The sequence below is a fragment of the Oryctolagus cuniculus genome, chromosome 3, assembly GCF_051225735.1.
Source record: "Oryctolagus cuniculus isolate XC-2025 breed Fujian yellow rabbit chromosome 3, ASM5122573v1, whole genome shotgun sequence".
Classification (NCBI taxonomy): domain Eukaryota; kingdom Metazoa; phylum Chordata; class Mammalia; order Lagomorpha; family Leporidae; genus Oryctolagus; species Oryctolagus cuniculus.
This window is the reverse complement of record NC_142869.1, coordinates 31,241,334-31,467,569: the sequence shown is the minus strand read 5'-3', so window position 1 is coordinate 31,467,569 and position 226,236 is coordinate 31,241,334. Positions and strand designations below refer to the sequence as shown.

General features: G+C 38.9%; 1 protein-coding gene and 3 pseudogenes across 2 annotated transcripts; 2 read left to right on the top strand and 2 right to left on the bottom strand.

The window, feature by feature from the left end:
• Nucleotides 1-6,576: 6,576 nt before the first annotated feature.
• On the bottom strand, nucleotides 6,577-10,005 carry LOC100358421 (large ribosomal subunit protein eL21 pseudogene; annotated as a pseudogene). The gene has a single exon (XR_016231461.1). The product of XR_016231461.1 is annotated as a large ribosomal subunit protein eL21 pseudogene (transcript).
• Nucleotides 10,006-37,217: 27,212 nt separating this feature from the next.
• Nucleotides 37,218-178,708, top strand: PTH2R (parathyroid hormone 2 receptor). Its single transcript, XM_070070279.2, has 13 exons — nucleotides 37,218-40,331; nucleotides 86,813-86,915; nucleotides 97,283-97,393; nucleotides 97,509-97,630; nucleotides 104,868-104,965; nucleotides 121,105-121,294; nucleotides 122,459-122,612; nucleotides 130,563-130,623; nucleotides 144,549-144,612; nucleotides 164,858-164,952; nucleotides 170,718-170,856; nucleotides 172,445-172,486; nucleotides 175,284-178,708. Exons 1-13 carry the CDS (start codon nucleotides 40,257-40,259, stop codon nucleotides 175,677-175,679), a joined length of 1,650 nt encoding a protein of 549 aa, XP_069926380.1. The 5' UTR covers nucleotides 37,218-40,256; the 3' UTR covers nucleotides 175,680-178,708.
• LOC127491926 (U6atac minor spliceosomal RNA) lies at nucleotides 133,348-133,460 on the bottom strand (annotated as a pseudogene).
• On the top strand, nucleotides 141,972-142,577 carry LOC127491707 (nuclear transcription factor Y subunit beta pseudogene; annotated as a pseudogene).
• Nucleotides 178,709-226,236: the final 47,528 nt, after the last annotated feature.

Sequence of the window (226,236 nt, the reverse complement as noted above, 5' to 3'; positions counted from 1 at the left end):
TTTGCATTCTCTTTCTCTCCTCTTGAGTGACACATGTGAGGTAATAGGTCACTGTGGTTTGGATTTTTGTGTCTTTGATGATGTTGAGCATGTGCTATGTTGTTTCATGTGCTGGATGATCATTTGTGTATCATGCTCTTCTGGATTCCTGTTGCCTTCCTGATGGCACTAGTTAATGAGTTTATAAAGCTTTTAGTTCTAACTCCAATGGATACAAACAATTGTTACCTACTTAGCCCATAAAATACCTCAGGACACAAAACAAAACACTCTTATCCTAAACCATTTTCAATCAGTGCTGTCCATCTTTGCTCCAAAGACAAAAAAACAATTTTGTGACATTACAGGGGCAGTTGACTATTGCCACCCAATTTTCCTTTTTCTTAACTGTTGTGTGCCCTCCTCTCAGATATAACTGTAGACCACTTTACGTAGCTTTCTGAGACAGTGGCTTCCTTGGAAACATTGGAGTTAACATTGTCCATATCTCTAGCTCTTGCACTATTCAATTTCAGTAACCCTTTAACTCTAATTGCTATGAAAACAATGGGATATCCATGGGTATTCTAGGATAACCTTTCTGTCCATAGTGTAATTCTCACTTTATTTGGACTGGGTGACTTCAGGCATGGCTCCATCTCTCTGTGCAGTAGCCTCAGCGGCCATCCTAATTGACAAAGGCAATATCCTTAAACTGTTCCCTCCGCTCATCTCCGTTTCCTTTGCTGTCAGCTCTCTTAGAAGTCCTCACATCTCTACTAAATGACAGGCTATCTATGATAGGCTTTAGTAACCAACCGTTCCATTGTCTTATACTGCTGTAATACTCTTAAACCCAGCTACTCTGTTGCCCCTCCCTGACAATGGAGATTTCCACTCTCTTCATATGATTGTCTTAGGAATATAGCAATGAGTTCTCAATCATGTGAGGATGTTATATAATCCCTTAAGCAATCCAGACTTCTTTTTTTATTTTAAATATATAATTATTTATTTAAAAGGCAGAGTTACAGAGAGAGAGAGACAGAGAGGGATCTTCCATTCACTGGTTCACTTCCTAAAAGGCCACAATATCTGGAGCTGGGCTGATCCAAAGCCAGAGCCAGAAGCTTCTTCCAGGTCTCCCACGTGGTTGCAGGAGCCCAAGTAGTTGGGCCATCCTCCGCTGTTTTCCCAGGCTATTAACAGGGAGTTCATAGGAAGTGGAGCAGCCGGGATTGGTACTGGTGCCCACATGAAATGCTGGCATTGTAGGCAGTGGCTGAACCCGCTACACCACAGCACCAGCCCTCGGATTTCTTACTCTGTAATAGCTTTTGTTGGTGAAACTTCCAGGGAAAGATAATAACTGGCTATGCCATCGTTTCTTCACATGAAATACTCAAAAAATGTACTTTTGCACACATACACACACACACACACACACCCCATGCATGCACAGAAAAAGAACCCAGGCCACCAAACTCATAAGTCTGTCTAAAAAGTTTATATATTGACTAAAAGGAAATCTATTTTGACTTCAGAGTCTCCCGTTAGTGCAATTTGGAAGACCCATGGGTTCTTGAGCTCTGCCAGTATTCCAATCTCCTGTGGGTATACGATTGCTACCCTATTGCAGGTTGTTCATGTTTCTGTTGAAATTACCATTGTTTACTGCCTGGCATATTCAGTCCCTGCAAATGAGAGGTCTTCAGCAAGTTCAATTGTGCTATTTATAATTCTCACCAAATTCATGATGGTAACTAGCATATTCCAGAGAATCCTCCAAGACCATACTGCCCTTTGAGGCACTTCAAGTGGACTTTATAAAATATTTACTTCCATCCTTAGGGTATTATTCTCACCATTTAGTTATTGCTTGCATAGTTTGTACATAAACTTCTGTCTAACTAGATATACTAATGTGGCAACAGTGGTGAACAAACTGATAGCTAGCCTTTTCCCTCATTTTGGTCTTCCTTTTTGGATTGACTTGGATAGAGGAATTCACTTTATAGCAGAATTAAATCAGTTGCCTGCAAAGAGTTGGTACTCATTAAAATTTCATGCACATTATCATCCCCAAACCTGAGGGCCAGTGACAAGTAAACTAGGAAAAATCTGTCAGACACCTGGACTCAAATTGCCAGAAGCATTATGTGGATTGACCTTTTCTGAAATAGTTTTTGGCTTCCTTATACCTATTGGCATCTCTAAACCTTTTATTCCTGGGTTGAGCAAGCATTGTAATGACTTGAGTGAGCAAAATCATGACTAGGTGTATTCAAGAAGTAGCATACTTGGAATATAAATGTAAAGGTGAAAAAGGCATGCTTTTTTGACCAGCAGACTGAGTGTACATCAACATTTTTGGAGGAAAACATGTACAGTCACCTTGTTGGGAGGGACCTTCTGGAGTATTACCAACCACCTATACCGTCATCCAAATGAAAGACCTCCTGGATTCACAAAAACCATGCCACTCTAGAGCACAGATCATTGCTACCATGACAATTACCCTCAAATTGAGAGGTTTCCAGTACCAACTCACAGGCTACAGAAGCCGAAAACACCATGAAGCAGACTGCTTTTCCCAAGATCTCAGATTGAGAGCTGTATCTCCATGTATCTGTCCTCAAAACTGCTATCCTCCCCGACCTGAAAAATTCTTTGACATTGAAATTGTAACAAAGCCCTTCTTTTATGTAAGAAAGAATGGCTGAAAATTGCATGTTTTAAGCTGTTTTCCCCCTCTATCCCCCCATAATGGTCTCCCTTTCAATGTGGGTCTTGCTTCAAATAACTATTTTGTCTTGTTTTGTTTTTGGACAATTCTAGTACGAATCCAATATCTACTTGTGCTAGTCTTCAGAGTCCTGGCCACCTTACTAACCAATCTGATTTTCTGGTGAGGTTAACATCTTAGAGCAAGAAAACCTGGACGAGTTTTTGTTCCCATCAGTGCAAATACTTGATGGACTTAATCTGAACAATGGATGTGGGAAAGGGTGTCTTAGCATTGGCAGGAGGACAAAGTTACTCTGTCTCTTCTATGGCAGATAAATCTGGCATTGGAAACTCAAATGACAGCCCTTCACCCAGGTAAAAGATTATTGGAAGGAAATCTCCTTTACTGATGAAAATAAATAAGGCACTGGACCTTTTTGAGTGCCATATTCATAATCATATTCAGGCGCATCTTTTGCAATTGAATTCTGGTTCAATTTCATGGATGGCGCTTTGGACTCTCCACTGACATTGCTACTTGCGCTGCAACTTACGATTTCAGTGAAAGTGAACGTCAAATTACAGAATGATACTTTTTTGTAGGAAAAACTGAGGGTATGGAACCTTCCAATTATTCCCCTGGTTGGCTTGCTCAACTCTCATGACTGCAGATGGGTGGACCAAATTTCTGGCCTGACTCATTAAGGAAATAAAACATGTTTCTATAATTACTGAGGCCAAACTGAAGGCTTTCTCTGTTAGGTATTTCACAACCTGTCTTGGTTTTAAAACCTGACAGAGGCACATTAGAAGTGAAGATGTACAAATGTTCATATGACAGGGATCATGAAAGACACTGGATTTCAATCTGGTGGGTCAGAGGCTTCACTCGGACCTTGTATGTAGACAACACTGGTTTCATATTTATGTAGTAGTGAGGGATATATAAGGATTCCACCTGAGTGGTTTACATCAGGTAACTAAGAAATACCCATGTAATTGGACTGACTTCCAGGACTGGGAGGCTGGTTCAGTGGAATAATATAGGGTCAGTGTGCTTAAAATTCTCTTGTCCTTTATCTAGTTTATGTTCTTTATTTTGCAGATCTTTTACCCCTCAATTTTAAAAAATGATTTGTTTATTTAAAAGGCAGAATTAGAGAGATGCAGAGTCAGAGACAGGGAATCTTCCATCGCATGGTTTATTCCCCAGATGACTGCAACAGCCAGGGCTGGGCCAGATCAAAGCTAGGAACCTTTCCTCCAGGTCTCCCAGTTGTGTGGCAGGGGCCCAAGGACTTGGACCATCTTCTGCCTCTTTCCCAGGTGCATTAACAGGGAGCTGGATTGAAAGTGGTGCAGCCAGGACACAAACCGGAACCCAAATGGCATGCCAGCATCGCTGGTGGTGGCTTAACCTGCTATGCCACGATGCCAGCCCCTCGATTTCTTGTCTTCTCCATAGCCAGTACTCTAGTTTCTTGTAAAACTACGCTGAAGTTTCAAATGAGGGAAAACAGAGGCCAAAAACCCACCGGAGAGGCACAAAGATTAAACTGAAAACATGGGAAAAAATAGCTGTAGAAAGGAGCCTTTATTTGACTAAAAGCAGCACAGTCCAACATTTTTGCTGTCATAAACTCCCTCCAAGCAAATTTATAAACAGGGAGGTCAATGATGGTTAAAGCTGAGACATTACAAAAACAAAACAAAAAACAAAACCTGTGTGAACTAGCCGTAACAGCACCTTCATTTGTGTTCTCACAGAAACTCAAGCTGGGTTATAAACCGTCAACTCCTGCTCTTCCCCAGCACTTCCAGGAGCCACTTCTTGTAGCATCTTCCCTGTGTGTGGATAATAACCTTTTTTTCCTGTTAATCTGTCCATTGTCAAGTAACACTAGCTCCAGACCACTTAACCATGAGTTGGTAGAGGAAAAGCTTTCCTCCAAACATTGCCAAACCTGTCGTTAATATATTTATGGCAGTAAAACAGTGTTTCTAAAGTATTGCATCTATAGAGGTTGCAAAGTCAGGTATAATATTGTGCTTGGTAGGCTTGTAGTAACTTGGAGGAAATGCCCCAAATTTCATTTATATGGCAGACTGGACCTGGATAAAGTGATTATTTGACAATAGATGTTTATATATGATAGGCACTGTTAAGATTTCCCCCAAGTAAGAAGTCATTTGGTTGATTTGAAAGATTAGGGAGTATTCTGTGAAAAGGATAATTAGTCAAGTTTCATCAGCCTGGCTGGGCGGGTATCTTTGTTTTGTTTATTACAGATTAATGGTAAATCCATTCTAGGGCATGTAAGTTCATTTTAGGACATGAAGATACTTGTTCATAATATTTTGTAGTAATATAATTTTAAAAAACATTTATTTATTTGAAAGATTTACAGACAGATTTAGAGACAGAGAGAGAGGTCTTCCATCTGCTGGTTCACTCCCCAGTGGCTACAATGGCTGGAGCTGAGCTGAGCCAATTCGAAGCCAGGAGCCAGGAGCTTATTTCAGATCTCCCACATCGGTGCATTTTTGGTTGTTTTCCAGACCATAGTAGAGAGCTGGATTGGAAATGGAGCAGCTGGGACTCAGATTGGCACCCATATGAGATGCCGGCATTGCAGGCTGGGGTTTTAACCACAGTGATGGTCCCATAGTAATATACTTTAAATTTAATCAGCTTTTTAGGTCAGTGGTCATTAATTAAAATGCTCAAAAATAGCCAGACTTTTAAAAGTGCAATTTGTAATAGAAAAACTCTAGAAACAAATGCCTAGTATAAGAAGGTATTGTTATATGGTCTAGGAAATGCCAGCTAAAAAAGTCAGGAGAAACTTAGGGGGAAACTGGTACAATTTTAGGTACATAGAGGAAAATATTACACAAAGAATTGTTAATGATGAAATTAGGAGCAGTGCTTCTATCTTCTAATTATACTCTAAACAAAACTTATTCTGATGTCTTGGGCTAAAATGGAAGACAAAAGATAAGGGAGCAATCCAAGTAAAGTGTCTGGAGACTGATACAACCATAGAGTGTAATAAACTAGTAAATCACTAGTTGCTGCCCTAAGGCTGGTTTCTCATATTTTCTTAATGGAAGAAGATTTTTCTTTCTTATTTGTGAATCTATAATCCTTATTTGTATTGAACATTTTTTCTTACCTGCAAATAGGTAATCCTGATTTATTAAACTGCAAATAAAAGCTATGGAATGATCATTTTACTCTAAATATTCCTTAATGCATCTTGGAATTAGCTATCTTGAATTTTTCCATGATTGTTTTTTATTGCTTGTTAAAATGCAAAATTTCAAATTTCCCTTAATTTGTGTGACCTGGTAAAGGAAAATTTTAACTTGATAGATTTTCACCTTTAGGACACTCTGGCTCTTATATGACACCTAGCAATGTGCCATAAAAGCTGCCTCTGCTTCCTTGATTGGTGGAGGAAGATAATTGCAGGGAGATTACTTGAGACATCATATGCTGCATGGAGATTATGAGTTAAACTGTTGCAAAATGAGATTGCTGTGGTGAGCAGTGGCCACTAGAGGGCTCTGATGTACTTGAGCCTAAGATGTGCAAATTTGCTCAGGTGGACAAAGTCCTAGAGAGATCCCTGGGACTAGGGATTCTGGTGCCAACTAAATGTCTTTTAATTTATTCTGTGACAACATTTTGTTATGTACCAGAAATGTAGTTTTCAAGTAGAGGTTTAGGGTAGAAATGTTACTTTAATATATTCTATTCATAAATATAAGTTTTTTTCAAATGAAGCACTGTAAGCTTTTTATTTGAAACCACTTCATATATTTTCTATCCTTAAACCATTTATTTATTTATTTTTAGGAAACATCTTTGCAGTCCAGAGGTCTTTTATTTATTTTTTTTACACTTATTATGCCATGAATTCATAAGGAATGGGTTCCAGCAGCTCAGGCTCCTTTCCATTGGTCTGACAAAGTGGGCTTCTCTGGGTGGAGCAGGCTGACGCTTTAGTTGAACCCAGGTACCCTTCTCTTTTGCTTCCTTCTTTTTCTGATCATTTTCCTTCACACGTTTCAAGAAGCTATCCCGGCTCCTAGAGTGCTTAAATGTTCAATACACACATTTATTCTCTTGGCAAGAATCTTGCCCTTCACTTGTTCGTTTACAACAATGCCAACAGCATGCTGGGTAACATTGTAGACTCTTCCAGTTTTGCCATGGTAGCATTTATGGGGCGTTCCTTTTTGAACAGTACCCATTCCCTTGATGTCCACAATGTCACCTTTCTTGTAAATGCGCATGTATGTGGCCAAAGGAACAACTCCAAGTTTTCTGAAAGGCCTGGAGAACATGTACCGGGTACCTCGCTTCTTTCCCTTTGTGTTCCTCATCTTGGCAAATTACTGGAAGATGGTGGCTCTGGCCGAAAGGTTCCTTAAACCATTTAAATGGTGAGTTGAGAACTAGATGTGAAAATGAGTGATCACATTGTATTCAGGAACAGTCCTAGCCTAAAGATGCTGACTTTAATCAGGTTAAGTGGGAGAGACTTTTTTGTCTGTTCTTTTTTACTAATTGAATATTTTTCTTCTTCTACGACTCAAAAATCTAACTGTTCTAAATTTAGAAGAAGACAAGCAAGGGAAAAGGGGATATAAAATTGTCCTGTGATGATACCCTGGGAGTACAGGTTCCAAGACCCCTAGAGATACTGAAACCCAAGAATGCTCAAGTCCCTTATACAAATTGCCCCAATATTTGAATATAACCTATGCATATCCTCCTGTATGCTCCAAATCATCCCTATCTTACAGTTCCTAATACAGTGTAAACAATGTAAATAGTTGTTACACTGTATTGTTTAGGGATAATGACAAGAAAAAAGTCTGTACATGTTCAATACAGACATGATATTTTTGGGGAAATATTTGTGATTAGTGGTTGGTTGAAACTGCAAATCCAGAGGGTCTACTGTACTGCCATTTCTAATGGTTCCTTCCCAGGTCGTGGGTAATTTTCTGACTTACATGATAAATGCTATGCTGGGTGTCTGAGCGGAATCTTTGGCAGATCTCTTGGAATCTCTGTACGGTTCTTCCTTCTCCAGTACTCTCTCCTATGGTCCGAGCTGCGCTGGCCTCCCCAGTGCCTAGCTTTATCTCTTCAACTCAGGGAGAACAGGCTTCTCTTTGGTTGCTCCTCTTTCTGCCTCAGTCTAGAAACTTTGCAGGTGTAATCTGGACAAATGACCTGCCTTGTTTATTTTCACATTTCTCAAGGGTTACTTTTGTTCACTGGATGGTATCCATTGTCTTTAAAACTATTGTTTTATTCATTGTATTGATTTTTTAATCTGATTTTCTTGGTTCTGGAGGGTGCTGTTTGGGGGAGGGTGCTGGAATCTGGGTGCTATTACCTTATCTTGAAGAGAAACAGAAGCCCATATCAGATGAATTTTATAAAGACTGTATATCCTGTGTTGACTATTTGGGATAATGTTTTCTATGTGGGAGAAAAAGTTCTTTATTCTTTACTGATTTATTGTTCTTTATCTTGACTGATTTAAAAAAATTTTTTTTAAAAATTCCATCTCCTAATCAAAGTCCTATTTTCTTTTTTAAAGACTTATTTGTGGGGGCCAGCACTATGGCTTAATGGATCAAAGCTGTGGGCTGCAGTGCTGGCATCCCATATGGACTCCAGTTCGAGTCCTGGATGCTCCACTTCCAATTTAACTCCCTGTTGATGTGCCTGGGAGAGTAGCAGAGGATGGTCCAGGTGCTTGGCCCTTGTACCCACTTGGGAGACTCAGGGGAGGTTCCTGCCTTCTGGCTTTGGCCTGGCCCAGCCCTGGTTGTTGTGGCCATTTGGAGGATGTCTTTTTCTGTCTTTCTCTCTCTTTTTAACTCTGCCTCTCAAATAAATAAATCTTAAAAACAAATCAAACTTGTTTCCATCTACCTGAGAGGCAGAATTAGAGAGAGAAAGAGAGAGAGAGAGATCTTCCATCTACTGGTTCACTTCTCAAATGCCTGCAACAGCCAGTGCTGAGCCAGTCTGAAGTTAGGAGCCCAGAACTCCATCTGGGTATCCCACATAGGCAACAGAGCCCCAAGCACTTGAGGCATCATATGCTGCCTCTCAAGATTCATTAGTAGGAAGTTGGATCAGAAGTAGAGTTGCTGGGGTCGGTGCTGTGGCATAGCAGGTAAATCTGCCACCTGCAGTGCCGGCATCCCATATGAGCGCCGGTTCGAGTCCAATTCAGCTCTCTGCTATGGCCTGGAAAAGTAGTAGATAGCCAAATCTTTGGCCCCTGCACCCATGTGGGAGACCCAGAATAAGCTCCTGGCTTCAGATCGGCTCAGCTCGGCCGTTGTGGCCAACTGGAGAGTGAACCAGTGGATGGAAGACCCCTTCTCTCTCTCTCTCTCTCTCTCTCTCTCTCTCTCTCTCTCTCTCTCCTCTCTGTGTGTAACTCTAACTTTCAAATAAATAAATAAATCTTTAAAAAAAAGAAGTAGAGTTGCCATGACTTGAATCAGAATCCTGATGTTGAATATGGCTGTTCCAGGGCCAGTGCTGTGGTGTAAAGCCACTACCTGCAGTGCCGGTTTGAATCCTGGCTTCTTCACTTCTGATCCAGCTCTCTGCTATGGCCTAGGAAAGCAGTAGAAGATGGCCCAAATCCATCTCCCTCTGTGGGAGACCCAGAGGAAGCTCCTGGCTCCTGGCTTCGGATTGGCATAGCTCTGGCCATTATGGCCAACTAGGGAGTGAAACAGTGGATGGAAGACTTCTCTCTCTCTCTCTCTTTCTGTCTCTGTCTCTGTCTCTGTGTGTGTGTGTGTGTGTAACTCTGCCTGTCTTCCCTCTGTGTAACTCTGACTTTCAAGTAAATAAATAAATCTTAAAAAATAAAAGAATATGGTCATCAAAGAAGGAGGTACCTTTCTCTGAAGGGAGGAGAGAACCTCCACTTTGACTATGACCTTGTCTAAACAAGATAAGAGTCGGAGAACTCAAGGGGCTTCCATAGCCTTGGAAACTCATGACTGGTGCATAGGGAGATTACTGATGCCATAAACAGGAGTGTCAATTTGTAAAATCAACAACAGGAGTCACTGTGCACTTACTCCTCATGTAGGATCTCTGTCCTTAATGTGCTGTACATTGAGGCTTAATGCTATAACGAGTACTCAAACAGTATATTTCACTTTGTGTTTCTATGGGGGTGCAAACGGTTGAAATCTTTACTTAATGTATACTAAACTGATCTTCTGTTAAAAAAAAAAAAAGAAGAAATTATCAATTCCCAACTTGACTCTCACTGGGATTAAACATGACAATAGGTCTGATCTGATTTCATCATCATTTAAAAAATCATCTATTATTTTTCACTTTATGTTTCTGTGTGGGAGCAAACTGTTGAAATCTTTACTTAATGTATGCTAAACTGATCTTCTGTATATAAAGAGAATTGAAAATGAATCCTCATGTGAATGGAAGGGGAGAGGGAATGGGAAAGGGGAGGGTTGTGGGTGGGAGGGACGTTACGGGGGGGAAGCCATTGTAATCCATAAGCCGTACTTTGGAAATTTATATTCATTAAATAAAAGTTAAAATAAAATAAAATAAAATAAAATAAAAGAATATGGTTTAACCCTCTGCAACACAATATCCACCCCATCAATAACAGGATCTGGTGTTGACTCTGGCGTCCTGTATTGGAGTGCCGGTTCCACTTCTTGCTGCTCTGCTTCTAATCTAGCTTCATGCTAATGCATGTGGGATGGCAATGGAAGAGGGACTAAGTGCTTGGGCCACTGTCATACATGTTGGAGACCAGGAAGGAATTCCTGAATCCTGGCTTCTGCTTGGCCAAACCTGTTGTGGTCATTTGGGTAGTGAACCAGCAGATGAAGATAACTGTCTCTCCATTTCTCTCTGTCACTCTGCCTTTCAAGTAAAAATAAATCTTTTTTAAAAGAAAAGACAATAACATAGAGTAGTTCAATATGCAAATATATGTATATTGAGATACCATCTATGTACATGGGTATACATTATCACCTTTTAAAATTTTATTTAAGGTATACAAATTTCTTGTATTTCATATATACAGATTCAGGAACATAGTGATACTTTCACATTATCAGCTTAAATCATTGCTGAGAACACATTTTTGGAAGTAGAAAACATTTTGCCTTTTAGCTTCTTGTCCTGAATGTGCTGCAGAGCTTCAGAATTATTCAAGAGTGTTTGGGTATAATTAGTTGGCCTCTAACTTCTTGGTGCAGGAATTTGGTAGGTTCTTCTAGATTTTTCCACATGGAATTTGATGAGCATTTCTGCAGCTAACATGCATTTCATTCATGAGGAATGCAGCTGGCAGCTCTGGTCCTTTAGAATCTGACCATCCTCATCTCCTTCAACATCACTTAAATATGGCATTTACTATTCAAGAGCAGAGCCTAAGAGAAGTTGCTAAAAGAGCATGTCCTGGTATTCTGTATGATTCCTCCAGTTACACCTGTTGTAACTGGTGCCACTGCTGCATGGAGGGTGCTGGTATGTGTATCTTTTCTGTGCTCATCTCTAAAATGCCTATAGGTGGGTTAAAAGTAGTACTTTAATTCCAGATGATCGTTCCTTTCTTCTGTCTGTTGGGAGAGAAAACAAATGCAGGTAACACTGAAAGCTGGAAGAGACATCTCTGAGAAATTCAAGCTGTGTGGTCGTGATGGCAGGTGAACACTCACTGTCTTGGGGGTTGATCTGGACCTGGCACATTCTGTTTGCTTGGCACAGGAATGGGAATTCTGCCTGCTACTTCTCTTCAGTGCGTTGCGTACTACTCCTGATACTACTTCAGCCGTTCTGCTTACAGCTGTGCTATTTACTGGCAGTAGAGACCATTTAGTAAGTAGACGCTTCTTCCAGAATAAATCAACCCTAGGTTATTTTACTTCATGTCACTTTGGTTCTCAATTCTTTTTATATATATTTTTGCAATATTTTCCCTACTTCCTCTGTGTGCATGGGTATGCAAATTCACTGTGAAAATGATCAGCATAGTTGGATGATTCTAAAATACTTTTCATTTGGTTTCCAACCTGGTTTAATTAGCCAGAGAAAACCCAAATTACATATAATGGGAGCTATTTTTGATCAAGAATATATTAACTTAGGTAGCAGTAAGACTAAAGTGATGATTTTGAAACTTTCATGCTTAAATTATAGATGACATTTGTAAATTTTAATTTTGATGGTTATACTTGCTACAATATTCACTCATCTTAAAAATTTCAGATCATGCTTGACAATTCCTACTATTGTTTCAGAAACACATGTACCTACTTACTTGTATGTTTTCAGAGCAGCAACAAATGCCATATTTAGGTGAAATTTTATGCCTCTTCAGATCTTTCACTATCAGAATAATGATAGTCTATTTTTTAAAAAATATTTATTTATTTATCTGAAAGGCAGAGTTACAGACAGGTAGAGGCAGAGTGGGAGAGATGGAGAGGGGGAGGGGGAGGGAGAGGTGGAGAGGGAGAGGGAGGGGAGGGGAATGGAAGGGGGATAGGGAGGGAGAGAAAGGTCTTCCATTCACTGGCTCACTCCCCAAATGGCAACAATGGCCAGAGCTGTGCTGATCCAAAGTCAGGAACCAGGAGTTTCTTGTGGATCTCCCATGCAGATGCAAGGGCTCAGGGACTTGGGCCATCTTCCACTGCTTTCCTAGGCCATAGCAGAGAGCTGGATTGGAGATGGATCAGCTGGGACTCAAACTGGCAACCATATGGATGCCGGCACTGTAGGCAGTGGCTTTACCCGCTATGCCACTGTGCCAGCCCCAGGATAGTCTATTTCCATTTATGTAATATTTGCAATCATTTCATGAACTAGATGAATTAATTTTTCCATTCATCTGTATTTATATTCTATCTTAAAGTTTGAAGAGTTCTTTCTCTCCAAGGTTAATTCCTCTCTTACTCTTGAACTTAGCCATCCTATCTTTTGCTGTTTTTTTTCTCCAAAAATGGCCCTTGTTTTTCCTATGTCTTTGACTTCTGTTTCAGTCACTCTGGAGTGTTTTGGAACTTTGAGTAGACATGTGGCACATTCACCGCTACCTCATGGTAGCTCCTCACTCACTGCAGTCTACCTTTTACCCCTACCAATGGCTTCTCTGAAGGCCATATTTGGTTTAGCACACATGTGAACTCTCATGGCCTAAATCTATGCTGATTACTGTTTAGAATTGAAAAGACATTTTAAAAATTAGCTAAATCACGCAGTACCATCACTCTTTCCATTAGCAGATTCTTGTCTGCCAGAGTGAAAGATGCCACGCCTAACTGCACAGATCTTATAATTTAGTGGTAGCAATGGATATAAAGTAGGCACAAGATCTGAGGTAAAGATTGATAAAGGTCTGTTCTCTTGATGGATGGAAATACTCTCAGAAAATGTTTAGTTAGTACCATGCTACGTTTGTTACCAGAAGAAAGTCACTTTGAATTTAAACATGAGGTTTGTTTTGCATTTTTAATTTCAGATAATAATATTGGTTGCAAGATCTTTATTTTTTTAAGATGTAGGACTTAATGCAGGGGCCAGTGCTGTGGCGTAGCAGGTTAACGCCCTGGCCTGAAACGCTGGCATCCTATAAGGCCACCAGTTTGAGACCCCACTGCTCCACTTCCCATCCAGCTCTCTGCTATGGCCTGGGAAAGCAGTAGAAGATGGCCCAAGTCCTTGGAATCCCACACCCGCGTGGGAGATTGGAGCACCTCTGGCCACTGCGGCCAACTGGGGAGTGAATCAGCGGATGGAAGACCTCTCTCTCTTTCTCTCTCTTGAAGGAGAAGGACATTTAACTTGAGCATCTCATTTCAGTGTCTCTCTTGGATCATGCTGTATGACTCCAGGAGGGAGGTTCATGAGCTAAGGAAGAAGGATACTGCAAACCCTTGTGAACACACTTAAAGGTAACCCCACGTACAGCACGGTATTAATAGGTTGAAACCACTCTGTGAAGGTGGGGCCTTATCTTTGTTCATTTTAATGCCCTCCATAACATTCTTTTATATAGAAAAGGCTATGGAACTCTTCTGTATCAGCCTCTGTGTTTTTTGTCACGGGGCTCTACCATTATGATCATTACTGATTGATGCAATCATTCCTTACACCGAAAGCAGCTCTTTGCATACAGTAGATGCACCAGAGACCAACAGCAAGGAAGTGATTTGGTCTGAGGACTTTGAAGGCTCCATATTGAATGATGCCTGTGGGTCTAATCAAATTCTTTCTTGGCTACTTTGATTTCTAGAAAGACCATCAGAAGTAGTCACAGGGTGTACAAGCAATGACAGTAAAGGGAAGAGCTTAAAAGGAAACTGGGTCTTTTAGTACAGTAGTTCAGCAGTGTAGGGAGTAAGAGGAAGATGACTGGGGATGACTGGAAGATGAGGGGATGAGTGGATAGCTAATATGTTCAGCTCTTCTTTTGGGTTGCATGAATTATCATTCTCTGATGAACAGAGATGGGTTTTCTAGTTCTTCATAAATCCCAAATAGGGGCTGACACTGTGGTGTAGTGGGTAAAGCTGCTGCCTATGGTGCTGGCATTCCATATGGGTGCCAGTTTGAGTCCCGGCTGCTCTACTTCTGATCCAGCTCTCTGCTATGGCCTGGTAAAGCAGTGGAAGATGGCCCAAGTCCTTGGGCCCCAGTACCTGCATGGGAGACCTGGAAGAAGTTCCTGGCTCCTGGCTTTGGATCGGTGCAGCTCTGGTCGTTGTCATCTGCGGAGTGAACCAGCGGATGGAAGACCTCTCTCTGCACTTCTCCTTCTCTCTCTGTGTAACTCTGACTTTCAAGTAAATAAATAAATCTTAAAAAAAAAAAATCCCAAACAGACTTCATGGTTCCTTTCTTTTCTACATACACATAATAAATTCCTATCAGGTAACACGAGCATGGCCTATACCTTATGGTTTGCAAGAGTCTAACACAGTATTTAGGCACTAACAGTCAGAATGAATGAATGCCTCACTACCATGTCACCCACTGTCGCAGCATGTCAATTAACTGGACCATTAACATTTAGCCTTATGTTATTTTCTGTGTTTTTCTATCAGTTACCACATTTTTGTATAGATAATTGTTAAACAATATTGATTAGAATCCAAGGCTTTTTAAATGTTAACTATCACTTTAAAAATAAACCAACCAGGTAGACCTGCGAAGGAACTTTAATGTACATATTATTTTAGAATAATTCTTAAAATGCCTGTTGTTGTATTTTAATGTGTTTTGTACACATCAATGAAATCTGGGCTGGCAAATATGTGATTTTTATTATATAGGCTTTGTTTATTATATAGGCTTTTATTATATAGGCTTTGTTTTGTTATTATATAGGCTTGTGCTTTTTGGAAGTTAAAGTTTTATGTTGCCACATGAATGGATCAGCATAAATTCATGTATAATGCGTAAGTTGATTTTTGAAAGTACCCACTGGGCTTTAGCTATTACTTTTGGATTTGCTCCCCAACCTACACAAGAATTAAGAGTAAGACAAAAGGAAATATTCATTTAAATTGTCTGTTAAATGTTGCTTCTGATCAGTGACACATTTTATTTCATGATCTTGTAATATTGTGCACAGTCCTTGATCATGTTTCTGTGTATGAGTTCTCTGAAGAACTTCAGTCCTTTGTCTTCCTAATTATGTGCACACATGTAATGGAAAATGCCTCACTGAGGCATAGGATTGGTGGTTGTCTTCAGCAGTTGCCACCAAATTCGTGGTGGAAATCTCCACCTCCAAGATGATGGTTTTAGAAAGTTTTGGCAGAGAATCTCTTTTGGCAGAGAATGAGTTCATGAAGATGGAGCCCTCAAGAAAGAATTAATACCCTTAACAAAGGCACTCCAGAGAGCTCTGCTGTTCCTTTTCACCATGTGAGCACACAGCAAGATTGTTGTCTGTCAACAAGAAGGTGAGCCCCTACCACTCACCAGATCTGCCAGCAACTTGATCTTGAACTTCTCAACCTCCAGAACTAGGAGAAATAATTTTTTTGTTATTTCAGTTGTGTGGAAGCTTGATAGAATTAAGACAGTAGGGAGAAGGAAGCTGCACCTGAGTTGCATATTGGGCAAGTCATTTACTTCATGGAACCTTAGTTTACTTGAAGTGGGAATAATAGGAGCTACCTGGCAGGGTGGTTGTGAGGATCAGAGAAAGTTCATAGACACTGACCAGCAGGTGCATTTATATCAGTATGTGGTGTAATGTAAGATGAAAACTAAAGACAACCCATGAAACACATGTTCTGTGCACATCACAGTTTCTAAAGTGTGACTCTGCTGTTCATATGATCACTGAATCTAACAAGTAACTGTGTTCGACACCAGGCTCAGTATCTACAAATTTTATTCAGGCACTAGCTGCTCTCTGGGAGTGTTATGGAAGGAAAATGTATATTTATAATGCTCTTTTTTGAACTGTTGTTGTTTATTGTGGACACAAAGGGAGAGTAGGGGGAAATATCCATTTACCCCACCAGGGGGTCAGAGTTTTGAAGTGAAGTGTTTAGCAATTAGTTCAGCATGTGTTCTTTTGTACGTAAAACCTGTAGTGCTAAAAACATAAAAACTATTATTTTCTGCCTGTTGGAAAGACATTTGCCCCATTAAATGTGGTTAGGGATCCTCTGCAGAGACAATTCCTTGTCCATCATCTCCAGCATTGGAAAAAAAGACACAGAATCATCACAAACCAATTTCCCTGTGCCACCAGAATTTCTACATTTCATCCACACTAGCTGTATGATCGTGGGCGAGTTATGTGGCCTCTGTGTGCCGCAGAATCCTCTCACCTGACTTACAGGACAGCGTGAGGACGTGATGAGTGGTATATGTTCCCTGACAATGAGTAGCTTCCTAGTAAGTGTTATGTTCCTTAGCTAGTTCTCACTCACTGTGACAGCTTACATTAAATCTGTGAGGAGGCCCCAGAGAACTACAAAGCAAGAGAAGCAGCCCAGAGTGATAGAACATAAACTTTAAATTCATAAGATGCTTGTACGTAGATTAGGGTAGTATTTGACATTAACAGTGATATTTGGTAATACTTTTTCTTCCCCCAATACTTTATAAAAATTCTATGAGTTATGTATATTGGGAATTTTGTCTTCATAATAAAATAAATAAAATAAAAAATAAAAAATAATAAAAATAATATTTTTATGAGAAATAAGATCAGTGGATTCTCTATTACACATTGTCTTATCTTGCTACCTAAATTACTCCCATTCCTGCGTGAACAAAGACTTTCCTTAAACTCCCTTTCTTGCTTCTTGCCCTGATCCTCACTATTCTCTTTGGAAATAGATGACCTGCTCAGTAGCGCAGCCATTGGCTAAGTTTCTCAAGTGGATGGAACTTATCTAATAAGAGCCCTAAAATGTAGATCTCTCTCTGGTCTGTGGAGTGTGTCTATTTAGTAGAAGTTGTTTTCACATGTGTGGACTGTCTCAAAATCTCTAGTTATCTGGTAGGGACGGTTGGTTGGTTTTATTATAAAATATCATATAAAAGTGACATTCTGATCTCCATCTGCTAAGTTGTTATGTGTATGTCTTTCCTGGTTCTGCACATTGGTGGGTAAAAGAAGGATGCTCCTTTTCCTTTTGCTAAAGGAAAATGAAGGTCAAAAATTGAGGGTCTAATCCAAGTTCATTTACTGAGTAAACCCACATCTTCAGACAAGAGTCCTCTGCTCTGTGCAATATTCACATAATCTATTTATTGTACTTCCCTTTCACAAGCTATTTATTTCAAAATATTTATTTCTTGAGCTACCACTTACCGGTGCTCTGATTTGGGGAAAGTTATTCAGCTCTATCAGAGCCTTGAGCTCTTCATTTTCAAGATACAATTAATATGTACCTCACTGGGTTATTCTGAGAATCAATAAAATATTTGAAATTATCTCAGTACCTGAATTTCATTTCCTTATCTCCCTTAAATACATTACATGTAGTGTTTAAAAATTTACTTGAGAGGAAGGAGCAGAGGTGGGGCAATTGAGGGCAAGCAACAGAATGAGGTCTTCATTCTTTGGTTCACTCCCCAAATGCCCCAACAGCTGAAGGAGGCCAGGTCAAGTCCAGGATTCAGGAATTCAGTCTGGGTCTCCCACGTGAATGGTAGGGACCAAAGTACTTGAGCCACCACCTTCTGCTTTTCAGGATGAGTGTTAGCAAGAAACTGGAATTGGGAGTGGAGTCAGGACTCAAACCCAGGCACTCAGATATGGGATGCAGGTATACGAAGCATTGTCTTAATTGTTTTGCCAAATGTCCTCCCCTCTATCCAGTTTTATAAAATCTACTTCAGTCTTCCAGTTATCTCCACAGTGTTTATTTCCTTTTTTAACATTCGTTAGAACTTGGCATCTCTTGTAGTAATTGATCATAATGAAATATAAAATGTCATTACATTTCAGAAATTGTATAACAGGATAAGTATTCCACACCTCAACTTTGAATAAATCACATTCAATAGTAGCTATGTTGCCACATCTGAAAAAGCAATACAGCAATGGAAGTGTCATATGATAATTATTCATAGCAGGTAGAATCCCAAGATAATTCACAATGATTCACCACATTATATAATCAATACCCTTCCTTGAGTGATTTGCTGTAATCATAGGAGTTAATCAAAAGGGAAATTATCCTGAGTGGAAGTAATCTAAGACCAACAAGAAACAGGGACTTCAGTTCTCCAGTCAGAAATTCATATAAGTGGAACCATATCTGCACACCATGTATTTCTTGATTCTTAGATCTTAAACAGGCATTTGCTAACAAGTGTGAATGTAAGAAGATGTGAAACAAAGATGTATCTACCCATCTAACTAGCTACCAACATGTAGCTACAAGATGGAGATTAAAGGGAGTGGCATACATAGCCAGGGAGAAATACTATGAAGCCTTTTGAAACTGGCTTCTAATTAGCATAATACTTCTGAGGTTCATTCCTAATGTTGCATGTATCAGTAGTTTGTGTCTTTTTTCTTATTGAGTAGTACATTGTGTGGATATAACCAGTGTGTTTATCCATACATATCTGTGGATATGTGAATATTCCAAGCGTTCACTATTATGAATAAAACTTTATTGGGGCCAGTGCTGTGGTGTACTGGGTAAAGCCACCACTGGCAAGTGCTGGCATCCCATATGGGTGTCAGTTCAAGTTCCAGCTGCTCCACTTCCAGTGCAGCTCTCTGCTGTGGCCTGGGAAAGCAGTAGAGGATGGCCCAAGTCCTCCCATGTGGGAGACCTGGAAGAAGCTCCTGGCTCTTGGCTTCGGAATGGTGCAGCTCTGGCCATTGCGGCCAACTGGGGAGTGAACCAGTGGATGGAAGACCTCTCTCTCTCTCTCTCTGCCTCTCCTCCTCTCTCTGTGTAACTCTTTCAAATAAATAAATAAATAAATCCTTAAAAAACCTTCAGTAAACATTAATACACATGTCTTTGAGTAGAAATAGCTTTTCATGTCTTTTGTGCATATACTCAAGAATTGAATTGCTAGGTCATCTGGTAAATCTGTGTTTAAAATGATAAGAAATTGTCAGACTTTCCCAAAATGGTTTGGCCATTCTTGATTTTTTTAAGAACTGAATATTTTTATTCTCTACAACCAAAGAGACTCTAACAATAGTTTTTCCTATTCTGTCAGTGTAGGAATTGCCTAGGTAATACTTGGATAGTGTGGGAGGAATAGGTACATAGGAAACTTAGGTTGGAACGTTTTGCTTTAGCTTAGTCCTCATCCTGCCTCATTCCAGAGTCTGGTCTCCATTTTCCTCACAAACAGAATGAGAGATTTTTCTACATTTCGATCTTTTTTTTTTTTTTTGCACTAGTTATGAACTATTAGAGATAGGAAGAACTTAAAAGTTTTCCAGGAAAGTTTTCCTATTATTTCTTACTCATGAATGGCTGTTACCTGTCACTCTGGCTTCCAACTTAATTTGAGGTTTATTAGCCCAGCACTGGCCAGAACACTGTGTTACCCTCCAAGTTTCACTTCTTGTTGTTAGTGTGTCCTGGTTCATAAAGCTCAGCCATCAGCCTTGATTCCATTCCAAATTCCATTGCTCTGTCTTGTCATTACTATCCCCTGGGGTTCTGACTATTTCATTATTATTAGTCTGCTCTGTCCAAGAACCTCAGCTGTGCACTAACCAGTTAACTCTTTCTGCTCTGTCCTATTAGACAGTTTTAGATCAGGCCCAACCCCTCAGTTACTATACCTAGCCTCTTTTTCAGTAAAATTGTGTTGTTATTTAGAAATTCATCAGTGAGAAAACCACTGCATTTCATGGGAAGTAGTCAAAGCCTACAATGTGCTAAATATCTTTCTCTTTTTTTTTTTGATGTGTCATTTGAATCTAAAGAAGAAATGGTTTTCTTTTTATTATTTATATAGCAATAAATATATAATTTATATAACTGATTCTTAGACCTTTGGAAGAAATTTGTTGTAAGTGTGTTATGAAGTAAAGATGTATCTGGTATTTATTCTTAGGTTCTCACATGTAGCTACCATGCACAGATGTGGGGGAGAGACGTACACAGCTACAGAGAAAGATCATTGTCAGGAAGTCCAAGATGTAAGGAATTCTTAAAATTTTCTGATAGGATTGTTGCAAAACATAGAAGTCATTAAATAAGATCCTTGTGAAGCTCATACAACATACAATGGTAACTTCAACAATTTTCTAAAATTTGATTTATTCTAGCCATGGTGTGTATCAAAGAAGAAGTTGGCTATTTTTAAAAAATATTTATTTATTTGAAAGTCAGAGTTACACAGAGAGAGAAGGAGAGGCAGAGAAAGAGAGGTCTTCCATCTACTGGTTCATTCCCCAATTGGCTACAATGGCCGGAGCTGCACCAATCCAAGGCCAAGAGCCAGGAGCCAGGAGCTTCTTCTGGGTCTCTCAAACGGTGCAGGGGCCCAAGGACCTGGGCCATCTTCTACTGCTTTCCCAGGCCATAGCAGAGAGCTGGATGGGAAGTGGAGCAGCCTGGACTTGAACTGGCGTCCATATGGAATACCAGCACTGCAGGCAGTGGCTTTACCTGCTATGCCACAGCGCTGGCCCCCAAAGTTGCTATTTTTAACATCTTTGTTTCTTCTGGCCTATAAATGATCCCAGGAAAGAGTCTAGAATTGCTTTTAATTAGAGTAATGTATACGGTACATGTCAAGTGCCAGTAGTTGTTTTTAAATATCATGTGTGGGTATGAGACCTGCCATTGGTGATGATGATGAACATGATTTAATATCACTCCCCTGCTAAGAATGAGGGTATAATTCTATTATTGCAGTGAGTTATAATCCTAATATTGCAGCGAGTGTCAGGGGGAATCTATGTGCCCAGGCAAGACAGATCTCTATGCTGAGGATCTGTTTGCCATGAAAACAACCATCTGGGAGGAGCGACTGGAGGAATGGGGCTTGGGGAAAGGTGATGCTGTTTCCTGTTGTTATGACCTTTTATGGAGGAGCTAAGAGTGGGGGATACATGTTTTTGCCTAATATTTAAACCGGAAGACGAGATATCCATGTGAAAAACAGCTAACTATCCAGACAAGAGAGCTTGTGCCCAGGCAGCAGCATGTGTGGTGCACAAAACAAGGGCAGTAGCAGTGAGACTGGTGAGAACAAGTTTCTCGGTGAGGGTGGAGGTTGAGCAGGACCATAAAATACAGGGTGGACATCTCATGTCAAAAAAAGAGGCTATGCTGGTGGATTTGAGGACATTTCTATAAGAAAAACTAGTGGTGTGCAGAGATGCATGCAAACTGGGAGGAATGTGACATCTCAGTTTGAGAAACACAATGAAAACTCTTGTTAGTCTGATGTTGGTAAGCAGATAAGTAAACCCCAAACACCTTCCCATTCTGTTACCCCTCCCACAGGAAGGTTTGTTTGATAATAATTTAGCGTAAAAAAGACGATCAATTCAGTGCTGCTGCTGAATGCTAGTTCTTTAAACACCTGAACTCACATTTTTCTTTTCAGGGTTTTTGTATTTAGTAGATCAACTACTATATAAAATAAAGTTATATAGTCCCATAAAACAATTAAACTTTTAGGTGATAGCTTTAAAAGGAGATATTATTGTTGTATATGTGTGAGATCTTCAACAAATTTGTGGAAATGCCTGTTACGTAGAAACTATGCGTGAATTTCAATTTATAGATTCAATGCAATACCAATCAAGATACTGAAGACCTTCTTCTCAGATCTGGAAAAAATGATGCTGAAATTCATATGGAGACACAGGAGACCTCGAATAGCTAAAGCAATCTTGTACAACAAAAACAAAGCTGGAGGCATCACAATACCAGATTTCAGGACATACTACAGGGCAGTTGTAATCAAAACAGCATGGTACTGGTACAGAAATAGACGGATAGACGAATGGAACAGAATTGAAACACCAGAAATCAACCCAAACATCTACAGCCAACTCATATTTGATCAAGGATCCAAAACCAATCCCTGGAATAAGGACAGTCTATTCAATAAATGGTGCTGGGAAAACTGGATTTCCACGTGCAGAATCATGAAGTAAGACCCTACCTTTCACCTTACACAAAAATTCACTCAACATGGATTCAAGACTTAATTCTATGACCTGACACCATCAAATTATTAGAGAATATTGGAGAAACCCTGCAAGATATAGGTACCGGCAATGACTTCTTGGAAAAGACCCCAGAAGCACAGGCAGTTAAAGCCAAAATTAACATTTGGGATTGCATCAAATTGAGAAGTTTCTGTACTTCAATAGAAACAGTCAGGCAAGTGAATGTGCAACTGACAGAATGGGAAAAAATATTTGCAAACTATGCAACAGATAAAGGGTTGATAACCAGAATCTACAAAGATGAAGAACTCCACAACATCAAAACAAACAACTGACTTAAGAGATGGGCCAAGGACCTCAATAGACATTTTTCAAAGGAGGAAATCCAAATGGCCAACAGACACGTGAAAACATGTTCAAGATCACTAGCAATCAGGGAAATGCAAATCAAAACCGCAATGGGGTTTCACCTCACCCCAGTTAGAATGGCTCACATTCAGAAATCTACCAAGAATAGATGCTGGAGGGGATGTGGGGAAAAAGGGACACTAACCCACTGTTGGTGAGAATGCAAACTGGTTAAGCCACTATGGAAGTCAGTCTGGAGATTCCTCAGAAACCTGAATATAACCCTACCATACAACCCAGCCATCCCACTCCTTGGAATTTACCCAAAGGAAATGAAATTGGCAAACAAAAAAGCTGTCTGCACCATAATGTTTATTGCAGCTCAATTCACAATAGCTAAGACCTGGAACCAACCCAAATGTCCATCAACAGTAGACTGGATAAAGAAATTATGGGACATGTACTCTATAGAATAGTATACAACAGTCAAAAACAGTGAAACCCGGTCATTTGCAACAAGATGGAGGAATCTGGAAAACATCATGCTGAGTGAATTAAGCCAGTCCCAAAGGGACAAATATGTTATGTTCTCCCTGATCGATGACAACTAACTGAGCACCAAAGGGGAAACTTGTTGAAGTCAAATGGACACTATGAGAAACAGTGACTTGATCAGTTCTTGTCCTGACGGTTGATGTACAATGTAATACTTTATCCATTTTAGCATTTTTGTTGTTCTAGTACCATTGGTTGAACTCTGTAATTAACACACAATTATTCTTAGGTGTTTAAATTTTAACTTAAAGTGATCCCTGGTAGGAATTTGGAAAACATTATGCTGAGTGAAATAAGCCAATCCCAAAGGGACAAATACCACTTGTTCTCCCTGATAGGTGACAACTAACTGAGCACCAAAAAGGAAACCTGTTAAAGTGAAATGAACACTATGAGAAATGGTGACTTGATCAGCCCTCATCCTGACTGTTGATGAGCAACTTAATATGTTATCCCTGTTAGTATTTTTTTTTTGTTTGTTCTACTTAATACTTTTGGTTGAATACTATAATCAATACACAATTCTTCTTAAGTGCTGAAACTTAACTGAAAAGTGATCGCTGTTAAATATAAGAGTGTGAATAAGAGAGGGAAGAGATGTGCAATTCGGGACATACTCAAGCTGACTTACCTCAAACGGTAGAGTTAGAAACATACCAGGGGATTTCAATTCAATCCCATCAAGGTGGCATGTTCAATGCCATCTCACTAGTCCCAGTGATCAATTTCTGTTCACAATTGATCATAATGATAGGACTAAGAACCAAAGGGATCACATAAACAAGAATAGTGTCTGCAAATACTAGCTGATAGAATAAAAAAGGGAGAGAATGATCCAACATGGGAAGTGAGATACATAGCAGACCCATAGAATGGCAGATGTCCTAAACAGCACTCTGGCCTCAGAATCAGCCCTTAAGGCAGGCATGTGTATCCGGCTGAAAAGCCCATGAGAGTATTTCAGGCATGGAAAGCCAAGACACTCTGGGTAAAAAAAAAAAAAAAAACCTAAATGAAAGATTTCCGCAAGTGAGATCCCAGTGGAAAGAATGGGTCATCAAAGAAGGAGGTACCTTTCTCTGAAGGGAGGAGAGAACTTCCACTTTGACCATGGCCTTGTCTAAAAATGATCAGAGTCGGTGAACTCAGGGGGCTTCCATAGCCTTGGCAGCTCATGACAAGAGCCTAACGTGATTACTATCACCATAAACAAGAGTGTCAATTTGTTAAGTCCACAACAGGAGTCACTGTGCACTTACTTCTCATGTAGGATCTCTGTCCTTAGTGTGCTGTACATTGAGATTTAATGCTATAACTAGTACTCCAACAGTATTTTTCACTTTATGTTTCTGTGTGGGAGCAAACTGTTGAAATCTTTACTTAATGTATGCTAAACTGAACTTCTGTATATAAAGAGAATCGAAAATGAATCTTGATGTGAATGGAAGGGGAGAGGGAGTGGGAAAGGGGAGGGATGTGGGTGGGAGGGACGTTATGGGGGGGAAGCCATTGTAATCCATAAGCTGTACTTTGGAAATTTATATTCATTAAAGAAAAGTTAAAAAAAAAAAGAAACTATGTGTGAATTTCAAGATTTTTTGGCACCAAATAAACATCTTTTAATTCAGTCGTTCTGTGAACTTTGTGAAGTTCTCTTGGATAAAATGAACTGATTCTCCTTCAATGCCTAGGCCTAGAATAAAAAAGAATAGGAAAAATAGCACAAACACTTGAAAAACCTTTATCTGCATTCCAGCACTCTTTTTTTGGAACAAAAGTAAAAGTTTTTTTTTTTTTTTTTTTTTTTTTTTTTTAACGACTGGATGGAAGACTCTGATTTGTGCTTGCTCTTCAAATTGTATTTGCTACCTGATAAATACCTTTGTGTGGGACATTTCTTTAATATAAAATCAAGGAAACTGCTCCATGAAAATGTGTCCTATGGTTAACTGTATTTGTATGCTGTTATTTTTAAAAAGGCTTTCAGGAAGGGGCATGAATCTACCATTTAAAAAAGCAAGCAACAAAGTGGGTAAAAAAACGCATGATTTACTTCACTAATACTCAAAATATGCAAATTAAAATAATGATATACCCATTTTGTCTCTCATATTGATACTTTGAAAACTGGGTAGGATTGCAAATCAGCACAGCTTTCCTGGCATAAAGGGAATTCCAGAACTGTTCTTACACTCTGACCCAGCAGTGCCTTCTCTAGACTTTGCTGCAGGGAGAGGTACTAGAGAAATGTAAAGTTTGGGTAATGCTGAAGCCCTATCCCAGGTTGTAGTCTTTTTTTGCAGAGGTCTGGTCTCTAATTTTCAGCCACATATTAATAGTCTCCCAGGGCCACTGTATTTTTAGGGCTCTGGATTTGAACTGGAATCAGGTTCTCAGCCCTGATGTGAGCTCTCCCAGTTTTGTGGAAAAAGACCTATGAAGACCTAGACACAGAATAAAAGACAGAAGATACAGAATCCAAGTTTACTAGAACATAGAGTGCCAAAATCACTAACTCCTGTATCAACTGAGCTGGCTTGAGGACAAACTCCAAAGTATTTTTTTTTTTTTTTAGTAAACAAAGCACCCCTGAAACCCCTATGAGGAATACCCAACCCCACCCTGATTCAGGAACCAAGAAATCTGGGCTTTCATCTTCACCGTTCTTCGCAAGTAATTATTTTAAGCAGTTAGATTATTGTTCCCCATTCTTGGTTTCTCCATGTCTCTTCAAGAATAGAAAGTTCCAGAAAATACTTGAATCATCAAATCATGAATTCCTCCCATATATCCGATTCAAGAAAGTGTCTCAATGACTTTATTCCATCATCATACTCATGTTCTTGACATCATTTTAAACTCTGCGGATATGTTTTCACAGATGCTACGTGTATACATGCATCACATTGTGTTGCTGTTGTCATATATTGGTTGAGATGTGGATACACATGGCTGTTGATACAGATTGCTGTCGATGTGGTATTAGCAGAAACGGTACAGCTGTGTAATTGCAACTGTGCTTCATCTACATCTGGATTGTATCTACATCCAGGTGGATATACACCTTATGAAGTTGCAAGGCTTCAATAACCTCATACATGTGAAGCTCTTAGCACAACACCTGGCACATTGCAGTCAGTCAATAAAGAGAGAGAGAAAGAGAGAGAGAGAGAGAGAGAGAGAGAGAGAGAGAGAGAGAGAGAGAGAGAATATTACTTTCTCAGTCCTCAAATATCTGCAGCTGCTGGGACTGAACCAGGACTAAGGCAGGAGCCAAGAACTCCATCTGCCACATGGGTGGGAGTGACCCAAGTGCTTGAGCCATCACTTGCTGTCTCCCAGGGTGTACATTTAGCAGGAAGCTGGATGGGAAGCTGGGACATGATCCCTGGCACGCTGATGTGGGAAGCAGGCATCCATAGTAGTGGCTTATTCCACTGAACCTCTGTGGCAGAAATCAGTAGTTCTAGTCATTCCCGTTCAAGTCTCATGATTATGAAGAATGAGGAGCATGGATCAAGAAGGGCAATCAGAGAAACAAAGTTTATTGAAGCCTGCGTGAGTGCTCCCTGAGCAGGGATGCCACTAAGGGGAAGTTGTCTAGGGGCTATATTCTTTGGGCTATGAGGACGTTAACACAAGGTTTTGTAAACATATTGGTTAGTCACTGAAGACTTGTTGGGGAGTTGATTTCTGGAGGTGGACGGGTCCAGCTGTAACCACACCCTGTTTTATGTTCAGTTTCTCTATCTTGCTTTTTGAGTAGCAGGGCTGTATTGTTCCAGGAGATCTCTCTGCATGTCAGGCTTGAGTTATGTTGGGCCCTTTTTGTCCCTGACTATCTGCCTAGAGTTATATATTAGTCTCCTGTCTCTATCACCACAACATCCACTTTAGAATTTTAAGTTTAAATGTCAACCTGTAGTTTATATTTTCTCTCTCTCTCTCTCTTTTTTTTTTACAGGCAGAGTGGACAGTGAGAGAGAGAGACAGAGAGAAAGGTCTTCCTTTGCCGTTGGTTCACCTTCCAATGGCCGCCACGGCCGGCGCACTGCGGCCGGCACACCTCTCTTTAAAAATTTGTTTTGGGGCTGGCACTGTGGTGTAGCTGGTGGAGCCACCACTTGTAGTGTCAGCACACCATATGGGCACTGGTTTGGGTCTTGGCTGCTCCACCTCCCGTGTAGCTCCCTACTAGTGCACCTGGGAAAGCAGCAGAAGATGACTCAAGTGCTTGGGCCCCTGTACCCATGTGGGAGACCCGGAGGAAGCTCCTGACTCCTGGCTTCGGCTTGGCTCCTGGCTCCTGGCTGTTATGGCCATTTGGGGAGTGAATCAGCTATTGAATTTTCGTGTTTTTTCTCTCTCTTTCCCTTTTTTTTTCTCCCTCTCTCTCTGCCTCTGCCTCTCTGTAACTCTGCCTCACAAATAAATAAATCTTTAAAAATGCCATTTAAAATTTTTTTTACTTTTTAATTGTTGAACTATTGTATACAAAGGGAAAAATTTTGACGGTCATTTCCTTTTTGAAATATGGATGTTATTTACATTATTATTAACATGATCATCTATAATCATGTCTTTCAAAGTTAGCGCCGTGGCTCACTTGGCTAATCCTCCGTCTGCGGCGCCGGTACCCCGGGTTCTAGTCCCGGTTGGGGTGCCGGATTCTAGTCCTGGTTGCACCTCTTCTAGTCCAGCTTTCTGCTGTGGCCCGGGAAGGCAGTGGAGCATTTTATGTTCTAAAGTGTTTTATAGGGGCTGGCGCTGTAGTGTAGTGGGTAAAGCCACCACTGGCAAGTGCTGGCATCCCATGTGGGCACCAATTCTAGTCCCTGCTGCTCCACTTTCCATCTTTGGAAATTAGTAGTGGATGGAACAAGTCCTTGGGCCTCTGCACCCACATGGAAGGCCAGGAAGAAGCTCCTGGCTCCTGGCTTCGGATCAGTGCAGTTCCGGCAGTTGTGGCCATTTGGGGAGTGAACCAGCAGATGGAAGACCTCTCTCTGCCTCTCCTCTCTCTGTGTAACTCTGACTTAAATAAATAAATAAATCTTTCAAAATGTTTTATATATCATATAATTTGAATTTTAAAAACATTCTATTAGAAGTATATTTTTATTTTATGGTTAAGCTCTAGGGAGAGTCTGGGATAGCTTAGATTTTATGGCTAGATCAATGGGGTGCTAAATCCAAAGTAAACCATCCTGTTTTTCCAAATGCATATTCAAGTGTTCCATCAAATGAAATTGCATCATATGCAATAAACAGTTTCTGACTTACAATGTTGCTTTTAGGATGACACAAACTCCTAAATGTCTCCCTTGTGTTGTTTCCTCTGTGCCCAGCTGTCTGGTCACTGAAGCTTGTAACCATTTTGCTTTGATTCCTTTAGGAAAACTTCCTAAGGTTTCAGAATGAAAAGTTATTTAACTACATTCTAATTTAATTCCCACTTTCAAATGTGGCTCTGTTCTTTCCAATTAGATGAGCATTTTCCATTATGAAAATAATTGAGGCCAAATTACATTCAGGTGATTTTTGCTTCTTTATCATATGCCATAATGTTGTAATCTTCTTTGTAAGTGGTTATTCTCTGAAGGGTGATGGCCACATTTTTATCAATCTTTTTTTTTAAATGTTTATTTATTCAGAGTTACACACAGAGAGAAGGAGAGGCAGAAAGAGAGAGAGGTCTTCCATCTTCTGGTTCACTCTCTAATTGGCTGCAACGGCTGGAGCTGGGCTGATCTGAAGCCAGGAGCCAGGAGCCAGGAGCTTCTTCCAGGTCTCCCACATGGGTATAGGAGCCCAAGGACTTGGGCCATCTTCTACTGCTTCTTCTACTCTCTGCCATAGCAGAGAGCTAGATGAGAAGAGGAACAGCCAGGACTGGAACCGGTGCCCATATGGGATGCCAGCACTATAGGTGGCAGCTCTACCTGCTATGCCACGGTGCTGACCCCTTTGTCAATCATTGATTATGCCATCACAACAATTCTCTGATACAGTTATCCCTTCCCCATTCACTCTTTTTTTTTTTTTTTGATAGGCAGAGTGGACAGTGAGAGAGAGACAGAGAGAAAGTTCTTCCTTTTCCCTTGGTTCACCCCCTAATGGCTGCTGTAGCCGGTGTGCTGCGACTGGTGCACCATGCTGATCTGAAGCCAGGAGCCAGGTGCTTCTCCTGGTCTCCCATGTGGGTGCAGGGCCTAAGGACCTGGGCCATCCTCCACTGCACTCCTGGGCCACAGCAGAGAGCTGGCCTGGAAGAGGGGCAACCGGGACAGAATCCGGCTCCCCGACCGGGACTAGAACCCGGTGTGCCGGCGCTGCAGGCAGAGGATTAGCCTATTGAGCCACAGCGCCGGCCCCCATTCATTCTTGTTTTGCAAAGAGCAGGAAACTGGTGCCAATGAATTAAATATCTTATTCCAGGGTCACAGACAGTCCTAGCAGTGGTATAAGCTAGATTTGGGTACAAGTTTGCCCAACCCAAAGCCAGTCCATAATCTTTGCATTACATGTCCTTGGGCAAGATGATCTACATAGCCATGGATGGATTCATTAATGAACCAGCAACATCTGAGGATATCACACTTGAATTTCATTGGTTCTAGGACCTTAGAAGCTGTAATTCCACACACATTTGGGAAGGTCTCATCTCAGCTGATGTTCCATGTCATTCTTCAACATTACAATGACACCTTTTTTTTTTGTGTCATGCCCATTGGTGATTCCCATCCCAGCAAAACTTAGTGATAGTCTGTTGGGTCATGTTTATCTCCCTATCTACTCTGTATTGATACAGAGATACTGTAATCCCTGAATTCTGTATCTTTGCACTAAATACATCTTAATGAATTGTGAAATACCAAATAATATAAATGTTGAGATAAGAATAATTATAAACCAGAGTAGAAGTAGGGAAATAAATATGAGTTTAGAAAGAAAACTGCCAAAGACCATAGCCAAACTACTAGGATATACTATTATAATTATAAACTAATAGGATAAACTATTAGCATATATGAGATATACTAATTCACTGCCCATCCCTGAGTATCTCCTTCTTCTAATATTTAATTATACTTCTAGTGTAAGGACTTCAAAGGCATTTCCATCAGGGGAGAAAATGCTAATGCAGGATCTGGTATTCAGTAAGTACTCATGAATGAAAGAACCAATATCCCTAGCCTGGACTAATTGAACCCTGTGGCACATATGAAGAAAGCAATGGAAGATTATTAAACTTTTCATGAATATGTTGAATTAAGTAAAATAACCTTAGCAGCAACATTTGGATACCCTTCTTAGAATCAAGAGATTCTGAGTAATAACAACAAGGTTTTCATGTCATGAAGATTTTTTATTACCTCTGGATTTAAGCATTAAGGTGTATTCATTCAAGATATTAGAAAATACTACATTTAAAATATTTTTTTCCATTTCTCTGGACATTAGGAATGTGCTATAGTTGTAGAATGAGCCATTAAAAGCCAGCACATACATACAACAACACAATTATACATGCATATAATCTAGGCAGGTTGTCTACACTCATTGATGCAGCTTTTTGGCATCTTGCAGCATTTCATTAAAATTCCTCCTATTTTAGTTCTTGACAATTTTTAATGCTTAATTAACTCCATCAATTGTGGATTACTGCCAGCTTTATTTGCAGAAACCATGGAAATTTATTAACTCTCATAAATGCCAAAAGACAATAGAGGCACTGGAGGGCTGATAATTAAATGCATCTTTTAATTTCTAACCTATAAATGGAATTCAGTTCATATTCATTTGCAGGTTGTTGTCAATGTGTAGCTTCTGGAGTGGCATCTCCCCCCAAGTCTTGGTTTTGTTTGACTTTCAATGAATCAGGGTGAAGCTGACTCTTCAAGTGTGCCAAACATGTTATGTTTTGTCATAAACCATTCATGAGCAAAGTGTCAAGATCCTTGAAGATTTTTAAAAGCAATTTATTTATTTATTTGAAAAGTGGAGCAGCAGAGAAAGCCAGAGTGAAAGCAAGAGAAAATAGAAAACTTCCCTTCCCCTCAGATGCCTGCAACAACCAGGATGAAGCTAGGGGTACAGAATTCCATTCAGGTCTCACACATGGGTGGTGGGATCCAAGTACTTGGACCATCATTTGCTGTTCTTCCAGGTGTATTAACAAGAAGCTGGATCAAAAATGGAGTAGCTGGAACTCGAACCTGCACTCTAATATGAATGTGGGTGTCTCAATTAGTAGCTTAACCTGCTGCACCACAGCTCTTTAAAAAAAAGGTGGGGGGAGGGAGGCTGGGGCTGTGGTATAGCAGGTAAAGCTGCCTGCAGTGTCGGCATCCCATACAGGTACTGGTTCGAGTCCCAGCTATTCCTCTTCTGATCCAGCTCTCTGCTATGGCCTGGAAAATCAGTAGAAGATAGCCCAAGCGCTTGGGCCCCTGCACCCATGTGGGAGACCTAGAAGAAGCTCCTAGCTCCTGGCTTCAGATTGGCCCATTTCCAGCTGATGCAGCCATATGGGGAATGAACCAGAGATGGAAGACCTCTCTCTCTGTCTGCCTCTGCCTCTCTGTAAATCTGCTTTTCAAATAAATAAATCTTTAAAAAAATTAGCTGCTGTTTTGACACAGCATAGAAAAGCATCCTCTTTTAGGCTACAGAAGACATTCATAAGACTGAATTTGCTATTGTGGGCATTCTATTAAAAGGTATTGGTTTCTTTTTTCTCTCAGAATGAAACAGTCCTAGAGCAGATATATCCTCATTATCCTTAATAAAATGGTGATGTCTACTTAGCTTTATTTAATTTCCAACAAACAGAGTCCATGTCACACTTAGCACTCCTTGGTATTCTCTTGAGAGAGCTCATGTGCCAGAATGGTCATGGGAGTGCCACGTGTCTCCTGTAAGAAAAGCATGTACAAGTGCCCAGTGGGTTTATGACAATGGTTGAATGGCAGTGCTCCGATCATTTCCAATGACCGCGGTGATTTAGTGACCAGATAGATGAGTCTGCTAATTTTATAGAACCGGCAAAGGGTGAGAAGAGAGGCAGTCACCTTCAATTCTTCCTGAAATCCTAGCTACTTCCTTTAGCTATTTGATCCATTTTCCTTTTGCAGAGAATGCTGCTGGTTACAGCTTACTAAAATAAACATTTTGTTATATTTGTAGTGGTTATGTGTTCAGAGCCTAATAGAGTACCTGTTTATTGAAAAATAAGAATTATAAATAGCAATGTTCAAGTTCCTCACAATGCAAGCGGTAGAACTGATTTCAGTACACCCTTCTGTTTTGTATTTTGTTGTTGTAATATTCAGGGAAGTACTTACCAAAAAGATCTGCCCAGTCAGTAGATTTGTCATTAATGCATCTCTTTGGGACTATCTGCAATTAAAATATATGTCCATTTACTTGTCAATGACACATTCTTATATTTGTAGGAGTAGCATGCTATTTGAGACTTTTATTAAAACATCTTTTTCAGATGTATAGCTTAATCTGGTAAAAATGGCAACATTATCCAGATCATTTAGGGATGACTTAGAATAAATCACATTACTGGTTTTTTAGCAATTAGGTTTGTTATAATATCTGTAGTTTTTTATACACGTGCCACTGACTTTAATTTAGGAAAAAGTATATTATTTTTAATTAGTTTTTAACAGAGTCAGTATGCTTTGTAGATAAAATTCTTTTTTTTTTTTTACAGGCAGAGTGGACAGTGAGAGAGAGAGAGAGACAGAGAGAAAGGTCTTCCTTTGCCGTTGGTTCACCCTCCAATGGCTGCTGTGGCCAGCGCACCACGCTGATCTGAAGCCAGGAGCCAGGTACTTATCCTGGTCTCCCATGGGGTGCAGGACCCAAGCACTTGGGCCATCCTGCACTGCCTTCCCAGGCCACAGCAGAGAGCTGGCCTGGAAGAGAAGCAACCAGGACAGAATCTGGCACCCCGACCGGGACTAGAACCCGGTGTGCCAGTGCCGCAGGCGGAGGATTAGCCAAGTGAGCCATGGCGCTGGCCAGGATTGCTTTTATTAACTCTGTGAAAAATGATATTGGTATTCAGATAAGGAATACATTGAATCTGAAAATTGCTTTAGATAGTATAGGTATTTCAATGATATTGATTCTTTTGATCCATGAGCAAGGAATACCTTTCCATTTTTTTGTGTGTGTATCCTTGATGATTTCTTTCATCAATGTTTGATAATTTCATTGTAGAGATCTTTCACTTCTTGGTAAATTTATCCCTAAATATTTGATTTTTTTGATGACTATTTTGAATGGAATTTTTTATTTCTTGATTTCTCTTTCTGTGAGTTCATCATTAGCACACAAAAATGCATTTTTGTATGTTTATTTTGTAATCCACAACTTTACTGAATTGGCTTATCAATTCTGACAGCTTTTTGATGGAGTGTTTTGATTTTTCCATGTACAACATCATGTCATCTGCAAACATGAGTAATTTCACTTCCTCTTTTCCAGTTTCAATGCCTTTTATTTTTTTCTCCTCCCTAAATTCTCTTGCTGAAACTTTCAGTACCATATTGAATAAGAGTGGTGAAAGTGGACATCCTTGTTTTATTCCAGATCTGAGGGGAAATTTTTTAGTTTTTCCCCATTCAGTACGATATTGGCTTGTTGGTTTGTGAGATATAACTTTTATAATTTTGATGAATGTTCCTTCTGTACCTAATTTGTGGAGGGTTTTTCTCATGAAGTGGTGTTGAATCTTACCAAATGCTTTCTCTGTATCTATTGAGGTGATCATATGTTTTTTGTTCTTCATTCTATTGATGTGGTTTATAGCATTTATTGATTTGCAAATACTGAAACATAGTGAAAAGTATTTTAGATATGGTAAATCAGATAATAGCTCAATTCTATACAAGTGTTTTGCACATTAGGTCAGCAGTCATTCAATATACAATTGCTAAGAATAATTTCTAAAGCCTATTTATATATTATCAGAAATATGATTTATATGTGTTATATTCAACTAATTGATTTTTTTTCAAAAGATATTTGCTGTGTACACAAGTATTTCACCAGATGAATTTTTGTGTCTTGAAATTTTCTTATAAGCATAAAAGGTTTTTTATGGACAAAATAAAAACAATTTTCATTGGTATATCAATATGTATTTGGCAAGCAGTGATCTCATAGTACCTGAACAGAAACCAACTGGATACAAGACATGAGAATCAGTGGGCCAAATTTATGAATATTATGCTCCTTCAATAAGTGTACTTCAGACATCTGAAGGGGGTGTACAATAGGATTACGCCATGCTCGGATATATTGGATGTGTGTGTATGAATCTTGTGCAAATTGAGTTTCTTTGAGGACTATCTAGATTATTTCTGTGTCAATCTTCAAACCTTTACTTAGTCCCATTCTCCAATTATACATTCTCTTCAGTCTGTAAATTCTCCCCAACCTATCACCTAGTGTTCTAACAGTGAAGATTAGCATCTGTTTCCTCTGGGAGAAATACCTTATCTTGCTCCCCCATTACGAACAATATCAATCTCTTTCTTTTGGTCCTATGAGTTGCAAAAAGATATATTTTTTTAAACACAGTTATCCCCTTTAGTGTTCAATGCAAGTCAGAGAGCAGGTCCTATTAATATATTCTTTTATGGTTCCTCTCAGCTCTGTCCCTTCTTGTATATTTACTACCTGCCATTTTCATTCTCAGGGCTTGCAGTCTCCCTTTCTCCCCCTCTGCACAGCCGATATTCCAGAATCCATCAGACTTCTATACGTCTTCCTCCCTGTGTACATCCCCCCTCCCCCGTCTCATATGTGTTCTTCAGTGTCCATTGACACTGTTATCTATCTACTTCCTGAGTTCCTGCCAGAAAGCCCTCAACACTGAACTCCAGAGGCCCAATTTCTTACATTTTTCAAACGTAACAGTCAAGTACTCACCAGAAACATTGCCAACTCTTTGACTGGGGTCTTTAACATCTGGGTTTGATGAGAGGGATTCCTCTCTGGGGTAAAACAAGAGATGAACTGTTAGATCACCTGCATACTCTACTTTACTTTCTAAGTCTCTCCTGGCAGAATCAGCATTACAGAGCAGAAGTTGCATTTTAGAGATATTAGCAAACTCTTATCCTCTAGTTCCTTTCAAATTATATTTCCCATTAAAAGTATGGATTCTTTAAAATCTTTTTTAAAAGATTTATTCATTTATTTAAAATGCAGAGCTATAATACCACTTGTTCTCCCTGATAGGTGACAACTAACTGAGCACCAAAAAGGAAACCTGTTAAAGTGAAATGAACACTATGAGAAGCGGTGACTTGATCAGCCCTCACCCTGACTGTTGATGAGCAGCTTAATATGTTATCCTTCTTAGTATTTTTTTTTTGTTTGTTCTACTTAGTACTTTTGGTTGAATACTGTAATCAATACACAATTCTTCTTAAGTGCTGAAACTTAACTGAAAAGTGATCGCTGTTAAATATAAGAGTGTGAATAAGAGAGGGAAGAGATGTGCAATCCGGGACATGCTCAAGCTGACTTACCTCAAACGGTAGAGTTAGAAACATACCAGGGGATTCAAATTCAATCCCATCAAGGTGGCATGTACCAATGTCATCTCACTAGTCCCAGTGATCAATTTCTGTTCACAATTGATCATAATGATAGGACTAAGAACCAAAGGGATCACATAAACAAGAATAGTGTCTGCAAATACTAGCTGATAGAATAAAAAAGGGAGAGAATCCAACATGGGAAGTGAGATACACAGCAGACCCATAGAATGGCAGATGTCCTAAATAGCACTCTGGCCTCAGAATCAGCCCTTAAGGCATGTGGATCCAGCTGAAAAGCCCATGAGACTATTTCAGGCATGGAAAGCCAAGACACTCTGGAAAAAAAAAAAAAACCTAAATGAAAGATCTCCGCGAGTGAGATCCTAGTGGAAAGAACGGGTCATCAAAGAAGGAGGTACCTTTCTCTGAAGGGAGGAAAGAACTTCCACTTTGACCATGGCCTTGTCTAAATATGATCAGAGTCAGTGAACTCAGGGGGCTTCCATAGCCTTGGCAGCTCATGACAAGAGCCTAGGGTGATTACTGAGGCCATAAACAAGAGTGTCAATTTGTTAAGTCCACAACAGGAGTCACTGTGCACTTACTTCTCATGTAGGATCTCTGTCCTTAGTGTGCTGTACATTGAGATTTAATGCTATAACTAGTACTCAAACAGTATTTTTCACTTTATGTTTCTGTGTGGGAGCAAACTGTTGAAATCTTTACTTAATGTATGCTAAACTGAACTTCTGTATATAAAGAGAATCGAAAATGAATCTTGATGTGAATGGAAGGGGAGAGGGAGTGGGAAAGGGGAGGGATGTGGGTGGGAGGGACGTTATGGGGGGGAAGCCATTGTAATCCATAAGCTGTACTTTGGAAATTTATATTCATTAAATAAAAGTTAAAAAAAAGAAAATGCAGAGTTATAGAGAGGCAGAGAAAGAGAGAGAGGCAGAGAGAGAGAGTGTGTGTGTGTCTTCCATCTACTGGTTCACTCCCCAAATGGGTGCAATGGCCAGAGCTCACCAATCCGAAGCCAGGAGCCAGGAGCTTCTTTCAGGTCTTCCACATGGGTGCAGGGGCCCTAGGATTTAGGCCATCTTTATTGCTTTCCCAGGTCATAGCAGAGAGCTGGATCAGAAGTGGAGCAGCTGGGACTTGAACCGGCGCCCATATGGGATGCCAGCACTGTCGGCGGTGGCTTTACCAGCTATGCCACGGTGTCGGCCCCAAGATACTCTAATTTTTAGTCTAGTATAAAAGCTAAGATAAAAGAGAAGATTGAAACATTTGTTTTATTTTTAAAAAGATTTATTCATTTGAAAGGCAAAGTGTCAGAGAGAGGGAAAGACACACACACACACACACACATGCAGAGAGAGAGAGAGAGAGAGAGAGGTTTCTTTCATCTGCTGATTCATTCACCAAATGCTTACAACAGTTTTGTGTGGGACAGGCAGAATTCAAGAGCCCAGAACTCCATTCCATTTTCCCATATGGCTGGCAGGAACCCAAGTTTTGGGGACATTATCTGCTGCCTCCTGGGGTGTATATTAGCACGAAGCTGGACAGGAAGTGGAGGAGCCAAGACCTGAACCAGCAGAATGTGGGCATCCCAAGCAGTAACTGCAGCCCCACTGTATTCAAGCAAGATTGATTTAGATACATGTATTAGAAAACAAAAACCTCAGGACCAGCACTGTGACATAGCAGGTAAAGCTGCTGCCTACAGTGCCAATATCCCATATGGGCACCAATTTGAGTCCCTGCTGCTCCACTTCCAATCTAGCTCTCTGCTATGGCGTGGGACAGCAGTAGAAGATGGCCCAAATCTTTGGGCCCCTGAACCCACCTGCGAGACCCAGAAGATGCTCCTGGCTCCTGGCTTTGGATCAGTGCAGCTCCAGCTGTTTTGGCCATTTGGGGAGTGAACCAGCAGATGGATGATCTCTCTCTCTCTCTCTCTCTCTCTCTCTGCCTTTGCCTCTCTGTAACTCTGCCTTTCAAATAAATAACTAAATCTTAAAAAAAAAAAACAAAAACTTCTCACAGATTAAATATTATAAATTAGACTGAGAATACAGTAGGGAAAACACTTCCATATTTATGTTAGAAACAATTTAATATTCTAAATGTATACAGTGCTTTTCTTTTCTTTCTTTCTTTCTTTCTTTTTTTTTTTTTTTTGACAGGCAAAGTGGACAGTGAGAGAGAGAGAGACAGAGAGAAAGGTCTTCCTTTTTGCCGTTGGTTCACCCTCCAATGGCCGCTGCGGCTGGCGCGCTGCGGCCGGCGCACCACGCTGATCCGATGGCAGGAGCCAGGTACTTCTCCTGGTCTCCCGTGGGGTGCAGGGCCCAAGCACTTGGGCCATCCTCCACTGCACTCCCGGGCCACAGCAGAGAGCTGGCCTGGAAGAGGGGCAACCAGGACAGAATCCGGCACCCAGACGGGGACTAGAACCCGGTGTGCCGGCGCCTCAAGGCGGAGGATTAGTCTAGTGAGCCACTGCGCCGGCTTTACAGTGCTTTTCTATACAGGAAACATTAAATCATCCTTTGCTCTTTCATAGAAAATCATCCTGTCAAATAATATTAATCATAATAGCTAACATGTGTTAGGCATTTTCCCTGCTTGAATTTTTGTTAACTCATTTGATGTTTCCAACAAACTTTTGAGTGTGAGAAATGGAATGGACGTGTGCAGCCCTATGTTGAGGTCCTAATTTTCGGGTGATAGATAGTATTACCAGGCAGGGCCTTTGGGAGGTGATTTGGCCGTGAAGGTGGAGCCCTGGTGAAGGGGTTTTATGACCTTCTAAGAGATCTCTCAGAGTCCCTCACCCCTTCTGCCAGGTGAGGTTACAGCCAGAAGACAGCAAATCCACTAGGTGCCTTCGTGGTGGACTTCCCAGACTGTGAGAAATGCATTTCTGTTGCTTATAATCCATCCAGTCTATGGTATCTTGTTAGAGCATCCAGAGCTAAGACAGGGAGGGTGGAGACCCTCCCAGAGCAGGAGTCTGAACCAGGTCATCTGGCTTCAAAGCACATGCAATTCACTTCTTTCCTCAGGTGGCAAGAGCAGGAGATTTTATAAATAAGGGCCATAATTGGCCAGGAAATACATAAAACAGTCAACCTGTTCATACACTAAGAATTAAAACTAAGACAATAACGTGGTGGCCCCCTTGCCAAGATTCTGAAAAACAATACCGATGAAGGCAAGAGCATGGGAGATGCTTCATCAAGGCTACCGTGGGTTTAATCTAGAAATACTCACGAAAGCCTCAAATTTGAGCACATCATTTAAGTAAAAACCACAGTTAACGTTTAAGACAGTTTTCAAGAATTTACACAAAATCACACATATTCTGGGACAGTCATTAATTGATTCAGTACAGCTCAGTTTAGTAGCCGAGCTGGCTCTGGGGCAGGTCAGCATGCCACAAAGTGGCCCCTTGAAAACCACCTGGCAAACAAATAGACAACCGCAAAAAACCAAAACAATTCTGCCGGAGACGACCAATTTCCTTGAGATGTTATTTTCCCAGGATGAGATCCCTTTATCCTCAAAATCTCGTTTTTCATTTGTAATTGGAGATGGTCAGACCTATAAATATGTGTGTATATCGATCATATCCTAGATACATGATCTATATGACAGGTAGATGCACTGTGAAATAGGACACACACACACACACACACACACACACACTCACTCACTCTCACTCTCTGTGATTACAAGAAAATAAAAAGGAGAATTTGGACCAGCTGCGGAGAGGGCGGGCTGTGGACGGGGCCGGCTCATAGCGCAGGTATCAAGCCCTTCCCCGCACCGTCCGACGTTCCCGTGGCTGACCGTCAGCGCGTGTGTGGGCAGGAAGGGACTTCTGGGCTACCCCCCGGGGGCCCCGGGCGCCCCTGGAGTCTGCGCTGGAACACGGACGGAGCGGAGGGAGCAGAGTCCGTGGAGTTGGCGGCGGCGACAGCAGGGTCTGCGGACGGTGGCCCTCGGGCCCCTGGGCTGCGGGACCGGTGACTCGGAGGAGGAGCGCGACCGCCTCCAGGTGCCCCTGCAGCAGCTAGGGGCGCGCCCGGAGTTCGGGGCTCAGAGTCCGCCCCCTTCCCGCGGCCCCCTCCCGGCTGCAGGTGGCGCGGGGCGGTGAGACGAGACCGGGTTCTTCCTGGAAGACGGCACCGGCCCCGGGATACGGGCTTCGAGACGCGCAGGTTGTTTTCGGCCGCTGAGCCCCGGCCAGTGGCCCGGCTGCGCCTCGCTTCTGGCCGCAAGTTTGGCCGGCGCTGGCAAAGTTGACCACTCTGAAAGCCACTCGCGGGCTCGGAAAGAGGTTCCTGCTTCTCGTTCTGGTCCGAGCATGGCCGGGTCGGCGGTATCGCAGCATATCTGGGCTTGGGTGGTGCTCTGCAGCTGTCTCCTCGTGGGAGCCCAGGTAAGGAGCGGGCGCCCCAGGGCGGGATGGAGGCGAAGGCGCTCGGCGCTCGCGCACCTGCACATCCACGATTACACACCGCACTCCAGCGCTCGGCTGGGCTGGCAGGCGATCCGTGGATCTGCACAGGGGTGCTTCGGACGAGAGCTGTCCTGCTGCACTTGCAAACCAAGGGGGTATTTACGGACTGCAGAGTTCTGGATCGCGAGTGCGAAGCTGGAAGGGAAGGAACTCTTTCTGTTAGACTCTGAGTTCCTCCTTTAATTAAATCCAGATAGTTTTTGCCGGGTGGCAATTTACCATCGCTTTTGAAAACTTCAGCTTCCAGGATCGAGTGTGACCACTCTCCGCCAGGTCACTCGCCGGCCTTCCCTGATAGAGCAGCGCTCATCAGTATTCAAAGCGAGATTAGATGGAATCAGAGCACCGGGTTTCACGCAGCTCAGTTGTTAAGGTTGAGAATAAGCAGTGTCGTCATTTTCATACTGCTAATATCGTGTAGAGATTTTCTGGGCACAATTTCTCAGGGGAATCTCTTTAATGTGGAAGGAACAAAATAGGATTTACAGTCAGCTTTTCTGATGAGCTGGAAAGAGATGCCTGTAGCGATAGGTGTGGATTGAAACCGAATAAAGTTATTTTTCTACCATTACGTAGGGGGCGCACTTTGACCGTCAAAACTGAGCCCCAATTTAAAAACTTCTTTCACTGTCAGATTTTTGAACTGTTGATTTATGAACTGGTATGATCTAAACTTAGTGATGTACTATGCTTTTGGATTTCAGGTGACCAGTGTGAATTTAAATTATTCTAAAATTTCAATTTCTAAATGTCTAAAAGCCCATCTGTCATAGTCATAACGACATAAATTACTACTTCAAAAGGATTTCTATGAAATAGGTGTGCTGCTAAATTCTGGGCTTTACTTAACATGACCAGGATGTGTTGTATAGGCTGATCGTGCTAAAATGAGTTTGTGTATTTTATATTGACTAATTATATTAGCAATGAATACTTAAAAGTAGGGTGCACTCAAACCTGAAAAAAAATCACCAAGTTAATGGGAAGAATATAAATATAAGCAAAAAAATTCCCAAGAACTTGATGATAGATTTCTATGATGGTTCTAGAACTCTGATGGTCTCAAATATCTTACATTTTTATCTCATATTTGGATGCATACATCACTGTCTCCTTGTGTAAGACACAAATGAACCATTTATCTTATTCACTGTTCTGGATTACTTTTTCTAAGGGAATGGGAAGAAGACTTCACTTTGGGATTGCATGCAGAGTATTTTATTTTCCTTTTGCTTTCAACAGAACAATCGGGACACTGAGTACTTTTCCCATGGTAACTTTAAGCCAGACTTTCTCAACCTTGACACTCTGGACATCTTGGGCCTTGTAATTCTTTGTGGTGGGGGTTGTCTCCTACACTGTGGGATATTTACCATTCTTAATCCTTTATCTACCAGATACCGTTGGCATCCCCCTGCACCCTGCTGTGACAACCAAGCATATCTTTAGATTTTGCCAAATGTCCCTTTGGTGGCAAAATCACTCCTGGTTGAGCATCACTGCTTTAAACTGATTTTTTACTTATATCTATAGATGAAGAACTGTATAAGATGACAGTTTGTGATAATGTATTGCACATGTCAACTTTCTTGGCACTTTAAACAAAACCTGGAGATCAAATTAAAGCGCTTTACAATGACATGTTGACACATTTTCTGGTCTTAAGTTCTTTTTATCTTCAGAAGAGTCAAATTGGGTTAAGGTTGTTTGACTTCTCTAAAATTATTTGGTTTTTACTTAGGTCATGGTCAGTCCCTGTTCTGAAATACAATCAGTTAACTTGGGAGTAAATGAAAGATTAAAAACATTCAAGGCATTTTTTTTTTCATTCCAAGTGTCAGTTGATGGTTTTATTAGCTTCAGTTTGAGATACAGGATATTTGTGAAAAGTGAGCCTGACTCTGTTTCTTAAGAGTACACACTTAATGATGAATATATTTCTAGCTAATATATATATTTAAAAATGTATAGTATATTTGCTATAGCACCAGAAAGAACTCATGAAAGCCGAAAGAGCTTGGGTAGAATAAATGTTTTTGTTTAATAAACATTAGATCAGTTCCCAGAAGAGATGACATAGACTAGAGTTCATCAATTGTTTTAAAGATCTCTGTGGTTTTTGTTTGAAAAAACTGTTTTTGCCTCAATGCACAGTTCAAAACACATGCATTCCTGTATCAGGTGTCACTAGAGCACTCATGAATGCATTTCCCAAAGTCAGATTATCATATGGTGAAGAGGATTACCACATAAATGTTTTCAGTATTTTTGTTACTGTCAGTGGGTCCTGCTAGCTTTGAGATGGAGATAGGGGTACAAGAAGTTCATGGGGTAAGGGGTCACGCCTACGACAGGTGAAAGGGTAAGGAAACAGGACTGGACAGGGGCAGCCTCACGCCAGCAAATGCGCCTGACAAAGGTTTGGAGAACTAAGTGAGGAGCTCTAAGGTGAAGATTGCTCATCGGAAGAGGCCCATGGTATGAAAACAGGGCAAGGTCCTACTCCCTGAGCTCAGTCATCGGCTGGAGGTATTCAGAAAGTCATAGATTTAGCTCTAAAACTGAGACAGATGCTTGAAAATTCTTTCTTGGGAGGCTGCCGCAGCCGTGTGCACCTCTGTGTCTACCTCCCTGACAAAATGACCAGGAACCGACATTGGGGGTGCTTGGCTTGAGAATGGGCTGGGCCCCATGTGATTCAGTTACCTTTTCCAGGCTCAGGGGCCTCAGGAGAGTGTGACTCTCAGACAGTGTATGTGCTGGGAAATGAATATGAACTGTCCCCATACCTGGAAACAATCCCCAGAAGCTCAATAGCTCACACCTGAATTCCATGCAGTACCAGGTCTGAGCAGATACCGGAGAGCAGATTTTGTTTTATGGTTATCACTTGGTTGGTGTAGGTGGAGTCCCAGCACTGCTGTGGACATTCTGGTGTAAGGGCAGGAGCGTGGCCTGGGAACCTGGAAAGCTACATTCAAATTTCTCATCTAGGAGTGCTTTATCTCTCTTGTTCTGTGCAGTGGGGTGGTGAGGGTTAATGGCCTAGTAGGAAGATTCGGAGTCTCCTGGAAAATCAGAAATCTCGTACAGGGCAGGAAAGATTATGCTTAGTGATGATGCTTATTTACTTACTATGGTCCAAATACTGAGCTAAGCACTTTAGTCCCTCATTTAATTCCACTGTAATCATTGCACTTTTATAAAAGAGAAAGTGGAGCTAAGGGAGTGGAGTAGCCGTGACCTACAGTGGAGCTTCTACCTCTGGGGCCCACTCCTTCTGCTGGTGCCCTCTTTGAAGAATTCAGCTGGGCACTACTTATGTAAATTATGTATACACATACCCTCCATTGCAGCAATAACCATGCCTGGGCATATAATGCAAAGGATTTCTCACACAGGCCTGTAGTAATTATTGCAGTAATTCTATGGTATTTGAGAATTATAGACAACATGATTATTCACAGTTGGAATATTTTGCAGTAATAAAGAGTAAAGGATTACATGCATGCAAGCCAGGATGGGTGCGATTATAAAAACAGGATGAGATATGGGCACAGAAAAAGATCTGATATAATAGTATTTGTATGCATTAAAATACATGCATACAAAACAATAATCCATGTTGTGTAAACATACTCAGACGAGAGATGTATGCATGGTACATGTATATCTCACATAAATACTTGCATATGGGAGGCAGAGAAATAGGAAGGGAGCATAGACATAAAAGATGATAAATCAGGTAAATCAATAAATCAAGGATGCTTATACGCTACTTCTCAATCTGTTGTGGTAACTGGAAATTGTAGTGATAATAGATTGGGCTACCAACAAGCCATTGCTAGTAGATTTAATGAGAACAGTCATGGGAGAGAGGAGCTTCTCCAGTGTCGGGGGAGTTAGGGGACCACCCACCCTTAGCAAAATGAAACTGAATCTCAGCGACTAATAATCTCTGCATTGTGTTTATTGCTAAAGCGCTATTGTAAAAGAAACCACCATTGGCCTCTTTCTGTTTCAATTGACAACCAGGACTGTTTCCATTTGTGTTCCAGTTAAAAGGAAGTCTTGGATCCCTGAAGGCTGGGCTTCTTGGTGGCTGCAGTAATTGTGGGTAGTCTTTCAGCCCTTGTAGTCCAGAAGCAGTGAGATGGAAGGGGGGCAGGTATACGGTTTTTCTCTTGGCAAGGCAGACTGAGCAGGATTCATTTCTCTAGAATTTCCTCAATTCTTTATGAATAAAAATAGAACACTTTCAGCTAACACCACGCATTCCATTTATTTTGCAGTCTCAGACTTCAGTTGTTTTTGTCATCTATTAGAATTCACTCGTGTATTTTCGTTACCCTGTGTTTTGTTTTTGTCCTTTCTCTGAGTTGCTCTTTAGATTTTTAAAATGGCTATGTGACTATAGGCAGCTTATGTCGTATCTTCGAGTCACCATTTCCTCTACTATACAATCATGGCAATAACAGCATTTGCTCATAGAATGTGAGAATCTTGAATTTAAAAACAGACCAACAAAGGCTTTAGGATCTGAAAATGAAAACATCAGTTCTTTCATCTTCTTCTGTTAAACATTTAAAAAATGACTGCTGGAGATTACTTCTAACCTTGATTGGGAGCCACTGAAGGCTTTTCAGTGTATGTGTGTGTGTGTGTGTGTGTGTGTGTTTCTCTCTCACTCTCTCTGAAAAGCAGATAATTTTGTGAGGTTGTTCCTTGTGCCTGCAACACTATTCCTTTTATTTTTTATGGCTTCTTCAGATTACAACTTCTTTCTAATGACAATTGGACATTTTATTCATAGTATTGATAGCTGTTTTGATTTTATATTTGTTAATGAGTGTTTGATTAATATCTACCTCTGTCTCCTTCTAATTAGAAGGTATTTGCAGCAGTCCTGATAGTCACTACTGTGTACTTTGGGGAAGCTGAAATGCAAGGAAGTAGATAGATTCTAAAGAGATTTAGAAGGTACATTTTCCTGAAGGAAGAGCAAGTTAGGGAAGGTTTGATGAGTTTTTTTTAAACTTTAATTTAGTAAATATAAATTTCCAAAGTACAGTTTATGGATTACAATGGCTTTTCCCCCCATAACTTCCCTCCCACCCACACCCCTCCTATCTCCCGCTCCCTCTCCCATTCCATTCACATCAAGATTCATTTTCAATTACCTTTATATACAGAGATCAATTTAGTATCTATTAAGTAAAGATGTCATCAGTTTGAACCCACACAGAACATAAAGTGTAAAATACTGTTTCAGTACTAGTTATAGCATTAATTCACATTGGACAACACATTAAGGACAGAGATCCTACACGAGGAGTAAGTGCACAGTGACTCCTATTGTTAACTTAACAATTTGACACTCTTGTTATGGTGTCAGTAATCTCCCTAGGCTCTAGTCATGAGTTGCCAAGGCTATGGAAGCCTTTTGAGTTCGCTGACTTCGATCTTATTTAGACAAGGTCATAGTCAAAGTGGAAGTTCTCTCCTCCCTTCAGAGAAAGATACCTCCTTCTTTGATGGCCCCGTTCTTTCCACTGGGATCTCATTTGCAGAGATCTTTCATTTAGGTCTTTTTTTTTTTCCCAGAGTGTCTTGGCTTTCCATGCCTAAAATACTCTCATAGGCTCTTCAGTCAGATCCGAATGCCTTAAGGGCTGATTCTGAGGCCAGAGTGCTGTTTAGGACATCTGCCATTCTACGAGTCTGCTGTGTATCCCATTTCCCATGTTGGATCATTCTCTCCCTTTTTGATTCTATCAGGTTAGTATTCGCAGACACTAGTCTTGTTTATGTGATCCCTTTGACTCTTAGACCTATCAGTATGATCAATTGTGAATTGAAATTGATCACTTGGACTAGTGAGATGAAATTGGTACATGCAACCTTGATGGGATTATATTGGAATCCACTGGCACATTTCTAACTCTACCATTTGGGGCAAGTCCGTTTCAGCATGTCCCAAATTGTACATCTCTTCCCTCTGTTATTCCCACTCTTTTATTTAACAGGGATCACTTTTCAGTTAAATTTAAATACATAAGAATAATTGTATGTTAATTACAGAGTTCAACCAATAGTATTAAGTAGAACAAAAAAAAATACTAAAAGGGATAAAGTATTACATTGTACATCAACAGTCAGGACAGGAGCTGATCAAGTCATTGTTTCTCAGTGTCCCTTTCAATTCAACAGGTTTCCTTTTTGGTGCTTGGTTAGTTGTCACCGCTCAGGGAGAACATATGATATTTGTCCCTTTGGGACTGGCTTAATTCACTCAGCATGATGTGTTCCAGATTCCTCCATTTTGTTGCAAAACACCGGGTTTCATTGTTTTGGACTGCTGTATAGTATTCTATAGAGTAAATGTCCCCTAATTTCTTTATGTCTTCAGTTTAATAATTTTTTCAGTCTACAATTGATGGGCATTTGGGTTGATTCCAGGTCTTAGCTATTGTGAATTGAGCTGCAATAAACATTAAGGTGTAGACCGCTTGTTTGTTTGCCAATTTCATTTCCTGTGGGTAAATTCCAAGGAGTGGGATGGCTGGGTTGTATGGTAGGGTTATACTCAGGTTTCTGAGGAATCTCCAGACTGACTTTCACAGTAGCTTAACCAGTTTGCATTCCCACCAACAGTGGGTTAGTGTCCCTTTTCCCCACATCCTCTCCAGCATCTATTGTTGGTAGATTTCTGAATGTGAGCCATTCTAACCGGGGTGAGGTGAAACTTCACTGTGGTTTTGATTTGCATTTCCCTGATTGCTAGTGATCTTGAACATGTTTTCATGTGTCTGTTGGCCATTTGGATTTCCTTTTTTATAATAATGTCTATTGAGGTCCTTGGCCCATCTCTTAAGTGGATTGTTTGTTTTGATGTTGTGGAGTTTCTTGATCTCGTTGTAGATTCTGGTTATTAACCCTTTATCAGTTACATAGTTTGCAAATATTTTTCCCATTCTGTCGGTTGCCTCTTCACTTTCCTGACTGTTTCTTTTGAAGTACAGAAACTTCTCAATTTGATGCAATCCCAATAGTTGATTTTGGCTTTGACTGCCTGTGCTTCCAGGGTCCTTTCCAAAAAGTCTTTGCTGGTACCTATATCTTGCAGGGTTTCTCCAATATTCTCTAATAATTTGATGGTTGTTGGGTTATAGATTTAAGTCTTTAATCCATGTTGAGTGGATTTTTGTGTAGGGTGAAAGGTAGGGGTCTTGCTTCATGCTTCTGCACGTGGAAATCAAGTTTTCACAGCACCATTTGTTGAAATGACTGACCTTACTCCAGGGATTGGTTTTGGATCCTCGATCAAATATAAGTTGGCTGTGGATGTTTGGATTGATTTCTGGTGTTTCTATCCATCTGTTTCTGTACTAGTACCATGCTGTTTTGATAACAACTGCCCTGTAGTATGTCCTGAAATCTGGTATTGTGATTCCTCCGGCTTTGTTTTTGTTGCACTAGCTATTCCAGGTCTCCTGTGTCTCCATATGAATTTCAGCATAATTTTTTTCCATATCTGAGAAGAATGTCTTTTATATTTTGATTGGTATAACATTGAATCTATAAACTGCTTTTGGGAGAATGGACATTTTGATGATATTGATTCTTCCAATCCATGAGCATGGAAGATTTTTGCATTTTTTGTTTCCTCTTCTATTTCTTTCTTTAAGGTTTTGTAATTTTCATCATAGAGATCTTTGACGTCCTTGGTTTAGTTTATTCCAAGGTATTTGATTGTTTTTGTGGCTATTGTGAATGGGACTGATCTTAGCAGTTCTTTCTCAGCCGTGGCATTGCCTGTGTATACAAAGGCTGTTGATTTTTGTGCATTGATTTTATATCCTGCTACTTTGGCAAACTCTTCTATGAGTTCCAATAGTCTCTTAGTAGAGTTCTTTGGGTCCCCTAACTAAAGAATCATATCATCTGCAAAGAGGGATAGTTTGAGTTCTTCCTTCCCAATTTGTATCCCTTTAATTTCTTTTTCTTGCCTAATAGCTCTGGCTAAATCTTCCAGAACTATATTGAACAGCAGTGGTGAGAGTGGCCTTCTCTGTCTGGTACCAGATCTCAGCAGAAATGCTTCCAACGTTTCCCCATTCAATAGGATGTTGGCCGTGGGTTTTTAATAAATTGGTTTGATTGTATTGAGGAAGGTTCCTTCCATACCCAGTTTGCTTAGAGTTTTCATCATGAAAGGATGTTGAATTTTATCGAATGCTTTCTCTGCATCTATTGAGATAATGATATGGTTTTTCTTCTGCAGTCTGTTAATGTGGTGTATCACATTGATTGATTTGTGCACATTGAACCATCCCTGCACACCAGGGATAAATCCCACTTGGTCTGAGTGGATGAATTTTCTGATGTATTGTTGCATTCTATTGGCCAGAAATTTATTGAGGATTTTTGCATCTATGATCATCAGGGATATTGGTCTGTAATTCTCTTTCAATGCTGCATCTTTTTCCCATTTGGAATTAAGGTGATGCTGGCTCCATAGAAAGAATTTGGGAGCATTCCCTCTTTTTTGATTGTTCTGATAGTTTGAGAAGAATTGGAGTTAGAGTCTGGTAGAATTCAGCAGTGAATCCATCTGGTCCTGGGCTTTTTTTAGTTGGGAGGGCCTTTATTGCTGTTTCAATTTCTGTGTCAGTTATGGGTCTCTTTAGGTTTTCTATGTCTTCCTGGTTCAATTTAGGTAGGTTGCATGTGTCCAGGAATCTATCCATTTCTGATAGATTTCCCTGTCTGCTGGCATACAAGTCCTTGTTGTAATTTCTGATGATTCTTTTTATTTCTGTGCTGTATGTTGTTACGTTTCCTTTTTATCTCTGATTTTATTGAAATGGGTTTTTCTCTTCCTTTTTTAGTTAGTTGGGCCAATGGGGTGTGAATTTTGTTTATTTTTCAAAAAACCAGCTCCTTGTTTGGCTGATCTTTTGTAATGTTTTTTTTTTTTTGATTCAATCCTATTTATTTCTTCTCTGATTTTAATTATTTCTCTTCTCCTACTAGATTTGGGTCTGGTTTGCTGCAGTTTTTCTAGATCATTGAGATGCATTGAAAGCTCATTTATTTGGTGCCTTTGCAATTTCTTGATGTAGGCATCTATTGCTATAAACTTTCTTCTTAACACTGCTTTTGCTGTATCCCATAAGTTTTGGTATGTTGTGCTGTTATCCTCATTTACTTCCAAAAAGTTTTTGATTTCTCTTTTAATTTCTTCTATGACCCATTGTTCATTCAGGAGCATGTTGTTCAATCTCCATGTGTTTGCATATGCTCTAGGGATTCCTGAGTTGCTAATTTCCAACTTCATTCCCCTATTGTCTGAGAAGCTGCATCGTATGATTCTAATTCTTTTGAATTTGCTGAGACTTGCTTTATGGCCTAGTATGTGGTCAGTCCTAGAGAAGGTTCCATGTACTGCTGAGAAGAATGTTAATTCTTTATGTGTAGGGTGAAAAGTTCTGTAGATATCTGTTAGATCCATTTGGGCTATAGTGTCATTTAAATCTACTGTATCCTTGTTGATCTTCTGTCCTGTTGATCTGTATATTTCTGAGGGTGGAGTATTGAAGTCCTCCAGTACTACTGTATTGGAGTCTAATTCTCCCTTTAAGTCCCTTAACAAATCTTTTAAATATACTGGTGCCCTGTAATTAGGTGCATATACACTGATAATCATTATACCTTCCTGTTGAATTGATTCCTTAATCATTATATAGTGCCCCTCTTTGTCTCAACAGTTTTTGTGTTAAAGTTTATTTTGTCTGATATTAAGATGGCTACGCCCGCTCTTTTTTCATTTCTGTTGGCATGGTATATCTTTTTCCAGCCTTTCACTTTCAGTCTGTATGCATCTTTGTTGGAAAGATGTGTGTCTTGTAAGCAGCAAATAGATGGGTTTTGTTCCTTAACCCAATCAGCCAATCTGTGTGTTTTAACTGGACAGTTCAGGCCATTAACATTCAATGTGACTATTGATAAGTAGTAACTTTGCCCTGCCATTTGCCAAAGATATTTTCTAATATATGTTTTGAACTTCCTGTGATCTTTTGCTGTGAGGTTTCCTTCCTTTACCTTCTTTCATATTGATGACCGTTTTCTGTGTTTCTGTGTGTAACACATCTTTAAGCATCTTTTGCATGGCTGGACTTTGGTGACAAATTCTTTCAATTTCTGTTTGCTATGAAAGGTCTTTATTTCACCTTCATTCACAAATGATAGCTTTGCAGGATATAATATTCTGGGCTGGCAGTTTTTCTCTCTTAGTACCTGGGCTATATCTCGCCATTCCCTTCTAGCCTGTAAGGTTTCTGATGAGAAGTCAGCTGTGAGTCTAATTGGAGATCCTCTGAGAGTAATCTGACGTTTCTCCTTTGCACATCTTAGAATCGTTTTTTAATGTTTCACTGTGGTGAGTTTGATTACAACGTGTTGTGGTGAGGATCTCTTTTGGTCATGTTTATTAGAGGTTCTATGAGCTTCCTGTACTAGCCTGTCTCTGTCCTTCTCCAAACCTGGGAAATTTTCTGCTAGTATCTCACTAAAAAGGCCTTCTAATCCTTTCTCTCTCTCCATTTTTTAGGAACTCCTAGAACCCAAATGTTGTTTTTTTTTAATAGTATCCTGTAGATTCCCAGCAATATTTTGTAGATTTCTAATTTCCTCTTCTTTCATTTGGTTTGACTGTAAACGTTCCTGTGCTGTGTCTTCTAAGTCCGATATTCTCTCTTCTGCTTCACCCATTCTGTTTTTAAGGCTCTCTAATGTGTTTGTCATTTGATCTATTGAGTTGTTCATTTCATTATGATTTCTCTTCACTATCACACTTTCCTGTTCTACTAGTTTCTGTGTTTCATTTTGATTCCTCCTTAAGATTTCATTTTCACGAGAGAGATTTTCTATCCTGTGCAGTAAGGATTTTTGTAGCTCAAGCATTTGTTTTTGAAAACTTCTAAATGTTCTTATCATAAATTTTTTGTAATCCGTATCTTACATTTCTTCCATCTCATCATCTCCATAATCTTGGCTTGGGGTGTCTTGTTCATCTAGGGGCATCATAACGTCTTCCTTGTTCTTGTTTCCTCGTTTTCTGCATTTGTTGCTTGGCATTGTGGCAATATTCTTTGGTTTCTTCGCCATAGTGGTTTTTCTCATTATACTATGACTCTAGATTAAGTGGACTGTCTGCTTTTGATGGATCCTTAGAGGCTTGAGGTAGGTGTGGCCAGAGAGCTCTGTTTGGTTCCTCAGGGTTAAGGGTATGCCAAAGGTGACACTCCTAGGTTAGGCATGGTGAATCTTTCTTTTCTTTTTTTTTTTTTTGATTGAGAAGGGAAATAATTCCACACAGCTGAGCAGAATTGAAGGTTGTCAGCTTCCGATCTCTGGCTGCTGTGGATATAACATTCACCTGATCTTTCCCAAGGACCACACAGGGAATCTGTTCTGCCCTCAGTGTGAGCTCAAATTCTCCTGCAGTCTCTCACTGGGTTGCCAAATTTACTGAGTTGTAGCGTCTCTGGAGAGTACTCACATGAACTCTGAGTTCTCTCACCCACCATCTCTTTTTTCACAGTCTTAGTTCATTAGCTCCACACATTCACTAGGTCCTAATCTACTGTTATTTCAACCACCCCCCCTCCCCGAGTCAGGTTTTTCTGCTTGGTTGAGGGCAAGCACATCCCTTAGGTCACACAGCTTTTACATATGTCCAAAATGGCGCCTGCTCTTTATCTTGCTCACCTTTGAGAGTTGAGTGGAGAGAAAGAAACTCGTGTCTGTACCGGTCCCTTTTTTCTTTCCCTCTCTCTTCTAGTTAGCCTAGTGAAATTTTCCCCACAGGGCTTCAAGCCTCGTTCCCTCTAGGCTCCTCCTTCCACTTTCCCGCTGGTGTCTCAGGCTACTGAGGTTCGGCTCTCCTTGTGTTCCAGCGCTGGTGCGTAGACTCTGCAGCTGGTGTCCCAAGCCGAGGGCTCCCATGCCCTCCACGCAGGTCCACTGTGAATCACTAGTTCTGGAAGATTTTCCTCTGCTGTTTCTTCCCCAACTCTTCCTTGAACCTGCAGTATCTCCACTTTTATTAAACTGTCTCTTCCCAGACTATCAGTGTGCTCCCTTCCTATTCTGCCATCTTGCCCAAATTCAAAAATGAAGTAGGTTTGATGAGTTATAACTTTAGATAAGCTGAGTGTAAATATTCAGTAGATGGTTGTATTTTGGGTTGTGGAATTTAAGCAAAAGTCAGAAGAAAAGGCCTTATAGAAAAGGTTTTTATCATCACCAATATATAGATAATCTCTTTTAGTGACAGACTAGCAGATTAAAGGAGAAGTTTAGCAGTTATTCCATTGGCTAATGAAACTTTATAGGCTCTCAAAGAAAGAAAATAATTCCCAGGGTGAGAGGAAACTATGCAAAAAAGGTTAACATTAGGGACTTTTATATTAAAACTGAATTTGGAGTCTATATTTTCTATTCTCATTACTTAACATCTCAAAAACTTAGTTTCTTCATTTGAAAAATGGGGATGACCTAATATCAAAATTCATTTCATTTGTGTGTAGAATACATAAAATCTCTGATGAGAACACTTAATGTGTTCCTCTCCCAGAGTTTGTTCACTATGAGAGTCGGTCATCAATGTGTTTATCATAATCATTGTCATCATCTTCATAATCATTATAATTTCTATTATTATTTCTGATTAGTTATTGTTAATATAGAGAATATAATTTTATGTCTTGTTGTATTCCTACAAAGTTTATTATTGAACAGTAACAGTAGTTTCCAGTATCTGGACCTCTTCTTTTTATTATTTGCCTTATTACACTGCATTAGCAAAAATTCCCTGTGTAAAACTGAGTGATAGTAGTTATTGTGAACACCTTATCTTATTTCTTGGGCCAATGGGTTTGCTCCTAGAAATTTGTTAAGCATGATATTTTGCTCTAGTTTTTTAAATAAATGTAACATCATTGTTAATTTTGTGGTTAAATGTTATGCTAGTGTAGAAATTTTGAATTACAACATGAATACTTTTTATTTTAAGGGCATGAATGACATGTTATTTTTAAAAGAATAGGTCATTTACATGAAACTCCTGCCACAGACACTGGCCTCCTTGAGGACCAGAAGTGATTCTTTTTTTTTTTTTTTTTTTGACAGGCAGAGTGGACAGTGAGAGAGAGAGAGAGACAGAGAGAAAGGTCTTCCTTTGCCGTTGGTTCACCCTCCAATGGCCGCCGCGGCCAGCGCGCTGCGGCCAGCGCACCGCGCTGATCCGATGGCAGGAGCCAGGTACTTCTCCTGGTCTCCCATAGGGTGCAGGGCCCAAGCACCTGGGCCATCCTCCACTGCACTCCCTGGCCACAGCAGAGGGCTGGCCTGGAAGAGGGGCAACCGGGACAGAATCCGGCGCCCTGACCGGGACTAGAACCTGGTGTGCCGGCGCCGCTAGGCGGAGGATTAGCCTAGTGAGCCGCGGCGCCGGCCCAGAAGTGATTCTTAATCATTTTCTCACAGTGTATAGTAGTCAGAAGATGCTTGTTAGAATACTGGTAAGTATTTGCATCTTCATAGGTAGAAGAGATATTATATATTTAGCAAATAAGTAAAATATTCTCATTAATAAAACATATGTTGATAACAAATTAACATGCTTCACCCTTAACCTGCTTGTTTGTCACTAAGAAAGATTCTCTATATTATGTTGATAACAAATTAACATACTTAGGAAACCGAAAAAAAGGTGTTTATCCCTTTCTGGCCAATATTAAGGTGACAAGATTGGAATAGATTTGTATGTGTAATTAAAATTCCTGAAGGCAAACTTCTATCTCTCCTTTATAAAATCACTTATATGAAATTGTAAATGGGCTATAATTTGAATAACTTATACTACTTGCCACTTCCTTTATTTAACATAATTGGGCTAACTCTTTTTCCTATGACACAAAATTTTTGTGATTTTCATTGAAGTATTTTTTTTCTGAAAGTAAAGATTGCTTGACAATGTATTTAAAGCACTGTTGTGGGTGTGAGATATGTGTAGGCTTGCATATCCATCTGCCTATACTACTAGGGAAAATGACTTCAGGGAAGCATTTGTGCATATAATGAGCACCAACATGAGACCTCTCCTCTCAACATACAATTCAGGATCTTTTTCTTAGAGAACAAGGTCTATAATATGATATTTTGAAAGTTGTATAAATGAAACTTAAATACAATTTTCATGTTGATTAATGAGCTTAGAGACTTCTAAAAATGAGATACAACTAGAGTAGACTTGTAGGACTTTCCTACAGCTTCACAAATGTTTTTTAAGGTACATTAAAGATACAGTGTTCTTATATTTTCCACAATATTGGCAATGTATTTGCAATGGCATTTTGTTTATGAATACATTGAATTTTTTTCTACTCATGGGAGTTGTAAGTACCCAAGAATCATTTTGTAGTTTCTGACCTACCTGAGGGCTAGCTCCATGGCTTGGAGTTGTTTTATATTTAGTTTCTGCCATAGTGGGGATAGATAGTGTCTTGCCCAAGGTGGGTCTCAACAAATACCTGTAGAATAAATATGTTCAAAACTCCTCATGGTTAGACCAGCACAGTCAGTACAGAATTAGGAAATGACTTGAAGAATTTTCTGTGCACACAAGCAAAAGCCAATTAAAATTCTTCTTCCTTGGGTCTTCTCATTTTCAATTCAGTCATACTGTAGTGAACTATGGAATGTTATTTTTATTATATTAGCTCAAAGAGTGATAGGACATGGCGTTCTCCTATAAAGACCTGCTACTGTATAGGAGGATGCAAGTTGCCAATATGCAAAGATGAGCTCTTTGCCTCTGCTCTTGATTTCTATTCCCCTTCCTTTTTTTTTTTTTTTTAAGACTCACAGAGAGAGAGATAGAGCCAGAGAGAGAGAGGCTTCCATCCACTGGTTCACTCCATAAATGACTGCAATGGCCAGAGCTGAACTGATCTGAAGCCAGGAACCAGGAGCTTCTTCCAGGTATCCCACCTGGGTGCAGGGGCCCAAGGGCTTGGGCCATTCTCTTCTGCCTTCCCAGGCCATAGCAGAGAACTGGATTGGAAGTGGAGCAGCTGGAGCTCGAACCGGCACTCATATGGGATGCTGGCATTGCAGGCCGGGGCTTTAACCTGCTGTGCCACAGTGTCGGCCTCTCTATTCCCCTTCTTGCAGTAGCTGTTAATTTTCTCTTTCTCATAGTGTTTCACTTTAATATTTGTACTATGCAATAGGTATAGCTTCAAAGGGGAATGGAAAAGTTCTGGGTTTCTGCTAAAACTTTCTCATGTTCAGCACTTTTTTCCCTTTTGCTCTCTCACTGTGTTTACTTTTGTCAATTGTATTTAAACTGATGAATACAGGCTTTATGATAATAGCAATAATAATGGGCCACACTTATATAGTGTTCACTATATAAAAGTTACTTAATTAGGCATCCTATATGCATTATTTTCTTTAATCCTCATCATGACTTTATGTGAAAGGTAAATGAACATTTTGATTGTTTCTCCAACATTCTTCCATTCCTCATTAAGTAATTGTTTAGGGAAAAGGACAAGTGGCGGAATAAGGATACACTATGAAAAAAAGCAGACAACCGAAAATCCCCATCCTCATTATGCTCACTTCTCTTATTCTCTGGGAGTCTACATTACCTGAGAATTCAGATATATTGGCAAAAAAATTTCTTTTTTTTTCAAATTTAATAATTTGTTTAATATTTCATGATTTTTTCAGGTCAATAAACATGTGTCACTTTATTTTCATTTATTTACGTTTTCCAATTCTGAATAATTGCAAATTCATGTTCTCTAGTTAAATGTATATTTGGCACAATTTTACATAGAAAACAAAGGAAGGTTTGGATTTGATTAAATACAGGAAAACAAAGGATGCCTTACCCAAGTAGGCACCCACCCAACCAAATACAACTCATGACATTTCAAATTAGCAAATACCTTAAGGGCTTTTCGTGTACCATAAAATATAATAATCATGGGGGAATGAAAATACAAGGAAACACATGCCCACATTTTCAAAAACAATCATGTTCAGCATTTTTTAAATTTTTTTTTTTTTTTTTGACAGGCAGAGTGGACAGTGAGAGAGAGAGAGACAGAGAGAAAGGTCTTCCTTTTGCCGTTGGTTCACCCTCCAATGTCCACCGTGGCTGGCGCACTGCGGCTGGTGCACCGTGCTGATCTGAAGCCAGGAGCCAGGTGCTTCTCCTGGTCGCCCATGGGGTGCAGGGCCCAAGCACTTGGGCCATCCTCCACTGCACTCCCGGGCCATAGCAGAGAGCTGGCCTGGAAGGGGGGCAACCGGGACAGAATCCGGCGCCCCGACCGGGACTAGAACCCCGTGTGCTGGCGCCGCTAGGCGGAGGATTAGCCTATTGAGCCATGGTGCCGGCCCATGTTCAGCATTTTAAGAAATGTTTTTAAATATGAGTTCAGTTTAAAACAATCTTGGAGTGATGATTCTCCCTTTAAAAGGAGAAAGCAACTCCACAAAGGACCTTATTTTTCAGTTGATACCTCTTGTCTCTCCCTCTTATCCATCTAAAAGTTTGTTTTCCACATTACACTGATCTCTCACAATCTTGTCAAATACAGCTTGTTGTCCCTTTTTCCTCTCTGGGATAAGAGTACTTCTTCCCCAGTAACACCACACAGACTCTGACTTTTTTTAGAAGCCCTTCATTTTTCCTCCACCTGTTTCCTCCACCAAATTGCTCAATACTACTTACCTCTTTATACTAACTAACCTTCTTTTACTTACTTCTCTTTTACTTCCTCTGTTTTCTGATGGACAGCATATCTTTACATCAGAAATTGGGAAGCTATATTTACTTCTAATATTAATCTTTTTTGAGAGGCCATAGGAGGTTATTTAATTTACAAGTTCTCAGAGTAATTTTCCTTAATACTCTTAACATATGTACATAATTATTATAGTTAATAAGCGCAAAGCACTTCCACAATGTAAAAATTTATGCTTTCTGAACATTTTATTAATGGTGATTTTATCTGATTGTGCTCAAAATTGGCCTTCCTGATCCTGGTGTATATCACCATGTTACATTTCTCAGTTGCTACTCTTTCTCATGACAGCACTGTGTGACAGCAACACTGCCTGAGGGCAGGAGTGACTAGTTAGAAATAGGTGCAACATTTGCAACACTGGGCCACTGCCACTATTACGTGTTGGTTTGTAATTTGTCCTGCAGCTCGATTTTGTGTGATACCAAATTCAGTGCCAGTTGCCTGAAGGAAATAATCTTCTCCATGACTTGTCACACCCCAAAACAGGTCAACACTGTTTGGGTAGTGATAATCCCTGTCTGCTTTCATTTCCACATGAAATGACTTCATCATGGAACAGTGCTTCTATGGAATATTCTTAAAAGACAGTGGCTGTGCTGTGTGAGAATGTTGTACCAAGGGACAGGAAACCTGGCTTTTAGTTCTTGTTTTACTATAAATTTTCTTGGTAGCCACAGATACAAGATTGTATTCCTGATCTCATTTCTTTGTATTTAAAGAGTAAAAGATTTTGAGCTCTGAAATATTAGAGTTTCCGATTTCTTGAGGTTATCAAGACAATGTTAGTTTTAAAAAGAAATTTTTTGGTAATATATATGTAAACTTAATGATTCCAAGACAAAAACATGTTAATATTTGGTATTGTCTATGTTCATATTCCATTCATAATACTTTTAATTTGTGTCAGAAATGAAATTCTATTAAGCCGGTCCCAAAGGGACAAATATATGTTCTCCCTGATCGGCGACAACTAACTGAGCACCAAAGGGGAAACCTGTTGAAGTGAAATGGACACTATGAGAAACAGTGACTTGATCAGCTCTTATCCTGACTGTTGATGTACAATGTAATACTTTATCCATTTTAGTATTTTTTTTTGTTCTAGTACTATTGGTTGAACTCTGTAATTAATACAGAATTATTCTTAGGTGTTTAAATTTTACCTGAAAAGTAGTCCCTGTTAAATGTAAGAGTAGGAATAAGAGAGGGAGGAGATGTACAATTTGGGATATGCTCAATCGGACTTGCCCCAAATGGTGGAGTTAGAAACGTTCCAGGGGATTCCAATTCAATCCCATCAGGGAGGGATCTACCAATGCCATCTCACTAGTCCAAGTGATCAATTTCTGTTCACAATTGATCACAGTGATAGGTCTAAGAGTCAAAGGGATCACACAAACAAGACTAGTGTCTGCAAATACTAGCTGATAGAATCAAAAAGGGAGAGAATGATCCAACATGGGAAGTGTGATACACAGCAGATTCATAGAATGGCAGATGTCCTAAATAGCACTCTGGCTTCAGAATCAGCCCTTAAGGCATTTGGATCTGGGTTAAGAGCTCATGAGAGTATTTTAGGTATGGAAAGCCAAGACACTCTGGGAAAAAAAAAAAAGACCTAAATGAAAGATCTCTGCGAGTGAGATCCCACTGGAAAGAATGGGGCCATCAAAGAAGGAGGTACCTTTCTCTGAAGGGAGGAGAGAACTTCCACTTTGACTATGACCCTGTCGGAATAAGATTGAAGTCGGCGAACTCAAAAGACTTCCATTGCCTTGGCAACTCATGACTATAGCCTAGGGAGATTACTGTCGCCATAAACAAGAGTGTCAAATTGTTAAGTCAACAACAGGAGTCACTGTGTACTTACTTCTCATGTGGGATCTGTGCTTAATGTGTTGTCCAATGTGAAGTAATGCTATAACTAGTACTGAAACAGAATTTTACACTTTGTGTTTCTGTGTGGGTGCAAACTGATGAAATCTTTACTTAATATATACTGAATCGATCTTCTGTTTATAAAGATAATTGAAATAAATCTTGATGTGAATAATGGGAAAGGGAGCAGGAGATGGGCGGGTTGCGAGTGGCAGGGAAATTATGGGGGTGGGGAAGCCAATGTAATCCATAAACTGTACTTTGGAACTTTATATTTACTAAATAAAAAAGAAATGAAATTCTAGGTATTCTTTTACTAGAAATTATATAGTACATTTTGACATCTATATTTTTATCTTGCATACTAATTTTTCTCTTGCAACACTGTTGCTCCTTCTGCCAGTCTCACTCAAATAATAGTGCGTATCTTTTCACTCCTTTCTTCACAGATTATTTGATTATATGCTCATAAAATATAAATATTGGCATGAGTTTAAGAAGATGGCAGAATAGTGAGGGTGCGCACCAATAGTCCGGGAAAAGATAGTTTAATAAAAGTGGAGTTATTTTAGCCTCAGGAAAAAGCTCAGGAAAAAATTGCAGAGGAAACTCTTCTGGATCCAGTGGATGTGACATGGAGGACCTACGGGGAGAGCAAGGTCGCCCACCGTGTGGAAGCCGAGCCGTGGGAGCCGAGCCGCAGAAGCTGAGCCACAGAGTCTGCACGCCAGCGCTGGAAGGGGAGGTGAGACAAAAACCTTGGTAACCTGAGACATTGGCGGGGATAGTCAGAAAGAGCCTAGAGTGAAGGAGGCCTGAAGCCTCGTTCACCAGACTGACTGGAGGAGAGAAAAAAATGAATATAAGGGGAACCGGCATGGACATTAGCCTCATTCTCCACTCACTTTACAAAGCCAAGCAAGACAAAGAGCAGGCACCATTTTACATATGTAAAGCGGTACCCACCATTAACCAAGTAGAAAAACGTGACTCTGGTGGGGAGAAATAACAGGAGGTTAGGACCTAGTGAAAGTGTGGAGCTAACAAACTGAGACTGTGAAAATCTGAGGTTGGGCAAGAGAACTCACCGAGTACACAAACTCGGTAAACTTGGCAGCCTGGTAAAAGACTGCAGAGAAATTTGAGACCACACTGAGGGCTGCATAAACTCTTTGTGTGGTCCCAGAGGTAGAGCAGACTAATACCCACAGGGACCAGATTTCATACATCAACTACCTACTCAATTCTACTGTGTGGAATTACTTCCCAACTGAGTCAAAAAAAAAAAAAAAAAAAGCGAGCGAGAAAACAATCTGGGTGAGTCACGTTTGGCACACCCATAACCCTGAAGAACCAAACAGAGCTCTCTGGCCACACCCATCACAGCCTATAAGGATTCATCAAAAGCAGACAGTCCACTTAATCTAGAGTCATAGTATAACGAGAAAAAGCACCACAGTGAAGAAATCAAAGAATATCTCCAATATGCCAAACAAATACAGAAACCGAGGTAACAAGAAGAAGGAAGACACTATGATGCCCCCAAATGAAAAAGATTATGAAGATGATGAGATAGAAGAAATGCAAGAAGCAGATCTCAAAAAATTGATAAGAACATTAAGAAGTTCTCAAAAACAAATTCTTGAACTACAGAAATCCTTACTGCACAGGATAGAAAATCTCTCTTGCGAAAATGAAATATTAAGGAGGAGTCAAAATGAAATGAAAAAACTAGTAGAACATGAAACTGTGATAGTGATGAGAAATCATAATGAAATGAAGAATTCAATAATCAAATGACAAACACATTAGAGAGCCTTAAAAACAGAATGGGTGAAGCAGAAGAGAGAATATCGGACTTAGAAGACACAGCACAGGAACGTATACAGTGAAACCAAAGGAAAGAAGAGGAAATTAGAAATCTCCAAAATATTGCTGGGAATCTACAGGATACTATTAAAAACCACAACATTTGGATTCTAGGAGTTCCTGAAGGTATGGAGAGGGAGAAAGGATTAGAAGGCCTTTTTAGTGAGATACTAGCAGAAAATTTCCCAGGTTTGGAGAAGGACAGAGACAGCCTAGTACAGGAAGCTCATAGAACCTCTAATAAACATGACCAAAAGAGATCCTCACCACTACTCGTTGTAATCGAACTCACCACAGTGAAACATAAGGAAAAGATTCTAAAATGTGCAAGAGAGAAAAGTCAGACTTCTCATCAGAGCAGACTTCTCATCAGAAACCTTACAGGCTAGAAGGGAATGACGAGATATAGCCCAGGTACTAAGAGAGAAAAACTTCCAGCCCAGAATATTATATCCTGCAAAGCTCTCATTTGTGAATGAAGGTGAAATAAAGACCTTTCACAGCAAACAGAAATTGAAAGAATTTGTCACCAAAGTCCAGCCATGCAAAAGATGCTTAAAGATGTGTTATACACAGAAACACAGTCATCAATATGAAAGAAGGTAAAGGAAGGAAACCTCACAGCAAAAGATCACAGGAAGTTCAAAACATATATTAGAAAATATCTTTGGCAAATGGCAGGGCAAAGTTACCACTTTTCATTAGATACATTGAACGTTAATGGCCTGAACTGTCCAGTTAAAACACACAGATTGGCTGATTGGGTTAAGGAACAAAACCCATCTATTTGCTGCTTACAAGACACACATCTTTCCAACAAAGATGCATACAGACTGAAAGTGAAAGGCTGGAAAAAGATATACCATGCCAACAGAAGTGAAAAAAGAGTGGGCATAGCCATCTTAATATTGGACAACATAAACTTTACCACAAAAACTGTTAGGAGAGAAAAAGAGGGGCACTATATAATGATTTAGGGATCAATTCAACAGGAAGGTGGAAGGATTATCAGTGTATATGCACCTAATTACAGGGAACTGGTTTATTTAAAAGATTTGTTAAGGGACTTAAAGGGAGACTTAGACCCCAATACAGTAGTATTGGGGGACTTCAATACTCCACCCTCAGAAATAGACAGATCAACAGAACAGAAGATCAACAAGGATACAGTAGATTTAAATGACACTATAGCCCAAATGGATCTAACAGATATCTACAGAACTTTTCACCCTACACATAAAGAATTTACATTCTTCTCAGCAGTACATGGACTAGGACTGACCACATACTAAGCTGGAAAAAGATGCAGCAGTAAAAGAGAATTACAGACTAATATCCATGATGAACATAGATGCAAAAATCCTCAATAAATTTCTGGCCAATAGAATGCAACAACACATCAGAAAATTCATCCACCCACACCAAGTGGGATTTATCCCTGGTGTGCAGGGATGGTTCAAATTGCGCAAATCAATCAATGTGATACACCACATTAACAGACTGCAGAAGAAATACCATATGATTATCTCAATAGACGCAGAGAAAGCATTTGATAAAATACAACACCCTTTCATGATGAAAACTCTAAGCAAACTGGGTATGGAAGGAACCTTCCTCAATACAATCAAAGCAATTTATGAAAAACCCACAGCCAACATCCTATTGAATGAGGAAATGTTGCAGGCATTTCCACTGAGATCTGGTACCAGACAGGGATGCCCACTCTCACCACTGCTATTCAATATAGTTCTGGAAGTTTTAGCCAGAGCCATCAGGCAAGAAAAAGAAATTAAAGGGATACAAGTTTGGAATGAAGAACTCATACTATCCCTCTTTGCAGATGATATGATTCTTTAGTTAGGGGACCCAAAGAACTCTACTAAGAGACTATTGGAACTCATAGAAGAGTTTGCCAAAGTAGCAGGATATAAAATCAATGCACAAAAATCAACAGCCTTTGTATACACAGGAAATGCCATGGCTGAGGAAGAACTGCTAAGATCAGTCCCATTCACAATAGCCACAAAAACAATCAAATACCTTGGAATAAACTAAACCAAGGACGTCAAAGATCTCTATGATGAAAATTAAAAAACCTTAAAGAAAGAAATATAAGAGGATACCAAAATATGGATAAAGCTTCCATGCTCATGGATTGGAAGAATCAATGTCATCAAAATGTCCATTCTCCCAAAAGCAATTTATACATTCAATGCAATACCCATGACGATACAGAAAACCTTCTTCTCAGATCTGGAAATAATGATGCTGAAATTCATATGGAGACACAGGAGACCTCGAATAGCTAAAACAATCTGTACAACAAAAACAAAGCCGGAGGCATCACATTACCAGATTTCAGGACATACTACAGAGAAGTGGTAATCAAAACAGCATGGTACTGGTACAGAAACAGATGGATAGAGCAATGGAACAGAATAGAAACACCAGAAATCAATCCAAACATATACAGCCAACTTATATTTGATCTAGGATCCAAAACCAATCCCTGGAGTAAGGACAGTCTATTCAATAAATGGTGCTGGGAAAACTGGATTTCCACGTGCAGAAGCATGAAGCAAGACCCCTACCTTTCACCCTACACAAAAATCCACTCAACATGGATTAAAGACCTAAATCTACAACATGACACCATCAAATTATTAGAGGACATTGGAGAAACCCTGCAAGATAGAGGTACTGGCAAAGCCTTCTTGGAAAAGACCATGGAAGCACAGGCAGTCAAAGCCAAAATTAACATTTGGGATTGCATCAAATTGAGAAGTTTCTGTACTTCAAAAGAAACAGTCAGGCAAGTGAATGTGCAACCGACAGAATGGGAAAAATATTTGCAAACTATGCAACAGATAAAGGGTTGATAACCAGAATCTACAAAGAGATGAAGAAACTCCACAACATCAAAACAACCCACTTAAGAGATGGGCCAAGAACCTCAATAGACATTTTTCAAAAGAGGAAATCCAAATGGCCAACAGACACATGAAAAAATGTTCAAGATCACTAGCAATCAGGGAAATGCAAATCAAAACCACAATGAGGTTCCACCTCACCCCAGTTAGAATGGCTCACATTCAGAAATCTACCAACAATAGATGCTGGAGGGGATGTGGGGAAAAAGGGACACTAACCCACTGTTGGTGGGAATGCAAACTGGTCAAGCTACTGTGAAAGTCAGTCTGGAGATTCCTCAGAAACCTGAATATAACCCTACCATACAACCCAGCCATCCCACTCCTTGGAATTTACCCAAAGGAAATGAAATTGGCAAACAAAAAAGCTGTCTGTACCATAATGTTTATTGCAGCTCAATTCACAATAGCTAAGACTTGGAACCAACCCAAATGTCCATCAACAGTAGACTGGATAAAGAAATTATGGGACATGTACTCTATAGAATAGTATACAGCAGTCAAAAACAATGAAACCCGGTCATTTGCAACAAGATGGAGGAATCTGGAAAACATTATGTGTCGCTCCCCCTCTTCGCGGAGGAACGACACAGGACCCTGCGCTGTTCTTTTGTCTGCTCGGCCCTCCCTGGGTTTGCTGCTGGTTCTTCCCGGTTGGCTACCGTCCCTTCCACCTCCGTGGAAGGGCGGTTCCCCCTAGCCACTTTCCCCACTTCCGCAGGGGAGCGGCACACCGCCGGCCGGCTCTCTCGGTGGCTGCACAGGTGTTCCCCTTAGATGTTCCTGGTGCATGTTGTCTCTCTCCTCCTTTATAGTCCTCTTCCACCAATCCCAACTCTGCTACCCACACGCCGAGTACGCTGCTCTCCTCCAATCAGGAGCAGGATCAGCTCCTGGAGGTCATCACTCAAGTTGGCGAGAGGCAGCTGCGTAGAAGCTGTTACTCCCTTCTCAGCACCATATTGTGGGAGAGCAGATGCATAGAATAAGTCTTAATTCCAGTAACTTAGTCTAGTCCGAGTTGCTCCCCACAATTATGCTGAGTGAATTAAGCCAGTCCCAAAGGGTTAAATATCATATGTTCTCCCTGATCTTCGACAACTAACTGAGCACCAAAGGGGAAACCTGTTGAAGTGAAATGGACACCATTATAAACAGTGACTTGATCAGCTCTTTTCTTGACTGTTGATGTACAATGTAATACTTCATCCCTTTTAGTATTTTTTTTGTTCTAGTACTATGGGTTGAACTCTGTAATTAACACACAATTATTCTTAGGTGTTTAATTTTACCTGAAAAGTGATCCCTGTTAGGAATCACGAAAACACCATGCTGAGTGAAATGAGCCAGTCCCAAAGGGACAAATATCATGTGTTCTCCCTGATCAGTGACAACTAACCGAGCACCAAAACGGAAACCTGTTAAAGTGAAATGAACACTATGAGAAACGGTGACTTGATCAGCTCTTGCCCTGACTGTTGATGAATAACTCAAAATGTTATCCCTCTTATATTTTTTTTTGTTTGTGCTACTTAATACTTTTGGTTGAATACTGTAATCAATACACAGTTATTTGTAAGTGTTGAAACTTAACTGAAAAGTGATCACTGTTAAATATAAGAGTGGGAATAAGAGAGGGAAGAGATGTACAATTTGGGACATGCTCAAGCTGACATGCCCTAAACGGTAGAGTTAGAAAAATACAAGGGGATTCCAATTCAATCCCATCAAGGTGGCATGTACCAGTGCCTTCTCACTAGTCCAAGTGATCAATTTCTGTTCACAATTGATCATAATGATAGGACTAAGATTCAAAGGGATCACATAAATAAGACTAGTGTGTGCAAATACTAACTGATAGAATAAAAATCGGAGAGAATGATCCAACATGGGAAGCGAGATACACAGCAGACTCGTAGAATGGTGGCTGTCCTAAATAGCACTCTGGCCTCAGAAGCAGGCCTTAAGGCATTTGGATCTGGCTAAAAAGCCCATGAGAGTATTTCAGTCATGGAAAGCCAAGACACTCTGGCAAAAAAAAAAAAAATGACCTAAATGAAATATCTCCGTGACTGAGATCCCAGTAGAAAGAACAGGCCATCAGAGAAGGAGGTACCTTTCTCTGAAGGGAGGAGAGAAATTCCACTTTGACTACGACCTTGTCTAAATAAGTTCGAAGTCGGCGAACTCAAAAGGCTTCCATATCTTGGCAACTTATGACAAGTGCCTAGTGTGATTGCTGGTGCCATAAACAAGGGTGTTTATTTGTTAAGTCAACAATGGGAGTCACTGTGCATTTACTCTTCATGCAGGATCTCTGTCCTTAATGTGCTGTACATTGTGATTTAATGCTATAACTAGTACTCAAACAGTATTTTTCACTTTGTGTTTCTATGTGTGTGCAAACTGTTGAAACCTTTACTTAATATATGCTAAATTAATCTTCTGTATATAAAAAGAATTGCAAATGAAAAACAGTTCATAAATATTATAAATATATATTTATTTCATTCTTATTTGTTTTAAAAACAACCACCAAACATGGCGCACACAGCCAGAATCTGTAAAAATGGAATCAAGTGACAGAATTTGGACACTATCAAGTATCATTAATGTGTAGCAAAAAAAATTATGCTTAAAAGGAATGAAGGTGTCCAGAAGATTGAGCACTCAGGTAAAATGTGTTACTTCAAAATGGAATTTGAGTTCTGTTATGATTTTGATAGCATAAGATCTACTTTCTTGAATTCAGCATTTTTTTAATAATAGTTTTGAAACTGGTTAACATGGGTGAATATACAATAGTTATAATATTGAACCTGTGTTATTTTCACATTTCTGAAATGTTCAACTCTTGGAAAGTTTTATTTATCTATATTATCTAATTAGTTACTCTGAGTTATTTCATAATTAAAACCAAAGTAACATTCATGATGTAGCTCATGTTATTGATACATATGCTAACAATAGTAGTTAGTGATTTTCTTGTATTGAGCTTCATCCATGTATAGATATAAAATATCCTACATTTTACATTCCTCATGGTGTTCCCCAATCCTCTAAAGCATTAACCATTGTATTTTTCCTTTTCCTGACTATCCTTTGCATCTTATATAGCTAATGAAAACAGTGCACATTTTCTTATGGTTATTTTTTATTAGAATAGGTAATTTGGATTTAATATATTTCAATTGTTTGCTCTAAAATTTTAATATTCACTAGAATTGGCAAACTATATTCTGGCATGCAAATCTGGCCCAGTACCTGCTTCTGTATGCTCCAGGAGATAATAATGGTTTTCACATTTTAAATAGTTGAAGATTAGAAGCAGGACTTAAATTAATGTTGACAGTAAAGGCATGTTCATGGTATCTACTCTTGATGTGATGTTACTTGAATGACACTTTATCTATGTGGTCTTCCTTCACAAAATATATTAACCCACTATCAGTCAAATCCCAATTCAGGAACATCATACAAAAGAACTGATCAGTGAGCTTCAAAGCTTTCAAGATAATGAGAAACAAGGAAAATCTGAGAAACTGTCACAACCAAGAAGACCTTAGGGGGCATGACAATGAAATATAATGTAATGTCATGATGGGATTCTGGAACAGAAAAAGACATTAGTTAGAAAAGAAGGAAGAAATTTGAATACAATGAACTTTAGTTATTAATAATATATCAGTTATTAATATTATTTATTACTTAGAATGATTATTGTTCTACAGGAATATAGACAAAGGCTGTCAATAATGATCAAATAATAAGATGCCAGTTTCATTCTTATACTTTTTTGTATTCTATATTAACTACCACATATCAGAGAATACATATCATATTTTTTTGGGACTGCCTTATTTCACTAAGCATAATGGTCTCCAGTTGCACCGGTTTTGTTGCAGAAGACAGGATTTCATCATTTGTCGTGGCTGAGTCATGGCTGTTTTTTTTTTTTTTTTTTTGACAGGCAGAGTGGACAGTGAGAGAGAGAGAGACAGAGAGAAAGGTCTTCCTTTTTGCCGTTGGTTCACCCTCCAATGGCCGCCGCGGCCGGCGCGCTGCGGCCGGCGCACCGCGCTGATCCGATGGCAGGAGCCAGGAGCCAGGTGCTTTTCCTGGTCTCCCATGGGGTGCAGGGCCCAAGCACCTGGGCCATCCTCCACTGCACTCCCTGGCCACAGCAGAGAGCTGGCCTGGAAGAGGGGCAACCAGGACAGAATCCGGCGCCCCGACCAGGACTAGAACCCGGTGTGCCGGCGCCGCTAGGCGGAGGATTAGCCTAGTGAGCCGCGGCGGCGGCCCGAGTCATGGCTGTTTTGATGCAATATATCAGAGTTGAGTAGTTCTGACAGGGCTTTGCTTCACATGGATGCTTGGTGCACCATGAATGACAGTAATGCATTTGTAACTTGACAAGTATCAAGTATGCCACATGTTTTTCTCATTTTGTTTTACTTTTTTAAAGATTATCAATGCAGACCTATTGTGTCAAAATAAGGAGAGAAAAATAGACTAAGCATTTTGCTTCTCAGGCATAGTATAATGTGGATTCTTTTGTTATCAAGTAAAATGGAAAAATTGCTGTCTTTTTATTTCATAACATTGTAGCTATGCTAATAGAAAACAGTATATGTTGATGTTACCAGATTAAGCAGTTGTTACAGTATTATCAACTTAGAATATAGCATTAAGTCAATAAAAATAGAAAATTTTAAATAGGATATCTAATTACATAATTCCTTTTAAAGAATGAGGCCGCAACTAAAGTAAGATTCTAATTTGTTAAGAAAGGAAAGCCGTTTACCAATGGTTAAATAATAGAATGCTAATTGATTATAGTAGGCATAAAGAAATGTGTCCAGAGAAAATAACTAGTTTAAAATTATTTTTCTTTTGGAGAAAATATTTGCTTAGAGTTGTAGATGTTGTAGCAACATCAGTAGCCAATTAAAGGAGCTGGTGTTGTCGCAGAGTAGGTTAAGCGGCTGCCTGCAATGCTAGAATCTTATGTGGGTGCAAGGTTTGTGTCCTGGCTCACCCACTTCCAATCTAGCTAACTGCTAATGTGCCTGAAACATCAGCAGAAGATGGCCCAACTACTTGGGCCTCTGAGCCCATGTGGGAGAACCTAATGAAGCTCCTGGCTTCTAAATGGAACATTCTCTGTCTGTCTGTCTCTCTAACTCTGCCTTTCAAATAAATGTCTTTAAAAATCAATTAAAAAGCAAAGAAAATGATTTTTATGTTGTCATTGGCTCTTGATGAGTTACAAATGTTATTGATATTGATTAGATATTTATTTGAGGTGTCAGTGCTGGGTTGATCTTCCTGAAGGGTTTTCTCAATGTAGTCTGTGAGTGAGAAAATTATCAAAGAAGTTGAGATATACTCAATTCAGTACTAATTCAGTACAACCTGAAGTGGAATCTGCTGAGATGTGTCATAATTGATGGTGTAAAAATTTCTTTGGAGTAGAAAATGGCTTAATTGGACAAATTCAAAGCTTGTGACAATGTAAAATGTAAAATGTTTAAAGCCTATGTTTATTTGTTGTATTACTTATCAGCAAGCACTTTGTGGGAGATATTTGAATTTTTCATGTGTTATTAGCTAGTAATATGAATGGCCAAGTTAACTTACTTTTTTTTAAGTTAACTCACTTTTAAGGACTTAATTATCATCAATTATTTACATTTTTGTCAGCAATAAAAACTGAACACCTTGACTTGCCCTACTATGGTCTGGCTATGGTAAGGTTTTACTATGATTTTTGTGAGCTCAGGATTATATTGAAAGTAGGTGATTCACCTTTTCAATATGTCAGCCACTATGGGCTTCTCAGAGTCAAACTTTGAAAAAAAAAGAAGCAATGAAGAAAAAAGTTTAGTGTTAGGCCTTGAACTTTGGCAATATTTTTAAAGAGTTTATAATTCAGTATTGATTAATGAATTTCACATCAGTTTTAGGAAATATTACAGAAATACCTTTCTCAGTATTTATATACAAAAATTCATTAAGGATTCTGATTACATACATTGTAAAATTATGTTTTTAAACAGTGTTTGTTTTGGTATGTCTTGGGAACAAGGTACTTGGGTTGTGCATAAAGAAAGGAGAAAGAGGAAACTGATTATGCCAAATTTTGTTACTTAGGATATATAGTTGGATGTCTTCTCACTTGAGTGCAACTTAGTTCATTTTCAAAATACAGTGATGAGAAGACATGTGCTTATTTATTTATCTGAACAAATTCCAGATCTATTTATTCCAAGAAAGTTGTTTATAAGGAACAAATAGTTTTTTGAGGGTAGTACATCTGTGCTTCACTAGGATGAGAAAGTCATTAGAACATTCTGGATAAAATCAGAGAAGTCAATTAGTGAATCCAAGAGTAACTTCAGGTCAGCAGTATCTTGAGACAAGAAAGGAAGTGAAAATATCACAAAGTAGACCAATTTTGTCACTTCAAAACATGAAAAAGCAATTTAAACTCTATGTTAAAATACAAATACCTTAGAATCACTTTTGACTTTGTTCTATTATTTGCTGATGTTCTTAGTAACCTTATGAGAAAGCCATTAGAATTTATTAGAAATTATTAAAGCTAACAGAAGTTCAAGAATGACATTAAAATATAAAATATATGAATCAGCGTGGTTAATCCTCCTCCTGCAGTGCCCGCATGCATATGGGCACCAGTTCTAGTCCCGGTTGCTCCTCCTCCAGTCCAGCTCTCTGCTGTGGCCTGTGAGGGCAGTGGAGGATGGCCCAAGTGCTTGGGCCCCTACAGCCACATGGGAGACCAGGAAGAAGTACCTGGCTCCTGGCATCGGATTGGCACAGCACCGGCCATAGCGGCCATTTGGGGAGTGAACCAATGGAAGGAAGACCTTTCTCTCTGTCTTTCTCACTGTCTGTAACCATATTGTCAAATAAATAAAAAAAATATAAAAATACAATTTGTTTATGTATAAAAACATACCATTTAGAAAGCATGATAAAATTACTAACAGCATTTAAGATAAAATAACTAAAAAAGAACATAAGAAATGGCCAGCGTAGAGATCTTTAACGTCCTTGGTTAAGTGTATTCCAAGATATATGAATGTTTTTGTAGCTATTGTGGATAGGATTGATCTTAGCAGTTCTTCCTCAGCCATGGCATTGCCTGTGTATACAAAAGCTGTTTTTTGTTTGTGCATTGATTTTATATCCTGCTACTTTGGCAAACTCTTCTATGAGTTCCAATAGTCTCTTAGTAGAGTTCTTTGGGTCCCCTAACTAAAGAATCATATCATCTGCAAAGAGGGATAATATGAGTTCTTCCTTCCAAACTTGTATCCCTTTAATTTCTTTTTCTTGCCTGATGGCTCTGGCTAAAACTTCCAGAACTATATTGAATAGCAGTGGTGAGAGTGGGCATCCCTGTCTGGTACCAGATCTCAGTGGAAATGCCTGCAACATTTCCGCATTCAATAGGATGTTGGCTGTGGGTTTTTCATAAATTGCTTTGATTGTATTGAGGAAGGTTCCTTCCATACCCAGTTTGCTTAGAGTTTTCATCATGAAAGGGTGTTGTATTTTATCGAATGCTTTCTCTGCATCTATTGAGATAATGATATGGTATTTCTTCTGCAGTCTGTTAATGTGGTGTATCACATTGATTGATTTGTGCACATTGAACCATCCCTGCACACCAGGGATAAATCCCACTTGGTGTGGGTGGATGAATTTTCTGATGTGTTGTTGCATTCTATTGGCCAGAATTTTATTGAGGATTTTTGCATCTATGTTCATCATGGATATTGGTCTGTAATTCTGTTTCACTGCTGCATCTTTTTCAAGCTTAGGAATTAAGGTGATGCTGGCTTCATAGAAAGAATTTAGGAGAATTCCCTCTTTTTTGATTGTTCTGAATAGTTTGAGAAGAATTGGAGTTAGTTCCTCTTTAAATGTCTGGTAGAATTAAGCAGTGAATCCATTCGATCCTGGGCTTTTCTTTGTTGGGAGGGCCTTTATTACTGTTACAAAACCTCAAAGAAAGAAATAGAAGAGGATACCAAAAAATGGAAAAATCTTCCATGCTCATGGATTGGAAGAATCAATGTCATCAAAATGTCCATTCTCCCAAAAGCAATTTATACATTCAATGTGATACCAAGACATTCTTCTCGGATCTGGAAAAAAATGATGCTGAAATTCATATGGAGACACAGGAGACCTCGAATAGCTAAAACAATCTTGTACTACAGGGCAGTTGTAATGAAAAAAGCATGGTACTGGTACAGAAACAGACGGATAGACCAATGGAACAGAATAGAAACACCAGAAATCAATCCAAACATCTACAGCCAACTTATATTTGATGAAGGATCTAAAACCAATTCCTGGAGTAAGGACAGTCTATTCAATAAATGGTGCTGGGAAAATTGGATTTCCCCATGCAGAAGCATGAAGCAAGACCCCTACCTTTCACCCTACACAAAAATCCACTCAACATGGATTAAAGACTTAATTCTACGACATGACACCATCAAATTATTAGAGAACATTGGAGAAACCCTGCAAGATAGAGGTACTGGCAAAGCCTTCTTGGAAAAGACCATGGAAGCACAGGCAGTCAAAGCCAAAATTAACATTTGGGATTGCATCAAATTGAGAAGTTTCTGTACTTCAAAAGAAACAGTCAGGCAAGTGAATGTGCAACCGACAGAATGGGAAAAAATATTTGCAAACTAAGCAACAAATAAAGGGTTGATAACTAGAATCTACAAAGAAATCAAGAAACTCCACAACATCAAAACAAACAACCCACTTAAGAGATGGGCCAAGGACCTCAATAGACATTTTTCAAAAAGAGGAAATCCAAATGGCCAACAGACTGAAATAGTCTCATGGGCTTTTCAGCCAGATGGGAATGCCTTTAGGGCTGATTCTGAGGCCAGAGTGCCGTTTAGGACATCCGCCATTCTATGAGTCTGCTGAGTATCTTGCTTCCCATGTTGGATCACTCTCCCCTTAATTTATTCTATTGGTTAGTATTAGCAGGTACTAGACTTGTTTATGTGCTCCCTTTGACTCTTAGTCCTTTCATTATGATCAATTGTGAACTGAAATTGATCACTTGGACTAGTGAGATGGCATTGGTACATGCCACCTTGATGGGAATACTTCATCCCTTTTAGTATTTTTTTTTGTTCTAGTACTATGGTTGAACTCTGTAATTAATACATAATTATTCTTAAGTGGTGAAAGTTAACTGAAAAGTGATCCCTGTTAAATATGAGTGGGAATAAGAGAGGAAGGAGATGTACAATTTTGGACATGCTCAATTGGACTTGTCCCAAATGGTGAAGTGAGAAACGTGCCAGGGGATTCCAATACAATCCCATCAAGGTAGCATGTACCAATGCCATCTCACTAGTCCAAGTGATCAATTTCAATTCACAATTGATCACACTGATAGGTCCAAGAGTCAAAGGGATCACACAAACAAGACTTGTGTCTGCTAATACTAACTGATAGAATCAAAAAGGGAGAGAACGATCCAACATGGGAAGCGGGATACACAGCAGACTTACAGAATGGCAGATGTCCTAAATAGCACTCTGGCTTCAGAATCAGCCCTTAAGGCATTTGGATCTGGGTTAAGAGCTCATGAGAGTATTTTAGGCATGGAAAGCCCAGACACACTGGGAAAAAAACAAAACAAAACAAAACAAAACAAAACAAAAAAAACAAACCTAAATGAAAGGTCTCTGCGAACAGGGCCATCAAAGAAGGAGGTACCTTTCTCTGAAGGGAGGAGAGAAATTCCACTTTGACTCTGACCCTGTCAGAATAAGTTCGAAGTCGGCAAACTCAAAAGACTTCCATAGCCTTGGCAATTCATGACTATAGCCTAGGGAGATTACTGTCGCCATAAACGAGAGTGTCAAATTGTTAAGTCAACAACAGGAGTCACTGTGTACTTACTCCTCATGTGAGTTCTGTCCTTAATGTGTTGTCCAATGTGAAGTAATGCTATAACTAGTACTGAAACAGTATTTTTACACTTTGTGTTTCTGTGTGGGTGCAAACTGATGAAATCTTTACTTAATATATACTAAATCGATCTCCTGTATATAAAGGTAATTGAAAATGAATCTTGATGTGAATGGAATGGGAGAGGGAGTGGGAGATGGGCGGGTTGCGAGTGGGAGGGAAGTTATGGGGGGGAATCCATTGTAATCCATAAACTGTACTTTATAAATTTATATTTACTGAATAAAAGTAAAAAAAAAATGGCTGGCATCGTGGCTCACTAGGCTAATCCTCCACCTGCAGTGCCTGCACCCCGGGTTCTAGTCCCAGTTGTTTACCGTATTCTGTCCTGGTTGCTCTTCTTCCAGTCCAGCTCTCTGCTGTGGCCAGGGAGTGCAGTGGAGGATGGCCTAGGTGCTTGGGCCCTGCACCGCATGCGAGACCAGAAGGAAGTGCCTGGCTCCTGGCTTCGGATCAGCGTAGTGCGCCATTTAGGGGGTGGATCGATGGGAAAAGGAATACCTTTCTCTCTGTCTCTCTCTCTCTCTCTCTCACTGTCTAACTCTGCCTGTCAAGAAAAAAAAAAGAGCATAAGAATTGCATAGAACCTATGTGAAAAATAAAGAAAACTTCATCAAAGTTTCAAAGAAATACTAAATAAATGATTAATTAAATAAAATATATGGTAATTCAAAATTTTCATTTGTGGAGAAATGAAATTAAAATATAATGACCATTGTCCATAAAGTTTTGAAGGCCCCTTGTACTTTACAAAGAAAGATTAAAGGAATTTATTATATTTCTAGAAACCTATACATTATGAGTAACTATTGAATGCATAATTTCTTTTTCACTCAGTTTTTTCTGGCAAGTAGTCTAATATATTTAACCTTATTTAAGCTCAAAATAACAAACTACATTGCACTTAATGTATGTGTAATCTAAAATTTACTTGATGTTTCTCTTGATTATAGTAATTAAGCTAGACAATTCATTAAACACTTTATAAAATGATTTAAAAAGTTTGTTCATATTGAGAGGACAATAGAGTCACATGTAATGTAAGAAATAATACACAGATACTGCATACTCTTCACTCAGTTTCTCCCAGTCGTAGCTTCTTTTATAACTATAGTACCGTATCATAAACAGTACATTGGCACTGATGCAGTCTAGCTAGCGTTTCTGGATTCCAGCAGTTTTGTATGTACTCATTTGTGTGTGTGGTATGTTTAGTTTTCTGTAATTCTATTATGATGTAGTTGCATGTGGTCAACAACACAGTGAAGACACAAAACTGTTCCAATACAGACATCCCTTCTACTACTCTTTTATAGACACAACCTCATCCTTTCCCCATCTCCTGCCCAACAACGGACAACCACTAATCTATTCTGCATTCCTACAATCATTATATGACTCTTGGAAACTGACCCTCATTTGTTTCTAAAATACATAAATCTATAATAAATACACATGTAGTTCAAATGCAAGAGAGAAGGATGAGAAACTGGTTTGAAGGATGACAACTCAATGTTATCACCTTCCTAATGTTGTTTAACGGTTTGTGAGCCACACTATAGATACTTTTATTTGTACTTAAACAATTTTGAATTTGCTTCTTGTGTGAACAGGTTCATGGTAATCTTGTATAATTTGCAGTCAAATTTGTGAAACAAACTGGATTTTAGATTGAGTTAGAGGTCATTTTGAGAAAGATTTATAAACTTGAGACTGAGACACTTTTATATTTGTGTGTGTGTGTGTGTTTGTATGTACACATACATCACATATATATATGCTGTGCATTTTATTTGTTCTTTTAATTTTTTTATTTTTATTTTTTATTTTTGACAGGCAGAGTGGACAGTGAGAGAGAGAGACAGAGAGAAAGGTCTTCCTTTGCGGTTGGTTCACCCTCCAGTGGCCGCCGCGGCCAGCGCGCTGCGGCCGGCGCACCGCGCTGATCCGATGGCAGGAGCCAGGTACTTATCCTGGTCTCCCATGGGGTGCAGGGCCCAAGCACCTGGGCCATCCTCCACTGCACTCCCTGGCCACAGCAGAGAGCTGGCCTGGAAGAGGGGCAACCGGGACAGAATCCGGCATCCCGACCGGGACTAGAACCCGGTGTGCCGGCGCCGCAAGGTGGAGGATTAGCCTAGTGAGCCACGGCGCCAGCCCACATTTTTATTTGTTTTTAATATTTTATGTTGAATTATAAAAACAGATGAAAAAGGCAGGTGCATTCATGGTTGGTGGTTTAATTAACATTAGATGATTCAATAATATTTTCCCCAGGGCAATAGCTTGTTTTTTTAAATATCATCACTTATATTTATTTATTTTCTTATCAGAGGGGAGGTTTGTTTTGGTCTGTTGGTGTATTTTCACTCTTACCTCCTCTCCTCAGAGGAGACCAGTGCTTGGGTGCTAGCTCCAGTGGTTACAGTATTCATCCACATTGCCACAAGAACCACACAAACATCTGTGCATTCGTTGGTGTGAGCCTGGATCCCGCAGCAATGACCCTCACCAGAGAATCAGGGAGCACCGACCATGTAGGCTCTTGGTTGGTTGCTGGGTACCTGGACACAAGCTGGCACAGCTCTTATGTATGTCCAAAATGACACCTGCTGTCTCTCGGCTAGTTACAGGATGCTGGTGGGTTGCAGAGAGGGAAACATGGCCCACCCCTTTTTCCCCTCTAGGTTAGCAGGTACACTGTTCCCCACAGTTTTCCAAGTTGGACTAATACCAAGTTCTTCCTGCAGCTTTGTCTCCAGTGGCTTGGGCTGCTACAGTCTGGTCTCACTTGCCTCTCCAAAGCTGGTGCTGAGGCTTTTGGCTGCTGGGGCTCGGAGTTGTGTGTGTCCATACCCTCCACATGGGTCCACAGCTTCCTTCTAATTTGCATGGAGTTTCCTCTGCCGTTTTCTCCCTAATTCTTCTCTGAGACTATGCTCTCTCCCTTTTTAAAATTATCCTCTAGACTAGAGCAGTAATTTTTAAATTTAAGATTTAATGGTTTTTAACATTTTGCCAAATTCACTTCTTAGGTAGATATTATGTATACACACATATCTATCACATAATGTGAGATTCATGACAGTGATCATAAAATGAAGAAGAAGGGCATTTTATCATTAGATGGTTGAGTTCAATGAAGATAATGTTTATAAGTATATTTTAAACAATATGACATCCACACAGTTTTTATATTCTCTCTGTATTCCACACAAGAGTGAAAATGTGACATTTGTTAAATATATTTGATTTACTAATTCATGTTTACCTGAAGTAGAATATATGAATATTGTAACAATTTCACTTAAACTGCGCAGGAACGAGGTGACACCTCCATTTCCCTGACTCTATTAATATCATATAAAGTAGACTTCAGAGCAAAGACCAAATCAACATTATGTTATGATAAAAGTTCACTTCAGCAAGAAGACAAAAATGATCTTCAATGTTCGTGTATCAAAAAGCAGCTGCAAAATATGTGAAGCAAAAACTAATAGAACTAAAAACCAAAATAGGCACTTGGGTGTCTCCTTGGACACTCCCCTCACCCTGGAACACTGAGCAGAGCTCCCTGACCACACTTAGCACATGCCTCTGGGTATTCACTGAAACAGCAGACACTCCACTAAGCCACAAAGGCATAGTCCAAAGAGAAAAGCCATCACAGGGAAAGAAATTGATAGGGGCAAAAACTAATAAAAAAAAAAAAAAAGAAAGACTAATTGGAAAAGACCTCAGAAGCACAGGCAATGAAAGCAAAGAAATAGACAAACAATAAAGCAATCAATCCCGTTAAGGAATGGGCTAAGGATATAAACAAGCATTTTTCAAATGCTGAAATACAAACGCCTAATTTTCACATGAAAAGATGCTCAGGATCACTAGACATCAGGGAAATGTAAATCAAAACCACAGTGAGTTTTCAACTCACCCCGGTTAGATTGGCTATCACCCAAAAATCAAAGATAACAGATGCTCCAATTATGTGGACAAAAAAGTATCTTGATACATTATTGGTAGAAATATAAGCTACTATAACCGTTGTGAAAGATAGTATGGAGATTCCTCAGAATTCTGAAAATAGATCTACCATATGATCCAGCCATCCCACTCCTGGGGATTTATCCAAAACATGAAATCAGCATGTGAAAGAGTTATCTGCATCACCCCTGTTTATAGCAGCTCAGTTCATAATAGGTTAGTTATGGAATCAACACAGCTGTTGGGGCCGGCACCGTGGCACAGTAGGTTAATCCTCGGCCTGCAGTGCCGGCATCCCATATGAGCACCTGGTTCTAATCCCGGTTGCTCCTCTTCCAGTCCAGCTCTCTGCCGTGGCCTGGGAAAAGTCGTGGAAGATGGGCCAAGTGCTTGGGCCCCTGCACCCGCATGGGAGATGAGGCAGAAGCACCTGGCTCCTGGCTTCAGATCGGCATAGCTTTGACCATTGCGGCCATTTGGGGAGTGAACCAACAGAAGGAAGACCTTTCTCTCTGTCTCTCTCGCTCACTGTCTTTAACTCTACCTCTCAGATAAATGAATAAATAAATAAATCTTTTTTTTTAAAATTTTTTGACAGGCAGAGTGGACAGTGAGAGAGACAGAGAGAAAGGTCTTCCTTTGCTGTTGGTTCACCCCGCAATGGCCGCCGTGGCCAGCGCGCTGCGGCTGGCGCACCGCGCTGATCCGATGGCAGAAGCCAGGTGCTTATCCTGGTCTCCCATGGGGTGCAGGGCCCAAGCACTTGGGCCATCCTCCACTGCACTCCCTGGCCATAGCAGAGAGCCGGCCTGGAAGAGGGGCAACCGGGACAGAATCCGGCGCCCCAACCAGGACTAGAACCTGGTGTGCCGGCGCCGCAAGGCTGAGGATTAGCCTAGTGAGCTGCGGCGCCAGCCTAAATAGATAAATAAATCTTAAAAAAAAAAAAAAAAACACAGATGTTAATCCATAGATGACTGGATAGAGAAAATGTGGCATATATACTTTATGGAATACTAGTCAGCCATAAATCTGTCTTTCAAAACAAAATGGTTGCAACTGTAGATCATTATTTAGTGAAATAAGCCAGTCCCCAAAAGACAAATATGCTTTCTCTGATTTGTGCTAATACACAGAGTGCCTTTAAAAAAGAAATGTGCATGGGTGAAATTGACTTATTGAGATTTGATTATTGTTTATAGCCTTGTTCCTTCTGAGGAACAGTGATTTTTTTTTCTAGTTAGTACTTGTTGAATTCTTTATTTAGCAGAGGATTAAGCTTGTGATTACAAAGTAAATCGAAAGTATGTGATCGCAAAAATTAAAAGAAAAATAAAGGAGGAGGGAAGGTGGGAGTAAAGGAGCGTGGGAGGTATCGCATGATCATAAATCCGTATATATGAAAAACATGTAATCTGCTTTTATATAAATAAATAAATAAAATTTTCTTTTACTGCTTTCCAATTAAACTGAAGTTTATTGTACAAATATACACTTTTTGAAGGTATTATCTTTATAAATTGATAAACTAATAACAGAATATTTTTATATACCTAGTTTTTTACAGTCACCTTGTTGCAAATTTTCATTCATTGAAGTAATTTTAAAATGTATTATGTTTTTAAGTTAGGACAGAATGCTGCTTTTTTTTTAAAAAAAATATTTTTTATGATCACTGTAAATTCACATGCAGTTGGAAGAAATAACAGACAACTTGTGTATTATTTATCCAGTGTCCCCTAGTGGTAACATCTTACAGCATTAGTGAAAGATTTGATACTGTGATACAGTCACCAGCCAGTACCTTTCCTTGACTAAATGATGCTGACTGTTGCTCTTTCATAGCCACATCCTCTTGCTTTCCACTCCCTGCCACTCCTCTACCCTTCACAACTGCTAATCTGTTTCCCATTTCTGTAATTTAATTTGTGCCTTTTTTTCTTTGTCAGCTTGCAAGCTGTAACAATTTGCATATCCTGTTGTTAACAATTGTTATCTATAATGACAACTTTAAAGGATATTAATAAAATACACATTTTAATATTTTGACTGCTTTTACTTATCAAGTATGTGAGACTGGAATTCAGTATTTTATTTCAAACAATAAATGGTATCTTGCCCAGGAAAAATTAATAACATCTATTTTTCTAAATGTATCATTTTCAGATACAATGATTGATTTTTGAGTAATAGACATTGAATATGAAAACTGCTCTTCTGTTTTTAAGTACATTATCATTTAATGTCACTCTAAGGCAAAAATACTTAAATCTGAAACAAAGAGATGAGAGAAAGAAATCTAGAAGACATCAAACATTTTTGCTGTCGTTGGAGATGACTAAGGGTCAATTTAACAGACCATGAATTATCACATTCTAAACAAATGGTCATATTTTTAGAAAAAAGTATCTTTAGAAGCTACCATTTCTATTGCTGAAAAGGTTATTCCAATGAAAAATGTATTAGCACAAAAGGAAACGAAAATTAGTATTTGCCAGTAAAAATTATACAAGGGGTGATTTGAAATGTTCATTTGATGATTAAAGTCAAGTTTCTTGGAATCAAATTTATAGTTCTGAAACTTGGTTACAACTCACCCAGTGGTGTTATGGATTGAATTAAAAGAAATCAATTATTTAACTGAAGTTAAAAAAAAAAAAGGAGGAGGGTGGAAACTTTCATGGTTCTAAGGGAATGAATATAAGGGAGTATTTTTTTTTCTGGTGTAGCAACTTGGATGACTTATCCATTTCTATTTCATTCTCTTTTTGATATGTGAAATTTTATGGCTCACTTTCAGCATAACTACTTATAACTCAGAATTTGTGTTGTGTTATCCTGATAACTAAAATTCTGTTATGTATTCCAATCCAAAAGTTTGTTTTTGGGATGAGTGTTTGGTACAGCAGCTAAGACATTGCTTGGGACAGCGGTGTGCATATCACAGTGTCTGGATTCCAGTCCTGGGTCTATTCTCAATCCCAGCTTCCTGAGGCAGTGGTGATGGCTCAAGTGGTTGAGTCCTTGCAACTCACATGGGAATCCTGGATTGAATTCCTGGCTCTTGAGCATTTGGGGAGTGAACTACCATATGATTCTATTATTTTTTTTATTCTCCTTTCCTAAAAATTATTAAAATAAATGTGGGCATTGAAATGTAATATGGCCCAGAAATTTCTAAAACACCTGATCTTATTTTTATGCTATATGCTAGAAAATAAGAAATCCATAAATTTCAGGAATAAGATTTTTTTTACATTTTGACACATAATATCTTTATATATTTGTAGGTAATTTGACCCATGTATATAATGTGCAATAATCATATCAGGACAATTAGCATTTCCATCTCCTCAAACATTTATTATTTCTTTTAAAAAATACAGCAAATTTGTTATGGTCTGTCTTTTTAAAAAGATTTATTTATTTGAAAGGTAGAGTGACAGAGAGAAGGAGAGAGAGACAGAGGTATCTTCTATCTGTTGGTTTACTACCCAAATGTCAACAGTGGCTAAGGGCTGGATTGGGCTGAAGCCAGGAGCCAGGAACTCCATCCTAGTTTCCTGCATGTGTGGCAGAGGGCCTAAGTATTTGGGCCATCTTCTGCTGCTTTCCCAGGCACATTGGCAGGGAGCTGGATTAGAAGTGGAGATTCAGACCAGCTCTCTGATAGGGGATACCAGCATCGCAGGCAGCAGCTTAATCTGCTGCACCAGAATGCCAGCCCCAACATTGATCATTTCTATATGTTGGGAACCTTTGATTCTTCTCTCTGATAATTTTTTTTTTGACAGGCAGAGTGGACAGTGAGAGAGAGAGACAGAGAGAAAGGTGTTCCTTTGCCGTTGGTTCACCCTCCAATGGCCGCCGCGGCCAGCGTGCTGCGGCCGGCGCACTGCGCGGATCTGATGGCAGGAGCCAGGAGCCAGGTGCTTCTCCTGGTCTCCCATGGGGTGCAGGGCCCAAGCACCTGGGCCATCCTCCACTGCACTCCCTGGCCACAGCAGAGAGCTGGCCTGGAAGAGGGGCAACCGGGACAGAATCCAGCGTCCCGACCAGGACTAGAACCCCGGTGTGCCGGCGCCGCAAGGCGGAGGATTAGCCTAGTGAGCCGCGGCGCCAGCCCTCTGATAATGTTTTGATAATAAAGTAGCTGTTTTAGATTTCAGTTTAAGCTTCTTACTAAGGCCAATGATGTAAACATCTTTATTTCTAATGCTCAGTCTATACTATTGCACCATATAAAAAGGCTCATTTATCATTTTTTAAAGATAATAGCTGTAGATAATAAGTGTGTTTGTATCCTGAAATTAAAGGTTTGGATTTTCAAAGGTTTTATATTATTGGGAGTTTGTCACTTAGGTAAATTGATTGGTTTTATCATCTTATTTGTTTTAAGAATTTCTAAGAATCTAGCAGTAAACCAAAATGTAAAGCTCTGGGTCCTATTTTTTTTTTTTTTTTTTGACAGGCAGAGTGGACAGTGAGAGAGAGAGACAGAGAGAGAAAGGTCTTCCTTTTGCCGTTGGTTCACCCTCCAATGGCCGCCGCTGCAGCCGGCGCACCGCGCTGATCCTGGCAGGAGCCAGGAGCCAGGTGCTTTTCCTGGTCTCCCATGGGGTGCAGGGCCCAAGCACCTGGGCCATCCTCCACTGCACTCCCTGGCCATAGCAGAGAGCTGGCCTGGAAGAGGGGCAACCGGGACAGAATCCGGCGCCCCAACCGGGACTAGAACCCGGTGTGCCGGCCGCAAGGTGGAGGATTAGCCTACTGAGCCACGGCGCCGGCTTGGGTCCTATTATTTTTAATAAATCTATAGGAGGCACAAAACTTAGAATTATTTTTCTAGAAAGTAGATTACCACCTTTAGGAAACTGTGGTTGTTCAAAAATACATTTACAACATTTTTGATAACTTCCTCTAAGAGGTGGAGATGAATGCTTCTCCCCTTGAGTGGAAAATTGATGACTCTTAAATAGAATATGGTGGAACTGACATTAAAGGCCTGTGGCTTCTTTCTTGCCTTCTCTTTGGAATCACTCGGTCTGTGGGAAGTCAGTTGCCATGGAATAAAGACACCCAAGAACTCACATGGAGAGAACCGTGAGGTGAGGAAGTGAAGTTTCCTCCTGACAGTCACTTTGGGCCTGAAGCCCCCTTGCCAGTAACCAAACGTGAGATCAACTTGGAAATGGATGCTTAGTCCCAGAAAATATTCAAGTGACGGCATCCAAAGTCTTGACTGTAGTCAGCAGAGGTCCTGACCTAGACCTACCCAGCTCAGCATCTCCAATCTATGAGAAACGTAATGTTGGTTTTTTAAGGCATAATTTGCTACACAGCTATATATGGGAAATACAGATTTTCCCTCTTTACAATTCTCTTCCTCTGAATCACTCTTGGTACTGAATGAATTGTATCAGGCTGGATGGAAGTGTGGCTTCATCATTGGACGTTTTGGAAGTTAACTATGGCTTAAAGAGATGTATATTGGTGCCTAATTGATAGAAATCGGTTTGGGTGGCTTTGTAATATGTTGACTTGACTAGGTTAAACTATGTTTCACAAAATTTCCCTCTATGTTTTTGGTGAGGGTCAGCCACAAGAGATGTGTTTAAAATGAGTGGTGGAGGACAGAGATGATGCAACACCCATTTTGGTGTTTATACTCAGAAGGTCAAGGCAGGCACTTTTGTGTCTCACACATAGTGTTACTTATCCACAGGCTCATCTTCCTGGTGTGGTGTAGCATCCAGGTTTGTACCTGATCCACCTTTCCCTGGGTCCTTTAGTGCCCCTGATTTCTGGGCAAGTGCATGTTTAGGTCCATGATGAAAGGTGTCAGCTTCTCCTGGTGCATACCCACATTATCAAGGTGGTAGGCACCAATACCTAATACAGATCCCAGTGCATCCTTGGTTTTTAGCTCATTCTGAAGGCTCTGGCTGCTTCTTAGTTTTCCTCTCTTTCCAGTAATGTTCTTTTTTTTACCTGTCTGACCTGTGCATTTCTAGCTCCATAATCAGCAAAAAAAAAAAGTACTTTCCAGAGAATGTTTAATCATCTCCCATGATTGTCTACTATCAAATACCTAAAAAAAATTGCTTGATTCTACTCTGATCTCTATCTTTATCTCTCTCTCTACAATCTATAACATTTTCTAGTAGTTCTGCTTCTCTGATTGAACCTTGACAAGTATTATCTTATATCTTAAAATACGTTGATTCTTAAACCTATTAAAGTGAAATCATGAATCACCTGGGGTTCCCATGATGATTACCACTCTTCACTTTTGTATATAAATTCTGATTTGCCATATCTTGTGTGCAGTCCAAGAATCTACATTTTACACAGTCATTGATCCAGGTAGTACATGTACCATACTTTGAACAAATACTTGTGAATAATTTATCATGTTTAAAATTTATTCCATTGCAATTAAAATTTTCCCATAGGGAATGACATTGTGGCAAGGTGAGATAAGCTTCCAGTTCCATGTGAGTGTCAGCTTGAGTCCGCATGTTCCACTTCTGATTCAGCTCCCTGCTAATGTGCTTGGGAAAGCAGCAGAAGATGCTCCAAGTGCTTGGGCCCTGCACTGATGTGGAAGACCTGGTTGCAGCTCCTGGCCACTGGCTTCCCATTGTAGTCATTTGGGGAGTGAATCAGTGCATGGAAGAGTTCTTTCTCTCTCCATTTCTCCTTCTCTCTCTGTAACTCTGCTTTTCAAATAAATAAATAAATCATTAAATAAGTTTTTCCAATTGAAGAATTTCTTTTCCATTACAAGTATTAAAATTCAACCTAGGGGCCGGTTCTCTGGTATAGTGGGGTAAGCCAACATCTGCAGTGCTGGAATCTCATATGGGCACCCATTTGAGTTCTGGCAATGCTCCCTGCTTCCAATCCAGCTCCCTGCTAATGTGCCTGGGAGCAGCAGAGGATGACCCAAGTGCTTGGGCCTTTGGACCCACATAGGGGAGCTGTATGAAATTCCTGGTTTTGGACTGGCCCAGCTCTGGCCATTAAGGCCATTTAGGGAGTGAACCAGCAGGTAGAAGATCTCTCCCTCTCTCTGCCTCTACCTCTCCCTCTCTGTAATTCCACTTTTCAAATAAATAAATAAATCTTAAAAAAACTACCAGTAGTAAATTATTTATTTATTTTTTAGAGAGAGCTGTTTTCTTTCTTTTTTTAAAGATTTATTTATTTATTTGAAAGAGTTACACAGCGAGGAGAGGCAGAGAGAAAGAAAGAAGAGAGAGAGAGGGAGAGAGAGAGAGAGAGAGAGAGAGGTCTTTCATCCAATGGTTCACTCCCCAATTGGCAGTAATGGCTGGAGCTGTGCAGATTTGAAGCCAGAAGCCAGGAGCTTCTTCTAGGTCTCCCACGTGGGTGCAGGGGCCCAAGGACTTGGGCCATCTTCTCCAGTTGTAAATTATTAAAAAAAACAAAAACACTAGATCTGGATGTCTTCACTCAAGTATTTATTATTCCTTTGCCATATGTCAGAGCATGATTCAGGGTGGGAATGAGTATTGAGATCACTAGTGAAAGATGTCCAATACAAAGAAGCATGTATATGTTGAGGTCTTATTGAATGCTACCATACAACTTTGTATAATAGTGGCTTTCTGAGAATACTTTGAGAAACCTTTGATTTTCAGGGCAGGTTCCTGTATAAAGGAAAGTTCAAATTACTGTGACAGTGTGGTTTCTTCAGTTACCATCCCTGGACTGCATCCATAGTAGTTCTGATACTTTCTGATATGAGTTTCCTCCTGAGATTTTTGTTAACTTGAAGAAAATGTACTACACAAAATATTGAAAATGAGCCGGCGCCGCGGCTCACTAGGCTAATCCTCCGCCTAGCGGCGCCGGCACACCGGGTTCTAGTCCCGGTCGGGGCGCCGGATTCTGTCCCGGTTGCCTCTCTTCCAGGCCAGCCCTCTGCTGTGGCCAGGGAGTGCAGTGGAGGATGGCCCAAGTGGTTGGGCCCTGCACCCCATGGGAGACCAGGAGAAGTACCTGGCTCCTGGCTCCTGCCATCGGATCAGCGCGGTGCACCGGCCGCAGCGCGCCAACCGTGGCGGCCATTGGAGGGTGAACCAACGGCAAAGGGAGACCTTTCTCTCTGTCTCTCTCTCTCACTGTCCACTCTGCCTGTCAAAAAAAAAATATTGAAAATGAAAGCTCCTTACTATGATGTCAAGTACTTTGTTTTTCATATAAACCATTTAACTAATGATGGAATGGATAATGGATATATTGGTGCATATCTTATTGTTGTTGAGTCTCAGTACTTAGGCATAGAGATAACTAGACTCTGAAATAACTCATGTATCTCATAGAAGAAGAAACCAAAGCTCAAAGATATTGAATAATTTTTTTCTAGGTTTAACTGGTAGTTTTTGGTAGAGTCAAATTTAGTCTTTCAGTCCATTTCTCTATGTGCTTTAACTGACTTATTTTTAGAGAATTAATAAAATATTGGGTCTTCATAACTTTCCAGAGACTTTTCAAAGTTTATTTTTTATAGTTATCTTAAGTAATTATATTAAAAATTTATTCACAATTCTGGCATGGAACTTTTTTCTTTACACTGATCTAGTGAAAGAATGTTTATTCTAAAATCTTATACATTGATGGAAATGGAATTTTGACTCATATAAAGAACTGTTCCAGACAGTCTAATATCAAAGTTTGTTTTAAGTTATATTAGAAGGTGAAATGATGAATGCTTTTATCATGACTTTAAAACATGATGATGGGGGTGTATGTGCTTTGTTCATTTCTGCAGCTGGATTCCTTTGGCACCATTACTATCGAGGAGCAGATCGTGCTTATGCTGAAAGCCAAAGTACAGTGCGAGCTCAACATCACAGCTCAGACCCAGGAGGGAGGTAAAGAAGCTAAGAAAATTGTGTTCCCTTTGTGTCCCTTGTTCAATCCTCCCAGAGATAGCACTCTTTCCTCCTCTTAGGGACATCCTTATCTGTCAGTCCATGTTTCCTTGAAGAAGGATGTGTCTCAGAATAACACTCTTTTCATCTCTTTTTAAATTTCACATTGTTATTTACTAATATAGAGAGAACAGAGTTCATATATTTCATAGTTATGATTCTAAGAATATAATGATACTTAATTTCCTCCCTTATTCATTCCTTCCTTCCTTCCTTCCTTCCTTCCTTCCTTCCTTCCTTCCTTCCTTCTTTCCTTCCTTCCTTCCTTCCTTCCTTCCTTCCTTCCTTCCTTTTCTTTTTTTTTCATAACATACTTTCAATTCACTTTATAATCACAGACTTAATGCTCCTCTAAATAAGGAATTCTACAAGTAACAAGTAGAAAGACCACTATTCCACAGGAATATACACAGATGTTATGAACAATAATCAAATCACAAAATGCCTTTTTCATCTCTTTACCGCCTTGATTTGCCTTTGCAATGGAAGAATTGACTCTCCAATGAGTTTGGGAATAGCAACTGGGCATGTACACATCAGCCTTGTCCTCAGGCCACTCTTTGGGATCCGTCTGCTTGTAGAGAGCATGCATACTGGTTAGTCCTAGGAAGGGTGGGCTCTGTGAATATTGCCTGCAGCTGTAGGTAGTAAGTCCAATTCAGAGGAGCAATTAAGTATACACACTAAGTCATGTTCTCCAAAAAACCTTTTTGTTAATGAAATGATAATTTTATCCCTATCAGCCTGACTCTTTATATGATTTCTCAATTATTTCCAAATTCAAATGGAAGTGGGTTAGCATTTACTGAGCTCCCTACATTCTCAATAAGCTAAATGCAGCAGATATTGTTTTAAAATCTATATCCCTGAAATAAAATATGCAGTTTGATATATGCTTCATGGTATTCTCCAAATATTAAAAATATTGTGATTGATGTATCAGTTGATTATGATCAGAGAATGTGACCCACATGATACTCATAGTTTTAAAATATCAAAAATGGCTTATATTATAGTCAATTTTGATAAATATTCATTTGGTCTTCCAAGGGATATATGAGGACAGTGTTTTATAATGCCAACTAGATTAGACTTACTAGTTTTGTGGTTCATACACAGTGTACTCATAATGATTTTTTATGTGCTTAAACTATTCTTTCCTGATATATATATCTTAAAGTCTCTTACAGGTGAGAACGAGGGTGGGATAGAAAGTATCACCATGTTCCTGAATCTGTGAACATGTGAAATTTTTATACCTTAAATAAACTCTAAAAAAATTCTCCCATCATGATGGTGAATTTTTCAACTTTCCATTGGAAAATTCATTTTTTGCTTTATCTATTTTGAAAAGAAATTATTAATTATATATACAGTTTTGAAATGTCATATTTTTGGTGAATTAAACCTTTTATGAATATGAAGCATCTCTTCTAGGATCCTCTTGCTTTAAATATTAAAATATATGTAATTTAAAGTTATTTCTTTAAGAATAGTGAAAGACCACTACAGAACACATTGGAGTGAGGGAAAGGGTCTATTGACAGGGGAAACTTGACAGGCTGGAGGGAGAAGGCGGAAAAGGCAGCTGGGTCAGAAAACAATTGTTGTAGAAATGTGGGGGTTAGGGAATGGGAACAGTGAATCCCAGAGTGGGGGTGGGATTGTTGCTTACAGTTGGGCCAATTGGCCACCTGACTCCTAGTAAGCCAGGTTGGGTCTTAAAGAGGCCAAGATGGCATTCAGGGCTTGAGATGACACTTTTAGATAAGATGGCACCATTTCACTAACATTCCTCCTTTTGTTTTTCTTTTTTTTTTTTTTTTTTTTTTTTTTTTTTTTTTTATTTTTGACAGGCAGAGTGGACAGTGAGAGAGAGAGACAGAGAGAGAAAGGTCTTCCTTTGCCGTTGGTTCACCCTCCAATGGCCGCCGCTGCAGCCGGCGCACCGCGCTGATCCTTTGGCAGGAGCCAGGATCCAGGTGCTTTTCCTGGTTTCCCATGGGGTGCAGGGCCCAAGCACCTGGGCCATCCTCCACTGCACTCCCTGGCCATAGCAGAGAGCTGGCCTGGAAGAGGGGCAACCGGGACTAGAACCCGGTGTGCCGGCGCCGCAAGGTGGAGGATTAGCCTATTGAGCCACGGCGCCGGCTCCCTTTTGTTTTTCATAAAGCAAGTGTTGCATGGGATTTCATCGGCCACAAAAGCCTAGGAGGAGTGGAGGGGCAATGGTCTATCTTCTTTAGCTGCTTCCTGCTGACATGGGGTGATGAATCACTTTCTGCTGGTGTGGTGTGACATCTCAAGTTTTTATCTTCTGGGTGGGGAGCTGAGTATATTCCTGTAGTAGCATTTGGTTGACTGCATGGTTGGTGAAGGCTTTGGTTCATTCCATTATCACCCTCTGTAAACACTTAAACAGACAAGGTAGTATAAAAGCCAGGGTGAGAATAGCAGCCAATGGTCCTAGGAGTGGCATTAACCAAGTGGTGAGGGGCCTCCATAGGGAGGAAGAGAGGAGAGACTCTATGGATCCAAGGGCAGACTGCTTCATAGATGTGACAGTTCGTTGGAGCTTTTTAACATTTTGCTTTACCTGGCCCAATTAATTAACATAATAAAAACACTGTTCTCCCAGAAAAACACAAGTTCCCCCTTTTTCAGCTGTTCTAAGGTCCAGAGCTTGTCTATTTTGTAGCACTACATCTGCCAGTGAGGTGATCTGATTTTGGAGGCCCCAAATGGTGTCTGCTGAAGTTTCAGTGGACCTGATGATCTCTCATAGTTGCTGGAGTTGCTCTTGGAACTGGTTAATACACATAACATTGTGGCCTAGGACAGCTCCTGAGGCCAGCACTGCAGAGAAGGAAGCTGCAAAGCTTACACCAACCAAGACTGGGAGAAAGCTTGCTCGTTCTTGCAGGTGGAAGGATTTGCCTGTAAAAGGAACTCTGGGTAGTCATAACATGTTAGATGGGGGGAAGGGATCACTAATACCCATGGACCAGGTGTAGAGCTGTTGATACAGGTGTTTAGGGTATGATTTACAGAGAAATGAAGTTCCAAGTGGAATAGAGAAAGAAGCTGTGGAAATGACAGTTATATTGATAATACAATAACAAGGGTGGGTACTGTGACACAGTGGGTGAGCCCCCTACTGAGATTCCTGCATCCCATATCTGGAGTGCTGCTTTGAGTTCAGACTACTCTGCTTCTGATCCAGATTCCTGCTAAAACACCTGAGAAGCAGCAGGTGATGACTCAATTACTTTGGTTTCTGCCACTTACATTGGAGGCCTAGATGATATTCCTGGCTCCTAGGTTTGCTCTGGCCTAGCCTTGACTGTTATGGGCATTTGGGGAGTAAACCAGCAATGGAAGATAATCTCTCTCTCATTGTACCTTTGAAATAAATAAATAAATAAATAAATAAATAAATAAACAAAGAAAGAAAGAAAGAAAGAACAATGACCTTGCTGTCTCAGACATGTGCATCTAACAAGAAGCAGAATCATCATGAAGCAATTTGGAAGGATCTTTGTCTTAGAAGTCTGAATGAAATATTTTTTATGAAGTCTCAAGAAATTTTGAGCTGGAAGATTTTTTGGAGATTACCAGTCTAACATCTTCAGTATCTTCATGTTTTTAGGTGCCCACAAAGTGTTGCTTCTGTACTAAACATTGAAAAACAAATGAAATTCCATCCTTGCCAAATGTGGTTGATTTGTTTGAAAGGGAGCTTGACATCTTTAGGATGGTGTGTGATTTCAGTGACAGAGAGATTCAAACCATGGGACCCTTGAAGAGCATCTTAATGAACCAGGGAGGGACCTTCCTTCCTGGAAGGATAATCATTTCATCTTAAAATTAAAGGCATAGATATTAAATGTGTAGAGGAAGAAGCAACAAGACAGGGGGACTAGTATGGGCAGTGGTAAGTATGAGTGTGTCACTCATCATCTGATTGACAAACAATAGAATAAATAAATGAAATGTAAACTCATGTGATTCTAAAGACATCTGAAATATGTAAATGAGTAAATATTAAAATAAATAAAACAACTTTCATTGAGAGTCTTCTCCATACAAATAGAGTTAAATATGGTTAAGTTAAGTTAAATATGGTTAAGATTTTCAATGAAAATCTCTAGTTATGTGTAAATTGACTCACCTTAAAATTGTAAAACCTGGAATGACAGTTGGAATTGACTAGCTATTTCAAGAAAATTTCACTTTAAAATTCAGAGATGAATATAGCAATATTTAGGAGTGAGCTGTCATGTTGTCTACAATTTACTTTAAAATTATAGCAAATTCTAAATTAGAGGAAATAAACGTTATAAAATATTAACAACTGTCAATTTTAGTTTGGGTGTATAGTATTCTGTGTTATTTCTGAAATTTTTTAAAATAAAAATAACATTAAAAATTCCCTAATGTTTAGGAAAGGAAAATATCTAAGTATAAAACTATTCAAGTACTTAAAAGCAAAAATGAAAACATTGTGAATTTTAGTTCCACTTAAAAATATGGTTGTATTTTCTTATTTGTAACTGAGGGGTTAAATTCTCCAAATTTTAGATTCTGTGTAATACCATGGTTGGGAAAGCCACACTAATAATTACTTTGTCCTATCATACACAAAGAATTACAGATTATAATTAATGTTGACTTATGAAAGAGAGATTGGTGTGTCATTAGGCAATTAATTAGTTTCTTGCCAAATAATGAAGTATTTACTGACATGGTGACCAAAGAGAAGATGCTAATTAAGATCTCTGTACTTTCTGTGTGATGTCATGGCTTTTCCAGTCTTTTCAACCCTTTATGCATATCTGTCAGTTTTTCGTAAAAGATCTTCCAGAGAAACAAATATCATCCACACAAATATTGTTTGAGGGAGCAGTGGTTTTCTGAAGTTTGAGTAGTATGTCTGTGTGTATACGTGTATGGAGTGGTATTTTGTAGGCAACTAGAAAAATATCCCTTTTAGAACATGAGAAAAAAAATTTAACAGTTTTTAAAAAAGATTTGTTTACTTGAAAAGCTGAATTACAAAAAAAGAGGGGAGACACAGAGAGAGTAAGAGACAGGGGGTAGAAGTGGACACAGAGAGAGGGAGAGAGAGAATCGCCGGCGCTCTGGCTAACTTGGTTAATGCTCCACTTCGCGGCGCTGGCATCCCATATGGGCGCAGGGTTCTAGTCCCAGTTGCTCCTCTTCCAGTCCAGCTCTCTGCTGTGGCCCAGGAGGGCATTGGAGGATGGCCCACGTGCTTGGGCCCCTGCACCTGCATGGGAGACGAGGAAGAAGCACCTGGCTCCTGGCTTCAGACTGGTGCGGCACCGGCTGTGGCAGCCATTTGGGGAGTGAACCAACGGAAGGAAGACCTTTCTCTCTGTCTGTCTCTCTCACTGTCTATAACTCTACCTGTCAAATAAATAAATAAAAATAAATAAGGAAAGAAAGAGAGAGAATCTTCCTTCCACGCAAATGGTTGCAATGGCTGGGTCTGGGACAGGACAAAGCCAGGAGCTAGGAACTCCATCTGAATCTCCCACGTGGATTGGTTGGAGCCCAAGCATTTGGCCTTCTTCTATTGCTTTCCCAGGCATATTAGCAGGGATCTGAATCAAAAGCAGAACTGTTGGGACTTGGTCAGGCACTCCAAAATGGGATGCCGATATTACAAATTGCAGCTTATCCCACTGTGCCACATTGCCATCTCCATGACCTACTTTTTAAAAACTACGTAATTATAAAATAAACTGGCTGTTGGATTCTACACTTATTATGACGACCTTATTCCATCATGTGACTAACTCTTACAGGAAATAGCATGTGACATTGCAGCATGGGCTTTAAAGGGAAAACTAGTTATATGTTCAGGTCCAGTTTATGCAGGTTGTACAATAGATACAGGGTGCATGTCTGGTATTGGATTGGACAGCTGAGATGTATAAAGAATATGACTTGTTAGTGACAAAGTAAATGGGTAGGAAGTTGTAAGGAATGCTGTTAAGACATGGAAGATTGTCGAGGACCAAGTTGTTAGGAGAGATTCATTTATTTCTCTCCGTATAAACAAAAAGGAAGACAAATAAGTAGAGAATGGAGAAGAGAGATACAGGTAGACCTGTGTACCAGAAACAGGAGCCATTGTGATGAGTTCCTGGTTGCCTGGGTTATGCAAAGCCAAGGCTTTTATTATGTGAGCAATGTGAAGATGCTTCCTAGAAAATGTTCTCATCTACAAAGAGCAGTGTGGGTGAAGGTAGACATTTGGTTTTCTTATTGACACATCATTCCACAGAGAAAATCAAATAGTTGTTTCTGTGTGATATGGTGGACACTAAGAAGTTAATTTCAGGCTTATGCTAAATTCTTTTCCATAGAGATCAGTGTTTATGTGAGGCTGTGTTGTGCTGACTATTCAAAGCCTAACAACCAACTTGAAATCTTGAGCATTGCCTTGAAAAAACATACTAAATCGCAGCTAGTGTAATTGGTAACTAAAAAATTGATAATTATAATGGATAGTACTTGTGGTAGCAGGTTAATGGCCCTTCACAGATGTTTATGCCCTATTAGAGGTGTTGTAACTGTGTATGCTGTCACATGGCAAAAGGGGAGTGTGCAGAGACCCCAAATGTATTCAATTTTTGTGTATCAGTTAAAAGATTATTAAAAAAATAAAAAAGATTAAGGCTATGGACTTTAAACTGGGGAAGTCCTTCTGGGTTATGTGGATGGATCCAATGCAATCACATGGGTCCTTGAGATTCAGAAACAGTGGCAGCAAAAGACAGCAGGGGGAGATTTGAACTGTGATATGGACTCCAGTTGCCTTACTGACTCTGAAGATGGTGGAAGGGGCCATGAGCCAAGGAGTATAAGAAACTTCCTCTGACAGCCAACACTCGGAAAGGAAATGGGAATCCCAGTTCCACAACTGCAAGAAGCTGACTCTGCCAACAACCAGAATGAGCAAGGAAGTGGCTTCTCCCCACAGGCTCCCTAAGGGGAAGAAACCCTGCTTGTCCCTAGAATTTAGGCTTTAGCAGTCAAAAAGACAAACTTGGCAACTTAAATTTATCTTCTCAGAGTTTTTGTAATTCAGAAGTCTGGTGGGCTCTGCTGGACCCCTACTAATAGACTCCCAAGGCCAAAATCTAGGGCTAAAAAGACAAATACCATATGTTTCTTCTGATCTGTGGTAACCAATAGGGTATCAAAAAATGTAATGTATAGGAGTGAAATTGACATTTTCAGATTTGATGGTTGTTTATAGCCCTTGACTCTACTGTTGAGGAACAGTTTTTTTTTCTTCTTACTATTTGTAAGTGTAGGATTAATCTTATGAGTATGAAGGAAACTAAAAGTAGATCATTTTAAAAATTAAGAGAGGGAATAGGGAGGAATGGTGGGAGTGTAGGCATCACGGCGGGTAGGGTGAGAGGTATCACTATGTTCCTAAAAATGTATATATGAAATTTGTTTACCTGAAGTAAAAATAAATAAAAAAGTTGCTAAGCTTTTGGCAAGTTGTTATAGCAGTAATAGAAAATGAAAACAGCATTCATTGAGAGTTTCTGTCTTTGGGAACTTGAGGTAAGACATGGCTGGTGGGCTCTCTTCCTAGAAGTTCAATGCATAGCTAATGGAGAGGAGTCTTAAAGAGCACAGTTTTAACAAGGAGTATTATGTGAAGCCCCTACCAAGTGCTAGTTTCTGTTCTAAGAATGTGGCTAAAGCAGGAGACAAAGTGAACAAAAACCTCCATGTTCAATATTCTTAAATCCCGTGGCTTAATGAAACAATGAAGAAATTACAATCTTAGAAGATGAAGACAAAGGGATAGGGTAGGGAGTGTTTCAGGATGCCATTTTATTTATTTATTTATTTTTAAAGATTTTATTTATTTTATTTGAGAGGTAGAGTTACAGACAGTGAGAGGGAGAGACAGAGAGAAAGGTCTTCCTTCCGTTGGTTCACTCCCCAGATGTCTACAATGGCTGAAGCTACATCAATCGAAGCCAGGAGCCAGGCGCTTCTTCCTGGTCTCCCACGTGGATGCAGGGGCCCAAGGACTTGGGCCATCTTCTACTGCTTTCCCAGGCCATAGCACAGAGCTGGATTAGAAGTGGAGCAGCCGGGAATAGAACCGGCTCCCAAATGGGATGCCGATGCCACAGGTGGAGGATTAACCTACTGCACCAGAGCGCTGGCCCCTCAGGATGCCATTTTAAATGGGAAGAGTTTATTTAGAAGTTGACATTTGAGTGAAATTTTGAGGGATATGAGGGAATAAGCCTTGGGGCTCTCTGGGGAAATGGCATTGATATCCAGGAACTGCATGTAGACCCCTGGGTGGTAATGAGAACTATAGTCAGTGAGACAAGCTGGGGAAGAGAGCAGAGTGTGTAGGGCCTTCAGACATGGCAAAGATTAGGCTTTTGCTCAAGAGTGAGATGGGTAAGAATTTGGACCATGGTATTAAGAATAAAGGAGGGGTTGTTGCTGTGGCATGGTCGGTAAAGCTGCCGCCTGCAGTGCGGACATCCCATATGAGTGCTGGTTCGAGTCCTGCTTGCTTCACTTCTGATCCAGCTCTCTGCTATGGCCTGGGAAAGCAGTAGAAGATGGCCCAAGACCTTGGGCTCCTGCACCCGCGTGGGAGACCTGGAAGAAGTGCCAGGCTCCTGGCTTTGGATTGGCACAGCTCCAGCCATTGTGGTCATTTGGAGAGTGAACCAAGCAGATGGAAAACCTTTCTATCTCTCTCTCTGCCTTTGCCTTTGTAACACTGCCTTTCAAATAAATAAATAAATTGTTAAAAGAATAAAGGAGAGGAGGATGTGAACCCCTGTTCATAGTGCACTAGTTATTGACTTAGGTCTGAGTCCAGAAAGAAAGACTGCACTTAAGTATACACAAATTGCATGAAATGGGTTTGTTATTTACAGGTAGGCAGCAAGGGACAACTGAAGCTTAGGAATCATTACAAGTCCTTCTTCCAGGAATCAGCAAAGTTTCCAGGAGTGGATGGAATCTCAACTGCACATGACCCACTTGTACCACATGTGAAAGATATCAGCAAACAGGCCACCTTGGTTTATATGTCTCAGGGAACACATGACTGACTGGGCGGCTAAACTGGTCAAAGACACCTGTTTCTGGGAGGGAGTGGAACCGAGCCCAGGCTGTCCTATACATTTCCATTCCTTAGGTGTGGATGTTGCATTTCCAACACGTTCTAGAGTTATTCTCGAGAAATGCAGTAAAGGGGGTATGGAGAATTGGGCTGGTTCAAAGCCATTCAGAAAACTGTCCTGCACAGGGCAAGAACAGAATCAGGAAGCACAGTTGGAGACTATTGCAGTAATTCAGGAGGGACATGAGGTGACTTGGATCATCATATGGCAGTGGAGGCTGTGAGAAGTGATGGGAATCAGTAATATCTTGAAGAAAGTAGAGCTTATAAGAATTTTGTTTGAGATGAACATAAGACTAAAAGAAATTATTAAAATTATTAGTAAAAAGAGTTGATTCTTGTAGGTTATTAGGTTATCTGTGAAGTGTAATCTCTTTTATGTGTGTTTTATTTTTAACAGCGATTTAAAAAGATCTTGGGTAAAAATAGAGCTACAATATTATTATGGGAAGAAATTAGCTATAGAAGTTCCCAGCTTCTAATGTTTCTGATGTACTATTTGCTTTAACTATCATAACTAATATATTGGAAAAATTTGAACTTTAAAATTTATGCAAGTAAAATATTCTTACAAATGACCTTTGATGAGGCTAGGTAGAAGAATTTTGGGGCATTTACATCTTTTTTTAAAAATTTATTTATTTATTTGAAAGACAGAGTTATAGGGAGACAGAATCAGAGAGAGAGAGAGAGAGAGAGAGAGAGGTCTTTCTTCCACTGGTTCACTCCCCAGATGGCTGCAACAGCCAGAGCTGAGCTGATCTGAAGCCAGGGGCTTGGATTTTTCATGTGGGTGCAGGGGCCCAAGGATTTGGCCATCTTCTACTGCTTTCCCAGGCCACAATAGAGAGCTGGATCAAAAGTGGAGCATCTGGAACTTGAACCAGTGCCCGTATGGAACAATGGCACCTGCTTTGCCACAGGGCCTCAGAGCATTTACATCTTAACTACCTTATTCGAGTTTCTCAGACAAAAAAAAAATGTTTTACATTTTGCCATAGGCAGTGTCTTGAAATTTTGTATTTTGAATGCATTTGTTTTGTTTCCAGCTGCATTTTTCTTTATTTATTTGCTTTTTAATTTTTTTTGTCAGAAGGTAATTGCTTCCCAGAATGGGATGGACTCATTTGTTGGCCCAGAGGAACAGTGGGGAAAATATCAGCTGTCCCATGCCCTTCTTATATTTTTGACTTCAATCATAAAGGTATTAAATTTTTCTGAAATGATTAATTTGAAAGAGAAACGTACTTGTCTTTTTATGATGTTGTTGTAGTCTCTAAGGGGACTAAGTAATCTCAGTGTCTTTCATGTCCCTATAGGAGTTGCTTTCCGACACTGTAACCCCAATGGAACATGGGATTTTGTGCATAGCTTAAATAAAACATGGTCCAATTATTCAGACTGCCTTCGCTTTATGCAGCCCGATATCAGCAAACGAAAGGTAATGAAATTTTTGTGTTTATGAGCCCTAAGGAATAATATTTATGCAATTGTTGATTGCCAATCATTATAAATAGAAATGCTTGCATTCTTTGTCACAAAAGTCATTAAAGATAAAAACAATGTTGGAATCTTTCAGATGCATCTGAAACATCCTGGTATTTTACTTAGTTTAGTTACGTGGCTGAGATACAGTCATATATACTTATAAATATGTATATTATGTTATATTTATATTATATTTAATTACATACAAATATAAAAACCTCAGTCACGAGTCTGCATGATTCATGATTTCTTCTTAGCGAATGGCTACATCTTGTCTCATTCTATGTTCCTGAAGGATTGTGCATTTTACATATAAAATGCTTCAAAAATACTTTTTATCTCGTTGGCAATAGTAAACATTCACCGATATTTAGTGTACTCTCTGATGACCTTTATTTGTAATTTCAATGTTGGCAAGTACAAGGTGAGCATTTGACCTAGTGGTTAGGAAGCCTGTGTCTCACATTGGAAGGCCTGAGTTTGATACCAAGCTCTGCTCCTGACTTCGTTTCCTGCTAATGTGAGCCCTTGGGGGCAATGTTGATGGCTTAGGTAGTTGTGTCCCTGCCCTCAGCAGGGGAGACCAATATTGAGTTTCCCAGCCCTTGGCATTGGCCACTTGTCCTTGGCCCTTTGATGTGGGTATTTGTGGCCTGAACCAGTGGATGGCACTCTGTCTCTTTCTGTTTGTTTGTCTGTCTCTGCCTCTCGAATAAATAATTAAAACATTTAAAAAATGACAAATGCAAATTTTTCACAGCTTTTAGATAATCATTAAATTAAGTCATGCTTTTATTTACCCTGAACTATAACCATTTTTATTTTATTTTATTTTATTTTTTTCTCAGTTTAATACTTTATTTTTTAATCATATTAAACAAAAGCAACGGAAATACCAAGTTAATTTTAAGGGCAAATCCTAGAGAAAAAAAATACAAATGGTGGTGCTTTTATAATAGATCATTATATTTTACACAATATAAACAAAACACTAATGGATCCAGATGCTTAGTTTCCTTGAACTACAATGAACTACAGAATGAGTGAAACAGGTTTACATCTGAGTCGAAAACAAACATCTTGGGAAAACATGTGCTACATAACCATTTTTATTAAAGATTATTTATTTGAAAGGCAAATTTATGGAGGGAGAGGGAGTGTGGGAAAGTGGGAGAGGAGAGAGAGAGAGAGAGAGAGAGAGAGAGTGGTGAGAGAGAGAGAAAGAAAAAGAGAGAGATCTTCATCCACTGGTTCACTCCCCAAATGGCCATAATGGCCAGGGTTGGGCCAGGCTGAAGCTAGGAGCCAGGAGCTTTTTCTGGGTCTCCCATGTGGTTACAGGGGCTGAAGGACTTGGGCCATCTTCTGCTGCTTTCCCAGGCATATTAGCAGGGAGCTGGATGGGAAGTGGAGCAACTGGAACTTGAACCAGCACCCAAATAGGATGCCATCACTGCAGATGTAGATTTACCTTTCATGACACAGCAATGGCCCCAAATTGTAATCTTTTATTTATTTATATTTTAATTTTGTTTAAGGTGTACAAATTTCATGTATTTCCCATATACAGATTCAGGAACATAAGAATACTTCCCATTCATCCCTCTCTCTTGCCCTCACTCCCACACTTCTTTGTCTTCCTTCTCCTATTCCCAGTCTTAATTATTACAAAGATATATTTTCAGTTAACTTTATTTTTTTAAAGATTTATTTATTTACTTGAAAGTCAGAGTTACACAAAGAGAGAAGGAGAGGAAGAGAGAGAGAGTGGTCTTCCATCCGCTGGTTCATTCCCCAATTGGCTGCAATGGCCAGAGCTGTGCCGATCTGAAGCCAGGAGCCAGGAGCCTCCTCTGGGTCTCCCACATGGGTGCAGAGGCCCAAGGACTTGGGCCATCCTCCACTGCACTTCCGGGTCTATTCAAGAGAAAGTTCTATTTTCTGATGAAAAGGATGTGTATTCTGCAACTGTAGGATGAAATGTTCTAGCAGTTAGGTCAATTTGGTCTATGGTGTTGATTAGCTTTGTTGTTTGTTGATTTTCTGTCTGGTTGATCTGTCCATTGATGAAAGTGGGGTGTTGAAGTCCCCTATTACTATTGTGTTGGAATCTATATCTCTCCTTAGAATCATTAACATTTATTTTAAATAGACAGGCACCCTGTATTTGGGTGAATAGATTTAGTATAGTCACATCTGCTGTTGAATGATCCCTTAATTATTATGTAGTGGCCTTCTTTGTCTCTTTAAACAGTTTTTGTGTTAAATCCTATTTTGTCTGATATTAGGATGGCTACACAAGCTCTTTTAGGCTTTTAATTAGCATGGACTATCTTTTCCCCATCCTTTCATTTTCAGTCTGCGTATATTTTTATTGATGAGATGTGCTTCTTATAGAAATATATTTTTTGTAGGAAAATGTTTCTTATATGCAGATTTTTAAAATCCATTCAGCCATTCTGTATCTTTTAACTGGAGAGTTTAGGCCATTTACATTGAAGATTACTATTGCTAAATAATGACTTGGCACTGCCATTTTTCCATAAATATTCCTATGTTTACTTTGAATGTCCTTTGTACTTTTACTTGGAGATTTTCTGCCTTCACATTCTTTCAGAGTGACGATTGTATGCCTGCACTTTTGTGTTTAGCAGATCATAAAGCATCTTTTGTTAGATGAGTGGTGACACATTTTTTCAATTTCTGTTTGTTATGGAAGGTCTTTATTTCACCTTCATTCATGAATGAGAGGTTTGCTGGTATAGTATTCTGGGTTGACAGTTTTTTTCTCTTAAGACTTAAGGCTGTTTTGATTATAACTGTTGTGTAGTATGTCTTAAAATTTGATATTGTGATGCTTCTGGCTTTGTCTTTGTTGTTTTGGATTGCTTTAACTATTCAGGGTCTCTTTTGTTTCCATGTGAATTATCTTATCATTTTTTCTAGATCTGAGAGGAATGTCATTGGTATTTTGATTGAGATAACACTGAATCTGTAAATTGCTTTGGGTAATATGGACATTTTGATGTTATTTATTCTTCCAATCTATGAATATGAAAGATTTTTCTTTTTTGTGTCTTCTTCTATTTATTTCTGGAGTTTGATATTTTGCAAGTAGCATACTGTAAAAATTACCATGTATATCCCATGACTAAAGGCATTTTTGTACTGCAATTTATTAATATATAATAAGAATGTTTGAAGAACTCATATTCTTTAGTCTTAATCTAAGATTGAGCATAACGATTTGGAGTGGGGAAACTGAATGTAAGAAATGTTCATTGAACAATTAATTATTTCCATGACTATTGTGAAGACTTTAAATTTCCAATGAAGAAGCCGGCGCCGAGGCTCAATAGGCTAATCCTCTGCCTGCGGCGCTGGCGCACCGGGTTCTAGTCCCGGTCAGGGCTCTGGATTCTGTCCTGGTTGCCCCTCTTCCAGGCCAGCTCTCTGCTGTGGCCAGGGAGTGCAGTGGAGGATGGCCCAAGTACTTGGGCCTTGCACCCCATGGGAGACCAGGAGAAGCACCTGGCTCCTGCCTTAGGATCAGCACGGTGCGCTGGCCGCAGCACGCCAGCCGCTGCGACCATTGGAGGGTGAACCAACGGCAAAGGAAGACCTTTCTCTCTGTCTCTCTCTCTCTCTCACTATCCACTCTGCCTGTCCAAAAAAAAAAAAAACAGAAAACAAAAAAAAAACACAACTAACCAACCAACCAAACAAAATTTCCAATGAAGAACTGATGAAGAAAGCTCAATTACATATTTTTAAAAACAGCTTGCAACCTCAGGAAATTCTTTTGTCTTATAGTTAACTGAAAAAATCAATTAATAAACTTGTATATACATTGAGAATACATATGCTTAAAACAATGCAAAATGATGCATAGAAACAGACTGAAAAGATATATATCAGATACTAACAATGTTTCATTTGGAGATTTTTTTCCCTCCTCTTGTATTTTAAACATTCCACAACTATTTTATATGGAAAGTTAAACAATTAACAGAAAATAATATGTCTTAAAAATACTTAAAAGAAAAAGAATAGCTTCTCGGCCTTTTGGCTAAGATCAAGTGAAGAAGAATAAGAGGTAAAACCTGCTCCTTGTCAGAGTGTAGGCAGTCACAATAATACCTTGGGAAAGAGGCAAAATCAAAAATCTGTAAGAATCCATCAAGTAACAAGGATACAATGAAGTTTCAGTGAACTAAATTCCATAAAGGAGCAAACCTTTCCAAAGAGAGAAGAGACCCATGCACTTATCCCTAGATTCATAGCAGGAGAGGAGCAACCAGACCATAGAAGGGGATACAAAGAAAAGAGGCAAGCTTTTAAACCAGCTTGTAACAGAAGAAGCTTGATGTTCTTATGCCTTCAGCTATCTGCTGCCTTTCACTCTGAGTGTCTCATTCACATCTTAGGGGATTTTCTTTTTTTTAACTTTTGGATTATAGCAGCTTTATTCCCTGATAACCACCCTCCCACCCGCAACCATCCCATCTCCCACTTACTCTCCCATCTCATTCTACATCAAGATTCAGTTTCAAATATATACTAAGTAAAGATTTCGACAGTTTGCACTCACACAGAAACACAAAGTATAAAGTACTCTTTGAGTACTAGTTATATCATTAATTCACATAGTACAACATATTAAGGACAGAGATCCTACATGGGGAGTAAGTGTATAGTGACTCCTGTTGTTGACTTAACAATTGACACTCCTGTTTATGGCGTCAGTAATCACCTGAGGCTCTTGTCATGAGCTGCCAAGGCTATGGAAGCCTCTTGAGTTTGTCCACTCCAATCTTATTTACACAAGGTCATAGTCAACGTGGAAGTTATCTCCTCTCTTCAGAGAAAGGTACTTCCTTCTTTGATGGCCCCGTTCTTTCTGCTGGGATCTCACTCACAGAGACCTTTCATTTAGGTCCTTTTTTGCCACAGTGTCTTGGCTTTCCATGCCTGAAATACTCTCATGGGCTTTTCAGCCAGATTCAAATGCCTTAAGGGCTGATTCTGAGGTCAGAGTGCTGTTTAGGACATCTGCCATTCTATGAGTCTGCTGTGTATCTTGCTTACCATGTTGGATCGTTCTCTCCCTTTTTGATTCTATCAGTTAGTATTAGCAGACACTAGTCTTGTTTATGTGATCCCTTTGACTCTTAGACCTATCATTATGATGAATTGTGAACATAAATTGATCACTTGGACTAGTGAGATGGCATTGGTACATGCCACCTTGATGGGATTGTATTGGAATCCCTGGTACATTTCTAACTCCACCATTTGGGGCAAGTCCCATTGAGCATGTACCAAATTGTACATCTCTTCCCTCGCTTATACCCACTCTTATATTTAACAGGGATCACTTTTCAGTTAAATTTAAATGCCTAAGAATAATTGTGTGTTAATTAAAGAGTTCATACTACCTATAAGAAACTCCCTTCAGGGGCCAGAGTTGTGGCACAGTGGATCAACAATATCGGGTGCCAGTTTGAGTCCTGGCTGCTCCACTTCCAATCCAGCTCCCTGCTGCAAATCCGCCTGAGAAAAGCAGTGGAAGATGGCCCAAGTATCTGGCCTCTGCCACCCACAGGACCCAGAAGAAGCTCCTGTCTCCTGGCTTCTGCCTGGCCCAGTCCCAGTCATTGCAGCCATCTGGGGAGTGAACCAGTGGATAGGAGATCTCTCTGTCTGCTCCTCTCTGTAACTCTGACTTTCAAATAAATAAATCAATTTTTAAAGATATTCACTTCAAATATATATGTGTGTATATATATATATATATATTTACAAATATACCATGGAATACTACTTCTGTTATATGCAACAATTTAACTGGACCTTGGGTACATTATTCTGAGTAAACAAGGAATCTCAAAAAGTATCATACTATATAACTTAAATAATATTTATGAAATGACAGAATTGCAAAGAGCTGAAACAAATTAAGAATTCTCAGACCAGAGGGTGGGAAAGGAGGAGGGTTGGTGTGTTTGTAAAGCAACAGCACAGGGAGTTCTTTGTACTGGTGAAATATTTCTGTAGCTTGGTTGCATTGAATGGAGCATCAAAGAAGGAGGTACCTTTCTCTGAAGGGAGGAGATAACTTCCATTTGATTATGGCCTTGTCTAAATAAGGTCAGATTTGTGAACTCAAGAGGCTTCCATAGCCTTTGCAGCTCATGATAAGAGCCTCGGATCACTACTGACATCATAAACAGGAGTGTCAATTGTTAAATCAACAACAGGAGTCACTGTGCACTTACTCCCCTTGTAGGATCTCTGTCCTTAATGTGTTGTACTATGCCAATTAATGATAAAATTGTCTTTAAACAGTACTTTATACTTAGTGTGTCTGTGTGGGTGCAGTTTGTTGAAATCTTTACTTAGTATATTCTAAGTTGATCTTCTGTATAAAGATAATTGAAAATGAATCTTGATGAAGAATGGGATGGGAGAGGGAGTGGGAGATGGGATGGCTGCAGGTGGGAGGGTGGTTATAGGGGGAAAACCACTATAATCCAAAAGTTGTTCTTTTGAAATTTATATTTATTAAATAAAAGTTTTCTAAAAAAGAAATATTTGTGTAGCTTGGTTGCATTTATGGTTATAAAGCTGTACAGTGACACAGGACTACAAATATACACATTGCACTGATGGCAAATTTCTGCTCTTGATATTTTATTGTAATTATGTAAGATATAACTAATTGAGGATACTGTGTTAAGACTACATGAGACTTTCCCTACTATATTTCGCACTCCTGTGAATCTAAAATTATTTTAAGTTTAAAAAGTTAAACAGGAATGAACCATTAATATAGGTAACAATATTGTTCACAAAAGAGCATATGCCATATAATTCTAAGAAGTCTAAGAACAATCAAGAAGTATGTGCAGTACATGAATAGAGAAAGATAATTTTTTGGGGGACAGAAATTGGAACAATAAATACCTGGATGTAGATGGTTGGTCGTTTTGTGACTAGCAAGGGGAACCAATTAAATTGGCTTGTCAAACCCATTAAACTAGTCTATCAAGATCTTTAAATTTTATTGCATATAAATTACAGTCTTAAAGAGTTAAGAGAACAAGAAATAATTTTCCAAAAATGGCATATTATTTCTACTAGTTTCCTAATAAAGTAGTGTTTTAACAAATTTTTCTGTTTTCCTGTAGGAAGAGTTCTTTGAGCGCCTCTATGTCATATACACTGTTGGTTATTCCGTTTCTTTTGGTTCCTTGGTTGTGGCTATTCTTCTCATCGGTTACTTCAGGTGAGAGAATCCCAGTTACTTTCTGCATGAGATAGCATGGTCTAACTCCTATCCACAGAAGACAGGAAGATCTCATAATCCTTGCCCTCAACTATTCTTCCCAAGGAAAAGATTTTTTAAAAATTTCATTTAGTTATTAAAGTTTTATGTATTTCTTTTTTATTTTTTTTAACTTTTATTTAATGAATATAAATTTCCAAAGTACAGCTTATGGATTACAATGGCTTCCCCCCCATAACATCCCTCCCACCCGCAACCCTCCCCTTTCCCACTCCCTCTCCCCTTCCATTCACATCAAGATTCATTTTCAATTATCTTTATATACAGAAGATCAGTTTAGCATACATTAAGTAAAGATTTCAACAGTTTGCTCCCACACAGAAACATAAAGTGAAAAATACTGTTTGAGTACTAGTTATAGCATTAAATCTCAATGTACAGCACACTAAGGACAAAGATCCTACATGAGGAGTAAGTGCACAGTGACTCCCATTGTTGACTTAACAAATTGACACTCTTGTTTATGGCCTCAGTAATCAGCCTAGGCTCTTGTCATGAGCTGCCAAGGCTATGGAAGCCCCCTGAGTTCACTGACTCTGATCATATTTAGACAAGGCCATGGTCAAAGTGGAAGTTCTCTCCTCCCTTCAGAGAAAGGTATGTATTTCATATATACAGATTTAGGAACATAGTGACACTTCCCTGCCACCCTTCCTCCCACCCATGCTCCAGCCCTTTCTCCCCCTCCTTCTCACATTCCCACTCTTAGTTTTTACAAAGATCTATTTTCAGCTTAATGATTGTGTAGTTAACCCTACATTAAGGAAAATAATCCAACAAACAATATGAAGAAAAAAACACTATTCTTCAATGCAAGAGACAAGGGCTGTAAACAATCATCAAATATCAAAATGTCTATTTCACTCCAATACATTATATTTTAGGTACTCTATTAGTTACTTTGGGTCAGGGAGAACACATGATATCTGTTTTTTTTAAACTGGCTTTTTAAATTTAACAGTTTCTAGTTGCATCCATCTTGTTGCAAAAGACAGGATTTTTTTTTTACAGCTGAGTAGTACTCCATAGTGTATATATACCATAATTTCTTTATTTAGTCAACAGTTGATGGAAGTCTGGGTTCATTCCATATCTTAGCTACTGTGAATTAAGCTGCAGTGAGCATGGGTATACAGATAACTCTTTCAGACGCTGATTATTTTTTGGTTTGGGTAAATTCCCAGGAGTTGGATGGCTGGATAATATAGTAGGTTGTCTGTATTCATATTTCTGAGGTTTCTCCATACTGTCTTCCACAGTAGCTGCACCAGTTTACATTTTGAGCAGTTTGTAGTGCAGAAGCTTCTCACCTTGATATAATCCAGTTACTCAATATTGGCTTTGATTGCTTGTGCTTCTGGTGTCTTTTCCAAGAAGTTCTTGCCTATACTAACATCTTCCAGAGTTTCCTCAATGTTCTCTAATAATTTGATGGAATCAGGTAGTAGATTTAGGTCTTTCATCCATTGTGCGTGGAGTTTTTTTTTTTTTTTTTTTTTTTTTTTTTTTTTTTTTTTTTTTGTAGGTGTAAGGTGTAGATCTAGTTTTATACTTCTGCACATGGAGATCCATTTTCCCCAGCACCATTTGTTAAAGACACTGTCCGTGCTCCAAGTAATGATTTTAGCTTCATATTTAAAGATAAGTTAATTGGAGATGCATGGCTTGATTTCTGTTCTTTTCCATTGGTGTACAAGTCTGTTTTTGTGGCAGTACCAGGCTGTTTTCTCCTTTTAAAATTTTTTTATTTATTTGACAGAGTTTTATATATATATATATATAGAGAGAGAGAGAGAGAGCGAGAGAGAGACAGACAGACAGACAGAAGGGTCATCCCTTCCATTGGTTCACTCCCCAAATGACCGCCACAGCCAGCACTGTGCCAATCCGGAGCCAGGAGCCAGGTACTTCTTCCTGGTCTTCCATGCAGGTACAGGGGCCCAAGCACTTGGGCCATCCTCCACTGCCTTCCCGGGCCACAGCAGAGAGCTAGTACCAGGCTGTTTTGATTATAACTACCCTGTAGTATGTCTCTAAATCAATCAGGTATGTGATACCTCTGGGTTTGTTTTTGTTGTGTAAGATTTCGTTAGGCATTTAGATCTCTTGTGTGTTCCCATATGAATGTTAGAATCATATTTTTTCTAGATCTGTGAAGAATGTCACTGATATTCTGACTTCGATCATATTGACTTTAAAATGTTTTTGGTAGTATGGAAATTTAAATGATCTTGAATCTTCCAATCCATGAATATGTAAGATTTTTCATTTTTAATGTCTTCCTCTATTTCTTTCTTTAATGTTCGATAATTTTCATTTTCATCATAGAGACCTTTGACATCTGTGGTTAAATTTTTTTCCAAGGCATTTAATTCTTTTGGAGCTGTTGCTAAGCACAAGATTTTGATTGTACTATTTGACATTTTATTATATGAATTCATGTGGGTTTCTGATGTTTGTTTAAAAGCTAAAAGTCAATTGAGGTCCTTGGCCCATCTCTTAAGTGGGTTGTTTGTTTTGCTGTTGCGGAGTTTCTTGATCTCTTTGTAAATTCTGGTTATCAACCCTTTATCTGTTGCATAGTGTGCAAATATTTTTCCCATTCTGTTGGTTGTCTCTTCACTTTCCTGACTGTATCTTTATAAGTACAGAAACTTCTCAATTTGATGCAATCCCAAATGTTAGTTTTGGCTTTGACTGCCTGTGCTTCTGGGGTCTTTTCCAAGAAGTCCTTGCCTGTGCCTATATCTTGCAGGGTTTCTCCAATGTTCTCTAATAATTTGATGGTGTTGGGTCGTAGATTTAGGTCTTTAATCCATGTTGAGTGGATTTTTGTGTAAGGTGAAAGGTAGGGGTCTTTCTTCATGCTTCTGCACGTGTATGTCCTGAAATCTGGTATTGTAATGTCTTGGGCTTTGTTTTAATTGTACAAGATTGCTTTAGCTATTCGAAGTCTCCTGTGTCTCCATATGAATTTCAGCATCATTTTTTCTAGATCTGAGAAGAATGTCTTTGGTATTTTGATTGGTATCACATTGAATCTATAAATTGCTTTTGGGAGAATGGACATTTTGATGATGTTGATTCTTCCAATCCATGAGCATGGAAGATTTTTCCATTTCTTGGTATCCTCTTCTATTTTTCTTTAAGATTTTGTAGTTCTCATCATAGAGATCTTGAACATCCTTGGTTAAGTTTATTCCAAGGTATTTGATTGTTTTTGTGGCTATTGTGAATGGGATTGATCTTAGCAGTTCTTCCCCAGCCATGGCATTGCCTGTGTACACAAAGGCTGTTGATTTTTGTGCATTGATTTTATATCCTGCTACTTTGGCAAACTCTTCTATGAGTTCCAATAGTCTCTTACTAGAGTTCTTTGGGTCCCCTAACTAAAGAATCATATCATCTGCAAAGAGGGATAGTTTGAGTTCTTCCTTCCCAATTTGTATCCCTTTAATTTCTTTTTCTTGCCTGAATGCTCTGGCTAAAACTTCCAGAACAATATTGAATAGCAGTGGTGAGAGTGGGCATCCCTGTCTTATACCAGATATCAGGGGAAATGCTTCCAACATTTCCCCATTCAATAGGATGCTGGCCATGGGTTTTTCATAAATTGCTTTGATTGCATTTAGGAATGTTCTTCTATACTCAATTTGCTTAGAGTTTTCATCATGAAAGGATGTTGAATTTTATCAAATGCTTTCTCAGCATCTATTGAGATAATGATATGGTTTTTCTTCTTGAGTATGTTAATGTGGTGTATCACATTGATTGTTTTGCACACATTAAACCATCCCTGCATACCAGGGATAAATCCCACTTGGTCTGGGTGGATGATTTTTCTTTTTTTTTAAAACTTTTATTTGTAAATATACATTTATAAAGTACAGTTTATGGATTACAATGGCTTTTCCCCACCATAACTTCCTTCCTACCCACAACCCCCCCATCTCCTGCTCCCTCTCCCATTCCATTCACATCAAGATTCATTTTCAATTACCTTTATATACAGAGATCAATTTAGTATATATTAAGTAAAGATTTCAACTGGTTGCACCCACACAGAAACACAAAGTGTAAAATACTGTTTGAGTACTAGTTATAGCATTAATTCACATTGAACAACACATTAAGGACAGAGATCCTATATGAGGAGTAAGTGCACAGTGACTCCCATTGTTGACTTTACAATTTGACACTCTTGCTTAAGGCATAGCTGCATAGGCTCTAGTCATGAGTTGCCAAGGCTATGGAAGCCTTTTGAGTTCGCCGACTTCGATCTTATTCCGACAAGGTCATAGTCAAAGTGTAAGTTCTCTCTTCCCTTCAGAGAAAGGTACCTCCTTCTTTGATGGTCCGTTCTTTCTCCTGGGATCTCACTCGCAGAGATCTTTCATTTAGGTCCTCTTTTTTTTGCCAAAGTGTCTTGGTTTTCCATGCGTAAAATACTCTCATGGGCTCTTCAGTCAGATCTGAATGCATTAAGGGTTGATTCTGAGGTCAGAGTGATGTTTAGAACACCTGCCATTCTATGCTTTATGGCCTAGTATGTGGTCAATCCTAGAGAAGGTTCCATGCACTGCTGAGAAGAATGTAAATTCTTTAAATGTAGGATTGAAAGTTCTGCAGATATCTGTTAGATCCATTTGGGCAATAGTGTCGATTAAAACTGCTGTTTTCTTGTTGATCTTCTGTCCTCTTTATCTGTCTATTTCTGAGAGTGGAGTGCAAACTATGCAACAGATAAAGGTTTAATAACCAGATTCTACAAAGAGATCAAGAAATTCCACAGCAACAAAATAAACACCCCACCCAAGAGATGGGCCAAGGACCTGAATAGACATTTTTTAAAAAGAGGAAATCCAAATGGCCAACAGACACATGAATAATTGTCCTGGATCACTAGCAATCAGGGAAATGCAAATCAAAACCACAGTGAAGTTTCACCTCATCCCGGTTAGAATGGCTCACATTCAGAAATCTACCAACAACAGATGCTGGCAAGGATGTGGGGAAAAAGGAACGCTAACCCACAGTTGGTGAGAATGCAAACTGGTTAAGCCACTATGGAAGTCTGTCTGGAGATTCCTCAGAAACCTGAATATAACCCTACCATTCAACCCAGCCTTTCCACTGCTTGGAATTTACCCAAAGGAAATTAAATTGGCAAACAAAAAAAGCAGTCTGCACCTTAATATTTATTGCAGCTCAATTCACAATAGCTAAGATCTGGCATCAACCTAAATGCCCATCAACAGTAGACTGGATAAAGAAATTATGGGATATGTACTCTACAGATTATTATACAGCAGTAAAAACAATGAAATCCAGTCATTTGCAACAAAATGGAGGAATCTGGAAAACATCTTGCTGAGTGAAATAAGCCAGTCCCAAAGGGACAAATATCATATATTCTCCCTGATTGATGACAACTAACCGAGCACCAAAAAGAAAACCTTTTGAAGTGAAATAGACACTATGAGAAACAATGACTTGATCAGCCCTTGTCCTGAATGCTGATGAACAATTTAATACTTTATCCCTTTTAGTATTTTTTGTTCTATTTAATAATATGGGATCCCTGTTAAATATAAGAGTGGGAATAAGAGAGGGAAGAGATGCAAAATTTGCGACCTGCTCAATCTTACTTGCCCCAAATCATAGAGTTAGAAATGTGCCAGTGGATTCCAATTCAATCCCATCAAGGTGGCATGTACCAATGCCATCTCACTAGTCCCAGTGATCAATTTCTATTCACAATTGATCATAATGATAGGTTTAAGAGTCAAGGGGATCACATAAACAAGACTAGGTCTGCTAATACTAACTGATAGAATCAAAAAGGGAGAGAACGATCCAATATGGGAAGCGGGATACACAGCAGACTCATAGAATGGCAGATGTCCTAAACAGCACTCTGGCCTCAGAATCAGCCCTTAAGGCATTTGAATCTGGTTGAAAAGCCCATGAGAGTATTTCAGGCATGGAAAGCCAAGACACTGTGGCAAAAAAAGGACCTAAATGAAAGGTCTCTGTGAGTGAGATCCCAGCAGAAAGAACGGGGCCATCAAAGAAGGAGGTACCTTTCTCTGAAGGGAGGAGATAACTTCCACTTTGATCATGACCTTGTCTAAATATGATCAGAGTCGGTGAACTCAAAATTCTTCCATAGCCTTGGCAACTCATGACTAGAGCCTAGGGAGATTACTGATGCCATAAACTAGTGTATCAATTTGTTAAGTCAACAATGGGAGTCACTGTGCACTTATTCCTCATATAGGATCTCTTTTTAATGTGCTGTATATTTTGTTTAATGCTATAACTAGTACTGAAAGAGTATTTTACACTTTATGCTCTGTGTGGGTGCACACTGATGAAATCTTTACTTAATATATACTAAATTGATCTTCTGTATATAAAGATAATTGAAAATGAATCTTGATGTGAATGTAATGGGAGAGGCAGCTGGAGAGGGGAAGGTTGCAGGTGGGAAGGAAGTTATAGAGGTGAAAAACCCGCTATAATCCAAAAGTTGCACTTTGGAAATTTATATTCATTAAATTAAAGTTAAAAAAAAAAGCTGAAAGTCAAATATAACAGATCTGTACTGCAATATATGTAAGGATTCTTCAAAAAAGTTCATGAAAAATGGAATTCTGGTGGTTCATAGTAATTTAGGCAGAGGAGGAAGATGAGGTGGGAGGTCTTTAAGATGAAGTGAAATCTAAAGTCATACTTGGGTATAAATAGGATTTAACAAAAATAAAAAGAATAGTGAAGAGTGATCCAAACCTATGTCTAGATTAAGCAAAAACATGGAATCTTTGAGAATTCAGGATTCCTTTAATTGATTAATTGTTTTCTTAACAAATAATTTCTCTACCATGTGATAGGTTTTTTTTAGTATTGATAGATTTCACGTAAATTTATGCTGCAGGTCAGAAAAGCAGCATGTATATCACTGAAATAGATTTAACCATTGAATTATTATAAAAATTGTTAGTACTGTGTTTGTATAAGAGATTTTGGGATCATCAGGAAAGTAGTCCAATCTTAGGGGGTGAGGAGAGGAGAGAGAGCGCTAGAGAGAAAGAGCAAGCTATCCCAGCACGACTGACTTGTGAGCTAGTATTAAATAACGTGACGGTATTCGGTGCACTCTGAATGGTAGGAACAGAATGTGCAAAGACTCGGGGGTATATAGCAGTAGATGACACAAGGAACACAGGAGAGGCCCCTGCATACACAGCATTTGAAGCACAGGGAAGAGTGGCTACATAGGAATGCCAGGAAGAAATCAGAGCTTTGTGGTATTTGACTTTGTAGTCTCTTGTCAAGGGCCTTTGGATTTTGTTCCATAAAAGTAGCAAATAGCTAATGAATTTTTGTTTTTACACAGAAGAGTAACATGATTAGATTTTGGGAATTAAAGAGGATTTCCCCAAAACAGCTTTGAGAAGTTGACTTGGCACAGGAGCAATGAAGCTCTGTGTCTAAGATCACCAGGTCTTACAAAGGTGGTCAAGCTGAAAATAGAACCTTTTTCATTTGACTCCTTATCCAGAGCTTATTCCGTTGTACTCCACTTGGCTCCGCAACAAAGCTATGTGAAAAATCAGCAGTATAGAAATGACTAAATAATAATTCTTCAATTTACTAATAATTCATCACAGTTTTAATAATGGATTCTTTACAATTTTTATATGCTTTTTTGCAGTTGCTATACTCTATAGCATAACGTTATACAAAAATTCAGTAATTCTTCTGTGCCACAAAACAAAATATTCCTTTATCAGGATAGTAAGTAATGTGTTTTAAACATCAAAACTTAGGAGGTTTCCAAGATGGTGGAATAGGGAGGGAAATTACTCTATGCTAGGGGAAGATAGATAAAAAAAGTAGAGAGAGTGCGATCTTAGGGAAGAGTTAGGGAAAAAACTGTAATGGTAAGTCCACCAAAGGAAGAGGGATGATGTAGCTGTACATGGAGGGTGTAGAGACATGGCAAGAGCATGGACACAACACTGGACCCCAGCAGTCAAGATCCTCAGCACCAGCATTGGAGAGTGAGGTGAGACCAGACTGCAGCAGGCCAAGCCACTGGCAATATAGCTGTGGGGCTGTTTTGTGGAGCCTTATGGGGGACAGTGTACCTGCCAACCTAGAGGAGAAAAAGGGGCATGTGTCTTTCTCACCATCACCTCCCCCCCCCACTACAGTGTGCCCTGTAACTGGCCATGAGAGGGCAGATGCCATTTTGGAAATACATAACAACTGTGCCAGCTTGTGTCTGCCCACCTGGCAAACAGCTGAGAGGAGATGTTTGGCTGGGAAGATTGACAGGGGGCTGGGTACCCACATAAGAGTGTAGGTGCCCCCTAGCCTCCCAGCATGTCACAGGCTCTGGGACTGAAGCTGCCTGGGTGAAGTACCCACAGGTGGCTAGCTCTAGGAGTGTCTCCTCATCTCTGTGGCAGGATGGACTGACAGAGTGGAGTGGATCCTCAGTGCCCCATGACTGTGGGAGCCTTGAGTACTGGGACTGTGGAAACACTGTGGCTATGTGGGAGGGTGCAGGGTGTGGCTGGGTCTCTTGGCAGTAGGTATGGGGGCTCCACATACTCAGGATTCCCTGAAGGCCTGTTTAGTCATTGTGGTATATCCAGGCTCAAACCAAGGACTGCATGGATCCTTTGTGGTGTTTTTGTGGTAGTGCAGATGAATATTGTACACAATGGGGCTAGTGCCTAAGCATTGGTAACCTTGGAGGAGAAAAGGTGAGGGTAAGATTACACCAACAGAGCTGATAAAGCCCTCCCTTCTGATGAAAAGACAGGAGATCTACCATGCCCAACTTGGGTATCATCTTGGATATTCTCCCAACACTGGTGCACTGAACGGAGCTCCTTGGCCACACCCAACACATGCCTCTGGGTATTCACGGGATGAGCAGACACTACTAAGCCACAGAGGAAAAGCTCAAAGATAAAGCCATCATATGGAATAAAACTCAGCAAAGACTTAAAAAATAAGCACAGAAATTCAAGAAACAAGAATAAGGAAGACAGCATCATGCCCCCAGAGGAACCCAATAACACTTCAATACTAGAATGGGAAAATGAAAAGATTGAAAAATGCCTGAATGGAATTATACAAATTGCTTGTAGGGTTACTTAGAAATAACCAGAAGAAAATCCATGAATTAAAGCAACCCATCCATGACATGAATAAATATTTATCCCATGAAATTGGGATTTTAAACAGAAATCAAAATGAAATATTGGAAATGAAGAATTCAATAGATCAAATAAAAATGCAATGGAAAGCTATAACAACAGACTTGGTGAAGCAGAATAAATAATATATGAGTTAGAAGACAAATGTCTAGAAATTTTATAGTCAGACTTAAAAAAAAACTCAAAAAACTAAAGAATAGTGTTGGAGATTTATGGGATACTATAAAATGACCCCCCCCCAAAAAAAACAACAACTTATGGGTCTTAGGTATTCCTGAAGGTGTGGAAAGAGAGAATGGATTAGAAAGTCCTTTTAGTGATATAATAACAGAAAAATTCCCTAATTTGGAGAAAGAAAGGGCTGCCCAAGTACAGGAAGCACATAGAACTTCTAATAGACATGACCAGAAAAGATCTTCACCATGACACATTATAGTCAAACTCTCCACATTAAAATGTAAAGAAAAGATTCTAAAATGTGCACAAGAGAAATGCCAGATTACTTTCAGAGGGTTTCCAATTATATGCACAGCTGGCTTCTCATCAAAAACCCTACAGGGTAAGAAAGAATGGTGAGATATATTTCAAGTCTTAAGAGAAAATAACTGTTAACCCAGAATACTGTACCCTGCAAAGCTCTCATTTATGAATGAAGGTGAAATAAAGACCTTCCATAATAAAAAAATTGAATTCGTTACCTCGCATCCAGCCTTACAAAAGATGATTAGAGATGTGCTACACACAGAAACAAGAAACATAGTCGTCATTATGAAAGAAGGTGAAGGCAGAAACTCTCCCAGTAAAAGTTCAAAGGAAAGCCAAAGTAAACAATAGGAATATTTATAGAAAAATGGCAGGGTCAAGTCATTACTTATCAATAGTCACTTTAAATATATATAGCCTCAACTCTCCAGTTTAAAAGATACAGATCGGCTGAAAAGATTAAATAACAAGACACACTATTTGCTGCCCAGAAGAAACACATCTCACCAACAAAGATACAAGTGAAAGGATGGGAATAGATACTCCATGCTAACAGAAACCAGAAAAGAATTGGTGTAACCATTCTAATATTTGACAAAATAGACTTTAGCACAAAAACTGTTAAAAGAGATGAAGAAGGGCACTATGTAATGATTAAGGGATCAATTCAACAAGAAGATGTGAGTATAATAAACACATATGTACCTAATTACAGGGAAGCTGGCTATTTAAAAGAAATACAATAGTATTGCGGGATACAAATATCCTACTTTCAGCAATGGACAGATCAACCAGACAGAAAATCAGCAAGGAAACAGCAGAGTTAATTGACACTATATACCAAATGGACCAACAGATACGTACAGAACTTTTCATCATACAGATGCAGAATACACATTCTTCTCACCAGTGCATGGAACTTTCTCTAGGATAGGCCATAAAGCAAGTCTCAGCAAATAAGAAAACTCAAAATCATACCACATATCTTCTCTGACCACAGTGGAATGAAGTTGTAAATCAGCAATTTAAGAATCTCTAGGGCCAGCGCCGCAGCTCACTAGGCTAATCCTCCACCTGCAGCACCAGCATCCCGGGTTCTAGTCCAGGTTGGGGCGCCAGATTCTGTCCCGGTCGCTCCTCTTCCTGTCTGGCTCTCTGCTATGGCCAGGGAGTGCAGTGGAGGATGGCCCAAGTCCTTGGGTCCTGCACCCACATGGGAGACCAGGAGAAGCACCTGGCTCATGGCTTTGGATCAGCATGGTGCACCGGCGCAGTGCCAGCTGCGGCGGACATTGGAGGGTGAACCAACGGCAAAGGAAGACCTTTCTCTCTGTCTCTCTCTCTCTCACTGTCCACTCTGCCTATCAAAAAAAAAATCTCTAGAACATATGCAAACAAATCAAGACTGAACAACAGCTTCTGGAATGAACAGTGGGTCATAGGAGAAATTGAAAGAGATATAAAGAAAATTCTGGAAGTGAATTAAGATGACAGCATAACACATCAAAACTTATGGGATACAGCAAAAACAGTTTTAAGAGGAGTTTATAGCAGTTGGTGCCTACATCAAGAAATTGCAAAGGCACCAAATAAATGAGCTATAATGCATCTCAAGGAGCTAGAAAAACAACAGCAAAATTAAAATTAGAGAAGAAATAAATACAATTGAAACCCCAAAACAATACAAAAGATTAGCAAAATGAAGAGCTGTTTTTTTAATTTTACATTTTTTAGCGTTTATTCAGTGAGAAAAATACACAGGAAAGCGAGGGCTTTATTTAGGGGAGAAAGAAGTCTAGAATAGAAAGAAGTCTAGAAAGTAAGTTGGGTCTATACCAGGCAGAAAGCAGGTCGGGAGCCATGTGGAGCAAGCGTGCAGTTAGGAGCAGCCACAGGTAACATAGTGAGGACAAGAAAAGAGAGAAGGTGGCCAGAAGGCTGCATGCTGGGAGGTGCCGGACAACCGAATAACTGTTTTTTTTTTTTAATTAACATAATTGACACACCATTGGTGCAACTAACTGAAAAGCAGGAGAAGACTTAAATCAATAAAATTAGAAATAGAACAGGAAATGTAACAACAGATACCACAGACATAAAGAGTGATCATGAATTTCTACAAAGAGCTGAATGTCAACAAATTGGGAAACCTTGAAGAAATGGATAGATTCCTGGACACACAAAACCTACCTAAATTGAGCCATGAAGACATAGAAAACCTAAATAGATCGATAACCAAGATGGAAATTGAATCAGTAATAAAGACCCTCCCAACAAAGAAAAGCCCAGGACCAGATAACATCACTGCTGAATTCTACTAGACATTTAAGAAGAATTAATTGCAATTCTTCTCAAGCTATTCAAAACAACTGAAAGAGAGGGACTCCTTCTATGAAGCCAGCATCACCTTAATTCATAAACCTGAAAAAGATACAACAGAGAAAGAGAACTATAGACCAGTTTCCCTGATGAACATAGATAAAAAAATCCTCAACAAATTCCTGGGATGCAGAGATGGTTCAGAAACCTCAAATCAGTCAATGTGATGCATCACATTAACAAACTGAAGAACAAAAATCATACGATTGTCTCAATAGATGCAGAGAAAGCATTTGATAAGATACAACATCCTTTCATGATGAAAACTTTAAGCAAAATCAATATAGAAGGAATGTTCCTCAACACAATCAAGGCAATTTATGATAAACCCATGACCACTGTCCTATTGAATGGGGGACAAGTTGGAACCATTCCTGCTAAGATCTGGAACAGACAAGGATATCAATTGTCACCACTGGTTTGGTATTCTATATATTCCTGGAAATTTTAACCAGTGCCATTAGGCAAGAAAAAGAAATCAAATGGATACAAAATGGGAAAGAGGAAGTACAACTGTCCTTATTTGCAGATCCCATGATTCTATTTATAGGGGATCAAAAAGTCTCCACTAAAAGACTATTGGAACTCTAGAAGACTTTGGTAAAGTGGCAGGATATAAAATCAACACACAAAAACCAACAGCCTTTTTATACACTGACAATGCCATGGCTGAGAAAGAATTTTTAGGATCAATCCAAATCACAATAGCTATAAAAATCCTAAAATATGTTGCAATAAATTTAATCAAGGACATCAAAGATCTATGATGTGAATTACAAAACATTAAAGAAAAAATAGAAGAAAACACACAAAAAAATGGAAAAATCTTCCATGTTCATGGTTTGGAAGAGTCAATATCATCAAACTGTCCATACTAATGAAAGCAATTTACAGATTTAATGTAATACCAATCAAAATACTGAGGACTTCCTATTCACATATAGAATAAACAATACTGAAATTCATATGGAAACACAGGAGATCCTGAATAGCTAAAGAAATCTTACATAACAGCTGGAGGCATTACTCTATTAGATTTTAAAACATACTACAGGTTAGTCATAATAAAAACAGCATGGTGCTGGCACAAAAACAGATGGATAGACCAGTGAAACAGAATAGAAAATCCAGAAATCAATCCACACATCTACAATGAACTTATCTTTGACAAAGGATCTAAAATCAATCTCTGGAGCAAGGACAGTCTCTTCAACAAATGGTGCTGGGAAAACTGGATCTCTGGTGGGAATATAAACTGGTACAGCCCTGTGGAAGACAGTATGGAGATACCTCAGAAATCTGAATATAGACCTACCATATGACCCAGTCATCCTACTCCTGATAATTTGCCAAAAGAAATGAAACCAGCATATTAAAGGGTTATCTTTGTTCACTGCAGCTCAATTCACAATGGCAAAGATATGGAATCAATCCATACATCTGTCCACTGAAGACTGGATAAAGAAATTATGGGATATGTCCACATTGGAATACTACTCAGTTATATAAAAAGTGAAATCTCATCTTTTTCAACAAAATGGGTACAATTGGAAACTATTATACTTAGTGAAATAAGCCCTTCCCCAAAAGGCAAATACCATGTTCTCCCTGATCTGTGGTGATTAGCAGAGTACCTAAAATGTAATCTATAGGAGTGAAATTGACCCTTTGAGATATGATGATTTTGAACAGCTCTTGTCTTGACAGTTGAGGAACAGTTTTCTTTTTCTTAATACTAGTTGTTGAATTCTTTACTTAATCTTATGTATATAAATTTAATTAAAAATAGATCTTTATAAAAAATCAGAAAGGGAATAAGAGAGGGAGGAGGAAGAATGGTGGGTGTGCAGGTGGGAGGGAGGGTAGGGTGGGTAGAATCACTGTGTTCTTAAATTTGTAGGTATGAAATATAAGAAGTTTGTATACTTTAAATAAAAGTTTTCTAGGCAATAAAATACATTTGGAAAAAAATTGAAGCCTCCTTACACACTGTGATAGCACTATTCATGTATATCTGAGAGCTATCTGACCATAAACAGCTCACTTGTGAAGATGCAGTGAAGAGTCAATGAATGAATGAAAGGGGTCCAGGAGCCATGGACATAAATACATGTCCATAACTTGGTAACAATGTAGTCATTTCCCAAATGTCTGAGCTTATTATAGTCTCATTTGGACTTTCCTCCTATATCATGAAATACAAACTAGACTCAAAAGAAAACATGCTATCTGATTCCATTTTATAAAAGGCAAACATGGCAAGGGAGGTGGAATTAATCTGTGTTGTTACCTTTGGTGAACCAGTGACTGGAAAAACTGAAGATGGATTCTTTTTTTTTTAAAGATTTATTTATTTATTTGTGAGCCAATGTTACAGACAGAGGGAGAGAGAGGTTTTCTATCTGCTGGTTCACTTCCCAAATGGCCACAATGGCCAGAGCTGGGCCGATCTGAAGCCAGGAGCTAGAAGCTTCTTCTGGGTCTCCGATATGGGTGCAGGGCCCAAGCACTGGGACCATACTCTGCTGCTTTTCCAGGTACTTTAGCAGGAAGTGAGATTGGAAGTGGAGCAGCTGGGACCTGAACTGGCACCCATATGAAATGCAGGCACTTTAGATGGTAGCTTAACCTACTATGCCACAGTGCCAGCCCCATGAGGGTGGTTTCTGACATTTGGGTAATACTCTCCTTGTTGGACTGGATTCTGATTACATGAATGTGTTTACCTTGTGAAATTCATGTGTGTATTTGCCCACTAGTTTTACATAATAAAAAGTTGAAAATATCTATCATAGAATATACTTGATCTAGTATCATTTGAATAATAGAGATCTTTAAGTAAGAGTATATGAATATATTATAGTGACTATTTAAATGTAAAAAGTATATTATTGGATTAAATTATCTTACTCCCTTACAAATTGACTGCTTTGTCCTTTCTAGAAGAAAAGCAATATTAATGTATTTGCATTTGGCTTACTTATAGTAAAGGAATGGTGGATCTTGGCTTTTTTTTTTAACCAAATTATATAATGTTTTTCCTAGTGCATTCTTTTTCATTAAAATAAAAATGTCATTTTGATTTATTTGTTTATATAGTTATTTCTAGCTTTCTAGGAGTTAGTTATACCTACTAACTTAACTTGTATTTAGGATACAAAGCTTAAGTTAAAATGAGCTTGTTTACTCTCAGACATATTTAGGAAATAAAATTTACATCATGCTGGAAAAATATCTTACTTTTTCTCATAGAGAATATGTTGAAAATTTGGAAGTTCTGGTTTTAATAATGTTTATTCTGTTTCAAGGTGGTTCTCAATTAATCATTTATTAACTTTAATAGGTAATATCAAATACTGGTCTTTAATATTTAACACTGAAAATCTAGATGAACACAACAGAAGATCAGGGTTCATGCCAAATTAATTCTTAAAGAGTTATTTTTCGTTTTTGATCTCAGTTGTTTCTATTGAAAACATAATAATGAGTTTCTGTCTTTTTTCAGATTTACCATGTTTTTTTTTTTTTTAAGATTTATATATTTGAAAGGCAGAGTTTTATATAGAGAGAGAGGGAGGGAGGGAAGTGGGAGAGAGGGAGAGAGAGGGAGAGAAAGGGAGAGAGAGAGCGGTCTTCCATCCGTTGGCTCATTCCACCAAATGGCCATGATGGCCAGGGCTAGGCCAGGCCAAAGTCAGGAGTCAGGAACTTCTTTCGGGTCTCCCATGTGGGTACAGGAGCCCAGGTACTTGGACCATCTTTTTTTGCTCTCTTAAGTGCATTAACAGGGGACTGGATCTGAAGTTGAGCAGCTGGGACTCCAACTGGTGCCCTCATGGGATGCCAGCGCCACAGGTGGTGGCCTTACCCGCTATGCCACAGCACCGGCCCCATATTTTCTTATTTTTTGAGAGGAGCTTATGTTTACATTCTGTCCCAATTTCTAATTTTGTTCTAATTTGTGTATATTTTTTCCCACAGACGATTGCACTGCACTAGAAACTACATCCACATGCACTTATTTGTGTCTTTCATGATGAGAGCTGCAAGCATCTTTGTCAAGGACAGAGTGGTCCATGCTTACATAGGTGTAAAGGACCTGAAGTCCCTGGTAACGCAGGATGGCCTACAAAATTCCATTGAAGCACCATCTTTGGAGAAGTCACAGTATGTAAGTGTTTTCACGATTATCTCTCACTATTGATACATACAATATTATGAATAAGTAAAAATTTACATTCCACTAAATATATGTTAATTTGTTTTGGGATATCTTGTCTCCTAACTAAGAATCAGACTAACAGTTTGAATATTTACAATTACTTCTTCAATTCTCTCCTCTCATGTCTAATCATTCCTCATTTTAGATGATTAAAGGTGCTTGAGTCTTTCTTCAACATTCTGAAAAGGAAACTATAAACAGCACATGATTGGAATGGCATTTGATGCCTGTTCCAAAAAAATTGTCATGGCTTACTACTTTCAAAAGTGAAGTAAAAAACCTGTCAAAACAAAAAACAAAAACAAAAACAGAAACTTGGGATTTAAAGGTCCATAATATTTAGTCCCTTTGTTATAGCTGCAAAGTTTTGTCCCAATATAATATTCCATAGTATTTGTTTCTGTTCTAAAATATCCTGGTATTTGTTAGTAAATAGAATCACCCAATAGTATAGTTCATTAGATCACTGAAATGGTAAACTGAATGCTAGTTATTGTAGATTGTCTTGATATAAATTAGTGCTTTGTCTGTACCTATGCCTCTTTACCATAACTTTGTAGTTCCTACTGATTCTGATTCTGGGCTGACCTTGCGATTTATTTTGCCCAACAGAAGGAAATAGAAGTGATAGTGTCCCAGGTAAAGTAGACCTCTATGAATAAGCCTACACGAGATCAGCAGAGCCACTCAGCCATTCATGGGCTTATAAGACCTATTAAATGCTTGTAGTTTTCAGTTGTTAACTTTTGAGTCAGTTTTTTTTAGCCATAGTTATATTTAAAAAACCACAATAAAATAAATCTGTTAGAAAAATAGGTAATATTTCCTTCATTTTTATACTTTCCTAGTTTTATCTGATGTTCATGTATTATTTTTATAAAGAGGAAAAATAAAAATGGATATTTTGTAAGCTCTAAGGGAAAGCATTTTATTTTATAAATAAAATTCAATCTTTAGTATTGAAAAAGCTGTTAAAATAACTTTGTTCATCTCTTTCTATTATCTTGGCCTTCCTAGACTATAAAAAAGAAACTGAAGAACTACTTTTTAATGGTCTAATGTGGGCAGCCTGTAAAGCTCTAATATGATCCAATTCTGATTTATTTGAAACAGATTGGGTGCAAGATTGCTGTTGTGATGTTTATTTACTTCTTGGCTACAAACTACTATTGGATCCTGGTGGAAGGTCTCTACCTGCACAGTCTAATCTTCGTGGCGTTCTTTTCGGACACCAGATATCTTTGGGGCTTCATCTTGATAGGCTGGGGTAAGGCCCATTATCTCCTTTCCCGGGAAACACGGGACTCTCTTGTCATGTCTATGCTTGGCATCCTGCGGCCGTTTTCCTGAAGCCATTGCTCTCCAACTTACCTTCATCCCACCTTCTTTCTCTTTCCCTGTTCTTAGATAAAATTGATTAAGATCGAGTCTATAGTTCTCCCAGTGGCAACAATGTTTTCAAGTCTAATTTACTGTTAGTGTTCTTGGGCTAGATTCTTGAAGGATTTCTTTGGAGGAAATAATAGAGACTACATTGCTAGCCATGCATATTTGCAACTGCTGTCCTTTTTGTATGTTAATGTTTTACTTATCATAACTTCATCCTATACATTTCATTAGAATTTCATTTTTCATTAGAATTTCATTTTTGAAATTCTAAGCTATGATGATGAGTCTTTTATTTATGTTTTTAGGTCATATGATGAGAAAGCCTGAAAGAAATTAGCACAATCAACTTGACTACATATAACAAATACAAACTAGAAATTCATTATGTGAATTTAGTATTTCTTTTAGAAGGATATCATTCAAATTATGTTGATAATAAATAATTATAAAAATGCATCCAGTCTGGATTTTAAAAAGACTTATCAGTCTAGGAATAATTATTGAATTAGACACTCAATATGATAGGGAGACAATGACACTGTTTGCTTGTCAAAATTTGAGGGAAATTAAAACTCTTATGTGGTTAAATTAAGAAGTGTCTTCAGGCTATGAATCACAGATCTTAACTGCTATTTTAATATTCAAACTATGAGGTTCTCAGCATAGGAAAAAATAAATAAATGATTCAAGACTAAATTTGAAGCTTTTATTTCTCTTTCAAAATAAGAATTTTCCTTTGCCTGTTTTACCTTATCACTTACAATGTGAAGAAATATTAATTTACTGCTAGCTAATTAACAACCTTCAAGAAGACCAAGTGCAAATTTACTGCAACACTTCAATTATTATGAAATACTAATTGCTGTGATGAAAGTGTTGTTTCTGAAGACATCTCAAGTTTTAAGGCTCTCTCTTCTCTTTGACTAGCAATTACTAATAAGGGCACTTTTGAAATTTCTTCATAGTTTTTTGATAGTTTATCTTCATACCAAAATAATATCTGTGAACCCATATTCAGTAATTAGTAGAATGTCTTAGAAAGATATTCATAAAGGGGCAGCACTGTGGCATAGTGGGCTAAACCTCTGCCTGTGGTGTGGCATCCTGGTGGGCACTGGTTCAGGTCCTGGCTGCTCCACTTCTGATCCAGCTCTCTGCTATGGCCTGGGAAAGCAGTAGAAGATGGCCCATGTCCTTAGGCCCCTGCACGCACATGGGAGACCTGGAGGAAAATCCTTGTTCCTGGCTTTGTATAGGCCCAGCTCCGGCCATTGCAGTCATTTGGGGAGTGAACCAGCCGATGTCTCTCCCTTTCTCTGTCTATAATTCTACGTCTCAAATAAATAAATAAATAAAATCTTAAAAAAATAAGTAACTGAGGTGAATGTTTGACTTAGCTCTGTAGATGCTTGCATCTCACATCAGAGTACCTGGGTTTCTTTCTTTCTTTCTTTTTTTAAGATTTATTTAATTTATTTGAAAGACAGAGTTACAGAGGAAGAGGAGATACAGAGAGATCTTCAATCCATTGATTTATTTCCCAAATGTCTGTGACAGGTGGGGTTGGGGCAGGCCAAAGCCGGGAGCCTAGAACTCCATCTGGTTCTCTCACATGGGTGGCAGGACCCAAGTACCTGGCCAGTCTTCGCTGCTCTTCCAGCCACATCAGCAGGGAGCTGGATCAGAAGTGAAAGGTACAGAGTGCTTCTAAGGGATATAAATGTTGCAAGTGGAGGCGTAATCCCTGTGCCATGACCCCGGACCCGAATCCCTGGACTTGATACCGGTTGCAGCTTCTGACTCCAGCTTCCTGTTAATGCAGTTCCTGAGAAGCACCAGTGATAGCCATGTAATAGAGTTCCTTCCCTGCCCAAGGGAGACCTGGATTTCATTCCTGGTTTCTGGCTTCAGTCAGACTCAGTCCTGGCTGTTGCAGGCAAAGGCATTTGGGAGTGAATCAGCAGATTGGAGTTTTCACTGCCTTTCCAGTAAATAAGTTTAAAAATTTCTTTTATATCCTCTAAAAATTCAATAATGAATGCGAATGTCAGTTTGAATTATATTTTCTTTTTAAATTTTCTACATAGCTTATCACGTTTGTAATAAATTCTTTTTTTTTCTATTTACCAGTTGGTTTGATAGCTAACTGGTGCGGTCCTCTAACTCTTCACTTGGTCTATATTACTCAGTATGTCCCTTCTTAAAGTGAGACGTTTGTCCTACTGAAATTCAGTAAACTGCTTTCCAAATCTTCCTGTGAAAAAGAGAATAACAGCCAAGATTCCAGTGAGCTTCTATGCTACGTGAGTTTTTTACTTTGCTTAACAACTCTTTATTTAATTGACCCCCAAATTTTTGGCATAGGAGTGGTAATTATAATAGATAAGAATTATAGGTTGAAGTTTTCATTTCATGGAATAGTTTAAAACATAAATGAAAGCTAGTAAGATTTTTGTGGACACTCACTGTGAAAGTGTTTTACATGCACTATTATGCTCAATTAGCCACAATCAAGCAGTAAAAATCTGGGGTATGTCGAGTTCTAGCTCTATAGCTAGAACTTCCTGACTCTATCATCACAGCTCCATTTTTTTTTTCTTTTTTTTGAAAAAAGGTAATCAAGTCTAGGGCATATATAATGAAAAGAATTTCACTAAAAATAGTTCTTCAGTTTCTTTTTAAATAGTCGAACGTGCTTCCTATCTCTAGGAACACCAGACAATTGAAAGAAACCAGAACCATGTTATTTTTTTTTTTTTTTTTTTTTTTTTTTTTTTATGAACTATGTGTTTTTATTTTAATTCTTTAATACAAAACAAGACATTTCAAGGTAAATATTGAGATGATTAAAATCACCCCTATAAAATTAAATGGAAAACACAAAAGACAGAATTCAAGTGTCGGTAATAAAACCACTTAAATTCTACTTAATATGTAATTTTCAAAGAACTATGTGGGAATTTTTTTTCTACTATTCTGTAGACTTATTTAACAAATACCATTTGGATTCTATGGGTAATGTTTGGTCTAAAGTTTGATATTTTACAAATATTTACCTTTCAGAAAGCACAAGGCACTCTTGTTATTTTATATACTTTTATACTTTGAAACTATGTTGCAGTTGATAGATATCACTATGTGAACACTTAGATAATTTTGGTATATTTGAAAAAATTATCTACATGATATTTCTGAATTATCAATTTTTTTTTTAATTTATTTTTTTCAGAACCATGTTATTTTAACTTAGCATTTTAACACTACAGGCTTGATTTTGTTTTGTTTTATTTTTTAAAAGATTTTATTTATTTATTTAGAGGTAGAGTCACAGACAGTGAGAGGGAGAGACAGAGAGAAGCTCTTCCTTCCGTTGCTTCACTCCCCAGATGGCTGCAATGGCTGGAGCTGTGTTGATCTGAAGCCAGGAGCCAGGAGCTTCTTCCTGGTCTCCCATGCGAGTGCAGGGGCCCAAGGACTTGGGTCATCTTCTACTGCTTTCCCAGGCCATAGCAGAGAGCTGGATTGGAAGTGGAGCAGCCAGGTCTCGAACTGGCGCCCATATGGGATGCTGGCAGTTCAGGCCAGGGCATGAAGGATCCTGGATAGAGTAATTCATAGAGGACCATTTTAATATTTCTTCTTATGATGTGATTTATTGGTGTTGTTGGATTAAAGACCTTTCTTGGATTCCTTTGTCATTCATTGGGACCCAAATATTATAATTTTATGCTCTTCTCAACTAGATTAATACTCAGAAATCTATTAATCTGTTATTCATGTTGGAATGTTATCTGGAATTACATTGACTTCTATGAGTTTCATGACTCCTAGCCATAATTGAAGGAAAAGGAAATTAAAATCTGAAGAGGAACAGATGTCTTGTCTGACTTTTACTAAATTAAAGGCAAATATTTAAAGTGACTGTTTTATATATTTTTAAATCACGAAACAAGATGTATAAAAGAATAAATGCAAATATCAATGGTGACTGTCTCTTTTCTTTCAATCAGTCACACTCTTAATTTTCCCTATCCTTGCCTCAGCTATTCCATAAATAAAAAAAAATTATTGGTTCAATTTTTTACTTTCAACCATGAATTTTCCCCTATATTTATGTTGTATTTCTAAAAGGTGTCAGTTTTGTTTCTTTATCCTTATTGAATATGATAATTTACTTCTACATTAGAAATTATTCTTAATTTTCAGCTGTCAAATGAAGTGCCAATATGATCATATTATCATGTAAATGTACCTATCTTGGTACAGTTGCATAGTCATATCCCTGTTGTCAGGTTTCCACATAGAGTATTTTCTCATTCTGTGTTTTTGAAAGTAATTGTGAGAAGGTACTGTAGTTCCAGATCATGTTTTAGCATGATGTCTATCTAGCAAACATATTTTAATCATCTGTTTGATAGCACAGATGTATGCGTGTGAAAGTCACTGTCAGTTCATTTTGTATTGGTATGATCAAATACTTGAAACTTGGTAACTTGTAAGTAAAGAGGTTTGTTTGGTTCATAGTTCTGGAGGTCTAGGAAATGGGTGTTTTGTGAAGGTGTCATGGCAGATGGCATCACGTGGTGACAGTGTGCAGGAGAGATTGAATTCTAAGAGAGGTGGCATGAGAGTGAGCTGAAAAAACTCAGCCAGCTCTATAACAACCCATGTCCTTCAAGACCTAACCACTCCCATGAGGTGGCCGTTAATGCTGCTGTAGGATGGTGCCCCTGGTGACATAATCACCATTATTAGGCCCTTCCTTTTCAAAGATTCCATCACCTTTCAACATCATCACACTGGGAACTGAACTTCCAGTATATGAACCTTTGGAGGGAAAAAAACCACATCCAAACCTTAGTCCCTTGCCAAAAATTACGTAGTCAGATCCTTTAGGTTAACTTGCTTCCATAGTCTAATTGTATTATCAGGTTAAAAATTATCATTAATTACTTTTCATTTATTTGAATGAGAGAGACAGACAGAGAAAGTAAGCAAGAGAGAGAGCAAGAGGGGAAAAGAGAAAGAGAGGGAGAGATACAGAGTGAACTTACAGTTGCTGGCTCACTCCCCAAATGTCTCCAAGAGCCGGACCCAAACCAGGAGCCCAGAGCTTCATCTGGGTCTTCCACATGAGTGGCAAGGATCCAACTATTTGAGCCGTCATCTGCTGCCTCCCTTGAAAAGTAGCAGGAAGCTGGAATTGGAAGCAGAGGCAGGACTCACATCTAGGTACTTGGTTATGGGATGTGGTGTCCTAAGTGGCATCTCAATCTACTGAGCCAAATGCCCAGCCCCAAAACCTGTTCTTCACCAGACATATTTATACAGGTGTGTCATAGGAAAATAACTCAGTTTTCAATAAAGGCAGATATTGAGTAACATTTTTGTTTGCAGTGCATTTACTTAAGTTAACATTTAAATGTAAAAGTAACTTTAGATTTTAAATATTTTCCTTTGTATTTATGTGTTCTAAATTATGTAATTATGTGATAATGACTGATGATCAGAAATCAAAAGAACTACAAAAAGTGGTTTTCTGTTCTTTTTTTTCCTTCACGATGATCTCAATTCTAGTCTTGTGAATGGAAAAGCCTTTGGGAATGAGAAAAGCAGTTTCATTCAGACATAGTGCCTACACAAGATAATTGATATAACTGTCATATAAAACATAATATTACCTCAAGCACCAGTAGTCAGTATTGCACTGAATATCATTCAGGAATTATCTGATTTATTAGGAGATTATAAAAGAAGCAGAAGGTACAGATCCGAAAAATGAGAAAATTGAGTATTTTGATCAGTATTCTTTGAATGCTTTTTGAAGATCACCAAGACAACAAAGGGATCTCATCCTTTGAGAAATAGCCATGCTTGCCTTGTTATATAGCATTGTTCTTTTTTTTCATAGAAGTTGGTAAGAATCATAGTTGTTTTTATTGCCTTTGCCTCTTTCACTTGAGTATAAGTTTCAGGAAAACAGGAATATTGACTATTTTCTGATTGTTCCAATTTCTGACACAACAATCCTTGACATGGAAATGGACACTTAATAAATGCTTGATGGATGGATAATTGGGATGGATGGATGGATTAATGGATATATATATTGTAGAATAAGCAAACTGTATCTAAGAAATAGCTAGAATTAGACATGTTAATTTTGACAAAATTTTCTAGAATATAGAATTTGAGCAGGTTAAAAAGAATTATTATAGAAGATAACTAAAAAATAGAATATAAAATCATAAAATTCAACAGTCAGATAAACCATTTGGGTGTAAATTCAATTAGCTGGGTGGTCACTAAGGACACTAAAGCAAGTATTATGGGTCTCAACATATTTTCATTATTTTCTGAACATTTGCTTCATATGAACCTATTTTGTTCACTTTGTTGCCAAGAAATAATGTTTGAAAAATCATAAATGTGTTTTTAAAAGGTAAAGAATTTAATATTGTGCTTGATAGAAAAATGTTCTAAGTCAGAAACTTTTTCTGTCTTTGCAAGGTGCTGCCTAGTTCTATACTGTTTTTATTATAGTATCCTGTCGCTCCCCCTCTTCGTGGAGGAACGACACAGGACCCTGCGCTGTTCTTTTGTCTGCTCGGCCCTCCCCGGGTTTGCTGTTGGTTCTTCCCGGGTTGGCTACCGACCCTTCCACCTCCGTGGAAGGGCGGTTCCCCCTGCCACTTTCCCCACTTCCGCGGTGGAGCGGCACACCGCCGGCCGGCTCTCTCGGGGGCTGCACAGGTGTTCCTTCAGATAGATGTTCCTCTTAGATGTTCCTGGTGCATGTTGTCTCTCTCCTCCTTTATAGTCCTCTTCCACCAATCCCAACTCTGCTACCCACATGCCGAGTACGCTGCCCTCCTCCAATCAGGAGCAGGTCCTGCTGTTTATTGGTTGAACTGGAGGCAGCTGTGTGGAAGCTGTTTCTCCCTTCTCAGCGCCATATTGTGGGAGAGCAGATGCATAGAATAAGTCTTAATTCCAGTAACTTAGTCTAGTCCGAGTTGCTCCCCACAGTATCCATCTCTCCTTTATTTCATCTTGCTTCATAAAGACCATTTAATGAAAAGCCATCCATTAAATCTTGAAATCCTCTATTGCTTTGTTCTATAAAATTATGGCTTATATTTTATTCTTTTTTTTATAATGTTAGAGTTGAATAAAGAATAACATGAACTGAACAGTCAAACTTTATTATGGAGCAAAGAAATCAGTGGAAAGTCAGTGTGATGTATTTGTTTTTATCACCTGTGATGGACAAATGTTATATACAGAAATCATCAAACTGACAAAATGGTTTATCTTTGTTAAGCTGCTATGCAGGCAAACATGTCTGTGTTAAGCCAATATAAACTAAAAATGAAGAGGTTAAAAACCTGTTAAAACTCCTGATTTTGTATGTTGCTGGGCAGCCTCACTATGCCTTCCATTTTTTAGATGAAAAAAAAATCATTTTTTTTTAAAAAACAACAACTTACCTCAGCTTCTATCAGTGTGGCAAGAGTCCAGTGTACCAACCACTGCTTATTTCTGTCCCAAGGAACTTCAGTCCCCTCAAATATGGCTTGACCCTAAATCTCTTGGTGAAAATTGGACCAACCTTCATCTACAGATTTTAAGGAACAAATAACATGAATTTTCTTTCTCATTTCTTAAACTGAAAAAATGAAATTTTTTTCATGCTCTCCTATGAACATTTTCATGTTTGTTTTTATCTCCCAATTGCTAGTATTATATTCCATGGGCAGTGAATATGAGAAAAAAACAACCCTTAATCTTAAAGATATATGATATGTGAATCCCTTTCTGATTACAGGGTTTCCAGCAGTGTTTGTGGCAGCTTGGGCTGTGGAACGAGCCACTCTGGCTGATGAAAGGTGAGTAGAAAAGAAGTGTACAATAAAGAGAGAGCCTGAGATTTTCTCAGACTTTCTGCTTGGAAATCGCACTGTTGTGCTTGATATCATTGCCCTTTAGGGAGGTCATGTGGGAAGTTACCAGTATATTACCAGCAAGTTATCCCAGAGGTCACAGAGCACAGAGACTCACAGAGCACAGGAAAGGAAATAAACTTAGGATATGGGCTAAGATAGTGAAAGGAGACACCACCTGTTTCCTGGCATAGGAATATTCATACTTCCTCTCTCTGTGTCTGTCTGTCTGTTTCCCTATCTCTGTATCATATCATCTGAGGATCTGAGCTGTGAGGTTGCAGTGGGAGGACCCAAACAGAGAAGGTGTCTTAGTCCAATGACACACATTTGCTCTCTCAGAGAGATGCAGGAGCAAGTACGTTGGCTACTGCTGTAGCTTCCTAATTAGCCTACTGAACAGTTCTGAGTTTTTTTTTTTTTTTTTAATTCCTTGGGCATAAAACATGTGGCATGAGTTTTATTAATGTTGAACACTTTCTATGTAGTATTGGTATTTTGTGTCTCTTGTATGTTTTATGTACCATGACTGTTAGGTGTTCAGTTGCCGCATGTGTCTTTAGTACTTATGCTTATATAAATGTACTGTACTTGTTAATCATTTATCTATATTTAATATAAACTATGAGTTTCATCCATTCCATTTGTTTTTTATCTTCTAAAAGCAGAATTGAATATTTTTTAAAAACAAATATACAGTAGAAGTGGAATTCATTTCTAGTTGAGAATTATTAGGATCTTGGAGCATTTAAAAAGACAGAGCAATGATGCTGGGTGATGGCAAAGAACTCTTTAGATTTTTAAGACTTTGATTGCAAAAATCTCAGTTCAGATAATGCTAGCTTTGGGATCATGGGAAAGACAGGTGATCTCTTTTTGTGTCAGTTTCTCACTTATACAATAGAAATCATACTGTAGAGATGACATTGATATGTGTAGTACAGAGCCAGGCAGAGTGAGTGTGAGGAGGGAGTGTGAGGAGGAGGACCTAAGATACAGGTGTCTAACAGGCTGTTTTGCCACTTCATTCTGTGGCAGAAGAACATCTCTCACTCTCAGTTTTCTCTTCTATCAAATACAGACGAAATGGATACTACTCTTCATGGGGTTGTTAATGAGATTAAATGAGATAATGTGTCTAGCACACTTAGCACAGAGATTGGAATATACCTGTAGTATATGGTAAACTCTCATATACAAGTATGATTCCATTAATTGTTTCATGAATTTGTACTTACAGATAATACCTAATTTAAAATAAAAAAGTGGAATTTTCTTTGTTGTTATTTGGTTAGAAAGCAGAACTCATCCCTCCATGAATCCTAGCTTAGGAAATTTTAAGTCAAGTCAAGTTGGTGGAGCCCTGGTTTTGTCAAGCTAGAGCATAAAATTTAAGCTAGAGAAGAGGTGAGGGTGAGACCTTCTAGACCTTTGTAAGGCCATGTTAGCATGTTTGGTTCTTTTTCAATGCTAATGACAACAAATTTGCATTTTTTATGAAGACCATTACTAGGTCATGAGGGAAAAATTGGAGGAAAGTAATAATAAAAACAGAAGCTAGCATTTTTGCTCATTCATCATATTCCAGGTACTTTCTGATTTCCTAAATAGTAAGTGAATTTAACATCTTAGCAACCTTGTGACACCAAGGCCAGAGAAATTGTGCCCAAGGCTGCACATCTATAAGGAGCAGAGGAGGAATTGGATCTCAGACAGCCAACTCCAGATGCACTCTGGAGTTGTGGGAAGTTGAAATGTTTCTGTTGAAATAAAAGGTATTTTTAAATGTCTGTGAAACAGAAGAATGGTAGAGACATTTCTTTTACAATAGTTTGATGGGAGCATGAGACAGTAACACATGCATATCAAGAGGAAACAAGATGGTTTATAAGAAGGTGGTAATATGCAGTATTCATCTGATAATCAGAAAGGTACAGTGGACAATGTACATTGTGTACTGAACATTTTCTCATTTTGTCAAGTTTTTTGTCCTTCTGCCACCTATCTGTAACTAGTTCTTTCTGTTCTTTAAATCAAAAATAGCTTATCACTTTTCAAAAGTTCACATTTTTGGTTGAGATATGAGCTCATTCTTGTGTGCTTGTATTGCAAATATGCACATAATGTTGTCTACCAGCTCAAGTTTTTCTTGTTCACATGATAAAATTAAATATATCCGAATCTCATGGTGTTCAGAAAGGAAACCCATGACTACCTGTTATGTCTTCTGTGTGTTTGAAATCTACTCTTTCACTGGTATAAAAGCTTCCTTATCAAATTTCTGTAGCACTTATTTTGTATATTATATAATTATCATTTATATAGCATCTTACTTCTCTTGAAGTACATGTCTAACTACCTTATTTTCCCAAAAAACTCTGAGTTCCAAATGGGTATGAGCAAAGTTTTCTGGTTTACAATAGAGAATTCTCCAATGCTTATGATTATTTCTTATGTATCCATTCGGCCATTTATCTCCATTTGCTAAGTATCTTGTCAGCAATGATGACCTATGAATTACTACAAGTTGTGAGTTACTAGGAGTTGTAGTTTTCTTCCATTCATTAGTTGTGGCTCCTTTCCTCAGCCTCCCTTTTCTTACCTGTAGAATGAAAACAATACTAGTATTCTTGGGTATGGCTAAGGGTGTGGGTCTTCAAGTGTGCATTCAAGAATCAGATGATTCTTGAATCTGTTATGAAAGGGCTTTGTAAATTCCTGCTTCTTGACAAACGTTATATATGTCAAGGGGAGTGCTAACCTTCTCTCCTTTCATACAACACACGACAAACGTTATATATGTATGGGTAGAGAATCAGTAAATTTTTAGGTGTGATCATTATTTGTAAATTGAAAAAAATCTTGACAGTCCATCTGCCATCATTGTTTGTAAATGTCTAATAGATAGCAAGTCACCGTTTACTTCTTTCTGTCCCACAGACTGCCAAGGGTCACCACAGGGCAGGCTGCCTTTTAAAGGCTTTTGTTTGGCTCCAGTGTACTTTGGGTAGAGCCCCCCAAGTTGCCTGTATTTCTCTTTAAATAACTTTCTATATGATAAATGGACACTGAACATTCATTTTTTTCATAGTATTTCTATTTCTAATAATGTTGAGTTGAAGAAAGAACAGGAGGAAGTAGGAAAACATTCAGGTGCCTGCTCTTTGCCCTCGTGTTCAAACTTATTCATATGGACTGAATTGTGTTTCTGCAAAATTCAGATATTGAAGCCCTAACTCTCAATACATTTGGAGATGTGATTTCAGTTGGAGATAGAGCTTATGAGGATAGTTAAGGGTAAGTGAGGTCAGGAGGGTGGGGTCCTGGCACATTAGTATTTGTGTTCTTTTAAGAAGGGACACCAGAGTGTTTGTGCCCTCTATACACATCTGTGCACAAAAAGAATACGTCATGAGAGCACACAGAGAGAAGGAGGCTGCCTGTGGGCCAGGAAGAGAGGCCTTCCAGAAACAGACCAGGCTGGTGCCCTGACCCCAGAGTTCAGCCTCCAGGCTGTGAGAAAATAGATGCCGTGGTTTAAGCTGCTCAGTCTAAGTATTTTCTTAGAGCGGCTTCAGCTGATGAATAAACCAATGATAAATGAAGAAGTGATATAAAGGCACACAGCATTCACTTACGTTTGTAGCAATGCTGTGTGTTCTTCTAGGTTAACAGAGTACGACTAAATAACTGCAGATGGTGTTCATTTCATGACAGCAAGCTCCTCTTTGTTAGCTCCTGGGAGCTTTGCTTTAATTTGAGTCAGTGTATTTATTTTGAGTTATTGGATGTTTCCTCCAGGAATTGTTTTCTCTGAAATGCACTGAAGAAATGCCGTACAACATGAGCTCCCACACTCTGTAAGGAACCTGCCATGTGCTCTTTGTGGAAATCTGAATTTTACAGTTAATGCGTTTAGATGCAGCTCTACTATTGCATGCTTCACAGCCCCCTGTTCATCTGCTTCCCTCAGTTCTACAACTGAATGATTTTAAGTTCTTACTGCTTGTGTCCCTTTATGCTATTTGGATTTGTTTACAGTTGAGGGGTAATGCTATTTACATTATTGTCGCTGTAATCATATGTACATAGGGTTGTTGAAATCTCAGAGAAAGCTTGCATCATGTGGTATTTGATTATTGGCCGAGGGAGGGTGAATCAGTGAAGAGATACTAATTAATAATCCCAGAAATCATATTCTGAGATGTGAAACTGCATAACTTGGGTTTGGAATTCTAGAGATGGGGGTACCTAAGGCATTTTCTGGTTCAATCCCCTCATTTTAGAGATGAATAAAATGCAACATAGAGACACGAGGACACATTCTCAGAGTGTATTACAGCTGGCTTGGGCAGAGTTTGACTCATTCATTCATTTAACAGATACTCTGAGTACAGAAGGAAAGAAAATATACTTGAAATGTGTTTCATATTGATTTAGATATTTAGTTTTCATAATTATTTGTTTCCTTTGCTAAAAATCATGGACTATCTTAAAACAATAAACATCTCTTCACTGAAAAAATAAAAAATATGAATTTATTATATCTAAGGTAAAGAGTCCATTAAGCACATATATAGGAAATATAATTGGTATTAAATATTGCTCTAAAACAGTTGAATTAATAAAAATTTAGATTATATGACTGATGAAAAATATGTCACTTTTTTCATATCTTACTCAGAATAAAATCTTGAATTTTAATCTGAGATAAATCAATGAGGGGCAGCTTTTAAAAAAAGGCTTATTTATTTGATATGAAGAGTTACAGAAAGAGAAATCTCCCATTTGCTGGTTCACTCCCCAAATGGCAGCAAGGCTAGAGCTGCCCAGGCTGAAGTCAGGAGCCAGGAGCTTCTTCTGGGTCTCCCATGTGGAGTAGCAGGGGCTGAAGCACTTGAACTATCTTCTGCTGTTTTCCCAGGCACATCAACAGGGAACTGGATTGGAAATGGAGCAGCTGGGACTCAAACCAGCATATCCAAATGGGATGCCCATACTGCAGGAGGTGGCTTAACCCACTGCACCACATTGCCGGCCCTGGAGGGGGTCATTTTATGTTCATTTTTTGCATATAAAATTAAGCTGTTTTACTATTCATGTGACATTTAAAAATTGTCTTTTCTAATTTGTCATGAAATTCAGCTTCTACAATGAGAAAGTTTTTGTGATTTCTTGGGTTTAATCTGATCTAAAGCAACATGTTATGAAGTTCAGATCACAAGAGCAGACTGAGTATCCAAAGATCATATGGAGTCCGTACTTACGACTCTTACATTTGAGTCTCAGTTCCTTCTGGTCTGGCAGGTGGAACTCTGATTTGCTGGCACCGCTGGTGATGGCTTTACCTGCTGTGTCACAGCACAGGCCCCATCTGTCACTTCTTTGCTATGTTTTTGTTTCACCATATAGCCGGAAAGGCAGGGCCTATGATGGAAAGGACCAAGAGAAGATGTTCTCTGACAGACCTCTGCATATGCTCTCCTGCCCTCTCCATTCCTATTGATTGTGAGTTGTGGAGGTGATGTGATATCAGTCAGTATCATTCTGATGTGATATCAGTCAGTACCATTTGCTGGATCCCTCAGGCAGAAAATGCATCTGTTTCCACACATGGCTACAGGAAGTCCTACTTTCTAGTCAGACGTTTGTGCCTCATGCTCTACCATTCAGATATTTCTTTTCTTTTTTTTTTTTAAAGATTTATTTGTTTATTTGAAAGTCAGAGTTACACAGAGAGAGGAGAGACAGAGAGAGAGAGAGAGTCTTCTATCCGATGATTCACTCCCCAATTGGCTGCAATGGCCGAAGCTGTGCCAATCCGAAGCCTGGAGCCAGGAGCCTCCTCCAGGTCTCCCATGTGGGTGCAGGGGCCCAAGGACCTGGGCCATTTTCTACTGCTTTCCCAGGCCACAGCAGAGAGCTGGATTGGATGTGGAGCATCCGGGTCTTGAAACGGCTCCCATATGGGATGCCAGCACTTCAGGCCAGGACGTGAACCTGCTGCACCATAGCGCCGGCCCCCAGGTGCATTTCTTAGAGCAGTAAATTGCATTCTAAAAAATTACAAAACACAGTGTGAACTGGGCATTGAGGAGTTAATTCGAAATAAGAGTTTATAGCATATTCTTTGAAAAGTCTGAAATCTAAAATTGCCTTTCTTTTATCCAAGGGCAAATTTGAAACATTGACATTGACAACCACAGAAATTAAATTTTTCATGTTTTTGGAGGTAGTTTATTTTGACCTACTTCCAAATACAATATTTTGTAGAGCTGGAAGTATATAATTGAGTCCCAGGGTGTAAGAGACAACAAGATGAAATGTCACTGAGGCAAGGGAAGAAGATTGTGAAGATATTATCAAGTGTCAAAAACTGAGATGAAAATTTATGGAGGCCGTGTAACTCATGAATCAATGTGCAACTTATATTCACAAATACATATGTCACCTTTCTTACAGTAGGAGCCTTTTTAATTATTTTGTTTTCATTTTGACGTATAAATATTTGAATATCAGTTAGGCCACATACATGCTATACATAATTCTGAGGTATCGTGTAGTGCCGAAAGCTTTATCAGGGCAGTTGATATACTTTCTGTACAACTAAATAGCATTATCTTATCTTTCTTGTGTGACTGATTAATGTGAAAACTAATATAGATACATAATATAGGAATATTCAATAATGTGTGAATGAAAATGTCTATGTTGTAGATTTCCATGTTGTTCAGACTAGAAATCCATAGGCTATGTCAATTTCAGTTTGGATGGACCAGATTAGTCTTTGGCAGAGAAATCTGATTTCTCTGCATATAGAGAATGGAATTTCTCTGCATATAGGGAGTGGAATGCTGTGTTACTGAGCTCTTTTGGTGCAGATACAGAAGGAAATAAAAAAATAGTTTAAAATGGAAAAAACAAATTTTTATAACAGTGTCTACATTACATTATTTGTAAGATGGGGAAAATTAGAATATAAAATTTGTATTTGTATATGTGTAAAGAAACATTGGAAGCACATACTATAAGGTAATGAAAGGTATTATGTATAAGGTAGGGGCAGAGGTAGATAGGAACATGGGGAGGACTAAGACATCTCAATGCCTATGCTTTTATATAGTATGACTTTGAAATTAGGATAGATTGCTTATTCATAGAAATTGAACTTTAAAAATGTGTAGTTGTTATAGTTTTATTATTTTGTATTTTAAAATTTATATGAGTGAAGGTGAACATCTTTTCATTTGATTATTGTTTATAACCATTTCATATCTTCTTGCTCAATGATGATCATATTTTTAATTTGTTGACCTCTTTATTTAGTGTATTAAGCCTTTGACCATAATGTAAAATAATAATATGAAAAAATAAAATATTCAAATTAGTTTTCAATGTCAAGTTTTTACATAAAAATAGTTTACCTTAAGGAATAGTTGAAATAGCCCTTTACTACATATTACTTGCTCACTATATAAAATAATTTATTGATAAGTTTGTCATCTAGAATTTAAGCATTATCATTATATTCTCCAAATTTTTTTATATCATTTATTGTTGCCACAACTAATGCTACATTTTGTTTAAGGAGGATAAAACTTAAGGCTTTTATTTATATATATTGAATTAAAAATAGCTGTTTAAAGATCTACATTAAAATTTCAAGTGGAAATAGTTTTTCAAAATCAACTCCATGCTACTTATGCTAGTATAAGACCTATATCAGTTCAACCCAGATTGAGTGAGATTGAGTCAAGCTTACTTTGGATCCAATTTATGTCAATTCCAATCCAACAAATGTTTGTTGATGACCTACATACTGTATTCTGTTTACAGACAAGCAATAATGATTTTTGTTCATGTGGAACTTAAATTTTAGTTGTTGTAGGAGGAAAGCAGAAAAAATATAAGAAATAAGTAAACAGTAAAATGTCTATGTTGCTTAAAGCAATCTACAGATTCATGGAATCAAAATATCAATGTATTCTTTACAGAATTAGAAAAAATAATCCTATAGCCATATGGAATTACAAAAGGCCCAAAATAGCCAAAGGGATCCTGAGAAAAAAACAAAACAAAACAAAACAAAACGTTGGAGTCATCATAATACTGTACTTTAAAGCATATTACAAAGCTATAGTAACAGAAACAGCATGGAAATTGCATAAAAACTGACATACAGATAAGTGAAACAGAATAGAGAGCCCCCAAATTATTCCATGTACACATAGCCAACTAATTTTTCTCTTAGTACCTGGGCTATATTTTGCCATTCCCTCCTAGCCTGTAAGGTTTCTGATGAGAAGTCAGCTGTGAGTCTAATTGGAGATCCTCTGAGAGTAATCTGACGTTTCTCTCTTGCACATTTTAGGATCTTTTCTTTATGTTTCACTGTGGTGAGTTTGATTACAATGTGTCATGGTGAGGATCTCTTTTGGTCATGTTTATTAGGAGTTCTATGAGCTTCCAGTACTAGGATGTCTCTGTCCTCCAAACGTGGGAAATTCTCTGCTATTATCTCACTAAAAAGGCCTTCTAATCTTCTCCCTCTCCATGCCTTCAGGAATTCCTAGAACCCAAATGTTGTGTTTTTTAATAGTATCCTGTAGATTCCCAGCAATATTTTTTAGATTTCTAATTTCCTCTTCTTTTCTTTGGTTTGACTGTATACATTCCTGTTCTCTAAGTCCAGTATTCTCTCTTCTATCTCACTCATTCTGTTTTTAAGGCTCTCTAATGTGTTTGTCATTTGATCTATTGAATTCTTCATTTCATTATGATTTCTCGTCACTATCACAGTTTCATGTTCTACTAGTTGCTTCATTTCATTTTGATTCCTCCTTAATATTTCATTTTTGCGAGAGAGATTTTCTATCCTGTCTAGTAAGGATTTCTGTAGTTCAAGAATTTGTTTTTGAGAAAAAACTGTAGGGGAAACACTCTAAGACATTGATATCAATGATGACTTCTTGAACTAGACCCAGGCAACAAAATCAAGACTAAACAGATGAGATTATATTAAACTCAGATGCAATTGCACAGCAAAGGAAATTATTAATAGAGTGAAGAGGCATCCAACAAAATGAGAAAAATATTTGCATGCTACCTATCCAACAAAGAATTAATATCCTGAATATATCGTCAACTTAAAAATCTCAACAAAAACCCAACTAATCCAGTGAAGAAATGGGCAAAAACAAAAGAAGAAATACAAATGACCAACAATTTATGAAAAAATGCTGTACATCCATATTGATATATAAAAGAAATACAAATGCAAATCAAACCACAGTTAAATATCACCTAACCCCAATTAGAATGGCAATTACAAAAGACAGAAACAAATGCTGGTGAGGCTGTTGAAAAAGGGGAAACATAAACACTGTTGGTGGGAATGTAGATTAGTGCAGCCACAGTGGAAAACAGTGTGAATATTCCTTAAAAACCTAGAAATAGACTTGTTATATGATCCAGTAATCTCATTTTTGAGTGTACATGCAAAACACATGAACACATTGTATCAAAGAGGTACCTGCACTATCATATTTATAGCAGCACACTGTCCACAATAGCCAAAATATTGAATCAGCCAAGGTGTCCATCATCAGATGAGTGGCTAAATAAAATGTGGTATACCTACACAATGGGATATTGTTCATATATAAAAAGAAATTAAATTCTACCATTTGCATCAACATGGATGTAACTGGAGGACATCATGTTGAGTGAAATAAGCCAGACACAGAAAGACAAATTCTGCATGTTCTCCCTTATATGTGGGAGCTAAAGTAAAAAAGAAAATAAACAAAAAGCAAACAAAAAGAAATGCCTATGAGGATCAGTACTGCTGAAAATATATTTTGTCACACTCTGTTTCATATCTTGCCAAACTAATCATTAATACTTTCATACTACTATAATTTGAATAATCTATGATTACTTTAAAGTTTACTGTATATGAGTAAAATGGTCATGTTTACATTTGACTATTGTTTATAGTCCTTGCCAGATTCCCCCTAACTAGGATCATTTTGCTTTTTACCTGTTGAACCTCTTTATTTGGTGGAGAGTTAAGCCCTTGACTGTAATATCTCAAAATGGAAGAAGGAGAAGGAGAAGGAAAAGGAAGAAAGAAGAGGAGGAAGAGAAGGAGAAGGAGTAGGATGAGGAGGGGAAGGAAGGGGAAGGAGAATGGGAGGGTAGGAGGGAAAGGGAGGGACAGAGAGGAAGGAAAAATTATTATATTCGTAGAATCGTATCTATGAAGTATATTGAATCTGTTCAAAACCAAAAGTAAAAGAAAATTTTAAAAGGAAAGATTTAAAAAAATTAAAGGTAAAATCATAGATCTAACACAAATATATAATGAACACCTGTCAATGATTCTAAAAACTCATTAATTAACAAGAGAAATAGTAAGATGTTATAATTGGTTCAAAAGAGAAATCAAAGAAGAATCACTTGTTTATAGTAAGTAAATAAAAAAAATAAATACTGAAAACTTACAAATAAAGTGAAAACTGGTCAATATTTACAGGGTACTAATCAATTACATCCTCCACTGAACATAGCTAGTGTTCATTTCTATGGTAAAAAATCACTTGCATACAGTACTCTATTGCATTTCTATGGATGTCATTCGCATTATTGTCAGAGTTATACAGTTTATGGAGTTATCAAGTCATACTGCTGTAATTTCAGAAAAGAGAGAGGAATTCTTCATCAAACAAATTTTTAAAAAGATTTATTTATTTATTTGAAAGGCAGAGTTACAGAGAGGCAGAGGCAGAGAGAGGGAGAAGTTTTCCATCTGCTTGTTCACTCCCCAGATGGCTGCAACAGCTAGAACTTGGCTGATCCAAAGCCAGAAGCCTGGAGCTTCTTCTGGATCTCTCACATGGGCGCAGGGGCCCAAGGACTTGGGCCATCCTCTACTGCTTCCCCAGTCCATAGCAGAGAGCTGGATCAGAAGTGGAGCAGTCGGGACTTGAACCCATGCCCATATGGGATGACGGCACTGCAGGTGGCAACTTTACCTGCTATGCCACAGCGCCAGCCCCAATCAACAAATCTGAAAATGGCTCATCCTGATGATAATAAAAGTAAAGCCTCAGTTATAGCATGTTTAATAAACTACAAATTTTCTGTGGCTTTGGAAATATGATTTTGACTCTTGTCTCTAGAAAAGTAATTCACTAAAACAGCAGATTAGAGATGGGAGCCAACTAGGACTGCATTAGAGGTTGAAATCGGGCAAAGTTTAGACACCTTGTCTCTGACAGTATTTTGTGACAATGTATGATGGCAGTTCCATCACAGATACTTCTCAACTGGAAATTCCAGGAGACTACGTTGGAGGTAGCAGCTATGTTATACAACCTCACAATGATGCTGAGGACAGCATGAGTGATCACGAAGACACAAATGGATCAAAAAAAAGTTTCCAAGAACGAGATTATTTTCCACTGTGACAAAGGTAATGAAGAATGCCCTACCTCAAACAGGAAAGATTGCAAAAGATGCCTAAGAATGTGTTCAAGGATGTGTGAGTGAGTTCATTAGCTTTGTACCATCTGAAGCAAATGAAAGTTGTCATCAATAGAAACAGAAGACAATCAATGGAGAAGACATTCTCTTTGCCATGTCCACCTTGGACTTTGACCCTTATATGGAGCCTCCAAAACTGCACCTTTAGAAATTCAGAGAGGCTATGGAAAGAGAGAAAGGAATTGATGGAGCAGCCACAGACAGCAGGACTAAGTGAAGAGATTACAGAGGAGGCATTCGCTAACCAGTTACTTGCCAGCTTAATAACTGCCAATGGTCAACACCACAATGTTATGCTTTAAACAACATCATATAAACGGATTTCTGGTGTACAACAAATTCAGTTTTCATGATCTGAAAAAATACTAGGGTGGGAATATAGAGAAGAGAGAGTCTGTGTGATTCTGGAACAGAGACATTAGAAGAAAATGGTGAAAAAAAGGTCTCTTTGTACATTAAATAGCTGTAATATAGCTTGCTGAAGCTTGACTAATTGAGGTGTTAATTCTGAATTGAGGATCTTTTTCATGAATGATTTTAAACAACAATTTGGATTTTAAAGGTATTACTATATATTTGTCGCGTATGAGAATTTGTTGCTCTGTATGACTCTGGTATGCACTGTATATTGCAATTTATTATGGTCAGAGATTTGTACACAGTTTCTTATTTTCATAGTGAACCATGTTACTTTTATAATTCCAGTAAGCAGATGGGTTAATTCATGATATTTGCCCTTTTGATAAAATATAAGAGTAGAGTTCATTTTGATTGCTGCCTTTATTATAAATGTGAGTTTGTCTTGGCTGCATATAGTATCTTGCATGATAAGCTAGCTAGACTTTTAGCATTTTACATATTTATTAAAATCGATTTTTTTGTAAAATATTCAAAGCAGTACTATTTAAAAATGTAGTTGAATAATTGTGAATGCAGAGGAATCTATTGTCTGCCCTTTTAAACTTGGTTCCTGTTAACAGTGTTTACATTGTTCATTGTGCCTGTTAACATAGTTTTACTTATTAGAGACTTTGTTAAAACTAGATTTGTTTTTGAGCTACATTATTGTAAGTTTTAGAATTCATTTAAATTTAATGTATTTCTAGAGCCCTTAAAATGGTGCCTCTCTCATTTGGTTTATTTATTTTATTTGAAAGCATAAATTCAAGTATTATACTATCCTTTTTCAGAAGAGGAATTTTATAATCTGATGGCAAATGTTCTCATTTTACATTTTTTATTGAAATCTCAAGTTTTCTATTATACTGTGGAAACCAAAAAACACTGAACATCATTATATGTGTATGCTTTTTGCACGATGAGTGAATAAGAATGAGAACAGAGCAAGTTCTATGAACAGTGTGAAAGAGAAACTATGATTTACTTCGTGTGCTATCTTGATCTTTGCATTGAATTAAATTTAGATGATGTAACTTTATGTAATTTAGTAGTATGTATCTTTGTTGTTCCTTTTTTAAAATAAGGATTTGTGTTTTCTCATCTGTTTTTTATTGTGATAGTTAACTCACGGTAGTTTTAAAAATTTTGATATCGCAGATTGCTAATGTATACTTTGTCTAAATGGAAGTTTGAGTGAATTACATCTTTGAAGGACACTCAAATTTATAAGCCAGAAGCAGTCTCCCACTGACTTTGCCAGGAGCTTTTGAGGGCATATTTTGTCTACTCTAGGTAATAATTCCGTTCTCCCACCCCCTTGTTTAAAAAAATATTCATTATAGAAGATTCAAATAGGAAAAAAAGGGATGGGTAGCTAAGCAGAATCAACTATCATCCTACCATTTTGAAATAACCAGTTTTAATATTTTGATAAATATAATTTGTCCTTTTACTTTATAAAATATGTATATTTTTATAAAAATGGGCTAATTGTGCGTATTGTTTTGTAACCTGCTTTTTTCACTTGACAATGTACTGTTAATGTCTTTGCTAGGTCATGCATGGTCTTCTGCATAATTTTTATTGGATTATTATTCTATTGTATGAATGAATGATAATTTATTTACTCCTCTACTGGACATTTTGACTATTGACATCTTTTCAATTATAAACAACAGTTCACTGAAAAAAAAGAAACGTAATTCAGTAATATTCATGATATTCTACTTACACAAGGGGTATCTCGAAGTATGGAAACCAACCTAGGACCCGTTACATGTTTTTTCACTTGTTTGTATGTTTTAAGATAATATTTTAACCTAGTTGTTTCTTACAGAAGCTTGGAGCTATAGATATTGGTATTTACCAATTTTCTTATTGTCTATTACCTATTTGCTGTTGCCTATTTCTTTTTTACGTTTCAGGTGCTGGGAACTTACTGCTGGAGATAAGTGGATTTATCAAGCCCCCATCTTAGTGGCAATTGGGGTAAGTTTAAAAGCTTGTATAGTTTAAAAGACAATAATCAAACTCCTGCTAAAACCAGGAGAAAGTGTATCTCTCTTTACAATAGCTTTGGGAGACACACATGTATAGCAATAGCTGTTGAGAGAGTCTGGGTTGCAAATCAGACTCTTTCCTGAATATTGAGACTCATGTCAAAAGCATGTACCCTTCTGTTGATCTGCTAGTATATGGGGTCAATTTCCAGACTTAAAAATATCTATAAATATTTATATTTAGGGTGTTGGAAAGTCAAAATACCTTCCCTTTTTCCGTCTACTATATTATATCTCCACTTTAATGTTCTGATTGCCTGGAATAGCAGAGGAGTAACAAATGGCTTTCTGTAGTATGATTCATTCTAAAGCTTTGTTTAAATCTTTTTGGAATATATCACCCAGGGGTTAAGTGGATTAGATAATAAGATATATGACATTATTTTTATAAAGATTTATTTTATTTTTTGCAAGGCAGAGTTACAGAGAAATTGGGGGAGAGAGAGAGGTCTTCCATTCTCTGGTAATTCCCCAAATGGCTGCAATGGCCAGAGCTGTACCAGGCCAAAGCCAGTCGCCAGGAGCTTTTTCTGGGTCTCCCATATTGGTGCAGGGACCCAAGGACTTGGGCCATCCTCTGCTGCTTTCTCATATGCATCATCAAGGAGCTAGATTGGAAGTGGAGCAGGTGGGACTTGAACCAGCACCCATATGAGATGCTGGCATTGCAGGCTGCAGCATAACCTATTAGGCCACAATGCTGCTCCCCAAATATGAATTTCAGAATTGTTTTTTTCTATTACTGTGAAGAATGCTACTGAGATTTTGATAGGGATTGCATTGAATCTGCATATCGCCTTGGATATTATGGACATTTTAACAATATTCATTCTTCTAACTCAACGTGTCTTCTCATTTATTGTATATATCAAAATTTTATAATTTTCAAAGTATAAATCTTTTACCGTGAAGGTTAAGATGACTCCCATGTATTGTTTTCTTTTTTAATTGTTATTATAAATTGGTTTGTTTTTTTTAGTTTCCTTTTGGAGTAGCTCACTGTTGAGCAATTTATTTATTATTTTATCTGGATTCTTCTTATAGCTCTGTTTTGTTTTGGCATCTGCCCCAGGGAGGTAACTGTGCAATTCCACCTCTCCTTAGAGGTGCTAGTTTTCTTTAGATTTTGAGTTTGTTTGCCATCCTGTAACTGTGCTCTCTGATGAGTTAAATAAAGTTTTTTAAAAAGATTTATTTGAAAGAGTTACAGAGAGAGGTGAAGTCTGAGAGAGGTCTTCTATATGCTGGTTTGCTCCCCAAATGGCTGCAACAGTCAGAGCTGAGCCAATCTGAAGCCAGGATCCAGGAGCTTCTTCTAGGTCTTCCACGTGGGTGCAGTGGCGCAAGGACTTGGGCCATCCTCTTTTCCAGGTACATTAGCAGAGAGCTGGATCAGAAGTGGAGCAGCAGGAACTTGAATCAGTGCCCATATGGGATGCCAGCACTGCAAGCCAGGGATTTAACCTGCTGTGCCAAAGTGCTGGCCCCTTAAATAAAGTCTTAAACATTTATTTATTTGATTTATGGATTATCCAACATTTCTTTTTTATGATGTTGGGAGCCACGCTCTTTTTAGCTTTCTATTGCTGGGGAAATGTTATTAAAGACAAAATCTCCTGACTCAAAAATCTTTTCCACAAAGGTAGCAGAGAAAGAGAACACTTTTAGTTCAAAATTATTAAACCAGAATGTGATGCATATTATAAGCAAACTGCTAAGAGATTGCAGAGACAGATCCTCTAAATAGGCAAGTGGATACAAAGCATGATACGCATGCTTCCTGAAATAACTGCTTCTCAAATAACAGGACCTGAGAAGAACACTTAGCACACAGGATTCATCCCAATTACCTGGTAATTGCAGTGACCATCTGTTAGCTAATTAGCTTTATCCAGAGGAAAAGTAAACTTTTCATCTCTTTATGGCAGGAAGTAGTTTTGTCTTTAGGCTCCTGCAGAAGTTAGGCTCCCAGCCTCCTACAAAAGCCTGGAGACAGGGTTGCTATCTTTTGCATCTTAAAGAGATGGTTCCAAGGTCCTTGAGAAAGGTATTCCTGGGTCATAAAGCTGACAAAAGACTTTTCTAATTTTCAAAATGATTTGCATACATTTTAAAGAGATAAGAAAGTACTTGGAAATTTTTTAAGTTAAATACTCCGAAAAAAAGGAGAGAGGAAACTCTTTCCTCCCATTTTTCAACAGGAAGAATTAAGCTTCTTTTTGTATTTGTAATTATTCTTACACTATCGCCTTTGCAGAAACAGAAGCAGAAACAGAAGCAGAAGTCTCTGGGCTAATTTGAATGTGAATTTGTGTAGTATTGATTTCCAGAAAAACACTTCTGTGTATTTTCTTCCAAGGATTTCAGACCCTGGAGAGATCCTGGGACCATGAAGCCCACAGCTCTCATTTCACTGGAAAGCCAGCCTGTAAAGGAAGAAATAGGACTAAAACTTAATGTCAACACTCAGCGTGGTGCTCCATCCTTTGGTTGATTATGTGTCATGAAGCAGATACAGATAACAACAACAAACATGACATAATTCTAATCGTGTGCTAGACATTGTTTTAAACATTTTATTTATATCAGTTTATCTAATCCCCATTATAACTCTGAATGAAGTAATTGCCCAAGGTCTCAAAGATAGTAAATGGTAGAGCTGGAATTCTAAGTTTAGGATCCATGATCCAGAGCTATGAGCTCCTTGCACTTATAATGAAATCTAAAATACAGAGAATGCCCTGTCACTCACACACATACACGTGTACACACTGTATCCTAGCCATGCTGTTTTATTATGAGTTCTTTGGACTTGTTCACCTCTGTCCCATCTCAGGTCTATTCCACATGCTTGTGATACCTCTGGAAGGGTGGGATGTGCCTCCTTCTATTACTTACTTCATTGTACTTAAAAACACTTTAAAAATTATGTCATTAAAATTTTTTAGTAAAGAACAGATTTCATATATTTCATGGATATAACTTAAAGATACCTCCATCACTCCACCAAACCCCCTTCCTTCCTTCCTTTCTTTAAGTTTTCCAATAACATGATTTAAATTTACTTTATAATCACAGGCTTAATGTATCACTAACCATCGTGTTCAACAAGTAAAAAGTAGAAAGACCACTGTTCCATAGGGATGTAGACAAGATCTATAAATAATAATCAAGTAATAAGATATCAGGTTCCTTCTTATACTTTTTTGTATTCTATATTAACTACCACAAATCAAAGAAAACATGGTATTTGCCTTTTTTATTTCATGAAGCATAGTAGTCTCCAGTTTGTTGTAAAAGACAGGATTTCATTCCTTTTTATGGCTGAATATTATTTCATTGTTTATATATATTATACAATTTCTTTATCCAGTCATTAGTTGATGGATATCTGGGTTGACCTCACATCTTAGCTATTGTGAATTGAGCTGCTGTAAACATGGAGGCACAAATAACTCTTTCATATTTTGATTTTACCTTCAAATTCCCAGGAGTGGGATGGCTGGGTCATATGGCAGATTTATTTTAGGATTTCTGAAGAATCTTCATACTGTCTTCCATAATGGTTGTACTAATTTACTTTCCCACCAACTGTGGATTAGTATACCTTTTCCTCCACATAATAACCATCATTTGTTATTTTTTGATTTTTGGGTGATAATCACTCTAACTTGGGTGATGTGAAACTTCCTTTTTGTTTTTATTTGTATTTCTCTGATGGCTAGTGATCCTGAACATTTTTTCATGTGTCCATTGATCATTTGTATTTCTTCCGTTGAAAAATGCATGTTCATGTTCTTTGCCCATTTCTTAACTGGATTGTTTGTTTTGTTGTTGTTGAGTTCCTTGAGCTCCTTGTATTTCCTGGATTTTAATCCTTTATCAGATACATAATTTGCAAATATTTTCTTCCATTCTATTCATTGCCTCTTCACTTTGCTGAGTGTTTTCTTTGCTGTGCAGAAGCTTCTTAGCTTGATGCATTTCCATTTGTCTATTTTTTCTTTTACTGCCTGTGTTTCTGGAGTCTTGGATTCCAGAAGTCTTTACTTAGGTCAACATCTTGCAGGGTTTTCCCAATATTTTCCTCTAGTAATTTGTTTTTATTAGGTCATAGATTTAAATCATTGATTCATTTGTGTTGATTTTTGTATAAGGTATAAGGTAGGGGTCTCATTTCATACTTATGCATGTGGAGATCCTATTTCCTCAACAGCATTTGTTGAAGAGACTGTCCTTTCTCTAGGAAATGGCTTTGGTTTGATTGTCAAAGATTAGTTGGTTGTACCTGAGTGGATTAATTTCTGGGGTTTCTATTCTATTCCATTGGTCTACATATCTTTTTTGTACCAGTACAAAAAAGTACTGCCCTGTAGTATGTCTTGAAATCTGGTGTTGTTATGCCTGCAGCTTAATTTTGTTATTTAAGATTGCTTTAGCTATTCAGGGTTCTCTTGTGTTTCCATATGAATTATAGGATACTTTTTTCAAGATTTGAGAAGAATATTTTGACTCACATGTAATACATGTGTATTTTTATGAGCTATAGTGCAATATCTCAATACATAGGGATAACATAGCTGATTGAACCTGGCAACTAGTCTCTCCATATTCAGATCTCCTCTTTCTGATGGAACTCTACAAGCCCCTCTCTACTAGCTCATTATATGGTATATTCTACATTGTTAAGAACTATAGCAGTCCACTGTGTTTTGTTACAGTGAAACTCACTTATATCTGAATGTGTTTTAGAAGCCACATCCAACTTCCCTCTGTCCTCTCTCCCATCCTTCCAGCCTCTAATAAGTCTCTATTCTAAGTTCTATGTGACTTCCTTGATGCCCTGCAATATAAATGATGTCACCTATTATAATCCACAGAACACAGTAAGATTTTTCTTCTGAACATCACCACCATGAATAATATTTTTCACAGGGTGTTGAATGTCCATCTTGCCCACTAAACTGTGAGGCTTATTGAACAACAATCATGTTTACTTTTACACCATTTTTATTCCTAGCATTAAGTGGGTTTCCTGGAACATGGTAGCTAGTCAATTAATAGTTGTTGAGACAGCAATGCTTGCATACATAGTAGATATTCAAGGTAACTGAGAACTGAGAGCAGAAAACAAGTAAAATCATAGAACTTCTGAATCCTTTTCATGCAACCTTTTCATTTTCTAGGGAAGGAAATGGTAGCTCATGTAGGTAAAAGTCACATGGTTATTGTGACCAAACAAAGACGATAATCTACCTTTTTTCCCACTGTGTTCTTTTCACGTCCATTCCCAAACATGTCAAACTGTTTCTTCAATTCATAGAAAAAGTTCTTTCCATCTATTTGGCTTCATTTGCAATTAAAAAACTCTTTAACTTTAGGATGTAAGGTTTTTTAAAAAAACCTTACTGTATTGTGGATATCAGGCATGGTCTTATTTAAATAAATTTGATGCTGAACAATACCCCAAACAAGTTGGAGGTGTTGCTTGCTATAGGTCACCCAAACCTGGGTCTGCTTGCCTGCACACAGAAAGCAATCATTGACTTTGGGTAGTGGAAGAAAGTAGGTATTTATTGCAAAACATAGAGCAAGGAGCCACATAACTATTGATTAATTCCTGGGCCTCCTGAGAGAATTAGAGGTGGAGGTTCTTACAGATTTTAATGGACTGAGAGGTGTGTTTTCAGTTCATGTTCAAGGCCCTGGTTGGTCTGTGGTACTTGTGATATTCCTTTGATTGTTTGGTGATACCATACTCTTTCAGGAATTTATGATGGCTAAGTGAGTTTCATTTGGTCTGATGGGAGGGGGTGGGGGTTACCTTCAACTGGTAGTTACCTTATGCCCAAGACCTGAAATTTCCCTGCCTGGATCTGGAATTCCCCTCAACAAACCCCTCCTCTCACCATTGGCCATCATGGTTTTATCCATTGGTTGTTGAGTCGGGTGATTAGAACCTTGCTGGGCCAGCTATATCACTCCCTCAACTCAGTGAATCCCTTTTGGAAAAGGATAGGCAATGACACGTTGGGCTAAGGGAGACAAATGAGAGGCTGGGTCCTGCCTTTATATTGTAGGGGCTTAGTTTTGGATATACTTCACATGTGTTATAACTAAATTATTTACCCAGAATTTTAAGCCCACATTGGGTCCCTTACTTAATTCTGGCTTTGGCTATTATGATAGTATAGAGTTTAGTAATTGGATGATTGTATATCTTTGTGTAAACTGATCAGAAATGGTTAAAACCTCTAATTGACATATAAGGAAAACTAAATTTAAAAGAGTAAAGTATCATAAAGAGTAAAAGAATCATATGGTCACAAGAAGTTATATCAAAAGAACTGAATTTTAGAGTTAACTACAGAGTTCAGTACAAATTTGGAAGGAAGTACTTGATTTTAGAATTGTAGGATAAAATTGAAGCATTGTTGGTGGCTGTATTCATATGTGTTAAAATCTTAGAAGAGCTAGTCATTAGTAAACATGAAGTTTCATTTTGAAAATAAATATCTCCAAATGAAGGATAGAGTTTTCTCCCAGAGACACTTTTCTTATTATATATACATCTAAGCAATATTGATTGACAGATGGATATAATAAATAGAAAATCCAAAACTCAGTATTTCAAGCAACCTTCAACAGGCATTAAACAATTTTAAAAAATCTCAAATTAAAAATACTGGAATCAGTAGAATTTATCTCCTTATTTTTCTGCTAACAGTAGTTCATGTTCTGGTAAAATCTCAAAAATCAGCCATATAATCAAGGAATATTTACATTGGGAGGCATTTTGATGATAACTTGTGTATTTTGATCTAACATTTTGCTGAGATTTTGACTTTTGAGTAGCCCTTCAGAGAACTGATGTTAACTGTGAGAACTTATGGTTTGTGTTATAGATGTTGGTGAGTATAAGGAAAATATGAGTTAATAATGATTATTTATCTTCTGGGCCTGTTTTTATTGGTATATACTTACTTCTTTTTAGACGTTTACTTCATAGAATCATTGTGTATCCAAGCTAAAAATTAATCTCTTTGTTCAACAGATAGTTTATGATATTTGTCATGGGCTTGTCTATCTACTTGGAATGACTAAGTGGAAGGAAAGATCAGAAAGGCGGGGAAAGCATGCCTCTCCAGAAAATATCCAAAGGCATAGATAGAAATTGCAAGTGGGACAAAATATTTTTATAGATATTCTTTCTAAGTTTTGACTCCTTTCTCTGATTGTATCTTTTATGAGACATACCTAGAAGTGAAAATTCTATGAGAGGGGATATGCTGACTTACCCCAGGGTAAGCAGGGTTTAGATTGTGCATTTGTCATTCAGTCACTTATTCACTCATTCACTTAACAAATTTATGATTAAACACCAAGAACATCACAAGAAATGTGTGAGACAATGCAGATGAGAGGCTAGAAAGACACCAGTTTCTCCTCACATAGCTTAAGCATGGTGGGCAAGACACACATTTAAATTCAAGTGATCAGGTGGGACAGGGTATCAGAAATAGCTTTTGAGAAGATAGGATATTCAACCTTTAACTTGAAAATGTGCTGAGTTGTGAAGGGTGAGTAAGTGGAGGGATGAGGAGAAGGAGCCCGGCACAGGGACCTTCAGGAGCAAAGTCTCAGAGATCGGGTAGCCTAAGAATCAGGGTTCCTGGATGCAAATTGAGCTCTTTGTTTAATCTGTAGTTCATGCCAAATAAATCTTTAAATGTATTTAAATCACTTGAAATGTTTGTTTATTTATTTGAGAGAGTGAGTGAGAGTGAGAGCAAGAAAAGGAACTCCCATCTGCTGGTTCCTGCCTGTGATGACTGGGCCTTGGCTGGGCCGGGTTAATCCAGGAGCCAGGAGCTCAGTCCAGGTCCAGGTGTCCCATGGGGATGTCAGGGACAAAACTACTTGAGTTATCACCTGATGCCTCCTAAGGACTTCATTAGCAGGAAGCTGGAAGAGGGAGTAAAACTAGGATTCAAACACAGTACTCTGATATGAGATGTGGGTATTCTAACCTGTGTCCTAACTGCTAGGCCATACATCTGACCCATAAATTAGAATCTAATTTCTATATTTGCACTACGTAAAAATGATACTTACAAAAAATGTGTTATTGGCTTTAATGATTCTAATGGTCATTTTATTCCCCCACATTCTCACTCTTTTTGTTTTATTTTATTTTTAGAAGGTTTTTATTTAATACATATAAATTTCATAGGTACAGCTTTTGGATTATAGCAGTTCTTTCCCCCAAACCTGCCCCCCTAACTCCTGCCCCAACTCCTACTCCCTCTTCCATCCCATTCTTCATTAAGGTTCATTTTTAAATATCTATATACAGAAGATCAACTCTATACTAAGGAAAGATTTCAACAGTTTGCACCCACACAGACACAAAAAATGTAAAGTATTGTTTGAAGACTAGTTTTACCGTTAACTCTCACAGTACCACTCATTAAGGACAGAGGACAGAGGCTCTTGTCATGAGCTGCCAAGGCTATGGAAGCCTTTTGAATCCATAAACTCCAACATTATTTAGGGCCATAATCAAAGTGAAAGTTCTCTCTTCCTTTCAGAGAACGGTACCTCCTTCTTTGATGGCCCTTTCTTTCCACTGGGATCTCACTCACAAAGATCTTTCATGTAGATAAATTTTTTTGTCACAGTGTCTTGGCTTTCCATGCCTGACATGCTCTCATGGACTTTTTAGCCAGACCTGAATGCCTTAATAGCTGATTCTGAGGCCAGTCTCACTCTCTTTTTTTTTATTTTTTTTATTTTATTTTATTATTTTTTTTTATCTATTATTTAATGAATATAAATTTCCAAAGTACGACTCATGGGTTACAATGGCTTCCCCCCCCATACCGTCCCTCCCACCAACAACCCTCCCCTTTCCCACTCCCTCTCCCCTTCCATTCACATCAAGATTCATTTTCGATTATCTTAATATACAGAAGATCAGCTTAGTATACCTTAAGTAAGTATTTCAACAGTTTGCTCCCACACAGAAACATAAAGTGAAAAATAATAGATGATTTTTTTAAAATGATGATGAAATCAGATCAGACCTATTGTCATGTTTAATCCCAGTGAGAGTCAAGTTGGGAATTGAAAATTTCTTTCTTTTTTTTTTTTTTTTTTTTTTTTTTTACAGAAGATCAGTTTAGTGTACATTAAGTAAAGATTTCAACAGTTTGCACCCCCATAGAAACACAAAGTGAAATATACTGTTTGAGTACTCGTTATAGCATTAAGCCTCAGTGTACAGCACGTTAAGGACCGAGATCCTACATGAGGAGTAAGTGCACAGTGACTCCTGTTGTTGACTTTACCAATTGACACTCCTGTTTATGGCATCAGTAATCTCCCTATGCACCAGTCATGAGTTTCCAAGGCTATGGAAGCCCCTTGAGTTCTCCGACTCTTATCTTGTTTAGACACGGTCATAGTCAAAGTGGAGGTTCTCTCCTCCCTTCAGAGAAAGGCACCTCCCTCTTTGAAGACCTGTTCTTTCCACTGGGATCTCACTCACAGAGATCTTTTTGCCAGAGTGTCTTGGCTTTCCATGCCTGAAATACTCTCATGGGCTTTTCAGCCAGATCCGAGTGCCTTTAGGGCTGATTCTGAGGCCAGCCAGTCTCACTCTCTTTTTAAAATACTATTTTACTTCTAGTTTTCTTGAAATAGACCTTCAAGCAAAAATTTGTCTCCACAAGGTAGCATGGGATATGCAATGATTCTCTAAATTATTTCTATTAGAATTGTGTATTAACTCTTTAAAAAATAACAGTGAGTGACTGGGTATTTAACCTGGTGATTATGATGCTTGTGTCCGTTGTCACATTATGGGGGTTTGATCTCTGGCTTTTAGCTCCTGACTCCAGCTTCCTGTCAATGTGGGCTCTGAGAGTCAACAGATGATGGCTCAAGTAGTTGGACTCCTGGACCCACTAGGTAGGAGACCTAGATCTAATTCCAGGCTTTTGCCTCCAGCCCAGAGCAGACCCAGAAGGGTGTGGTGTGCATCTGGGGGAATGAGCCAGCCAGTGGAAGCTCTCTCTCTCCTTCCCTCTCCTTCAAATAAAAAAAAATTATCTTGGTCTTGCTCCCTGTTATTTATTGCCACCTTACCATCTGCAGGCTTCAATCTTTCTTTAGTGTAGGCTTTTTTTTTTCTGGTATGACTTAATCAATTTAATCTATTTGTCATTATCTTTTCTTCAGGAAGAGATAATATGCTTGTTGGTAGTTATTTCCTTGCCTTCCATGTAAGCATCTTTTTTATTTCAAAAATTTTTCCAGAAACCTTTTATTTAAGGTGTGCAAACTTCATTCATGTCATAAATATAGCTTTAACATAGTGATTGTTCCCACTGTACCTGCATTCCCATCCAAACACCCAACTTTCTACCTACTCCCTCTCCTAATCCAATTCTTATTTTTTACTAATAGCTATTTTCAATTAAAGTTGTCAACATATGTTTAACTCTATAGTAACTAAAAAGTTTAACAAATAGTTTGAAAAAAACTGTTACTCAACAGTTGAGACAAGGGTTATTCAAAATCATTTTATCTCAAAGTGTCAAAGTGTCACTTTGGTAGATTATATTTTAGGTGTTCTATTCTTCACCACACATCAGGAAGAACATATGGTATTTGTCCTTTTTGGACTGGCTTATTTCACTAAGTATGATGTTTTCCAGTTTCATCCACTTTGTTGTAAATGACAGGATTTCATTTTTTTTTTACCACTGTGTAGTATTCTATGGAGTACATATCCTCTAATTTCTTTATCCAGTCTTCAGTTGATGGGCATCTGAGTTGATTCCATAGTTTAGCTATTTATGAATAGAGTTGCAATAAACATGAGGGTACACATTAACTTTATATTCTGATTTTATTTCCCTTGGGTAAATTCCCAGGAGTGGGATGGCTAGGTCATATGGTAGGTCTATGTTCAGATTCTGAGTTGTCTCTATACTGTCTTCCATAGTGGCAGGACCAGTTTACATTACAACCAACAGTGGATCAGGGTACCTTTACCCTCACATCCTCTCCAGCATTTGTTATTTGTTGATTTTTATATGAGACCCATTCTAATTGTGGTGAGCTTAAACCTCATTGTGGTTTTGATTTACATTTCTGTAATGGCTAGTGATCCTGAGCAATTTTTCATGTGTCTGTTGGCTATTTGGATGTCTTCATTAAAAAAATGTCTGTTTAACTCCTTTGCCCATTTCTTAACTGGGTTGTGGAGTTTCTTCATCTCTATATATTCTTGTTATTAATCCTTTGTCAGTTGCATTGTTTGCAAATTATCTCTCCCATTCTGTCTGTTGCCTCTTCACTTGCCTGACTGTTTCTTTTGCAGTGCAGAAGCCTCTCAATTTGATAAAAATCCCACTTGTCAATTTTGGCTTTGATTGCCTGTGCCTCTGGGATCTTATCTAGGAACTCTTTGCCTGTGTCAGTGTCTTATAGGGTATCCCTAATGTTTTATAATAATTTGCTGGTATCTGTTCATAGATTTAGGTTTTTAATCCATATTGAGTGGATTTTTTGTAAGGTGTAAGGTAGAGGTCTTGATTTATATTTCTGTGAGTGGAGATCCAGTTTTCCCAGCAACATTTGCTGAAAGGACTTTCCTTGCTCCGGGGATTGATTTTAGCTCCTTTGTCAAATATAAGTTGGTTGTAGATGTGTGAATTAATTTCTGGAGTTTCTATTCTGCTTCACTTTGTCTACATGTCTGTTTTTGGGTCAGTACTATGCTGTTTTCATTATCACTGCCCTGTAATATGTCTTGAGATCTGGTAGTGTGATGTTTTTGTTGCATAAGATTGCTTTAACTATTTGGGGTCTCATGTATTTCCATATGAATTTCAGCATCATTTTTTTATATATCTGTCAAGTATGTCCTTGGCATTTTGATTGGCATTGTGATGAATCTGTAAAATGCTTTCGGTAGTATGGATATTTTGATGATATTCATTCTTCCAGTCTGTGAACATGGAATATTTTTCCATTTTTTTGGTGTCCTCTTCTGTGTCTTTAATGTTTTGTAATTTCATTATAGAGATCTTTGATGCATTGGTGAATTTATCTGAGGTACTTGATTTTTTTTTTTTTTTTTTTAGCTATTGTGAATGAGATTAATCTTAGATTCTTTCTTAGCCTTGGCAATGTCAGTGTATACAAAAGCTATTGATTTTTCTGTTTTGATTTTACATCTTGCCACTTTACTAAAATCTTTTATGAATTCGAATAGTCTCTTAGTGAAGTGTTTTGGATCCCCTTTATATAGAATCGTGTTATCTGCAAATAGTGATAGTTTGACTTCCTCCTTCCCAATTTATATTCCATTGATTTCTTTTTCTTGCCTAATGACTCTGGATAAAACTTCCAGGCTATATTGGATAGGATTGGTGAGAGTGGACATCCTTGTCTGGTTCTGGATCTTGTGAGAATGCTTCCAACTTTTCGCTGTTCAATAGGATTCTGGCCATGGGTTTCTCATAAATTGCCTTCATTGTGTTAAGGAATATTCCTTCTCTACCCAGTTTGCTTAAAGTTTTCATCATGAAAGGATGTATTTTCTGAAAAGCTTTTTCTGCACCTATTGAGATAATCATATGGTTTTTGTTCTTCAGTTTGTTAATGTGATGTATCACACTGATTGATTTGGAAATTTTGAAACATCCCTGCATAGCAGGAATAAATCCCACTTGGTCTGGAAATTTCTGGAAATGAGTGAAAATGTCTGATGTGTTGTAGTTTTAGATTGGCTATGATTTTGTTGAGGATTTTTTGCTACTTTGTTAATCAGGGAAATTAGTCTGTAGTTCTCTTTTCCTTTTGTATCTTTTCAGTTTAGGAATTAAGGTGATACTGGCTTCATAGAAGGGATTTGGAAGGATTCTCTTCTTTTAAATAGCTTGAGAATAATTGTAAGTAGTTCTTCTTTAAATGTCTGGTAGAATTCAGCAGTGAAGCCATCTGGTCCTGGGCTTTTCTTTGTTGGGAAGGTCTTTATTACTGATTCAATTTCCATCCTGTTTATATATTTTTTGTTTAGGTTTTTTAATATCTTCATGTCTCAATTTAGGTAGGTTGTATGTGTCTAGGAATCTATCTGCTTTTTCTAGATTTTCCAGTTTGTTGATGTACAACTCTTTGTGATAATTTCTGATGATTCATTTTATTTCTGTGGTACCTGTTGTTACATTTCCTTTTTAAACTCTAATTTTATTGATTTTGGTCTTCTCCATTTCTTTTTTTTTTGTTTAGGTGGGCTAATGGTGTGTCAACTTTTTAAATTTTTTTTAAAACTCTCTTAGTTTTGCTGATCTTTTGTATTTTTTGGCTTCAATTTTGTTTATTTCCTAATTTCAATTATTTCTTTTCTCCTACTAATTTTGGGTTTGATTTGCTATTGTTTTTCTAGATCTTTGTGATGCATTATAGCTCATTTATTTGGTATCTTTCAAATTTCTTCATGTAGGCACCAACTGGTACAAACTTTCCTCTTAACAATGCTTTCACTGTTTCCTGTAAGTTTTGATATGTTTTATTGTCATCTTCACTCATTTCCAGAAATTTTTTAATTTCTCTTTTGATTTCTTAAATGACCCACAGTTCATTCAGAAGCATGATATTCAGTTTCCATGTGTTTACATATGTTCTAGAGATCCTTGAGTTGTTGATTTTCAGCTTCATTCCATTGTGATCAGAGAAGATGCATGGTATGATTTTGATTTTTTGTGAATTTGCTGAGTCTTGCTTTTATGGCATGTCATGTGGTCTATCCTAAAGAAAGTTGCATGCAAAGATGAGAATGATGTGTATTCTACCACTGTGGGGTGAGAGATTATATAGATATCTGATAGGCCTATTTGGTCTATAGTGTCAGTTAACTCTGTTTCCTTGCTAATTTTCTGTTTGGTTGGTCTGTCCATTGCTGAAAGTGGGATATTTGTGTCCCACATTGGTATTGTGTTGGAGTCTATGTCTCCCTTTAGATCCAGTGACATTTCTTTTAAATAACTGGGTGCCCTGTAATTAAGTGCATTTACATTTATTATAGTCACATCTTCCTGTTGAGTTGATCCCTTAATGATTACATAGTGCCCTTCTTGTCTCTTCAACAGTTTTTGTGTTAAAGTCTATTTTGTCTGATATTAGGATGGCTACACCAGCTCTTTTTAGTTTCTGTTAGCATGGAATATCTTTTTCCATCCTTTCACTTCCTTTCAGTCTGCATGTATCTTTGTTGCTGAGATGTGTTTCTTGTAGGCAGAAGATAGATTGTGGGGAGCAGCTCGGACTAGACTAAGTTACTGGAATTAAGACTTATTCTATGCATCTGCTCTCCTCTGTGGGGAGCAGCTCGGACTAGACTAAGTTACTGGAATTAAGACTTATTCTATGCATCTGCTCTCCTACAATATGGCGCTGGGAGAGGAGAAAACAGCTTCTACCCAGCTGCCTCCAGTTCAACCAATAAACTGTAGGACTTGCTCCTGATTGGAGAGCAGCGTACTCGGCGTGTGGGCAGCCGAGTTAGGATTGGCGGAGGAGGACTATAAAGGAGGAGAGAGACGACATGCACCAGGAACATCTACGAGGAACATCTATGGGGAACATCTAAGGGGAACACCTGTGCAGCCCCCGAGAGAGCCGGCCGGCGGGGTGCCGCTCCCCTGCGGAAGTGGGGAATGCGGCCAGGTGGAACTGCCCTTCCACGGAGGTGGAAGGGTCAGTAGCCAACCCGGGAAGAACCAGCAGCAAACCCGGGGAAGGCCGAGCAGACGAAAGAACAGCGCAGGGTCCTGTGTCGTTCCTCCACGAAGAGGGGGAGCGACGTAATGGTGCCGTGACTCGGATATGAAGCCTAGGCAGGGCTTAGTGTCGTTCCTCCATGAAGAGGGGGAGCGACAATAGATGAGTTTTTTTAATCCATACAGTCATTCTGTATCTTTTAATTATAGAATTGTAGCTATTTATATTCATTACTGATGATTAATGACCCTTCCATATTTGCATAAATATTCCTGTTGGTTACTTTGGTTTTCCATTGTACTTTTACTGGGAAATTTTCTGCCTTCACCTTCTTTATAGTGATGATCATATTTTTATGTGTATAGGACATCCTTAAGCATATGTTTATGTGTATAGGACATCCTTAAGCATCTTTTGTAATGCTGGACATGGGGTGACAATTTTTTTCAATTTCTGTTTGATGTGGAAGGTTTTTATTTCACCTTTATTCATAAGTGAGAACTTTGCAGGGGACAATATTCCAGTTGACAGTTATTTTCTTATGACTTAGAATATATCTCACCATTATCTCCTAGCCTGTAGAGTTTCTGATGAAACATCTGCTGTGAGTCTAATTGGAGATCACCTGAAAGTAGTCTGCAATTCTTTTGTGCACATTTTAGAATCTTTTCTTTATGTTTTACTGTGGAGAGTTTGACTACAATTTGTCATGCTGAAGATATTTTCTGGTCATGTCTATTAGTAGTTCTATATGCTTTCTGTACTTGGAAGTTCCTTTCTGTCTCCAAATTAGGGAAGTTTTCTGTGATGATTTCATTAAAAATGCTTTAAATCTATTCTCTCTTTCCATGCCTTCAGGAATGCCTAAGACCCATATGTTGATTCATTTCAATGTATCTCATAATTCCCCAACACTGCTTTTTAGTTTTCTTATTTCTTCTTCTAATTTTTGATCTGACTGTAAAATATCCAGAGATTTGTCTTCTAATTTGGATATTATTTCTCCTGCCTCACTGAATCTCTTCTTAAGGTTTTCCACCATACCTCAGAAACCTCATCTATAAAATGGGGTTAATAATACACCTGGTCTTCAAAACAATTCATGTAAAACATTTGGAATGTTAAGTAGTCAACAGCTTTGTTTCTAATTACCATGTATTCCCCATTTTCCTAAATTAGAATAATTATTTGGAATTTCAACTAACCACTGTTGTACATATCAGCATGTATATACATGTGTGCGTTATGCTAAAGAAAGCCCATTCTGCTCAATCTTAGTTTTTCTAAATTTAATTCTTTCCATAATAATTTTGGTCACACTTAAGCATATCTTGCCATTTTTTAAACTGTTGCAGTGGATGATGTGCATTTCCTATGGTAAAACTTCTAGGGACTTGTAGCGTTTATCTACTGAACTGAGGACAGAGTGCTTGGTCCTGGGCATTTTAATACGGTAGAACTTAATGTTTGCCTATTGAAAGTCATATGCAATTCCAGGAATAGGAAATGACAAATGACAATCTTTTTTCTAACTTTTATTTAATAAATATAAATTTCCAAAGTACAACTTTCGGACTATAGTGGCTCCCCCCTCCCCATGACCTCTCTCCCACCCACAACAAACCCATCTCCTACTCCTTCTCCCATCCCATTCATATCAAGATTCATTTTCAATTATCTTTATATACAGAAGATCAATATAGTATATACTAAGAAAAGATTTCAACAGTTTGCACCCACACAGAAACACAAAGTATAAAGTACTGTTTGAGTACTAGTTATACCATTAATTCACATAGTACAACATATTAAGGACAGAGATCCTACATGAGGAGTAAGTGCAAAGTGACTTCTGTTGTTGATTTAACAATTGACACTCTTATTTATGATGTCAGTAATCACCCAAGGCTCTTGTCATGAGCTGCCAAGGCTATGGAAGCCTCTTGAGTTCACAAACTCTGACCTTATTTAGACAAGCCCATAGTCAAAGTGGAAGTTCTCTCCTCCCTTCAGAGAAAGGTATCTCCTTCTTTGATGGCCTGTTCTTTCTGCTAGGTTCTCAAGCACAGAGATCTTTCATTTAGGTCATTTTGTTTTTTTTTTTTTTTTGCAAGAGTGTCTTGGCTTTCATTCCTGAAATGCTCTCATGGGCTTTTTAGCCAGATCTGAATGCCTTAAGGGCTGATTCTGAGGCCAGAGTGCTGTTTAGGACAGCCGCCATTCTACGAGTCTGCTGTGTATCCCACTTCCCACGTTGGGACAAATGGCAATCCTTAGCTGGCATTGTTCGCACACTGTTTTTTACACAGCATCCCTTCTGAACATCTTCACCCAGTACTGTGTTGCCATGGACTGTAGGAGAGAGAGAGAGAGAGAGAGAGAGAGAGAGCAAAATTAATGGGGAAAGAAATACATTTGCCATTGAAAAAGTAGTTCCCATATAGTATTCGAGAGCTTATTACCTTCTTTTTGAAAAAGATTATATCTGTGAGCAGTGTGGTAGAGGGTGAAGTTAAGAACCCTCAGCTCTGCTGTTTTGTATATTTTTGTTCTCCTGGGGAGGAAGTATGAGAAAGTGGTTCAGAGTCCATAAGTTCGATCTGTAGTAAGAGCGGAGAGCGGACCCCAGAGCATCTTGAGCAGCCCCACTGCCACCACCAGCCTCGGTTCTGTCATACCTGGGGAGGAGCTGCAACTGCCGTGGCTGGCCCCAGTCACCATCAATGCAACCCAAAGCAGCAAGGCTGACACTCAATAGCTGTCTGCCGCCCCCAACCTCAGCTTCACCTAAGCTCCACACCATGGGCAGCAGTGTAGGGAGCTGGGGCCTGGGGACCGGGGCTGCTTCAATCAGCAGTGCCTGCTGGTGGGGACAAGGAAATTGTTGCAGGGAAGGTTTGGGGACCAGTAATATTATTCACTGTAAGAACCGACTATAGTTTCAACAGGAATGACACCAAGGAAGACCTATTTGTACACCAGACTGCCATAAAGAGGAATAACCCCAAGAAGTCTCTTTGCTGTGTAGAAGATGGGGAGACTGGACTTTGATTTGTTGAGGTAGAAAAGGGTATGGAGGCAGTCAGTGTTATAGGTCCTGCTGGTGCTCCAGTACAAGGCAGTGAATATGTAGCAGACCATAACCATTATACATGCTCTCCATGTCGCAGGGGTCGCAAGGTAGACCAGTGAGACAATATGTATCAGGGTCATAGACCACCATCCGCTGAGCTAAAGACAGCCTGGAGAGGACAGCAATGACAAGGATAAAGAAAATTGAGGAGATGAGACCCAAGGTCAGCAGTCACCTCAGCCTGGGTACCACTCAACTTTAATTACCCATGCAGACTCCCAGATAACCCTAAAGCACAGGATGGCAAAGAGACAAAAGCAGCCTATGGGTGCTGAGTAAATGCCAGCTTAACATCTCTACTACCATCTGATTTAGTCATCTAACAAGAAGAAATGAATAAGACATGAACCAGAGACTGGAGCTAAAGTCCTTAAGTCCTTGCTTTTGGCCCTGTGCCCAGATGACTATAACTATCTGCATTATCTAGGCAGCACAGGGTTTTTGTTGTTTTTACCTAAAGATGTCTCTTTTTGGTAATGGCAAACTTTTTTTTAAAATAAGCCTTGTTTTTCTCAATATACCTTTAATGGTTTTTAAATTGTTTGTTATCTGGTCAAGTTGAGATTTTCAAGAACTTCATTTTTAATTTATAATAGAAGTTGACATGTTGATTTTTTCAAAAATTCCATTAGATAGCTGAGTATCACAGATCAAATCACCTAATCTCTTTCAACTGGAGTTTTTCTTCTGTAATAAATGGAAGCAATATTCATATGCAGATTTATAGTAGAGAGTGTTTTTACAAATTTTTATTTAAGGTATTTAAGTTCATGTATTTCATATATACAGATTTAGGAACATAGTGATACTTCCCACCTGATCTTCCGTCCGCCCATGATCCCACCTTTCTTCCTCCTCCTTCTCCCATTCCCACTCTTAATTTTTACAAAGATCTATTTTCAGTTTACTTGTGATCATAAAGTTAACCTTACACTAAGTAAAAGAGTTCAACAGAAAGTATGAAGAAAAAAAACCCCACTATTTATCAATATGAGAGACAAGGGCTGTAAACAATCATCGGATCTCAAAATGTCAATTTCACTCTAACACATTACATTTTAGGTACTCTATTAGTTAATGAACGACAGCTATATCTAGCCTAGAAACACACCCTTCCTGCTCTCAGCTCACAACAGACCTTTGTTCAAGACCCAGCCCTCCCAGTTCTTGCGGCAAGTTGTGCAGTTGTTGAGGGGTGCCTGGAGGGTAGTCATTGGTAGGATGGTAAAGAGGGTGGCAGGAGGTCCAGAGCTGGTACAGTCAGCTGAATCAGAGACTGAGCAACATGAATTACCATTCACCAATAGTACTGAACTACAGAAATGGTTGAGGACTCTGCAAGACAAGGCATCCTGAGGAGTGCAGAACTGGATGGGGCCTCCCTTCTTGCTCCTACTCCAGCACAGACACAATCCCCACTCTTAACAACTGTATTACCATTGTCCCTGGGTACTAGCACCCTCTGCACAGCAGAGTCTCCTGTGAGAAGGGACTCAGAGGGTTCAGGCTCACATCTCCCTATGACCTCAGACCTGGAGACCTTTGCTTCTTTGTTTTGGATTTCTTCACTGATCCTTGAGGCCCTCAGGCATAAAAGGCCTGATTTTGCCAATAACCTACCTCCTCATTTACAGCTAGAGCTTGATTATTTCTACACATATAAAATTTCAAATTAAATCCAATTGCCTACACCTGGAGACCTTTTCACATACACCCTCTTTCTTGTCTTTTGCTTTGTTTTGCTTTAAACCTTTGTATACTACCTCCAGTGCTTTTTATACATCGTATAAGAATAAGACACAATACCTCTGAGACAACTTCTGTTATTCCTTTCCTTAAAAATAGAATCAGAACCTGGGAATCAGTTTATTTCAAAAATTCAATTAGTTAAATTTCTACAATAACTATTATCTTTGTCCTGATGCTTTCCTGTGGGGCTTCCTCTGAACCATGGTTTGGAAATTCTCTTGGGTGCTGGCATATTACCCTGTGATATTTCTGATTTCCAGAGTTTCTGGAGCTTGTAAACTTGTGTGTGTGTGTGTGTGTGTGTGTGCATGTTTTCAAGAAAGCAAATCAAGAATCATTAACCTTCCAGTATCATATCTCAGATCCCATCATTCACACTTATAGAATGAGTAATTATCAGTCTTTGAATACAAGGAAGTTCAATATATGTAAGTTTTTATAAACATTCTAAAGACTAGCCTAACTCTTTTTTTTGTGATATTACCTTCTCTTTCAGCTGAATTTTATTCTGTTTCTGAATACAGTTAGAATTCTGGCTACCAAAATATGGGAGACCAATGCACTTGGGCATGACATGAGAAAGCAATACAGGTAATTCCAAAACAAGTACCCATCAGAGGACATATTTTGGTTACTATTTAAAGAACAAATCTTAATATCTACAGGAGATACAGAAATGTCTGTAGAGGATGAAATTTATGAAAATGTATTTTTGTTTGGCTCAGTTTTGTGGTTTATTGGAAAAATAAATTTTGGAAAAATATAGATACCTCCAAACCTTCCCAATGTGCTGAAATTCAAAATATATGTTTAAGATGTGTTCTTGGCATATTTGTAATTTTCAATAAATCAAATGAACTCTCAGAAAATAATTAGTTGATAATCTTGGCAAGCAGTTTTACCTGCATTGTAAAAATATATCATAACTGAAGAATCAAGAAAGTGGATTTGCTGTATTATTTCTAATATTTCCATTAAGTTGGTACCTACCCAATATAATTTTTAATAGAATTTTCAAAGGTACAGATTGAAGGAGATTCATTATTTAGTCTTTCATGAAGAAAAGGAAAAGTTGATTGTAATCAATATCAAACTCTTTAAGGTTGTTTACGTTTCTCCTAATGATTTTAGCAATTCTGAATAGGGGGCCTCTATCCAATCTCATACAAATATCCAGTATTCAGGTGGATGTGGATTAGTTAACTTGAGAGGGAAGTAGAAATGGAAGGATAGAGAGACAGAGATAGAGACAGAGAGGGATCTGCCATCTGCTGGTTTACTTCCCAGTTGCCTGTAATAGCTGCAGCAGGCTGAAACTAGGAGCTTGGAGTTCCAGCCAGGTCTCCCACGTAGATGGCAGGGACCCAAGAACCCAAGCCATTGCTTGCTGCCTCCTAGGGTTCTGATTAGCAGATGCTGGGATTAGGAACGTATCCAAGACTTGAACCCAGGCAATACAATATTTGCTATGTCTAATGCCCACCTCAGCTTAGTTTTTATAAACTCTATACAAGAAAAAACTTATTTCAGCCTCAGATAGTTGTGAAATGCTATCACAGAGACAGAAAGTAGGAAATCATAGCCAACATTTTGACCTTGTTTCACAAATATTCTCTAAGTACTTTCATGATTTAGTTCTGTCCACCATTTAGGCAGTGTAGAGTTGAGTAGCAGAGAGTCTGGATATAGCCAGGAGTCGATATGATGCATAATATGAACAAATTAGCAGCTGTTAGCTCCAGTTTTTTTTTTTTTTTAAGATTTATTTATTTATTTTAAAGTCAGAGTTACACAGAAAGAGGAGAGGCAGAGAGAGAGGTCTTCCATCCGCTGGTTCACTTCCCAGATGGCTGCAATGGCTAAAGCTGCACCAATCCGAAGCCAGGAGCCAGGAGCTTCTTTTGGGTCTCCCATGTGGGTGCAGAACCCAAGGACTTGGGCCATCTTCTGCTGCTTTCCCAGGCCACAGCAGACAGCTGGATCAGAAGTGGAACAACCGAGGCTTGAACCAGCACCTGTATGGGATGCTGGCACTGCAGGCAGTAACTTTACCCACTACTTTACAGTGCCAGTCCCTCCAGTTCTTTTCACTGTGCTTTAAGTACCAGTGTTATCATATGAATTGTGCCTAACTGTAGTAAAGAGCCTCTGCTGCACTAATAGCAGAAACCTTTCTATCCTATGCTCTAATGATGTGGTTTCTCTCTTGTTGTTACCGGAGAATGGCGGGGTTCTTGTCTTCACGCAAGAAAGAATTCAGGCATGAGACAGAGTAGTGGAAAGTAAAAGGTAGCAAAGTTTATTAGGGTAGGGACATCTGTAAGAACGGATGGGCACCTCTCCAGCTCTCCAGACAGGACCTGAGAGAGAGTGCAGTTGCTTGGACGGGGGGAAGGAGCAAGGTTACATGGTTGAGTGGAGAGATTACACCTGGCCAGGCAGGCGGGTGACTCAGCATAGAGGCTGAGGGCTGAGTGCGCAGTGGGGTGTGTGTTAAGGAGATGGGTCTTGCTTCCCCACCTCTGCTCCTCTTGGAACAAAGGGCTTTTTGGATGTAAATAGAAAAACTTCTATCTGAGTTTTCCCCTGAAGGTATTAGATAGGAGGAAGGCTAGCTGGCGCCATCCTGAGTTTAGAGGAAGGGTGAGCAAGACCCCCTGGAGAATGGGGATCTGGAGCAGGGTATTTGAAATGCAGATACTGGGCTGCATTTGGGAGACTGTGAAAGATTTGTCAGGCAGAAGGGACTGGGACCCCCCACTTGGCAGGTTATTGGGTAGAAGAGGGCAGGGCAGGATGTGAATACTGCCCCTGAATCATTATCAGGATGACTTTGAGATGCAGATGCATATGCTGGACATAGATGTCTTCTCTTTAAGCCTGTCACACACACATAAACTCATATCTAACTTCCTACATAACAATGTCACATCCTTTTGGAGATGACATAGGCCACATGATGATAGAACAGTAGAAAATGTAAATATCCTGCTATTCTTACTACAATGAAAAAGTGTAGTGGTATCTGAAAGTGATTTTTTTCCTCCAGTTTTTTTTAAATAAAGATTTATTATTTATTTATTTATTTATTTGAAAGTCAGAGCTATAGAGAGGAGAGGCACACAGAGAGTCAGAGTGAGAGAGAGAGAGAGAGAGAGAGAGAGAGAGGGAGAGGTCCTCCATCTGATGGTTCATTCCCCAATTGGCTGCAACAGCCAGAACTGTGCCGATCGATCGGAAGGCAGGAGGCAGGAACCTCCTTTAGGTCTCCCATGCAGCTGCAGGGGCCCAAGAACCTGGGCCATCCTCCACTGCTTTCCCAGGCCACAGCAGAGAGCCAGATCGGAAGTGGAGCAGCTGGGACTTGATCTGGCTCCCATATAAGATGCTGGCGCTTCAGGCCAGGAGTTAACCTACTGTGCCACAGCGCCGGCCGCTCCTCCAGTTTTGAACATAAGCAATTTTTTCTATAGTTTTGAATTAATTGCAACTTGCATTTTCAGAAAAAAATTGCCCATGATATTTGAGAAACTGTGATGGGAATAAATGATGACTTATCTAAAAATATAAATAGAATAGGCAGTATTTAGAGTCAATTCATGGGAGTTTTTTTTTTTCAGAATAATTCAAAATAATATAAGGAATTGAAATAATCTAGTATTAACAATTTAGCATATTTTATGTAATCTGGTGCCCAGAAGTTTTTTAGAAGTTTGAAGTAATTAATTGGAATAGATCTAGACTTAGAGGAGTCAGAGAAAGTATTCTCCAACCACATACATTTTTATTCATAACTTCAGAATACTCAGTATTCCAAATCATATCATATATTAAGTGACATACAAAAATCTAGCGTAGACTCTGTCTTTTACTGGGAGAAAAATGTGAAACCTACTTGGTGGTGATTTGAGAATTCAATTTAGTGTTTAGTTTCTGAGGCCTTACATTATAAATTTCAAAGAGTTTCTCACTTTTAGGTAGATCTATGAAAATTAAATCTGTGTCTCTTAGCCAGCGCAGTGGCTCACTAGGCTAATCCTCCGCCTTGCGGCGCCGGCACACCGGGTTCTAGTCCCAGTCGGGGCGCCGGATTCTGTCCCGGTTGCCCCTCTTCCAGGCCAGCTCTCTGCTGTGGCCCGGGAGTGCAGTGGAGGATGGCCCAAGTACTTGGGCCCTGCACCCCATGGGAGACCAGGAGAAGCACCTGGCTCCTGCCTTCAGATCAGCGTGGTGCGCTGGCCGCAGTGCGCTGGCCGCAGCGTGCCGGCCGCGGCAGCCATTGGAGGGTGAACCAATGGCAAAGGAAGACCTTTCTCTCTGTCTCTCTCTCTCACTGTCCACTCTGCCTGTCAAAAAAAATCTGTGTCTCTCAGTGATAATCCTGCTCTGAGGTTTAATGGAGTATTTAAATTTATATCTACTCATTTCTGTCCCTTCAAACTTATCAAAATGTATTTCAAAAAGCTCATGGAAAATGTGATATGGAAAATTATGCATGTGTTTCAAACTTTTTTGTGGCAAAATAAACTTATCTTCTAATTTCACTTTTCATGAACTGTTTTGAAATACCTTTATATTTCATTCATTGTTAGGCCATTTGTATTTCTTCCTTTGAAAAATGTCTGTTCATATCCTTTGCCCAATTCTTAACCAGATTATTTATTTTACTGTTGAGCCTCTTGAGCTCCTTATGTATTCTAGATGTTAGTTCTTCATCAGATGCGTAATTTGCAAATATTTTCTCCCATTCTGTTATCTGTCTCTTCACTTTGTTTTGTGCAGAAACTTCTTAGCTTAGTGTAATCCCATTCATATATTTTTGCTTTTACTGTCTGTGCTTCTAGGGTCCTACCCAAGAAATCTTTGCTAGGACCAAAATCTTACAGAATTTCCCCTATGTTTTTCTCTAGCAGTTTGATGATTTCACCTGGTGAAAGCAACCAACTCAAGATGTGACAGTAACATGGTGGTTAATGTTCAGTATTTTCATTTGCTTAGTGTCCTCCATAACCTCAATTGAGAAAGGAGAGAGAGATATATAGAGAGACAGAGGCAGAAGCAGAGACAGAGGGAGAGAGAGAAGGAGAGGGAGAGGGAGAGGGAGAGGGATTTAATAAAATTAATAAAGTACCAGTAGAGATGCATGCTGAAATTCTATGTGCATAGAAAACAGGGAAAGATTAATTCAAGAACAGAAAGAAAAAGGCTTAAGAGAAATAGGTTTTTTTTAAGTTAAATGAAAATTAGAGATTTTCCAGATTCATTCACATGGGGAGAGTTCACATAGGGAAAGGTGCCACAACAATTGGGCATCTGTTTTCTAAGTAGGACAATGAGTTCCCAAACCATCTGCTCCTTTGTATTTTTCTCATGGCTTTGCCCTTGGATACAGAGCCATTTCTGTGTTTCCAACAATTCAAAGGAGCCCTATCAGTTGGTACACAGCAGAACCATTGCATTAGACATCTATGCCTATTTAGAGATCCAGGTGATAATGATGTACAAACAACCATGGGTGTTCAGATGGATTAAAATGCTTTGAAGTTATACAAAGTGTTCTACCAATGTGACGCGATGATGGAAAAAGTGTGCTCACTACTCAGGGTTAGGCAACCCCTTTACCACTTCTCTAGGTGTTTCTGAGTCCTGTCAAGTTGAAACCTAAAGTTAACCTTCACATCATCATATGGAAAAACTCAGGACTCCTCCAAATACACAAGAAAATGTATATGAAGATCCAGTTAAGGGAAATGATGCCAAATAACTTAGTTTGCAAAAAATTACCTAGACAAAATGGAACTGTAGATACTTTGAGATAGAATATTTAACAAAGAATATCTGGAGAAGAGAGGGAATTGACCACATGTAGCTCATAAGAAAATGTGAAGTGTCTCTAAGAATATGCATAATCAATGATAAATGAAGTTTCAAGTGTAAGAAGAAACAAGGGAGCAGCTCATTTTAAAATGCTGCCCGTGAAAGTAAATGCTGTTAACACGGGTGCAAATAATGATTCTGTAAGTCTCAAACACAGAAGACTTGAGACAAGAAATAAAAAAAATGTAACTTAATAAAAATGGTATCCTTATAAATTGGTATCCACTAAGCAAAAGGAATGGAAGTGAGATGACAGAAATTTTGGGGACACTAATTATGAGATGTGAGAAGAAACTTCAGGAGGTAATATAAAAGTGATGGGAAGAGGAAGGAAGGTGAAAAACTAGCAGAAGTGGTGGGATCTGAAGAGGTGGAGAAGAGTCACCTCTATTAGTTCCGCTGTGTTCCAATTTCTCCACACACTGTTGCTACTGAAAGGGACTCTAGCTGATGAATAAAAGGCTTGCCATTCTCCCCAGGAAACTCGCCAAATCGACACTGGTCCTTGTCCTGGTCTTTGGAGTGCACTACATCGTGTTCATTTGCCTGCCCCACTCCTTCACTGGGCTTGCCTGGGAGATCCGCATGCACTGTGAGCTCTTCTTCAACTCCTTTCAGGTAAGGAGTGCTGCGTTGTTGCTTGGTTCTTGTGATTTGCTTCCTCTGCACCCTCCCTGGCAACTCTTTACTCTGCTGTGCTCTCTGGCTTTAATGCACCTGTCTCCCTGGAGCTATGAAAGGGTGATGTTCTAGGGCACCTGTACTTTTCTACTTTATAGCGGTCAGGTTAATCCCCGGAGCACAGCAGGAGCAGATCTGAAGCTGTTTCTCACACACACAAGCCTTGGCAGAGAGATAACAAGGCTCACTGTTGTAAAATATGTAGCACCTGCCCATTAGGGACCTCTGCTTGTATGTATGGAAAATAAATGAGAGCAAAAGAAGGTGAAGGCAGGGCTGAGGAAAATGAAAAGGGAATGGTAGTCAAAAAGAGGAAGAGATCGCTGTCAATGATGTCTCTCATCTGGAGGTGCAATTGTCATTTCTCTTGTAGATTACTTACTCTTTGCCCTGTGCGCTCATTTGCTGTCTCCTCCTGCTGCCTCAAATCTTGTCTTCCCACAATAGTCTAAAGAATCTTAAAAATAGAAATCTGATCCTGCCATTCACTTGCTGAAAATATCCAAAAGCCCCTGGTTGCACTCAGAATAAAATTAAAGTGCCAGTTTCTGGCATACACAGCTCTGCATAGCATGAAACCTGCCTGACTTCTAACCATGCTTCAAGTTGCCTCCTAAGTTTGCACCACGCTATTGCTTCCATATTTGCTGTTTCTCAAGCCTTTGCTGTCTTATCTCAGAGGCTCACCCTTGTCGTCTCCATTGCCCGGAATGCTTCCCCCCAATAGTTACATGTCTGACTTCTTAACCTCGTCATTCTAACACTCTAAGCAGCTTAGGGGTCTTTGCTGAGGTCTTCCTCTAATATATCCACTCCTTTGTTCTCTTTAACATCACTTATTTTATCTTCATAGTCCTATTGTCTTATATTTTTTCTCATATGGTTGTTTGTATCTCATCTATGTCTCTTATTCCAGAACAGGGATTGTCACACCCAGCAGCTCCCAGCATACCCTATAAATTCCATAGATATTTTTGAGTGAAAGTTGTTTCTTTGGGGCTGGCACTGTGGCATACCAGGAAAAGCATCTGCCTGCTGTGCCGGTATCCAATATGGATACTGATTTGAGTCCCTGCTGCTCCACTTCCAGTCCAGTCCCCTATCAATGCACCTGGGAAAGCAGCAGAAGATGGGCCAAATGCTTGGGTCCTTGCATCTACGTGGGAAACTCAATGAAACTCCTGGCTTCGGCCTGCCCAGCTACAGTTGTTTTGGCCATTTGGAGATTGAACCAGTGGATGGAAGATCTCTTTCTCCTTCTCATTCTGTATCTGTGCCTTAAAATGTTGATTCTTTGTGTCTTTACCATATACTATTCTATGTCCATAGTTTCCAAAATTCAAAACTTATCTATAAGTATTTTTTAACAAGTCAGGAAGTAGAGGATGAAACATATGTGATCATTGAGTGCTAATATAATTGAAACTAATATAATAGAAATAGCTTTTCAATGATATGTTTTGATACTCTAGTGCAGCAAACTTCATGAATTGCAAGTGGGCTAACATTCTTTTTGGTTTTGCAGGGTTTCTTTGTGTCTATCATCTACTGCTACTGCAATGGAGAGGTAGGTCTGCCTGAAGGAACCCTGGACTCCCCACAAGTCTAGCTCTAAGTAAGCTGTGGTTTAGTCTGTTTTGTGCCACCGTAACAGAATACCTGAAATTGGGTAGTTTATCAAGAGCAGACATTTATTTATTTATTACAGTTTTGGAGGCTTCAGAGTCCAAAGTTGAGAGTTCCACATCTTGTGAGGTTACATCATCCCATGGTAGAAGACAAGAGGGTAAAGGAGAATTTGTGCGAGAGAAACGAAAACCTCAGGGGATTAAATTCACAACCTCAAGCTTCTTTTAATTGGCATTAATCCATTCATGAGAGTGGATTCCTCATGACTTAAACATCTCCCATTAGGACCCACCTCTCAATAGGTTACATTGCATTTTGGGATTAATTTTCCAACATGTGGACATTGAGGGCATGTTCAAACCATAGCAGCTGTAAATGACCATCACAATGTGACCTGAATCTCTAGAAGGTTTCCAGAAGTTACAAGACAGAATGGAAGGGGAGAAGGTAGATATTTTAATTATAAATTATCTTGAGAAAGCAAGAATTAGTATAGTTTCTCATCTAGTACTTTTAAATATTGGTTGGAAAACCTGATGTTAAAAAAAACCAATTGGTGGCTGGCGCTGTGGCTCAATAGGCTAATCCTCCACCTAGTGGCGCCAGCACACCAGGTTCTAGTCCCGGTCGGGGTGCCGGATTCTTTCCCGGTTTTCCGGGTTGCCCCTCTTCCAGGCCAGCTCTCTGCTGTGGCCCGGGAAGGCAGTGGAGGATGGCCCAAGTGCTTGGGCCCTGCACCCCATGGGAGACCAGGAGAAGCACCTGGCTCCTGCCTTCGGATCAGCGCGGTGCGCTGGTGCAATGCACCGGCCGTGGCGGCCATTGGAGGGTAAACCAACGGCAAAGGAAGACCTTTCTCTCTGTCTCTCTCTCTCACTGTCCACTCTGCCTGTCAAAAAAAAAAAAAAAAAAACACAAAACAACAACAACAACAAAAAAAAACAAAAAAACCACAATTGGTTGAAATATACATCAAAAATTGTATGGACAGTGAACTTTATATTTCAGTACCTACTGAAACTTTTATTCTGCTTCAATTTCTATAAGGAATCCAATGTAAGTTGTCCTGCACCAAATCCATTGAAATATTTTCATATTTTTTGAATGATGAGATGATGATGAGGTAGCATCAGTTCATTTAGGAGTTGGCTAGAGAGAAGTAACCTCATTGTATTATTCATATGATGTTGCAGCCTTTAGCATGTTTTATTGTTTGATGACTTGGCCCCTATCTTTCAAAGTTTAAACTTGCTGTAAATCCCTGAAGTGCAAGGACACTTGTTTCTGTCATAACCAGCTGATGCTTCTAACCACATTTAGGGTTTGGCTGTGTTGGCATTGTCCAGGCCCTGTAGAAACAGCTTAAATTAAGTAGTAACTCATTAATTCCCTAATTTACTTCTGTATTTCTTTTGTCTTATGTTGTAGGAGGGGTTAGCAGGTCAGGTGCTTAATTTTTTCCAAGATGAACAAATAGACGTTAGATGCTTCAGGTGATACCAGCTTTCCTGGTTTCCCCATCTCCCATTGAACTTTCCAGTAAGGCCCTTCCAGAAAGTGGCAACAGCAGTAGAATTAAATCTTCAGTAGCAAGAATGGAAGCAAGAGCCCCACCTTAAGACTGCCTACTTTCTATCTACAAAAGAATTCCAACTAATATGCTATGCCTGTTTTTTCATCTAGATCCTTCTTTCCTCATTTTTCCTTTTTCTTTATGGCTACACAAACTGAGAGCATGCTTCATGTTGAGTACTTACCAGGCCCTCTTCATCCTCAGCTGTTGTCAAAGATGCTACATATTAAAATAGTGATAACAAAGTGTTTTCAGTAATACTTGACAGTGGGAGAAAGAGCTGAGGTTCATTTTCATTAGGTCATTCATGATTTGGGCATTTTAAAGGGAGAGTGATGGAGAGGGATCTTGAGGGCTTCGTAGAGTCAGAGCAGTGAAATAATACACAAACTTGTTCAGTGTAAACGTGATTAGGCAGCTGTGTCTGCTAGTTGACAGTTATCTGAGTTAAGGTCCTACCCTTCCACTGAGATTGGGAGACAGAGGTCTTGTCTTTCTCAATGATTATGTTTAGAAAGAGTGGTTCTCAGACCCTTGAGAGAGAAGCTTCTGAGCTGCAATGACTACACCGCATGTATACAGCTGTGCCCCCTTTTAATAAATGCTCTAAGAAAGGGATGTCAGGGGCCCCTCGCTAGCTGTGCGTTGGTCAGTTCAAATGGTGAAATGTCTTGGCAGCACTGAACTTTCTTAGGCACCTTGTGGGGAGCAGAGATCATCTCAGGGGTGTGGCCCTACACTGCTGGATGCCATGCTGGAATTTGGCTGGTCTTGCAGTGCAGGGGTGTGGTGGGGTTGTCAGGTGCAGAGTTCTGAGTTCTCAATGGCACTATGTATTGTTGCTCCTCCAATATGGAATCCTGTTTTTATTCCCTCTTCTCCCATAAATCATATATATGTATATTTGAGTAATTGCTACTTCTGCTTAAATACTTGAACCTTGGAAAAGTCTTTTTACCTCTCAGTTTTCTCATCTCCAAAAATAACAACTATGTTGAAGGTTGGTTGAGGGTGAGAGGGAAAATGTAGTTGAAAAGTCCCCAGCACTTAGAAAAGCATCGTCAATGACCATTACTGTCATTGAACACAAGACAGACGCCCTTGTCACAAGGTTGCAGAGTCTCCATTATGTCTGAGGCACAACATGTTTCCTGTGGTTTAGGTTCAAGCTGAGGTGAAGAAGCTGTGGAGTCGGTGGAATGTGTCCCTCGACTGGAAAAGGATGCCGCCCTGTGGCAGTCACAGATACGGCTCAGTCCTCACCACTGTGACTCACAGCACAAGCAGCCAGTCCCAGATGGCAGCCAGCACTCACATGGTGCTCATCGCAGGCAAAACGGCCAAGCCTGCCCCCAGACAGCCTGACAGCCACGTGACTTTGCCTGGCTATGTCTGGAGTAACTCTGAGCAAGACTGCCTGCCACACACAGTCCAAGAAGAGACCAAGGAAGGTAATGGGAACCAGGGACTGAATATCCCAGTGGATGCATCTTCCAGGGCACTGGAAGTTAATGCAGACACGGACGGATGCAAAAGAGTGACTGAGGATGTTCTGTGAGTCATCGTTTGTGGCTCTGATGAGCTGGTGGATCCGGGTGTGTGAAGGTTGACTGGCACTCTTCTGCTTGAGCCTGATGACTTGCAAATCCAGGGTGAAGATGTTAGTTGACATAAGTTTTCAGGTTCCACTAATTTACTCTTAATAGATACTAACAAAATGAAAGGAGAAGTGTTAGTGGAGTGGTTTCTTGTGTTTTTTGGCAGCAATTTATTTTCCAAATTGATGTGTAATACTTGCTTTGTGATCAGTTTTTCTGCTACTTTTGGATAGAAAACATATCTATTGGGTAGAAAAAGTTTCTGTTGCTTGGCTGTAGCTTTCTCTCATGATTACCACCCTGAATATGTTAGAATTTGGTATGTGTAATTTTCCTTTTAAGAAATCAACACTCTGTTTTTCTCTTTCCCACTTTAATGTATTATTGTTGCATTCATTTTACTTGTGCATCAAGGCATTTAGGAACTGAAAAATGTATGTTGAAAGATTAAAGATCTAAGAACAAATACACACTGGAAAGTTAGTTGGCTGGACATTGTTAAAATAATAAATCTGTGACAATTAATGTCGATTCTTTCTAGGAACAAGGAAAATTGTCAAGAAGAACATTTCACTTATCCATCCTTTATGAATGCTCCCTTATGACAAACCAATCCCTAGGTATCCAGAACTACCTCTTGGTAAATGGTGAATGTCAAAATGTTTTCTTTCAGTGAGCTTGTGTCCACCAACTGAATTTGTTTGTAATTGTTAAAATTGATAGTAAATCACACAGCATCTCTCTTTTTCTTCCCTCTTCTGTTTTTTTGTTCTGTTATAAATGGCAGGGGAATAAATTAAAAGTGTTTAAAAGTTCAATTTGGGGGCCTGGCGCTATGGTATAGTTGTTTAAGCCTCCACCTGTGATACTAATATCTGATATGGGCACCAGTTTGAGTCCCAGTTGCTCCACTTCCAATCCAGCTCCCTGATGATGGCCTGGGAAAGCAGTGGAAGATGGCCCAACATGGGAGACCCTGTACCAACATGGGAGACCCAGAAGGAGCTCCTGGCTCCTCTGTATTTGAATTTGTTTCCAACTGCCGCGGCCATCTGGGGAGTGAACCAGCAGATGGAAGACACCTCTCTATCTTTCTCCCTCTCTCTATCTTTAACTCTACCTCTCAAATAAATAAATGAATTTAAAAAATTAAAAAAATACAATTTGGGTAAGTTTTCTAAAATTTCCTTTTCAATGTACCACATTATTTTGAGAACAATCAAGTTTCCCTCTATGTTCCTAAATTTGTACTTATGAGATGCATGAAGTTTGTATAATTTAAATGAAAGGTTTCTAGGTTTAAAATAAAAGGGAGGTCGGCGCTGCGGCTCACTTGGCTAATCCTCCGCCTAGCGGCGCCGGCACACTGGGTTCTAGTCCCAGTCGGGGCGCCGGATTCTGTCCCAGTTGCCCCTCTTCCAGGCCAGCTCTCTGCTGTGGCCCGGGAGTGCAGTGGAGGATGGCCCAAATGCTTGGGCCCTGCACCCCATAGAAGACCAGGAGAAGCACCTGGCTCCTGGCTTCAGAGAAGCGCGATGCGCCGGCTGCAACGTGCTGGCCACGGTGGCCATTGGAGGGTGAACCAACGGCAAAAAGGAAAACCTTTCTCTCTGTCTCTCTCTCTCTCACTGTCCACTCTGCCTGTCAAAGATTTAAAAAAAAATTAATATTCTCTAGAACAGTGGTACATAATGTTTCATCAAAAATCCTTGCAATAGCTGAGTGGAGCTAATCAGCATTGTATTCATTGTGGAAACTGATAAAGAGCCAGGTAATGATAGAGGTAGAAGCTCCAAGACTTCATTACTCGTCACTACTGCTGTACCTGTTTAGTCAAAAAAAATCATGAAATCAATCAATATCTTAAGCAGGGTGGTTATGCCAGGACCTAATTTACAGGAGTTAGTGCATAATCATGTTTTAAAAAGTGGAACAGGTCACACTTATAGCAGTTATTGTTCCATTACAATTCTGAAATGCAGATAGGCATACATCACTAACTACTCAAACTGATTCCAGTTCTGCTTCCTAAGAGTGATTTTCCATGGCTCTTTGACCCTTTGCTCCTGGCTCTGAACACTGAGTGATTCTTTATGTGGCCACCAAAGATCTGATTGTTGTCTCTAGTTTTTCCTTTTCAAAAATGTCATGCATAAATAGAAGTATTTACTACCTCTTTGAGATCACCTTTAACTTTCACATGGAAGTAAAAACATATTTTTCTTTCTATACCTAACTTCTTTCTTTTAAAAGATGTTCTAATCATGTTGTTTCAAGTGACATTATTTCACTCTTTTATAGCTGAATATTCCATTGCGTGACACCACACACACACATACACACACACACACCACACATCCTTCACACATATCACATATATCAATTCATCAATCGATAGACACAAACTTTAATTCCATTTCTTAGATTCTTTAAATAATGCTGCAATAAACACACGAGTACAGATGTTTCTTTGGCATACTCAGTTCAATTCTTCTGGATATACATGGAGACCTCAAAAACTTAACTGAAAAATGTAATGCAAAGATACGTTTATTTTGCATAAACTTTTTGAAAACCATGCACAGTTTTTCATTATATGCATCTGCTAAAAACTGTTCAAAGAAGCAATAGAGAGATACAGAATCCAGTGATAACTCTATGTCTAGTTTTTGACGGTTCATACTGTTTTTCATAATGGCTGTGCTAATTTACATTCCTAACAACAGTGTATGAGAGTTCCCCTTTATCTGTATCCTCACCAGCATTTGTTATTTGTAATTTTGATAACAGCCGTTCTAACTGGGGTGAGATGATATTGCGAATTCAATTTGAATTTCCCTGATAGTGATGTTGAGCAGCTTTGCATGTACTTACTGGTCCTTTGTACATCCTCTTTTGGGGAACATCTATTTAAATTATTTACTCATTTCATGATCTGTTTTTGCTGCTGTATTGCTTCAATTACCTATGTATTCTGAAAATTAATTCCTTATCAGATGAGCATTTGAAAACATTTTCCTTTATTCTGTAAAAAGTTGACTTCTCACTGTCAATGGTTTCCTTTGCAATGTCACAGCTTTTCAATTTGATGTAATACTCTCCTTTTTGTTTTTGTTGCTTGTCTTTTTGGAGTAATATTAAAAAAATCCATACCCAGATTAATTGTGTGAAGTATTTACTTTATACTTTCTTCTAGCAGTTTCATAGTTTTGAGTCTTGTGCTAAGTGCTTATTCCTTTTTGAGTTTATTTTGAATATGGTGAGAGAGGTTTGTTTTCCCAGCTCTACTGAAAATGTTTTCATTCTCCAGTGCACACATTTGCTGTCTTTTAAAAAATCAGTGGGCTCTAAATATGTTGATTAATTGCTGGGTTCTTTATTTTGTTTCAGTGAACTATGTGTCTGTTTTTATGTCAGTTCCACACTATTTTGGTCACTATCAATTTGAAGAATGTCTGGAAGTCAGGTGTAGTAATGCTTCCAGCTTTGTTCTTGCTCAAGATTGCTTAGGCTATTCAAGATCTTTTTCCGGTTCCATATACATTTTGTGATTGCTTTTCTAGTTCTGTGAAAAAAATGTCATTAGTATTTTGATAAGAACTGCTTTGGATCTGTATATGTGCAGGAGTGGGGGAGGTAGTAGAAATATGTTAACAATATTAATTAATTCATGAACATGTGGTGTTTTTCCATTTGTTGGTATGCTCTTCAATTTCTTTTATCAGTCTTTGGAAATTTTCACTGTAGCTATCATTCATTTTCTTGGTTAAATTTACTCCTAAATATTTTATAGTACTATATTGAATATGAGTGGAGAAAATGGACATTCTTATCTTGTTCTTTATCTAACAGTAAGTGACTTCAGCTTTTTCCCATTCAATGTGAGGTTGGGTATAATTTTGTAATATATAATCTTTATAATGTTGAGACATATTCCTTCTATGTATAATTTAAGGTTATTATGAATGGATATTCAATTTTATCAACGGTTTTCTGTATCTGTTGAAATGATCACACATTTGGTTTTTTTCTGTTGATGTGGCATACTACGTTATCAATTTGTGTATTTTAAATCATCCCTGCATCCATTGGATAAATCTCACCTTATCATGATTTATAACCTTTTTACTGTTCCTTAATTTATTTTGCTACTATTTTATTGAGAACTTTTGAATTTGTGTTCATCCAGGTATAGGTCTCTAGCCTTCTTTTTGTTGTTGCATTTTTGTCTTGTTTTAGTATTAAAATAATGCTGGCCTTGTAGAATAAGTTTGAAAGTGTTCCCTTTCACTATTTCAAAATAGTTTGAGAATAATGGTGATAGCTTTTGTTGTTGTTGAACAAGAAATTTTTATTCTACATTTAAATATTCACAGAACATATTCAGTAACCTATGATTAACCTATGATACTTGCCACATGATACTCTTGCCTTGATGATCAAGCAAACTTAGATTCTTCACCTAAACTAGTGCATTTTGTCTTTAAAGTTTGATAAAATTTCAGTGAAGTTATCTCGTCCTGGAGTTTCCCTTGTTAAGAAACTTATCACTGATCCAATCTCCTTACTCATTATTGACCTGTTCAGGTTTTCCATGTCTTCATGGTTCAATTTTGATACATGATATGCATTCAGCAATGCATAACATTTGGTTTTCCAATTCAGGATAGGATGATTATTCATAATAGTCTTTAATGATTCTTAGTATTTATGGGGTATCAGTTGTCTAACTCAAAGTTCATGACTATTGTATATGTTCTCAACAATGACGATTTCATGTCATTGATCAAGCTTTTATCAAAAGTCTCTTATTTCATTTATTTCTGCTCCAGTCTTTCTTATTTCTCTTCTTCTACTAATTTTTAGAGTATTTTTATTTATGGTTCCTTAAGTTGCTTCACTAGGCTTTTTTACTTGCAATATTCCCCCTCCCCTTTCTTTTTGAGACAACTGGAAGGCATCATGTTGAATGAAATAAATTGGACACAGAAAGGCAAATTCTGCATGTTCTCTCTTACATGTAGAGCTAAACCTTTTAAAAGGAAAAATTTTTTAAAAAAGAAAACCTGTGTGTATCGGTACTGTGCAAATACAGTTTTGTTAAACTAATGGTTAAGAAAGCTAAACTACTATAGTCTTAATGATCTGTGATTACTTTGATATTTATTGTATGTGGGTGAAATGGTCCTCTTTTCATTTGACTACTATTTATAGCCCTTGCTTACATTGCCATTACAAGCCCTGCACATCCCTGGCATAGGAAAAGACCCCAGAAGCAAAGGCAATCAAAGCCAAAATTGACAAATGAGATTACAACAAACTGGAAAGCTTTGCACTACAAAAGAAACACATAGCAAAGTGAAGACTGAATGAGGGAACATTTTTGCAAACTATGCAACTGATAAAGGATTAAAATCCAGAATATATGAAGAGTTCAAGAAACTCAACAACAATAAAACAAGCAATCCACTTAAGAAATGGGCAAAGGACTTGAACAGACATTTTTCAAAAGAGGAAATCCAAATGGCCAAAATGCACATGAAAAAAATGCTCAGGATCACTAGCCATCATGGAAATGCAAAGCAAAATCACACTGAGCTTTCACCTCACCCTACAATGAATCTCATACAGAAATCAACAAACAACAAATGCTGGTCATGATGTGGGAAAAAGAGTACCCTATTCAGTGTTGGTGGGGATGTAAACTGGTACAGCCATTGTGGTAAACAGTATGGAGATACCTTAGAAATCTGAATATAGACCAAATATATGACCCACAAATTCCATTCCTGGGAATTTACCTATGGAAATAAAATCAGCATATGAAAGAGTTATCTGTACTCCTATGTTCATTGCAGCCCAATTCACAATAGCTAAGATATGGAATCAACCCAAATTTCCATCAACTATTGGCTGGATAAATAAATTATGTTATGTATACACTATTAAATACTACTCTACTTCATGGTTAAAAAAAAAGAAAAGAAAAATTAAATCTTATCTTTTGCAACAAAATGGATGCAACTGTAAGCCATTATATTTGGTGAAATAAGTCAGTCCCCCCAAAAATCATGTGTTTTGTATAATACATGGTAACTAATCAAGTACCAAAAAGTATAATGTATTATAGTGAAATGGACATTTTGAGATTCAATGATTATATACAGCCTTTGTCTCTACTGTTCAGGAACCATGGTTTTTCCTCATACTACTTCTTGAACTCTTTAATTATTGTTCCTTCAATCTCATGAGTATAATGTAAACTGAAAATAGATCTTTGTAAAAATTAAGAGTGGAATAGGAAAGAGAGGAAGAAGAACGGTGGGGGTGCAGTTGAAGATTGACCTTGTTTTCCTTTTTATTTTCTTTTTTTTTAAAGATGTATTTATTTAATTGAAAGGTAGAGTTATAGAGAGGCAGAAAGAGAGAGAGAGAGATAAATAGAGAGAGAGGGAGAGAGAGAGAATCTTCCATCTGCTGGTTCACTACCCAGATGGCCACAATGGCTGGAGCTATTTTGATCTGAAGCCAGGAGCCAGGAGTTTCTTCTGGATTCCCTTGCAGGTGCAGGGTCCCAAAGGACTTGGGCTGTCTTGTACGGCTTTCCCAGGTCATAGCAGAGAGCTGGATTGGAAGTGGAGCAGCTGGGACTTGAACCAGCGCCCATATAGGGTGCCAGCACTGCAGGCAGCAGCCTTACCTGCTACACCACAACGCTGGGCCCAAGCTTTGTTTTCTAATCCATTTGGTAAATTCTGATTCTTTCTTTATTTTTTCTTTCCCTCCCTCCCTCCCTCCCTCCCTCCCTCCCTCCCTTCCTCCCTCCCTCCCTTCCTTCCATAGGTAGAGTTATAGACAGTGAGAGAAAGAGACAGAGAGAAAGGCCTTCCTTCTGTTGGTTCACTCCCCAAATGACTGCCACTGCGCTGCGCCGATCCGAAGCCAGGAGCCAGGTGCTTCCTCCTGGTCTCCCATGCAGGTGTAAGGGCCCAAGCAATTGGGCCATCCTCCACTGCCCTCTCGGGCCACAACAGAGAGCTGGACTGGAAGAGGAGCAACTGGGACTAGAACCTGGCGCCCATTTGGGATGCCAGCACTGCAAGGAGGAGGATTAACCAAGTGAGCCAGGGCACCGGCCTCCAATTCTGTATCTTTCAACAAGACAGTTGAGACCATTTACATTTAAGGTAGCTATTGATAAGTAACTACTTGAATCTGCCATTTTTCCATGCATATTCCTATTATTTACTTTGGATTTCTTTTGTAATTTTACTGGTGGATTTTCTGTCTTCACATTCTTTCATGATGATGGCTTTGCTTCTGTGTTTCTGTCTGTATCACACCCTTTAGCATCTTTTGTAAGTCTGGACGCCTGGTGGCATATTCAATTTCTGTTTGTTATAGAAGGCCTTTATTTCACCTTCATTCATAAAGGAGAGTTTTGCGGGTACAGTATTCTGGGATGGCAGTTTTTTTTTTTTTTCCTCTTAAGATTTGGAATATATTTTGGCGTTGTCTTCTAGCCTCTAGGGTTTCCAATGAGAAGTCATTTGTGAGTCTAATTGGGGATCCTCTGAAAGTAATCTGGCGTTTCTCTTGGGCACATTTTAGAATATTTTCTTTATGCTTTACTGTGGAAAGTTTGACTGCAATGTGTCATGGTGAAGATTGTTTCTGGTCATTTCATTTAGGAGTTCTATATGCTTCCTGTACTTGAACCTTCCTTTCTTTCTCTAAATTAGGAAAGTTTTCTGTAATTATTTCACTAAGTGGGCCTTAAAGTCCCTTCTCTCTTTCCATACCTTCAGGCACTCCTATGACCCATATGTTGGGTTGTTTGACAGTATCCCATATATATATCCAACAATGTTTTTAATTTTCTGATTTCATTTTTTTGCTTTTGGTCTGACTGTAAAATTTCTGGAGATTTGTCTTTCACTTTGATATTCTTTCTTCTACCTCACCAACTCTGTTGTTAAAGCTTTCCACTGCATTTTTACTTAATCTATTGAATTCTTCATTTGTAGTATTTCATTTTGGTTTCTCTTTAAAAATCTCAATTTGATGGAAAAAATTTTCACTCAAATCATATATGGTTTTCTTTAGTTTGTGGATTTGCTTCTGATTGCTTTTGAGTGATCCTGTGTTTAATTTTTTGAAATCCATTTCCAGCATTTCTCAATCTCTTCATCTTCATATTTTAATACTTAAATATTGTTGTGTTCCTTTGAGGGGATTCATGGTGTCTTCCTTATTCTTATTTCTTGAATTTCTTTATTTGTTTGTAGGCATTTGTAGAATTTTTTTCTGCTCTGTTGGCTTTTTATCTTTGAGCTATGCCTCTGTGGCTTAGTGCAATGTCTGCACTTCCAGTGAATACCAAGAGGTGTGTAGTGGAGGTGTGGCCAGGGAGCTCTGGTCAGTGCCCAGACCCCAGCTACACCCTGCCTCCTGTCAAGCAGTCAGTATTTTCTCAGTCTCAGCCCCCAGGGCTCTCAGGGTCAAGGAGTGCAAGTGGGGTCACTCTGCCCTACTAGCCTGTCCTGTCTGCAGGCAGACTGAGGTGCTTCATGTGCTGCTGCTGTCTGTGTGTGTTCCAGCCCACTGGATGGAGTCAGGTCCTCCCCACCAGATTCTATGTCAGTGGGGCATGCAGGTTTTTCTCTCGGATAAGATCTCTGGATCACAGGCAGCCACATTACCCACCAACTGCAGCCCTGCTGTGTTCATAATTGTGCTGGGCATGTAGAGTGCCCCTTGGTGGCACTCCCCTTCCTTGGGATGGCTCCCCTCTCTTCCTGTTGCTGGGAGGGTGCAGCTGGCATGGTGGAGACCATCCTGTTTATTGTCTATTGCTCCTAAACTGCTGCAATTGCACCTCCCCCACCGACTGGGTGGAGGGCAATCCCAGTAATTGCTGGCTGAGCACACATGAACTGGAGCCACAGCTACCTGCCTGTGTCCAAAAATGGCTCCATCCCTCCCACTGCTGGCTACAGGTCACTGTTGTAGGAGTGAGGAGGGGGAGAGATGTGCTGCTTCCCTCCCCATCTCCCTGGGTGAGAAGTTGCCCGGCTGTCCTGAGGATCCAGGCCAGATACAAAAATGTGCAGTTCACTAAGCTTTCTCTCCTGCTGTATTAACATCGACGTGGGCCCATGTAGTCTGATCTCACCTGGCTTGCCAGGGTGGGCGCCTTCTTCTCTAGGTCTAAGCTGCTGGTTCTTTTGTTGTCTTGTTGTACCTTGCTGTATGTCTGCACCTTCCATACAGATATGGACTGTTTGTACTGCTTTCTCGGGATCTCCCACTTCAATTTCTCCTGCAGCTTTACCCTGAGAGTGTACTTTCTTCACTTTTTTTTTTTTTTTTTGACAGGCAGAGTGGACAGTGAGAGGGAGAGAGACAGAGAGAAAGGTCTTCTTTTTGCCGTTGGTTCACCCTCCAATGGCCACCGTGGCCAGCACGTTGCAGCCGGCGCATCGCGCTTCTCTGAAGCCAGGAGCCAGGTGCTTCTCCTGGTCTTCTATGGGGTGCAGGGCCCAAGCATTTGGGCCATCCTCCACTGCACTCCCGGGCCACAGCAGAGAGCTGGCCTGGAAGAGGGGCAACCGGGACAGAATCCGGTACCCCAACAGGGACTAGAACCTGGGGTGCTGGTGCCGCTAGGTGGAGGATTAGCCTATTTCTTCACTTTTTTGTGTTAATTTTGCCCAGCCTAAATCAGACCTCCCTGTTGCAATTCTGCAATGTTGGAACTATTAGCTTTAATTTTTTTAGTTAAAAAATTTTAGTTCAAATTTGGTTAAAACTTTTAGCAAACTTTTTTTAGTTAAACAGTATTTAAGTATAAAATGTTTAAATATAGTTCTTATTATATACGTTTCCTTAAAAAACATGGAGATAGGTGTTGTGGTACAGCAAGTTAGACTACTGCTTGGGGTACCCTCATCCCACATTGGAGTGCTTGGTTCTAGTCTGGCCTGCTCTGCACTTCTGATCCAACTTCTTATGCACGTGCCTCTAAGACATTAGATAATCGCCCAAGTGCTTGAGTTCTTGCTATCTCAATGGATTTCCTGGCTCCTGGCTTATTCCTGGCCTTGCCCTCGCTATTGCAGGGATTTGGGGAGTGAACCAGTGGATGGAAGATGGATGGCTCCCTCTCTCTGTCTCTCTCTTTTCACTCTACCTTTCAAAAAATAATTTTTTTAAAAAAGAAAGAAAATATATAGATATTGTAAGAAAATCTATAGTTATTAGTATTTAGATAAAACTTTCAATTATGTTGCAGTTAACAAACCATTTATTGAGTGCATGTCACATATCAGACATCCTTCTAAGTTTTATAAGCATTTACCTACTTAATCTCCACTATACATTTAGGAATGTCCTATTACTGCTATTCTTTTTATAGATCACTCAAGAGGTGGAGTAACTCAACCAAAGTTGTGCACCCAGTGGTTGACTGAGTGACTTCAGGCTCAGGTCTATTGACTTCCAGTCTCAAGTTCTTAACTGTTAGAATATTCTCTCACCGATATAGAAGGGGACTTTAAAAAGTTAATGCAAAGTGCAAATTTTTTTTAACTTTTATTTAATGAATATAAATTTCCAAAGTACGGCTTATGGATTACAATGGCTTATCCCCCATAACGTCCCTCCCACCCGCAACCCTCCCCTTTCCCATTCCCTCTCCCCTTCCATTCACATGAGGATTCATTTTCAATTCTCTTTATATACAGAAGATCAGTTTAGCATACATTAAGTAAAGATTTCAACAGTTTGCTCCCACACAGAAACATAAAGTGAAAAATAATGGATGATTTTTAAATGATGATGAAATCAGATCAGACCTATTGTCATGTTTAATCCCAGTGAGAGTCAAGTTGGGAATTGCTAATTTCTTCTCTTTTTTTTAAAAGAGATTATTGATTCATTTACTCAACAAGCATTTACTTGGAACCAGGCTGAAGCTACAACAAAGAGCAAGTAACAAAAAACCACTTAGTTGCTAGGGCTCTTTGTTTCATTCAAATATGTGCATATTTTTCTAGGTTTAGATAATGTTGGATTCAATTAGATAGCTAGGACATACATTATAGTAGTTTGTTGCTTTACCCAGGAAAATTGTGGGCAATCAAGGATTGGCTTATCTAGTTTTGCAGATGCAGAACTACTGGCTCATGAGCTAACTTTGCTCCATACCTTTGTTTTCTTTGATCAGGTAAGGGGTTTGGAAAACATTTATTTGGCTGCCAATATTTAAAATTTGAACAATAGCACATTAAAATTATATTTCTGAAAAATTATGGAAATATAAGAAGATCACATGAGATAACATTCAGCTAGAACTGACTGTGGCTGGCCAAAGAACAAGGTCTCAGAAGTGCTCAGGGCTCACCTGTCTGTACTCATCTAGTTCCAATACCAGCCTGAGCTCTGGACATGTTTAATTTGTGTTCCCTGATTTATATGATGCACTTAGAGAGAATTAGGCAATAGTTTAAACTTGATCCAAAAGTGTGATTTTTTTATAGTTTATACTTTCTTTTTGAATTAAATCGAGGTGCTGTTGTATTTGGTTGAAGCTTGTATCAACAGTTTCTCTGTTTATATGACCCTGTGAAAAGGAAAGCCATCATGATTTTTGTATTCACATTTCAGATCTCAAACATCACTCCAAATTTCATTTTCTAAGTAATTACTCTAAGGTACATATTATTAATGCAACAGATATTTTTCCTCTTAGAAGTATAGAAAGTCCTAGATTCAAGAAGTTTGAATGGTATAGTAATTAACCTGTATATGTCAACTTAAATGGTTTACTGAATTGGATAACAATACTATAATTTTCCTGGGACCAAAACAAAGCCCAACATCAGAAATGTCAATAAGAAGTAATTTTGGTCACATATCACTGACTTGTTAAATAACGTGGAACACCTCTGCTTTTCAGGTTCTAAAATAGCCACCCAAAATAACAACCTTGCTTTTGAGCTTTTGAAAGAAAATAAATAAGACATGTGTGATTACTTAAACATGGAGATTAATGTTATATAATTCAAAGATGTTCTCCTCTGGATTTTATCGTAGGCAGAATTTTGGCTCCCCCAAATGTTACATTCAAATCCCCAGAAATTGTGCCTTTATTAGGTTCCAGGAAATGGCAAATTAAGGTTGCAGATAGAATTAAGAATTGCTTATCAAGTGACATGTACTGTATATATTTGTATGTACTATAGCATTGTATGACTGCCAGCACAGTAGTTTTATTTATACCATATCACTTCAACCACATGAATAATATCTTATACTGTGATGTTAAATTATTGTTGTTTGTCTCATTGCTTCATGGATATCAATTATTCTGCCAGTTTCATAATATTTTTTGTGCTACATTTATACAAAGGAAGGTGTAGCTTGCTATAACTTACATGTACTAGCAATTGGAAGTATAAATAGTTATATAGTAGAATTTAGATGACAGCCTCACCTTTTCTAAATAGTTTTAACCCTCTTGTTTAATAGGCTAGATATTTACCTTTTTTAGCTGTTTCTGTCTCTGCAGTTCTTGGGCTGTCTTCCTAGGATACACAGGGAGTCAGTTGTTCAGCAAAGCTCTTCACTGTTTACCCAGAGAAGTTCTAGGCTGGAAGATGGCTTCCATATGGTTGTTTTGGAATAACTACATAAACAGTCATGTACAGCTGCCTATGTTATTTGGTCTTCTATGTGGCCAGGCCTCTATTACAGAAAAATGTTAGCCATCCCTTTTATAAGTTCTAAACATAAAACTATACATCCAGATGGAGAGCCCTTCAGAATAGAATCAGGTTCCCATACTGAAGAGAATAGAGAAATGAGGGAACAACCAGGCTTCCCAGATTGCTTATTCTTGGTAACTTAATAACAGGTAAAAACTTGGCAAAAATTTTAACTCTTAAATAACAATTAATGAAAACATGTACCAAAATGTCCAATCCTTTCTATAAATTTCAAGACAAGAGTAGATGTATTTGGAATCATCACTTAAAAAATCTAACACAAGTATAACTTGTTTGGCCAGCAAACTCAAGTACAAACATATCAGTGACTTAAGTATTTTTAGTTTCTTTCAACTAAGAAATTTAAAACATCTGATACAGAGATTTATTTCAGTCAAGTGAACCAAAAATGGTGTCTTTGATTAATTCATCAGTTTAAATTTATGAGCAATCTTTTATTTATTTATTTTTTTATCTTTTATTTAATGAATATAAATTTCCAAAGTACGACTCATGGGTTACAATGGCTTTCCCCCCCATACCGTCCCTCCCACCCACAACCCTCCCCTTTCCCACTCCCTCTCCCCTTCCATTCACATCAAGATTCATTTTCGATTATCTTAATATACAGAAGATCAGCTTAGTATACCTTAAGTAAGGATTTCAACAGTTTGTTCCCACACAGAAACATAAAGTGAAAAATAATAGATGATTTTTTTTTAAATGATGATGAAATCAGATCAGACCTATTGTCATGTTTAATCCCAGTGAGAGTCAAGTTGGGAATTGATAATTTCTTCTTTTTTTTTTTTAACAGAAGATCAGTTTAGTGTACATTAAGTAAAGATTTCAATCGTTTGCACCCCCATAGAAACACAAAGTGAAATATACTGTTTGAGTACTCGTTATAGCATTAAGCCTCAGTGTACAGCACATTAAGGACAGAGATCCTACATGAGGAGTAAGTGCACAGTGACTCCTGTTGTTGACTTTACAAATTGACACTCCTGTTTATGGCATCAGTAATCTCCCTATGCACCAGTCATGAGTTTCCAAGGCTATGGAAGCCCCTTGAGTTCTCCGACTCTTATCTTGTTTAGACAAGGTCATAGTCAAAGTGGAGGTTCTCTCCTCCCTTCAGAGAAAGGCACCTCCCTCTTTGAAGACCTGTTCTTTCCACTGGGATCTCACTCACAGAGATCTTTTTGCCAGAGTGTCTTGGCTTTCCATGCCTGAAATACTCTCATGGGCTTTTCAGCCAGATCCGAGTGCCTTTAGGGCTGATTCTGAGGCCAGAGTGCTATTTAGGACATCCGTCATTCTATGAGTCTGCTGAGTATCTCACTTCCCATGTTGGATCACTCTCCCCTTTATTTATTCTATCGGTTAGTGTTAGCAGATACTAGACTTGTTTATGTGCTCCCTTTGACTCTTAGTCCTTTCATTATGATCAATTGTGAACTGAAATTGATCACTTGGACTAGTGAGATGGCATTGGCACATGCCACCTTGATGGGATTGAATTGGAATCCCCTGGTATGTTTCCAACTTATGAGCAATCTTTTAACTACAAGCCAATTAAAACAGAGCTCTTAATAAGTTTTCTTATGTAGACATACAATATGTGCACATGTATAACATAACAATGTAGAACAATAAAGCAGTTTCAGTAACAGCTTCTTAAAATCTTTAACTTTTTTTTAAGGCTGGCATCGTGGCTCACTTGGTTAATCCTCTGCCTGCGCCGCCGACATCCCATATGGGCGCCGGGTTCTAGTCCTGGTTGCTCCTCTTCCAGTCCAGTTCTCTGCTGTGGCCCGGGAGGGCAGTGGAGGATGGCCCAAGTACTTGGGCCCCTGCACCCGCTTGGGAGACCAGGAAGAAGCACCTGGCTCCTGGCTTCAGATTGGCGCAGCACCAGCCGTAGAGGCCATTTGAGGAGTGAACCAACAGAAGGAAGACCTTTCTCTCTGTCTCTCTTTCTCTCACTGTCTATAACTCTACCTGTCAAATAAATTAAAAAAAATCTTTAACTTTTTTTTATAAATTACCATCAATTGATTAGAATTACTTCTTGCTCTTAGTAACCTGATTTTACCATGCTTTTTTCAGTTCAAAACTATAGTCAGTTATTGTCTTTATGTGGTTACAGAACTGTCCATAAAGTACTAAAGACAATAGAGGTCAGAGAAAAAGAAGTCCTTTGGAACCTAAAAGAGGGCGCATTTAAACACAGAACCAACAATGTTTTAACTTCATGAGCAGTAAATCTGATTTTTAGTGTTTGGAGAATTCAAAACTATGGATGACAAAAGACTTTAAATAGCCATGTTTAAAATTATAAACTCAGGCCGGCGCCGCGGCTCAATAGGCTAATCCTCCACCTAGCGGCGCTGGCCCACAGGGTTCTAGTCCCGGTTGGGGTGCCGGATTCTGTCCCAGTTGCCCCTCTTCCAGGCCAGCTCAGAAAAAAGAATCTGTTTCTTTGGTCATCCCAGAAATTGGAAATAAAACCTTAAGAATGCATGGAATCATCTCATAACTTGGAACAATTTTAATGGAATCAGAATGAGGGAAGAGAAAATAGCTTACTGGAGCTGGCTAGAAAACTGACGGAGAGTCACCAGTTTAAAAAAAAAAAAAACTAATAGAAGGAGATGCTGCAGTTTTTAATCAGATTTTTAAGACTATTATAAAATATTTACCAACATCTAGGAAGTACTTTTGAATTTGTAGGAATTGAGGAGACCTGGCCAGGTATGAAAAGCATTTAGAGGAACAGAGAGAGACAGAGATCTTGTTGGGATTTGGGGTAAAGGAAAAACTCACTGAGGCATAGAACCCAGAGCCCATGGCATCACTCCAAGCTGTGTCCAGTCTCGTTGACAAATTAATCTCTGAGGAAGGAAGAACAGAACACAGTTTTTGGCCTGGCATCTTAATGGGCTGTCAGAGTCTGGTGTCTAGTCAGAGTCCTTGAAAAATGCCAGAGAGTAGCCCTGGCCTGAATTTCCCAGTCCTGTGCAAATGGGCTGATCCCCACGAAAGGAAGCTGAGTCAGACCAGACCAGCCTTCCCAGAGCTGTGACGAGAAGAATGAAGAGCAGAGCCTCTGGCTGTACAGCTTGTAGGACCCCAAGGGCAAGGAACTCGCTCCCTGCAGGAAAGTGCATTTCCCTGTCCAACACCATTCCAGCTGGTGGGGTCTGGTGCCCGGCCAAGAGACCTTCTGGAAACACTGGAGTGTATCCCCATCCAGAATCTGTCATTTGTCTCGTGGTCTTCTCCCCATCCCATGCAAAGGGCTGATCCACGCAAGAGGGAAGGGAGGTGTTTCACAGCCCAGTGCCCACATGGGCTTGTCAGGGACTGGGGTCTGGCCAAGAGATTTTCAGAATGCACCAGAGTGCCCTGACTGGAGTTCATCTCAAGGCCTTTACCCAGTCCCTTATGAAGAGCCTGATCCACACCAGAGAGAGGGGTGGGGTTAGAATAGTCTCAGTTCCAGGGGATTGCTCTGGCCCAATCAGCAAGCCTAGCCCCTGAGTCGTAAAGCCAGCAGCTGTGCTAATTGTTTTTAATTGGCTAACAGGGACCTGGTGTTTTTGAGAAAAATGAGAGAGTTTCTATGGAGAAGAGTGAAATTCTCTGGAAAAAAAAAATGGTGAGAGCAGTCTACATGCTCACCCTTCTGGCAAGATGATCCAGAACCAAACTTGAATGGGATCCATGTCATGTTGGAGTTGCAATCTGATTATGGCACCAAAAATGTTACAGGTGAAATGGTGGTGGAGAAAAGATTACTACCTTGGTTCTTTGTTACACATGGCAAAGCAGTGGTGAAAGGTATAAATCCTTGCTTTTTTTTTGTATTAGTAGGGAAGATTCAAGTTTCTCACTTTTAAGTATGAAGTTAGCTTGTAGTTTTATGTTTGTTGATATTCTTTACCAAGTACAGAAAGTTCTCTAATTCTACATTATTGAGAGATTTTATGATTAATTGCTGTTGGATTTTCTCGAATGCTTTTTTTTTTTTTAAAAATCTATTGATATAAAAATTTTTCTTCTTTAGCCTCTTAGTCTGATTGATTACATTGATTGGTTTTCTTCTTAAAAATTTACTTGAAAGGCAGGGAGATAGACAAATGGATAGACAGAGATATTCCTTCCATTAGGTCACTCCCCACATGCACACAGCAGCCAGTGCTGGGCAAGGTTGAAGCCAGGAGCTAGGAACTCAGTCTAGGTTTCTCACATGAGTCGTAGGAACTTAACTACTTGAGCCATAACCAACTGCCACTTAAGTGCACTTAGCAGGAAACTAGAATTGGGAGTGAAGCCAGGACTCAAACCCCAACACTCTGACATGGGATATAGGTATCCCAAGTGGCGTCTTTGAGTGTTTTCATTGTAAAAAATGTTAAATATTTGTATAGGTAAATATTTGTCCAGTATCTACATATACATGTGTCAAAACATCACATGGTGGGGCAGCCTTGTGACAAAGCAGGTTAAACCACTCCCTGCACTGGCAGTATCCCATATGAGTGCCAGTTCAAGTCCTGGCTGCTCCACCTGTCGTTCAGCTCCCTGCTAATGTGCCTGGGAAAATAGCAGAAGATGGTTCAAATGTGCAATTTTCATGTATTTGATAAAATTAAAAAACTGGGTATTAAAAACTATTTAAATTAAAGTAGATGAAAGCACTGAGCAACCACTTTCTAGTGCTCTCCTGGCTCCTCTACCAAGACTTTCTTAAATATTATCTGTCAGGTTTTATTCAAAGACGAGGGTCAAAGTTTAATAATTTAAGGCTGTTAAAGGATGGGCTAAGGCTTTCTGGGGCTGGTGCTCTGATTGTCTGGAGACTTTCAGGTAGAGTGGCAACCAGGTGTGAGGAGTTGTTGAAATAAACAAGAAAAGAGTATTGTGCATCACAGCCTCTGTGCTCCTTTTATTTTCCTTATTCTGATCAGAAATATCAGCACTGTATTAAGCTAAATAATATTCAGATGAAGCAAGGTTTGAATCAAGCTGTGATCAATGACAATGAAAGGCTTAGAAGGTACTATAGAAGACGTCTTGGATTTGCTGGTGATAATACTCCATATTGGGGTGGGCATTTGGTGAAGCACAAGGTTATGCTACCATTTGGGACACCTGCATCACATATCAGAGTATTTGGGTTTGAGTCCTGGCTCTGCTCTCCTTCCAACTTCCTACCCTGGGAGGCAGCACATGATGGCTCAAGTACTCAGATTCTTTTTAGTAATGTGAAAGGCCCATGTAGAATTCCACACTCCTGGCATCAGCCTGGCTTAGCCCTGGGTATTTCAGGCATTTGGGGGAGTGAACAAGTGGATAAAATATCTCTGTCTTTCTCTGTATCTCTCTGCCATTTGGATAAATAAAATGAATAAAAATTCAGAAAAATACTCCAAATTTCCTTTGGGAAATGCTCTTCTCAGGCATGTTATTTGGTTAGGATTGGCTCCACCGGTAACTCCAAGGTAGTACTTATTAATTTTCAATCAGGTGTATCCCTTTAGCCCTCCCCTGTGGCCAGTTATTGGGTTGGTGATGAGGGCAGACCAAGGAGAAATGGATTGGGCTTCTGGGGAAGAGACATTGTCTCCCCTACTGGAAGGATTGTTACACTGTGTTCCTGAAGCTGTCATCACAGAGAGCTTCCCAACAGAGTCAGCTCTGAACAGGCAAAGCTCATGCATGCATCCTAGTGACGTCGTTGAAGGCATGAATTTTTCCACCTCATAAGAGTGTTGCAAAAGTTTCATATAAAATGCATAGTACAACAAAATAGGTGTGGATTTAAAACTTTTTTGCAACAAAATAAGCTTATCTTTTAATTCCATTTTCCATGTACTTTTTGAAGGATCCTCATGCAAATATTTTAATGATGAAACTAATGAACTTGCTTTCCTTTGCTATTTGAAGTTTTTATATCATATTAAAGCAAAAGGATCTTGAAAATTTTTTTTAATTTTTAAATATTATTTACTTGAAAGGCAGAGTTACAGAGAGGAGAGAGAGGGAGGACGAGGACAAAGTGGGGGGCGGGGGAAGGAAAAGAGAGACCTTCCCTCTGCTGGTTCATGCTTCAAATGGCCACAACAGCTGAGACTGGGCCAGGCTGCAGCCCGGATCCTGACACTCCGTCTAGGTTTAACACATGGGTGGCAGGGGCCCAGGTAATTGAGCCATCTTCCATTGCTGTCCCAGGTGCATTAGCATGGAGCTGGATCAGAAGTGGAAAATCGGGGACTTGAACCTGCTCTTGAGTGCTGGCATCACAGGAGGCAACTTAACCTGCTGCACCACGAGGCTGGCCCAGGATCTTGATTTTAATCAGTCACACTTAAAGTTTATTTTACTCATTCAACAAATGTATCATATGTCAGGCTATTTTCAAGGAGTGTGGATTAAAGAAGTGAACAAGACAAGGTATTTATTCTCAAGATGGTTGTATTCTTTGGGAGAAGGAAATGCAGACAGTACAGAGATGAAGTCTTGCAGTGATGCGATAATTCCAGATTGAGAAGAAAGCTGGTAGATTGACACAATAGCAGGTAAAACTGTAGGAAGAACCCATGATTCCACAGTTCAGGAAAGGCTTCTTTCAGAGGATGTGGCTTTTGTGTCGAGAAACAAAAGATGGGAAGATAGCCTGCTATGGGAACATGGTTGAGGCAGATGGCACAGGAAGGGTAAAAATTTTCAGCAGGAAAAAGCTTCAGGTGTTTTAAAAACATAATGAAAATCAGTAATTTTGAGGATAATGAGCAAGAAAAATGAAGAGAAATGTGAGTGGAGAGTGAACTTGATATATCTTTCCTGTGAACAAATCCTACCTCCTGTTTTAACCCCAGCGGATTCCCACTTCATTCCCACATTATTCATTTCACCAACATTGGCATATTTTATGTGCCAGACTATTTGATAGATACAGCAGAAAGGGAATGACTCACTCAGAAGTCCTATTCTGGAAGATGTCATCATCCCTGAGAATTCTTTCCACTCACAACTTCTAGAATGTTAAAAACTTCTCTAGTTCAGAGTTGATTCTCAGGGCTCTATGCTTAAAGTCCAAGACCTCACAGTCATCAACAGTTAGCCAAGGCCTGTCATTCCTACCCCATGTGTTGTTACTTCTGTTCTGTGAACTTCTCACGTTTTTATGGGTGCAAGTGGTTTACAGTTTGAGGCCATTAGGAATAAAGCTGTTATAAACATTATAAGCAAGTCTTTGTGTAAGTATGTGTTTTTATTTCTCTTGAGTAAATACCTAGGAGTGGAATTACTAGGTGGCTTATTAGCTGTATTTTTTTTATAAGAACCTACTTAACTATGTTGATTGTATTTTACATTCATTCTAGTACAATACATGAAATTTCAGTTGCTCTACATCTTTGTGTGAACAATTGTCTATTAAGTTGATACTTGATTTTAATTTTATCCATTCTAATTGACTATCATGGTAGTGATATATCAGTGTGGTTTTAATTAGAATTTTCACATTGACTAGTAATGCTAAATGCCTTTACTTGTGTTTATTGGCCATTTGTATATCTTCATTTATGAAATACTTTTTCTTATATATTTTTCTATTTGTTTAGATTGTCTTTTATTATTGAGGTGTAATAGTCCTTAATACAGTCTGGATATAGCTCATATTCAGATACACCCGTGCGACTTGTAATTTTGTGAATATTTTTTCTCAGTTGGTATATTTTTGCTTTTTAAATTTCTAAGTGATATCTTTTAAAGATCAGAAGTTTAAAATTTTGAGGAACTACAGTTTCTCTATTTTTAATAATTATTTTTATGGCCTAAGAAATATTTTTCTACCCTAAGGTCATAAGGATTTTCTCTCATTCCTTCTGGGACTTTTAGGGTTTATATTTAGCATGATGATCCATTTTGAGTTTGTATTTGTGTATAGTGCAAGGAAATATACAGTGTTTATTTTTTGTGATTTAGCTATCCAGTGGTTATAATGCTGTTTATCAAAAAAGACCACCTCACCCTGACTGTTGATGAGCAACTTAATATGTTATCCCTCTTAGTATTTTTTTTGTTTGTTCTACTTAATACTTTTGGTTGAATACTGTAATCAATACACAATTCTTCTTAAGTGCTGAAACTTAACTGAAAAGTGACCCCTGTTAAATATAAGAGTGGGAATAAGAGAGGGAAGAGATGTGCAATTCGGGACATGTTCAAGCTGACTTACCTCAAATGGTAGAGTTAGAGTTAGAAACATACCAGGGGATTCGAATTCAATCCCATCAAGGTGGCATGTACCAATGCCATCTCACTAGTCCCAGTGATCAATTTCTGTTCACAATTGATCGTAATGATAGGACTAAGAACCAAAGGGATCATATAAACAAAAATAGTGTCTGCAAATACTAGCTGATAGAATAAAAAAGGGAGAGAATGATCCAACATGGGAAGTGAGATACACAGCAGACCCATAGAATGGCAGATGTCCTAAACAGCACTCAGTTTGCACCCACACAGAAACACAAAGTGTAAATATACTGTTTCAGTACTAGTTATAGCATTACTTCACATTGGACAACACATTAAGGACAGATCCCACATGAGAAGTAAGTACACAGTGACTCCTGTTTGATGGCCCCATTCTTTCCACTGGGATCTCACTCACAGAGATCTTGCATTTAGGTCCTCTTTTTTTTTTTTTTTTTTTTTTTTTTTTTTCCCCAGAGTGTCTTGGCTTTCCATGCCTAAAATACTCTCTTGGGCTCCTCAGCCAGATCTGAATGACTTAAAGGCTGATTCTGAGGCCAGAATGCTATTTTGGACATCTGCCATTCTATGAGTCTGCTGTGTATTCTGCTTCCCATGTTGGATCGTTCTCTCCCTTCTTGATTCTATCAGTTAGTATTAGCAGACACTAGTCTTGTTTATGTGATCCCTTTGACTCTTAGACCTATCAGTGTGATCAATTGTGAACTGTAGTTGATCACTTGGACTAGTGAGATGGCATTGGCACATGCCACCTTGATGGGATTGTATTGGAATCCCCTGTCACGTTTCTAACTCCACCATTTGGGGCAAATCCGATTGAGCATGTCCCAAATTGTACATTTCCTCCCTCTCTTATTCCCACTCTTATATTTATTTTATTTTATTTTATTTTATTTTATTTTATTTTATTTTATTTTATTTTTTGACAGGCAGAGTGGACAGTGAGAGAGAGAGACAGAGAGAAAGGCCTTCCTTTGCCATTGGTTCACCTCCAATGGTCGCCATGGCCAGTGCACTGTGGTCGGTGCTGCGCTGATCTGATGGCAGGAGCCAGGCACTTATCCTGGTCTCCCATGGGGTGCAGGGCCCAAGCACCTGGGCCATCCTCCACTGCACTCCCTGCCACAGCAGAGAGCTGGCCTGGAAGAGGGGCAACTGGGACAGAATCCGGCACCCCAACCTGGACTAGAACCTGGTGTGCCGGTGCTGCAAGGCAGAGGATTAGCCTAGTGAGCCCGGCGCTGGCCCCCACTCTTATATTTAACAGGGATCACTTTTCAGTTAAAATTTAAACACCTAAGAATAATTGTGTGTTAATTACATAGTGCAACCAATAGTACTAATACAAAAAATACTAAAATGGATAAAGTATTACATTGTATATCAACAGGACAAGAGCTGATCAAGTCACTGTTTCTCATAGTGTCCATTAGGACTGACATCTTAACAACACTGAATATTTTTTTAAGATTTATTTTTATTTATTTGAAAGGCAGAGAGAGAGAGAGAGAGAGAGAGAGAATGAAAATGAGAATCTTTCATCAGCTGATTCACTTCCTGAATGGATGCAATGGCTGGTGCTGGGCCTAGCTGCAGCCAGGAGCCAGGAGTATCTTCTAGGTCTTCTAGTGTGTGGTGGGGTCTAAAGCACTTGAGCTTTTACTACTTTCCCAGGCCATTAGCAGGGAGGTGGATCAGAAGTGGAATAGCTGGAACTCGAACAAGGGCCCCTATGGGGTGCTTGTGTCTCAGGTGGCAGCTTTACCCACTATGCCACAACACTGGCCTGTACTGGGTTTTTTAATCCAACAATGTATGATACTCTATTTAAATCTTGCTTTCACTCTGTAACATTTTGTCATTTTCTGTGCATTGAGTTGACACATACATTTAAATTAATCCCTAAATGTTTCATACTTTTTTTAAAAAAGGTTTATTTATTTTATTTGAAAGTCAGAATTACAGAGAGAGGGAGAGACTGAGAGATTTTCCATCTGCTTGTTCACTCCCCAGATGGCTGCAATGGCTATTACTGGGACAGGTAGATGCCTGAAGCCAGTATCCTCATCTGGATCTATCATGTGGCTGCAGGGGCCTAAGCACTTGGGACATCCTCTGCTACTTTTCCCAGGCCATTAACAGAGAGCTGAATCTCTAGTGGAGTAACTGAGACACGAACCAGTATCCAAAAGGGATGCCAGCAAAAGGCGGTGGCTTAACCTGCTATACCACAATTCTCACCCCCATACTTTCTGATATTATTGTAAACGGCATTTCAAAACTGAGTTTCCAAGTTTTCAAATGTAGAAATATTTTATTATGATTTTGAAACACTAATTTAGTATGCTAAAATCTCACTATATACATTGAAAATTATATTTTTTTTAACTCCACCATTTGGGGCAAGTCAGATTGAGCATGTCCCAAATTGTACATCTCCTCCCTCTTTTATTCCCATTAATAGGGATCACTTTTCAGTTAAAATTTAAACGCCTAAGAATAATTGTGTATTAATTACAGAGTTCAACCCATAGTACTAGAACAAAAAAAAAAAAACAAAACTAAAAGGAATGAAGTATTACATTGTACATCAACAGTCAGGACAAGAGCTGATCAAGTCACTGTTTCTCATAGTGTCCATTTCACTTCAACAGGTTTCCCCTTTGGTGCTCAGTTAGTTGTCGTCAATCAAGGAGAACATATGATATTTGTCCCTTTGGGACTGGCTTAATTCACTCAGTTTTCCAGATTCCTCCATCTTGTTGCAAATGACCGGGCTTCATTGTTTTTGACTGCTGTATAGTATTCTATAGAGTACATGTCCCATAATTTTTTTATCCAGTCTACTGTTGATGGGCATTTGGGTTGGTTCCAGGTCTTAGCTATTGTGAATTGAGCTGCAATATAAACATTAATGTGCAGACTGCTTTTTTGTTTGCCAATTTAATTTCCTTTGGGTAAATTCCAAGGAGTGGGATGGCTGGGTCGAACGGTAGGGTTATCTTCAGGTTTCTGAAGAATCTCCAGACTGACTTCCATAGTGGCTTAACCAGTTTGCATTCCCACCAACAGTGGGTTAGTGTCCCTTTTTCCCCACATCCTCACCAGCATCTATTGTTGGTAGATTTCTGAATGTGAGCCATTCTAACTGGGGTGAGATGAATCCTCATTGTGGTTTTGATTTGCATTTCCCTGATTGCTAGTGATCTTGAACATTTCTTCATGTGTCTGTTGGCCATTTGGATTGCCCCAAATGGTGGCGTTAGAAACGTGACAGGGGATTCCAATACAATCCCATCAAGGTGGCATGTACCAATGCCATCTCACTAGTCCAAGTGATCAACTACAGTTCACAATTGATCACACTGATAGGTCTAAGAGTCAAAGGGATTACACAAACAAGACTAGTGTCTGCTAATACTAACTGATAGAATCAAGAAGGGAGAGAACGATCCAACATGGGAAGCAGAATACACAGCAGACTCATAGAATGGCAGATGTCCAAAATAGCATTCTGGCCTCAGAATCAGCCTTTAAGTCATTCAGATCTGGCTGAGGAGCCCAAGAGAGTATTTTAGGCATGGAAAGCCAAGACACTCTGGGAAGAAAAAAGGAGACCTAAATGCAAGATCTCTGTGAGTGAGATCCCAGTGGAAATAATGGGGCCATCAAAGAAAAGGGACCTTTCTCTGAAGGGAGGAGAGAACTTCCACGTTGGCTATGACCTTGTCTAAATTAGATCAAAGTCAGTGAACTCAAAAGGCTTCCATAGCCTTGGCAACTCATGACTAGAGCCTAGGGAGATTACTGACGCCATAAACAAGAGTGCCAAATTGTTAAGTCAACAACAGGAGTCACTGTGTACTTACTCCTCATGTGGGATCTGTCCTTAAATTGTTGTCCAATGTGAAGTAATGCTATAACTAGTACTGAAACAGTATTTTACACTTTGTGTTTCTGTGTGGGTGCAAATTGATGAAATCTTTACTTAATGTATACTGAATCAGTCTTCTGGATATAAAGATAATTGAAAATGAATCTTGATGTGAATGGAATGGGAGATGGAGCAGGAGATGGGAGTGTTGCAGGTGGTAGGGAAGTTAAGGTGTGGGGAAGGCATTGTAATCCATAAACTTTCCTTTGAAATTTAAATTTACTAAAGAAAAAAATACATAAAAAATTATATTTTTTCATAATTTTCCTCTGCTTTATTGAAAAATAAATGGCTGGTTTATAATCATATCACATATCAGGTATAAATAGTAATAGTTTACTTCATTATTTATTTTTTAGCCTTTTTTTTTTTTTGTATTTGAGAGTCAGAGAATTTCTATTTGCTGGTTCATACCCTCAATGACTACAGTGGTTGAGGCCGGACCAGGCCAAAATCAGGGACCAAAAACTGAATCCAGGTCTCCCACATGGGTTTCAGACACTAGTGGGGCTATCGCCTGCCTTCTTCTAGGCTCTGCATTGTCAAGAAACTGGAATCTGGTGCAGAGCTGAGACTAACTCTGACATTTTGCTAGACCAAGTGCCTACCAGTTCCTTCTTTCTAATATGTTTTCCTTTGGTTCTCTCTTCTAACCTAATTGCGGTAGCTAGGATTGCTGAAAAAATGCTGATTAACTGTGATGAGAGCAGGTGTCTTGCCTTTTTTCCAATATTACAACGCATTTGTTCTTTTACCTTTGAACATGGTATAAAATGTAGGTTTTTCATGGATGTCTTTTAGCAGAATTAGGAAAATTCCTTCCATTTTAGTTTGGTAAAAGTTTTATCATAAAGGAGTATTTCAAGGGAGGGAGAGGACAAAGTGGGGGATGGGGGAAGGAAAAGGGAGACCTGAAGGAAGCTCCTGGCTCTTGGCTTCGGATGGGGACAGTTCTGGCCAACTGGGGAGTGAAGCATCGGATGGAAGACCCCCCCCCCCCCACCTTTCTCTCTGCCTCTTCTCTCTCTGTGTAACTCTGACTTTCAAATAAATAATCTTTAAAAAATCGAATTAGATATGTACATACACACATATTTCATTATTCAATAGAACATTTCATTATTCAACAAAATGCTTAATTACATTAATTAATTTCATCTTGTTAAAACAATCTTGCAAACCCGGGAAAATTCTTTTGGGAAAGTATATTAGCACTTTTATATCTTGCTCTTAAGGGTGTTCATATCTAAAATCTTGAGGATTTTTTTATTTTCCTGTTATTTTGACTTCTTACAGTATTTTTAAAAATTTTTGATGCTGGGACGATTAAATGAAGTATGGCATCTTCCTTTTTTAATAATTTATGTAGTTTGGTATTATTTCTTTAACACTATTTGACAAGATTCAATACTGAAGCCTCTGTACATGGAGTTTTTTGTAGAAATGTTTTAAATTATGAACTTATATAATTAAAATTTTAGTATGGGTTTTTTGGTCTTTCAGTTTTTCCTGTTTGTGTTAATTTTATCTAAGATGGCCAGTTTAGTGGCATGGGGTTATGCATAATGATTCTTAATTATCCTTTTCATGTCTGTAGTTATGGTTAATCTATCATTCCATATATTGCTAATTTGTATTTTTTTCCTTTATTTCTTAATCACTCCAGCTAGAGGTTTATCAACATTTTCAGGCTTTTCAAAGAAATAGCTTTTAATTTGCCTGGTTTCCTCTGCTGTTTGACAATTTTTCATTTCTGCTCTTTTTTATTTTCTTCTGTTTTGGACTTAATTTTCTCCCCCATATAGCTTCATGAAGTAGTAACTTAAATTATAAATTTTAGAATTTTCTCCTGTTCTAAAATTTATTTTTAAGCATTGCTTATTAGTTTTGCATGCATTTGTATGTTTATTCTTTTCAAAATATTTTTATTTGTCTTATGAGTTCATTGATCAATGATTTACTTAAACGTATACTACTTAATATTTAGATACATGGGAATTTTTCAGATATATTTTTTGAATTTAATTCTATTGTGATCTGTGAACATACTCTGAACTACTGCAGTCGCTTTATATTTATTGAGACTTGGTTTTCTGGAATACTGTATGGTCTATTTTCGTCAATGTTCCACATTCACGTTAAGGCAATGTGTACTAAATGTAAAAGACTTAATTATAGTTAATATTGGGTTATATCAGCATTTGTATGGCTAACGATACATCACTGTAGGGTCAATCATTGAAGCACACATTCTTTTCTTTCTTTTTTTTTTTTCTTTTTTTCTTTATGACAGGCAGAGTTAGACAGTGAGAGAGAGACAGAGAGAAAGGTCTTCCTTCCGTTGGTTCAACCCCCAAATGCCTGTTATGGCCAGCACGCTGCGCCGATCTGAAGCCAGGAGCCAGGTGCTTCTCCTGGTCTCCCATGTGGGTGCAGGGCCCAAGCACTTGGGCCATCCTCCACTGCACTCCCGGGCCACAGCAGAGAGATGGACTGGAAGAGGAGCTACTGGGACAAAACCGGCTCTCCAATGGGGACTAGAACCTGGGGTGCCGGTGCCTCAGGCGGAGGATTAGAAGCACACATTCTTAACACCATTTATTAAAGTTTAGGTTTTTTTCACTTTAAAATACATCTGTCCTTTATTCAATGTTCCTTGAATTTTCAGCTAGAAATAATCAAGGAAGCAGTTGCAGTAGGATTTTTTGAAGGGTAGTATAGTCACACTCATTTTGTGCCCAAATCTACCACATATGCTAAAAATAGGTTTAATTATTAATTAAAGTTTTCTTTTGAATGAAAACAGCTTTTCCTATCAATGATGGAAAAGCCAGAGCTATGTTCTTGGAAATAGTGAGAGTGGCCCTTATTTTAGGTATCAGTGGGAGAAACGTCCTCAGGTGGTACATGAACTAGTAGAAACACAGAAAATATTTTTTGTAAAACATAGAACCAGAACTCTTGAGTGAGGGGAGACTGAAAGGAAATAGATATAAGAGAGTTCTCTGGGGACATGGAAGATGTTTCATTTCACAATAAAGGTGTAGGTTATGCTGGTGTATACATTTGTCATAACTGCGTACATAAGTCCTGTTCAAAGCAAAAGATAATATGTGATGAGATTTAATACATTTGTAGAATTTTGCTTCAGAAAATAACTATAAAATCGTTAGAAAGTATGTTTCCTTAAAACTTGTGGACTAACTGGGATGTTTGCCAAATATTTCTCTGTGCTCTTTTCCACAGAGAAATTCTGATTGGTTAGGCCAGGGGTGAAACCCTGGCATTGACATGCTGAATGTCTGTTCCAATGCTTTTTTTTAAAATAGTTCAATGGCTCATACTTGAGACATACAAGCAGAAGAAATTCCAGGGAGGAGATCAGGAAGAGAGATGTCAGGTGTCTGGTTATTGGGAAGGGCTTTCTGAATGAAGTAGAACTTAGGATAGGAATTGTAGAATAGGAAGCTTCTGCCAATGTTAAATAAAAAGCAAGCAACTGGATCCATTTTGTAGAGGAATATTCATTGTCTGAAAATCCAGATGAAAGGATCTATCCATTTTGCACGTCTTAGTCCTATCACTATTTGGTATATAGTAAGTAAAAAAAAAAAAGTGCTACTGGCTAGCTTAGGTGTAACCATAGTAACATTTTTAAAATCACAATTTTCTTGAAATAGTAAAAATGGCTATGCAAGCAATACAATAATACATATTTTCTAGCATCAAAATGAAAACTGATTGAAAAGAAGAATTGAATATTTATTGAGGCGTAGAATTGCAATTCAAGAAAATATATTTCCACATGTTGGTAGTAATTTCTCACACAGCCTTTACTCAGGAATAACAGGAAAGAAGAGGCCCATTTTGTTTTTGTTTTAAAGATATTATCACTGATTAGTAACTTAGATGGCATAGTAAGCTATCAAGTGAAGATACTTATGTTTTAGAATTTGAGGATGAAAAATGATATAATGGTGTAATTCACATGCAAATGCTGTATAATTCACATTGAAATAGGTATATAATGTAATAAAATGGAATGAAAATTTCTATGTCAGGAACATGGGTATTTACGAGGTTTTGGGAAATGTCAAGGAATATCACTTAACTCTTTATACAATAATAGCTCATATGTGAAGTCCATTTATTTGTAATATGAAAAGAATGTATAAATATTATAGTAATGGTAAGAAGGTATTATCCCAAATTAGTGAGAACTAAACACTGATACAAAGGAAACAAGCACTAGCCATTTTCTTCCACATTTTTCCTCTGTTTTCATATATATGTGCATATGTATGTGTGTAGATCTAGCTGTGTGGGCATGTGTTTGCATGCTGGTCAATGAGTTTGATAGCAGTTATGGATCTGGATAATAATGTACATAATTTATCAAATTCAGTGTTAAAGACATAAACATATGAAATGCTTTAATAGAAAATTGAATCAGAAAGCTTATACAGAAATAAGAGCTGTCACCTCTAGTCTTTTCTTTTAACTTTTATTTAGTAAATAAAAATTTCCAAAGTACAGTTTATGGATTACAATGGCTTCCCCCCCCCCCCCATAATTTCCCTCCCATTTAAACCCCTCCCATCTCCTGTTCTCTCTCCCATTCCAATCACATCAAGATTCATTTTCAATTATCTTTATATACAGGCAGAGTTCAATTATCTTTATATACAGAAGTTTGATTTAGTATATATTAAGTAAAGATTTCATCAGTTTGCACCCACACAGAAACACAAAGTGTAAAATACTGTTTCAGTACTAGTTATAGCATTACTTCACATTGGACAACACATTAAGCACAGATCCCACATGAGAAGTAAGTACACAGTGATTCCTGTTGTTGACTTAACAATTTGGCACTCTTGTTTATGGCGTCAGTAATCTCCCTTGGCTCTAGTCATGAGTTGCCAAGGCTATGGAAGCCTTTTGAGTTTGCTGACTTCGATCTTATTTAGACAGGGTCATAGTCAAAGTGAAGTTCTCTCCTCCCTTCAGAGAAAGGTACCTCCTTCTTTGATTGTATTAGACTCCAATAAAATAGTACTGGGAGACTTCAATACTCCACTCTCAAAAATAGACAGATCAACAGGACAGAAGATCAACAAGAATACAGTAGATTTAAATAACACTATAGCCCAAATGGAACTAACAGATATCTACAGAACTTTTCATCCTACACAGAAAGCGTTTACATTCTTCTCAGCAGTACATGGAACCTCCTCTAGGATTTATCACATACTAGGCCATAAAGCAAGTCTCAGCACATTCAAAAGAATTAGAATCATACCATGCAGCTTCCCAGACCATAGAGGAATGAAGTTGGAAATTAGCAACTCAAGAATCCCTAGAGCATACGCAAACACATGGAGATTGAACAACATGCTCCTGAATGAACACTGGGTCATAGAAGAAATCAAAAGAGAAATCAAAAATTTTCTGGAAGTAAATGAGGATAACAGCACAACATACCAAAACTTATGGGATACAGCAAAAGCAGTGTTAAGAGGAAAGTTTATATCAATAGGTGTCTACATCAAGAAATTGGAAAGGCACCAAATAAATGAGCTTTCAATGCATCTTAAGGATCTAGAAAATCTGCAGCAAATCAGACACAAATCTAGTAGGAGAAGAGAAATAATTAAAATCACATCTGCTTAATATTTATGTAGTAATTGAGATTAGTTCAAAAATTTATTCATATGTAGACTTAAAATGTGTAGTACTTGAAGTGTGTTATAATGATATTATATAAGCAAAAGATATGTCCTTATCAGATAAATGTGAATAAATTTAAATTAATTTCTTTTTGAAATATATTAAATGTATAAAGGATATTAAAGCATAAAACTGGAAGATATGTACATGTTCACATGCAGTGGCATTCAGAATATTCAAAAAGTAGTTATTTCCCCTGAATCAGAGATTTAATTAGGACATTTCAGAGTCTGAGGATATAATGAGAACTGGCTGGTCACCACTTTTCATGATGTCCCTTCATTCAAGAAAATGATCAAGCCTTGGTGAAATGAAAGGTCTGAGGATGAATGGGGACTAAAGTATGAAATCCATCTAAATGAAAGGAATAAGGCCTGCGGGTATGTACTGCAGACAGTTCCTCAGTCAGATAGCCTATAATATTGAAGGGGAAAATAATATTTTCCTCATCTTGCATTAGTAAGTCCTACTGGTTTCTCACTGGGTTCAGAATGTTATACCAGATGTGAAAACTCCTGGCTTAAAAGATTTCTCCTGAGACAGAAGACATTGCTTTATTTTATATCACTACTAATAAGAATAGCATTGGATCCTATGTAGAGATCAAATGAGTGATTCTTTAGTAAACAACAGTACTACTTGTTGAGATAATGCATTGTTAGCTGCTTTATATATACATATAAATTCTCACCATAGCCCTAATTTATAATAATGAATTTGATGCCTGTAATGTTTTTTTATCTTTTATTTATTTTTTTAAAGATTTATTTATTTGAGACAGATACACAGAGGGAGGAGAGGCAGAGAGAGAGAGAGAAAGAGAGAGATCGTCCATCTGCTGGTTCACTTCTCAGTTGGCCGCAACAGTAGGAGCTGCACCAATCAGAAGCCAGGAGCCAGGAGCTTCTTCCAGGTCTCCCACATAGGTGCAGGGGTCCAAGGACTTGGGTCATCTTCCACTGCTTTCCCAGGCCATAGCAGAGAGCTGGATTAGAAGTGGAGCAGCCAGGTCTCGAACTGGCGCCCATATGGGATTCTGGCGTTTCAGGCCAGGGCATTAACCTGCTGCGCCACAGCGCCGGCCCCTTGATGCCTGTAATGTAACAGGCAGGGTTTAAAGTTAAAGTTATTGATAAATGATGTTTACATTGATAACTGATTTGTTATATTTGCTAATTTCTTGTTTATTTGGAAGTAAACTAGAAGGGAAGGGAATTGACCCAATTTAAATGGAAGGTATACTGATTTAGGGGCCAGAGGATTTTTTCTAATCCCACTCTGGAGTGAGCCTGAATCAGCCTCTGTTCTAGAATAGATGGACCCACATTAAAGCTTTCTGTCCAAAATCTTCATGTCTGAAAATGCTTCATCTGTACAACACTAAATCTTCCCATTTGGAAAACAATCGGAGAACTCACCAAACTTTGATGTTTGTTCCCTAATTAAGGTTTGGCATCATGTTAGGCATGTGGGTGATTTTTCCCATTTCCTTCTCTGACTTCACTAACTATCTCCCTGGTGAGGAGCTGCTGGACAGAATAAAAAGAGTCTTTTAGGAGCAAAGATAAGAATCTCCATGTAGCACAGTCTTGTACTCCCTGGCAGCAATCAAGGGTACTTTGCCAGGTTCTAAGGGACTGTACAACAGTACTGAAGTTTGAAACATTTGGTTTGCTCCTATGTTTATAGATTATCTCACTGCTCCATAGATGTGTAATAATTGAACAAGTTGAATAATTGGTTTTCTTAAGAATTTTTAAATGGTGTTGGTGTTGTGGTGTAGTGGGTATAAGGCACTGCCTGCAATGTTGGCATCCCATATGGCCTCCATTAAGAATCCCAGCTTGTTCATTAACAGTCAGGGATATGCTGATCAAGTCACCATTTCTCATAGTGTCCATTTCACTTCAACAGGTTTCCTTTTTGGTGTTCAGTCAGTTGTTTATGGCATCAGTAATCACCCTAGGCTCTTGTCATGAGTTGCCAAGGCTATGGAAGCCCCCTGAGTTCACCGACTCTGATCATATTTAGACAAGGCCATGGTCAAAGTGGAAGTTCTCTCCTCCCTTCAGAGAAAGGTACCTCCTTCTTTGATGACCCATTCTTTCCACTGGGATCTCACTCACAGAGATCTTTCATTTAGGTGTTTTTTTCCCCCAGAGTGTCTTGGCTTTCCATGCCTGAAATACTCTCATGGGCATTTCAGCCAGATCCGCATGCCTTAAGGGCTGATTATGAGGCCAGAGTGCTGTTAGGACATTTGCCATTCTATGGGTCTGCTGTGTATCTCACTTCCCATGTTGGATCATTCTCTCCCTTTTTTATTCTATCAGCTAGTATTTGCAGACACTATTCTTATTTATGCGATCCCTTTGGTTCTTAGTCCTATCATTACGATCAATTGTGAACAGAAATTGATCACTGGGACTAGTGAGATGGCATTGGTACATGCCACCTTGATGGGATTGAATTCGAATCCCCTGGTATGTTTCTAACTCTACTGTTTGAGGTAAGTCAGCTTGAGCATGTCCCGAATTGCACATCTCTTCCCTCTCTTACTCCCACTCTTATATTTAACAGTGATCACTTTTCAGTTAAGTTTCAGCACTTAAGAGTAATTGTGTATTGATTACAGTATTCAACCAAAAGTATTAAGTAGAACAAACAAACAAAAAATACCAAGAGGGATAACATCTTAAGCTGCTCATCAACAGTCAGGGTGAGGGCTGATCAAGTCACCGTTTCTCATAGTGTTCATTTCACTTTAACAGGTTTCCTTTTTGGTGCTCAGTTAGTTGTCACCTATCAAGGAGAACAAGTGGTATTTGTCCCTTTGGGATTGGCTTATTTCACTCAACATAATGTTTTCCAAATTCCTTAATACATTTATCCCTCTTAGTAGTTTTTTTTGTCTGCTCTACTTAATATGACTGGTTTAATTCTGTAATTAATACACAGTTATTCTTAAGTGTTGAAATTTAACTGAAATGTGATCCCTGTTAAACATAAGAGTGGGGATAAGAGAGGGAAGAGATGTACAATTTGGGACATGCTCAAGCTGACTTGCCCCAAATGGTAGAGTTAGAAACATACCAGGGGATTCCAATTCAATCCCATCAAGGTGGCATGTACCAATGCCATCTCACTATTCCAAGTGATCAATTTCAGTTCACAATTGATCATAATGAAAGGACTAAGAGTCAAAGGGAGCACATAAACAAGTCTAGTACCTGCTAATACTAACCGATAGAATAAATAAAAGGGAGAGTGATCCAATATGGGAAGCGAGATACTCAGCAGACTCATAGAATGGCGGATGTCCTAAACAGCACTCTGGCCTCAGAATCAGCCCTTAAGGCATGCGGATCTGGCTGAAAAGCCCATGAGAGTATTTCAGGCATGGAAAGCCAAGACACTCTGGCAAAAAAAAAAAAAAAAAAAAACCCTAAATGAAAGATCTCTGTGAGTGAGATCCCAGTGGAAAGAACAGGTCTTCAAAGAAGGAGGTACCTTTCTCTGAAGGGAGGAGAGAACCTCCACTTTGACTATGACCTTGTCTAAACAAGATAAGAGAGAACTCAAGGGGCTTCCATAGCCTTGGAAACTCATGACTGGTGCATAGGGAGATTACTGATGCCATAAACAGGAGTGTCAATTTGTAAAGTCAACAACAGGAGTCACTGTGCACTTACTCCTCATGTAGGATCTCTGTCCTTAATGTGCTGTACATTGAGGCTTAGTGCTATAACGAGTACTCAAACAGTATATTTCACTTTGTGTTTCTATGGGGGTGAAAACTGTTGAAAGCTTTACTTAATGTATACTAAACTGATCTTCTGTTAAAAAAAAAAAGAAGAAATTATCAATTCCCAACTTGACTCTCGCTGGGATTAAACATGACAATAGGTCTGATCTGATTTCATCATCATTTAAAAATCATCTATTATTTTTCACTTTATGTTTCTGTGTGGGAGCAAACTGTTGAAATCTTTACTTAATGTATGCTAAACTGATCTTCTGTATATAAAGAGAATTGAAAATGAATCCTCATGTGAATGGAAGGGGAGAGGGAATGGGAAAGGGGAGGGTTGCGGGTGGGAGGGACGTTATGGGGGGGAAGCCATTGTAATCCATAAGCCATACTTTGGAAATTTATATTCATTAAATAAAAGTTAAAAAATAAATGAAAAAAAAAGAAAAAAAAAAAGAGTGTCAATTTGTTAAGTCAACAACAGGAGTCACTGTGCACTCACTCCTCATGTAGGATCTTTGTCTTTAGTGTGCTGTACATTGAGATCTAATGCTATAACTAGTACTCAAACAGTATTTTTCACTTTATGTTTCTGTGTGGGAGCAAACTGTTGAAATCTTTACTTAATGTATGCTAAACTGATCTTCTGTATATAAAGAGAATCGAAAATGAGTCTTGATGTGAATGGAAGGGGAGAGGGAGTGGATAAGGGGAGGGTTGCGGGTTGGAGGGACGTTATGGGGGGGAAGCCATTGTAATCAATATTCTGTACTTTGGAAATTTATCTTCATTAAATAAAAGTTAAAAAAAAAAAAAGAATCCCAGCTTGCCAGCGACACGGCTCAATAGGGTAATCCTCCGCCTGCCACTGGGTTCTAGTCCCGGTCGGGCAGCAGATTCTGTCTCGGTTGCTCCTCTTCCAGTCCAGCTCTCTGCTGTGGCCTGGGAGTGCAGTGGAGGATGGTCCAAGTGCTTGGGCCCTGTGCCCACAAAGGAGACCAGGAGAAACACCTGGCTCCTGGCTTCAGATTAGCTTGGTGCGCCGACCGCAGCGGCCATTGTGGGGTGAACCAACGGAAAAAGGAAGACCTTTCTCTCTGTCTCTCTCTCTCAGTCCACTCTGCCTGTCAAAAAAAAAAAAAAAAAAAAAAAAAAAAAAAAGAATCCCAGCTTTTCCACTTCTGATCCAGTTCAAGTGCTTGGACCTTTGGCACCTACATGGAAGACCCAGAAAAGCTCCTGGTTTTGGGCTGGTTCTGCCCTGGCTTTTGTGGCCACTTGGAGAGTGAACCAGTGGATGGAAGACCTCTCTCTCTGTATCTCTGACTTTCAAGTAAACAAACACACATTAAAAAAGAATTTATAAAATATAAACAATTAGAACATTCATTATTGAAAAGATCAAAGGCAGGTATTAAAGTATGAATTTGATATTATCACATATAGCAGATGCATTTTTAATTGAGGCCATGAATCTATTCTTTGATACTATATGTAGAAAAAACAATTTTCCTTGTAAAAATTGATAAACCTTCTGACACCACTTCATAGATTATGAGGCCATTAAAATTCCATTTTGAAATGAAGTGGTCCTATTTAATATTAGGTTCAGAGTGATGAAGATAAGCTTGGTTTCCCTTATCTTTCACTGTTGTCCATTTAACATCCCCACCTTTGGTCAATGAGAACTTAGCACAAGGGTATTTCAAAAATGTTTGTGGACAATTGAATTAAAATATAACCTTACTTTGGTGCAAGTAAGTTCTGAAAGCATATATATATATATGTATATGTATATATATATGTGTGTATATATATATATATATATGAGGGGGTCTTTAAAATCTCATGGAAAATTCATGGAAAGAAGAAACTACAGGGATTTCAGAATATTTTGTACCCAAATAAACTTTTAAGTATCATTTTCCCATGATTTCTGGACTGCCCTTATATTTTGTAGCTGAATTAATAAGATCATGCTGGGGGGAAGGTGAGTATGTGTGTATAAATAAAAACAGTCATACATTACTTAACGATGGGAATAGAGACTGAGAAAGTCACCATTAGGTAGTTTTGTTGTTGTATGAACATCACAGAGTGTAGCTGGTGAACCTAGATGGTTTAGGTTTAGTCCCTAACATGGTCTCTTGATGCCATTAAAGGATATGATAAACATGAGCTATACGAGGCTGCTACTGAATAACATGCATATTGTTGTACAGTAAACCTTTTGTTTTTATAAGTAGGAGAATTTATTAATAGTATAACAGACACATAAACATTAACATAGTCATTTATTATCATTATCAGATGTTATATATTATACATGATTGTGGGATAGTTTTATGAATGGTGGCACCCGAGGTTGGCTTATACCAGCATCACTCCAAACACATAGTAACATGTTATGCTACAACATTTAGGTGTACCAATTGAAGAATATGGAAATATGGCTATAAAGTCACTAGGTGACAGGAATTTTTCAGCATCATTTTAGTCTATGGGCCCCAATTGCATATGTGTTCCTTTGTTGACTAAAATGTCATAACTGTATGTATTGAATTCATAACTGTATGTATTCTATATTACAACTAAATCCACTTGTATTTTGATGTTTTTCTCAGTAGTATTTTTTAAGATTTATTTATAAAAGGGGGACAAATTATAAAATAAATTGAAAGTATGTCTTCTCAGTAATATTTGATTTTAAAGCTAAAGACCGAATGCATTCTCCATCTTTTAAAAGTCTCACATTTGAACTTGAAATGGCTATTGAAAATGTTTTCAAATCAAGGAGGGCAATGATTTAAAAGTGTGAGCAAAGTGAAAGCTCTTATTTTTGTCAGCAGATGTCAATATTTTGATTTTTCTCTTACTCCAAATCAGCTAAAGAACACTTTAGGCATGATGCTATTACTCTCAGCAGAAATCATATTGCAAAGAGAATATTACGATTTTATGAAGGCCTAAAATATCTATGTTTCAGCATAAACCTGCTACAATATTTCATCATCCTCCTAACTGCACTTTCCATAACATACAAAGTTGTGCAATAACTCAATTTATAAGTTTCATTTTCATTTTCTGAAGTTATTTTGTTTCTGTGTACTTTTCTCCTCTGCAGGTTTTCTTTATGCAGGTGCACAAGCATTGCTTCCCATTCCTGTGAAAGCTGGTGAAACTTGAGACTGCATTGGCTGTCAGTTATTCCACTTTTGCAGTAGGCATTTTACTAAAAGGGAAAGAATTGTGCAAAATTGATCTCAACTAACAACACAAAGTGAACAAAACAGGGCCTTCAATTTTGTTGTTGGTAACTCAATTTGCTCTTCTGGCAAGGATTTTAAATGGCTACTCAGAATTACAATGTGTGCATTCTTTTATTTTGTAGAGCTAAAATGATTTTTACGTTTTAGCTGGTCTGGCTGTTCTCAGTGTGTCCTCAAAAGCACTGGGGTGTCCCCAAGTCCCTTTCTCAGGATTCATGTTTTCTCCTTTTTTCCAGTGAGGTGTCTGGATGAGGTCAGTTTCTTTAGTACTTCAGTGGAATAGAACACGTCGTAACAAATTGGATACAAAAGCAATTGTGCAAATCCAACTGTCTATTGGTCAGGAAAACATAAAATAGCCTTTTCAAAAATCAAAGAAAATGCTGGTTTCACTATTTTTGAATAAACATTTTTCATAAAATTAATATGTATATTAAATATATGATCACCCATTTTAAATGATTTATAAATATTTCTTTTTAAAAATTTATTTGAGAGGGAGAGACAGAGAGAAAGGTCTTCTGTCTGCTGGTTCACTCCCCAAATGGCTGCAACCACTGAAGCTGTGCTGATCTGAAGCCAGGACAGGAGCTTCAGGTCTCTCACATGTGTGCAGGGGCCCGGGGACTTGAGCCATCTTCTGCTGCTTTCTTGGGTTATAACAGAGAGCTGTACTGGAAGAGGAGCAACCAGGATTAGCCCATATGGGATGCCGACGCCGCAGGTGGAGGATTAATCTACTGCGCCGCAGCGCCGGCCTCTATAAATATTTCTTAATGCCACAGTATTCATTTCTAACATAGAAATTTATATGGATATATTTGACACAAATACAAAATCTCTTTTGAAGTCTTAATGTTTGAAGTGAAAAAGGGTCTTGAGACCAAAACATTTTACATCTGATGCTTTGAGCATACCTTGTACCAACTAAAGCAGAAGGAAATGTGTCTTTGTCCTTAAAATTAGAATCTGAGGAATGTTATTCTAGATATGTTGTCTGAAACATATATTTCAGGTAGTCTTTATGGAATTCTCTATTATGAGGGAATGAGAATGTACCTAAAAGAATAAAGTGAAAATATTTGGCACCAAAGTGTTTTTCATCTTGGTTTTCTGACCAACTTCCATAGGATTCCTGACCAAACAATTTCATTTTGTTATGTAAATTACACTATGAGATGCCATGAATACGTAAAATCATTGAAGGAAAACTTTGACATTTGCAAACATCATTTCTTATTTTTTTCATTGCATTAGACATCAAAGCTATTTTTTGAGTTAAGGTATCTTTCTTTTACTTATTACATGTCAATCTCTACTACATTGAAAACTTGTTTATACATTGAAGAAGTAGTTAGGTTCAGATTTGTTGTCTCTAAATCACAAAGCATGGTTATGTATTGCAAGTAATGTATTAATGCTACAAAATAATGCTTATCAAGTAAATAAGGTACTGGAAAACTGGAGTGGTACAACTAAAATTTTTTTTAATAATTATTTTTATTTATTTAAAAAGAGTTACACAGAGAAAGAAGTAGAGGCAGAGAGAGAGAGGTCTTCCATTCCTCTGCTTCACTCCCCAAATGACTGCAACAGCCAGAGCTGAGCTGATCCAAAGTCAGGAGCCAGGAGCTTCTTCTGGGTCTCCCACGTGGGTGCAAGAGCCCAATGACTTGCGCCATCTTCTATCGCTTTCCCAGGCCATAGCAGAGAGCTGGATCCGAACTCAAACCAGTGCCCATATGGGATGCTGGTACTACAGACTGGGGTTTTAACCCACTGCGCCACAGTGCTGGTCCCACAACTAAAGTTTTTTAAAAGATTTATTTATTTATTTATTTATTTATTTATTTGAAAGGCAGAGTGACTTAGGAAGTGAGGGAGGGAGAGAGGAGGAAGGGGGACAGAGAGAGGGAGAGAAAGAGAGAGAGAGAGAGAGAGAGAGAGAGAGAGAGAAAATCTTTCATCCACTGGTTCACCTCCTAAATTGCTACAATAGCTTGGCCAAGTCAAAGCCAGAAGCCAGGAGCTTCACTCAGGTTTCATAAGTGGGTGTCAGAAACCCAAGCACCTGAGCCAACATATGCTACCTTTCCAGGCAGGGAGCTGGCTCAGTAGTGGAGTTACTGGGGCCCGTGCCCTGGCATATCAAGTTAAGCTGCTGGCTGTGATGCCAGCATCCCATATAGGTGCCAGTTCAAGTCCTGGTTGCTACATTTCCTATCCAGTTTCCCCAGCTTTTGCAGCTTGCACCTGGGAAAGCAGAGGAAGTTGGTCCATGTGCTTGGGCCCCTATACCCACATGGGAGGCATGGAAGAAACTCCTGGCTCTTGGCATCAGCCTGGCCCATCCTTGGCTGTTGAGGCCATCTGGGGAGTGAACTGGAGAATGTAAGATCTCTCCCTGTCTCTGTCTCTACCTCTTCCTTTCTCTAACTCCGCTTTTCAAATAAATAACCTTAAAAAAAAGCAGAGTTGTTGCACCACAAAACCTGCTATCCACTGGTTCATTCCCCAAATAGTGAATAGTTCGGGCTGGGCCAGCCAGAGCCAGGAACCAGGAGCTAGCAATGCAGGCAGCAGCGTAACTTGCTGAACCATGACCCCGACCCTCTTTAAATTTAATAAACTTCTAATTATTTTATTTCTCCTTGGATTTCCTCCATGACCCACTGTTCCTTAGGAGCATGTTATTCAGTCGATATGTATTTACATATTTTCCAGAGATTCTTGAGTTATTAATTTCCAGCTTTATTGTGGTTAGAAAAGATGCATAGATACATGGTATGATTTTGATTTTTTTGAATTTGCTGAGACATGCTTTATGACCTGGCATATGGTTGTCCTAAAGAAAGTTCTGTGCACTGATGAAAAGAATGTGTATTCTGCAACTGTGTGATAAAAGGTACTGTAGATATCAGGTCCATTTTGTCCATAGTGTAGATTAACTTTGTTGTTGTTGATTTCCTGTCTATTTGTTTTGTCTCTTGATGAAAGTGGGGTGTTTAAGTTCCCCATCACAACTCTAAAGGGAGTCTATGTCTCTCTTTAGATCCATTAACATTTCTTTTAAATAGCCAGGTGCCCTAGCACTGGGTGTATATACATTTTTTATAGTCACATTTTCCTGATGAATTGATTCCTTAATCATTACATAGTGCCCTTCTTCATCTCTTTTAACAGTTTTCATGTTAAAGTCTGTTTTGTCTGATATTAGGATGGTAACACTTGCCCTTTTGTGCTTTCCATTAGCACAGAATATCTTTTTCTATGCATTCACTTTCAGTCTGCATGTATCTTTGTTTGTGAGATGTGTTTTTGGAGGGCAACAAATATATGGGTATTGCTTTTTAATCCCTTTGACCAGTCTGTATCTGTTGGCTGGAGATTTGAGGCCATTTACATTCAAGGTGAATATTTGTAAGTAACGACTTGGCCCTGGCATTTTCCCACAAATATTCCTATTGTTTACTTTGAGTTTTCTTTGTACTTTCACTGGGAGATTTTCTGCCTTTACCTTCTTTCATAGTGATGAACATGTTTCTGTGTTTCTGTGTGTAGTACATCTCTAAGCATCTTTTGTAAGACTGGATGAGTGCTGACAAATTCTTTCAATTTCTGTTTGTTATGGAAAGTCTTTATTTCACCTTCATTCATAAATGTGAGCTTTGTTGGGTACAATATTATGGGTTGAGAGTTATTTTAAGACTTGAACTATGTCTCGCCATTTCCTTCTAGTCTGTGGGGTTTCTGATGAGAAGTCAGCTGTGAGTCTAATTGGAAATTCTCTGAAAGTAACCTGGCATTTCTTTTGTGCATATTTTAGAATCCTTTCTTATGTCTTACCGTGGGAAGTTTGACTACTGTGAGTCATGGTGAAGATCTTTTCTGGTCATGTCTATTAGGAGTTCTATGTGCCTTGTGTATTGGATGTCCCTTTCTTTCTCCAAATTAGGGAGATTATTTCACTGAATAGGCCTTCTAGTCTATTCCTTCTTCCCACAACTTCAGGAACTCCTAAGACCCTTATGTTGGGTCATTTGAAGTATCCCATGAATCTCTAACATTGTTTTTAGTTTTCTAATTTCTTCTCTTTTTTGGTTTGACTCTGATATTTCCAAAGATTTTTCTTTAGCTCGAATATTCTTTCTTCTGCCTCACCAAGTCTGTTGTTAAGGCTTTCCACTGTGTTTTTAATTTGACATATTGAATTCTTCATTTCTAATATTTCATTTTGATTTCTTTTCAAAACTCAATATCATGGAAGTTTTTTCCTCCATGTCATGTATGGATTTCTTTAACTCATGAATTTGCTTCTAATTGCTTCTGAGTAATCCTATGATCATTCTCTAATGATGTTTTATAACATTGAGCGATCTGGCATTGGGTGCATATATATTTATAATTGTCAGACCTTCTTGTTGGATCGATCTCTTGACCATTATATCTGAGCTTTCTTTATCTCTTTTTATTGTTTTTGTCTTAAAATCTGTTTTCTCTGATGTAAGTATATCTAGTCCTGCTCACTTTTGGTTTCTGTTTGTATACAATATCTTTTTTTTTAAGAGACTTGTTTATTTTTACTTGAAAGCTACTGTTACAGAGAGAGAGGGAGATACAAAAGAGAGAGCTCCTCCATCTTCTGCTTAACTCTCAGGATGGCCACAATAGCCATGGCTGTGCCAGGCTGAAACCATGATATTCATCTGGTCTCCCATGTGTGTGACAGGGGCAGAAACATCTGACCCATCTTCTGCTATTTTTCTCAGGTTATTAGCAGAGAACTGGATCAAAATTGGAGCAACCAGGATTTGAACCGGCACCCATATGGAGTGCAGGTGTTACAGGTTACAGCTTTATCCATTATGCCACCATTATACCAGCTCCTATAATATCTTCTTCTGTCCTTTCATTTTGGGTGCATCTTTTTTGATGAAGTGAGTTTCTTTTTTTTTTTTTTTAAAGATTTATTAATTTGAAAGAGAGAGAGAGAGAGAGAGAATGAGAATGTATCTTCCATCTGCTGGTTCATTCCAAGATGACCACAGTGTTCATGGTCTGGAACAGGCCAAAGCTAGGAGCTAGGAGCTTCCTCCAGGCCTCCCATATGGGTGGCAGGGACCCACTTGGGCATTTCCTTGGTTGTTTCCCAGTCCATTAACAGGGAACCGCATTGGACTTGGAGCAGCTGGGACACAAACCAGTACCCGTATAGGATATTGACATTGTAGTGGAGACTGTACCTTTTATGACACAATGCTGGCCCTTGAAGTGCATTTCTTGCAAGCAGAATATCATTGGGTCTCATTTAAATCTGTTCATCCAGTCTATGTATATTTTTAAAAATCATTTAATAGGCTGAGATGGAGGGAAGAGGAGGAGGAGGAGGAAAAGGAAGAAGAGAGAGAGAGAGAGAGAGACAGAAGAGGAGAGGAGAGGAGAGGAGAGGAGAGGAGAGGAGAGGAGAGGAGAGGAGGGAGAATGAACAAATGAATGAATCCTCCATCTTCTCGTTCATTCCCCCGAATGCTGGACCAGGCTGAAACCAGGAGCTAGGAGCCCCATCCTGGTCTTCCACATGGGTGGCAGGGGTCCATGTACTTGACCCATCTTCTGATGCTTTCCCTGTCGCAGCATCAAGGAGCTGGATTGGAAGCACAGCAACTGGGACGAGAACCGGTACTCTGATGTGGGATGCTGGCATTGCAGGTGGCAGCTTAGCTCACTGGACCAACCTTGCCACGATGCTGGCCCGTTCTACATCTTTTAGCTTGGAAATTAAGTTATTCAAAGTTGTTAATTATAAGAAATGGCTCAGTCTTATCCTTTCACCTTTCAAATTTCTTTGTTTATTTTGCATTTCCTTTGTCTTTTTCTAGTGAGTTTTATTATTTTACTTATTTTCTTAATGGAAGTATCTTTCTTTGTTCTGAATGTAGGACACTCTTAAGTATCTTTTGTAAATCTAGTCTGGTGACAATGAAATCCTTCAGTTTTTGCTTGTTTTGAAAAGTATTACTCCTTTGTATTTGAAAAATAGCATCCCCGAGTCAAGTATGGTGGGCTGACTATGAACTTGAAGTATGTAATTCCTTTCTCTTCTGGCCTGTAAGCGTTCTGCTGAAGAATCTGCTATTAATATAATGGTGCGAGGGTTCCTTAAAAGTATCCCGGTCCTGGCTGGCACCGCAGCTCAACAGGCTAATCCTCCGCCTTGTGGCGTCAGCACACTGGGTTCTAGTGCCAGTTGGGGCGCTGGATTCTGCCCTGGTTGCCCCTCTTCCAGGCCAGCTCTCTGCTATGGCCTGGGAGTGCAGTGGAGGATGGCCCAAGTGCTTGGGCCCTGCACCCGCATGGGAGACCAGGAGAAGCACCTGGCTCCTGCCTTCAGATCAGCGGGATGTGCCAGCCACAGCGCGCTGACCACGGTGCTCATTGGAGGTGAACCAATGGCAAAGGAAGACCTTTCTCTCCATCTCTCTCTCTCTCTCTCACTGTCCACTCTGCCTGTCAAAAATAAATAAGTAAGTAAATAAATAAATAAATAAAGTATCCTGGTCCTGGTACTATTCTCTTGCAAGTTTTAGAATTCTTTTTTTTTCAACTTTATTTAATAAATATAAATTTCCGAAGTACAACACTTGAATTATAGCGGCTTTTCCCCCCATAACCTCCCTCCCACCTTCAAGATATCCCATCTCCCACTCCCTCTCCCATCCCATTTTTTCATCACAATTCATTTTCAATTATCTGTCTTTGTGTTGTGCTTTTGGGAGATTGATTATACTATGTCAAGGATCGAAGGCTTTTTCCTGAAGATGGGTGTTTGGGAATTGGTTTGGAAAGCTAATTTGGCTCAAATTTTAGTTAGGTGCCATAGTGTAGTCTCTTTATATGTTTTGCTGTAGTTGGAGGTGGAAGAGGTGGGGTTCTAGGGTTCTTTTCATGTTCAATGGGGTTGCTTGTATCACATAGTCCCCCAGCTGCCTCCTGAGTAAGGATCTGGAGTCACAGAAGCTGCACTTGATGCTGGTTGCAGGCCCTGGTTGTATCTGACTAGGCAGGCTTACAAATCTAGAGCCACCACCAAAGTCAGGAGCCAGAGCTATGAGAGCAGTGCTCATGCTGGGGGCAGTGAAGAGGCACTGGGAACAGACCAGGTTCACAGATGCCCAGCCACTGCCTGACCCCAGTACTGCACACAAAGTGCTGAGCACATGCAGTGTGCTAAGCAGTGGTGGACAAACTGGATGTGGTCATGGGAGCCCTCACTTGGAGTCCCAGTGTGCCTGGTCCTAGCTGCAGCATGCAGTTCCCTGGGTGGAAGGACAGTACGGAGTAGGAAGGCAGGATGAGTCCCAAGTCTGGGGGCAGATGTCTATTTCAAGGATCCAAGGCACCAGATCTTCCTGCTGTTTCAAATCCCCAATCCTTTGTTGTGTGGAGTGCTGTGTGGGCTAGGGCACTAGGATCCATGTTGTTCTGCTGCATCTGACTGAATCCCTGAGATTGCAATCCAGTCTTTTGGGAATAGCAGTATGGATTTTAACTGTCACTCCTTTATTAAGAAAGAAATTATCAATTCCCAACTTGACTCTCACTGGGATTAAACATGACAATAGGTCTGATCTGATTTCATCATCATTTAAAAAAAATCATCTATTATTTTTCACTTTATGTTTTTGTGTGGGAGCAAACTGTTGAAATACTTACTTAAGGTATACTAAGCTGATCTTCTGTATATTAAGATAATCGAAAATGAATCTTGATGTGAATGGAAGGGGAGAGGGAGTGGGAAAGGGGAGGGTTGTGGGTGGGAGGGACGGTATGGGGGGGAAGCCATTGTAACACATGAGTCGTACTTTGGAAATTTATATTCATTAAATAAAAGATTAAAAAAAAAAAAAAAAAAAGATGTTGCCACACAGCTGCAGCCTGTGCTCTGAGAGTTAAGGAGAACACAATGCATGCCTTCCTTCCCTAAAGCAAAGTGACTGACTTCTCCAGGTAGCTCTCCTAACTGTGCTCCTAGTCTTTGGTGATGGTGCATTACTCTCATAGCTAGGATTTCCCATGTAATGCATTCGTGCACAAGGACTCTGCTCTCTTGATTACCTTTTCCCCTACAACTGGGATTCCCATGGGCCACAGGGCCAGGATCTTGGTTGCTAGTTGTCTTTGTTCTTTCTCTATGTATCCTTTTGTGGTCTCTGTCAATCTCTGTTAATTTTTTACTAAGTTCTGGTATTCTTCCTTGGACATTCACCCAATAAGCAGTGATCGATCGACTGATTGATTGATCCTTCTCTTTGGAGGAGGTGATTGATGGGTATTTCTATTTGGCCATCTTGGACTTTTCCTCCATTAGTGAATTTTTAGAAATTACTTTATCTGATACATTTGCATCTCTCCAAGGAAACTGAGGCTGGAATTATAATTATGGACATCAGAAAAGAGAAACTTTTGAACTTGTTCACAGACATACCCTCTGACACATTAACCTTGTTGTGCTGACATAACACTTGGTTCAAAACTACTTATAGATGAAATATGTCATCAACTTCGAGTCTCTATGATTAATCATATTTAGGGATATTGGAACAGAATTGGGCTACAGGTTATGGTAGATTGGATAACAAGAAGACAGAGTAGGAAAAGGTGCTGATATATGTATTAGGCTATATTCTAACTCCTTATCCAAACAAAAGTAGAAAGTATCTGCTCTAAGTAAAACCAGGTAATGGGATAGGAAATTTAACTGGTGTCTAAGATACCTAGCTTTAAAACCTCAGTGTCAAATTTACCTAACATGAGCCTAAAACATCAACATTTCTTTCTCCTTGACAGACTGCAAATAACATGGGTTTAAATGCTTATTTTGCTCCTTTGGAGTGAAAGCATGGTGACATGATATGAGTACTGGGCATTGCCCTTTCTTTCAGTTACTCCATGACCCTGGGTAGTTTCTTAAACTTGATGGACTTTGTTTTTCCAACTGGAAAATGTCAATAATATTTGCCTCAAGATCATTTATGTCAAAGAACTCTACAATTAGGACCTGAACTAGCTTGTACATAGGAAGCAGAGAAAAAGAACAAGAAATAAATGGGGAAAAGTAAGTCAGGTGTTATGAGAAGATTTTTTTTAATTTAAGAAATTATGAAAAATAAAGAATATAAAAACTATATAGTATAGGGTCCAGCACTGTGTCACAGCAGGTTAAGCCACCACCTGCATTGTCAGCATCATATATCACAGTGCCAATCTGAGTCCTGGCTGCTGTGTTTCTGATGTAGCACCCTGCTAAAGTGCCTGGAAAAGCACAAGAAAATGGCCCCTGCCGCTCATGTGGGAGACTACACTTAGCTATTCTATTCCCAGACACTGACTCTGGTTAGATCTCTCCTTACACAAGAACAGACAAATAAAATCTTTCACGTAAAACAAAATGTAAAGGAAACATTTTGTGGCAGTATAGAGGACTTTTGAGAGTTTCTTTCTTTTTTTTGGACAGGCAGAGTTAGACAGTGAGAGAGAGAGACAGAGAGAAAGGTCTTCTGTTCGTTGGTTCACCCCCCAAATAGCCACTACGGCCAGTGCGCTGCACCCATCCGAAGCCAGGAGCCAGGTGCTTCCTCCTGGTCTCCCATGCAGGTGCGGGGCCCAAGCACTTGGGCCATCCTCCACTGCCCACCTCCACAGAGCTGGACTGGAAGAGGAGCTACCAGGACAGAACTGGCACCCCGACTGGTACTAGAACCTGGAGTGCTGGTGCCACAGTGGAGGATTAGCTTAGTGAGGCGCGGCACCAGCCAAGAGAGAGTTTCTTTCTTACAATGAACAATTTTAGAAAACATTTTTGAGTTCTCACAAGGATGAAAAATATGTGACATAAATGAGAAATGAGTAGGAATTCAGAAATAGAAGTCTTGGAATGTGAGTTGCCCCACGTAGAAATAGAATGTAATGGCTTTTTTTCATGGTGGTGGTATGGATTAGATAATCTATAAGAAACCCATAAATACTAATGATATAGATGACATTGTTTAAATACTTAGTTGAATTTATGAGAGCAAAAAGAAAATCCCAGGAAACAAAAATGATTAGACTTCATGTGCTTTATTTTGTCATTTCTTATTAGTTGACATTATGACTTATTTTAAAGACTACATGAAAACTGGAAGACTAACAAAAGAAGAGTAAAAGGAATTGGAATAAGTTTTGGATTAATTACACTCATACAGGGGGCAGGCATTTAGCTTAGCAAAGACATTTGTTAAGCTGCCTGCATCCCACATTGAACTGCTTGGATTTGATTCTCAGAGCCACTCCTCATTCCAGCTTCTTGACAACTGATTTTTGACAAATATGTCAAGAATATACATTGGTTAAAGAGTAGTCTTTTCAATAAGTGGTTCTGGTAAAAATGGATATACACTTGCAGAAGAATGAAATTAGGTCCTTTATATCACTTACAAAAAGAGACTCAAGATGGCTCAAAAACCTAAATGTGAGACTTGAAATTATAAAATCCCTAGAAGAAAATATAGGGAAAGTACTTCAAGGAAAATGATTTTTTTTTGTAAGACCTCAAAATGCTGGCAACAAAAACAAAACAAGATGAGATTATACCAAACTCAGAAGCTTCTGCAGAGCAAAGGAAAGAGTAAAGAGACATCAGATATAATGGGGGAAAATATTTTCTAGCTACTTATCTGACAAAGGATTAATATGCAGAATATATCAGAAACTCAAAATACTCAACAATAAAAAACAATGGATCAAGTTAAGCAATGAGAAAGGGACCCAAATAAGCAGTTCTGAAAGAAGAAATACACATGGCCATCCAATATATGAAAACAATCTTCATATCACTAGCTACCAGAGAAATGCAAATTAAAACCACCATGAGATATCACCTCACACTGTTTAGAATGGCTATTGTAAAAGAGACGTGAAGTAATAAATGCTGGCCAGCATAAGGGTAAAGAGGAACTCTACAGGTGGGAATGTAAATGAGTGCAGCCATTGTGGAAAACAACATGGAGATTTCTTAAAAAAGCTAGAAATAGAAATTCCAGAAGATCTGGCAATCCCATACTTGGTATTTATGAAAACACATAAATCATTCTATCAAAGGGATACCTACTCCACCATGTTCACTCAGCACCTTTCGCAATTGCCAAGATGTTGAATCAGCCTAAGTCTGCACCATCACCCGATGAATGGATAAAGAAAATGTGGTATATATTAGTCAATGAGCTACAACTCAGCCATTAAAGGAATGGATTTCTGTCATTTGCAGAAAAATGGGTGGGACTGAAAAATATGTTAAAGGAAATAAGTCAGTTAAAAACAAAAACAAATATTGAATGTTCTCCCTCATATGCTAAACTATGGAAATGTTGATGAGGGGCCCTGAAATCTATCATTGAATCTTCTCTCTTCTCCTCCTCCTCCCAGAGAATGTGTTAAAATAATGTTTTTTCTCAAGAGAAAGGGCTACATATATACATATACACATATATCTATACATATATGTGAATTAATGTAAAAAATAGTCTTATGCAAATGAAAAACAGAGAATTGTTTTAAAACTACATAATGTGGGCAGAGCCAAGATGGCAGAACAGTGAGGGCGCGCACCGATAGTCCGGGAAAAGATAGTTTAATAAAAGTGGAATTACTGTAGCCTCAGGAAAAGGCTCAGGAAAAAATTGCAGAGGAAACTCTTCCGGATCTTGTGGATGTGACACGGAGGACCTACGGGGAGAGCAAGGTCACCCACTGCGTGGAAGCTGAGCCGCCGCGGGAGCCAAGCCACTGCGGGAGCCAAGCTGCCACAGAAGCCGAGCCGCGTGAGCCGCAGTGTCTGCGCACCAGCGTGGGAAGGGGAGGTGAGACAAAAAACCTCAGTAACCCGAGACATTGGCGGGGAAAGGCAGAAAGAGCCCACAGGGAATGAGGCCTAAAGCCCCACTGGGTAAAGTTCACCAGGCTGACTGGAGGAGAGAAAAAAACAAACAAATAAGGGAAACCGGCACAGACATTAACCTCTCTCTCCACTCACCTTACAAAGCCAAGCAAGACAAAGAGCAGGCGCCATTTTGTGTATGTAGAGAGGCGCCTGTTATTAGCCAAGCAGAAAAACCTGACTCTGGTGGGAAGAAATAACAGGAGGTTAGGACCTAGTGAAAGTGTGGAGCTAATGAACTGAGACTGTGAAAATCTGAGGGGGTGGGGGCGAGAGAACTCACCGAGTACACAAACTTGGTAACCTTGGCAACTAGTGAGAAATTGCGGAGAAACTTGAGACCACACTAAGGGCTGCATAAACTCTTTGTGTGGTCCCAGGGGTAAGCAGACAAATACCCACAGGGGCCAGATTTCATACATCAACTACCCTCAATCCCACTCAGCTGTGTGGAATTACTTCCCAACTGAGTCAAAAAAAAAAAAAAAAAAGAGAGAGAGCGAGCAAGCGAGCGAGAGAACAATCTGGATGAGTCACCTTTGGTACAGCCTTAACCCTGAAGAACCAAACAGAGCTCTCTGGCCACACCCATCACAGCCTCTAAGGATCCATCAAAAGCAGGCAGTCCACTTAATCTAGAGTCACAGTATAATGAGAAAAAAACACCACAGCGAAGAAACCAAAGAATATCTCCAATATGACAAACAACAAACGCAGAAATGAAGGAAACAAGAACAAGGAAGACACTATGATGCCCCCAAATGAAATAGACACCCCAATTCAAGATTATGAAGATGATG

Excerpts from the sequence above, each read along its gene's own strand:
- PTH2R (XM_070070279.2), top strand. The coding sequence starts at position 40,257 with ATGGCCGGGTCGGCGGTATCGCAGCATATCTGGGCTTGGGTGGTGCTC. Across the intron at positions 121,295-122,458 it reads CTTTGGAGAAGTCACAGTAT|ATTGGGTGCAAGATTGCTGT; the intron begins GTAAGTGTTTTC and ends TATTTGAAACAG. Across the intron at positions 172,487-175,283 it reads ACTGCTACTGCAATGGAGAG|GTTCAAGCTGAGGTGAAGAA; the intron begins GTAGGTCTGCCT and ends CCTGTGGTTTAG.